We start from the raw sequence: 288358 nt of genomic DNA on the forward strand, positions 1-288358 counted from the left end.
ACAGTGTGCGTCGGCGGCGACTGGAGTAGCGCTTCTTCTGGCCGGATGTGACGTGCATTAGCACGAATAACCTTATATAGGGGAAGGGAAACCGGGCGTATCCATGGTGATCCCGAACCTCCCCTGTGTGCAGGTGCTTTAAAGGTATACAGACAGAGACACAAGCAAATAGTGCATATTATACAAATAATGTCATATAAAACAAGATAAGACAAACATGAGATACCCGAGTTATAATTGGGCGACAAATTTCGGAAATCAGGCCGAAGATATTAGAAGTGAAAAAGGAAATCAGGAATATTTATACATACACGTGGGCGCTGGGCCTATCGAGGGAATAGTATCATGGGTTGCGCTAGTTATACAGAAGTGAGGTGGTGGAAGCGGGAACGAAGGAGGAACCCGGCTCCTCAAGGGTTATGTTAGGGGGTGCCACTGGATATACCAGTGCACGTACATCCCTAAGGACCTGCTTATAAAAAAGGTCGATGGAGGAGCCCGTCGGCATGGGGGGCAAAAACGTGGACCCGATACCTCCCGAAAAGGATTTGTGAGGCTGTGGAGGGATGGTATCCTCATTCTCGGTCTCAATATCTGCCAGAAAATAGATGCATGACAATTCGTCTGCATCAAATCTGGGGTGCAGGTGGAACTCAGCAGGCGTCAAGTATGCCGGGACCTCGCCAGGTAAAGGCGGTGGACGTGGTAGGCACTTCTCAGCAAACAATTTCCTCAGAAAAAGCTTGCGTACGGCTTTATACAGGTCAACCTCAAACCCCACAGGGTCAAACTGCTCAACCAAGCTGTATCCCAGTCCCCGACAGAGGAGTGAGATACAGCCGGGGGACAGCCTGTGGGGCGTGAGGTTGATCACCGTATTACTGGAAGCAGGTGTAGCAGAAAAAGGGTCAGAGACAGTCATTGTCTCCAGGTGACTTGACGTCGCCTCCTCGTGGATCTGCGGGTTTGAATATTTTTGCCTCTTGCGGCGGCCTCGTCCCCTCCGGGTTGCTCTTTTTGCCACTTAAATGCCCAGGCCAAAGTTTTGTCCTTAGGGGGCGTAACACACAAAGTTCGACAGTTCATCAACTGTCGCACTCCTTTTGTGGTGTATGTCATCTTCTGTACTTGTAACATGTTTTATATCGGGAAGACCATCAGGCCGATGCTTGAACGGGTGCGTGAACATATTAATTCAATCCGCACTGGGCGAGGCTCCCCCCGCCTTATTGAACATGTACATGCGGCCCATAACGGTGATCCATCTGGCCTCTCCTTTGCAGGCATTGAGGCTGTGGGGCCTATCCTCCGCGGAGGCGACCACCACCGCCTCTTGCTGCAGCGGGAGGCCAGATGGATCATCAGGACCAATGCCATGGGTCCCCTCGGTCTCAATGACAAAAATGACATGGCGGTTTTCTTATGAGGGCATGGCCACACAGCCGGGTTCCTCCTTCGTTCCCGCTTCCACCACCTCACTTCTGTATAACTAGCGCAACCCATGATACTATTCCCTCGATAGGCCCAGCGCCCACGTGTATGTATAAATATTCCTGATTTCCTTTTTCACTTCTAATATCTTCGGCCTGATTTCCGAAATTTGTCGCCCAATTATAACTCGGGTATCTCATGTTTGTCTTATCTTGTTTTATATGACATTATTTGTATAATATGCACTATTTGCTTGTGTCTCTGTCTGTATACCTTTAAAGCACCTGCACACAGGGGAGGTTCGGGATCACCATGGATACGCCCGGTTTCCCTTCCCCTATATAAGGTTATTCGTGCTAATGCACGTCACATCCGGCCAGAAGAAGCGCTACTCCAGCGCGAAACGGCCGTCGCCGCCGACGCACACTGTGGCCATCCCGCCCCCCCTGCTTGCGCATGATGCTCGATCTTCAATAAAAAGCTACCAGCATTAAGAAGTCCGGTGAGTGCCGCGTCTCTTTCTCAACTCTAATTGACTTACCGCTTAACTACGCTGAGCACCACCTTCTGCTGTGTACCTCACCACGGCTGCCTCCCCTGGGTTCGGCACGGGCGCATTCAGACAAGGGTGTTTGCAAGTAGTGCCGCTGTACCTTCCTTTCCCTGCTCCTTTACTTGAAAGGAGCTCATAGTACCAAAGTAATAATATAATTTATTCAAGCATGATTAAAATTACATAAAATAAAAAAGACAAATAGATATGATGCCAGAAACAAGAAAAAATGCGAGCAGAGGACAGACAAGAAAAAGCGCCACCCTGGGAAAGAGCACACAGTTCAAAAAAATACACAATGTATCTATAAAACATGGGAAAAAAAATATATTGGGTACAGTGCCTGACCCATGCAGTGGAATAATGGAAACAATGAATGCCAGGTGAGACAGTGGTCAACACAGACACTCCCACATGGCGATAGACGGTATGCAGAAGCGAATGCAAGCTGGAAATATACTGCAAAACAACCAGTGGGAGACCCGGCGTAATAAACCGCAAGGTCATGTAGCCAGAGGGGAGTGAGAGGAGACCAGAGCTCACCTAGGACGAATCGTGTGCAAAGAAACCCAGGGTGGCGCTACCCCAACGCGCGTTTCGGCGTACCTTCGTCAGGGGGTAGCGCCATCACTGTGAATCGGGAATAAGAAGTTTCTCTCAACCAATAGGAGCAATACTTACTCATCCCCAGGTGTGTATAACCGACGGCGCACGAAAATCCAGGAAGCCACGTCCAGCCGCCCCACAGCCGGCGTCCCGCCGGCACACCCACACCATGTGACTAAGCACATGATCGGGCAGCCCCGACGTAAGGACGCTCAGGCGTGAGGCGTCGGAGGCGGCACCGGATGACGCGCGCTCGCATCACACAAGGGGAGGAGTGGGGGAACCAACGTGAACATAAGACACAATGCCTTCCATAGAAGAGAAGGGGGGAAGGAAAGGATAGGGAAAGGAGACTTCTGTATCATGGGCCATTATACACTCACCTAAAGAATTATTAGTGCCCCCATACTAATACGGTGTTGGACCCCCTTTTGCCTTCAGAACTGCCTTAATTCTACGTGGCATTGATTCCACAAGGTGCTGATAGCATTCTTTAGAAATGTTGGCCCATATTGATAGGATAGCATCTTGCAGTTGATGGAGATTTGAGGGATGCACATCCAGGGCACGAAGCTCCCGTTCCACCACATCCCAAAGATGCTCTATTGGGTTGAGATCTGGTGACTGTGGGGCCATTTTAGTACAGTGAACTCATTGTCATGTTCAAGAAACCAATGTGAAATGATTGGAGCTTTGTGACATGGTGCATTATCCTGCTGGAAGTAGCCATCAGAGGATGGAGACATGTTCTCATTCTGTTTACCCCAAATTCGGACTCTACCATTTGAATGTCTCAACAGAAATCGAGACTCATCAGACCAGGCAAACATTTTTCCAGTCTTCAACAGTCCAGTTTTGGTGAGCTCGTGCAAATTGTAGCCTCTTTTTCCTATTTGTAGTGGAGATGAGTGGTACCCGGTGGGGTCTTCTGCTGTTGTAGCCCATCCGCCTCAAGGTTGTGCGTGTTGTGGCTTCACAAATGCTTTGCTGCAGACCTCGGTTGTAACGAGTGGTTATTTCAGCCAACGTTGCTCTTCTATCAGCTTGAATCAGTCGGCCCATTCTCCTCTGACCTCTAGCATCCACAAGGCATTTTCGCCCACAGGACGGCCGCATACTGGATGTTTTTCCCTTTTCACACCATTCTTTGTAAACCCTAGAAATGGTTGTGCGTGAAAATCCCAGTAACTGAGCATGTTGTGAAATACTCAGACCGGCCCGTCTGGCACCAACAACCATGCCACGCTCAAAATTGCTTAAATCAACTTTCTTTCCCATTCTGACATTCAGTTTGGAGTTCAGGAGATTGTCTTGACCAGGAGCCCCCCCCTAAATGCATCGAAGCAACTGCCATGTGATTGGTTGACTAGATAATTAATGAGAAATAGAACAGGTGTTCCTAATAATTCTTTAGGTGAGTGTATATATCGATGCCACATACCATATGTAACGGACCGTTTCAGCAGACAAGGGGTTAAAATCCGTTCAGGCGATGTGCCCCTTTCTGACAGACAGGCACAGCTACTGCAGGATACACCAAACTCCCGAACTGGATACAAAGTAGCACTCCAAACTGGAACCTCACGAATAGCTGCTAGCAGACGAACAGGGATCAGCTTACACTCCTGGCAATCGGTCTTCTAACAGCATACAGTGAATCCCCCCAATAACGAGACAAGGCTCCATGTTGAGGGTCAAGCAGTGGTCTGACTGTACTTCACGTGCAGTCTCTTTTATTCATAAACCACAAACATAGTACTGCCCACAGGGGTTTGAAATACAACCAATCAGTAATTAACAACACATACAATGTAACTACAGCAACCAATCGTTCACGCCCCCAGAGGACCAGAATGAAGACTGTGACATAGGACAACATATCCCCACAATGCATCATGGTCTCCTCCTCTCTGTCCCGGAGACAACCTGAGGAGCAATCCAATTATCTCTGAGGACAAAGGGAGATCGCCAATACACATGTGAGGACAACAGGACAGACATCACCATTTAAACACACAATGGGACAATGGCACAATAGAAACACACCCAGCATTTTCCTCCCAAGCTGACAAGTTACACTTATTATAAATTGTTACAACTTTGTGAGTTTACATTGGCCATACATATAACTTACATCAATTTAAACAGTATAACTTGGGGACAAACCTATCCAAAATTCACTTGAATAGGTTCAGGGGTTTAAAAGTTAGTATATGGCCCAGAATCCTGGGGCAAGAGGCCAGCAGCCAGTCCTCTCCAAAACCCAGTGGCGAGGTTGGTCTCGCCACACCATACATAAAAATAATGTATACATATAGGACAGTAAATACATGGAGTGCATCAATATATAAATACATACATACAAAAAAGTGCACACATAAACATAGCTCGAGGGCAACAAACATAATCATGATTAGACATACAATATAATATGATACAAGCTGTGATTGTGAATATAGGTCAATATGTAAATAAAAAAGGGGAAGGGGGTGGATGGTGAAAAAAAAGAGGGGAGGGGGAAATAAAAATTGGATAGATAAAAAAGGAATGAGAAAACATAAAAGGGAAGGGTGAGGATGGGCATCGGAGAAAGGAAAAAAGAAAAATGCTACAAACAAGTGAATATAAAAGAATAATGCAATATAATAAAAAACCACTAGATAGTGAATAAATTCATAATGAGTATGTGACAAAATGAAAAGTACATAATAGTGAAGAATATTTATAATGTGTATGTAAGCCAGATAAAAATTATACCTGGTCAAAAATGTGATGTACAAAGTGCAATGTGCGATGAAAAAAGAAGGATGAAATACAAGTGTATATGTATGGCCCAATCGCTAAGGAAGGGATGGAGCGTGCAGGTGCACCACACCATAAAAACGTCAAGAGAGTGTACGATGGAAGAACCAAGTGGAAAAAGGGTGGGAGGAGGGGGAAAAAAAGGGGGAGGAAGAAGAGGGAGGGGGGGGGGGAAAGAAACAGGGAGAGGGAAGGAAAGAAGGAAAGGGACAGGGAGAGGGGGTGGAAGGTGGGAAAAGGAAAGGGAATAAACGAGGAAGGGAAGAAAGGGGATGAAAAGGAAGGGGAAAACAGAGGAGGGGGGAGGAAAAGGGGAAGAAAGGGGGAAAGAGAGTAAGGGGGAAGTGGAAGGGGAAGGGAGGAAAGAAGAGAAGGAAAGAAAGAGAAAAGAGGGGAAAAAGGGGGGGGGAGGTGGAACAGAGCCGAAGGCAAAAAGGTCAAATAACAAAGAAAGGTATATAATGACAGTATATTGGAACAATATACAGATGCTAATGCCACAAGACACTAGATTGGATGGACCAAAACAGGCTGGGGAAGGTCCGGTCGTGGTAAATCAAAGGAGGGCAAGGTGACTTGGTTTCCCGAAAAATAAGAAGCTAAAGGGAGAGAGAATAGGAACAAATAAATGAAAATAATAATAATAAATGTACCAACAAACTGTTAAAAGAAAATAGATGGATCCACAGTTGTGGGCCCAGCAGCTACAGGAAGGAAGAGAAGCCCAAATTCTCGTTAAGGCCCCTGGGACGTAAAGTCCCAAGGGTCCATATCCAGCGGCTCTCCTTTTGGGCTAGCCGCTTGGATGTATTGCCTGCACGTAGGTCAACCTGGATACAATCAATGCCTCTGACCCTAAGAAACCTCGGATTGCAAGAATGGAATTCCTTAAAATGCCTTGGAATTGGTTTAAGAGTCTCAACCTCCTTAACCTCCTGCGCATTGAGGATGTCCCTCACGTGCTCCCGCACGCGGACCCTCAGCTCACCAGTGGTCAAACCTACATATATCTTCAGGCAGGGGCATACAGCATAGTACACCACCCGCGTGCTGGAGCATGTAAGGGACTGATTAATTTTAAATGATTTGGCTCCAGACAAATCCACAAAGTCAAAAGAACGCTCCATATTAGGACATGCGGCACATCTGCCACACGGTCTAAATTCAGTCCTTGGACTACCTTGCCCGACACAAAGTTGAGGTGATGTTGGTTGTAAATAACCTCGGACTAAGCTGTCCCTTGGGTACTAGCCCTACGTGCCGTGACAAGGGGTGGCGTGGATGGAAGCTTTTCTAGGACAGGATCTGTTAGAAAGATGGACCAATGTGAGGCCAAAACCTCCCTCATTTTATCCCACTGAGAGTGGTATGTACTTACAAATCTGATCTTATTATCCAATATCTTATCTCTTTTGATTTGCAACAGATGAAGTTGATCCTGGGTTTTGGCGCGCCAGTAGGCCTTTTTAATGGACCGATGGCTGTAGCCTCTCCTAAGGAACCGATCCTTCAGCTCACTGGCCTGTCTTTCAAATGTTGCATCGTCGGAACAAATCCGACGAATATGTAGAAACTGGCCGACAGGAATGGCAGAGATGGTGCTCTTGGGATGCAAAGATGTTGCATGCAGATATGCCTTGACGGCCATCTCTTTTCGGAAAACATCCGTCCTGAGACGGCCGCCAACATCCCTGGACACCGAGACGTCCAAAAAATCAACTCTCTGCCTGCTATATGTGTAGGTCAATTTAATGTTTCTAGAGTTGGTATTCAATAATTTGAAAAAGGCATGGAGTTGTTCCTCCGTGCCCTGCCAGATCAAGAAGACGTCATCTATGTACCGCGCCCCAAAAATGGCGCGGTCCATGATGACGTGTCTGTCTGACAGGAAAAGGTCCCTCTCCCACAGCCCCAGGAACAGGTTGGCATAGGCGGGCGCGCATGCCGCCCCCATCGCTGTCCCCTGGAGCTGCAGGAAAAAGGACCCGTTAAAAGAAAATAAATTCCTCGTAAGCACGAATTTAAGAAGTTGTAACAAAAACAGAGAGAAATCCCTAGGTAGATTGCTGGCAGAGAGATAGAACTCTACTGCCCGCAAACCATCCACATGTTGGATGCTGGTGTAGAGAGACTCTACATCGCAGGTCACCATAATGTTGTCTACTTCCAGAGTAATGCCCTGTATCCTTTGCAGGAAATCGGACGTGTCTCTAACATATGATGGTAGAGTTTCCACAATGGGTTTAAGGTGGAAATCTAATAGTTTGCAAATATTCTCTACCATACTATTACATCCAGATATAATGGGCCTACCTGGAGGTATGGAGGCGTTCTTATGAACCTTAGGTAATAAATATAGAGTGGGAATGGATGGTTCCTGAATGATGAGAGCTTCATACATCTGTTTAGAAATAAGGTTTCTCTCCAATCCAGTGTCCAGAATTTTCATGAGTTCACCTCTAAAAGAGATAGAAGGATTAAAGGTTAGCTTCTGGTAACAGATGGGATCTTTTAGTTGTCGGTATGCTTCCGCCAGGTACATACCACGGGGCCACATCACCAAATTTCATACTCGGGAGCCTGTGCGGAGTTATTCGCTTGGTGTGTCCCTTGGGGTTGTACTGGGTGGGCACTGTCCTTTACCCTTCCCTGGGACACGCTGGGTCATTTTCTTTGTTCTTCTGACTTCATATAGGGGATCAGTGGTGTAAGCTTTTCTATATTGCTTTTCACTATTATCACTGCTATTAGACCCCTGCTGTTTCTTACCCCTGGTATTCCTCACCTATATTATGCCTGTGTTTGTTACCACCTGTATAGCTATACAGTCGCTCCTATATTTCGAGCTCCTCCACTACCACTGTCTAAAACGTAAGACTCAAACACTCTGCATCCCGACATGTTTCGCTGGATAACCAGCGTCTTGAGGGGATAGAGCAGGTGTGAGTGTTGGGAGCGGAGACCATCTCTTAAAGACTGGTATTTGGTCACATGTTCATAGGTACCAGTAATATGCCGGTTCGTCATCTCTCTTTCTTATTACTGCGCCTTCTTTCTGATAGGTCCACAATCGTCGAGGTTATATGGATCATCATCATGCGACGTGACGTTGAAACCTCCCGGTCCCGTTCTCGCGATATCTTTGGTATACTCGCGCATGCGCGCGGACTTTAGAAGTCTTTTTTCTGATTAATTTGTACCCTCGCGATGCCTCATGCGTATAGTCGCGCATGCGCGCGGACTTAGAGATCTTTTCTCTTACTCCGTGTCTACGCTATGCCTTAGATATACTCGCGCATGCGCGAGAACTTGGATACCCTTATAGAATCTCTATCTTTTCATCAACTGCGCAGGCGTGTACACTTAGTTATTTCTAGTTACTGATTATTGTGCTTCTATCCTGTCTATTACTGCTGGTATCAGTTTATACATGGTGCCAGCGTAGGGGTGACACTTTATTATTCCATTTATAATGTATCTAACTTGTCACTTTACATAATTGGAGGTTACGTCCCAATTTTTATCTTCTTCACACTCCGAGGTACTTTTTTTTACTCTAGAGTATATCTATATGGGGCTTGGATGTTTCCTTTTTTTGGGGAGATTCCTATATCTTAAATCAGTTTTTGTAGCTTCATTGGATGACTCTATTACTTTTCCTAGATGATAATCTATTTCCTCTATATACAGTTTATGATTTGTCTTCCATCGTTTCTAATTTTCCATATTTGTCAGGTTTTATTTATTTCTTACACTTCTCTACAGATCTCTGAATGGTTATATGGGACTTCCTTATTCTTCCCACCCCCTCACAGTCCAGGGAAGATGCACACATCACTCGCCATGGTGAGTATTGTATTTTTCCATGATATGTTTCTTACTTTAAGTTCTGAATTATTTGGTTGGTCTCTTCTCTATCTACACTATTCGTGTCTATTTTCTATTATTATTTATTCTGTGTTTTGATATTCAAATTTTTTTCTTTTCTTTTCTTTTTTCCTGTTACATTGTACTACAGAAATGGAGAGAAGGTGAACCCTTCATTTATTCCAATTGGTGACAGAGATTCCAACCGTTATATCCATTTAGCCTCCTCCTGTTGCAGTTTATTATCTACGTCTCCCTGTCTTGGGCCTGACTTTACCTAGGCCTGAGGGGCTACCTTTGTGATATTTGTTGATGTGTCTTACTAGGGGTGTACCACCATTAGTGTTGAGAGTACTGAGATGTTTGGAGATCCTCCTTCTCAATTCCTGTATCGTCTTGCCTACATAGATTTTAGGACACCTACATTGTATCGCATAGACTACACCAGTGTTAGCCCAGCGGCCTGTGTTGGCGCCGCTGCCCCTATCAGAAGGCACGGGCGCCGGTCTCCCTCTTTTCCCTCCTGCCGCCCAGCTGACAAACACGGGCAGCAACTAACTTAACTCTGCTATATGTTCCATGGCAGAGTTTCCTTCCTGCTGGAGACTTGCATTAGTGTTGAAGCTTGCATGGGTGTCTCTCTTCACCTAAGAGGCAACACACACGCGCCCTCTGACTCAGCAGCCTATGGATGGATTGCAGCAGGTATTTAAAGGCCTTCCTACTACAGGAAGTTGCCTGAGCAACCTCAGTGTCTAGCCTGTCTAGTCCCTGTGCAATGGTGTTTATCCTGTCTGCCTTCCTGTGTACCGAATCCTGCTATTGTACTTCTGGACTTTGCTTTCTGCCGCCTGCCTCTGACCTCGGACTTCGTTTATGGACTTTGCCTGTTTACTGCCTGCCCCTGACCTCGGATCTTGTTTGCTAACTGTGCTTGATTGCCGCCTGTCCTGACCCGTACCTCCAGGCCTCGCACGTCCCCTTGGTGCTTGCACCGAGAACTCTGACCCCCTGGTCAGCTGCCACTGACTTGGGGACTACTCTGGAGTGGCACCTGGAAGCTACCCTATGGCCCAAGCCTATCCCCACCATCAGGGGCTCTAGTGAAGGTAGCCGCTTAATTACGCCCCTCCGGAGTATACCCAGTAAGTGGCTAAACCAGAGTCATCAAGCTTCTCTGTCCAGGTTAATTCAGCTCCTGCTCCGTCCTCTTCCTACGTAACCGGATCTGGACCTCGTCTCTGCTCCTCCACGTTCCAACGGTGACCCTAAGCAGTGCCGGGGGTTCATAAATCAATGTACCCTTCATTTTGAACGTTTGCCTCACCAAAGTGGCTTTTCTTATGTCACACCTCACAGGGGAGGCACTGGCCTGGATCAATCCCCTTTGGGAAAGGAACGACCCAGTCATAATGGATCTTCGGGTCTTCCTAGAGACCTTCCGCAAGGTGTTCGATGAGCCCGGACGCACCACTTCTGTCACATCCTCCCTACTGCAGTTGCGTCAAGGGAACCAATTCGTGGGCCAGTATGCAGTCCAGTTCCGTACGCTAGCCTCTGAACTCAGCTGGAATAATTAGGCACTGGTGGCCATTTTTTGGGAAGGCCTCTGTGGGAGAATTAAAGATGATCTGGCCGGACGGGATGTTCCTTCCACTCTGGATGACCTCATATCCCTGGCTGCTCAAATTGACTTACGGTTCCAGGAACGTGCCAGAGAAGTGGCATGTGAGGGGAAGCCTTGTCATCTGGCATCTCCTCTTCAGCAAGCTCCTAACCCTCTGCCTTCCATGTTGTCTGCAGTTCCTGAGCCCATGCAGGTTGACCGAGTTAGGCTGTCTGAACAGGAACGTGATCACCGCCGTGCCAAAGGACTTTGTTTCTATTATGGTGGTTCTGATCATGTACTCCGTGCTTGTCCCCTGAAGCCGGGAAACTCCCGAGCCTAGGGTCCGTTGGAGAGGGGGTTCTAGGTAAAGATAATTCCTCTCCACCCCTGACTCTGCCGGCAAACTTGTTGTTTGGAGATAATCGGTTCACGAAGACGGCTCTTCTGGATTCTGGATCAGCAGGAAACTTCCTGCAGCAAGCCATAGTGGATCAATATCGTATTCCAGTCCGACGCCTGCAGAGACCATTGATGGTGTCATCCGTCGATTGAAGGGCTCTATCTGAGTCCGTACAATTATGTACTGAACCTGTAAGACTACAGGTGGGAACTCTTCATACAGAAGAGATTTCGCTCCTGGTTCTTCTAAGTCTTTCTCACCCTCTCCTTTTGGGGCTTCCATGGCTCCGTACCCATGAACCTGTTCTTGATTGGAAGTCTGGAGAGGTGCTTCGTTGGGGACAGTACTGCCTTGGAAAGTGTCTTTCTCCTGTTCGGCCTGCTCGGTTACCCTGGGTACCACTAAATCTTGAAAATCTGCCTGCAGCATACCATGCCTATGCTGACGTCTTTGATAAGAAGGAGGCTGAAACGTTACCTCCACACAGGCCTTATGATTGTCCAATTGATCTCCTTCCTGGTTCTTCACCTCCCCATGGTCGCATTTATCCTCTGTCACCAGCCGAGACACAAGCCATGTCTGAGTACATCAAAGAAAATCTTGACTAGAGGATTTATCCGGAAATCATCTTCTCCAGCTGGCGCTGGCTTCTTCTTTGTAAAGAAAAAAGATGGTTCTCTCCGCCGATGCATCGATTATAGGGGCCTAAATAAAATCACTATCAAGAACAAATACCCCCTTCCTCTTATTCCAGAGTTGTTTGACCACCTCAGAGGAGCTAAGATCTTCTCCAAATTAGATCTGCGTGGGGCTTACAACTGGATCCGAATTCGTCAAGGGGACGAGTGGAAGACCGCTTTTAACACCCGTGACGGTTACTATGAATATCTGGTGATGCCCTTTGGACTAAGCAATGCTCCTGCAGTGTTCCAAGAATTCGTTAATGATATTTTAAGAGACTTGTTATACTCTTGTGTTGTGGTTTATCTTGATGATATCCTTGTCTTTTCTCCAGATTTGGCTACTCACCAGAGTCAGGTTCGCCTGGTCCTTCAAAGGCTTAGAAAAAATCGTCTGTATGCCAAGTTTGAAAAATGTCTCTTCGAACAAACCTCGCTTCCATTTTGGGGGTACATAATATCTGATACTGGCCTACAGATGGATCCTGAAAAGCTGTCTGCGATTTTGAAGTTGCCCCGTCCATCTAGTTTAAAGGCTATTCAACGCATCCTGGGGTTCGCCAACTACTACCGCCAGTTCGTGCCACACTTCTCTTCTTTGACAGCCCCCATCTCAGCCTTGACGTGTAAAGGGGCGAATCCCAAAAGTTGGACTGCTGAGGCTGAATCAGCCTTCCAAGCCTTGAAACAGGCCTTCTCTGCGGCTCAAGTACTCCATCGTCCTGATGCCAGTAAGCAATTTTTCTTGGAGGTGGATGCATCGTCTATTGGAGAGCTGGGCGGTGCTTTCACAAAAATCTCCCTCAGGTAAGATAACATCATGTGGTTTCTTCTCCAGGGCCTTCTCTGCTCCTGAGCGCAACTACTCGATCAGGGACAGAGAGTTGTTGGCCATCAAAATGGCATTGGATGAATGGCGATACCTTCTGGATGGGAGTCAGTCATTCGGTAGCGATCTATACTGACCACAAGAATCTTACCTACCTACAGTCTGCACAGAGACTTAATCCATGCCAAGCTCGATGGTCCCTCTTCTTTGCTCGTTTTGATTTTGTTCTTTACTTTCGTGCTGCAGATAAGAACATCAAAGCAGATGCTCTTTCAAGATCCTTTGATTCCACTGACCAGGAGGAGGAGCCCCAATTCATCATTGATCCCACTAAAATCACGGCCTGTCCAGTAAAACTATCCGAAATTCCTCCTGGAAAAACCTTTGTTGCAGAATCTCTCAGAAAGCGAATCTTACTATGGGGTCATTCATCTAAAGTGGTGGGTCATGCTGGTCAGAGGAAGACCTTCAGGTTCATTGCACAGCGGTACTGGTGGCCAACCATGCGACAAAACATCCTGTAATTTGTAGCTGCTTGTCCATCCTGCGCGCAAAATAAAACTTCCAAACAGCGTCCAGCCGGCCTTCTGCTTCCCCTTCTAGTTCCTGAGGTTCCCTGGCAACAAATAGCCATGGACTTTATCACAGATCTACCCATGTTCTTCAGTTGTTCTGTAATATGGGTAGTGGTTGACTGCTTCTCCAAAATGGCACATTTCGTCCCTCTGCCTCGTCTTCCTTCTGCTCCCCAACTGGCCAAGAAATTTAGGCTTACAGTTCACGTCTAAATTCTGGAGAGCTCTCTGCAAGCTATTAAATGTATCTCTGGACTTCTCGTCAGCATATCATCCTCGGTTCAACGTGGAGCGTGTTAACCAAATTCTGACAAACTTCTTGCACCACTTCCCTAACAGTCATCACGACAACTGGGTCGAACTATTGCCTTGGGCTGAGTTCTCATACAACAATCATGTCAGCGAGTCTTCCAAGAAATCTCAATTTTTTTGTTGTTTATGGCCAATAACCAAATATCCCACTCCCGGTGTCTCCTTCTTCCGGTATCCCTGCTGCAGACGCTACCTCAAGAGAGTTCTCTAATATCTGGGAGGAGACTAGGGGAGCTCTGAAAGAGGCTTCTGTGCGCATGAAAGAGTCTGCGGATAAAAAACGTAGAAATTCTCCAAAATTCCGTCCTGGTGATAAAGTCTGGCTCACTTCCAAATACATCCAGCTCAAAATACCCTCCTACAAATTGGGTCCTCGCTTCATCGGTCCATTTGAAATTCTTGAACAAATCAATGATGTTTCCTACAAGCTTAAGCTACCAGCCTCCCTCCGGGTACCGAATTCCTTCCATGTCATCCTGAATCGTTTTTCAAGAAACCGGTCTCTGCTCCTGTTGCGGTCAGTGATGAGAACGTCTACGAAGTAAAGGCCATTCTGGGGATGAAGAAGAGTAAAGGGAAAACCCTGTTTCTGGTGGATTGGAAGGAGTTTGGCCCTTAGGAGAGATGTTGGGAACCCATGGAGAACATCAATGCCCCTCTTCTGCTGAAAAAATTCTTGTCTTGGACCAGGCCTGAGGAGAGGGGGCGTAAGGGGGGGGGGGTACTGTTAGCCCAGCGGCCTGTGCCGGCGCCGCTGCCCCTATCAGAAGGCACGGGCACCGGTCTCCCTCTTTTCCCTCCTGCCGCCCAGCTGACAAACACGGGCAGCAACTAACTTAACTCTGCTACATATGTTCCATGCCAGTGTTTCCTTCCTGCTGGAAACTTGCACTGCTGCTGAAGCTTGCATGGGTGTGTCTCTCCTTCCTATGTGGCAGCACACGCGCCCTCTGTCTCAGCAGCCTATGGCTGGATTGCAGCAGGTATTTAAAGGCCTTCCTACTACTGGAAGTTGCCTGAGCAACCTCAGTGTCCAGCCTGTCTAGTCCCTGTGCAAGGTGTTTATCCTGTCTGCCTTCCTGTGTACCGAATCCTGCTATTGTACTCCTGGACTTTGCTTTCTGCCGCCTGCCTCTGACCTCGGACTTCGTTTATGGACTTTGCCTGTTTACTGCCTGCCCCTGACCTCGGATCTTGTTTGCTGACTGTGCTTGATTGCCGCCTGTCCTAACCTGTACCTCCAGGCCTCGTACGTCCCCTTGGTGCTTGCACCGAGCACTCTGACCCCCTGGACAGCTGCCACTGACTTGGGGACTACTCTGGAGTGGCACATGGCAGCTACCCTACGGCCCAAGCCTATCCCCACCATCAGGGGCTCTAGTAAATACCAGGTGAAAGGATTCGGACCTTTCTGGACCTCGAGGACTACCTTGGTTTGACCCTACTGACGTCAGGAGAGTATTCCTCAGCAGCACACGGGTATCACTGGGAAACACTCTGATTTTATTGTCCTACAGTTCAGCCTTTTATTAGGCAGAGAATATCATTTACATAGTAACAGCATTAACCAATCATGTGTAGGCACATATAGGCCGGTAAACACTGAGCCGGGATGACTTCATGTAAAGCGTGACTGTCTTCACTAAAATTTAGGAATTTCAAGAAACTGTCCAAGGACAGGGAAAGAAACATAAATTCCAGTGGGGGAACTTGAAACAGCGCGTGAACAAGATGCTATCACAATACATTTTGTTAGAACGGACAAAATGGAGTCACATATGTCCCATCAATCCCCTCTTCGAACCAAATTTCTGATATAATATGGTTCTTATTCTTGCCCTTTTCTCTGTAAACAGCTAAATATTTTTTATAGCCTTCAGGGAATGATCTTTAGTGTCAGGTATCAGGGTCTCGTAGAATTGTAGTGTCCCACTAGATAGGCGTGGGCACTACACAAGAGTCAATTGGGTGACGTGTCACTCCTGCTCACAAGGGACAGAAATGTTATATTTTATTATGCATTTAATGTATTTTTCTATGTGTTTTTATATGCAATGTTCCCCTGTGTTATGTGTAAGCAGGCCTAGTTGGGTGTAGTTAGACATCCCAGACACTAGAGGGAGATAGGGAGCCCCTAGTATAAATGTCCAGGCCCAGACAGGGAGGAGGGAGTTCATAGTCAGGAGTCTGTGGAGACAGAAGTGAGAAGGCACCAGCCCGAGATATGCTGAGGGCCTCCTCCTGACATGCAGCTTGATAGCCCTGGCTGCTAGCTATGACCAGGAGGCTAGTGAAGAACCCTAGCCTGCCTGTAGATAAAGTGAGCCTCAGTTAGCTCAGAAGTCACCCCAGTAGAAGGACAGGACCTCCTGGGAGAAACCTGCAGTTACCTTCACCAGACAAGTGAGGATATTTCCAGCCAAGATAAGTACACTAATAGGCAGAGGAACTATAAAGAAAAGCAAGGATTTATACGGGAGGAAGATATATTTTACTAAGGATTTAGGCCACCATTTAGGCATCCGGGCCTTGGGATTGAAACCAGACAGGAGTTCTAGAAAGGACAGTGTACACTATTTCTGAGGAAAGGTACAACCTGATTCTGAGTGTGTTGTGGATTTACCCTCTGAGTATCTTGCATGATCAATACCTGCCATCTTGTGGAATAAGCCTGCTTGTGAAGTACTTGATCTAAAGGACTGTATTACCATCTGTATGTACAAAGTTGGACTGTTAAGTAAAGCAACGTTTGGTTCACTATACCACCTGTGTACCTCACTTATTACTACTATAAATCGGTGTGCCACCGTTACAGGCACTGGCGTCACAAATCCAAAAGGGACCTTGCCCCAGGCACTCAAAATACCTGTAACATCCAGGCACCTCATCCACCATCAGGCCTGGTCCCTACATACCGAGTGTGCCCCAGAGGAACTGTGTCTACCTCTCCTTCACTGCCGCATGCCTGCCCAGGGTTCTCCTCCAATACAGTGAGCAACCCTCGATTGCCCATAACCGTGACCTCACTTCGCTATACCCTGCAGGTCTGGCGTGCTGCAGAATAACATGTTGGAAACACCTTTTGTTATCAATTTCCTGACGCACGGTATAACGCATATTGTGACGGCGGCCATTATAACTATGATTACTAGGATAATGATACCTAACTGTACAAGTGCCTGTTTCCAATTGGAGAACCAGCCAAAATACTGATCCCAAGGGTTATCGATACCTGCGTTCTTCTTGAGCTCGATGGATAAGTCCTCGAGTTTCTGTGTCGCCAGTCTGACCTTACCATTAGGGCCGGTGTTGTTGGGTATGAAGGTGCAGCACCATGCAGGGTCTGTCAGTACCTTACAAACACCTCCTTTCTCTGCCAGTATCATGTCTAATACCGTCATGATGGAATCTGCCTGTAGCTGTTCTGCCACTCCTTGCATGGCGTCCCTAGTATAATTTATAAATCTCTGTTGATTATAGTAAATATAATTGATCCAATCTACATTTTTGTTAGCTTGTAATGATTGGAAAGATCGATTCAAAGCCAGCAGCAAGGTGATCTCTTGCTTGATTCATTCGCGACCCCTCTTGGGATACCTGCACCAGGGCGAGGAGTTTTTGTGAGGAGTGGGTATTTTTGCTTCCATCTTCACACTGGGAATAATTGTTGGTTACATTTGAAAACAGCTGTAGAAAACATTCCTCCACATTTAGTGGGAGGTTGCGAGGTGCTGTCCCAAGTGAGGTTTAGGCGGTCCCACATATATAACAGTTACTCCTATTCACTGAGGCCGCACTATACTTCAATCCATTCAAGCCATAAATTAGTATCCGAAAACGCAGGTTCTGCTCCAAGAGCCTCCTCATATGTTGGGTCAGATATTGCTCTCATATTGTTAAAAGTTAAGATACGGGGTTTGCTTGTTTTTTAGGGTATGTCCATTCTGGGGATTGGTACATGTCTCTTATCTTAACAGTCTGGCCCCCCACATACGGTGAAAGTACCACCCCAGCACATAATCCCCTTCATCACCTTTGTTGGGATTTTCTATGTTTATGACTACTTTCATTTCAGACACTACCTTAGGATATCTCCACACTGCAGGATTAACTCTATATGACAATCTCCTCCGTTGGCAATTGTCATTCTACTAATCAAGGATTTACCATTTTTATCCTTTCTATTAAGGGCATCCCGTGGTTGTGCCCCAGTCGTTACCATATTCCATCCTACTGACCCCCAGTATGTGCATCTATTACCCCAATAGGAATCAGTCACACAGATATAGGCCTGTCCATTCTTATCATTACCGCATCTCATGTCAGGGCTTCACTTCATCAGGCGCCATAAACAGAAGGAGTAAGTTGCAATGTGCGTATTAGAGGAATTGTGCCAAAAGATGGTAATGCCATCCTTCTGAGTTATGGCCACTTTTCCTTTGTTACCACCCAGAAAAGTCAATGAAATTGCTAACAGGAGTATCATGATGGTCTTGGACCATCTCCCAGAATTGGGGAAGGGCATCCTGGTGGAGGTCAGAGCTGTCTGCTCCTGTTAGTACCTCATTCTGTTCTCCTTCAAGGTCAGGGCTGTCTACCCCCGTTAGTACCTACTTTTGGGATGTCTTTGTGACCAACTTTACTCTGGTGGCGTGTATCCAGGTGGGTGTGTCTTCCGTAAGGACAGCTGTGCGGGTCACTGCTACCACTGTGGTCAGTGGTCCGTAGGTGAAGTCCCCTGGAGCTTTTCATTTCCTCAGAGTCTTCACCAGCATGGTGTCTCCTGGCTGAAATGGGTGGGTGGGTTCCTGTGGAAGAGAAGGAGACTTACAAGCAACTTCTTCTTCAGTTTCACTTAGGACCTTTATTAGTTTGGTAACATACTCTTCTCTGATGAGATCCATATCCCCTTCCTGCACTACCAGTGGGTGCTTGGCCCAAGGGGTGGGGAATGGCCTACCCATGAGTATCTCAAATGGTGACATCCCTAGTTTCTTATTAGGTGTCATCCTGATCTAAGCTAGCACTATTGGTAATACTTCTTTCCATTCCTGTCTTCTGTCCTGTTCATGCGTTCCACAATGCCTGAGATTTACATTCCATCTCCAGAATTTTAGCAAGTTCCTTATTTACCCTTGAGGTGAAGGCCGGCCTCTGGTCAGATTAACCTCTTAAGGACATAGGGCGTACAGGTACGCCCTTGTGCCCTGGTACTTAAGGACACAGGGCGTACATGTACGCCCTGTGTATTTTCGATCACTGCCGTGCGGCTGGCAGTGATCGGAACCCGGTGCCTGCTCAAATCATTGAGCAGGCACCTAGGCTAAATGCGCGGGGGGGTCCCGTGACCCCCCCATGTCGGCGATCGCGGCAAACCGCAGGTCAATTCAGACCTGCGGTTTGCTGCGATTTCTGAAGTTTCTGGTCCCCACAGTCCCTGACCGCAGGGATCAGAAACTTTATATGCCAAAAAAAAAAGTTTTATTTTGCCCCCCCTGCACCCCCGAATGATTTTTATGGTGGCGGGAGGTGCAGGGGGAGGGTTGCGGGCGGTGTGGGCGGTGCGGGAGGCGGGCGGTGCGGCAGGCGGAATCGCAATCCCCCGCCCGCCTCCCCTTGTATAATCGTTGGTGTCTAGTGGGGATACCAGGGTGCCAGCACATTGCTGGCACCCTGGTATAAACGGCTGACATCTGCGATGCGATGTCAGCCGTTTAACCCTTTCCATACAGCGGTCCGTACGGACCGCTGTATGGAAAAGGTTAACAGCGCAGGGAGCTCCCTCCCTCTCCCATCGGGGGGCTGCTGTGCCTTTGCAGCCCCCCGATGGGGAGGGAGAGAGCCCCCAGAGAGCCCCCCGAGAGATCCCCTCCTTACCCTTCCCCGTCTGCGAAGTTCTGAGCAGTACTGAGGCAGACGGGGAAGGTTCCCATGGCAACAGACGCCTCTCAGGCGTCCTGCTGTCCATGGTGCTGAACAGATCTGTGCTGAAAGCATAGATCTGTTCAGTGTAAGTAAAATACAGTACAGAACAATATATTGTACTGTACTGTATTATTCAGACATCAGACCCACTGGATCTTCAAGAACCAAGTGGGTCTGGGTCAAAAAAAAGTGAATAAAAGTGAAAAAAAAGTAAAAATCAAAAAACACATTTATCACTGATAAAAAATGAAAAAAATAAAATTCCCTACACATGTTTGGTATCGCCGCGTCCGTAACGACCTGATCTATAAAACGGTCATGTTACTTTACCCGAACGGTGAACACCATAAAAATAAAAAATAAAAAACTATGATGAAATTGAAATTTTGCCCACCTTACTTCCCAAAAAAGGTAATAAAGTGATCAAAAAAGTCGCATGTACGCCAAAATTGTAACAATCAAACCGTCATCTCATCCCGCAAAAATCATACCCTACCCAAGATAATCGCCCAAAAACTGAAAAAACTATGGCTCTTAGACTATGGAAACACTAAAACATGATTTTTTTTTGTTTCAAAAATGAAATCATTGTGTAAAACTTACATAAATAAAAAAAAGTATACATATTAGGTATCGCCGCGTCCGTATCGCCCGGCTCTATAAAAATATCACATGATCTAACCCCTCAGATGACCACCGTAAAAAAATAAAATAAAAACGCTGTAAAAAAAGCCATTTTTTGTCATCTTACGTCACAAAAAGTGTAATAGCAAGCAATCAAAAAGTCATATGCACCCCAAAATAGATGCCAATCAAACCGTCATCTCATCCCGCAAAAAATGAGACCCTACTTAAGATAATCGCCCAAAAACTGAAAAAACTATGGCTCTTAGACTATGGAGACACTAAAACATTTTTTTGGTTTTAAAAATGAAATCATTGTGTAAAACTTACATAAATAAAAAAAATTGTATACATATTAGGTATCTCCGCGTCCGTGACAACCTGCTCTATAAAATTACCACATGATCTAACCTGTCAGATGAATGTTGTAAATAACAAAAAAAAAACGGTGCCAAAAAAGCTATTTCTTGTTACCTTGCCGCACAAAAAGTGTAATATAGAGCAACCAAAAATCATATGTACCCTAAACTAGTACCAACAAAACTGCCACCCTATCCCGTAGTTTCTAAAATGGGGTCACTTTTTTGGAGTTTCTACTCTAGGGGTGCATCAGGGGGGCTTCAAATGGGACATGGTGTCAAAAAAAACCAGTCCAGCAAAATATGCCTTCCAAAAACCATATGGTGTTCCTTTCCTTCTGGCGCCCTGCCATGTGCCCGTACAGCTGTTTACGACCACATATGGGGTGTTTCTGTAAACTACAGAATTAGGGCCATAAATAATGAGTTTTGTTTGGCTGTTAACCCTTGCTTTGTAACTGGAAAAAAAATATTAAATGGAAAATCTGCCAAAAAAGTGAAATTTTGAAATTGTATCTCTATTTTCCATTAAATCTTGTGCAACACCTAAAGGGTTAACAAAGTTTGTAAAATCAGTTTTGAATACCTTGAGGGGTGTAGTTTCTTAGATGGGTCACTTTTATGGAGTTTATAATCTAGGGGTGCATCAGGGGGGCTTCAAATGGGACATGGTGCCAAAAAAAACAGTCCAGCAAAATCAGCCCTCCAAAAACCAAACGGCGCACCTTTCACTCTACGCCCCGCTGTGTGCCCGTACAGTAGTTTACGGCCACATATGGGGTGTTTCTGTAAACAGCAGAGTCAGGGCAATAAAGATACAGTCTTGTTTGGCTGTTAACCCTTGCTTTGTTAGTGGAAAAAATGGGTTTAAAATGGAAAATTAGGCAAAAAAATGAAATTCTCAAATTTCATCGCCATTTGCCAATAACTCTTGTGCAACACCTAAAGGGTTAACGACGTATGTAAAATCAGTTTTGAATACCTTGAGGGGTGTAGTTTCTTAGATGGGGTCACTTTTAGGGAGTTTCTCCTCTAGGGGTGCATCAGGGGGCTTCAAATGGGACATGGTGTAAATAAACCAGTCCATAAAAATCAGCCTTCCAAAAACCAAACGGCGCACCTTTCACTCTACGCCTCGCTGTGTGGCCGTACAGTAGTTTACGGCCACATATTTGGGTGTTTCTGTAAATGGCAGAGTCAGGGCAATAAAGATACAGTCTTGTTTGGCTGTTAACCCCTTGGTTTGTTAGTGGAAAAAATGGGTAAAATGAAAAATTAGACAAAAAAAATGAAATTCTCAAATTTCCTCCCTATTTGCCAATAACTCTTGTGCAACACCTAAAGGGTTAACAACGTATGCAAAATCAGTTTTGAATACCTTGAGGGGTGTAGTTTCTTAGATGGGGTCATTTTTGGGTGGTTTCTATAATGTAAGCCTCGCAAAGTGACTTGAGACCTGAACTGGTCCCTAGAAATTGAGTTTTTGTAAATTTCGGAAAAATTTCAAGATTTGCTTCTAAACTTCTAAGCCTTATAACATCCCCAAAAAATAAAATATCATTCCCAAAACAATTCAAACATGAAGTAGACATATGGGGAATGTAAAGTCATCACAATTTTTGGGGGTATTACTATGTATTACAGAAGTAGAGAAACTGAAAACTTTGAAATTTGCTAATTTTTTTCAAATTTTTGTTAAATTAGGTATTTTTTGGTGCAAAAAAAATTTTTTTTTTTACTCCATTTAACCAGTGTCATGAAGTACAATATGTGACGAAAAAACAATCTCAGAACGGCCTGGATAAGTCAAACCGTTTTAAAGTTATCAGCACTTAAAGGGACTCTGGTCAGATTTTCAAAAAATGGCCTGGTCCTAAGGTGTAAAAAGGCTGTGTCCTTAAGGGGTTAAATCACCAGTGGGCAGCCCCATCTTGGAATGATGTTCTGTGTGACGTCAGTAGGGTCAAACCAAGGTAGTCCTAGAGGTCCAGAAAGGTCCGAATCCTTTCACCAGGTAGCTGCTTAGTTACACCCCTCTGGAGTATACCCAGTATATGGCGCAGTGGGTCCACACCCGCTTGCATAACAACCAGAAGTTCTACAGTTAATGTAATCCTTAATAATGATTTTTTTCCATCATGGGGGGTTTACAAATTTTTTTTTTGCCACCATATACTTACAGAATGCACATCCTCCACATGGGTATGATCCCTGTGCGAATAGACAATTTTTTGTGCATTTCTTTTTTTGGAAGTGGCTGTGTACCATAATATCTTTTAGGTTTTTTCCCCTCCTATACGTTACTGATGGACTTCTAGTAATACTTCCTTCAGGTCCTTATCCGATCTAAGGATATGCCAATATCTTTTGAGAATCCCATATACTCGTTGATGTTGAGAATCAAAGGTACCTATACATCGTATTATTTTTTCATTTTTTGTTCCTTCCTCCTAAACGATCTGTCTCTCTGCATCTTTTTAACTCTATTATAGGCCCTATATAGTGTCTTTCTAGGATATCCCCTAGTCAAGAATCTTTGGTACAGTATTTTACATTCCTTCTCAAAGGCTGACTCATTTATGCTATTTCTCTTGGCTCTCAGATATTGAGCTAGTGGTATGCCTTTGTTGAGAGGTTTTGGGTGACAGCTCTCCCGTTGACTTCCTATATATTTCAGTAGTGACTTTTCCATTATTTTCTATATTTATCTTTAAGTCGAGAAATTGAGACTTTTTTCCTGGATCTCTGCTGTAAATGCTAGGCCTACGTCGTTCTCGTTGAGGTCCTTTGTGAATTGTTCAAATTGTGATCTAGTGCCATTCCAAAAATCTAAATATCGTCTATATACCTACCCCAGTACATTATGTGATCATGTATAGTGAATTTTGTGCGTGAAAACATATTTATCTTCCACCACCCCAATTTTTTTTTTGCAAAACTTGGTGTACAAACCGTCCCATCGCGGTGCCAGTGGTCTGTAAATAATATTGCCCATTAAAACAAAAAAATTATGTGTGAGGAAGAAATCGTAATAGTGTAATAACAAAATTGTTTGTGCTCGTGACATTGTGTACCCTTATTGTATAGATAGGATTCTAACCGCTTTTATGCCTAAATCGTGATATAAATTAGTGTATAAAGCCTCGACGTCTAGGCTCGCTATCAGAGTATTCTCGTTTACATGTATTTCCTGTAACTTAAGAACTGCATCACTAGTATCCTTAAGGTATGAGGGAAGAGTCTGTACAAATGGTTTAATAATGGCGTCTACATATGTACTGATACCTTCACATATGTTATTATTGCCTGAAACTATAGGTCTTCCAGGTATGGGTTCTCGTTTATTGTGGATTTTTGGCAGTGATAATAGTGAAAAGCAATATAGAAAAGCTTACACCACTGATCCCCTATGTGAAGGTAGTGAGGAAACCTCACAAATAGGAGTGCACAAATAGCTATACAGGCGACAATAGAAGAAATATCAGAAGTAAATACAGGCCATAAATAACTGTGGCAACAAACAGTAGTCAGTAAGAAAAGAGATAAGATGTGTATTAAAAATAAAATAATATGTGAAGTTTTAATTAATAAAAGCAGTACATGATCCAAAGACGTATATAGGTCCTAAGTGACCATCAGTTAGTTTACTTACATAGTATGGCTCCCCCTGGTGTTCAGTTACTTACATAGTATGGCTCCACCTGGTGATCAGTTACTTACATAGTATGGCTCCACCTGGTGATCAGTTACTTACATAGTATGGCTCCACCTGGTGATCAGTTACTTACATAGTATGGCTCCACCGTTGATCAGTTACTTACATAGTATGGCTCCACCTGGTGTTCAGTTACTTACATAGTATGGCTCCACCTGGTGTTCACTTACTTACATAGTATGGCTCCCCCTGGTGTTCAGTTACTTACATAGTATGGCTCCCCCTGGTGTACAGTTACTTACATAGTATGGCTCCACCTGGTGTTCAGTTACTTACATAGTATGGTGCAATCAGGTGTTTAGTTTCTTACTTAGTATGGCTCCCCTGGTGATCAGTTACTTAAATAGTATGGCTCAACTTGGTGTTCAGTTACTTACATAGTATGGCTCCACCTGGTGATCAGTTTCTTACATAGTATGGTACCACCTGGTGTTCAGTTACTTACATAGTATGGCTCCACCTGTTGATCAGTTACTTACATAGTATGGCTCCACCTGGTGTTCATTGACTACATAGTATGGCTCCACCTGGTGTTCACTTACTTACATAGTATGGCTCCCCCTGGTGTTCAGTTACTTACATAGTATGGCTCCCCCTGGTGTTCAGTTACTTACATAGTATGGCTCCACCTGGTGTTCACTTACTTACATAGTATGGCTCCACATGGTGTTTAGTTACTTACATAGTATGGCTCCACCTGGTGTTCAGTTCCTTACATAGTATGGCTCCACCTGGTGTTCAGTTACTTACATAGTATGCTCCACATGGTGTTTAGTACTTACATAGTATGGTGCCATCGGGTGTTTAGTTTCTTACATAGTATGGCTCCCCTGGTGATCAGTTACTTACGTAGTATGGCTCAACTTGGTGTTCAGTTACTTAAATAGTATGGCTCCACCTGGTGATCAGTTACTTGCATAGTATGGCTCCACCTAGTGTTCAGTCACTTACATAGTATGGCGCCATCGGGTGTTTAGTTTCTTACTTAGTATGGCTCCACCTAGTGTTCAGTTACTTACATAGTATAGCTCCACTTGGTATTCACTTACTTGGTGTTCTGTTTCTTACATAGTATGGCTCCACATGGTTTAGTTACTTACATTGTATGGCTCCACATGGTGTTCAGTTACTTACATAATATGGCTCAACTTGTGTTCAGTTAATTAAATAGTATGGCTCCACCTGGTGATCAGTTACTTACATAGTATGGCTCCACCTAGTGTTCAGTCACTTACATAGTATGGCGGCCATCGGGTGTTTAGTTTCTTACTTAGTATGGCTCCCCTGGTGATCGTTACTTACATTGTATAGCTCCACTTGTATTCACTTACTTTGTGTTCTGTTTCTTACATAGTATGGCTCCACATGGTGTTCAGTTACTTACATAGTATGGCTTCCACTTGGTGTTCAGTTACTTACATAGTATGGCTCCCGATGGTGTTTAGTTTACTTACATAGTATGGCTCCAGATATGTCCAGTTACTTACATAGTATGGCTCCACTTGGTGTTCAGTTACTTCCATAATATGGCTCCACCTGGTGTTCAGTTACTTACAAAATATGGCTCCACCTGGTGTTCATTTACTTACATAGTATGGCTCCACCTGGTGTTCATTTACTTATATAGTATGGCTCCACCTGGTGTTCAGTTACTTATATAGTATGGCTCCACCTGGTGTTCAGTTACTTACATATTATGGCTCCACCTGGTGTTCAGTTACTTACATAGTATGACGCCACCTGATGTTCAGTTACTTACATATTATGGCTCCACCTGGTGTTCAGTTACCTACATAGTATGGCTCCACCCGGTGTTCAGTAACTTACATAGTATGGCTCCACCTGATGTTCAGTTACTTACATAGTATGGCTCCACCTGGTGTTCATTTACTTACATAGTATGGCTCCACCTGGTGTTCAGTTACTTACATAGTATGGTGCCACCTGGTGTGCAGTGTACACCTCCTGAGCTGGTGGACATGCATGTTTACTCACTCTGCAGACTCCTGGGTTTTTCTATGGTGATCTTTCTACCAATAGAGCATATCCAATAGAAATAGCTTTCTGTCCTGGTCATCAGAAGGAGCAGAGCCTCTGCTGTACATAAAAGTATAGTTGAAATGACTCCTTCTTTAGAGACTGTAAGAAGGGGCTATATTATCATCTGCCAGATGGGGAAGGAGACTGATTCTGTTCATATACTGCACCCAGCAGCACTAGGAGAGTTCATGGAAGCAGAAGGTGAAGGACATATTTTTCGCCTCTGAGGACTTTTGTTGTGAACATGTGATGACGAGGAGATGACCCCTGATTTAATGACGAGAAGATGACCCCTGTGACGACGAGATCACCCCTGATATCATGACAAGAAGATGACCCCTGATATTATGACGAGAAGATAACCCCTGATGTGATGAGAAGATTACCTCTGATGTGATGACGAGAAGATTACCTCTGATATTATGATGAGAAAATGACCACTGTTATTAGGACAAGAAGATGGCCCCTGATTTTATACTGAGAGAATGACCCCTGATATTATGATGAGAAGATGACCCCTGATTTGACTTTGAGAGGCAGAAGCTTCATCCCTGTCGAAGCTGAAACTAGAGCGTCTTGTCTCCAGCCACATCCAGAGCTGTAGCCCTCAAGGGTGTGGGGGTCTGCTCTGTGTGGATGACAGTGACTCCATCTGACTGCTTCCCACCAGTCAAAGATGGAATTGGGGATGAGGCCGGGTGACCTGGTGCCTGATATACTTCACAGAACGGGAGTCATCCCAACATGCTACAATGTGGCCCCTCACCCTAATGGATGCCAGACACAGTGCCATGCACCAATTGTACCTGGCCATCGTTGTACCATGACTCACCCGAGGAGTCACAGTGTGTGACGCCACCTATTACTGCAGCAGACCCTGTGCCCCCCTAATTATTAAAATTAGCGACCCCCTTAATATTAGTGCCCCCTTATTATTATTACTGACCCCCTTATTATTTTTGTGCCCCCCTTTTTATTAGTGACCCCCTTATTATTTTTAGTGCCCCCTTATTATTATCAGTGACCCCCCAAATATTATTATTAGTGCCTCCCTTATTATTAGTGCCCCCCTCATTATTATTAGTGCCCCCTTATTATTAGTGACCCCCTTATTATTAGTGCTCCCCTTATTATTATTAGTGACCCCCTTATTATTATTAGTGCCCCCCTTTTTATTAGTGACCCCCTTATTTTTAGTGCCCCCTTATTATCAGTGACCCCCCTAATATTATTATTAGTGCCTCCCTTATTATTAGTGCCCCCTCATTATTATTAGTGCCCCCTTATTATTATTAGTGACCCCCTTACTATTATTAGTGCTCCCCTTTTTACTAGTGAGCCCCTTATTATTAGTGCCCCCTAATTATTATATATTAGTGCCCCCTTATTATTATTTGTTACCCATTATTATTATTATTATTATTATTATGACACCTTATTATTATTAGTGCCCTCGTATTATTATTAGTGCCCCCTCATTATTATTAGTGCCTCTCTTATTATTATCAGTGATCCTCTTATTATTATTAGTGACCCCCTCATTATTATTAGTGACCCCCTTATTATTATTAGTACCCCCCTTATTATTTTTAGTGCCCCCCTTATTATCAGTGACCCCCCTAATATTATTATTAGTGCCTCCCTTATTATTATTAGTGACCACCTTATTATTATTAGTGCTCCCCTTTTTACTAGTGAGCCCCTTATTATTAGTGCCCCCTAATTATTATTATTAGTGCTCCCTTATTATTATTAGTTACCCCTTATTATTATTATTATTATTAGTGACACACTTATTATTATTAGTGCCCTCGTATTATTATTATTAGTGCCCCCTTATTATTATTGGTGCCCCTCTTATTATTATCAGTGATTCCTCTCATTATTATTATACCCCCTTATTATTATTAGTACCCCCTTAATATTATTAGTGACCCCCTTATTATTAGTGACCCCCTTATATTATTAGTTCCCCTTATTATTAGTTACCCCTTATTTATTATTATTAGTGACACACTTATTAATATTAGCGCCCCCTCATTATTATTATTAGTGCCCCTCATTATTATTATTAGTGCCCCTCATTATTATTATTAGTGCCCCCTTGTTATTATTATTAGTGACCCATTATTATTATTATTAGTGCCCCCATTATTATTATTATTAGTGCCCCCCTTATTATTATTAGTGACCCCACTATTATTATTAGCTACCCCTTATTATTATTAGTGCCTCCATTATTATTAGTGACTCCCTGTTATTATTAGTGACCCCCTCATTATTATTATTGCCCCCTTATTATTATTATTATTATTATTATTATTACTATTGGTGCCCATCTTATTATTATTAGTGATCCTCTTATTATTAGTATTGACCCCCTCATTACTACTATTAGTGCTCCCCTTATTATTATTATTAGTGACCTCCTTATTATTATTAGTGCCCCCTCATTATTATTATTATTATTATTAGTGCCCCCTTATTTTTATTAGTTATCCCTTATTATTATTATTATTATAAGTGCCTCCCATTTATTAATATTATCAGTGATCCCTTATTATTATTAGGCTCCCTTTTTTATTAGTGAGCCCCTTATTATTAGTGCCCCCTAATTATTATTATTAGTGCCCCCTTATTATTATTTGTTACCCCTTATTATTATTATTATTATTAGTGACACACTTATTATTATTAGTGCCCTCGTATTATTATTAGTGCCCCCTCATTATTATTAGTGCCTCTCTTATTATTATCAGTGATCCTCTTATTATTATTAGTGACCCCCTCATTATTATTAGTACCCCCTTATTATTATTAGTACCCCCTTATTATTTTTAGTGCCCCCTTATTATTATCAGTGACCCCCCTAATATTATTATTAGTGCCTCCCTTATTATTAGTGACCCTCTCATTATTATTATTATTATTAGTGCCCCTATTATTATTATTATTAGTGACCACCTTATTATTAGTGCTCCCCTTATTATTATTAGTGACCCCCTTATTATTATTAGTGCTCCCCTTTTTACTAGTGAGCCCCTTATTATTATTAGTGCCCCCTAATTATTATTATTAGTTCTCCCTTATTATTATTAGTTACCCCTTTCTTCTCTTCTATTATTATTATTATTAGTGACACACTTATTATTATAGTGCCCCTCGTATTATTATTATTAGTGCCCTTATTATTATTGGTGCCCCTCTTATTATTATCATGATCCTTCCTTATTATTATTAGTGACCCTCTCATTATTATTAGTGCCCCCTTATTATTATTAGTACCCCCTTATTATTATTCGTGCTCCCTAATTATTATTATTAGTGACCCCCTTATTATTATTAGTGCCCCCTTATTATTAGTTACCCCTTATTATTATTATTAGTGACACACTTATTAATATTAGCGCCCCCTCATTATTATTATAGTGCCCCTCATTATTATTATTAGTGCCCCCTTGTTATTATTATTAAGTGACCATTATTATTATTATTAGTGCCCCCATATTATTAGGGCCCCCTTATTATTATTAGTGACCCCACTATTATTATTAGTTACCCCTTATTATTATTATTAGTGCCTCCCTTATTATTAGTGACCCCCTCACTATTATTATTATTAGTGCCCCCTTATTATTATTATTATTACTATTAGTGCCTCCCTTATTATTAGTGACCCCCTGTTATTATTAGTGCCCCCTTATTATTATTATTATTACTATTGGTGCCCCTCTTATTATTATTAGTGATCCTCTTATTATTAGTATTGACCCCCTCATTACTATTATTAGTGCCCCTCTTATTATTATTAGTTACCTCCTTATTATTATTAGTGCCCCCTCATTATTATTATTATTATTATTCGTGCCCCCTTATTTTTATTAGTTACCCCTTATTATTATTATTAGTGCCTCCCATATTATTATTATTATCAGTGAATCCCTTATATTATTAGTGCTCCCCTTTTTTTTATTAGTGAGCCCCGTATTATTATTAGTGCCCCCTAATTATTATTATTAGTGCCCCCTTATTATTTTGTTACCCCTTATTATTATTATTAGTGACACACTTATTATTATTAGTGCCCCCTTATTATTATTTGTTACCCCTTATTATTATTATTATTAGTGACACACTTATTATTATTAGTGCCCTCATATTATTATTAGTGCCCCCTCATTATTATTAGTGCCCCTCTTATTATTATCAGTGATCCTCTTATTATTATTAGTGACCCCCTCATTATTATTAGTACCCCCTTATTATTTTTAGTGCCCCTTTATTATTATCATCAGTGACCCCCCTAATATTATTATTAGTGCCTCCCTTATTATTAGTGACCCTCTCATTATTATTATTATTAGTGCCCCTATTATTATTATTATTAGTGCTCCCCTTATTATTATTATTGACCCCCTTATTATTATTAGTGCCCCCACTATTCTTATTAGTTACCCCTTATTATTATTATTAGTGCCTTCCTTATTATTAGTGCCCCCCTTATTATTATTAGTGCCCCCCTTATTATTATTATTATTAGTGCCCCTCTTATTAATATTAGTGATCCTCTTATTATTATTAGTGACCCCCTCATTATTAATATTATTAGTGACCCCATTATTATTATTATTATTAATGCCCCCCTTATTATTATTAGTTTCCCATTATTATTATTATTATTAGGGCCCCTTATTATTAGAGCCCTCCTTTTAATAATAATAATAATAATAATAAGGGGGCTCTAATAATAAGGGGCCCTAATATCAATAATAATAATTATTATAATAATAAGGGGAAACTAATAATAATAGGGGGGCATTAATAATAATAATGGGGTCACTAATAATATTAATAATGAGGGGGTCACTAATAATAATAAGAGGGGCACTAATAATAATAATAACGGGTAATTAATAATAATAGTGGGGTCACTAATAATAAGGGGCCATAATAATAAATAATAATAATAAGGGGTAACTAATAATATAAGGGGGGCACTAATAATTATAATGGGGTCACTAATAATATTAATAATGAGGGGGTCACTAATAATTATTATTATATATTAATTATCACTAATTATTATTATTATTATTATTATTAGTGACCCCCTCATTATTATTATTATTAGTGACCCATTATTATTATTAGTGCCCCCATATTATTAGGGCCCCCTTATTATTATTAGTGCCCCCCTTATTATTATTAGTTACCCCTTATTATTATTATTATTATTAGTGCCCCTTATTATTAGTGACCCCACTATTATTATTAGTTACCCCTTATTATTATTATTATTATTAGTGACCCCCTTATTATTATTATTTGTAACTCCCTTATTATTATTATTATTATTAGTGCCCCCTTATTATTATTAGTGACCCCCTTATATTTTAATTGTAACTCCCTTATTATTATTATTATTTGTGCCCCCCTTATTATTATTAATTGTAACGCCCTTATTATTATTTTTAGTGCTCCCCTTATTATTATTAGTGACCCCCTTATTATTGTTATTATTATTAGTGACCCCCTTATTATTGTTATTATTATTAGTGACCCCCTTATTATTGTTATTATTATTAGTGACCCCCTTATTATTATTGGTAACTCCCTTATTATTATTAGTGACCCCCTTATTATTGTTATTATTATTAGTGACCCCCTTATTATTATTGGTAACTCCCTTATTATTATTAGTGACCCCCTTATTATTGTTATTATTATTAGTGACCCCCCTTATTATTATTGGTAACTCCCTTATTATTATTAGTGACCCCTAGCGCTGAGGTGCTGTATGAAATTTGGGGTCACCCTACACGCACCCCAGGCCTCACTGCTGCCTGACTGATGTGGTAATGTATGTGAGCCAGATGTTAGAAGCTGAGGATGGAGGGGGGTGTAGTTAACCCTCCAGCTGCTGGAGCTCAGCCACTGCCTCCCCCTCGCACACTGTGTGTTGAGTCACCCTGCCCTCAGCCATGTGTGGAATCCTATTTCTGGGGGCAGGAGCCTGAATTCCTGAGTCCTGCTCTCTCCATTTATGGCCTCCGCTCCCAGGACTCCAGACAGGGAAGAAACCTCCAATAAGTCCTTATAGGGTGATCTCCCCGCAATGGGCGATGGCTGTGAGCCCAATGTCATGGGGGCTATACTATATGTGACTAATCTGCTGAGGCACAATGTACATATTATAGGGATCAAACCTCCCCCCGAGAACTACAAACGAGGAACACAAAGAAGCGATTGTCCAGACTCACAGCAAGGAGAACGTGTAAAAACGAAGAGAGAATTCACAGCTCCGACACCAGGGTTCATAAAACACATTTATTGATAGGTGTCAACTACGACAGACTGTATACACTCATACTTGTGTCCCCATAACTGTCCCCCCACACCCGGCACGAGCTACTGGTGACGATGTCCCTGGCAAGAGCTCTACTGGTGACAATACCCCCACCTAGGACGAGTTCTACTGGTGACAATCCCCCCACCCAGAGACGAGTTCTACTGGTGACAATCCCCCCACCAGGACAAGTTCTACTGGTGACAATCCCCCACCCAGGATGGGTTCTACTGGTGACAATCCCCCCACCCAGGATGGGTTCTACTGGTGACAATACCCCACACCCAGGACGGGTTCTACTGGTGACAATCCCCCCACACAGGACGGGTTCTACTGGTGACAATCCCCCCACCCAGGACAAGTTCTACTGGTGACAATCCCCCACACCCAGGACGGGTTCTACTGGTGACAATACCCCACCCCCCAGGACAAGTTCTACTGGTGACAATCCCCCCACACAGACGGGTTCTACTGGTGACAATCCCCCCACCCAGGACAAGTTCTACTGGTGACAATCCCCCACACCCAGGACGGGTTCTACTGGTGACAATCCCCCCACCCAGGACGGGTTCTACTGGTGACAATCCCCCCACCCAGGACAAGTTCTACTGGTGACAATCCCCCACACCCAGGACGAGATCTACTGGTGACAATCCCCCCACCCAGGACGTGTTCTACTGGTGACAATCCCCCCACCCAGGACGTGTTCTACTGGTGACAATCCCCACACCCAGGACGAGAACTACTGGTGACAATCCCCCCACCCAGGACGTGTTCTACTGGTGACAATCCCCCCACAAAGGACGGGTTCTACTGGTGACAAACCCCCCACCCAAAACAAGTTCTACTGGTGACAATCCCCCCACCCAGGATGAGTTCTACTGGTGACAATCATCCCACCCAGGACGAGTTCTACTGGTGACAATCCCCCCACCCAGGACGAGATCTACTGGTGACAATCCCCCACACGCAGGACGAGATCTACTGGTGACAATCCCCCACCCAGGACAAGTTCTACTGGTGACAATCATCCCACACCCAGGACAAGCTACTGGTGACAATCCCCTCGGAAAGAGCTCTACTGGTGACAATCCCCCGCACCCATGACGAGCTCTACTGGTAATAATCCCCCCCACATCTTGGAAGACCTCTACTAGTGATGCCCTTTCCAACCTTCGGGTGCACTTAGTGCTGGCCTCTATATAAACTATATACACTTACACCCCCCATCCCCCAGTCGAGCTCTGACGGTCACGCCATGTTCTCATCAGCGTTGCTGCTTTGTAGATGACATTTGATTTAGAATCCGATGACCTGAAATAAATAATAAACAAAGTAATTACCTATCATGTAAACTTGTAACACGAGGTGTGCAGGTCCTATAGAATATGAGAGAAGATACCAGATTGTTACCCCTGTCCCCCCACCAGTGTGACAGACTATGAGTGGCTTCTCAACCCCAGGATATACTGTATGTATGCCCTAAATGTCTTGTCCCCCTTCCCTGCAGCAGTGTCATACACAGTATGTCACAAAAGTAAGTGCACCCCTTACATTTTTGTAAATATTTTCTTCCATCTTTTGCTGGGACAACCCTGAAGAACGCATGCTGGAGCTTATCTGATGACTGTCTCATGTGTATGATGGCCGCCCCATTATTTCCCTGATCTGCTGCTGAATGAGACTGTGTTCAACCAGCAGATAAGCAGTGCCAGGTGCAGCCCCCTCTCCCTAGGATGATACCAAGTAGTAGTAGTAATTATAATGAATTGGTTTAGAAGATTCGATTCAGGTAGAAATAAATTTGAACAAAATCGAGGTGCTCAGATGGCCCTGAAGTGTGGTATACCATTCTGCAGTCTCCTAGGACTAGATCCAACCCCTTTAACACCAAGTGTGACACTAACATATATAGCTGAGGATAAACGGAAAGAGCCGGTGGTAAACAGTCTGGTTAATAACACACCACACTGGGGGATTGCTGGTGCTTTTTAACATTGAAAAATGATCCAAAAATTGTCCCTAAAAATGGGAGACAGATGTAACCCTAGCAGAGTGGCCCGCTCAGGGGGGAGGGCAGAACCTTGGAACCTGAGTCAGAAGGGCCAGCGGTAGGGGTGACCGCCACTTCGGTGGAAGAGGGGGAGACAACCCCGCTAAGTGTGATGGTGGGAGATGTGGAGGACTTGCCACTGGGTCCTGAGCTGGCAGACCTCAATGTCTCCGGAGATAATTTTGGTACAGCACAACACCAGGATCCGACTCTATCCCGAGCCTGGGAGAATGTGGTAGTAGTTGGAGGGTGAGCCGCAACAACCGGGGGCCGAGTCTATTTTCCCCCGTTTGTGGTCAACAGGAGATGCTGTACCGGGTAAATAAACTACGGGGTGAGCATATTGAACAGCTGGTGGTGCCCAAGGCGTATCGCAAGCTCGTGTTGGAGTTAGCGCACCAACATGTTCTTGGGGGACACCTGGGCCAGCAGAAAACGCAGGACCGGATTCTACAGCAGTTCTACTGGCCCAGTATGTTCAAAGAGGTGGAAGAGTATTGCAAGTCTTGCCCAACCTGGCAGATAACCAGCCCCCAGCCACATTTCCGTAGTCATCTGGTGCCTCTCCTGATTATTGAGGTTACATTTGAGCAGATCGCTATGGATCTCCGCTAGAGGGCACCAACACATCTTGGTCATCCTCGACTACGCCACTCGGTATCCGGAGGAGGTGCAACTGCGTCATACATCAGCCAAACTCATAGCTAAGGAGTTAATGGAGATGTTTTCTCGAGTGGGTCTGCCTAAGGAGGTTCTGACTGACCAAGGGACCCCGTTTATGTCTAAGGTCATGAGGGAACTCTGTAAATTGCTCCACATAAAACAGTTTACGGACGTCCCGTGTATCATCCGCAAACGGATGGCTTGGTAGAAAGGTTTAAAGGGGTTCTACAGTTTGTTTAAACTGATGATGTATCCTCTGATAGATCATCAGCTTTTTGACCGACGGGGGTCCCGGGTGTCGGATCAGCTGTTTGAGAAGGCAGCGGCGCTCCAGCAGCGCAGTGGCCTTCTCATTGTTTACCGCAGGCCCAGTGATGTCACGACTTGTATTAACTGGCCTGGGCGGGCTAAGCTCTGTTCACTTGACTGGAGCTTAGCACCGCCCAGGCCAGTGATACTAGTCGTGATGTCACTGGCCCTGCGGTAAACAGTGAGAAGCCGCGGCCTGCTGGAGCAGGTACCCTTAATGAAGACTGCCAAGTAAAAACGTCTTTCATCACACCAAGGTGTATCAGTACAGGGTATTACCCTTTGGCCTACATGGCACTCCCGCCACGTTTTAAAGGGTACTGGACGTTGTACTCCGTCCACATCGTCGGTACGCTTCGGTGTACTTGGACGATACGTTATCCACAGCACCGACTGGGGAAAGTCACCTACCTAAAGACAGGCGGTAGTGGACTCCCTTAGTCCACTTAGGAAGGCTGGCTTAACGGCTAACCCGAAAAAGGGTGCAATAGGTTAGAAAGAGACCAAGTACTGGGTATATAATTGGGCGCAGAATTATTAAACCTCAGCTAAACAAAATTGAGGCATTAGGAATTGGCCCTGACCTGTCATTACTCGGCAAATAAAAGTCGTTCCTGGTATGGTGGGGCACTATATGAGGTTTGTAAGTGTCAGCGGCAGCTAGTGCTGACTGCCACTATAGGTTATTTAGTGTGGCCGTAAAAGCCGATCCGGGCCGGCTCTTACTGGGAGCAGCCAAAGTGCAGGTGGGTGGCTGTTCCCCACGTTCCAGGCCGAGTTTTGGTTTGGGATAAAACCCAGCCAGCAGTCTCAGCTGTGTGGATTATCCTCCATCTGACAGTGGAGCTTTGTCAGTCTCGGTGTGGGGCCTGAGAGGTTGGGCCGGGACTAAGGCCTGCTATATTGTTTTGGGAAAAAGCATGTGGACTTCTGCTTCACCCAAGGACTTATGTGCTGCAGCCCGGTGTGAACAAACACCAGACTCAAGGTGTAAAGTTTTTCCCTGAAACAGTTTTTTTTGTCACTTTACTGATGTGTGAATAAAACACTGCACTGTTTAAGTTGTAGACGTTGTCATTGCCTTTATACTGCGTCCGCAGCCTGTCTACACAATAACACAGCAATAAAATATAAAGCAGTATAATATAAAACCATCTGAGGGTACCTTTTATATCCAAATAAGGGTGGCATGTGGAGAAAAAGTGCGGATAACCAGAAGTGTCGTCACTTCCGGGGCTTGCGTTCCACGTTGGAAAGCAATCATCCTAATATGTAATAGTATGGGGATGAATCTACAGGAAAGTGTAACCACGAGGTGGCCAGGGAAGCTATAGAAGATTGGGCGCCAGAAACGAATTGGAGAGCGATGTAGATACATCACTTCCAGTGCGGCGTGTCACTTCCGGTCCAATGCGTTCCACTGTGGAACGCACATCGGCTGGGGTTCTGTCAGAAAACCTTAAATCGTCAGATTCCCTTACCCCACGTGACTTCCGGGGGGTGGTGCGCCTCCGCGCAAGCGCAGTACCACGGCACGGCGCCTCCGCGCAAGCGCAGTACCAGGCATGGGTTAAGTTAAAATTACAGTGAGCGTTGACTCATGGACGTGCGACCGCGCACAACCGCAAGTGCGCTCTCAGGGGTTAAGGATATCTGACGGTCTTTTGTCTTGTTAAATCTCCTTACCCTCCTCTCCACACAGCGCGCTTCAGATCCCATTGCTGGCTGGCTTCAATCACTGCGCACGAGCACGCGATTGTAATATCTCCTTATGCGCGTGGGCTCTCAGGGGTAAGGAGATCTGACGGTCTTTTGTCTTGTTAAATCTCCTTACCCTCACACTGCGCACAAACGCGGATTGTAATATCTCCTTAATGCGCGTGGGCTCTCAGGGGTAAGGATATCTGACGGTCTTTTGTCTTGTTAAATCTCCTTACCCTCCTCACTACACAGCGCGCTTCAGATCCATTGCTGGCTGGCTTCAATCCGCGCGTGGACAATGTGAGGGTAAGGAGATTTAACAACACAAAAGACCGTCAGATCTCCTTACCCCTGAGAGTGCACGTGCGGTTGGGCGCGTCGCGCGACCATGAGTCAACACTCACTGTAGTTTTACCTTATGTCACGGAACCATGAACCAGACGTACAACAAGAGATAAGTGAAAATAAGAAGGCTTTATTGAAAATAAAGCTGTAAAGCAAAAGTCCAAACGGATGGTGAAACCGAGCAGAGTCTTTGCGAAGCCAGAGGGACAGGAACCAGAGGGTAGTCAGACGAAGCCAGGATCAGGAACCAGCAGGTAGTCAGACGAAGCCAGGATCAGGAACCAGCAGGGTAGTCAGACGAAGCCAGGATCAGGAACCAGCAGGGTAGTCAGACGAAGCCAGGATCAGGAACCAGCAGGGTAGTCAGACGAAGCCAAGATCAGGAACCAGCAGGGTAGTCAGACGAAGCCAGGATCAGGAACCAGAAGCAGCAGCAGCAGTCTAGAAGCATGTGAACACAGGAGGACCAAGCAAGGAACTGAAGCCACAGACCTCCTATATATATGAGCTAGGCATCCAGCTCCTCCCAGGGGAAGGAGGAGCCGCAGGGTGGAAGGCTACAAGAAACCCAGAACCCAAGATGGCCGCCAGCACATGTCAAACGAAGGAGAGCAGCAAGCAGGTAAGACCATGACACCTTACCCATGTACTGGTACTGCGCTTGCGCGGAGGCGCACACACCCCGGCATAACCCGGAGTGCAGAGGGGAACTGGGGAGGAGCTAGGAGTGTGTTCGGTGACGTCACTGACTCTGATGGCCGTGATTGAGCGCTGCCCTAGCCGTTAGGGATGGGAATTACTTTCCCATTCTGTGTAATGATGGAGCAACATTTGCATCTGTTTCACACTTACAAACCCCCATGTTGTCTCCTTGGTTGTAAGTCTTCTGTCGGCATTGGATTTCAATGAGAAGAAATGCTTAGCTATGAAAGTAACCATCCACCTGCCATAAAAAAATCCCTACCAAAGGGTTAACAGAATCGTGAGAGATCCATCCATCCGCAGGGACCGTTTAGACGAGATAACGGACAGATTAGACAGAGGATATCCTGAAGAGTTATTACAGCAGCAAAGAATGAAAAGCGAGACATCTTCTACAGGCAGAGTGAGATCCCGACAGAAAAGACTCCCATCATTGTGAGATACAACCCGAGGATCAGCCGTGTGAGGTCCATAATTAATAAGCACTGGAGCATAGTCACCAGATCCGACCCGCAGGTGACGAAATCCAAAACCTTCCAATGTTATGTCACAAGCGGGTAACATAAGAGACAGGGCGATAAGAGCCTTAAAGGGCCGCACATCTCACACCGGGGAGCAGATCCCAGTTATTAAAGGACCGCACATCTCACACCCACACATCGGGGAGCAGATCCCAGTTATTAAAGGGCCGCACATCTCACACCCACACACCGGGAGCAGATCCCAGTTATTATAGGACCGCACATCTCACACCCACACATCGGGGAACAGATCCCAGTTATTAAAGGGCCACACATCTCACATCCACACACCGGGGAGCAGATCCCAGTTATTAAAGGGCCGCACATCTCACACCGGGGAGCAGATCACAGTTATTAAAGGACCGCACATCTCACACCCACACACCGGGGAACAGATCCCAGTTATTACAGGACCGCACATCTCACACCCACACATCGGGGAACAGATCCCAGTTATTAAAGGGCCACACATCTCACATCCACACACCGGGGAGCAGATCCCAGTTATTAAAGGGCCGCACATCTCACACCGGGGAGCAGATCACAGTTATTAAAGGACCGCACATCTCACACCCACACACCGGGGAACAGATCCCAGTTATTACAGGACCGCACATCTCACATCCACACATCGGGGAGCAGATCCCAGTTATTACAGGACCGCACATCTCACACCCACACATCGGGGAGCAGATCCCAGTTATTACAGGACCGCACATCTCACATCCACACACCGGGGAGCAGATCCCAGTTATTATAGGACCGCACATCTCACACCCACACATCGGGGAGCAGATCCCAGTTATTACAGGACCGCACATCTCACACCCACACATCGGGGAGCAGATCCCAGTTATTATAGGGCCGCACATCTCACACCCACATACCGGGGAGCAGATCCCAGTTATTAAAGGACCGCACATCTCACATCCACACACCGGGGAGCAGATCCCAGTTATTAAAGGGCCGCACATCTCACATCCACACACCGGGGAGCAGATCCCAGTTATTAAAGGACCGCACATCTCACATCCACACATCGGGGAGCAGATCCCAGTTATTAAAGGACTGCACATCTCACACCCACACACCGGGGAGCAGATCCCAGTTATTAAAGGGCCGCACATCTCACACCCACACACCGGGGAGCAGATCCCAGTTATTAAAGGACCGCACATCTCACATCCACACACCGGGGAGCAGATCCCAGTTATTATAGGACCGCACATCTCACACCCACACACCGGGGAGCAGATCCCAGTTATTAAAGGGCCGCACATCTCACACCCACACACCGGGGAGCAGATCCCAGTTATTATAGGACCGCACATCTCACACCCACACACCGGGGAGCAGATCCCAGTTATTAAAGGGCCGCACATCTCACACCCACACACCGGGGAGCAGATCCCAGTTATTAAAGGGCCACAGTTTTTTATGGAGATGGAATGTATGGTTTTAAAGTTACAGTGTATGTTTAAAAACTGTATTTTTACTGTCTGTGATAGTTATGTTAATCCATAATTATATCACAGACAGAAGGGAGGATTTTGTGTATTTGGGTGGTGATTCCTGCCCTGTTGTTCCCACATGTGTATTGGTGATTTCCCTTTGTCCTGAGAGATAATTGAATTGCTCTTCGGGTGTCTCCAGGGCAGAGAGGAGGAAACCATGATGCATTGTGGGGATGTGTTGTATCCTGAGTGCTACGTATCTGTCCTGTGTCACAGTTAGGGATGAGCGAACCCGAACTGTATAGTTCGGGTTCGTACAAAATTTTGGGGTGTCCGTGACACGGACCCGAACCCGAACATTTTCGTAAAAGTCCGGGTTCGGGTTCGGTGTTCGGCACTTTCTTGGCGCTTTTTGAAAGGCTGCAAAGCAGCCAATCAACAAGCGTCATACTACTTGGCCCAAGAGGCCATCACAGCCATGCCTACTATTGGCATGGCTGTGATTGGCCAGTGCACCATGTGACCCAGCCTCTATTTAAGCTTGGGTCACGTTGCGCCGCACGTCACTCTGCTATGATCAGTATAGGGAGATGTTGCAGCTGCGACGTTAGGGCGAGATTAGGCAGATTAACTCCTCCAAAAGACTTCATTCTGTGATCGATCTGCAGCTGTGGATCATTGAAGTGCTATTATTGACTTGCTCACTTTTTTGAGGCTGCCCAGAGCGTTTTTAGATCACTTTTTTTCAGGGGTGATCGGCGGCCATTTTGCGACTTGTGGTGCGCCAGCACGAGCTATCACCAAGTGTATTTAACCATCGATAGTGTGGTTATTTTGTGCTATATCCTACATCAGCTGCAGGCTGAGCCTGTGTCACCGAAGTGCATTTAACCATCAACAGTCTGGTTATTTTTTGGCCATATACTACATCAGCTGCAGGCTGAGCCTGTGTCACCCAAGTGCATTTAACCATCAACAGTCTGATGATTTTTTGGCCATATACTACATCAGCTGCAGGCTGAGCCTGTGTCACCGAAGTGTATTTAACCATCGATAGTGTGGTTATTTTGTGCTATATCCTACATCAGCTGCAGGCTGAGCCTGTGTCACCCAAGTGCATTTAACCATCAACAGTCTGATTATTTTTTGGCCATATACTACATCAGCTGCAGGCTGAGCCTGTGTCACCCAAGTGTATTTAACCATCGATAGTGTGGTTATTTTGTGCTATATCCTACATCAGCTGCAGGCTGAGCCTGTGTCACCAAAGTGCATTTAACCATCAACAGTCTGATTATTTTTTGGCCATATACTACATCTGGTGCAGGCTGAGCCTGTGTCACCCAAGTGCATTTAACCATCAACAGTCTGATTATTTTTTGGCCATATACTACATCTGGTGCAGGCTGAGCCTGTGTCACCCAAGTGCATTTAACCATCAACAGTCTGGTTATTTTTTGGCCACATATTACATCAGGGGCAAGTTGAGCCTGTCACCCAGCGCCTAAAAAATAGACCTGACATTTCTATTCAACCAAATCTGCACAGTTTTAGCTGGTCAAGTTATTTGTAGTGACCGTAAAAGCAGACTTTTTGTTCTGGGTTGAAAAAGCATTCCCAAATTTGCCATTCTCAAAATAACTAGTTTCTGCTATATGAGGCCTACTTGAAATCTATCCCAAAAAGAAAATCTTACATTGAAGGTACTGATAGTGTCATTCAGAAAAACCTAAGACACACGCTAGCGTGCTGATAGAAGTGTCATTCTGTGATTAAACCTATAACTGTCACACAGCGCAAAAAAAAAACAGGTCTCACATCTCTATTCAACCAAATCTGCACAGTTTTAGCTGGTCAAGTTATTTGTAGTGACCGTAAAAGCAGACTTTTTGTTCTGGGTTGAAAAAGCATTCCCAAATTTGCCATTCTCAAAATTGTGGTGAACGGGAACAATGAGGAAAGCATCTAAGGGACGCGGACGTGGACATGGTCGTGGCGGCCAGCGTTTTGTCTGAACGTGTATTCAGCACGGCAGGGGGCGTCATTACAGACAAACGCAGCCGCCTGTCTACAGCCAATGTGGACAAGCTGACGTTCATAAAAATGAACCAGGCATGGATCCCACAGGACCTGTCCATCCCTTGTGCAGATTAGACATTAACTACCTCCCCTTAACCATATATTATTCTACTCCAGGGCACTTCCTCATTCAATACTATTTTTATTTTCATTTTACCATTATATTGCGGGGCAACCCAAAGTTGAATGAACCTCTCCTCTGCCTGGGTGCCTGGGCCTAAATGTGTGACAGTGGCCTGTTCCAGTGGTGGGTGACGTGAAGCCTGATTCTCTGCTATGACATGAAGACTGATTCTGCGCTGACATAAGGCCAGATTCTCTGTTACGGGACCTCTCTCCTCTGCCTGGGCCTAAATGTCTGACAGTGGCCTGTTCCAGTGGTGGGTGGCGTGAAGCCTGATTTTCTGCTATGACATGAAGACAGATTCTGCGCTGACATAAGGCCAGATTCTCTGTTACGGGACCTCTCTCCTCTGTCTGGGTGCCTGGGCCTAAATGTGTGACAGTGGCCTGTTCCAGTGGTGGGTGACGTGAAGCCTGATTCTCTGCTATGACATGAAGACTGATTCTGCGCTGACACAAGGCCAGATTCTCTGTTACAGGACCGCTCTCCTCTGTCTGGGTGCCGGGGCCTAAATGTGTGACAGTGGCCTGTTCCAGTGGTGGGTGACGTGAAGCCTGATTCTCTGCTATGACATGAAGACAGATTCTGTGCTGACATAAGGCCAGATTCTCTGTTACGGGACCTCTCTCCTCTGCCTGGGTGCCTGGGCCTAAATGTGTGACAGTGGCCTGTTCCAGTGGTGGGTGACGTGAAGCTTGATTCTCTGCTATGACCTTAAGACAGATTCTGCGCTGACATAAGGCCAGATTCTCTGTTACGGGACCTCTCTCCTCTGCCTGGGTGCCTGGGCCTAAATGTGTGACAGTGGCCTGTTCCAGTGGTGGGTGACGTGAAGCCTGATTCTCTGCTATGACATGAAGACTGATTCTGTGCTGACATAAGGCCAGATTCTCTGTTACGGGACCTCTCTCCTCTGTCTGGGTGCCGGGGCCTAAATGTGTGACAGTGGCCTGTTCCAGTGGTGGGTGACGTGAAGCCTGATTCTCTGCTATGACATGAAGACTGATTCTGTGCTGACATGAAGCCAGATTCTCTGTTATGGCATGAAGAGACTGATTCTCTGCTGACGTGAAGCCAGATTCTCTGCTATGGGACCTCTGTCCAATTGATATTGGTTCATTTTTATTTTTTTTATTTTAATTCATTTCCCTATCCACATTTGTTTACAGGGGATTTACCTACATGTTGCTGCCTTTTGCAGCCCTCTAGCTCTTTCCTGGGCTGTTTTACAGCCTTTTTAGTGCCCAAAAGTTTGGGTTCCCATTGACTTCAATGGGGTTCGGGTTCGGGACGAAGTTCGGTTCGGGTTCGGATCCCGAACCCGAACATTTACGGGAAGTTCGGCCGAACTTCTCGAACCCGAACATCCAGGTGTTCGCTCAACTCTAGTCACAGTCCTCCTTCTGGGCCCCTAGGGGCGTGTACACCAGATGGGGACCTGCATAAATACGGGCGGGTAGCCCTCAATAAAGAGTTCAGTTCAGTTCATGTTTTTCTAACCCTTCAGAACGCAGCCTTGTCTCGTTATTGGAGGGAATTGCTGTATCACGCTGGGGATTGCTATGCTCTGCATATTCCCTGGAGGAGAGATCTTTCCCACACGGTCCTGAATGCTGGAGGTTCATTCAGGGTGGAAGGAAGACGGTGCGGCTCCAGTTAAGCTACGGTGGTCGTGGTGTCCAGTGCGGTGCTTGTGGTCCTCGGCGCAAGCTAGGAAGCGTCCATTAACGGAAGGTGATCTGTTACAGGCCGCACATCTCACATCCACACATCGGGGAGCAGATCCCAGTTATTATAGGACCGCACATCTCACACCCACACACCGGGGAGCAGATCCCAGTTATTAAAGGGCCGCACATCTCACATCCACACATCGGGGAGCAGATCCCAGTTATTAAATGGCCGCACATCTCACACCGGGGAGCAGATCCCAGTTATTATAGGACCGCACATCTCACATCCACACATCGGGGAGCAGATCCCAGTTATTACAGGACCGCACATCTCACATCCACACACCGGGGAGCAGATCCCAGTTATTATAGGGCCGCACATCTCACATCCACACATCGGGGAGCAGATCCCAGTTATTAAAGGACCGCACATCTCACACCCACACATCGGGGAGCAGATCCCAGTTATTATAGGGCCGCACATCTCACATCCACACACCGGGGAGCAGATCCCAGTTATTATAGGGCCGCACATCTCACATCCACACACCGGGGAGCAGATCCCAGTTATTATAGGGCCGCACATCTCACATCCACACATCGGGGAGCAGATCCCAGTTATTAAAGGGCCGCACATCTCACACCGGGGAGCAGATCCCAGTTATTAAAGGGCCGTACATCTCACATCCACACACAGGGGAGCAGATCCCAGTTTTTAAAGGGCCGCACATCTCACACCGGGGAGCAGATCCCAGTTATTAAAGGGCCGCACATCTCACACCGGGGAACAGATCCCAGTTATTAAAGGGCCGCACATCTCACATCGGGGAGCAGATCCCAGTTATTAAAGGGCCGCACATCTCACACCCACACATCGGGGAGCAGATCCCAGTTATTAAAGGGCCGCACATCTCACACCCACACACCGGGGAGCAGATCCCAGTTATTAAAGGGCCGCACATCTCACACCCACACATCGGGGAGCAGATCCCAGTTATTATAGGACCGCACATCTCACACCCACACACCGGGGAGCAGATCCCAGTTATTATATGGCCGCACATCTCACATCCACACACCGGGGAGCAGATCCCAGTTATTAAAGGGCCGCACATCTCACACCCACACACCGGGGAGCAGATCCCAGTTATTAAAGGGCCGCACATCTCACATCCACACACCGGGGAGCAGATCCCAGTTATTAAAGGGCCGCACATCTCACACCCACACATCAGGGAGCAGATCCCAGTTATTAAAGGGCCGCACATCTCACATCCACACACCGGGGAGCAGATCCCAGTTATTAAAGGACCGCACATCTCACACCCACACATCGGGGAGCAGATCCCAGTTATTAAAGGACCTCACATCTCACACCCACACATCGGGGAACAGATCCCAGGTATTAAAGGGCCGCACATCTCACACCGGGGAGCAGATCCCAGTTATTAAAGGGCCGCACATCTCACATCCACACACCAGGGAGCAGATCCCAGTTATTATAGGGCCGCACATCTCACATCCACACACCGGGGAGCAGATCCCAGTTATTATAGGGCCGCACATCTCACATCCACACACCGGGGAGCAGATCCCAGTTATTATAGGGCCGCACATCTCACATCCACACACCGGGGAGCAGATCCCAGTTATTATAGGGCCGCACATCTCACATCCACACACCGGGGAGCAGATCCCAGTTATTAAAGGGCCGCACATCTCACATCCACACACCGGGGAGCAGATCCCAGTTATTAAAGGGCCGCACATCTCACACCGGGGAGCAGATCCCAGTTATTAAAGGGCCGCACATCTCACATCCACACATCGGGGAGCAGATCCCAGTTATTAAAGGACCGCACATCTCACATCCACACACCGGAGAGCAGATCCCAGTTATTAAAGGGCCGCACATCTCACATCCACACATCGGGGAGCAGATCCCAGTTATTAAAGGGCCGCACATCTCACACCCACACATCGGGGAGCAGATCCCAGTTATTAAAGGGCCGCACATCTCACATCCACACACCGGGGAGCAGATCCCAGTTATTAAAGGACCGCACATCTGACATCCACACACCGGGGAGAAGATCCCAGTTATTAAAGGGCCGCACATCTCACACCCACACACCGGGGAGCAGATCCCAGTTATTATAGGGCCGCACATCTCACACCGGGGAGCAGATTCCAGTTATTAAAGGGCCGCACATCTCACATCCACACACCGGGGAGCAGATCCCAGTTATTAAAGGACCGCACATCTCACACCCACACACCGGGGAGCAGATCCCAGTTATTAAAGGGCCGCACATCTCACATCCACACACCGGGGAGCAGATCCCAGTTATTAAAGGGCCGCACATCTCACATCCACACACCGGGGAGCAGATCCCAGTTATTAAAGGGCCGCACATCTCACACCCACACATCGGGGAGCAGATCCCAGTTATTAAAGGGCCGCACATCTCACATCCACACATCGGGGAGCAGATCCCAGTTATTAAAGGACCGCACATCTGACATCCACACACCGGGGAGAAGATCCCAGTTATTAAAGGACCGCACATCTCACATCCACACACCGGGGAGCAGATCCCAGTTATTGAAGGGCCGGACATCTCACATCCACACACCGGGGAGCAGATCCCAGTTATTAAAGGGCCGCACATCTCACATCCACACACCGGGGAGCAGATCCCAGTTATTAAAGGGCCGCACATCTCACACCCACACATCGGGGAGCAGATCCCAGTTATTAAAGGGCCGCACATCTCACATCCACACACCGGGGAGCAGATCCCAGTTATTGAAGGGCCGGACATCTCACATCCACACACCGGGGAGCAGATCCCAGTTATTAAAGGGCCGCACATCTCACATCCACACACCGGGGAGCAGATCCCAGTTATTAAAGGGCCGCACATCTCACACCCACACACCGGGGAGCAGATCCCAGTTATTAAAGGGCCGCACATCTCACATCCACACACCGGGGAGCAGATCCCAGTTATTAAAGGGCCGCACATCTCACACCCACACATCGGGGAGCAGATCCCAGTTATTAAAGGGCCGCACATCTCACATCCACACATCGGGGAGCAGATCCCAGTTATTATAGGACCGCACATCTCACACCCACACACCGGGGAGCAGATCCCAGTTATTAAAGGACAGCACATCTCACACCCACACACCGGAGAGCAGATCCCAGTTATTAAAGGACAGCACATCTCACACCCACACACCGGGGAGAAGATCCCAGTTATTAAAGGGCCGCACATCTCACACCCACACACCGGGGAGCAGATCCCAGTTATTAAAGGACCGCACATCTCACACCCACACACCGGGGAGAAGATCCCAGTTATTAAAGGGCCGCACATCTCACACCCACACACCGGAGAGCAGATCCCAGTTATTAAAGGGCCGCACATCTCACACCCACACACCGGGGAGCAGATCCCAGTTATTAAAGGACAGCACATCTCACACCCACACATCGGGGAGCAGATCCCAGTTATTAAAGGACCGCACATCTCACATCCACACACCGGGGAGCAGATCCCAGTTATTAAAGGGCCACACATCTCACACCCACACACCGGGGAGCAGATCCCAGGTATTAAAGGACCGCACATCTCACATCCACACATCGGGGAGCAGATCCCAGTTATTAAAGGGCCGCACATCTCACACCCACACACCGGGGAGCAGATCCCAGTTATTAAAGGACCGCACATCTCACATCCACACACCGGGGAGCAGATCCCAGTTATTAAAGGACCGCACATCTCACATCCACACATCGGGGAACAGATCCCAGTTATTATAGGACCGCACATCTCACACCCACACACCGGGGAGAAGATCCCAGTTATTAAAGGGCCGCACATCTCACACCCACACACCGGGGAGTAGATCCCAGTTATTATAGGACCGCACATCTCACATCCACACACCGGGGAGCAGATCCCAGTTATTAAAGGACAGCACTTCTCACACCCACACACCGGGGAGCAGATCCCAGTTATTATAGGACCGCACATCTCACACCCACACACCGGGGAGCAGATCCCAGTTATTATAGGACCGCACATCTCACACCCACACACCGGGGAGCAGATCCCAGTTATTAAAGGACCGCACATCTCACACCCACACACCGGGGAGCAGATCCCAGTTATTAAAGGGCCGCACATCTCACACCGGGGAGCAGATCCCAGTTATTAAAGGGCCGCACATCTCACACCCACACACCGGGGAGCAGATCCCAGTTATTAAAGGACCGCACATCTCACATCCACACACCGGGGAGCAGATCCCAGTTATTAAAGGACCGCACATCTCACACCGGGGAGCAGATCCCAGTTATTAAAGGGCCGCACATCTCACACCCACACACCGGGGAGCAGATCCCAGTTATTACAGGACCGCACATCTCACATCCACACATCGGGGAACAGATCCCAGTTATTATAGGACCGCACATCTCACACCCACACACCGGGGAGCAGATCCCAGTTATTAAAGGACCGCACATCTCACAGCGGGGAGCAGATCCCAGTTATTAAAGGGCCGCACATCTCACATCCACACACCGGGGAGCAGATCCCAGTTATTAAAGGGCCGCACATCTCACACCCACACACCGGGGAGCAGATCCCAGTTATTAAAGGGCCGCACATCTCACATCCACACATCGGGGAGCAGATCCCAGTTATTAAAGGACAGCACATCTCACACCCACACACCGGGGAGCAGATCCCAGTTATTAAAGGACCGCACATCTCACATCCACACACCGGGGAGCAGATCCCAGTTATTAAAGGACCGCACATCTCACACCGGGGAGCAGATCCCAGTTATTATAGGGCCACACATCTCACATCCACACATCGGGGAGAAGATCCCAGTTATTATAGGACCGCACATCTCACACCCACACACCGGGGAGCAGATCCCAGTTATTAAAGGGCCGCACATCTCACATCCACACATCGGGGAGCAGATCCCAGTTATTAAAGGACCGCACATCTCACAGCGGGGAGCAGATCCCAGTTATTAAAGGGCCGCACATCTCACATCCACACACCGGGGAGCAGATCCCAGTTATTAAAGGGCCGCACATCTCACATCCACACATCGGGGAGCAGATCCCAGTTATTAAAGGAGCGCACATCTCACACCGGGGAGCAGATCCCAGTTATTAAAGAGCCGCACATCTCACACCCACACATCGGGGAGCAGATCCCAGTTATTATAGGGTCACACATCTCACATCCAAACATCGGGGAGAAGATTCCAGTTATTAAAGGGCCGCACATCTCACATCGGGGAGCAGATCCCAGTTATTAAAGGGCCGCACATCTCACACCCACACATCGGGGAGCAGATCCCAGTTATTAAAGGGCCGCACATCTCACATCCACACATCGGGGAGCAGATCCCAGTTATTAAAGGGCCGCACATCTCACACCCACACACCGGGGAGCAGATCCCAGTTATTATAGGACCGCACATCTCACATCCACACACCGGGGAGCAGATCCCAGTTATTAAAGGGCCGCACATCTCACACCCACACACCGGGGAAAAGATCCCAGTTATTAAAGGGCCACACATCTCACATCCACACACCAGGGAGCAGATCCCAGGTATTAAAGGACCGCACATCTCACACCCACACACCGGGGAGCAGATCCCAGTTATTATAGGACCGCACATCTCACACCCACACACCGGGGAGAAGATCCCAGTTATTAAAGGGCCGCACATCTCACACCCACACACCGGGGAGAAGATCCCAGTTATTAAAGGGCCGCACATCTCACACCCACACACCGGGGAGCAGATCCCAGTTATTAAAGGACAGCACATCTCACACCCACACACCGGGGAGCAGATCCCAGTTATTAAAGGACCGCACATCTCACATCCACACACCGGGGAGCAGATCCCAGTTATTAAAGGGCCGCACATCTCACACCCACACACCGGGGAGCAGATCCCAGTTATTAAAGGACCGCACATCTCACACCGGGGAGCAGATCCCAGTTATTATAGGGCCACACATCTCACATCCACACACCGGGGAGCAGATCCCAGTTATTAAAGGACCACACATCTCACACCGGGGAGCAGATCCCAGTTATTATAGGGCCACACATCTCACATCCACACACCGGGGAGCAGATCCCAGTTATTAAAGGACCGCACATCTCACATCCACACATCGGGGAACAGATCCCAGTTATTAAAGGGCCGCACATCTCACACCCACACACCGGGGAGCAGATCCCAGTTATTAAAGGGCCGCACATCTCACACCCACACACCGGGGAGCAGATCCCAGTTATTATAGGACCGCACATCTCACACCCACACATCGGGGAGCAGATCCCAGTTATTAAAGGGCCGCACATCTCACACCCACACATCGGGGAGCAGATCCCAGTTATTAAAGGACAGCACATCTCACACCCACACACCGGGGAGCAGATCCCAGTTATTATAGGACCGCACATCTCACACCCACACACCGGGGAAAAGATCCCAGTTATTAAAGGGCCACACATCTCACATCCACACACCAGGGAGCAGATCCCAGGTATTAAAGGACCGCACATCTCACACCCACACACCGGGGAGCAGATCCCAGTTATTAAAGGACCGCACATCTCACATCCACACACCGGGGAGCAGATCCCAGTTATTAAAGGACAGCACATCTCACACCCACACACCGGGGAGCAGATCCCAGTTATTATAGGACCGCACATCTCACACCCACACACCGGGGAGCAGATCCCAGTTATTATAGGACCGCACATCTCACACCCACACACCGGGGAAAAGATCCCATTTATTAAAGGGCCACACATCTCACATCCACACACCGGGGAGCAGATCCCAGGTATTAAAGGACCTCACATCTCACACCCACACACCGGGGAGCAGATCCCAGTTATTAAAGGACCGCACATCTCACATCCACACACCGGGGAGCAGATCCCAGTTATTAAAGGACCGCACATCTCACACCGGGGAGCAGATCCCAGTTATTAAAGGGCCGCACATCTCACATCCACACATCGGGGAGAAGATCCCAGTTATTAAAGGGCCGCACATCTCACACCCACACACCGGGGAGCAGATCCCAGTTATTAAAGGGCCGCACATCTCACATCCACACACCGGGGAGCAGATCCCAGTTATTAAAGGACCTCACATCTCACATCCACACATCGGGGAGCAGATCCCAGTTATTAAAGGGCCGCACATCTCACACCCACACATCGGGGAGCAGATCCCAGTTATTAAAGGACCGCACATCTCACACCCACACACCGGGGAGCAGATCCCAGTTATTAAAGGACCGCACATCTCACATCCACACATCGGGGAGCAGATCCCAGTTATTAAAGGGCCGCACATCTCACACCCACACATCGGGGAGCAGATCCCAGTTATTATAGGACCGCACATCTCACACCCACACACCGGGGAGCAGATCCCAGTTATTAAAGGACCGCACATCTCACACCGGGGAGCAGATCCCAGTTATTATAGGGCCGCACATCTCACACCCACACATCAGGGAGCAGATCCCAGTTATTAAAGGACCGCACATCTCACATCCACACATCGGGGAACAGATCCCAGTTATTATAGGACCGCACATCTCACACCCACACACCGGGGAGCAGATCCCAGTTATTAAAGGACCGCACATCTCACAGCGGGGAGCAGATCCCAGTTATTAAAGGGCCGCACATCTCACATCCACACACCGGGGAGCAGATCCCAGTTATTAAAGGGCCGCACATCTCACACCCACACACCGGGGAGCAGATCCCAGTTATTAAAGGGCCGCACATCTCACATCCACACATCGGGGAGCAGATCCCAGTTATTAAAGGACAGCACATCTCACACCCACACATCGGGGAGCAGATCCCAGTTATTAAAGGGCCGCACATCTCACATCCACACACCGGGGAGCAGATCCCAGTTATTAAAGGGCCGCACATCTCACATCCACACACCGGGGAGCAGATCCCAGTTATTATAGGACCGCACATCTCACACCGGGGAGCAGATCCCAGTTATTATAGGACCGCACATCTCACATCCACACACCGGGGAGCAGATCCCAGTTATTAAAGGACCGCACATCTCACATCCACACACCGGGGAGCAGATCCCATTAATTAAAGGACCGCACATCTCACACCGGGGAGCAGATCCCAGTTATTATAGGGCCACACATCTCACATCCACACATCGGGGAGAAGATCCCAGTTATTATAGGACCGCACATCTCACACCCACACACCGGGGAGCAGATCCCAGTTATTAAAGGGCCGCACATCTCACATCCACACATCGGGGAGCAGATCCCAGTTATTAAAGGACCGCACATCTCACAGCGGGGAGCAGATCCCAGTTATTAAAGGGCCGCACATCTCACATCCACACACCGGGGAGCAGATCCCAGTTATTAAAGGGCCGCACATCTCACATCCACACATCGGGGAGCAGATCCCAGTTATTAAAGGACCGCACATCTCACACCGGGGAGCAGATCCCAGTTATTAAAGAGCCGCACATCTCACACCCACACATCGGGGAGCAGATCCCAGTTATTATAGGGCCACACATCTCACATCCATACATCGGGGAGAAGATTCCAGTTATTAAAGGGCCGCACATCTCACATCCACACATCGGGGAACAGATCCCAGTTATTAAAGGACCGCACATCTCACACCCACACATCGGGGAGCAGATCCCAGTTATTAAAGGGCCGCACATCTCACATCCACACACCGGGGAGCAGATCCCAGTTATTAAAGGGCCGCACATCTCACATCCACACATCGGGGAGCAGATCCCAGTTATTAAAGGACCGCACATCTCACAGCGGGGAGCAGATCCCAGTTATTAAAGGGCCGCACATCTCACATCCACACACCGGGGAGCAGATCCCAGTTATTAAAGGGCCGCACATCTCACATCCACACATCGGGGAGCAGATCCCAGTTATTAAAGGAGCGCACATCTCACACCGGGGAGCAGATCCCAGTTATTAAAGAGCCGCACATCTCACACCCACACATCGGGGAGCAGATCCCAGTTATTATAGGGTCACACATCTCACATCCAAACATCGGGGAGAAGATTCCAGTTATTAAAGGGCCGCACATCTCACACCCACACACCGGGGAGAAGATCCCAGTTATTAAAGGGCCGCACATCTCACACCCACACACCGGGGAGCAGATCCCAGTTATTAAAGGACAGCACATCTCACACCCACACACCGGGGAGCAGATCCCAGTTATTAAAGGACCGCACATCTCACATCCACACACCGGGGAGCAGATCCCAGTTATTAAAGGACCGCACATCTCACACCGGGGAGCAGATCCCAGTTATTATAGGGCCACACATCTCACATCCACACACCGGGGAGCAGATCCCAGTTATTAAAGGACCGCACATCTCACATCCACACATCGGGGAACAGATCCCAGTTATTATAGGACCGCACATCTCACACCCACACACCGGGGAGAAGATCCCAGTTATTAAAGGGCCGCACATCTCACACCCACACACCGGGGAGCAGATCCCAGTTATTATAGGGCCGCACATCTCACACCGGGGAGCAGATTCCAGTTATTAAAGGGCCGCACATCTCACATCCACACACCGGGGAGCAGATCCCAGTTATTAAAGGACCGCACATCTCACACCCACACACCGGGGAGCAGATCCCAGTTATTAAAGGGCCGCACATCTCACATCCACACACCGGGGAGCAGATCCCAGTTATTAAAGGGCCGCACATCTCACATCCACACACCGGGGAGCAGATCCCAGTTATTAAAGGGCCGCACATCTCACACCCACACATCGGGGAGCAGATCCCAGTTATTAAAGGGCCGCACATCTCACATCCACACATCGGGGAGCAGATCCCAGTTATTAAAGGACCGCACATCTCACATCCACACATCGGGGAGCAGATCCCAGTTATTGAAGGGCCGGACATCTCACATCCACACACCGGGGAGCAGATCCCAGTTATTAAAGGGCCGCACATCTCACATCCACACACCGGGGAGCAGATCCCAGTTATTAAAGGGCCGCACATCTCACACCCACACATCGGGGAGCAGATCCCAGTTATTAAAGGGCCGCACATCTCACATCCACACACCGGGGAGCAGATCCCAGTTATTGAAGGGCCGGACATCTCACATCCACACACCGGGGAGCAGATCCCAGTTATTAAAGGGCCGCACATCTCACATCCACACACCGGGGAGCAGATCCCAGTTATTAAAGGGCCGCACATCTCACACCCACACACCGGGGAGCAGATCCCAGTTATTAAAGGGCCGCACATCTCACATCCACACACCGGGGAGCAGATCCCAGTTATTAAAGGGCCGCACATCTCACACCCACACATCGGGGAGCAGATCCCAGTTATTAAAGGGCCGCACATCTCACATCCACACATCGGGGAGCAGATCCCAGTTATTATAGGACCGCACATCTCACACCCACACACCGGGGAGCAGATCCCAGTTATTAAAGGACAGCACATCTCACACCCACACACCGGAGAGCAGATCCCAGTTATTAAAGGACAGCACATCTCACATCCACACACCAGGGAGCAGATCCCAGGTATTAAAGGACCGCACATCTCACACCCACACACCGGGGAGCAGATCCCAGTTATTAAAGGACCGCACATCTCACATCCACACACCGGGGAGCAGATCCTAGTTATTAAAGGACAGCACATCTCACACCCACACACCGGGGAGCAGATCCCAGTTATTATAGGACCGCACATCTCACACCCACACACCGGGGAGAAGATCCCAGTTATTAAAGGGCCGCACATCTCACACCCACACACCGGGGAGTAGATCCCAGTTATTATAGGACCGCACATCTCACATCCACACACCGGGGAGCAGATCCCAGTTATTAAAGGACAGCACATCTCACACCCACACACCGGGGAGCAGATCCCAGTTATTATAGGACCGCACATCTCACACCCACACACCGGGGAGCAGATCCCAGTTATTATAGGACCGCACATCTCACATCCACACACCGGGGAGCAGATCCCAGTTATTAAAGGGCCGCACATCTCACACCCACACACCGGGGAAAAGATCCCAGTTATTAAAGGGCCACACATCTCACATCCACACACCAGGGAGCAGATCCCAGGTATTAAAGGACCGCACATCTCACACCCACACACCGGGGAGCAGATCCCAGTTATTAAAGGGCCGCACATCTCACACCCACACACCGGGGAGCAGATCCCAGTTATTAAAGGACCGCACATCTCACATCCACACACCGGGGAGCAGATCCCAGTTATTAAAGGACCGCACATCTCACACCGGGGAGCAGATCCCAGTTATTAAAGGGCCGCACATCTCACACCCACACACCGGGGAGCAGATCCCAGTTATTACAGGACCGCACATCTCACATCCACACATCGGGGAACAGATCCCAGTTATTATAGGACCGCACATCTCACACCCACACACCGGGGAGCAGATCCCAGTTATTAAAGGACCGCACATCTCACAGCGGGGAGCAGATCCCAGTTATTAAAGGGCCGCACATCTCACATCCACACACCGGGGAGCAGATCCCAGTTATTAAAGGGCCGCACATCTCACACCCACACACCGGGGAGCAGATCCCAGTTATTAAAGGGCCGCACATCTCACATCCACACATCGGGGAGCAGATCCCAGTTATTAAAGGACAGCACATCTCACACCCACACACCGGGGAGCAGATCCCAGTTATTAAAGGACCGCACATCTCACATCCACACACCGGGGAGCAGATCCCAGTTATTAAAGGACCGCACATCTCACACCGGGGAGCAGATCCCAGTAGTTATAGGGCCACACATCTCACATCCACACATCGGGGAGAAGATCCCAGTTATTATAGGACCGCACATCTCACACCCACACACCGGGGAGCAGATCCCAGTTATTAAAGGGCCGCACATCTCACATCCACACATCGGGGAGCAGATCCCAGTTATTAAAGGACCGCACATCTCACAGCGGGGAGCAGATCCCAGTTATTAAAGGGCCGCACATCTCACATCCACACACCGGGGAGCAGATCCCAGTTATTAAAGGGCCGCACATCTCACATCCACACATCGGGGAGCAGATCCCAGTTATTAAAGGAGCGCACATCTCACACCGGGGAGCAGATCCCAGTTATTAAAGAGCCGCACATCTCACACCCACACATCGGGGAGCAGATCCCAGTTATTAAAGGGCCGCACATCTCACATCCACACATCGGGGAGCAGATCCCAGTTATTAAAGGGCCGCACATCTCACACCCACACACCGGGGAGAAGATCCCAGTTATTAAAGGGCCACACATCTCACATCCACACACCGGGGAGCAGATCCCAGGTATTAAAGGACCGCACATCTCACACCCACACGGGCCACACATCTCACATCCACACACCAGGGAGCAGATCCCAGTTATTAAAGGACCGCACATCTCACACCCACACACCGGGGAGCAGATCCCAGTTATTAAAGGACCGCACATCTCACACCCACACACCGGGGAGCAGATCCCAGTTATTAAAGGGCCGCACATCTCACACCCACACACCGGGGAGCAGATCCCAGTTATTAAAGGACAGCACATCTCACACCCACACACCGGGGAGCAGATCCCAGTTATTAAAGGACCGCACATCTCACATCCACACACCGGGGAGCAGATCCCAGTTATTAAAGGGCCGCACATCTCACACCCACACACCGGGGAGCAGATCCCAGTTATTAAAGGACCGCACATCTCACACCGGGGAGCAGATCCCAGTTATTATAGGGCCACACATCTCACATCCACACACCGGGGAGCAGATCCCAGTTATTAAAGGACCGCACATCTCACACCGGGGAGCAGATCCCAGTTATTATAGGACCGCACATCTCACATCCACACACCGGGGAGCAGATCCCAGTTATTAAAGGACCGCACATCTCACATCCACACATCGGGGAACAGATCCCAGTTATTAAAGGGCCGCACATCTCACACCCACACACCGGGGAGCAGATCCCAGTTATTAAAGGGCCGCACATCTCACACCCACACACCGGGGAGCAGATCCCAGTTATTATAGGACCGCACATCTCACACCCACACATCGGGGAGCAGATCCCAGTTATTAAAGGGCCGCACATCTCACACCCACACATCGGGGAGCAGATCCCAGTTATTAAAGGACAGCACATCTCACACCCACACACCGGGGAGCAGATCCCAGTTATTATAGGACCGCACATCTCACACCCACACACCGGGGAAAAGATCCCAGTTATTAAAGGGCCACACATCTCACATCCACACACCAGGGAGCAGATCCCAGGTATTAAAGGACCGCACATCTCACACCCACACACCGGGGAGCAGATCCCAGTTATTAAAGGACCGCACATCTCACATCCACACACCGGGGAGCAGATCCCAGTTATTAAAGGACAGCACATCTCACACCCACACACCGGGGAGCAGATCCCAGTTATTATAGGACCGCACATCTCACACCCACACACCGGGGAGCAGATCCCAGTTATTATAGGACCGCACATCTCACACCCACACACCGGGGAAAAGATCCCATTTATTAAAGGGCCACACATCTCACATCCACACACCGGGGAGCAGATCCCAGGTATTAAAGGACCTCACATCTCACACCCACACACCGGGGAGCAGATCCCAGTTATTAAAGGACCGCACATCTCACATCCACACACCGGGGAGCAGATCCCAGTTATTAAAGGACCGCACATCTCACACCGGGAAGCAGATCCCAGTTATTAAAGGGCCGCACATCTCACATCCACACATCGGGGAGAAGATCCCAGTTATTAAAGGGCCGCACATCTCACACCCACACACCGGGGAGCAGATCCCAGTTATTAAAGGGCCGCACATCTCACATCCACACACCGGGGAGCAGATCCCAGTTATTAAAGGACCTCACATCTCACACCCACACATCGGGGAGCAGATCCCAGTTATTAAAGGGCCGCACATCTCACATCCACACATCGGGGAACAGATCCCAGTTATTAAAGGGCCGCACATCTCACATCCACACACCGGGGAGCAGATCCCAGTTATTAAAGGACCTCACATCTCACACCCACACATCGGGGAGCAGATCCCAGTTATTAAAGGGCCGCACATCTCACATCCACACACCGGGGAGCAGATCCCAGTTATTAAAGGACCGCACATCTCACACCCACACACCGGGGAGCAGATCCCAGTTATTAAAGGACCGCACATCTCACATCCACACATCGGGGAGCAGATCCCAGTTATTAAAGGGCCGCACATCTCACACCCACACATCGGGGAGCAGATCCCAGTTATTATAGGACCGCACATCTCACACCCACACACCGGGGAGAAGATCCCAGTTATTAAAGGACCGCACATCTCACACCGGGGAGCAGATCCCAGTTATTATAGGGCCGCACATCTCACACCCACACATCAGGGAGCAGATCCCAGTTATTAAAGGACCGCACATCTCACATCCACACATCGGGGAACAGATCCCAGTTATTATAGGACCGCACATCTCACACCCACACACCGGGGAGCAGATCCCAGTTATTAAAGGACCGCACATCTCACAGCGGGGAGCAGATCCCAGTTATTAAAGGGCCGCACATCTCACATCCACACACCGGGGAGCAGATCCCAGTTATTAAAGGGCCGCACATCTCACACCCACACACCGGGGAGCAGATCCCAGTTATTAAAGGGCCGCACATCTCACATCCACACATCGGGGAGCAGATCCCAGTTATTAAAGGACCGCACAACCCACACCCGGGGAGCAGATCCCAGTTATTATAGGACCTCACATCTCACACCCACACACCGGGGAGCAGATCCCAGTTATTAAAGGACCGCACATCTCACACCCACACACCGGGGAGCAGATCCCAGTTATTAAAGGGCCGCACATCTCACACCCACACATCGGGGAGCAGATCCCAGTTATTAAAGGACCGCACATCTCACACCCACACACCGGGGAGCAGATCCCAGTTATTAAAGGGCCGCACATCTCACACCGGGGAGCAGATCCCAGTTATTAAAGGGCCGCACATCTCACATCCACACACCGGGGAGCAGATCCCAGTTATTAAAGGGCCGCACATCTCACATCCACACACCGGGGAGAAGATCCCAGTTATTATAGGGCCGCACATCTCACATCCACACATCGGGGAGCAGATCCCAGTTATTAAAGGGCCGCACATCTCACACCCACACACCGGGGAGCAGATCCCAGTTATTAAAGGACCGCACATCTCACATCCACACATCGGGGAGCAGATCCCAGTTATTAAAGGGCCGCACATCTCACACCTACACACCGGGGAGCAGATCCCAGTTATCAAAGGGCCGCACATCTCACACCGGGGAACAGATCCCAGTTATTAAAGGACCGCACATCTCACATCCACACATCGGGGAGCAGATCCCAGTTATTAAAGGGCCGCACATCTCACACCCACACACCGGGGAGCAGATCCCAGTTATTAAAGGGCCGCACATCTCACACCCACACACCGGGGAGCAGATCCCAGTTATTAAAGGGCCGCACATCTCACACCCACACACCGGGGAGCAGATCCCAGTTATTACAGGACCGCACATCTCACACCCACACATCGGGGAGCAGATCCCAGTTATTAAAGGGCCGCACATCTCACACCCACACACCGGGGAGCAGATCCCAGTTATTGAAGGGCCGCACATCTCACATCCACACACCGGGGAGCAGATCCCAGTTATTAAAGGGCCGCACATCTCACATCCACACACCGGGGAGCAGATCCCAGTTATTAAAGGGCCGCACATCTCACACCCACACACCGGGGAGCAGATCCCAGTTATTAAAGGGCCGCACATCTCACACCCACACACCGGGGAGCAGATCCCAGTTATTACAGGACCGCACATCTCACACCCACACATCGGGGAGCAGATCCCAGTTATTAAAGGGCCGCACATCTCACACCCACACACCGGGGAGCAGATCCCAGTTATTGAAGGGCCGCACATCTCACATCCACACACCGGGGAGCAGATCCCAGTTATTAAAGGGCCGCACATCTCACATCCACACACCGGGGAGCAGATCCCAGTTATTAAAGGGCCGCACATCTCACATCCACACACCGGGGAGCAGATCCCAGTTATTAAAGGGCCGCACATCTCACACCCACACATCGGGGAGCAGATCCCAGTTATTACAGGACCGCACATCTCACATCCACACACCGGGGAGCAGATCCCAGTTATTGAAGGGCCGCACATCTCACATCCACACACCGGGGAGCAGATCCCAGTTATTAAAGGGCCGCACATCTCACATCCACACACCGGGGAGCAGATCCCAGTTATTAAAGGGCCGCACATCTCACATCCACACACCGGGGAGCAGATCCCAGTTATTAAAGGGCCGCACATCTCACACCCACACACCGGGGAGCAGATCCCAGTTATTAAAGGACCTCACATCTCACACCCACACACCGGGGAGCAGATCCCAGTTATTAAAGGACCGCACATCTCACATACACACACCGGGGAGCAGATCCCAGTTATTAAAGGGCCGCACATCTCACATCCACACACAGGGGAGCAGATCCCAGTTATTAAAGGACCGCACATCTCACACCCACACATCAGGGAGCAGATCCCAGTTATTAAAGGGCCGCACATCTCACACCCACACACCGGGGAGCAGATCCCAGTTATTATAGGACCGCACATCTCACATCCACACACCGGGGAGCAGATCCCAGTTATTAACGGACCTCACATCTCACACCCACACTCCGGGGAGCAGATCCCAGTTATTAAAGGACCGCACATCTCACACCCACACATCAGGGAGCAGATCCCAGTTATTAAAGGACCTCACATCTCACACCCACACACCGGGGAGCAGATCCCAGTTATTATAGGACCGCACATCTCACATCCACACACCGGGGAGCAGATCCCAGTTATTAACGGACCTCACATCTCACACCCACACACCGGGGAGCAGATCCCAGTTATTATAGGACCGCACATCTCACATCCACACACCGGGGAGCAGATCCCAGTTATTAACGGACCTCACATCTCACACCCACACTCCGGGGAGCAGATCCCAGTTATTATAGGACCTCACATCTCACACCCACACACCGGGGAGCAGATCCCAGTTATTAAAGGACCGCACATCTCACACCCACACACCGGGGAGCAGATCCCAGTTATTAAAGGGCCGCACATCTCACACCCACACATCGGGGAGCAGATCCCAGTTATTAAAGGACCGCACATCTCACACCCACACACCGGGGAGCAGATCCCAGTTATTAAAGGGCCGCACATCTCACACCGGGGAGCAGATCCCAGTTATTAAAGGGCCGCACATCTCACACCCACACATCGGGGAGCAGATCCCAGTTATTAAAGGGCCGCACATCTCACATCCACACACCGGGGAGAAGATCCCAGTTATTATAGGGCCGCACATCTCACATCCACACATCGGGGAGCAGATCCCAGTTATTAAAGGGCCGCACATCTCACACCCACACACCGGGGAGCAGATCCCAGTTATTAAAGGACCGCACATCTCACATCCACACATCGGGGAGCAGATCCCAGTTATTAAAGGGCCGCACATCTCACACCTACACACCGGGGAGCAGATCCCAGTTATTAAAGGGCCGCACATCTCACACCGGGGAACAGATCCCAGTTATTAAAGGGCCGCACATCTCACATCCACACATCGGGGAGCAGATCCCAGTTATTAAAGGGCCGCACATCTCACACCCACACACCGGGGAGCAGATCCCAGTTATTAAAGGGCCGCACATCTCACATCCACACACCGGGGAGCAGATCCCAGTTATTAAAGGGCCGCACATCTCACATCCACACATCGGGGAGCAGATCCCAGTTATCAAAGGGCCGCACATCTCACACCGGGGAGCAGATCCCAGTTATTAAAGGGCCGCACATCTCACACCCACACATCGGGGAGCAGATCCCAGTTATTAAAGGACCTCACATCTCACACCCACACATCGGGGAGCAGATCCCAGTTATTAAAGGACCGCACATCTCACACCCACACACCGGGGAGCAGATCCCAGTTATTAAAGGGCCGCACATCTCACATCCACACATCGGGGAGCAGATCCCAGTTATTAAAGGGCCGCACATCTCACATCCACACATCGGGGAGCAGATCCCAGTTATTAAAGGGCCGCACATCTCACATCCACACATCGGGGAGCAGATCCCAGTTATTAAAGGGCCGCACATCTCACACCCACACATCGGGGAGCAGATCCCAGTTATTAAAGGGCCGCACATCTCACACCCACACACCGGGGAGCAGATCCCAGTTATTAAAGGGCCGCACATCTCACATCCACACATCGGGGAGCAGATCCCAGTTATTAAAGGGCCGCACATCTCACATCCACACATCAGGGAGCAGATCCCAGTTATTAAAGGGCCGCACATCTCACATCCACACACCGGGGAACAGATCCCAGTTATTATAGGACCGCACATCTCACACCCACACATCAGGGAGCAGATCCCAGTTATTAAAGGGCCGCACATCTCACACCCACACATCGGGGAGCAGATCCCAGTTATTAAAGGGCCGCACATCTCACACCCACACATCGGGGAGCAGATCCCAGTTATTAAAGGGCCGCACATCTCACACCCACACATCGGGGAGCAGATCCCAGTTATTAAAGGGCCGCACATCTCACATCCACACACCGGGGAGAAGATCCCAGTTATTATAGGGCCGCACATCTCACATCCACACACCGGGGAGCAGATCCCAGTTATTATAGGACCGCACATCTCACACCGGGGAGCAGATCCCAGTTATTATAGGGCCGCACATCTCACATCCACACACCGGGGAGCAGATCCCAGTTATTAAAGGGCCGCACATCTCACACCCACACACCGGGGAGCAGATCCCAGTTATTAAAGGACCTCACATCTCACACCCACACACCGGGGAGCAGATCCCAGTTATTAAAGGACCGCACATCTCACATACACACACCGGGGAGCAGATCCCAGTTATTAAAGGGCCGCACATCTCACACCCACACACCGGGGAGCAGATCCCAGTTATTATAGGACCGCACATCTCACATCCACACACCGTGGAGCAGATCCCAGTTATTAACGGACCTCACATCTCACACCCACACTCCGGGGAGCAGATCCCAGTTATTATAGGACCGCACATCTCACACCCACACACCGGGGAGCAGATCCCAGTTATTATAGGACCGCACATCTCACATCCACACACCGGGGAGCAGATCCCAGTTATTAACGGACCTCACATCTCACACCCACACTCCGGGGAGCAGATCCCAGTTATTATAGGACCGCACATCTCACACCCACACACCGGGGAGCAGATCCCAGTTATTAAAGGGCCGCACATCTCACATCCACACATCGGGGAGCAGATCCCAGTTATTAAAGGACCGCACATCTCACACCCACACACCGGGGAGCAGATCCCAGTTATTAAAGGACCGCACATCTCACACCCACACATCGGGGAACAGATCCCAGTTATTAAAGGACCGCACATCTCACATCCACACACCGGGGAGCAGATCCCAGTTATTAAAGGGCCGCACATCTCACACCGGGGAGCAGATCCCAGTTATTAAAGGGCCGCACATCTCACATCCACACATCGGGGAGCAGATCCCAGTTATTAAAGGACTGCACATCTCACACCCACACACCGGGGAGCAGATCCCAGTTATTAAAGGACCGCACATCTCACACCCACACATCGGGGAGCAGATCCCAGTTATTAAAGGGCCGCACATCTCACACCCACACACCGGGGAGCAGATCCCAGTTATTAAAGGGCCGCACATCTCACACCCACACATCGGGGAGCAGATCCCAGTTATTAAAGGGCCGCACATCTCACATCCACACACCGGGGAGAAGATCCCAGTTATTATAGGGCCGCACATCTCACATCCACACACCGGGGAGCAGATCCCAGTTATTATAGGACCGCACATCTCACACCCACACACCGGGGAGCAGATCCCAGTTATTATAGGGCCGCACATCTCACACCCACACACCGGGGAGCAGATCCCAGGAATTAAAGGGCCGCACATCTCACACCCACACATCGGGGAGCAGATCCCAGTTATTAAAGGGCCGCACATCTCACACCCACACACCGGGGAGCAGATCCCAGGAATTAAAGGGCCGCACATCTCACACCCACACATCGGGGAGCAGATCCCAGTTATTAAAGGACCGCACATCTCACACCCACACACCGGGGAGCAGATCCCAGTTATTACAGGACCGCACATCTCACATCCACACACCGGGAAGCAGATCCCAGTTATTAAAGGACCGCACATCTCACACCCACACACCGGGGAGCAGATCCCAGTTATTATAGGGCCGCACATCTCACACCCACACATCGGGGAGCAGATCCCAGTTATTAAAGGACCGCACATCTCACATCCACACATCGGGGAGCAGATCCCAGTTATTAAAGGGCCGCACATCTCACACCCACACACCGGGGAGCAGATCCCAGTTATTAAAGGGCCGCACATCTCACACCCACACACCGGGGAGCAGATCCCAGTTATTAAAGGGCCGCACATCTCACACCCACACACCGGGGAGCAGATCCCAGTTATTACAGGACCGCACATCTCACACCCACACATCGGGGAGCAGATCCCAGTTATTAAAGGGCCGCACATCTCACACCCACACACCGGGGAGCAGATCCCAGTTATTAAAGAGCCGCACATCTCACATCCACACACCGGGGAGCAGATCCCAGTTATTGAAGGGCCGCACATCTCACATCCACACACCGGGGAGCAGATCCCAGTTATTAAAGGGCCGCACATCTCACATCCACACACCGGGGAGCAGATCCCAGTTATTAAAGGGCCGCACATCTCACACCCACACACCGGGGAGCAGATCCCAGTTATTACAGGACCGCACATCTCACATCCACACACCGGGGAGCAGATCCCAGTTATTAAAGGGCCGCACATCTCACATCCACACACCGGGGAGCAGATCCCAGTTATTAAAGGGCCGCACATCTCACATCCACACACCGGGGAGCAGATCCCAGTTATTAAAGGACCTCACATCTCACACCCACACACCGGGGAGCAGATCCCAGTTATTAAAGGACCGCACATCTCACATACACACACCGGGGAGCAGATCCCAGTTATTAAAGGGCCGCACATCTCACATCCACACACAGGGGAGCAGATCCCAGTTATTAAAGGACCGCACATCTCACACCCACACATCAGGGAGCAGATCCCAGTTATTAAAGGGCCGCACATCTCACACCCACACACCGGGGAGCAGATCCCAGTTATTATAGGACCGCACATCTCACATCCACACACCGGGGAGCAGATCCCAGTTATTAACGGACCTCACATCTCACACCCACACTCCGGGGAGCAGATCCCAGTTATTAAAGGACCGCACATCTCACACCCACACATCAGGGAGCAGATCCCAGTTATTAAAGGACCTCACATCTCACACCCACACACCGGGGAGCAGATCCCAGTTATTATAGGACCGCACATCTCACATCCACACACCGGGGAGCAGATCCCAGTTATTAACGGACCTCACATCTCACACCCACACTCCGGGGAGCAGATCCCAGTTATTATAGGACCTCACATCTCACACCCACACACCGGGGAGCAGATCCCAGTTATTAAAGGACCGCACATCTCACACCCACACACCGGGGAGCAGATCCCAGTTATTAAAGGGCCGCACATCTCACACCCACACATCGGGGAGCAGATCCCAGTTATTAAAGGACCGCACATCTCACACCCACACACCGGGGAGCAGATCCCAGTTATTAAAGGGCCGCACATCTCACACCGGGGAGCAGATCCCAGTTATTAAAGGGCCACACATCTCACATCCACACACCGGGGAGCAGATCCCAGTTATTAAAGGGCCGCACATCTCACACCCACACATCGGGGAGCAGATCCCAGTTATTAAAGGGCCGCACATCTCACATCCACACACCGGGGAGAAGATCCCAGTTATTATAGGGCCGCACATCTCACATCCACACATCGGGGAGCAGATCCCAGTTATTAAAGGGCCGCACATCTCACACCCACACACCGGGGAGCAGATCCCAGTTATTAAAGGACCGCACATCTCACATCCACACATCGGGGAGCAGATCCCAGTTATTAAAGGGCCGCACATCTCACACCTACACACCGGGGAGCAGATCCCAGTTATCAAAGGGCCGCACATCTCACACCGGGGAGCAGATCCCAGTTATTAAAGGGCCGCACATCTCACACCCACACATCGGGGAGCAGATCCCAGTTATTAAAGGACCTCACATCTCACACCCACACATCGGGGAGCAGATCCCAGTTATTAAAGGACCGCACATCTCACACCCACACACCGGGGAGCAGATCCCAGTTATTAAAGGGCCGCACATCTCACATCCACACATCGGGGAGCAGATCCCAGTTATTAAAGGGCCGCACATCTCACATCCACACATCGGGGAGCAGATCCCAGTTATTAAAGGGCCGCACATCTCACACCCACACACCGGGGAGCAGATCCCAGTTATTAAAGGACCGCACATCTCACACCCACACATCGGGGAGCAGATCCCAGTTATTAAAGGGCCGCACATCTCACACCCACACACCGGGGAGCAGATCCCAGTTATTTAAGGGACGCACATCTCACACCGGGGAGCAGATCCCAGTTATTAAAGGGCCGCACATCTCACATCCACACATCGGGGAGCAGATCCCAGTTATTAAAGGGCCGCACATCTCACACCCACACACCGGGGAGCAGATCCCAGTTATTAAAGGGCCGCACATCTCACACCCACACATCGGGGAGCAGATCCCAGTTATTAAAGGGCCGCACATCTCACACCCACACATCGGGGAGCAGATCCCAGTTATTAAAGGGCCGCACATCTCACACCCACACATCGGGGAGCAGATCCCGGTTATTAAAGGGCCGCACATCTCACATCCACACACCGGGGAGCAGATCCCAGTTATTAAAGGACCGCACATCTCACATCCACACACCGGGGAGCAGATCCCAGTTATTAAAGGGCCGCACATCTCACACCTACACACCGGGGAGCAGATCCCAGTTATTAAAGGGCCGCACATCTCACACCCACACACCGGGGAGCAGATCCCAGTTATTAAAGGGCCGCACATCTCACACCCACACACCGGGGAGCAGATCCCAGTTATTAAAGGGCCGCACATCTCACATCCACACACCGGGGAGCAGATCCCAGTTATTATAGGACCGCACATCTCACACCCACACATCGGGGAGCAGATCCCAGGAATTAAAGGGCCGCACATCTCACACCCACACACCGGGGAGCAGATCCCAGTTATTACAGGACCGCACATCTCACATCCACACACCGGGGAGCAGATCCCAGTTATTAAAGGGCCGCACATCTCACATCCACACATCGGGGAGCAGATCCCAGTTATTAAAGGGCCGCACATCTCACACCCACACACCGGGGAGCAGATCCCAGTTATTAAAGGGCCGCACATCTCACACCGGGGAACAGATCCCAGTTATTAAAGGGCCGCACATCTCACATCCACACATCGGGGAGCAGATCCCAGTTATTAAAGGGCCGCACATCTCACACCCACACACCGGGGAGCAGATCCCAGTTATTAAAGGGCCGCACATCTCACACCGGGGAACAGATCCCAGTTATTAAAGGGCCGCACATCTCACACCCACACATCGGGGAGCAGATCCCAGTTATTAAAGGGCCGCACATCTCACATCCACACATCGGGGAGCAGATCCCAGTTATTAAAGGGCCGCACATCTCACACCCACACATCGGGGAGCAGATCCCAGTTATTATAGGACCGCACATCTCACACCCACACATCGGGGAGCAGATCCCAGTTATTATAGGGCCGCACATCTCACACCCACACACCGGGGAGCAGATCCCAGTTATTAAAGGGCCGCACATCTCACACCCACACACCGAGGAGCAGATCCCAGTTATTATAGGACCGCAAATCTCACACCCACACATCGGGGAGCAGATCCCAGGAATTAAAGGGCCGCACATCTCACACCCACACATCGGGGAGCAGATCCCAGTTATTATAGGGCCGCACATCTCACATCCACACACCGGGGAGCAGATCCCAGTTATTAAAGGGCCGCACATCTCACACCCACACACCGGGGAGCAGATCCCAGTTATTAAAGGGCCGCACATCTCACATCCACACACCGGGGAGCAGATCCCAGTTATTATAGGACCGCACATCTCACATCCACACATCGGGGAGCAGATCCCAGTTATTAAAGGGCCGCACATCTCACACCCACACACCGGGGAGCAGATCCCAGTTATTAAAGGGCCGCACATCTCACACCCACACATCAGGGAGCAGATCCCAGTTATTAAAGGGCCGCACATCTCACACCGGGGAGCAGATCCCAGTTATTAAAGGGCCGCACATCTCACATCGGGGTGCAGATCCCAGTTATTAAAGGGCCGCACATCTCACACCGGGGAGCAGATCCCAGTTATTAAAGGGCCGCACATCTCACATCGGGGAGCAGATCCCAGTTATTAAAGGGCCTCACATCTCACACCGGGGAGCAGATCCCAGTTATTAAAGGACCGCACATCTCACATCCACACACCGGGGAGCAGATCCCAGTTATTAAAGGGCCGCACATCTCACACCCACACACCGGGGAGCAGATCCCAGTTATTAAAGGGCCGCACATCTCACACCCACACATCAGGGAGCAGATCCCAGTTATTAAAGGGCCGCACATCTCACACCGGGGAGCAGATCCCAGTTATTAAAGGGCCGCACATCTCACACCCACACACCGGGGAGCAGATCCCAGTTATTAAAGGGCCGCACATCTCACACCCACACACCGGGGAGCAGATCCCAGGTATTAAAGGGCCGCACATCTCACATCCACACACCGGGGAGCAGATCCCAGTTATTAAAGGACCGCACATCTCACACCCACACATCAGGGAGCAGATCCCAGTTATTAAAGGGCCGCACATCTCACACCCACACATCGGGGAGCAGATCCCAGTTATTAAAGGGCCGCACATCTCACACCCACACACCGGGGAGCAGATCCCAGTTATTAAAGGGCCGCACATCTCACACCCACACATCGGGGAGCAGATCCCAGTTATTAAAGGGCCGCACATCTCACACCCACACACCGGGGAGCAGATCCCAGTTATTAAAGGACCGCACATCTCACACCCACACATCGGGGAGCAGATCCCAGTTATTAAAGGACCGCACATCTCACATCCACACACCGGGGAGCAGATCCCAGTTATTAAAGGGCCGCACATCTCACACCCACACACCGGGGAGCAGATCCCAGTTATTAAAGGGCCGCACATCTCACACCCACACATCAGGGAGCAGATCCCAGTTATTAAAGGGCCGCACATCTCACACCGGGGAGCAGATCCCAGTTATTAAAGGGCCGCACATCTCACATCGGGGAGCAGATCCCAGTTATTAAAGGGCCGCACATCTCACACCGGGGAGCAGATCCCAGTTATTAAAGGGCCGCACATCTCACATCGGGGAGCAGATCCCAGTTATTAAAGGGCCGCACATCTCACACCCACACATCGGGGAGCAGATCCCAGTTATTAAAGGGCCGCACATCTCACATCCACACACCGGGGAGCAGATCCCAGTTATTAAAGGGCCGCACATCTCACATCCACACACCGGGGAGCAGATCCCAGTTATTATAGGACCGCACATCTCACACCCACACACCGGGGAGCAGATCCCAGTTATTATAGGGCCGCACATCTCACATCCACACATCGGGGAGCAGATCCCAGTTATTAAAGGGCCGCACATCTCACACCCACACACCGGGGAGCAGATCCCAGTTATTAAAGGGCCGCACATCTCACATCGGGGAGCAGATCCCAGTTATTAAAGGGCCGCACATCTCACACCGGGGAGCAGATCCCAGTTATTAAAGGGCCGCACATCTCACATCGGGGAGCAGATCCCAGTTATTAAAGGGCCACACATCTCACACCCACACACCGGGGAGCAGATCCCAGTTATTAAAGGGCCGCACATCTCACATCGGGGAGCAGATCCCAGTTATTAAAGGGCCGCACATCTCACACCGGGGAGCAGATCCCAGTTATTAAAGGGCCGCACATCTCACATCGGGGAGCAGATCCCAGTTATTAAAGGGCCACACATCTCACACCCACACACCGGGGAGCAGATCCCAGTTATTAAAGGGCCGCACATCTCACACCCACACATCGGGGTGCAGATCCCAGTTATTAAAGGGCCGCACATCTCACACCCACACACCGGGGAGCAGATCCCAGTTATTAAAGGGCCGCACATCTCACATCCACACACCGGGGAGCAGATCCCAGTTATTAAAGGACCGCACATCTCACACCCACACATCAGGGAGCAGATCCCAGTTATTAAAGGGCCACACATCTCACACCCACACATCGGGGAGCAGATCCCAGTTATTAAAGGACCGCACATCTCACATCCACACACCGGGGAGCAGATCCCAGTTATTAAAGGGCCGCACATCTCACACCCACACATCGGGGTGCAGATCCCAGTTATTAAAGGGCCGCACATCTCACACCCACACACCGGGGAGCAGATCCCAGTTATTAAAGGGCCGCACATCTCACATCCACACACCGGGGAGCAGATCCCAGGTATTAAAGGGCCGCACATCTCACACCCACACATCGGGGAGCAGATCCTACTGAAAGGGCCGCACATCTCACACCCACACACCGGGGAGCAGATCCCAGTTATTAAAGGACCGCACATCTCACATCCACACACTGGGGAGCAGATCCCAGTTATTAAAGGGCCGCACATCTCACACCCACACACCGGGGAGCAGATCCCAGTTATTAAAGGGCCGCACATCTCACACCGGGGAGCAGATCCCAGGAATTAAAGGGCCGCACATCTCACATCCACACACCGGGGAGCAGATCCCAGTTATTAAAGGGCCGCACATCTCACACCCACACACCGGGGAGCAGATCCCAGTTATTAAAGGGCCGCACATCTCACATCCACACACCGGGGAGCAGATCCCAGTTATTATAGGACCGCACATCTCACATCCACACATCGGGGAGCAGATCCCAGTTATTAAAGGGCCGCACATCTCACATCCACACACCGGGGAGCAGATCCCAGTTATTAAAGGACCGCACATCTCACATCCACACATCGGGGAGCAGATCCCAGTTATTAAAGGACCGCACATCTCACACCCACACATCAGGGAGCAGATCCCAGTTATTAAAGGGCCGCACATCTCACACCGGGGAGCAGATCCCAGTTATTATAGGGCCGCACATCTCACATCCACACACCGGGGAGCAGATCCCAGTTATTAAAGGGCCGCACATCTCACACCCACACACCGGGGAGCAGATCCCAGTTATTAAAGGGCCGCACATCTCACATCCACACACCGGGGAGCAGATCCCAGTTATTATAGGACCGCACATCTCACATCCACACATCGGGGAGCAGATCCCAGTTATTAAAGGGCCGCACATCTCACACCCACACACCGGGGAGCAGATCCCAGTTATTAAAGGGCCGCACATCTCACACCCACACATCAGGGAGCAGATCCCAGTTATTAAAGGGCCGCACATCTCACACCGGGGAGCAGATCCCAGTTATTAAAGGGCCGCACATCTCACATCGGGGTGCAGATCCCAGTTATTAAAGGGCCGCACATCTCACACCGGGGAGCAGATCCCAGTTATTAAAGGGCCTCACATCTCACACCCACACATCGGGGAGCAGATCCCAGTTATTAAAGGGCCGCACATCTCACATCCACACACCGGGGAGCAGATCCCAGTTATTAAAGGGCCGCACATCTCACACCCACACATCGGGGAGCAGATCCCAGTTATTAAAGGGCCGCACATCTCACACCCACACATCAGGGAGCAGATCCCAGTTATTAAAGGGCCGCACATCTCACACCGGGGAGCAGATCCCAGTTATTAAAGGGCCGCACATCTCACACCCACACACCGGGGAGCAGATCCCAGTTATTAAAGGGCCGCACATCTCACACCCACACACCGGGGAGCAGATCCCAGGTATTAAAGGGCCGCACATCTCACATCTACACACCGGGGAGCAGATCCCAGTTATTAAAGGACCGCACATCTCACACCGGGGAGCAGATCCCAGTTATTAAAGGGCCGCACATCTCACACCCACACACCGGGGAGCAGATCCCAGTTATTAAAGGACCGCACATCTCACACCCACACACCGGGGAGCAGATCCCAGTTATTAAAGGACCGCACATCTCACATCCACACACCGGGGAGCAGATCCCAGTTATTAAAGGGCCGCACATCTCACACCCACACACCGGGGAGCAGATCCCAGTTATTAAAGGGCCGCACATCTCACACCCACACATCAGGGAGCAGATCCCAGTTATTAAAGGGCCGCACATCTCACACCGGGGAGCAGATCCCAGTTATTAAAGGGCCGCACATCTCACATCGGGGAGCAGATCCCAGTTATTAAAGGGCCGCACATCTCACATCCACACACCGGGGAGCAGATCCCAGTTATTAAAGGGCCGCACATCTCACACCCACACACCGGGGAGCAGATCCCAGTTATTAAAGGGCCGCACATCTCACATCGGGGAGCAGATCCCAGTTATTAAAGGGCCGCACATCTCACACCGGGGAGCAGATCCCAGTTATTAAAGGGCCGCACATCTCACATCGGGGAGCAGATCCCAGTTATTAAAGGGCCGCACATCTCACATCGGGGAGCAGATCCCAGTTATTAAAGGGCCACACATCTCACACCCACACACCGGGGAGCAGATCCCAGTTATTAAAGGGCCGCACATCTCACACCCACACATCGGGGTGCAGATCCCAGTTATTAAAGGGCCGCACATCTCACACCCACACACCGGGGAGCAGATCCCAGTTATTAAAGGGCCGCACATCTCACACCCACACACCGGGGAGCAGATCCCAGTTATTAAAGGGTCACACATCTCACACCCACACACCGGGGAGCAGATCCCAGTTATTAAAGGGCCGCACATCTCACATCGGGGAGCAGATCCCAGTTATTAAAGGGCCGCACATCTCACACCGGGGAGCAGATCCCAGTTATTAAAGGGCCGCACATCTCACATCGGGGAGCAGATCCCAGTTATTAAAGGGCCACACATCTCACACCCACACACCGGGGAGCAGATCCCAGTTATTAAAGGGCCGCACATCTCACACCCACACATCGGGGTGCAGATCCCAGTTATTAAAGGGCCGCACATCTCACACCCACACACCGGGGAGCAGATCCCAGTTATTAAAGGGCCGCACATCTCACATCCACACACCGGGGAGCAGATCCCAGGTATTAAAGGGCCGCACATCTCACACCCACACATCGGGGAGCAGATCCCAGTTATTATAGGACCGCACATCTCACACCCACACACCGGGGAGCAGATCCCAGTTATTAAAGGGCCGCACATCTCACACCCACACATCAGGGAGCAGATCCCAGTTATTAAAGGGCCGCACATCTCACATCCACACACCGGGGAGCAGATCCTACTGAAAGGGCCGCACATCTCACACCCACACACCGGGGAGCAGATCCCAGTTATTAAAGGACCGCACATCTCACACCCACACACCGGGGAGCAGATCCCAGTTATTAAAGGGCCGCACATCTCACACCCACACATCAGGGAGCAGATCCCAGTTATTAAAGGGCCGCACATCTCACATCGGGGAGCAGATCCCAGTTATTAAAGGGCCGCACATCTCACACCCACACACCGGGGAGCAGATCCCAGTTATTAAAGGGCCGCACATCTCACACCCACACACCGGGGAGCAGATCCCAGTTATTATAGGACCGCACATCTCACACCCACACAACGGGGAGCAGATCCCAGTTATTAAAGGGCCGCACATCTCACACCGGGGAGCAGATCCCAGTTATTATAGGGCCGCACATCTCACATCCACACACCGGGGAGCAGATCCCAGTTATTAAAGGGCCGCACATCTCACATCCACACACCGGGGAGCAGATCCCAGTTATTAAAGGGCCACACATCTCACACCCACACACCGGGGAGCAGATCCCAGTTATTAAAGGGCCGCACATCTCACACCCACACATCGGGGAGCAGATCCCAGTTATTAAAGGGCCGCACATCTCACACCCACACATCGGGGAACAGATCCCAGGTATTAAAGGGCCGCACATCTCACACCCACACATCGGGGAGCAGATCCCAGTTATTATAGGACCGCACATCTGACATCCACACACCGGGGAGCAGATCCCAGTTATTATAGGACCGCACATCTCACACCCACACACCGGGGAGCAGATCCCAGTTATTAAAGGGCCGCACATCTCACACCCACACATCAGGGAGCAGATCCCAGTTATTAAAGGGCCGCACATCTCACATCCACACACCGGGGAGCAGATCCTACTGAAAGGGCCGCACATCTCACACCCACACACCGGGGAGCAGATCCCAGTTATTAAAGGACCGCACATCTCACACCCACACACCGGGGAGCAGATCCCAGTTATTAAAGGGCCGCACATCTCACACCCACACATCAGGGAGCAGATCCCAGTTATTAAAGGGCCGCACATCTCACATCGGGGAGCAGATCCCAGTTATTAAAGGGCCGCACATCTCACACCCACACACCGGGGAGCAGATCCCAGTTATTAAAGGGCCGCACATCTCACACCCACACACCGGGGAGCAGATCCCAGTTATTATAGGACCGCACATCTCACACCCACACAACGGGGAGCAGATCCCAGTTATTAAAGGGCCGCACATCTCACACCGGGGAGCAGATCCCAGTTATTATAGGGCCGCACATCTCACATCCACACACCGGGGAGCAGATCCCAGTTATTAAAGGGCCGCACATCTCACATCCACACACCGGGGAGCAGATCCCAGTTATTAAAGGGCCGCACATCTCACACCCACACACCGGGGAGCAGATCCCAGTTATTAAAGGACCGCACATCTCACACCCACACATCGGGGAACAGATCCCAGTTATTAAAGGGCCGCACATCTCACATCCACACATCGGGGAGCAGATCCCAGTTATTAAAGGGCCGCACATCTCACACCCACACACCGGGGAGCAGATCCCAGTTATTAAAGGGCCGCACATCTCAAATCCACACACCGGGGAGCAGATCCCAGTTATTAAAGGGCCGCACATCTCACACCGGGGAACAGATCCTACTGAAAGGACACTTCACCTGTAATGCACATTCATGAAGATCCGCTTTGTCAAGCATAAGTCTACTATACGTAACAGAAATGTATTGCTACCCATCCCGTATCATTTCAACCATTTGAGACATAATGTCTCGCAACTCAGTTTTCAGATAATTGAGGTCACATTGCCCAGACGTGGGGGAAATCGAGCTGAAATGCTACTCAAACGAGAGGCATATTGGATTCACCACCTGCAGACACCCAAGGGGTTAAATCGAGATTATGCTGTGACAAGCTTTTTATGATTAATTCTCTTTCATGTATATCATTTTTCAGGATATTTTGAGTCCTTGTCTTATCTTATACATGTTTAACCTTTCACAGTGCAACGGAAAAACCTCTACAGCGCGGCTTCTAAGAGCAGCCACAGAACAACTCCTATAGAAACTATGTGTATATTCCTTTCACTTGCTTTGTAACTAATCACTGTTTCCCTGGCAACGTGACGCTAAGGTCATGTGACTCAGGGCGGGCTATTTAAATCCCTGTACACTCATTGAGAAAGGCACATGTAGGTGCCGAATCGCGCGTCACTGTATCTATGAGGGACCAATAAAAGAATCATTCAGCCAGTCCCTCCCATTGGAGTGCCGGTTCCCGCTCATTGGTTTATCTGGGATGACACCCGCTGACCGAGCACCCATATTGTGACGCAGTGCCGCCTGACATCTTTGAACAAGCTATTGAATTTCAGACATGAGGAGGCTAATACTTTTTTTTGTGTTTTGACTCTACGGAAAATGACCCTAGGAGCATGAGGGATGGTTTTACCCAGAATTGGATCCTTTAGTAGAAGAGTCCACTGTTTAGCGAGGATGTTTCTACTCTTGGTGTGTTGTGGATTAAACCTGGTAATCGTGTTCAGTTGATGAGTTTCTTTCTGTGAATTATCCTCAACGTCTACTTTCTTAGTGTCTTCATGGGATACTAAACTCTTTTTGGGAGACTTGGGAGATTCTTTTCATGGATTGTTCAAAAAGTTTTTTTGGGTAACGCTTGTCTTTAAATCTGTTTTTTAAAATGTGGATTTGGCCTCTCATCTCTTTATCGTCAGAACAGTTTCTTCTTATGGTCTTCATTTGGCTATAGGGTATGTTTGGGTTCCATTTTTGATGGTGGCAGCTATTATAATCCTAATAACTGTTGGCATCGATACTTTTAAAATGTGTTTCAGTGAAAATCTTTTTGTTGTGAGCTGAGAGATGTAAATCTAGGAATAATGTTTCATTTGGGTTATGTTCAAGACTAAAAGATAGATTCCAGTGATTAAAGTTAAGTGATTTGATAAATTCATTGAGCTCACGTGTCCCTGCCTGCCATACAAGAATAATATCGTCGATGTAGCGACGGTAGAACTTTACTCTGGGATGTGACGATACAGAAAATGTTTCTTCAAAGACCCCCCATAAACAGATTGGCATACAATGGGGCAAACTTTGTTCCCATCGCCGCACCTTTGACTTGGATGTAGAAGGTTTCGTTAAATGTAAAATAATTGTGGTGGAGTATGAATTCAATGGCTCTAAGTGTAAACTCCTTCTGGGATTTTGGTAATAGTGGGTCGTTGCTTAATGTGTTTGCTATGGCCTTCAATCCTAGGTCGTGTGTGGCTGTCCACAAGATACATTAAAGGGAACCTGTCACCTCCCAAAACCATGCCAAGCCACCAGCCGACTGTTCGGCAAAGGCAGCCGAACTCTCTGCATAAGCGCTGTCAGTAACAGCGAAGGGGCATAGAAGGGGGCGTAGTTACCGTGACTTAAAGCGAGGAGGCCGCTGCCTTCTTGACTTTAAGCATGTGTGGAGAAGCGCGCCGGGCAGGGGATAAAACAAAGTTTTCAGTACTTTTGCTGCATCTGCCTTCAGGAAGAAAGGCATCATCAGAAACACGCTGCTGGCTACACACAGGTACTGCTGGCGGCTTGGGATGGTTTTCGGAGGTGACAGGTTCCCTTTAAGTTGAAAGTACCTTCTTAGAAGTTGGTCCCAAGGTTTATTGGTCCATATAAAATCACTGCCATTATTAAAATGGTAGCCTTTCGTCTTGAACTTCCTCAGGCTTTGAAGATTCATAATGTGTTCCATAAGTCGTTGTTGAAGAGATATGTCGAACCTGTTGAATCGTCCTCCTTGCCTCCTGCTCCTGTCATGGTGGACAGTAATCTGGAATTTCAGATCGCCAGGATAGTGGACTCCCGAGTTCTCCATAGATCCCTTCAGTACCTCGTTCACTGGAAGGGTTACGGACCAGAGGAGAGGATGTGGGTTCCAGCGGCCAACGTTAATGCTAGTCGGCTGGTGAACGCCTTTCGCAGAGCCCATCCGGATAAAGTCGGTCCTTGGTGTCTGGAGGCCACCTGTAGAAGGGGAGGTACTGTCACGGTCTGTAACGTGACAGGTGTCGGAAGATCTAAGAGACTGGCTGCACATGATGTGATCTGACAGCCTCTTTGGTTTCAGTGTTGTTGCTGGTAATGACCACACCTCTTGTCTCAGGTGTAGCTTAGTGGTCATTCCAACTCCCCTATTTAGTCTGGCTTCACCCATCATGCTATGCGGTTGATAGCTTCAGTTTGGTATTGGAAGTGCTGGTGTGTGGTCCTCTTCTGAGTTCCTGATCGTCCATTTATTGCAGAAGTTAAGTGTTACTTCCCTTTGATACACTGCCTGTCCAAAAAAAAAGTCGCCACCAAAAAAAAATAAACACTCAAATATTTCGTTGGACCGCTTTTAGCTTTGATTACGGCACGCATTCGCTGTAGCATTGTTTCGATAAGCTTCTGCAATGTCACAATATTTCTATCCAGTGTTGCATTCATTTTTCACCAAGATCTTGCATTGATGATGGTGGATTCTGACCGCTGCACAAAGCCTTCTCCAGCACATCCCAGAGATTCTCAATGGGGTTAAGGTCTGGACTCTGTGGTGGCCAATCCATGTGTGACAATGATGTCTCCTGCTCCCTGAACCTCTCTTTCACAATTTGAGCCCGATGAATCCTGGCATTGTCATCTTGGAATATGCCCGTGCCATCAGGGAAGAACAAATCCATTGATGGAATAACCTGGTCCTTCAGTATGTTCAGGTAGTCGGCTGACCTCATTCTTGCAGCACATACCGTGTGGATTTGGTGTTACTGCCTCGGATTGCATGCAGGCCTGCCTCTCCTCCTCCTACTCCATCTCCTCCTCGGCTGACTCCTCCTTTTCCACTGCTACCGTCTCTTCCGCTGCGCCCCCCAAGATCCCCAGAACCTATTCGACGTGCCAGGCGAGACGTTGCCATGCTGTGCTGCGTCTGTTGTGCCTGGAAGCCAAGAGCCACACCGGTCCTGCACTGCTTTCAGCTCTGCGGTCACAGGCCGATCAGTGGCTGTGGCTCAATTTGACAGTTGTAAAGTGGTGTGCGACAACGGTGCCAATCTGCTGAGCGCGATGAAACAGGGCAAAATGACACCCGTGCCGTGCATGTCACATGTCCTGAATTTAGTCGTGCAGCGATTCGTTGCCAAATACCCCGGGGTTCAGGGCGTCTTGCGGCAGGCCAGGAAAATCTCGGGCCATTTCAGAAGATCTTACACGGCCATGGCTCGCCTTGCTGACATTCAGCGGCGACACCACCTGTCCGTCAGACGTCTGATTTGTGACAGCCCGACGCGATGGAACTCCACCTTGTATATGCTCGATAGGCGGCTCCAGCAGCAACGTGCCGTTAGCGACTACCTGTACGAACTCTGCGGCAGGACAGGTTCTGGGGAGCTTAGTTTTTTATCACCGCGCCAGTGGCTGCTCATGCGCGACGCATGCAGACTTCTGCGGCCATTTGATGAGATCACCAAACTGGTCAGTCGCAGCCAGGGCGCCATCAGTGCCATCGTACCTTACGCCTTCTTTCTGGAGAATTCATTGCGTCTTGTCATTGATCAAGCCGTCGAGGAGCAGGAAGATGAGGAAGTCGCAATGCTGGATGAATTCCCAGGGGGGCTACTCCATCTGAGACAAGTCAGCAGGAGTCTGAAGAGGATTTAGAGGAGGATGGTGGCGGGGGGGGGGGGGCTGGGGGAGGAGGATCAAGAAGAGCAGGCTTTGAGGGGGACTTTAAACAACATTCTCCTGGATGATGAGCAGGAGCCAGGGCGCTCCACCACTTCCAATTTAGTGCAAATGGGGGACTTTATGCTCCAGTGTTTGAAGAGGGAAACCCATATAAAAAGCATAAAGGGCAAGGACCAGTACTGGGTGGCAACGTACTTAGACCTTAGACTTAGCATCACATAGGGCTGGGAGAATGTAGCATTTCCAGGCCTTGCTGCAAGAGATGACGTATTCTGCTGTTGCTGGCACTGGCAGAGGAATTTCCACCCACAGCGAAACATTTGCGGGTACCAATCCTACCGCGCCTGCAAGAAATGGGCGGTTTGAAAATGTGTTGGTCACTTTGGATATGAGATCATTCTTGCAGCCAACCCATCGACAGCCGCCCTCCGTATTCAGCCTCAGGGAACGCCTAGACCGACAGGTGTCCGACTACATCGGGTTAACGGCCGATGCGGACGCTCTGAGGAGCGAGGAACCCCTGGACTACCGGGTGTGCAGGCTTGACATGTGGCCAAAGCTGGCACAATTTTCCATGGAACTCTTGCCTTGCCCCTCGTCGAGTGTCCTGTCCGAAAGGACCTTCAGCGCAGCAGGGGGGATCGTGACCGATAAGCGCACTCGTCTAGCTCACGAGAGTGTGGACTACCTCACATTTTTTTAAATAAATGAGGCATGGATCTCGGAGGAATTCAACACCTGTGCCGACCACGTTTAATTGAATTTCCTCATGCCAGCCCACACATATCCGCCACTACCCAGAACAAAGAATGGTCCTTATCTTATGTATATACAGCGGCAAAAAAGGCCTTTTCTGTCAGGTGAATGCCTAATTCTTGGGGCCTGTGACCGCCTAATGTACCTCCAGCCACATAATCGCTTGTTCTTTTTTGTCCAGAAAATGCCAAATTTTTGGGGCCCGTACTACCGTGGCCTAAAATAACATTTTTTTAGGCTCCAGCAGAGCACAATTTTGAGAGTTTCCCTTTAAGACGCATAAAAATGGCCCCTGATGAAAATACATTTTTTTGTGGGAATTTTTGCCATTGATCCCCCTCTGGTATGTCACTGTCCATGTTGTGGGACTATTTGTGTACTTCTACTAAGTATTTGGTGGCTGCAAATATGACCTGAAGGTTTTTCAGGTTCGTCTGCTATTAAAGTGAATGGGGCTCGCCGCGAACGCGCGGTTTGCGAAACGTCCAGGGCAATGTTCATCCATCACTATTGGTGACATGTAGTATGTACGGGTGATGTGTATTTTTCCTTCCCATGTGCATAACCTTACATTTATCAGTGTTAAACCTCATCTGCCACTTCTCTGCCCAATCCATCTGTAGCCGTATACTGTCCTCTGTAGTATATATACAGTATACTGTCCTCTGTAGTGTATATACAGTATACTGTCCTCTGTAGTATATATACAGTATACTGTCCTCTGTAGTATATATACAGTATACTGTCCTCTGTAGTATATATACAGTATACTGTCCTCTGTAGTATATATACAGTATACTGTCCTCTGTAGTATATATACAGTATACTGTCCTCTGTAGTATATATATATACAGTATACTGTCCTCTGTAGTATATATATATACAGTATACTGTCCTCTGTAGTATATATACAGTATACTGTCCTCTGTAGTATATATACAGTATACTGTCCTCTGTAGTATATATACAGTATACTGTCCTCTGTAGTGTATATATACAGTATACTGTCCTCTGTAGTATATATACAGTATACTGTGCTCTGTAGTATATATACAGTATACTGTCCTCTGTAGTATATATACAGTATACTGTCCTCTGTAGTATATATACAGTATACTGTCCTCTGTAGTATATATATATATATACAGTATACTGTCCTCTGTAGTATATATATATATACAGTATACTGTCCTCTGTAGTGTATATATACAGTATACTGTCCTCTGTAGTATATATACAGTATACTGTCCTCTGTAGTATATATACAGTATACTGTCCTCTGTAGTATATATACAGTATACTGTCCTCTGTAGTATATGTACAGTATACTGTCCTCTGTAGTATATATATACAGTATACTATCCTCTGTAGTATATATACAGTATACTGTCCTCTGTAGTATATATACAGTATACTGTCCTCTGTAGTATATGTACAGTATACTGTCCTCTGTAGTATATGTACAGTATACTGTCCTCTGTAGTATATGTACAGTATACTGTCCTCTGTAGTATATGTACAGTATACTGTCCTCTGTAGTATATGTACAGTATACTGTCCTCTGTAGTATATATACAGTATACTGTCCTCTGTAGTATATATATACAGTATACTGTCCTCTGTAGTATATATATACAGTATACTGTCCTCTGTAGTGTATATATACAGTATACTGTCCTCTGTAGTATATATATACAGTATACTGTCCTCTGTAGTATATACACAGTATACTGTGCTCTGTAGTATATATACAGTATACTGTCCTCTGTAGTATATATACAGTATACTGTCCTCTGTAGTATATATACAGTATACTGTCCTCTGTAGTGTATATACAGTATACTGTCCTCTGTAGTATATATATACACAGTATACCGTCCTCTGTAGTATATATATATACAGTATACTGTCCTCTGTAGTATATATACAGTATAATGTCCTCTGTAGTATATATACAGTATACTGTCCTCTGTAGTATATATACAGTATACTGTCCTCTGTAGTATATACAGTATACTGTCCTCTGTAGTGTATATATACAGTATACTGTCCTCTGTAGTATATATACAGTATACTGTCCTCTGTAGTATATATACAGTATACTGTCCTCTGTAGTATATATACCGTATACTGTCCTCTGTAGTATATATACAGTATACTGTCCTCTGTAGTATATATACAGTATACTGTCCTCTGTAGTATATATACAGTATACTGTCCTCTGTAGTATATATATACAGTATACTGTCCTCTGTAGTATATATACAGTATACTGTCCTCTGTAGTATATATACAGTATACTGTACTCTGTAGTATATATACAGTATACTGTCCTCTGTAGTATATATACAGTATACTGTACTCTGTAGTATATATACAGTATACTGTACTCTGTAGTATATATACAGTATACTGTCCTCTGTAGTATATATACAGTATACTGTCCTCTGTAGTGTATATATACAGTATACTGTCCTCTGTAGTATATATGCAGTATACTGTCCTCTGTAGTATATACACAGTATACTGTCCTCTGTAGTATATATATTTTATAATATACATCTCAGGTCCATAAATATTGGGACATGGACACAATTCTAACATTTTTGGCTCTATACACCACCACAATGGATTTGAAATAAAAGGATTGTGGTGGTGTATAGAGCCAAAAATGTTAGAATTGTGTCCATGTCCCAATATTTATGGACCTGAGATTTATATTACAAAATATATATACTACAGAGGACAGTATACTGTGTATATACTACAGAGGACAGTATACTGCGTATATATACACCCCCCTCTACAGAGTGATGAGGGGGGAGTCGCAGAGAGCGACGAGGAGAAAGCAAAGCTGTTAAATATTTTTTCCTCCAATGTATTCACTGAAGAAAATAAACTGTCAGATGACATGCAGAATGTAAAAGTTAATTCCCCATTAAAAGTGCCCTGTCTGACCCAGGAAGAAGTACATCAGCAACTTAAAATAGACAAATCGCCAGGACCAGATGGCATACACAAGATTCCTACACCGTTTACCTGATTTGGATGTAAATACCCTCAAATTAAAGCTGACAGTCTGCAGTTAAGGCAGTTGTCCTCTCTGTGCTCTTACCTGTGGTTTCTTTTGTGGCTCTTCCTCACATATATGTAGAATGCCATGGCTGTGATACCAAAGAGGATGCCAAATATAATGGCCAGCATGTCGCCTGTAGGGAGAGGGAATGTCAGCAGCTCTCAATCAGAGTCATCACCATACCTCCCAACTGTCCGGATCCAGCAAGGCAGACCTGGAACAGCTGAGGTATGTGAGGGGGCAAATAACTGGGCATCACTACTATGCAGAGGGTACATCTGTGCATAACTAATGTGAAGGGGCACATATCTGGATAAACAACTGTGAGGGGCACATATATGGGTGTAACTACTGTGAGGGGGCACATATCTGAGAGTAATACTATGAAGGGGCACATATGTGGCCATAACTACTGTGAAGGTGACACATATCTGCGCATAACTACTGTGAAGGGGCACATATCTGGATAAACTACTGTGAGGGGGCACATATCTGGGCGTAATACTATGAAGGGGCACATATGTGGCCATAACTACTGTGAAGGGGACACATATCTGCGCATAACTACTGTAAAGGGGCACATATCTGGATTAACTACTGTGGGGGGCACATATGTGGGTGTAACTACTGTAAAGGGGGCACATATCTGGATAGACTACTGTGAGGGGGCACATATCTGGGCGTAATACTATGAAGGGTCACATATGTGGCCATAACTACTGTGAAGGAGGCACATAACTGTGCATAACTACTGTAAAAGGGGGCACATATCTGGATTAACTACTGTGGGGGTGCATATATGGGTGTAACTACTGTGAAAGGGGCATATATCTGGGTGTAATACTATGAGGGGGCACATATCTGGCTATGACTACTGTGGCGGGGACATATCTGGGCATAATCTGTGAGAGGGTATATATCTGGCCATGACTACTGTGAAGGAGCACATATCTGTGCATGAATACAGTGAGGGGCACATATGTCATAACTACTGTAAAGGGGGCACATATCTGGCCATAACTACTGTGAAAAGGACACATATCTGTGCATAATACTGTGAGGGGGCAAATATCTTGCCATGACTACTTTGAGGGGCACATATCTGGCCATGACTACTGTGAAGGAGAGACATATCTGTGCATAACTACTGTGAAGGGGAATATATCTGGGCATAGCTTCTGTGAGGGGCACATATCTGGGCATAACTACTGAGAAGGGGCACATATCTGGCCATAACTACTGTAAAGGGGACACATATCTGGGCATAACTACTGTGAGGGGCACACATCTGGCCATAACTACTTTGAAGGGGACACATATCTGGGCATAACTACTATGAGGGGCACATATCTGGCCATAACTACTGTGAAGGGGCACAATGTGGGCATAACTACTGTGAAGGGGCACATATCCGGGCATAACATCTGTTTGGGAGCACATATCTGGCCATAACTACTGTGAGTGGGACATATCTGGGCACAACTATTATGAGGGGGCACATATGTGGCCATAACTACTGTGAGGGGGCACATATCTGTCCATGACTACAGTGAAGGGGACACATATCTGGGTATAACTACTGTGAAGAGGCACATATCTGTGCATAACTACTGTGAAGGGGGACATATCTGGGCATAACTACCGTGAGGGGGCACATATCTGGCCATAACTACTGTGAATGTGGCACATATCTGGGCATAATTACTGTGAGGGGCACATATCTGGGCATGACTACTGTGAGGGGCACATAACTGGGCATGACTACTGTGAAGGGGCACATAACTGGGCATGACTACTGTGAGGGGGCACATAACTGGGCATAACTACTGTGAGGGGGCACATATCTTGACATAACTACTGGCAAGGGCACACTTATCGGGACATAACTACTCTGAAGAGGCACATATCTGTTCAAAACTACTGTAAGGGGGCACATATCAGGGCATAACTACTGTGAGAGGGCACATATCAGGGCATATCTACTGTGAGGGGGCACATATCTTGACATAACTACTGGCAAGGGCACACTTATCGGGACATAACTACTCTGAAGAGGCACATATCTGTTCAAAACTACTGTAAGGGGGCACATATCAGGGCATAACTACTGTGAGAGGGCACATATCTGGGCATATCTACTGTGAGGGTGCAGAAAACTGGGCATAACTACTGTGAAGGGGTACAATACTGGCACAACTACTGCGATGGAACACAATGGAAATAATTACAACTTGGGGGCATTAAGGGGACTGAGTGTAAATAGTTAGTTTTTGGTGGAGTTAGAGGGCTTGCCTCGTATGAAAAAATTTGCTGTGGCCGCACGTGTTGTCCCTCTTTATGCATTTCAAATGTTGGGAGGAATGTCCCACTTACCTATTCCCAGTGAAGGGTTCTCCTGGCCATGAGAACCTGTACAGGACACAAAGCAGAATGTCATCGGGTACATGGAGGGATCAAAGAGGTACAACAGACTGACAATATGGGGCACACACCGGATATAGGTCACTGGACTGTTCACATGGGGCACACACCGGATATAGGTCACTGGACTGTTCACATGGGGCACACACCGGATATAGGTCACTGGACTGTTCACATGGGGCACACACTGGATATAGGTCACTGGACTGTTCACATGGGGCACACACTGGATATAGGTCACTGGACTGTTCACATGGGGCACACACCGGATATAGGTCACTGGACTGTTCACATGGGGCACACACTGGATATAGGTCACTGGACTGTTCACATGGGACACACACCGGATATAGGTCACTGGACTGTTCACATGGGGCACACACTGGATATATGTCACTGGACTGTTCACATGGGGCACACACTGGATATATGTCACTGGACTGTTCACATGGGGCACACACTGGATATATGTCACTGGACTGTTCACATGGGGCACACACCGGATATAGGTCACTGGACTGTTCACATGGGACACACACCGGATATAGGTCACAGGACTGTTCACATGGGGCACACACCGGATATAGGTCACAGGACTGTTCACATGGGGCACACACCGGATATAGGTCACTGGACTGTTCACATGGGGCACACACTGGATATAAGTCACTGGACTGTTCACATGGGGCACACACTGGATATAGGTCACTGGACTCTTCACATGGGGCACACACCGGATATAGGTCACAGGACTGTTCACATGGGGCACACACTGGATATAGGTCACTGTTCACATGGGGCACACACCGGATATAGGTCACTGGACTGTTCACATGGGACACACACCGGATATAGGTCACTGGACTGTTCACATGGGGCACACACCGGACATAGGTCACTGGACTGTTCACATGGGGCACAAACTGGATATAGGTCACTGGACTGTTCACATGGGGCACAAACTGGATATAGGTCACTGGACTGTTCACATGGGGCACGCACAGGATATAGGTCACTGGACTGTTCACATGGGGCACACACCGGATATATGTCACTGGACTGTTCACATGGGGCACACACTGGATATAGGTCACTGGACTGTTCACATGGGGCACACACCGGATATAGGTCACTGGACTGTTCACATGGGGCACACACTGGATATAGGTCACTGGACTGTTCACATGGGGCACACACTGGATATAGGTCACTGGACTGTTCACATGGGGCACACACCGGATATAGGTCACTGGACTGTTCACATAGGACACAAACTGGATATAGGTCACTGGACTGTTCACATGGGGCACACACTGGATATAGGTCACTGGACTGTTCACATGGGGCACACACCGGATATATGTCACTGGACTGTTCACATAGGACACAAACTGGATATAGGTCACTGGACTGTTCACATAGGACACAAACTGGATATAGGTCACTGAACTGTTCACATGGGCCACGCACTGCCTCTACACGCTGCACTATTATATTTTCTGCTGTACAGTACACTGCCTCTACACACTGCACTATTATATTATCTGCTGTATAGTACACTGCCTCTACACACTGCACTATTATATTACCTGCTGTATAGTACACTGCCTCTACACGCTGCACTATTATATTATCTGCTGTACAGTACACTGCCTCTACACACTGCACTATTATATTATCTGCTGTACAGTACACTGCTTCTACACCCTGCACTATTATATTATCGGCTGTACAGCACACTGCCTCTACATGCTGCACTATTATATTATCTGCTGTACAGTACACTGCTTCTACACCCTGCACTATTATATTATCGGCTGTACAGCACACTGCCTCTACATGCTGCACTATTATATTATCTGCTGTACAGTACACTGCTTCTACACACTGCACTATTATATTATCTGCTGTACATTTCACTGCCTCTACACGCTTCACTATTATATTATCTGCTGTAGAGTACATTGCCACTACATGCTGCACTATTATATTATCTGCTGTACAGTACACTGCCTCTACACGCTGCACTATTATACTATCTGCTGTACAGTACACTGCCTCTACACGCTGCACTATTACACTATCTGCTGTACAGTACACTGCCTCTACACACTGCACTATTATACTATCTGCTGTACAGTACATTGCCACTACATGCTGCACTATTATATTATCTGCTGTACAGTACACTGCCTCTACACGCTGCACTATTATACTATCTGCTGTACAGTACACTGCCTCTACATGCTGCACTATTATATTATCTGCTGTAGAGTACACTGCCTCTACACGCTGCACTATTATACTATCTGCTGTACAGTACACTGCCTCTACACGCTGCACTATTATATTATCTGCTGTACAGTACACTGCTTCTACACACTGCACTATTATATTATCTGCTGTACAGTATACTGCCTCTACACGCTGCACTATGATATTATCTGCTGTACATTTCACTGCCACTACACGCTTCACTATTATATTATCTGCTGTACAGTACATTGCCACTACATGCTGCACTATTATATTATCTGCTGTATAGTACACAGTACACTGCCTCTACACGCTGCACTATTATATTATCTGCAGTACAGTACATTGCCTCTACACGCTGCACTATTATATTATCTGCTGTACAGTACACTGCCTCTACACGCTGCACTATTATATTATCGGCTGTACAGTACATTGCCACTACATGCTGCACTATTATATTATCTGCTGTACAGTACACTGCCTCTACACGCTGCACTATTATACTATTTGCTGTACAGTACACTGCCTCTACACGCTGCACTATTATACTATCTGCTGTACAGTACACTGCCTCTACACACTGCACTATTATACTATCTGCTGTACAGTACATTGCCACTACACGCTGCACTATTATACTATCTGCTGTACAGTACACTGCCTCTACACGCTGCACTATTATATTATCTGCTGTACAGTACACTGCTTCAAAACGAATATTGCCTGTGCCGCTCATCACTACTGTTCACATGGGGAACACACTGGATGTCTTAAATATTGTGACTACTGGTCTGGGGTTCCTGATGCAGTACATATCATACCTGTCTCGGTGTTGCGTGATGAGGGATCATCAGTGTCAGAGGGCGAAGCTGGAGGAGCTGTGATATCAAGGGAAGAAATCAGAAATTATCATTGTATGATATATATTGTATAAAAAAAATGCCTCTACACGCTGCACTATTATATTATCTGCTGTACAGTATACTGCCTCAACACGCTGCACTATTACACTATCTGCTGTACAGTACACTGCCTCTACATGCTGCACTATTATATTATCTGCTGTACAGTATACTGCTTCTACACGCTGCACTATTATATTATCTGCTGTACCGTACACTGCTTCTACACGCTGCACAATTATATTATCTGCTGTACAGTACACTGCCTCTACACACTGCACTATTATACTATCTGCTGTACAGTACACTGCCTCTACACGCTGCACTATTATATTACCTGCTGTACAGTACACTGCCTCTACACGCTGCACTATTATATTATCGGCTGTACAGTACATTGCCACTACATGCTGCACTATTATATTATCTGCTGTACAGTACACTGCCTCTACACGCTGCACTATTATACTATTTGCTGTACAGTACACTGCCTCTACACGCTGCACTATTATACTATCTGCTGTACAGTACACTGCCTCTACACACTGCACTATTATACTATCTGCTGTACAGTACATTGCCACTACACGCTGCACTATTATACTATCTGCTGTACAGTACACTGCCTCTACACGCTGCACTATTATATTATCTGCTGTACAGTACACTGCTTCAAAACGAATATTGCCTGTGCCGCTCATCACTACTGTTCACATGGGGAACACACTGGATGTCTTAAATATTGTGACTACTGGTCTGGGGTTCCTGATGCAGTACATATCATACCTGTCTCGGTGTTGCGTGATGAGGGATCATCAGTGTCAGAGGGCGAAGCTGGAGGAGCTGTGATATCAAGGGAAGAAATCAGAAATTATCATTGTATGATATATATTGTATAAAAAAAATGCCTCTACACGCTGCACTATTATATTATCTGCTGTACAGTATACTGCCTCAACACGCTGCACTATTACACTATCTGCTGTACAGTACACTGCCTCTACATGCTGCACTATTATATTATCTGCTGTACAGTATACTGCTTCTACACGCTGCACTATTATATTATCTGCTGTACCGTACACTGCTTCTACACGCTGCACAATTATATTATCTGCTGTACAGTACACTGCCTCTACACACTGCACTATTATACTATCTGCTGTACAGTACACTGCCTCTACACGCTGCACTATTATATTACCTGCTGTACAGTACACTGCCTCTACACGCTGCACTATTATATTACCTGCTGTACAGTACACTGCCTCAACACGCTGCACTATTATATTATCTGCTGTACCGTACACTGCCTCTACAACCTGCACTATTATACTATCTGCTGTACAGTACACTGCTTCTACACGCTGCACAATTATATTATCTGCTGTACAGTACACTGCTTCTACACGCTGCACAATTATATTATCTGCTGTACCGTACACTGCTTCCACACGCTGCACTATTATATTATCTGCTGTACCGTACACTGCTTCTACACGCTGCACTATTATATTATCTGCTGTACAGTACACTGCCTCTACACGCTGCACTATTATATTATCTGCTGTACCGTACACTGCTTCTACACGCTGCACTATTATATTATCTGCTGTACCGTACACTGCTTCTACACGCTGCACTATTATATTATCTGCTGTACAGTACACTGCCTCTACACGCTGCACTATTATATTATCTGCTGTACAGTACACTGCCTCTACAAGCTGCACTATTATATTATCTGCTGTACCGTACACTGCTTCTACACGCTGCACTATTATATTATCTGCTGTACAGTACACTGCCACTACACGCTGCACTATTACACTATCTGCTGTACAGTACACTGCCTCTACACGCTGCACTATTATACTATCTGCTGTACAGTACACTGCCTCTACAAGCTGCACTATTAGATTATCTGCTGTACAGTACACTGCCTCTACACGCTGCACTATTATATTACCTGCTGTACAGTACATTGCCTCCACATGCTGCACTATTATATTATCTGCTGTACAGTACACTGCCTCTACACGCTGCACTATTATACCATCTGCTGTACAGTACACTGCCTCTACACACTGCACTATTATATTACCTGCTGTACAGTACATTGCCTCCACATGCTGCACTATTATATTATCTGCTGTACAGTACACTGCCTCCACATGCTGCACTATTATATTACCTGCTGTACACTACACTGCCACTACTTGCTGCACTATTACACTATCTGCTGTACAGTACACTGCCTCTACAACCTGCACTATTACACTATCTGCTGTACAGTACACTGCCTCTACACGCTGCACTATTATATTATCTGCTGTACAGTACACTGCCTCTACACACTGCACTATTATATTACCTGCTGTACAGTACATTGCCTCCACATGCTGCACTATTATATTATCTGCTGTACAGTACACTGCCTCCACATGCTGCACTATTATATTATCTGCTGTACAGTACACTGCCTCTACATGCTGCACTATTATATTATCTGCTGTACAGTACACTGCCTCTACACGCTGCACTATTATATTATCTGCTGTACAGTACACTGCCACTACACGTTGTACAATTATATTATCTGCTGTACAGTACACTGCCTCTACACGCTGCACTATTATACTATCTGCTGTACAGTACACTGCCTCTACACACTGCACTATTATATTACCTGCTGTACAGTACATTGCCTCCACATGCTGCACTATTATATTATCTGCTGTACAGTACACTGCCTCTACACGCTGCACTATTATACTATCTGCTGTACAGTACACTGCCTCTACACACTGCACTATTATATTACCTGCTGTACAGTACATTGCCTGCACATGCTGCACTATTATATTATCTGCTGTACAGTACACTGCCTCTACACGCTGCACTATTATACTATCTGCTGTACAGTACACTGCCTCTACACACTGCACTATTATATTACCTGCTGTACAGTACATTGCCTCCACATGCTGCACTGTTATATTACCTGCTGTACACTACACTGCCACTACTCGCTGCACTATTACACTATCTGCTGTACAGTACACTGCCTCTACAACCTGCACTATTACACTATCTGCTGTACAGTACACTGCCTCTACACGCTGCACTATTATATTATCTGCTGTACAGTACACTGCCTCTACATGCTGCCCTTTTATACTCTCTGCTCTACATTACAGTGAGTATACACGCTGCACTATTATATTATCTGCTGTACAGTACACTGCCTCTACACGCTGCACTATTATATTATCTGCTGTACAGTACACTGCCTCCACATGCTGCACTATTATATTACCTGCTGTACAGTACACTGCCTCTACACGCTGCACTATTATATTATATTTGTGATTGGAAACCGAGGGGTGCAGGGCAGGAGAGTGGAGGATGCAGTGATGAGGGCTGATATTTTGCATGGACAGGGCCGGCATTTCATTACCTACTCCGGGCGCCTTCCGACCTCCCACCGGCGCCCTGAAGCTGGACAACACCACACGTCCATTGAGAGCCTGCGGTTCTCTGAAGTTCATCTGTAGGATGTGGTCATGATCATGGTGGATGGTGTCCTCCAGGATGGCCAGCTAGAAGAGACCAGAGGGAAGTCATTGGGTGGTCAATGTCGCAGCTCCTGAACTGCGGTTCTCTGATCTGTGATGTAGAAGACGTGCAGCTAGAAATTGCATGAATCTGCTCCTGGTGGAGCTGAATAGAACCTGCATGTGTGAAAGCAGTCTTATCTTAGGTACCACTGGGGTAGATGATTTCCTTTATCGAAGTCTCTGGCCAATACAGACGAGGCCGTCACTGGCGGGAGCTTCAGGGTCTCCCTGCAGGTGTATGGCACAGATGGGAATACCCAGCAGGAGGCGGTTGCTCTTCAGAATCAAGATGAGCATCTCTACATTTGCCCACATCCAGATTCTTCTAGGCACTGTATAGCACTATAGGGACAGTGTATGGAGGATTCTTCTAGGCACTGTATAGCACTATAGGGCAAGTGTATGGAGGATTCTTCTAGGCACTGTATAGCACTATAGGGACAGTGTATGGAGGATTCTTCTAGGCACTGTATAGCACTATAGGGACAGTGTATGGAGGATTCTTCTAGGCACTGAATGGCACTATAGGGATAGTGTATGGAGGATTCTTCTAGGCACTGTATGGCACTATAGGGACAATGTATGGAGGATTCTTCTAGGCACTGTATGGCACTATCGGGACAGTGTATGGAGGATTCTTCTAGGCACTGTATGGCACTATAGGGATAGTGTATGGAGGATTCTTCTAGGCACTGTATGGCACTATAGGGACAGTGTATGGATGATTATTCTGGGCACTGTATGGCACTATAGGGACAGTGTATGGAGGATTCTTCTAGGCACTGTATAGCACTATAGGGACAGTGTATGGAGGATTCTTCTAGGCACTGTATAGCACTATAGGGACAGTGTATGGAGGATTCTTCTAGGCACTATATGGCACTATAGGGACAGTGTATGGAGGATTCTTCTAGGCACTGTATGGCACTATAGGGACAGTGTATGGAGGATTCTTCTAGGCACTGTATGGCACTATAGGGACAGTGTATGGATGATTATTCTGGGCACTGTATAGCACTATAGGGACAGTGTATGGAGGATTCTTCTGGGCACTGAATAACACTATAGGGACAGTGTATGGAGGATTCTTCTAGGCACTGTATGGCACTATAGGGACAGTGTATGGAGGATTCTTCTCGGCACTGTATGGCACTATAGGGACAGTGTATGGAGGATTCTTCTAGGCACTGTATGGCACTATAGGGACAGTGTATGGAGGATTCTTCTGGGCACTGTATGGCACTATAGCGACAGTGTATGGAGGATTCTTCTGGGCACTGTATGGCACTATAGGGACAGTGTATGGAGGATTCTTCTGGGCACTGTATGGCACTATAGGGACAGTGTATGGAGGATTCTTCTAGGCACTGTATGGCACTATAGGGACAGTGTATGGAGGATTCTTCTAGGCACTGTATGGCACTATAGGGACAGTGTATGGAGGATTCTTCTAGGCACTGTATGGCACTATCGGGACAGTGTATGGAGGATTCTTCTAGGCACTGTATGGCACTATAGGGACAGTGTATGGAGGATTCTTCTGGGCACTGTATGGCACTATAGGGACAGTGTATGGAGGATTCTTCTAGGCACTGTATGGCATTATAGGGACAGTGTATGGAGGATTCTTCTGGGCACTGCATAGCACTATAGGGACAGTGTATGGAGGATTCTTCTGGGCACTGTATGGCACTATAGGGACAGTGTATGGAGGATTCTTCTAAGCACTGTATGGCACTATAGGGACAGTGTATGGAGGATTATTCTGGGCACTGTATGGCACTATAGCGACAGTGTATGGATGATTCTTCTAGGCACTGTATGGCACTATAGGGACAGTGTATGGAGGATTCTTCTGGGCACTGCATAGCACTATAGGGACAGTGTATGGAGGATTCTTCTGGGCGCTGTATGGCACTATAGGGACAGTGTATGGAGGATTCTTCTGGGCACTGTATAGCACTATAGGGACAGTGTATGGAGGATTCTTCTAGGCACTGTATGGCACTATAGCGACAGTGTATGGAGGATTCTTCTAGGCACTGTATGGCACTATAGCGACAGTGTATGGAGGATTATTCTGGGCACTGTATGGCACTATAGGGACAGTGTATGGAGGATTCTTCTGGGCACTTTATGGCACTATAGCGACAGTGTATGGAGGATTCTTCTAGGCACTGTATAGCACTATAGAGACAGTGTATGGAGGATTCTTCTAGGCACTGTATGGCACTATGGGGACAGTGTATGGATGATTATTCTGGGCACTGTATGGCACTATAGGGACAGTGTATGGAGGATTCTTCTAGGCACTGTATGGCACTATAGGGACAGTGTATGGATGATTATTCTGGGCACTGTATGGCACTATAGGGACAGTGTATGTAGGATTCTTCTAGGCACTGTATGGCACTATAGGGACAGTGTATGGAGGATTCTTCTAGGCACTGTATGGCACTATAGCGACAGTGTATGGAGGATTCTTCTAGGCACTGTATGGCACTATACGGACAGTGTATGGAGGATTCTTCTGGGCACTGCATAGCACTATAGGGACAGTGTATGGAGGATTCTTCTGGGCACTGTATGGCACTATAGGGACAGTGTATGGAGGATTCTTCTAAGCACTGTATGGCACTATAGGGACAGTGTATGGAGGATTATTCTGGGCACTGTATGGCACTATAGCGACAGTGTATGGATGATTCTTCTAGGCACTGTATGGCACTATAGGGACAGTGTATGGAGGATTCTTCTGGGCACTGCATAGCACTATAGGGACAGTGTATGGAGGATTCTTCTGGGCGCTGTATGGCACTATAGGGACAGTGTATGGAGGATTCTTCTGGGCACTGTATAGCACTATAGGGACAGTGTATGGAGGATTCTTCTAGGCACTGTATGGCACTATAGCGACAGTGTATGGAGGATTCTTCTAGGCACTGTATGGCACTATAGCGACAGTGTATGGAGGATTATTCTGGGCACTGTATGGCACTATAGGGACAGTGTATGGAGGATTCTTCTGGGCACTTTATGGCACTATAGCGACAGTGTATGGAGGATTCTTCTAGGCACTGTATAGCACTATAGAGACAGTGTATGGAGGATTCTTCTAGGCACTGTATGGCACTATGGGGACAGTGTATGGATGATTATTCTGGGCACTGTATGGCACTATAGGGACAGTGTATGTAGGATTCTTCTAGGCACTGTATGGCACTATAGGGACAGTGTATGGATGATTATTCTGGGCACTGTATGGCACTATAGGGACAGTGTATGTAGGATTCTTCTAGGCACTGTATGGCACTATGGAGACAGTGTATGGGGTTTTCTTCTGGGCACTGTATGGCACTATTGGGGCAGTATATGGAGTATTTATCTAGGCACTATATGGCACTATACACTGCGTGCAGAATAATTAGGCAAATGAGTATTTTGACCACATCATTCTCTTTATGCATGTTGTCTTACTCCAAGCTGTATAGGCTCGAAAGCCTACTACCAATTAAGCATATTAGGTGATGTGCATCTCTGTAATGAGAAGGGGTGTGGTCTAATGACATCAACACCCTATATTAGGTGTGCATAATTATTAGGCAACTTCCTTTCCTTTGGCAAAATGGGTCAAAAGAAGGACTTGACAGGCTCAGAAAAGTCAAAAATAGTGAGATATCTTGCAGAGGGATGCTGCACTCTTAAAATTGCAAAGCTTCTGAAGCGTGATCATCGAACAATCAAGCGTTTCATTCAAAATAGTCAACAGGGTCGCAAGAAGCGTGTGGAAAAACCAAGGCGCAAAATAACTGCCCATGAACTGAGAAAAGTCAAGCGTGCAGCTGCCAAGATGCCACTTGCCACCAGTTTGGCCATATTTCAGAGCTGCAACATCACTGGTGTGCCCAAAAGCACAAGGTGTGCAATACTCAGAGACATGGCCAAGGTAAGAAAGGCTGAAAGACGACCACCACTGAACAAGACACACAAGCTGAAACGTCAAGACTGGGCCAAGAAATATCTCAAGACTGATTTTTCTAAGGTTTTATGGACTGATGAAATGAGAGTGAGTCTTGATGGGTCAGATGGATGGGCCCGTGGCTGGATTGGTAAAGGGCAGAGAGCTCCAGTCCGACTCAGACACCAGCAAGGTGGAGGTGGAGTACTGGTTTGGGCTGGTATCATCAAAGATGAGCTTGTGGGGCCTTTTCGGGTTGAGGATGGAGTCAAGCTCAACTCCCAGTCCTACTGTCAGTTTCTGGAAGACACCTTCTTCAAGCAGTGGTACAGGAAGAAGTCTGCATCCTTCAAGAAAAACATGATTTTCATGCAGGACAATGCTCCATCACACGAGTCCAAGTACTCCACAGCGTGGCTGGCAAGAAAGGGTATAAAAGAAGAGAATCTAATGACATGGCCTCCTTGTTCACCTGATCTGAACCCCATTGAGAACCTGTGGTCCATCATCAAATGTGAGATTTACAAGGAGGGAAAACAGTACACCTCTCTGAACAGTGTCTGGGAGGCTGTGGTTGCTGCTGCACGCAATGTTGATGGTGAACAGATCAAAACACTGACAGAATCCATGGATGGCAGGCTTTTGAGTGTCCTTGCAAAGAAAGGTGGCTATATTGGTCACTGATTTGTTTTTGTTTTGTTTTTGAATGTCAGAAATGTATATTTGTGAATGTTGAGATGTTATATTGGTTTCACTGGTAAAAATAAATAATTGAAATGGGTATATATTTGTTTTTTGTTAAGTTGCCTAATAATTATGCACAGTAATAGTCACCTGCACACACAGATATCCCCCTAAAATAGCTAAAACTAAAAACAAACTAAAAACTACTTCCAAAAATATTCAGCTTTGATATTAATGAGTTTTTTGGGTTCATTGAGAATATGGTTGTTGTTCAATAATAAAATTAATCCTCAAAAATACAACTTGCCTAATAATTCTGCACTCCCTGTAGAGGCAGTGTATGGAGGTTTCTTCTAGGCACTGTATGGCACTATAGCGACAGTGTATGGAGGATTCTTCTGGGCACTGTATGGCACTATAGGGACAGTGTATGGAGGATTCTTCTGGGCAGTGTATGGAATTATTGGGGCAGTATATGGAGTATTTATCTGTGCACTGTATGTATCTATAGGGGCAGTGTATAGAGGATTTCCCCGTGCACTGTATGGCACTATAGGTACAGTGTATGGAGGACTGTTCTCAGCACTGTATGGCACTATAGGGACAGTGTATGGATATGTCTACTAGGCACTGTATGGCACTATGGGGCAGTGTACAGATTATTCTTCTGGGAACTGTATGTATCTATAGGGGCATTGAAAGGAGTATTCATCTGGGCACTCTATGGCACTAAAGGGACAGTGTATGGAGGATTTATCTGGGCACTGTATGGCACTATAGGGACAGTGTATCAAGACTTCTTCTAGCACTGTATGGCACTATAGGGACAGTGTATGGAGGATTATTCTGGGCTCTTTATGGAACTATAGGGACAGTATATGGAGGATTGTTCTGGGCACTGTATGGCACTATAGGGACCGTTTATGGAGGATTGCCATGGTAACTGTATGGCACTATAAGGGGAGTGTACAGAGGATTCATCTGGTCACTGTATGGCACTATAAGGCAATGTATGGAGGATTATTCTGGGCACTGTATGGCACTATAGGAGAAGTGTATAGAGGACTGCACTAGGCACTGAATAAATCTATAGGGGCAGTCTATGAAGGATTCTTCTGGGCATGGTTTGGCACTATAAAGACAGCGTATGGAGGACTGTGCTCGGCACTGTATGGCACTATAGGGACAGTGAATGGAGGACTGTGCTCGGCACTGTATGGCACTATAGGGACAATGTATGGAGGACTGTGCTCTGCACTGTATGGCACTATATGGACAGTGCATGGAGGACTGTGTTCGGCACTGTATGGCACTATAGGGACAGTGTATGGAGGACTGTGCTCGGCACTGTATGGCACTATATGGACAGTGTATGGAGGACTGTGCTCGGCACTGTATGGCACTATATGGACAGTGTATGGAGGACTATGCTCGGCACTGTATGACACTATAGGGACAGTGTATGGAGGACTGTGCTCTGCACTGTATGACACTATAGGGACAGTGAATGGAGGACTGTGCTCGCCACTGTATGGCACTATAGGGACAATGTATGGAGGACTGTGCTCGGCACTGTATGACACTATAGGGACAGTGTATGGATGACTGTGCTCTGCACTGTATGACACTATAGGGACAGTGTATGGAGGACTGTGCTCTGCACTGTATGACACTATAGGGACAGTGTATGGAGGACTGTGCTCGGCACTGTATGGCACTATAGGGACAGTGTATGGAGGACTGTGCTCGGCACTGTATGGCACTATAGGGACAGTGTATGGAGGACTGTGCTCTGCATTGTATAGCACTATAGGGACAATGTATGGAGGACTGTGCTCTGCACTGTATGACACTTTAGGGACAGTGTATGGAGGACTGTGCTCGGCACTGTATGGCACTATATGGACAGTGAATGAAGGACTGTTCTCGGCACTGTATGGCACTATATGGACAGAGTATGGAGGACTGTGCTTGGCACTGTATGGCACTATAGGGACAGTGTATGGAGGACTGTGCTCGGCACTGTATGGCACTATAGGGACAGTGTAGGGAGGACTTTGCTCGGCACTGTATGGCACTATAGGGACAGTGTAGGGAGGACTGTGCTCGGCACTGTATGGTACTATATGGACAGCGTATGGAGGACTGTGCTCGGCACTGTATGGCACTATATGGACAGTGAATGAAGGACTGTTCTCGGCACTGTATGGCACTATATGGACAGAGTATGGAGGACTGTGCTTGGCACTATAGGGACAGTGTATGGAGGACTGTGCTCGGCACTGTATGGCACTATAGGGACAGTGTAGGGAGGACTGTGCTCGGCACTGTATGGCACTATAGGGACAGTGTAGGGAGGACTGTGCTCGGCACTGTATGGTACTATATGGACAGCGTATGGAGGACTGTGCTCGGCACTGTATGGCACTATATGGACAGAGTATGGAGGACTGTGCTTGGCACTATAGGGACAGTGTATGGAGGACTGTGCTCGGCACTGTATGGCACTATAGGGACAGTGTAGGGAGGACTGTGCTCGGCACTGTATGGCACTATAGGGACAGTGTAGGGAGGACTGTGCTCGGCACTATAGGGACAGTGTATGGAGGACTGTGCTTGGAACTGTATGGCACTATAGGGACAGTGTATGGAGGACTGTGCTCGGCACTGTATGGCACTATAGGGACAGTGTTTGGAGGACTGTGCTCGGCACTGTATGGCACTATAGGGACAGTGTATGGAGGACTGTGCTCGGCACTGTATGGCATTATATGGACAGTGTATGGAGGACTGTGCTCGGCACTGTATGGCACTATAGGGACAGTGTAGGGAGGACTGTGCTCGGCACTATAGGGACAGTGTATGGAGGACTGTATTCTGCACTGTATGGCACTATAGGGACAGTGTATGGAGGACTGTGCTCGGCACTGTATGGCACTATAGGGACAGTGTATTGAGGACTCTGCTCGGCACTGTATGGCATTATATGGACAGTGTATTGAGGACTGTGCTCGGCACTGTATGGCACTATAGGGACAGTGTATGGAGGACTGTGCTCGGCACTGTATGGTACTATAGGGACAGTGTAGGGAGGACTGTGCTCGGCACTGTATGGCACTATAGGGACAGTGTAGGGAGGACTGTGCTCGGCACTGTATGGCACTATAGGGACAGTGTATGGAGGACTGTGCTCGGCACTGTATGGCACTATAGGGACAGTGTATGGAGGACTGTGCTCGGCACTGTATGGCACTATAGGGACAGTGTATGGAGGACTGTGCTCGGCACTGTATTGCACTATAGGGACAGTGTATGGAGGACTGTGCTCGGCACTGTATGGCACTATAGGGACAGTGTATGGAGGACTGTGCTCGGCACTGTATGGCACTATAGGGACAGTGTATGGAGGACTGTGCTCGGCACTGTATGGCACTATAGGGACAGTGTATGGAGGACTGTGCTCGGCACTGTATGGCACTATAGGGACAGTGTATACAGGATAGTTCTGGGCACTGTATGGCACTATAGGGACAGTGTATGGAGGATTCTTCTGGGCACTGTATGGCACTATGGAGAGAGTGTATGGAGGATTCTTCTAGGCACTGTATGGCACTATAGGGACAGTGTATGGAGGACTGTGCTCGGCACTGTATGGCACTATAGGGACAGTGTATGGAGGATTCTTCTAGGCACTGTATGGCACTATAGGGACAGTGTATGGAGGATTCTTCTAGGCACTGTATGGCACTATAGGGACAGTGTATGGAGGATTCTTCTGGGCACTGTATGGCACTATGGAGAGAGTGTATGGAGGATTCTTCTAGGCACTGTATAGCACTATAGGGACAGTGTATGGAGGATTCTTCTAGGCACTGTATAGCACTATAGGGACAGTGTATGGAGTTTTCTTCTGGGCACTGTATGGCACTATGGAGACAGTGTATGGAGTTTTCTTCTAGGCACTGTATGGCACTATTGGGGCAGTATATGGAGTATTTATCTGTGCACTGTATGTATATATAGGGGCAGTGTATAGAGGATTTCCCCGGGCACTGTATGGCACTATAGGAACAGTGTATAGAGGATTTCCCCGGGCACTGTATGGCACTATAGGGACAGTGTATGGAGGATTCTTCTAGGCACTGTATGGCACTATAGGGACAGTGTATGGAGGATTCTTCTGGGCACTGTATGGCACTATGGAGAGAGTGTATGGAGGATTCTTCTAGGCACTGTATGGCACTATAGGGACAGTGTATGGAGTTTTCTTCTGGGCACTGTAAGGCACTATTGGGGCAGTATATGGAGTATTTATCTGTGCACTGTATGTATATATAGGGGCAGTGTATAGAGGATTTCCCGGGGCACTGTATGGCACTATAGGGACAGTGTATAGAGGATTTCCCCGGGCACTGTATGGCACTATAGGGACAGTGTTTGGAGGATTCTTCTAGGCACTGTATGGCACTATATGGACAGTGCATGGAGGACTGTTCTCGGCACTATAGGGACAGTGCATGGAAGACTGTGCTCAGCACTATAGTGTTAGTGTATGGAGGACTGTGCTCGGCACTATAGGGACAGTGTATGGAGGACTGTGCTCGGCACTGTATGGCACTATATGGACAGTGTATGGAGGACTGTGCTCGGCACTATAGGGACAGTTTATGGAGGACTGTGCTCGGCACTATAGGGACAGTGCATGGAGGATTGTGCTCGGCACTATATGGCACTATATGGACAGTGTATGGAGGACTGTTCTCGGCACTATAGGGACAGTGCATGGAGGACTGTGCTCAGCACTATAGGGAGATAGTGTATGGAGGACTGTTCTCGGCACTGTATGGCACTATAGGGAGATAGTGTATGGAGGACTGTGCTCGGCACTGTATGGCACTATAGGGACAGTGTATGGAGGACTGTGCTTGGCACTATAGGCAAAGTGTATGGAGGACTGTTCTCGGCACTGTATGGCACTATAGGGACAGTGTATGGAGGACTGTGCTCGGCACTGTATGGCACTATAGGGACAGTGAATGTAGGACTGTGCTCGGCACTATAGGGACAGTGCATGGAGGACTGTGCTCTGCACTGTATGGCACTATAGGGACAGCATATGGAGGACTGTGCTCGGCACTGTATGACACTATAGGGACAGCGTATGGAGGACTGTGCTCGGCACTGTATGGCACTATAGGGACAGCGTATGGAGGACTGTGCTCGGCACTGTATGGCACTATAGGGACAGTGTATGGAGGACTGTGCTCGGCACTGTATGGCACTATAGGGACAGTGTATACAGGATAGTTCTGGGCACTGTATGGCACTATAGGGACAGTGAATGGAGGATTCTTCTGGGCACTGTATGGCACTATGGAGAGAGTGTATGGAGGATTCTTCTAGGCACTGTATGGCACTATAGGGACAGTGTATGGAGGACTGTGCTCGGCACTGTATGGCACTATAGGGACAGTGTATGGAGGATTCTTCTAGGCACTGTATGGCACTATAGGGACAGTGTATGGAGGATTCTTCTAGGCACTGTATGGCACTATAGGGACAGTGTATGGAGGATTCTTCTGGGCACTGTATGGCACTATGGAGAGAGTGTATGGAGGATTCTTCTAGGCACTGTATAGCACTATAGGGACAGTGTATGGAGGATTCTTCTAGGCACTGTATAGCACTATAGGGACAGTGTATGGAGTTTTCTTCTGGGCACTGTATGGCACTATGGAGACAGTGTATGGAGTTTTCTTCTAGGCACTGTATGGCACTATTGGGGCAGTATATGGAGTATTTATCTGTGCACTGTATGTATATATAGGGGCAGTGTATAGAGGATTTCCCCGGGCACTGTATGGCACTATAGGAACAGTGTATAGAGGATTTCCCCGGGCACTGTATGGCACTATAGGGACAGTGTATGGAGGATTCTTCTAGGCACTGTATGGCACTATAGGGACAGTGTATGGAGGATTCTTCTGGGCACTGTATGGCACTATGGAGAGAGTGTATGGAGGATTCTTCTAGGCACTGTATGGCACTATAGGGACAGTGTATGGAGTTTTCTTCTGGGCACTGTAAGGCACTATTGGGGCAGTATATGGAGTATTTATCTGTGCACTGTATGTATATATAGGGGCAGTGTATAGAGGATTTCCCCGGGCACTGTATGGCACTATAGGGACAGTGTATAGAGGATTTCCCCGGGCACTGTATGGCACTATAGGGACAGTGTTTGGAGGATTCTTCTAGGCACTGTATGGCACTATATGGACAGTGAATGGAGGACTGTTCTCGGCACTATAGGGACAGTGCATGGAAGACTGTGCTCAGCACTATAGTGTTAGTGTATGGAGGACTGTGCTCGGCACTATAGGGACAGTGTATGGAGGACTGTGCTCGGCACTGTATGGCACTATATGGACAGTGTATGGAGCACTGTGCTCGGCACTATAGGGACAGTTTATGGAGGACTGTGCTCGGCACTATAGGGAGATAGTGTATGGAGGATTGTGCTCGGCACTATATGGCACTATATGGACAGTGTATGGAGGACTGTTCTCGGCACTATAGGGACAGTGCATGGAGGACTGTGCTCAGCACTATAGGGAGATAGTGTATGGAGGACTGTTCTCGGCACTGTATGGCACTATAGGGAGATAGTGTATGGAGGACTGTGCTCAGCACTATAGGGAGATAGTGTATGGAGGACTGTTCTCGGCACTGTATGGCACTATAGGGAGATAGTGTATGGAGGACTGTGCTCGGCACTGTATGGCACTATAGGGACAGTGTATGGAGGACTGTGCTTGGCACTATAGGCAAAGTGTATGGAGGACTGTTCTCGGCACTGTATGGCACTATAGGGACAGTGTATGGAGGACTGTGCTCGGCACTGTATGGCACTATAGGGACAGTGAATGTAGGACTGTGCTCGGCACTATAGGGACAGTGCATGGAGGACTGTGCTCTGCACTGTATGGCACTATAGGGACAGCATATGGAGGACTGTGCTCGGCACTGTATGACACTATAGGGACAGCGTATGGAGGACTGTGCTCGGCACTGTATGGCACTATAGGGACAGCGTATGGAGGACTGTGCTCGGCACTGTATGGCACTATAGGGACAGCGTATGGAGGACTGTGCTCGGCACTGTATGGCACTATAGGGACAGCGTATGGAGGACTGTGCTCAGCACTATAGGGACAGTGTATGGAGTACTGTGCTCGGCACTATAGGGACAGTGTATGGAGGACTGTGCTCGGCACTATAGGGACAGTGTATGGAGGACTGTGCTCGGCACTGTATGGCACTATAGGGACAGCGTATGGAGGACTGTGCTCAGCACTGTATGGCACTATAGGGACAGTGTATGGAGGATTCTTCTAGGCACTGTATGGCACTATAGGGACAGTGTATGGAGGACTGTGCTCGGCACTGTATGGCACTATAGGGACAGTGTATGGAGGACTGTGCTCGGCACTGTATGGCACTATAGGGACAGTGTATGGAGGACTGTGCTCGGCACTGTATGACACTATAGGGGCAGTGTATGGAGGACTGTGCTCGGCACTGTATGGAACTATAGGGACAGTGTATGGAGGACTATGCTCGGCACTGTATGGCACTATAGGGACAGTGTATGGAGGACTGTGCTCGGCACTGTATGGCACTATAGGGACAGTGTATGGAGGACTGTGCTCGGCACTGTATGGCACTATAGGGACAGTGTATGGAGGACTGTGCTCTGCACTGTATGGCACTATAGGGACAGTGTATGGAGGACTGTGCTCGGCACTGTATGACACTACAGGGACAGTGTATGGAGGACTGTGCTCGGCACTGTATGGCACTATAGGGGCAGTGTATGGAGGACTGTGCTCGGCACTGTATGGCACTATAGGGGCAGTGTATGGAGGACTGTGCTCGGCACTGTATGGCACTATAGGGGCAGTGTATGGAGGACTGTGCTCGGCACTGTATGGCACTATAGGGGCAGTGTATGGAGGACTGTGCTCGGCACTGTATGGCACTATAGGGGCAGTGTATGGAGGACTGTGCTCGGCACTGTATGGAACTATAGGGACAGTGTATGGAGGACTGTGCTCGGCACTGTATGGCACTATAGGGACAGTGTATGGAGGACTGTGCTCGGCACTGTATGGCACTATAGGGACAGTGTATGGAGGACTGTGCTCGGCACTGTATGGCACTATAGGGACAGTGTATGGAGGACTGTGCTCGGCACTGTATGGCACTATAGGGACAGTGTATGGAGGACTGTGCTCGGCACTGTATGGCACTATAGGGACAGTGTATGGAGGACTGTGCTCGGCACTGTATGGCACTATAGGGACAGTGTATGGAGGACTGTGCTCGGCACTGTATGACACTACAGGGACAGTGTATGGAGGACTGTGCTCGGCACTGTATGGCACTATAGGGGCAGTGTATGGAGGACTGTGCTCGGCACTGTATGGCACTATAGGGGCAGTGTATGGAGGACTGTGCTCGGCACTGTATGGCACTATAGGGGCAGTGTATGGAGGACTGTGCTCGGCACTGTATGGCACTATAGGGACAGTGTATGGAGGACTGTGCTCGGCACTGTATGGCACTATAGGGGCAGTGTATGGAGGACTGTGCTCGGCACTGTATGGCACTATAGGGACAGTGTATGGAGGACTGTGCTCGGCACTGTATGGCACTATAGGGACAGTGTTCGATCCTGTTTTTTTTATCTCTAACTCTTTTACACCTGATTTCTATAGGACCTTCTTATTTCTCATGAATCCTCAGGATTATTTCTAATGCTGTCGTTGCCTTGAGACGTGCTCCGCACAGAGTACTCCCATCATCCCTGGTGACTGTATACATTGAGATTTCCTTATAAAGTCTTGAGACGCGTCCGTCTTCTCAGTGCTCAGCAATCTCCTTGTAGGGAGAAGACAAAGAGCATCTGCAGCTGAGCTGTGAGCCCCGGGCCCCGAGTCAGCACCAGATATGGAGGCAATCACAGGGTGAGGGCCCCTGCTTACATATATGACAATGTTTGATTCTGCTAGTGACATAATACATGCACTGCCCCTTTAAGGCATAAAGCAGAAGTCAGTGAATGCGCCTTCCAGCTGTTTCTTCTCTTTCTGACAGTTGGAAGGACACTTTTTAAAGTGATATTAGCGCAGTGAAGGAGAGGTGACATCACAAAGGCGCAGCAATGGGGGAACACATTTTCCCTTTAAAGGCTCTGTCAGCTGGGCGTCTGCGGATGCTTATTATGTGTATACATGGCGCCATCTGCTGGCCATGCCTGGAGTTACAGGGGCTCCACCACTGCTGATATTGGAGCAAGAGACTCAAAGTGTCAAAGGAGACCTGAGATACTATTCATAATACAATGTGTATCTCATCATCTACTCAGTCTGACACCCATCACATGATGTATCTGACACCCATCACATAATGTATCTCACACCCATCATACAATGTATCTGACACCCATCATACAATGTATCTGACACCCATCATACAATGTATCTGACCCCCATCATACAATGTATCTGACACCCATCACACAATGTATCTGACACCCATCACATAATGTATCTCACACCCATCATACAATGTATCTCACACCCATCATACAATGTATCTGACACCCATCACACAATGTATCTCACACCCATCATACAATGTATCTCACACCCATCACACAATGTATCTCACACCCATCATACAATGTATCTCACACCCATCATACAATGTATCTGACACCCATCATACAATGTATCTCACACCCATCACACAATGTATCTCACACCCATCACACAATGTATCTGACCCCCATCACACAATGTATCTCACACCCATCATACAATGTATCTCACACCCATCACACAATGTATCTGACCCCCATCACACAATGTATCTGACACCCATCATACAATGTATCTGACACCCATCATACAATGTATCTGACCCCCATCATACAATGTATCTCACACCCATCATACAATGTATCTGACACCCATCATACAATGTATCTCACACCCATCACACAATGTATCTGACCCCCATCACACAATGTATCTCACACCCATCACACAATGTATCTCACACCCATCACACAATGTATCTGACCCCCATCATACAATGTATCTGACCCCCATCATACAATGTATCTCACACCCATCACACAATGTATCTCACACCCATCATACAATGTATCTGACCCCCATCACACAATGTATCTGACCCCCATCACACAATGTATCTGACACCCATCATACAATGTATCTCACACCCATCATACAATGTATCTGACACCCATCACATAATGTATCTGACACCCATCATACAATGTATCTGACACCCATCACATAATGTATCTGACACCCATCATACAATGTATCTGACCCCCATCATACAATGTATCTCACACCCATCATACAATGTATCTCACACCCATCATACAATGTATCTCACACCCATCACACAATGTATCTGACACCCATCATACAATGTATCTGACACCCATCACACAATGTATCTGACACCCATCACACAATGTATCTGACACCCATCAAACAATGTATCTGACACCCATCATACAATGTATCTCACACCCATCATACAATGTATCTGACACCCATCACACAATGTATCTGACACCCATCACACAATGTATCTGACACCCATCAAACAATGTATCTGACACCCATCACACAATGTATCTGACACCCATCACACAATGTATCTGACCCCCATCACACAATGTATCTGACACCCATCATACAATGTATCTCACACCCATCACACAATGTATCTGACACCCATCATACAATGTATCTCACACCCATCACACAATGTATCTGACCCCCATCATACAATGTATCTGACCCCCATCACACAATGTATCTGACCCCCATCACACAATGTATCTGACCCCCATCACACAATGTATCTGACACCCATCACACAATGTATCTGACCCCCATCATACAATGTATCTGACCCCCATCACACAATGTATCTGACCCCCATCACACAATGTATCTGACACCCATCACACAATGTATCTGACACCCATCAAACAATGTATCTCACACCCATCACATGATGTATCTGACACCCATCACATGATGTATCTGACACCCATCACATGATGTATCTGACACCCATCACATGGTGTATCTGACACCCATCACACAATGTATCTGACACCCATCATACAATGTATCTGACACCACTCTAGACTCACCGTGTATTATAGTTTAGGGTATAGATTAGCATTATACAGAATTAGTACCAGATGATAGATTACAATCTGAGGGAAGGATTAGAGTTATAGTAAGGATTGGAGCAATGGCCTGCCTACGGTGTTTGGCACCCGGGGAAGATCCTTTCTCCTTTCCCCCACAATACTGTAAAAAAAATGGTACCCCCTCAAAGTAGTTATACCCAGATATGTGCCCCCTAACAGTAGTTATACCCAGACATGTGCCCCCATCAGGGTAATTATACCCAGATATGTGCCCCCTCACAGTAGTTATGGCCAGATATGTGCCCCCTAACAGTAGTTATGGCCAGATATGTGCCCCCTCACAGCAGTTATACCCAAATATGTGCCCCCTCACAGTCGTTATACCCAGATATGTGCCCCCTCACAGCAGATATACCCAGATATGTGCCCCCTCACAGTAGTTATACCCAGATATGTGCCTCATCACAGTACTTGTGGCCAGATATGTGCCCCCTCACAGCAGATATATTCAGATATGTGCCCCCCACAGCAGATATACCCAGATATGTGCCCCCTCACAGCAGTTATACCCAGATATGTGCCTCATCACAGTAGTTATGGCCAGATATGTGCCCCCTCACAGCAGATATACCCAGATATGTGCCCCCTCACAGTAGTTATACCCAGATATGTGCCCCCTCACGGAAGTTATACCCAGATATGTGCCCCTACACAGTAGTTATACCCAGATATGTGACCCCTCACAGCAGATATACCCAGATATGTGCCCCCTCACAGCAGATATACCCAGATATGTGCCCCCTCACAGCAGATATACCCAGATATGTGCACCCTCACAGTAGTTATACCCAGATATGTGCCCCCTCACAGAAGTTATACCAAATATGTGCCCCCTCACAGTAGTTATACCCAGATATGTGCACCCTCACAGTAGTTATACCCAGATATGTGCCTCATCACAGTACTTGTGGCCAGATATGTGCCCCCTCACAGCAGATATATAAAGATATGTGCCCCCTCACAGCAGATATATAAAGATATGTGCCCCCTCACAGCAGATATATTCAGATATGTGCCCCCTCACAGCAGATATATTCAGATATGTGCCCCCTCACAGCAGATATACCCAGATATGTGCCCCCTCACAGCAGATATATTCAGATATGTGCCCCCTCACAGCAGATATACCCAGATATGTGCCCCCTCACAGTAGTTATGGCCAGATATGTGCCCCCTAACAGTAGTTATGGCCAGATATGTGCCCCCTAACAGTAGTTATGGCCAGATATGTGCCCCCTAACAGTAGTTATGGCCAGATATGTGCCCCCTCAGAGCAGTTATACCCAAATATGTGCCCCCTCACAGTCGTTATGGCCAGATTTGTGCCCCTTCACAGTAGTTATGGCCAGATATGTGCCCCTCACGGAAGTTATGGCCAGATATGTGCCCCTCACAGCAGTTATACCCAGATATGTGCCCCCTCACAGTAGTTATACCCAGATATGTGCCCCCTCACAGCAGTTATACCCAGATATGTGCCCCCTCACAGCAGTTATACCCAGATATGTGCCCCCTCACAGCAGTTATACCCAGATATGTGCCCCCTCACAGTACTTATGGCCAGATATGTGCCCCCTCACAGTACTTATGCCCAGATATGTGCCACCTCACAGAAGTTATGCCAAATTATGTACCTGCTCACAGAAGATATGACCAGATATGTGCCCCTACACAGTAGTTATACCCAGATATGTGACCCCTCACAGCAGATATACCCAGATATGTGCCCCCTCACAGCAGATATACCCAGATATGTGCCCCCTCACAGTAGTTATACCCAGATATGTGCCCCCTCACAGTAGTTATACCCAGATATGTGCCCCCTCACAGTAGTTATACCCAGATATGTGCCTCATCACAGTAGTTGTGGCCAGATATGTGCCCCCTCACAGCAGATATATTCAGATATGTGCCCCCTCACAGCAGATATACCCAGATATGTGCCCCCTCACAGTAGTTATACCCAAATATGTGCCCCCTCACAGTAGTTATACCCAGATATGTGCCTCATCACAGTAGTTATGGCCAGATATGTGCCCCCTCACAGCAGATATACCCAGATATGTGCCCCCTCACAGTAGTTATACCCAGATATGTGCCTCATCACAGTAGTTGTGGCCAGATATGTGCCCCTCACAGTAGTTTTGTACTGATGTGTGCCCCCTCACAGTAGTTATACCAAGATATGTGCCCACTCACAGTAGTTATGTCCAGATATGTGCCCACTCACAGTAGTTATGCCCACATATGTGCCCCCTCACAGTATATATGGCCAGATATGTGCCCACCTCACAGCAAATATATCCACACGTGTCCCCTCACAGCAAATATACCCACGCATGTGTCCCCTCATAGTAGTTATATCCAGATATGTGACCCTTCACAGTAGTTATGGCCAGATATGTGTCCACTCACAGTAGTAATGGCCAGATATGTGCCCACTCACAGTAGTTATGCCCAGATATGTGCCCCCATCACAGTAGTAATATCCAGATATGTGCCCCCTCACAGTAGTTATGCCCACATTGTGCCCCCTCACAGTAGTTATGCCCACATTGTGCCCCCTCACAGTAGTTATGCCCTCTCTGTGCCCCTTTCACAGTAATAATGCCCATTGTGCCCTCTTAAGGCAAGTTTCACACTAGCGGCAAGGGACTCCGCCAGGCTGTTCCGGGGGTGACATGTCGGTCTTTTATTCCGGCCGCCTCTCGGCATGCACTGCCGTGCTGCCTCTGGAACTCCGCCTCTTCCCCATTATAGTCAATGAAGCCGGAGTGGTAGTCCAGGGGGCACGCGTGCACTAGCGGCAGCATGGATCCGACAGGTCGGCTGGAGTCAATTGCGGCTAGTGTGAAACTAGCCTAATAGTTGTAATGCCCTCCGTGCCCCCTCCATATTAATAACGTCCTCTGTGCCCCCTCCATAGTAATAAAGCCCTCTGTGCCCCCTCCAGAGTAATAAAGCCCTCTGTGCCCCCTCCAGAGTAATAAAGCCCTCTGTGCCCCCTCCAGAGTAATAAAGCCCTCTGTGCCCCCTCCAGAGTAATAAAGCCCTCTGTGCCCCCTCCATAGTAATAAAGCCCTCTGTGCCCCCTCCATAGTAATAAAGTCCTCTGTGCCCCCTCCATAGTAATAAAGCCCTCTGTGCCCCCTCCATAGTAATAAAGACCTCTGTGCCCCCTCCATAGTAATAAAGTCCTCAGTGCCCCTCCATAGTAATAAAGTCCTCTGTGCCCCCTCCAGAGTAATAAAGCCCTCTGTGCCCCCTCCTTAGTAATAAAGCCCTCTGTGCCCCCTCCATAGTAATAAAGCCCTCTGTGCCCCCTCCATAGTAATAAAGACCTCTGTGCCCCCTCCATAGTAATAAAGCCCTCTGTGCCCCTCCATAGTAATAAAGCCCTCTGTGCCCCCTCCATAGTAATAAAGTCCTCTGTGCCCCCTCCATAGTAATAAAGACCTCTGTGCCCCCTCCATAGTAATAAAGTCCTCTGTGCCCCCTCCATAATAATAAAGACCTCTGTGCCCCCTCCATAGTAATAAAGTCCTCTGTGCCCCCTAAATAGTAATAAAGCCCTCTCTGCCCCCTCCATAGTAATAAAGCCCTCTGTGCCCCCTCCATAGTAATAAAGCCCTCTGTGCCCCCTCCATAGTAATAAAGACCTCTGTGCCCCCTCCAGAGTAATAAAGCCCTCTGTGCCCCCTCCAGAGTAATAAAGCCCTCTGTGCCCCCTCCAGAGTAATAAAGCCCTCTGTGCCCCCTCCATAGTAATAAAGACCTCTGTGCCCCCTCCATAGTAATAAAGCCCTCTGTGCCCCCTCCATAGTAATAAAGACCTCTGTGCCCCTCCATAGTAATAAAGTCCTCTGTGCCCCCTCCAGAGTAATAAAGCCCTCTGTGCCCCCTCCAGAGTAATAAAGCCCTCTGTGCCCCCTTCATAGTAATAAAGCCCTCTGTGCCCCCTCCATAGTAATAAAGTCCTCTGTGCCCCCTCTATACTAATAAAGCCCTCTGTGCCCCCTCCATAGTAATAAAGCCCTCTGTGCCCCCTCCAGAGTAATAAAGCCCTCTGTGCCCCCTCCAGAGTAATAAAGCCCTCTGTGCCCCCTCCATAGTAATAAAGCCCTCTGTGCCCCCCTCCATAGTAATAAAGCCCTCTGTGCCCCCTCCATAGTAATAAAGTCCTCTGTGCCCCCTCCATAGTAATAAAGTCCTCTGTGCCCCCTCCATAGTAATAAAGCCCTCTGTGCCCCCTCCATAGTAATAAAGCCCTCTGTGCCCCCCTCCATAGTAATAAAGCCCTCTGTGCCCCCTCCATAGTAATAAAGCCCTCTGTGCCCCCCTCCATAGTAATAAAGCCCTCTTTATTAAAAAACAAAACAAAAAACACACAGTAACTACTCCCCTTGTCCCGTTCCTGAAGCTCACATTCCTCTCTTCCATGCAGGCACAGATTGCTCTGCAGCACTGTGTGGGCGGAGCTTATGCCCGTTACTGGGCTACAGGCTCTGCCCACACATGTCCGGCAGAGGGATCTGTGTCTTTAGGCTGAATGGTGAAGCGGGGGAAGTCTTCCTGCTTCGCCATTCTGTGCACCGCCGGCCTGTAGGAGGGGAGGAGCGCGGGGAGGAGCACAGGGAGGGACAGGACCCGGCTCCCTGCGCTCCAGCAATGAGCGCTTCCATTTGTATTCAGAATCTGTAATGATGGAAGCGCTCATTGCTTCTGGCACCCAGGGCAGACCGCCCCCACGCCCCCAAGATTAAAGTCTGAGCTTAGGGTACTTTCACACCTGCGTTGTTGTATTCCGGCAGGAAGTTCCATCGCCAAAACTGCCTACCGGATCCGGCAATCTGTATGCAAACGGATACCATTTGTAGACGGATTAAGATGCGGATCCGTATCACAAATGCATTGCAATACCGGATCTGTCTCTCCGGTATTTATCTTCTTCACATTTTTAAAAGGTGTGCGCATGCGCAGACCGCAAAACCGGATCACTTTTTCTGGAACACTTGGGGCCGGATCCGGCATTAATGCATTTCAATGTAAAATAATGCCGTTCCCGAATTTTGGACGGAGAAAATACCGCAGCATGCTGCAGTATTTTCTCAGTCAAAAAAACATACAGTGACTTAACTGGAGACATCATGATGCATCCTGAACGGATCGCTCTCCATACAGAATGCATTAGTATAAAACTGATCAGTTCTTTTCTGGTACTGAGCCCCTAGGACGGAACTCAAAACCGTAAAAGAAAACCGCTAGTGTGAAAGTACCCTTAGGGTTAGGATTAGGGGAGGATGTGAATTTGGGGTACAGTGTGGGCAGGGCCGGCTCAAGGTTCATGTGGGCCCCAGCACTTGTCCGGGTATGCCGGGTGCTGACGCCGGCCTTGAGTGTGGGGTAGGATTTAGAGCTATTGTAAGGTAGGTGTATGGTTGAGTAAGGATCAGAGTTATAGTGAAGATTAGAGCCGAGATGAGGGTGGAGTATGGAGACAGGATTGGAGTTGGGTGAGGATTACATTTTGAGGATAGATAGTCAGGTTTAGGGTGTGTAGTTCTCTGACCTGTCTGGCAGACAGAGGAACAGTCTGGTTGAAGATGGTCCAGTTGACAGTCTGGAGGCATGGTGGAGTCGTGAGAGATCCATTATACCGAAAGTATCTGTCCAGCTGCTGAGGTAACAATCCACGAATATCAAATCCAGGAATCTCTCTGCTTTCTCCTGCGATATAAATATACAGGATCAGTGCTGATACTTCATCTGTGGTAATTCTGTACAAACACGGGAAATATCAACAATATCAGGACCACCATCTGATATATCAGGACCACCATCAGATATATCAGGACCACCATCAGAATTATCAGGACCGCCATCAGATCTATCAGGACCGCCATCAGATCTATCAGGACCGCCATCAGATCTATCAGGACCGCCATCAGATCTATCAGGACCGCCATCAGATCTATCAGGACCGCCATCAGATCTATCAGGACCGCCATCTGATATATCAGGATCACCATCTGATATATCAGGACCACCATCAGATATATCAGGACCGCCATCAGATCTATCAGGACCGCCATCAGATCTATCAGGACCAATATCAGATATATCAGGACCACCATCAGAATTATCAGGACCACCATCAGAATTATCAGGACCGCCAACTGATATATCAGGACCACCATCAGACATATCAGGACCAATATCAGATATATCAGGACCACCATCAGAATTATCAGGACCACCATCAGAATTATCAGGACCACCATCAGACATATCAGGACCAATATCAGATATATCAGGACCGCCATCTGATATATAGAGATGTCCCGAACTATTCGCCGGCGAACAGTTCCCGGCGAACATCACTTGTTCACGTTCGCCGCGGCGGGCAAACATATGCGATGTTCGGTGCGCCCCTATACGTCATCATTGAGCAAACTTTGACCCTGTACCTCACAGTCAGCAGACACATTCCAGCCAATCAGCAGCATTTAATTTTTTCTCTGTAATATAATTGCAGTTGCCTGCCAGTGAGTGTCAGGCCCACAGACTGTACTGTGTCCACTGCCCACCACTCATATCGGGTGGCACAGTACCTTGCTGTTAAAAAAATTCATTTAAATTTCCCTCTGTAATATAATTGCAGTTACCTGCTAGTGAGTGTCAGGCCCACAGACTGTACTGTGCGCACTGCCCACCACTCATATAGGGTGGCACAGCACCTTGTACGCATAGTACCACTAATCTAAAAAAAAAAGACAGGCAGAGGCAGGCCACCCTGCAGGGGCCGTCGTGGTCGTGGTGCTGTGATTCCCTTCGGCCCTAGAATAATGCCCAGTGTTCAGAGGCCACGTACCCTGAACTCGAAAAGTTCTGAGGACATAGTTGACTGGCTAACACAGGACACCCAATCTTCTACAGCTTCCGCTAAGAACCTTGACGCACCATCCTCCTCCAGCTCAGCTTCGGGCACCTCTCAAGTTACCACTCGCCCGCCCGCCGCCACCACCACCAACACAGCTGCTTCACTTGATCCCTCAGAGGAGTTATTTACACATCAGTTGGATGAAATTAGTGATGAGCAACCATTATTGCCAGAGGATGTAGATAACAGGGATATGTCTCAGTCAGGCAGCATTACACACATGGACGTACGGTGTGATGATGATGTTGTCCCCGCTGCTGCTTCCTTTGCTGAGTTGTCAGATACAAGTGAAGCGGTTGATGATGACGATGTGTCCGTGGATGTCACGTGGGTGCCCGCTCGAAGAGAAGAAAAACAGGGGGAAAGTTCAGATGGGGAGACAGAGAGGAGGAGCAGACGAGTTGGAAGCAGGGGGAGGTCGTCGCAAGGAGCTAGTGGCACAGTCAGACAGCATGTATCGGCACCCGGAGTCAGCCAGACAGCACGCCAATCAACGCATGCTGCTGCCACCACCAGAATGCCGTCATTGCAGAGATCAGCAGTGTGGCATTTTTTTTGTGTTTCTGCCTCTGATAACAGCGATGCCATTTGCAACCTGTGCCAAAAGAAACTGAATCGTGGGAAGTCCAACACCCACCTCGGTACAACTGCTTTGCGAAGGCACATGATCTCACATCACAAACGCCTATGGGATCAACACATGATGACGAGTAGAAGCAGCACACAAGCTCAAAGCCACCATCCTCCTCCTGGTCCAGCATCTTCAGCCACGTCAACCACTGCTGTCCTCCTTGCCCCCTCTCAACCACTCCACCACTCCGCCTCTCACCTTCAGCAGTTCCATCTCATCTGCCCACAGTCAGGTGACTCTTAGCCCGCCAGCTTTTACCATACAAGCTGGTGGAGTCTGAGGCCTTTTAAAAATTTGTAGCTATTGGGACACCACAGTGGAAGGCACCCGGCCAAATTTTTTTTTCACAAAAGGCAATTCCCAACCTGTACTCTATTGTGGAAAAGGAAGTCATGGCATGTCTGGCACACAGTGTTGGGGCAAGGGTCCATCTGACCATTGATACCTGGTCTGCAAAGCACGGTCAGGGCAGGTATATCACGTACACTGCGCATTGGGTCAACCTGCTGACGGCTGCCAAGCATGAAATGCGTGGCTCTGCAGAGGATTTGGTGACACCGCCACGACTTGCAGGCAGGCCTGCTGCCACCTCCTCTACTCCTCCTACTCCATCCTCTTCGCTAACCTCCTCGGCTGAGTCCTCTTCTGCTGCTGCATCTTGCTCCACATCAACTGCACCTCCCCAGCTCCCCAGGGGCTATTCCACATCCCGGATACGACAGTGTCACGCCGTCTTGGGGTTGACTTGCCTGAAAGCAGAGAGTCACACCGGACCAGCACTCCTGTCCGCCCTGAACGCACAGGTGGATCAGTGGCTGACCCCGCGCCAACTGGAGTTTGGCAAAGTGGTGTGTGACAACGGAAGAAATCTGTTGGCGGCATTGAATTTGGGCAAGTTGACACATGTGCCGTGCATGGCACATGTGTTGAATCTCATCGTACACGCTTTGTGTCTAAGTACCCAGGCATGCAGGACGTCCTGAAGCAGGCCAGGAAGGTGTGTGGCCATTTCAGGCGTTCCTACACGGCCATGGCGCACTTTTCCGATATTCAGCGGCGAGACAACATGCCAGTGAGGCGCTTGATTTGCGACAGCCCGACATGTTGGAATTCAACACTCCTAATGTTCAACCGCCTGCTCCAACAAGAAAAAGCCGTCAACGAGTATTTGTATGACCGGGGTGCTAGGACAGCCTCTGCGGAGCTGGGAATTTTTTTGCCACGTTACTGGACGCTTATGCGCAATGCCTGTAGGCTCATGCGTCCTTTTGAGGAGGTGACAAACCGAAGGCACCATCAGCGACCTCATCCCATTTGTTTTCTTCCTGGAGCGTGCCCTGCGAAGAGTGCTGGATCAGGCCGTAAATGAGCGTGAAGAAGAAGAGTTGTGGTCACCATCTGGTACCCGTGGTGTTGTACGTGGCTGGGATGAAGAACAGACCTTCAGTGAGATCAGTGAGGACGAGGAACGGGACATGAGTAGCTCGGCATCCAACCTTCTGCGAATGGGGTCTTTCATGCTGTCATGCCTGTTGAGGGACCCTCGTATAAAAAGGATGAAGGAGAACGACCTGTACTGGGTGGCCACGCTACTAGACCCCCGGTATAAGCAGAAAGTGCCTGAAATGTTACCAAATTACCGGAAGTCGGAAAGGATGCAGCAGTTCCAAAATAAATTAAAAAGTATGCTTTACACAGCGTATAAGGGTGATGTTACAGCACAACAGGAATCTAACAGGGGAAGAGGTGAAAGTAATCCTCCTCCTACCACGACCACGGCGGCAAGGACAGGACGCTTTACAGACGTGTTGTTGATGGAGGACATGCAGAGCTTTTTAAGTCCTACACATCGCCACAGCCCTTCGGGGTCCACCCTCAGAGAACGTCTCGACCGACAGGTAGCAGACTACCTCGCCTTAACTGCAGATATCGACACTCTGAGGAGCGATGAACCCCTTGACTACTGGGTGTCCAGGCTTGACCTGTGGCCTGAGCTATCCCAGTTTGCGATAGAACTTCTGGCCTGCCCCGCTTCAAGTGTCCTGTCAGAAAGGACCTTCAGTGCAGCAGGAGGTATTGCCACTGAGAAGAGAAGTCGCCTAGGTTACCTCACCTTTATTAAGATAAATGAGGCATGGATCCCGAAGGGACTGACATTGGGGGATACATTAGACTAAAAAAGGCCTGATGAGATGAGCTGCCTTGGGCTAAAAATGGTCCACACGCTGCTGTATTTAATCTCTGAATGCCGGATGACTTGCGTGACTTATCTGCCACCAACTAGGGTTCAAGCCGCAATGTTTTAGGGCACTTTCTGCCTGGAAAACATAAATTTTTCTGTAGCAGCGGCTGCAACAATACCTAATTTTTCAGGCATGTGTACATGCCTAATTTCTCTGGCCTCTGGTGCTGCACTGTGGCTGCAAAAACCAAACAAAAAAAAAGGCACATACATGTGTCAATTCCCCTTCGTGATCGTTACCTTGTTGTGGTGAAGGGGCTTGCGTATCACAATGAAGCGACCACCTCTATGAGTGTGTTGGCAATGGCAATGTTGGCACACCCCAGATGATAAGGTCGTTGCTTCATTGTGAACAGACCAAAAGCGATCGGCTGGATAATTTTGCATAGAAAAAACATTAATTTTCTTTGTGATCATCTAAGGGGATCATTAAAGCCTACTAGGCCAACAATGGGCCCACACTGCAGAATCATTGTTTTCTGGGTCACTTAACTGTCACTGAACTACCTCAGCACGACCATAGGCTTTGAAAAACCGCCATCGCCTGCAATCTCCCAAACGTGCGCACGAGCACAGTCATCACTACACCAAGATTGACGCATAGAGGTATAAAAGTTATGTCATGAGTGTGTCAACTATTGACAACTCTTTGCGGTTGTTTGTGGTGCGTTAAACGGGGAGTTTGGTCTGTCAGAGTTTGGTCTGTCACTGTGAAGCGGGCGTAACCCTTACACTACCTGATCGATACAACATACCTGATGTTTTAAAGCACGTTATTCCAAACAATTTAGGAATGTTAGGTGATTTATGCCCTTTATGGATTAAAACCCGACTCTGCGTCAACTATGTAATTTTCCATGGGAGTTTTGCCATGGATCCCCCTCCGGCCACAGTCCAGGTGTTAGTCCCCTTGAAACAACTTTTCCATCACTATTGTGGCCAGAAAGAGTCCCTGTGGGTTTTAAAATTCGCCTGCCTATTGAAGTCTATGGCGGTTCGTCCGTTCGCGAACATTTGCGTAAATCGCGTTCGCCGCTCTCGACATCTCTACTGATATATCAGGACCACCATCAGATATATCAGGACTGTATCTGTGCTTAACTTACAGATCTTAACCCAATACTGACTGATTCTAGTGGTGGTAAAGACTCTTCAGAGTCCATGTCATATAAATGGTCCTTATCTGCGACACAAGTCTCATAGAAAGAGTCAGAAGTTTTCAGATCAAATCAATGTAAATGAAAGACAGACAAGGGGTGAGGGACATTCCCGGCATATTACTGAGAAATGCTACGTGTGAACATGGTCTGACCATCTGAGAACCACCAGGTTGTATGCGGAGGATGCTCCAGACTCACCACCATCCTTCACCTCCTCCAGATGTGACAGAAGATGCTCGTAAGCTTCGTTATCTTCAGGTCCTTCCTGTGACAACAACATGAATGCAACAACATGAGACATTATATTATCCCAACCCAGAGAAGGTCCTGATGAAGGATAAAGAGATACTGTGGGCCAGTCAATGGTCAAACATTGCAGATCCTCATATCAACCCCATTCTGGACGTGGCTGCAGTATGTAGAACTCTGGCCAGTATATTCTCCTGATGACGACAGCTGAAACTGCTGCAAACGATTACCTCTCCTGCAGTAAAATAGACGCTGCATCACCCCGGCTCCTCATATAGACGCTGCATCACCCCGGCTCCTCATATAGAAGCTGCATCACCCCGGCTCCTCATATAGACGCTCCATCACCCCGGCTCCTCATATAGACGCTGCATCACCCCGGCTCCTCATATAGAAGCGGCATCACCCCGGCTCCTCATATAGACGCTGCATCACCCCGGCTCCTCATATAGACGCTGCATCACCCCAGCTCCTCATATAGAAGCTGCATCACCCCGGCTCCTCATATAGAAGCTGCATCACCCCGGCTCCTCATATAGACGCTCCATCACCCCGGCTCCTCATATAGACGCTGCATCACCCCGGCTCCTCATATAGAAGCTCCATCACCCCGGCTCCTCATATAGAAGCTGCATCACCCCGGCTCCTCATATAGACGCTCCATCACCCCGGCTCCTCATATAGACGCTCCATCACCCCGGCTCCTCATATAGAAGCTGCATCACCCCGGCTCCTCATATAGAAGCTGCATCACCCCGGCTCCTCATATAGAAGCTGCATCACCTCGGCTCCTCATATAGAAGCTGCATCACCCCGGCTCCTCATATAGACGCTGCATCACCCCGGCTCCTCATATAGAAGCTGCATCACCCCGGCTCCTCATATAGACGCTCCATCACCCCGGCTCCTCATATAGACGCTGCATCACCCCGGCTCCTCATATAGAAGCTGCATCACCCCGGCTCCTCATATAGACGCTGCGTCACCCCGGCTCCTCATATAGACGCTGCATCACCCCGGCTCCTCATATAGAAGCTGCATCACCCCGGCTCCTCATATAGAAGCTGCATCACCCCGGCTCCTCATATAGAAGCTGCATCACCCCGGCTCCTCATATAGAAGCTGCATCACCCCGGCTCCTCATATAGACGCTCCATCACCCCGGCTCCTCATATAGAAGCTGCATCACCCCGGCTCCTCATATAGAAGCTGCATCACCCCGGCTCCTCATATAGAAGCTGCATCACCCCGGCTCCTCATATAGAAGCTGCATCACCCCGGCTCTTCATATAGACGCTCCATCACCCCGGCTCCTCATATAGAAGCTGCGTCACCCCGGCTCCTCATATAGAAGCTGCGTCACCCCGGCTCCTCATATAGAAGCTGCGTCACCCCGGCTCCTCATATAGAAGCTGCGTCACCCCGGCTCCTCATATAGAAGCTGCGTCACCCCGGCTCCTCATATAGAAGCTGCATCACCCCGGCTCCTCATATAGACGCTGCATCACCCCGGCTCCTCATATAGAAGCTGCATCACCCCGGCTCCTCATATAGAAGCTGCATCACCCCGGCTCCTCATATAGAAGCTGCGTCACCCCGGCTCCTCATATAGAAGCTGCATCACCCCGGCTCCTCATATAGACGCTGCATCACCCCGGCTCCTCATATAGAAGCTGCATCACCCCGGCTCCTCATATAGACGCTCCATCACCCCGGCTCCTCATATAGACGCTCCATCACCCCGGCTCCTCATATAGAAGCTGCATCACCCCGGCTCCTCATATAGAAGCTGCATCACCCCGGCTCCTCATATAGAAGCTGCATCACCCCGGCTCCTCATATAGACGCTCCATCACCCCGGCTCCTCATATAGAAGCTGCGTCACCCCGGCTCCTCATATAGAAGCTGCGTCACCCCGGCTCCTCATATAGACGCTCCATCACCCCGGCTCCTCATATAGAAGCTGCATCACCCCGGCTCCTCATATAGAAGCTGCATCACCCCGGCTCCTCATATAGACGCTGCGTCACCCCGGCTCCTCATATAGACGCTGCATCACCCCGGCTCCTCATATAGACGCTCCATCACCCCGGCTCCTCATATAGAAGCTGCATCACCCCGGCTCCTCATATAGAAGCTGCATCACCCCGGCTCCTCATATAGACGCTGCATCACCCCGGCTCCTCATATAGACGCTGCATCACCCCGGCTCCTCATATAGAAGCTGCATCACCCCGGCTCCTCATATAGACGCTGCATCACCCCGGCTCCTCATATAGACGCTGCATCACCCCGGCTCCTCATATAGAAGCTGCATCACCCCGGCTCCTCATATAGAAGCTGCATCACCCCGGCTCCTCATATAGAAGCTGCATCACCCCGGCTCCTCATATAGACCCTGCATCACCCCGGCTCCTCATATAGAAGCTGCATCACCCCGGCTCCTCATATAGACTCTGCATCACCCCGGCTCCTCATATAGAAGCTGCATCACCCCGGCTCCTCATATAGAAGCTGCATCACCCCGGCTCCTCATATAGACGCTGCATCACCCCGGCTCCTCATATAGAAGCTGCATCACCCCGGCTCCTCATATAGACCCTGCATCACCCCGGCTCCTCATATAGAAGCTGCATCACCCCGGCTCCTCATATAGAAGCTGCATCACCCCGGCTCCTCATATAGAAGCTGCGTCACCCCGGCTCCTCATATAGAAGCTGCGTCACCCCGGCTCCTCATATAGAAGCTGCATCACCCCGGCTCCTCATATAGACGCTGCATCACCCCGGCTCCTCATATAGAAGCTGCATCACCCCGGCTCCTCATATAGACCCTGCGTCACCCCGGCTCCTCATATAGAAGCTGCGTCACCCCGGCTCCTCATATAGAAGCTGCGTCACCCCGGCTCCTCATATAGACGCTGCATCACCCCGGCTCCTCATATAGAAGCTGCATCACCCCGGCTCCTCATATAGAAGCTGCATCACCCCGGCTCCTCATATAGACTCTGCATCACCCCGGCTCCTCATATAGAAGCTGCATCACCCCGGCTCCTCATATAGACGCTGCATCACCCCGGCTCCTCATATAGACCCTGCATCACCCCGGCTCCTCATATAGACGCTCCATCACCCCGGCTCCTCATATAGAAGCTGCATCACCCCGGCTCCTCATATAGACGCTCCATCACCCCGGCTCCTCATATAGACGCTCCATCACCCCGGCTCCTCATATAGACGCTCCATCACCCCGGCTCCTCATATAGACGCTCCATCACCCCGGCTCCTCATATACCCCTTGATATCTATGGTTGTGATATGGAGAGTGCTCCGGCTGATGCTCGGTTACCTGACTCATATTACTCAGTGATCTTCACCTGCTTTGTCTTAGATCTTCATATTACACATTACATTACAGAAGATTCCAGAATCTTGGACTTACTAGTGGCTACTTACCTCTATGAACGCAGCCAACACAGCGAGGCCTCCGGACTGGTTTAATGCTTGGTCTATACTCTGGTACTCAGAGTTAAAGTAAACCACATGGATCTAAGGAAAGAAATCAGAAAGTTATTAGTGGGATACAGAATGGTGAGAGCAGCTGTGGGCAAGTAAGGGGGTGCAAGAGGTGTCCGCCTTGCTGTCCATAAGTACGGCCTCTTTAAATTTGGGAAAGAAGTTTCATTGCCAGGTGGTGTTTTCCACCTGGAGGGCCTGGTAAGTGATGTCTATGTCCCTGAGTGGTTCTGAGTTCTGCTAGGTGTGACATAGAGTACCCCAAGTGAGACACAACAGGTGGGGGGCTCGGGGGGGTCGATGCACAAGATCAGAGGAGCAGAGACCAGAAAAGCTCCCAAAAGGACACAGAGGTGCTGGGGTAAGATATCAGGACGTCATGCGTCTTAGGTTGCAACTTGTGGACAAGTAGCTGAGCGTCTCTTCCAAAAAGAATAGGTAAAAGTTAATCTATATCCACTTTGGAAACCTGAATATTCTGGTCGACAGGAAGTGAGGGAAGATGGTGGAGAGCCTGGGGAAACAAGCCAGAGCTGACTGACAGTAGCGGCATTACAGTTGGCCTGGAAACCAGAGAATTGGAAAGAACCCAGTGGGCAATGTGGGTTGTAAATTCTGGCAGATGTGGAGACAACTTGTGAGTAAAAAAGGCCTTTGCAAACTGGTGACAATGGAGGCTGGAGTTGGGGTAGAAAGGAAAGACCCCAGAGCGTATGGAGGGAGCACCCCAGCCAGGAAGAAGTAAAGTGCGAGACATCCTCAGAGGAGCACAGACGAGAGCGGAAGGAGCAGAGCAGGAGACTCCCACAGTCCCTGAGGAGAGGAGGGACAGCTGGTTATGGAAGATCTCAGCATACAATTGTGACTGGTTTGAACTGGGAAGATTAGTTGGGATGGTATGGGACAGTGGAGAGTTATTATTGTTAGTCACACAAATATGCCAATAACGGCCATGAAATATTAGAGGGAAGGTTACAAAAAAGAGGTGAAAATGAACATTGTTTTGGATGTTTTGTGCTATATGGACTGTATATTGTGGTTTTTGTGCAGGAGGCGATGGTCTTGCTTCCTGAATGTGAAGCCTGTTAATTGAGGGGACAGGGCCTCACCGTCAGGTGGGCTGAGGGCACAGGGCCTCACCGTCAGGTGGGCTGAGGGCACAGGGCCTCACCGTCAGGTGGGCTGAGGGCACAGGGCCTCACCGTCAGGTGGGCTGAGGGCACAGGGCCTCACCGTCAGGTGGGCTGAGGGCACAGGGCCTCACCGTCAGGTGGGCTGAGGGCACAGGGCCTCACCGTCAGGTGGGCTGAGGGCACATTTGCTGGCCAGTGAGTGTCATTCACTTGGGAAGGGCTAGTAAGTAAGATATATGGCCCTGGATGGTTCTTCTGGGGTAGTGTGGTGCTGGGTGTGACATAGGAAGGTGCAGTCCAAGCGAGATACCCCATGGACAGTTGGCACAGTTACGCGAGTGTTGGTGCCCAAGATGAGAGGGTCATAGTCCAGATAAGCTCTCTATATTGTATACAGAGCCTGAAGTATGACAGTGGGCCATCACCCTCCTGGAGATGGAACTTGGTGACATGCAGTTCTGTAAGTGTGTATAAAGTGTACGTGTAGTGTAGTGTATGACACTATGGGGTCTCCTAGGACTCATTCTCTCTCTATCACCCAGGAAAATGAATCAATATCCACTGCACCATCTTCTACTGCTGAAATCTGTCCATGGTTCCCATCCCAAGGATGTGGAGTGACCTCCAGTAGAGGTATTGACTAGCACTCATGGACAGTACACACATCCGCAATTCTTTCACTGGCTTCAATAATCACTTGTATTTCAGACATTGAGGACCAGACCATTTACTGCTCAGACACTGAGGACCAGACAATTTACTGCTGAGAGACTGAGGACCAGACAATTTACTGCTGAGAGACTGAGGACCAGACAATTTACTGCTGAGACATTGAGGACCAGACCATTTACTGCTCAGACACTGAGGACCAGACAATTTACTGCTGAGAGACTGAGGACCAGACAATTTACTGCTGAGAGACTGAGGACCAGACAATTTACTGCTGAGACATTGAGGACCAGACCATTTACTGCTCAGACACTGAGGACCAGACAATTTACTGCTGAGACACTGAGGACCAGACAATTTACTGCTGAATGGCAGTCGATGAGCCTTCTGCTCAGTGAGCCGGGACTGGAGCATTAATGACAGTTCCCCGATGATGGATGGGATGCTATGGCCACCATAAAACACATGGTGTCACTGTGCAGCACAGCAGGTACCACTTACCTCTCCGGGAAATCGTATTCCATTTACAGTGTGCTCTGACCCTGGACTGCTATCTGAACCCCAGTGGAAATGGAGCTGTGCTGCTTCATAAATATGAGGGAGACCGCCAACTATCTTCAGACTATCAGGTAGTTTCAAAACCACTATAAGAGAAAATATATGGACGAGTATTAATAACACGACAAGGACCACCACAAGTAATGAACTGCTGATGATAGAGATGGTGGAAGTCACCTGAGGCATTAGGAAGTCCCAATAATCAATAAAAGGTATAATGGTTCACCAATCAGGACCAGTCAATAGAGACGAGCAAATCGAAGCTGATGAAGTGGAATTAGATCAGAATTTAAAGAATTATTCGATTCGCACTGAATCCGAATTTCCTCACACTTCGTGGTAACCAATCGCATTTTTTCCTAAAATGGCTGGTGCACGTGTGAGGACATGGAGCAAGGAACTCTGGGAAGGCGAGATCACCCATAATGCCATGCATGCAGCCAATCAGCAGTCAGCCAGCCCTGTGATGTCACAGCCCTATAAATAGCCTCAGCCATCTTGGATTCTGCCATTTTCCAGTGTACTTAGTGCAGGGAGAGACGTCAGCAGGCGCTAGGGACAGTGCGAGGAAAGACTTAAAAACTTTTATTTTGCTGTATGGAAGCAGGAGTGGGTACAAACACAGAAGATATGCAAATATTCCGTTCACGTCTCATCTTGTTTTGGATCCACTCCTGTTTTTTTTGGCGTTAGCAATACTGATGGATTACTGACCAAAAGCTGACCGAGTGAAGGCGGATGCTCCACAGACAGGATCCGTTTTTTGGGGGTTATTGTTCTGACAGCTCAGAGGAAGGGCAAAATAATCAGTGACGTCACCACACACTTACTGCTGACCCCCTCTCCACTCTGTCAGGGGCTCTACTTGTATAAGGGGTTAATAGAACAGGTTCTGTAGACATCTATGTGGAATCAGCTGACGGCGGTGTAAAAGGAGCGCGCTTCTTCTTAGCGCAAACATCGAACTGTAAGGCTGAGTTCACACTTCACTTATTTGGGCAGTCGCGGGGCCAAAACTGACCAAATAAGTGAAGTGTGCAGTGATTCTAAGAGTGACACCTGTCATCTGCAGGTCATACGGACTTACAGTATTATCTCACTACCACAGAAGACTCCCTATGTGTGTTACTGCAAGGCACAGTGTTCTACACCGCTATACAGGCACAGTGTTCTACACCGCTATACAGGCACAGTGTTCTACACCGCTATACAGGCACAGTGTTCTACACCGCTATACAGGCACAGTGTTCTACACCGCTATACAGGCACAGTGTTCTACACCGCTATACAGGCACAGTGTTCTACACCGCTATACAGGCACAGTGTTCTACACCGCTATACAGGCACAGTGTTCTACACCGCTATACAGGCACAGTGTTCTACACCGCTATACAGGCACAGTGTTCTACACCGCTATACAGGCACAGTGTTCTACACCGCTATACAGGCACAGTGTTCTACACCGCTATACAGGCACAGTGTTCTACACCGCTATACAGGCACAGTGTTCTACACCGCTATACAGGCACAGTGTTCTACACCGCTTGTAACGGACCGTTTCAGCAGACAAGGGGTTAAAATCTGTTTAGGAGATGTGCCCCTTTCTCAGAGACAGGCACAGCTACTGCAGAACACCAAACTCCCGAACTGGATACAAAATAGCACTCCGAACTGGAACCTCACGAATAGCTGCTAGCAGACGAACAGGAATCAGCTTACACTCCTGGCAATCAGTCTCTAACAGCATACAGCGGATCCCCCCAATAACGAGACAAGGCTCCGTGTTGAGGGTCAAGCAGTGGTCTGAGGTGCTGGCACACCCAGCCTGGTTTTTATTACAGTTGTTTGCAAATACAGGTCCGCCCACAGGGAGGTATAAAACAACCAAGCCCATCTGGTGTACACGCCCCTAGGGGACCAGAATGAAGACTTGTGACATAGGACAGATATGCAGCACTGTAGGATACACAGAGACAATACATCCCCACAATGCATCATGGTTTCCTCCTCTCTGCCCTGGAGACACCCGAGGCGTAATCCAATTATCTCTCAAGACAAAGAGAAATCACCAATACACATGTGTATACAACAGGACAGACATCACCATTTAAACACACAATGGGACAATGGCACAATAGAAACACACCCAGCATTTTCCTCCCAAGCTGACAAGTTACACTTATTATAAATTGTTACAACTTTGTGAGTTTACATTGGCCATACATATAACTTACATCAATTTAAACAGTATAACTTGGGGACAAACCTATCCAAAATTCACTTGAATAGGTTCAGGGGTTTAAAAGTTAGTATATGGGCCCATAATCCTGGGGCAAGAGGCCAGCAGCCAGGCCTCTCCAAAACCCAATGGCGAGGTTGGTTTCACCACACATCTCCCCCCCCCCAGGGAAGACTAACCAGATACCTGACCTCACGCCTCACGCCGGTCGGTACCTGAGTTAGTCTGGCAGCCCACTCACAACCCAATACTGGACCTGTTGCATTTGGTAGCCTGTCTCTGTCCAGTGAGTCCACCAAGGTTAGGTTGGTAGCTGGTACTCCTGGTCTCTGTGTTGCTCCCTGGCTTAGAGTCTGGTTGTTGGAGGGGGAGACCGACTGTCTCTACCCCCTGTGCTGTAGGTGCAGAGACCACGGTCCCATCTGCACTGTTGTGGGGGTTACTGTCTCCCCCTGGTGCGTTAAGCTGCCGCTGGGGAGAGGGGGTAACGAGCTCCTCTCCCATACATACTTCCAGCCGCTGGGGAGGGCGACCGACCGTCTCCGCTCCCAATACAGTGTCCTGCTGCTGGGGAAAGGAGACTGGGCTCTCTATTCCCTGCTGGACACTCTGCCGCTGGGGGACAGGACCGACTGTCTCTGCCCCCTGTAACTCCGCCTGCCGCTGGGGAATGGAGACTGGGCTCCCAATTCCCAATAAATCACACGGCCGCTGGGGAATGGAGACTGGGCTCCCAATTCCCAAAAAATCATGCTGCTGCTGGGGGGCAGGAACAACTACCTCTGCCCCCTGTAACTCAGCCTGCCGCTGGGGAGGGAGGACGCTGCTCTCCTCTCCCTGCACTTCACACTGCCGCTGGGGAATGGAGACTGGGCTCCCAATTTCCTGCTGGACACTCTGTCGCTGGGGAGGGGAGACTGAGCTCTCTCTGTCCCGCAACTGTAACTTCCGGTGGAGGTCCACCCAACGTGGCAGCTGACCGTCACCTTCTGCCCGGTATAGTAGGGTCTTGAACACTAGACTCCTCACGAGCTTCACGTATTTCTCAGCTGGATTGGGTCAGAAGAAGTTCAGCCGCAACCACATCATACGGTCAAATTCCTCCACAGAGTATCTGTACTCCACTGCTGGTTCCATCCTGGTGCTTTTAGGGTCGCTGTACTGAGACATGCGTTGCGCTCAAGTTGTAAAATCCAAAGAAATGGTGTCTCCTGTAGCTGTCCTTCTGGCTGTAGGAACAATCCCGCTGCTTGCCACCAATGTAACGGCTGTAGGAACGATCCCGCTGCTTGCCACCAATGTAACGGACCGCTTCAGCAGACAAGGGGTTAAAATCTGTTTAGGCGATATGCCCCTTTTTCTGAGAGACAGGCACAGCTACTGCAGAACACCCAACTCCCGAACTGGATACAAAGTAGCACTCCAAAATGGAACCTCACGAATAGCTGCTAGCAGACGAACAGGAATCAGCTTACACTCCTGGCAATCAGTCTCTAACAGCATACAGCGGATCCCCCCAATAACGAGACAAGGCTCCGTGTTGAGGGTCAAGCAGTGGTCTGAGGTGCTAGCACACCCAGCCTGGTTTTTATTACAGTTGTTTGCAAATACAGGTCTGCCCACAGGGAGGTATAAAACAACCAAGCCCATCTGGTGTACACGCCCCTAGGGGACCAGAATGAAGACTTGTGACATAGCACAGATATGCAGCACTGTAGGATACACAGAGACAATACATCCCCACAATGCATCATGGTTTCCTCCTCTCTGCCCTGGAGACACCCGAGGCGTAATCCAATTATCTCTCAAGACAAAGAGAAATCACCAATACACATGTGCAGACAACAGGACAGACATCACCATTTAAACACACAATGGGACAATGGCACAATAGAAACACACCCAGCATATTCCTCCCAAGCTGACAAGTTACACTTATTATAAATTGTTACAACTTTGTGAGTTTACATTGGCCATACATATAACTTACATCAATTTAAACAGTATAACTTGGGGACAAACCTATCCAAAATTCACTTGAATAGGTTCAGGGGTTTAAAAGTTAGTATATGGCCCATAATCCTGGGACAAGAGGCCAGCAGCCAGTCCTCTCCAAAACCCAATGGCGAGGTTGGTTTCGCCACACCGCTATACAGGCACAGTGCTCTACACCGCTATACAGGCACAGTGCTCTACACCGCTATACAGGCACAGTGCTCTACACCGCTATACAGGCACAGTGCTCTACACCGCTATACAGGCACAGTGCTCTACACCGCTATACAGGCACAGTGCTCTACACCACTATACAGGCACAGTGCTCTACACCACTATACAGGCACAGTGCTCTACACCACTATACAGGCACAGTGCTCTACACGACTATACAGGCACAGTGCTCTACACCACTATACAGGCACAGTGCTCTACACCGCTATACAGGCACAGTGTTCTACACCGCTATACAGGCACAGTGTTCTACACCACTATACAGGCACAGTGTTCTACACCGCTATACAGGCACAGTGCTCTACACCATTATACAGGCTCTCTGCAGCCGGGAATTAGCAGTTTTTTTATGTGATTCGGCATGAATAAATTTGTATCAAACCAAATTGTTTAGAAAAATTCGCTGAATCGGATTTTTGAAAATTCGCTCATCTCTAATCAACAGTTATATAAACAGCCATAAATTGGATATTGGATGTTGATGTGAAGAAAGATATATTGTTTATATGTGATACAATTTACTAATAAAATGAGTTGGTGTATTTTATTTATCTTATCCACCTCACATCTGCCCATAGGATATAAACGTCCTATGGGTGGATGTTTATCTCTGAATGGACGTTCTGGAACGTCCATTCAGAGATGGCAGCTGCACGTAATCGTGCAGCTGCCGAGCGGTGGGCGCGCTGTTATTGACAGCAGGCCACCCCAGAGAGAAGGCAGGGACAGTGCCCAGGTGTAGAAATGTCGCGAACATAAAATTTTCCGTTCGCGAGCGGCAAACGCTAATTTCTGCAAATGTTCGCGAACGGGCGAACCGCCATAGACTTCAATAGGCAGGCGAATTTTAAAACCCACAGGGACTCTTTCTAGCCACAGTAGTGATGTTGAAAAATTGTTTCAAGGGGATTAACACCTGGACTGTGGCATGCCGGGTACCTTCGACTGCCTTCACAGTGACAGACCAAACTCTGATACACCAAACTGAATTGATTTTAGGAACCGGGAGATGGAAAAAGCAGCTCGGTCGGTCCTCTTACTCCCAAGTTGGGGCACTGCGCGTGCACGGAGCTATGTGCTGTGACACCCTATATGAGTGGTGTCTTAATTAGTACTATTCCTATCAGTTTAATCCCTGTTACGTCCCCTATCCGGGGACGTGTGTCGAATTGATTAACCATTGTCGAATTAACGAACCATTACGACATCCTGGAATAATTTAGTTCTGAGCTTTGTACTTGCTTTGTATTGGAATTGTTGGGGATTTTTTAAATTGTCTGCATTATTTCTAATAAACTATTAAGAGACTTTATTATGATTTTTTATTTTATGTATTAAAAACCCACCCATACAACTTAAAAAAATTAATAAATTATGTTTTTTCTATGAAAAATTATCCAGCCGATCGCTTTTGGTCTGATCATAATGAAGCAATGGCCTTATCATCTGGGGTGTGGCAACATTGCCAACACACTCATAGAGGTGATGATCGCTTCATTGTGATACGCAAGCCCCTTCACCACGACAAGGTAACGATCACGAGGGGGAATTGACACTTGTATGTGCCTTTTTTTTTTGTTTGTTTTTGCAGCCACAGTGCAGCACCAGAGGCCAGAAAAATTAGGCATGTACACATGCCTGAAAAACAACGGTATTGTTGCAGCCGCTGTTGTAGCAGCGGCCGGAAAAATTGATGTTTTCAAGGCAGAAAGGTGACTAAAACATTGCGGCTTGAACCCTAGTTGGTGGCGGAGAATTCACGAAAGTCATCCGGTATGCAGACATTAAATACAGCAGCGTGGGGACGATTTTGAGGCCAAGGCATCTCATCAGGCCTTTTGTTAGTCAAACGTATCCCCCACCGTCAGTCCCTTCGGGATCCATGCCTCATTCATCTTAATGAAGGTGAGGTAATCTAGACTTTTTTGACCTAGGCGACTTCTCTTCTCAGTGACAATACCTCCTGCTGCACTGAAGGTCCTTTCTGACAGGACACTTGAAGCGGGGCAGGCCAGAAGTCCTATTGCAAATTGGGATAGCTGAGGCCACAGGTCAAGCCTGCACACCCAGTAGTCAAGGGGTTCATCGCTCCTCAGAGTGTCGATATCTGCAGTTAAGGCGAGGTAGTCTGCCACCTGTCGGTCGAGTCGTTCTCTGAGGGTGGACCCCGAAGGGCTGTGGCGATGTGTAGGACTGAAAAAGCTCTGCATGTCCTCCATCAACAACACGTCTGTAAAGCGTCCTGTCCTTGCCGCCGTGGTCGTGGTAGGAGGAGGATTACTTTCACCTCTTCCCCTGTTAGATTCCCGTTGTGCTGTGACATCACCTTATAAGCTGTGTAAAGCATATTTTTTAGTTTTGTTTTGAACTGCTGCATCCTTTCTGACTTCCGGTAATTCTGTAACATTTCAGGCACTTTCTGCTTATACCGGGGGTCTAGTAGCGTGGCCACCCAGTACAGGTCATTCTCCTTCAGCCTTTTTATACGAGGGTCCCTCAAAAGACATGACAGCATAAAAGACCCCGTTTGCTCAAGGTTGGATGCCGAGCTACTCATGTCCCGTTCCTCGTCCTCACAGATGTCATTGACGGTCTGTTCTTCACCCCAGCCACGTACAACACCACGGGTCCCAGATAGGTGACAACAACGAGCACCCTGGGATGCCTGCTGTGGTTGGTCTTCCTCCTCCTCAAAGCCACATTCCTCCTCTGACTCTTCCTCATACTCCTCTTGCAGTGCTGCCGCTGGTCCGGCAAGCGATGATGACAAGGCTGTTTCTGGTGGTGATGGTGACCACAACTCTTCCTCTTCCTCTTCACGCTCATCTACAGCCTGATCCAGCACTCTTCGCAGGGCACGCTCCAGGAAGAAAACAAATGGGATGAGGTCGCTGATGGTGCCTTCGGTGCGACTGACTAGGTTTTTCACCTCCTCAAAAGGACGCATGAGCCTACAGGCATGAGCGTCCAGTAACGTGTCAAAAAAATTCCCAGCTCCCAGAGGCTGTCCTAGCACCCCGGTCATTCAAATACTCGTTGACGGCTTTTTCTTGTTGGAGCAGGCGGTCGAACATTAGGAGTGTTGAATTCCAACGTGTCGGGCTGTCGCAAATCAAGCGCCTCACTGGCGTGTTGTTTCGGCGCTGAATATCGGAAAAGTGCGCCATGGCCGTGTAGGAACGCCTGAAATGGCCACACACCTTCCTGGCCTGCTTGAGGACGTCCTGTAAGCCTGGGTACTTAGACATAAAGCGTTGTACGATGAGATTCAACACATGTGCCACGCACGGAACATGTGACAACTTGCCCAAATTCAATGCCGCCAACAAATTGCTTCCATTGTCACACACCACTTTGCTGATCTCCAGTTGGTGCGGGGTCAGCCACTGATCCACCTGTGCGTTCAGGAGTTCTGGTCCGGTGTCAACCCCAAGACAGCGTGACACGGTCGTATCCGGGATGTGGAATAGCCCCTGGGGAGCTGGGGGGATTCAGTTGATGTGCAGCCAGACACCGCAGCAGAAGATGACTCAGCAGAGGAGGTTATGGAAGAGGATGGAGTAGGAGGAGTAGAGGAGGTGGCAGTAGGCCTGCCTGCAAGTCGTGGCGGTGTCACCAACTCCTCTGCAGAGCCACGCATTCCATGCTTGGCAGCCGTCAGCAGGTTGACCCAATGCGCAGTGTAGGTGATATACCTGCCCTGACTGTGCTTTGCAGACCAGGTATCAGTGGTCAGATGGACCCTTGCCCCAACACTGTATGCCAGAGATGCCATGACTTCCTTTTCAATCACTGAGTAGAGGTTTGGGATTGCCTTTTTGAAAAAAAAAATTGTCCGGGTACCTTCCACTGCGGTGTCCCAATAGCTACAATTTTTTTGAAGGCCTCAGATTCCACCAGCTGGTATGGTAAAAGCTGGCGGGCTAAGAGTTCCGTCAAGCCAGCTGTCAGACGCCAGGCAAGGGGGTGACTCTGTGTCATTGGCTTCCTACGCTCAAACATTTCCTTTACAGACACCTGACTGTGGGCAGATGAGATGGAACTGCTGAAGGTGAGAGGCAGAGTGGCGGGTGGTTGAGAGGGGGCAAGGAGGACAGCAGTGGTTGACGTGGCTGAAGATGCTGGACCAGGAGGAGGATGGTGGCTTTGAGCTTGTGTGCTGCTTCTACTCGTCATCATGTGTTGATCCCATAGGCGTTTGTGATGTGCGATCATGTGCCTTCACAAAGCAGTTGTACCTAGGTGGGTGTTGGATTACACACGACTCAGTTTCTTTTGGCACAGGTTGCAAATGGCATCGCTCTTGTCAGAGGCAGACACAAAAAAAATGCCACACTGCTGAGCTCTGCAATGACGGCATTCTGGTGGTGGCAGCAGCATGCGTTGATTGGTGTGCTGTCTGGCTGACCCCGGGTGCCGATACATGCTGTCTGACTGTGCCACTAGCTCCTTGCGACGACCTCCTCCTGCTTCCAACTCATCTCCTCCTTCTCTCTGTCTCCCCTTCTGAACTTTCCACCTGTTCTTCTTCTCTTCGAGCAGGCACCCACGTGACATCCACGGACACATCGTCATCATCAACCGCTTCACTTGTATCTGACACCTCAGCAAAGGAAGCAGCAGCGGGGACAACATCATCATCACACTGTACGTCCATGTGTGTAATGCTGCTGACTGAGACATATCCCTGTTATCTACATCCTCTGGCAATAATGGTTGCGCATCACTAATTTCATCCAACTGATGTGTAAATAACTCCTCTGAGGGATCAAGTGAAGCGGCTGTGGTGGCTGTGGTGGTAGTGGCGGTGGTGGCGGCGGGCGGGAGAGTGGTAACTTGAGAGGTGCCCGAAGCTGAGCTGGAGGAGGATGGTGCGTCAAGGTTCTTAGCGGAAGCTGTTGAAGATTGGGTGTCCTGTGTTAGCCAGTCAACTATTTTCTCAGAATTTTTTGGGTTCAGGGTACGTGGCCTCTGAACACTGGGCATTATTCCAGGGCCAGTGGAAATCACAGCACCACGACCACGACGGCCCCTGCGGCGTGGCCTGCCTCTGCCTGTCATTTTTTATTAGATAAGTGTTACTATGCGTGCAAGGTTCTGTGCCACCCGATATAAGTGTTGGGCAGTGGACACAGTACAGTCTGTGGGGGCCTGACACACACGGGCTTGCAAATGGGATTATATCACAGAAAAATATTAAATATTATTTTTTTTTATCTGCGAGGTATTTTCTGTCACCCCCTGTATGAATGGTGTGCACACAGTACTGTCTGTGACTGAGCCTGCAGCCTCTCACACACGGGCAGGCAACTGCAATATATATATATATATGGAAAAAAAAAAGCAGACTGATGTACCAGCCCTGAAAAGGGCTTTTTGGGGTGCTGTCAGGACGCTGTCCTTACAGCAGATGAGTCTGTGGACACAGAACACTGCCCTAGCTAACGCTTTCCCTATTGAATCAGTAGCAGCAGCACTGTCCCTCCTCTCACTGAGACTGCAGCTTCCGAATGAATCTAAAATGGATGCTGTCCGGGAGGTGGGAGGGTCTGGGAGGGAGGGTCTGCTGCTGATTGGCTGGAATGTGTCTGCTGACTGTGAGGTACAGGGTCAAAGTTTACTGTATAGGGGGCGGACCGAACATCGCATATGTTCGCTCGCCGCGGTGAACAAGCTATGTTCGCCGGGAACTATTCGGGCCATCACTACCCTTCTAGATCGCTGTATACAGATCAGGAGGTGCGCTGGCCCGGTGGTGATGTGACCGCTGGGGCCGGGAGAGTGCAGGCACTCAGGTCTTCTACAGACCACGATCAGCCCTGCACTGAGGCTGTACAGCCTCTCTGGGGGGTGGATTTTCTGAACACCATATTTTTCAATATGAATATAAAATCAAGAGTGAAAAAAAAAATTAAGTTAAATGTCCCCCAGAGAATGACCTTGTATGAACTTATGCAAAGTGTAAAATAAAATTAAAAAATAAAGTGTTTAAAATTAAAAAAAGGTTTCACACGTAAAAAAAAAACAAAAAAACAATTAAGTAATAAATAAAAATGTTAAAAATAGAAAAAATAAAAAATAAAATAGACATATTCGGTATTGCCGTGTCCATAATGACCGGCTCTGTAAATATATTACATGATCCAACCTGTCTGATAAACACCATAAAAAAAAGTGCAACTCCAAGTGATCAAAAAGGCGTATGTCCCACAAAATGGCACCAATAAGACCGTCACCTCATCCAGCAAAAAATTAACCCATACATAAGAAAATAGTTTAAAAAAAAAAAAAAATATATATATATATATATATATATATATATATATACACAGTATTGCTCTCAGAACATGAAAACATCTTTTTTTTGTTTCAAAACTTCTATTATTGTGTTAAAGTGAAATAAATAAAAGTATACATATTAAGTATCGCCGCGTCCATAACAAGCATCTCTATAAAATCAGCACATAACCTAACCTAAAATAAAATAAAAACAGTGCCAAAAAAGACATTTTTGGTCACCTCATATTACAAAAATTGCAACACCAAGCGATCAAAATAGTACCAATAAAACCGTCACCTCATCCCACAAAAAATGAGACCCTACCTAATATAAATCAGTCAAAAAATAAAAAATATTACTCTCAGACAATGGAGACACTAAAATATGTTGTTTTTTTGCTTCAAAACTGCTATTATTGTGTTAAAGTGAAATAAATAAAAAAAAGTATACATATTAGGTATCGCTGCATCCTATAAAATTTTAACATGACCTAACACCTCAGATGAACACCGTAAAAAAATAAAGTGCAACAACAATCGATCAAAAAGGCGTATGCCCCCCAAAATAGTACCAATCAAACCGTCACCTAATTCTGCAAAAAATTAGACCCTAACTAAGACAATCAGTCAAAAAATAAAAAAAGCTATGGCTCTCAGACTATGGAGACACTAAAACATCATTTTTTTGGTTTAAAAAAATTATATTATTGTGTAAAACTTAAATAAATAAAAAAAAAGTATACATTAGGTATTGCCACGTCCGTAACGATCTGCTCTATAAAAGTGTCACATGACCTAACCCCTCGGGTGTAAAAAGAAATAAATAAGAACTGTGCCCCTTAGGCTGAATGCACATGGCCATGTTCCGCGGCCGAGAGCGGTCCGTGGTATGGCGGGCTGGATTCCTGTTTAGAGCGCACGGCGTCATTGGTTGCTATGACGCCGTGCGCTTCATGCCGCTGCTGCACTACAGTAATACACTATACGAGTTGGAAAAATTTTGAAAAATTAGCAAATTAGCAAATTAGCAAATTTCTAAATTTCTATTTCTCTACTTTTATAATAGATAGTAATACCTCTAAAATAGTTATTACATTTCCCCATATGTCTTCTTCATGTTTGGATCATTTTGTGAATGCTATTTTATTTATTTTATTTTTTGGGGATGTTACAAGGCTTAGAAGTTTAGAATCAAATCTTGAAATTTTTCAGAAAATTTCCAAAACCCACTTTTTAAGGACCAGTTCAGATCTGAAGTCACTTTGTGGGGCTTACATAATTGAAACCACCCAAAAAATGACCCCATTTTTGAAACTACCCCCCTCAAGGTATTCAAAATTTTTACAAACTTTGTTAACCCTTTAGGTGTTCCACAAGAATTAAAGGAAAATGGAGATGACATTTCTAAATTTCACTTTTTTGGCAAATTTTCCATTTTAATCAATTTTTTTCTTTAACACATCGAGGGTTAACAGCCAAACAAAACTCAATATTTATTACCCTGATTCTGCGGTTTACAGAAACCCCCCTGTACGGCTGTACGGGCACATGGCAGGGCGCAGAAGGAAAGGAGCGTCATATGGTTTTTGGAAAGCAGATTTCACTGGGATAATTTTAAGCCGCCATGTCCCATTTGAAGCCCCCCTGATGCACCCCTAGAGTAGAAACTCCAAAAAAGTGACCACATTTTGGAAACTACACCCCTCAAGGTATACAAAACTGATTACTAACTTTGTTAACCCTTTAGGTGTTTCACAAGAATTAATGGAAAAATAGAGATAACATTTCAGAATTTCACTTTTTGGGCAGATTTTCCATTTTAATCATTTTTTTCCGCTAACAAAGGAAGGGTTAACAGCCAAAGAAAGCTCAATATTTATTGCCTTAATTCTGTAGTTTACAGAAACACCCCATATGTGGTCATAAACTGCTGTACGGGCACACGGCAGGGCGTAGAAGGAAAGGAATGCCATATGATTTTTGGAAGGCAGATTTTGCTGGACTGGTTTTTTGGCACCATGCATCAGGGGCGCTTCAAATGGGACATGTTGTAAAAAAAACAGTCCAGTAAAATCTGCCTTCCAAAAACCGTATGGCATTCCTTTCCTTCTGCGCCCTGCCGTGTGCCCGTACAGCAGTTTACGACCACGTATGGGGTGTTTCTGTAAACTACAGAATCTGGGTAATAAATATTGAGTTTTGTTTGGCTGTTAACCCTTGCTATGTTACTGGAAAAAAATTATTAATATGGAAAATCTGCCAAAATAGTTAAATTATGAAATTTCATCTCCATTTTCCATTAACTATTGTGGAACACCTAAAAGGTTAACAAAGTTTGTAAAATCTGTTTTGAATACCTTGAGGGGTTTAGTTTCTAAAATTGGGTCACTTTTTGGAGTGTCTACTCTAGGGGTGCATCAGGGGGTCTTCAAATGTGACACGGCAGCTTATTTATTGTGGAACACAAGGGTTAACAAAGTTTGTAAAATCAGTTTTGAATACCTTGAGGGGAGTAGTTTCTAAAATGGGAGGTTTTTGTGATGTTTATATTATATAAGCCTCACAAAGTGACTTCAGACCTGAACTGGTCCTTAAAAAGTGGGTTTTGGAAATTTGCTTCTCATCTTTAAACCCTATGGCAGCTGTGGAAAATTACCAGATTCTCAGTCTAAGCCCTAACAGTCTCTCAGTATTCATTAACCCTTTCCACAGAGCCATGTAAATACAGTGATAATGAGCAGGATACAGTATACATCACAACATATATATAAAATGCAGTTACACGATATTAAACATTGCAAGTTAACCCTTTTAGGTGAAATAAAGTAAGCAGTTTTAACTTTGCATAGTGGAAATAGGCAAATGTCAAAGTTTTCCCTGTTCCAGGGCACTACACTTGCCAAGGGTGTAACAGATGGGAAGGAGATGGGATAGAACAAAGTCTGGATCCTATTGTCCCAGGTTGTGTGTTAAGGTATATAAACCATGAAGGGAGGCGTTATCTGGAGTCTTGGTGCCAACTCTGTTCTCTCATTAACATGTTATCTTCTGTACACCTCAAGGATGAGTAACAACACCTCTGAAATACTTGGCCTCAGAAGACAACTGCACTGCTGGAGACACAGACACCCCTGGAGAGAATGACTCTGAGAAGTGGCCATGACTCCTCATGGCCAAGGTTCACAATGACCCCTCAAGGCCAACATTTATTTAGAAAATGTGACACTAATCACTGTCTCACCTGTATGCATATTGTTCTCCAACTTCAAGGTTCCTCCAGCTGTCAGGTTATAGCCAGAGAGCTGAATCGGCCTCAGCCAAGGGTCAAAGGCAACATTCTGTATGTCGACATTAATAGGGGACTGCGCCGTCCCACCACACTCAGGGAAATACTTATCCCATTCCGGCATATCTGGAACATGAAGAGAACATGAAAAATAGTCACTAACTGCAAGAATCTGCCCCATGATCATGCACTACACTTACACCCCTCCAGGACGACACTGACTCCACCACCACCTCACACTATCCTGCATATCTATAGGTCAGATACTGATAGGATGAAGCTGATAAGTGATGTCTATAGGTCAGATACTGATAGGATGAAGCTGATAAGTGATGTGTCTTTAGGTCAGATACTGATAGGATGAAGCTGATAAGTGATGTGTCTATAGGTCAGATACTGATAGGATGAAGCTGATAAGTGATGTGTCTATAGGTCAGATACTGATAGGATGAAGCTGATAAGTGATGTGTCTATAGGTCAGATACTGATAGGATGAAGCTGATAAGTGATGTGTCTATAGGTCAGATACTGATAGGATGAAGCTGATGAGTGATGTGTCTATAGGTCAGACACTGATAGGATGAAGCTGATAAGTGATGTGTCTATAGGTCAGATACTGATAGGATGAAGCTAAGTGATGTGTCTATAGGTCAGATACTGATAGGATGAAGCTGATAAGTGATGTGTCTATAGGTCAGATACTGATAGGATGAAGCTGATGAGTGATGTGTCTATAGGTCAGACACTGATAGGATGAAGCTGATAAGTGATGTGTCTATAGGTCAGATACTGATAGGATGAAGCTAAGTGATGTGTCTATAGGTCAGATACTGATAGGATGAAGCTGATAAGTGATGTGTCTTTAGGTCAGATACTGATAGGATGAAGCTGATAAGTGATGTGTCTATAGGTCAGATACTGATAGGATGAAGCTAAGTGATGTGTCTATAGGTCAGATACTGATAGGATGAAGCTGATAAGTGATGTATCTATAGGTCAGATACTGATAGGATGAAGCTGATAAGTGATGTGTCTATAGGTCAGATACTGATAGGATGAAGCTGATAAGTGATGTCTATAGGTCAGATACTGATAGGATGAAGCTGATAAGTGATATGTGTCTATAGGTCAGATACTGATAGGATGAAGCTGATAAGTGATGTGTCTATAGGTCAGATACTGATAGGATGAAGCTGATGAGTGATGTATCTATAGGTCAGATACTGATAGGATGAAGCTGATAAGTGATGTGTCTATAGGTCAGATACTGATAGGATGAAGCTGATGAGTGATGTGTCTATAGGTCAGACACTGATAGGATGAAGCTGATAAGTGATGTATCTATAGGTCAGATACTGATAGGATGAAGCTGATGAGTGATGTGTCTATAGGTCAGACACTGATAGGATGAAGCTAAGTGATGTGTCTATAGGTCAGATACTGATAGGATAAAGCTGATAAGTGATGTGTCTATAGGTCAGATACTGATAGGATGAAGCTAAGTGATGTGTCTATAGGTCAGATACTGATAGGATGAAGCTGATGAGTGATGTGTCTATAGGTCAGACACTGATAGGATGAAGCTGATGAGTGATGTGTCTATAGGTCAGATACTGATAGGATGAAGCTGATGAGTGATGTGTCTATAGGTCAGATATGGATAAAAGTCATGAAACGCTATAAAGTCTTCCCTTTAATAACCTGTGCTAGTTTTTTAACAAATTAGAGACAGATATAAGGTTCTTACCTGTGTAGCCCCAGTGATGATGACCTGGACCTGCAATGGAAAAGATAAGACCATTGGAAGATGTCATTAGAAATGAGGAAATTAAAATAATTTAGAATTCCGGAAGATATTATTTAGAGGATTAGTGCAAAGCTGTGTGTGGTGGAAATAACCTCGCCACTGGGTTTTGAAGGGGCCTGTTTGCAGCCTCTTGCCTCAGGATTATGGCCCATATAGTAAAAATTTGAATGAGAAGGTAGACCGGCCGCACAGCCTAAATCTGTGGAACTGTTTTGGACAGGAAAGCCATGCTTGCGGTCGGTCAAATGTGACTTCTATTGAATTCGGGAACCCCTGCTTGGATCTGGGTGATTTCTGGATATGTTGTTCGCCCAGATCAGAGCTATCCAGGGATGTATAATGTATGGGGATATGTGGGGCTTTGGGGTGTTTTCTGTGTTTTGGGTAAAAATGAGTGTTTTCTGCCTGTGAGTGATTAAGTTAGCCCCTTATGTTTAGTAATTGTATCACAGGCAGAGCCCATTGTGTTTGTTAATTGTATCATAGGCAGAGCCCATTGTGTTGGTTAATTGTATCACAGGCAGAGGGGAGGTTGTGTACAATTGCTGGGAGTGTTACCATACTGTAAATGTATGTGATTGGCTAATGTAAAAACTGTCGCAGTCTTCCACAAGGTCCACAGGGGGAGTGTCCCTTGCTGGAAGACCTGCATAAAATGCTGACATGTAGCCCCATTAAAGAGTTCCTGTTTTACCCTCAACATAGAGCCTCGTCTCATGTGTGGGGGGAAAGGCTGCATCTACACTGGGGAATGCTATACGCTGTATACTCCCCTGGCAATAATCCTTGAGCTCTTTTAAGAACTTGTTCCTGCATCGCTCTCTGAAGGAAGAGAGGTTCACCCACTGGAACCTGGAAGCTTTGTCCTAGGTCCAGGGTGGGTAGAAGACGGCGAGATCCCAACCAAGCTGCGGCAGTTCGTGGGGTTGGCAGTGCTTACGGTGTCAAGTGGAGTGCTTGGAGCCCTCGGGAAGCACTAGGAGCATCCATCAACGGAGTTTCCCAGTTGGGGTGCCAGGAGATCCGTTACACTGTGCTTGAAGGAAATTGACGTATTTTTTAAGCTGTATGTTAGCCCCAAGCATAGACGCCAATCTGAGCTCAGCCATTGATGTGATGGGACATATTACAGACACAGCAACAAGAAGAATCCAGTTTTCAGTGTAGGCATGTCCAAATTATCAGAAGGCAGGGCAACACAAAAGAGGATCATAGCAGGACCAAATAACACAGTGTAGCACAATTACTGCCCCAACAGCTGGCCACCAATAGCAACCATCTTCTGTCTTCCTCCTCTAGTTGTCTAGAGAGCAGGGGTGCAGGCCACAGCAGTTAAATACAGGAGGGCATGTGTGGTCGCTGGTAAGGTACATGGGTACCCAATTATTACAGTTAATTAATAACTTATTTAGGGCGGGTTCACATTCCGGTATAGGTTCCGTTATAACTGAATTTTAGGACAGAAAGCAAAGCAGAAGTCTTTAAGAAGCATTCTGTTTTGCTCTGTCCTAATACATGTCTATGGGGACACATAACGGTTCAGTTTAGTTCCGTTATACATGATGGGGAAAAAAAAAAAAAAAAAAGAGTCCTGTCAACAGAAATATTTGCTTTCTGGAACCTAAAGACAGGGAGGCGCAATACAATGTTCTTCCCTTTCCACAAACACACTGAAATAGTGCAGTATAAACTTTCTCTAGTGTAAAAGTGTCAACCTACTATGAGATTCCCCAGCACACAGACACTTTCACTGTGTGGAGATGCACCAACAAGGATTTGATGCAAACCGTCTGCTACCCTGAGTACTGTAGGACACGTACACTGCGTGCAGAATTATTAGGCAAATGAGTATTTTGACCACATCATCCTCTTTATGCATGTTGTCTTACTCCAAGCTGTATAGGCTCGAAAGCCTACTACCAATTAAGCATATTAGGTGATGTGCATCTCTGTAATGAGAAGGGGTGTGGTCTAAGGACATCAACACCCTATATTAGGTGTGCATAATTATTAGGCAACTTCCTTTCCTTTGGCAAAATGGGTCAAAAGAAGGACTTGACAGGCTCAGAAAAGTCAAAAATAGTGAGATATCTTGCAGAGGGATGCAGCACTCTTAAAATTGCAAAGCTTCTGAAGCGTGATCATCGAACAATCAAGCGTTTCATTCAAAATAGTCAACAGGGTCACAAGAAGCGTGTGGAAAAACCAAGGCGCAAAATAACTGCCCATGAACTGAGAAAAGTCAAGCGTGCAGCTGCCAAGATGCCACTTGCCACCAGTTTGGCCATATTTCAGAGCTGCAACATCACTGGAGTGCCCAAAAGCACAAGGTGTGCAATACTCAGAGACATGGCCAAGGTAAGAAAGGCTGAAAGACGACCACCACTGAACAAGACACACAAGCTGAAACGTCAAGACTGCGCCAAGAAATATCTCAAGACTGATTTTTCTAAGGTTTTATGGACTGATGAAATGAGAGTGAGTCTTAATGGGCCAGATGGATGGGCCCGTGGCTGGATTGGTAAAGGGCAGAGAGCTCCAGTCCGACTCAGACGCCAGCAAGGTGGAGGTGGAGTACTGGTTTGGGCTGGTATCATCAAAGATGAGCTTGTGGGGCCTTTTCGGGTTGAGGATGGAGTCAAGCTCAACTCCCAGTCCTACTGCCAGTTTCTGGAAGACACCTTCTTCAAGCAGTGGTACAGGAAGAAGTCTGCATCCTTCAAGAAAAACATGATTTTCATGCAGGACAATGCTCCATCACACGCGTCCAAGTACTCCACAGCGTGGCTGGCAAGAAAGGGTATAAAAGAAGAAAATCTAATGACATGGCCTCCTTGTTCACCTGATCTGAACCCCATTGAGAACCTGTGGTCCATCATCAAATGTGAGATTTACAAGAAGGGAAAACAGTACACCTCTCTGAACAGTGTCTGGGAGGCTGTGGTTGCTGCTGCACGCAATGTTGATGGTGAACAGATCAAAACACTGACAGAATCCATGGATGGCAGGCTTTTGAGTGTCCTTGCAAAGAAAGGTGGCTATATTGGTCACTGATTTGTTTTTGTTTTGTTTTTGAATGTCAGAAATGTATATTTGTGAATGTTGAGATGTTATATTGGTTTCACTGGTAAAAATAAATAATTGAAATGGGTATATATTTGTTTTTTGTTAAGTTGCCTAATAATTATGCACAGTAATAGTCACCTGCACACACAGATATCCCCCTAAAATAGCTAAAACTAAAAACAAACTAAAAACTACTTCCAAAAATATTCAGCTTTGATATTAATGAGTTTTTTGGGTTCATTGAGAACATGGTTGTTGTTCAATAATAAAATTAATCCTCAAAAATACAACTTGCCTAATAATTCTGCACTCCCTGTATATGCTGTGTTCCCAAAGGTCATCCCCCAAAACTTTTTATTTTGAACTGTGTGGAGATGCACCAACACAGATTTATGCCTAATATGTCACGTTATCACTCAGATATAATCATCTGCTACCCTGTGTATTCTAAGACACACAGATGCTATTTTCCTAAAGTTTGCACTAGTATTTCATGTGTGTTCACTGATATTTCAAATGCTATCCATCCTCGGGATGGTAGAACATGTGTTGTACAGTTTTGAGCTTATGCCAACATCTACCCCAGGAAGCTGCTTTTGTGATGTTCTGCAGCAGCTGCAGCTGTGCTGTAAGGCAGTAATTGCAGCAAGAACCCGGCCTCAGCTCCTCACTTGGGCTGACAGCTTTCCCTGCCTGTTACCATTCTATACACACAATTCTCCTTCTTTGTGATTTTTGCCTTTCCCTTCACTCTCCCTGGGAATAGAATACAAGCTTGAATGATTTCAGACTGTACACTGTCTCTAAGATGGCTTTTCTGTCAGACACTGTAAGACCCATCCACCCTCATTCATAGCCCAACAAAGAATGGCGTTCTGCTCGGGCACCTCCCTGCCTACTGCTGCACTGATTGGCTCATCCGGGCAGTCATTCGGCCTGGGAGCAAATCAGGGCAAGTTTATAACCAACTGGTTTGTTCCTCTCTATTCAGTAGTGTAATTATACTGCACCGATGCTCAGGGAGCAATAGCCTGAAGGAGTACACTGCGACATAACACTTCGTCAGGGCCACTCCTATCCTCTACACCCGCTCCTCAGGGGGTCGCTGCACCAACACAGCTATGCATTGGGTCTCGTACATCCTCCTGAACCTTTTCCTCAGGGCAGTCCAAATGCTGACTGCTCTCACACAAGTCATCAACTGGGAGATGCTCTTGACCAGAGATGCCCAACCTGCGGCCTTCCAGCTGTTGCAAAACTACAACTCCCAGCATGCCCGGACAGCCTACAGCTATCAGCCAGCAGGGCATGGTGGGAGTTGTAGGTTTACAACAGCTGGATGGCTGCAGGTTGAGCATCCCTGCTCTTGACTATATGCTGTAAGGCGTGGTAGGGTTTTGATGCTTCTTCTTGGGAAAATAAGAAAGCGTCCCTCTAGGAAGGAGCAGGGAAGACAGAAAGGATGCCACTGACAGGCATTTATGGGGCTGTAAGGAGAAGGAGCAGGAGAAATACATTGGCCCCTGGCTTCAAAGCATGGTGCCAGACACAAAAGTCACCTCCACATCATCCTGCTGTGACCAAGAGGAGAAGTGAGCCATCCAATCCATAACCTCATCCTTTTTCTTTGTGCTCTTCTGTATTATACACATTTTGGCATGAGGCCTGCAAGTGTGTTTTCTGTAATTTAAAGACAGAGGTGCATTAAATGTATTTTCCTTTCTACAAACACACTGAACACTGATAATGACAATTTACTTTATGAATATTGCAGTACTGTCATTGATAAGATTTCTACCAGTGTTATATGTGTTTAAAAACATAGGTTCATAAAAGACCTTTTCTTACTATTAAGACACACATTGAAAACCTGTGATTATTCCCAACCCCACCAATATAATGCAGGAAAGGCATTAATATTTCTGTATATAGTGCATTATACTTATTTCATTGGTATAAAAATGGCATTATTGCCTTAAAATGCTTTTGTTATAATGCAACGCTTTAAAAAAAAAAGTGTTTAAAAAAAGAAAGGGCAATTGCTTAGCAGTAGAATGCTATTGTGGTGCTGTGCCGGCAATATGTTCAATTGAAAAATAAATGAATATTTTTTTCTTGCAAGTGGCTGGTTTTAAAACATAGAACTGCTTGAACGAGGTTCTGCAGCAGCTACATTATTAAGCACTCTGCCCCAGCCCGTCAAACAGCTTTCCCTGATTAAAGTCCCTCAATTATTTCTACTCTGTCCCTGTTACACTGGAAGAGATGCTCGTGTCTCTGCATACTGTGTAAGACCATTTTCTGTCTGCACTGCATACACCCAACCACCCTTATTAACAGCTCAATGCAGAATGACATCTGTTTGTACAATTGCACCTTTTTTTCCCAAAACTTCTTACCAATTTTCTAAAGTTTGTGTGCAATAAGCGCAATATTATCTGACAAATGATCTGATCGCTTGGTGCTTATACAGGCTCCTCTTGCCTCAGTTCCTCTAGTCCCAGCTCCTTTTACCTCAGCTGCTGTAGCCTCAACTACTCTAACTCTATCTCTCCCTGCTTCAGCTTCTCTAGCTCATGTTTGTCTTATCCTCTGTTAGCCCAGCAGTCCGTGCCGGCGCTGCCACCCCTACCCGCGGGCACGTGCGCCGTGCTCCCTCTTTCCCTCCTGCTTCCTGCTGTCATGCGTCGTGCTGACAAGTGCAGGAAGCAGGTAGCTTAATTGTTGCATCTGTGCTCCATGCCAGAGTTTACTTCCTGCTGGAGACCTGTACTGTTAGGGCGTGCCCAGGTGTGTCTCCTCACTTGTGAGGCAGCACGTACATGCCCTCTGTCTCACCAGCCTATGGCTGGATTGCAGGAGGTATTTAAAGGCGCTTCCTACCACAGGAAGAAGTCTGAGCAACTCATGGTCACTAGCTTGTCTAGTTCCAAGTGTGAAGGTGTTTTTCAAGTTCTCCTTTGCTGTGTACCGGACCCTGCTTTTGTAATGATCACATTTCGCCTGTTTGCTGCCTGCCTCTGACCTCGGACTTCGTTTATGGACCTTGCTTGATCTCTGCCTGTCCTGACCTCAGACTTCGTGACCACGTACTTCCCCTCGGTGCTTGCATTGGTATCTTTGACCCCCTGTTCAGCTGCCACTGACTCGGGGACTGCTCTGGAGTGGCACCTGTCAACTATCCTAATGGCCCAAGCCTATCCTCACCATCAGAGCCTCTAGTAAAGACCAAGTAGTTGCTTAATCATGCCTCTCTAGAGTATAGCCAGTCAGTAGCGCAGTGGGTCCAAACCTGCTTGCATAACATCCTTCTAGCCTAAGTTAGCAACAGCCTCAGGTCCTCTAGCCCCAGCTCGGGGCTCCTCTAGCCTCAGCTATTCTAGGCCCAGCATTTCTTGTTTCAGTTCCTCCATCCTCAGCTCCTGTAGCCCCAGCTCTTCTGGGCCCAGTTTCTCCAGCCTCGGAAGCTCTAACATCATCTTTTCTAGCCTCAATCCCTCTAGCCCCAGCTTCTTTAGTCTCAGCTTCTCTAGTCTCAGTTCCTGTGGCCCCTGTTCCTTTGACTTCAGTTCCTCTAGCACCACCTCCTCTAGACCCAACTCCCCTAGGATCAGTTCCTCTAGCCCCAGCTCCTCTAGTTCCAGCTCCTCTTGCCTCAGTTCCTCTAGTCTCAGCTCCTTCTACCTCAGCTGCTGTAGCCTCAATTACTCTAACCCTATCTCTTCTAGCCTCAACTTCTCTAGCTCAGTTTGTCTAATCCTTCCAGCCTAAGTTCCTCTAGCAACAGCTTTTCTAGCTCCAGTTCCTCTAGCCCCAGCTCCTTTAGCCCCAGTTCTTCTAGCTTCAGGCCTTCATCCTCGGGTCCTCTAGCCCCAGCACCTCTAGCCTAAGCTCCTCCAGCGCCAGTCCTCTAGCCACAACTCTTCTAGCTTCAGTCCTTCATCCTCAGGTCCTATAGCCCCAGCACCTCTAGCCTAAGCTCCTCCAGTCCCAGCTCCTCTAGCTTCACTTCCTCAAGCCTCAGCTCTTCTAGCCTAAGCTCCTCTAACCTCAGCTCTTCTAGCTTCAGTTCCTCCAGCCTCAGGTTCTCTAGCACCAGCTTGGGGCTCCTCTAGCCTCAGCTCTTCTAGCTTTAGTTCCTCCATTCTCGGCTCCTCTAGCCATAGCACCTCTAGCCTAAGCTCCTCCAGCCCCAGCTTCTCTAACCTCCCATCCTTTAACCCCAGATCCTGGCTCCATTACATTTTAATGAAACAAACGAAGAAAAAGAAGAGGCAGCACAGTTGCTACACTCTAGAAAAACTTCTGTTGTTTTACAATGAAACAGTCCACCGCATGTCTTGCCTCTGATACAATATGACGGTGCACAAGCCCAACAACAATGGATAGAGTCCGGATAGGTAGAAAGCAAATGAGGGCGGCACTCACCAATGTAGTAAAATGAAAATCATCCTTTATTCATCCGGGATAACATTCAGCAGAACAAATAGGGGCAAGATGTCAGTTTCTCAAACATAGTAGCTGCGGCGGCCGTTTCGCGCGACATTGCACTTCCTCAGGCCGCTGATGTAAGCGCGTAGTTACGCGCTACCTTTTAAGCACTTGGGGTATGGCTGCCCGGAGAACCCATGGCAAACAACCCACCTGGTGTATATAAAAAACAACAAATTGGCGTGGTAATGAAAAGCAGGAAGTGCTCAACCCTATATGCAGTGGCGCATCTATACGGGGGGGGGGGGCAGATCCTGCACTGGTAGTCCGCTGCTAACGGCAATCCCCAGCAAAAATGCATACAAGGGAGGATGCCCGCAGCGGACCACAAGTACCACAATAGACATCCTAAACAGGATAGCAAATGTGTGGATGTGATAAACAATAAAACAAAATAACAATAACTTTTACAAAGACAGGTGCACTCTGCGGTCTTACTAAACCCTCATACTGATGTAAAATTGAGAGATTAGCCAACATATCCTACTGTGGAGGACATGTCTGAGGCCGAGCACCGCGCCAAGGTTTCTCAAGTAGCTCGGGACCTTACGCTAAACCTACCTGTGCCGTATGGGCAATACCAGGAGCCAATGGGCAAATTACAGGAGCGCAAGGTCCGACTCACAGCAAACTCCCAGTTACCTCTGGCATGTGACCATGCTTACAATGGGTGCTATTCAAATAGGTGACAAATTCATTACATTGAGTATCAGTGCCCGACCATACCATGAAGATATCGTCCACGTACCTTAAAGGTAAGGGTTGCTGGTGGAAAACACATACCTGTCCTCTAGCACAGCCAAATAAATATTGGCGAAGGCACATGAAACAGGGGTACTCATGGCCGTACCGAGATGCCACATTAATGGAACATGTAGGTAGGCCTCTGGTGACCTTTAGGAGAAGCCATACTGTTAGGGACAGGTTAGTGAGGAGCCGCTTTATGCAGGACACTGGCAACAATTGGTTATGTAAGAGCAGACCAAAAGTGTGGGAGCTGCTCCTTCTGTAGCTTTAACTCACAAAGAAAAATGCTCGGTTTTGGGGGCACATGCCACAGAGTCACTGATTTCATCACATGTAGAAGCACGGGATGATGGGAGTGATACATAGTGTGTGAGAGAGAAAATAGACTGTGAGCTCTTGGGGTCAGGGATGATAGGAGTGATGCATTGCTTTTGACAAAAAAAAAATGAGATTGTGAGCTCCTGAGGGCACGGATGATGGGATTGTGAGAGCGGTTATATTGTTAGCTCTTGGGGTCTGGAATGATGAGAGTAATACATTCTATGTGTGAGGGAGCTGATATTATGGGGGTAATAAGATTATTTTACCAGCCCCTCTAATGCGCTATAACAGTATAATCCCCCCTCCCCCGCGACCTCCCTGGTGCGCAGGAATGTGAGAGGATTACTCTCGCTGTTACCTCTTTAACAACCATTTTAATTGGATTTCGTTCAGCTCATTAACTGCATAATTGTGGCACAAAGTTAAAGGCTGGACTCTTCATGAGAGACCTGGAATCATAGAAGTCACCTCCCCGGGGTGTTGTCACCTGCCCTTTATCCTCCTCAGTGCCAGCTCTTTGTGATAATCGTGATCACTGAGCTCAGAGTGTCCCAGAGAGTCATCAGCAGGTTCATATCAGAGATACAGAGACTGGAAGAGTCACAGAGAGGCAGAGAAGTGATCACTGAGCTTAGAGTGTCACAGAGAGTCATCAGCAGGTTCTATCAGAGATACAGAGACTGGAAGAGTCACAGAGAGGCAGAGAAGTGATCACTGAGCTTAGAATGTCACAGAGAGTCATCAGCAGGTTCTATCAGAGATACAGAGACTGGAAGAGTCACAGAAAGGCAGAGAAGTGATCACTGAGCTCAGAGTGTCACAGAGAGTCATCAGCAGGTTCTATCAGAGATACAGAGACTGGAAGAGTCACAGAGAGGCAGAGAAGTGATCACTGAGCTTAGGGTGTCACAGAGAGTCATCAGCAGGCTGTATCAGAGATACAGAGACTGGAAGAGTCACAGAGAGGCAGAGAAGTGATCACTGAGCTTAGAGTGTCACAGAGAGTCATCAGCAGGTTGTATCAGAGATACAGAGACTGGAAGAGTCACAGAGAGGCAGAGAAGTGATCACTGAGCTTAGAGTGTCACAGAGAGTCATCAGCAGGTTGTATCAGAGATACAGAGACTGGAAGAGTCACAGAGAGGCAGAGAAGTGATCACTGAGCTTAGGGTGTCACAGAGTCATCAGCAGGCTGTATCAGAGATACAGAGACTGGAAGAGTCACAGAGAGGCAGAGAAGTGATCACTGAGCTCAGAGTCACAGAGAGTCATCAGCAGGTTCTATCAGAGATACAGAGACTGGAAGAGTCACAGAAAGGCAGAGAAGTGATCACTGAGCTTAGAGTGTCACAGAGAGTCATCAGCAGGTTGTACAGAGACTGGAAGAGTCACAGAGAGGCAGAGAAGTGATCACTGAGCTTAGAGTGTCACAGAGAGTCATCAGCAGGTTCTATCAGAGATACAGAGACTGGAAGAGTCACAGAGAGGCAGAGAAGTGATCACTGAGCTTAGAGTGTCACAGAGTCATCAGCAGGTTGTATCAGAGATACAGAGACTGGAAGAGTCACAGAAAGGCAGAGATGTGATCACTGAGCTTAGAGTGTCACAGAGAGTCATCAGCAGGCTGTATCAGAGATACAGAGACTGGAAGAGTCACAGAGAGGCAGAGAAGTGATCACTGAGCTTAGAGTGTCACAGAGAGTCATCAGCAGGTTGTATCAGAGATACAGAGACTGGAAGAGTCACAGAGAGGCAGAGAAGTGATCACTGAGCTTAGGGTGTCACAGAGAGTCATCAGCAGGCTGTATCAGAGATACAGAGACTGGAAGAGTCACAGAGAGGCAGAGAAGTGATCACTGAGCTTAGAGTGTCACAGAGAGTCATCAGCAGGTTGTATCAGAGATACAGAGACTGGAAGAGTCACAGAGAGGCAGAGAAGTGATCACTGAGCTTAGGGTGTCACAGAGAGTCATCAGCAGGCTGTATCAGAGATACAGAGACTGGAAGAGTCACAGAGAGGCAGAGAAGTGATCACTGAGCTCAGAGTCACAGAGAGTCATCAGCAGGTTCTATCAGAGATACAGAGACTGGAAGAGTCACAGAAAGGCAGAGAAGTGATCACTGAGCTTAGAGTGTCACAGAGAGTCATCAGCAGGTTGTACAGAGACTGGAAGAGTCACAGAGAGGCAGAGAAGTGATCACTGATCTTAGAGTGTCACAGAGAGTCATCAGCAGGTTGTACAGAGACTGGAAGAGTCACAGAAAGGCAGATAAGTGATCACTGAGCTCAGAGTGTCACAGAGTCATCAGCAGGTTGTTTCAGAGATACAGAGACTGGAAGAGTCACAGAAAGGCAGAGAAGTGATCACTGAGCTTAGAGTGTCACAGAGTCATCAGCAGGTTGTACAGAGACTGGAAGAGTCACAGAAAGACAGAGAAGTGATCACTGAGCTTAGAGTGTCACAGAGAAACATCAGCAGGTTGTATCAGAGATACAGAGACTGGAAGAGTCACAGAAAGGCAGAGAAGTGATCACTGACCTTAGGGTGTCACAGAGAGTCATCAGCAGGTTGTATCAGAGATACAGAGACTGACAGTCACAGAAAGGCAGAGAAGTGATCACTGAGCGTCATTAGCAGGTTGCATCAGAGATACAGAGACTGGAAGAGTCACAGAAAGGCAGAGAAGTGATCACTGAACTTAGAGTGTCACAGAGTCATCAGCAGGTTGTATCAGAGATACAGAGTGTTAAGTTTACCTGCACAATTGCTTGTAGAGGTTACTTGAAGAGGGGAAGGAGTCCAATGGCAACGACACAGGAACAGAGGAGCACTGAAACGGAATGGATGAATGATCCTGATATGCAGGAATGGCGGTGGCTCAATGGACCCGATAAGGTCCATGTGGTAGATGAGTGCCGAAAAACGAGGAAGGCAAGAGAGTAGTCAGGCAGTCCTGGGTCGGTACACGGGATGGCAGGTACAAGGATTCAGGATGAGGCTGGAGAGTAGACAATGGAGGCAGAGTTCGGTACACGAGATGGCAGGTACAAGGATTCAGGATGAGGCTGGAGAGTAGACAATGGAGGCAGAGTTCGGTACACGAGCAGGTTAGCAGACAAATACTGAGAGGCTGAAGCAAGACTACAGCTGAGATAGCTCAATAATCTGGCAAGGGAGGAAGTGACATGGTCTTCCTTAAATAGGGCGTACACAGATCTGATTGGTCAAACCAAAAGCAGGAACATTCAGGTCAAGGAGGTGGTTCAAAAAAGTAACAGAAACTGTCCAGGAAGCTCTGTGCTCTAGTGAACAAGGCTACAGCCTAGGATGCCGGAGTCTCCCGGTTCGATCCCTAACAGTACTCCCCCTCCTCCATGATGACCTCCGGGCATCTCCAAGATAGGCCTGTTGGGGTATTGCCGATGAAACTCACTGACCAGTCTGGGAGCGTACACATTCACCTTGGGTTCCCACGAGTCCTCATCAGGACCATAACCCTTCCAACAGATCAAATACTGCAGTTTTCGTCGACAAATTCTAGAGTCCAGGATCTTTTCTACAACAAACTCCTCTTCTCCATGCACCCAGACTGACGGGGGTGGCAGCAAAAAGCGATCAGGGAAAGTATTCTCGACAAATGGTTTGAAGAGTGAACAATGGATCACCGGATGTATCAGCGAATCCGGGAGTTTGAATTTAAATGTGACATCATTAATTTGAGCCGAAATCTGATATGGTCCAATGTATCTTTGACCCAGTTTTTGAGAATGGACTCTCAGCTTAATATTTTTTGTAGACAGCCAACCTTTGTCCCCAATATGAAAAACTGGTGCTGGTCTACGGTGTTTGTCCGCCTCGTGTAAATTCTCCATGATTTTTCCCCATACCTCTTGCAGGTTTGTTAACCGTTCGGTTACTGCTGGGAGGGCCATGGTGATTGGCCGATGGGGAATGAAGACTGGACAGAGGCCTGTGTTTGCGTAGAACGGGCTAAAAGAAGTCGAACTGTGTTCCGAGTTATTGTACCAAATTCTGCAGTGGAGAGATGTTCCATCCAGTCATCTTGTAAATGGGTAATAAAACAGCGTACATACTGTTCGAGGGTTTGATTAGTTCTTTCAGTCTGACCATTAGATTGTGGATGAAAAGCTGATAACAAATTTACTTTGATTCCAAGGGCAGAACAGAAGTTTTTCCAGAATTTGGACATGAACTGTACCCCGCGATCAGAGACCACGTTGTCTGGAATCCCGTGTAGCCGGAACACTTCACGGATCATGAGTTCTGCTGTCTGTTTTGCAGATGGTATTCCTTTGAAAGGGATGAAGTGTGCCATCTTGGTAAGACGGTCTATGACGACAAGGATAGTGTTCATTCCTTGAGAAGGAGGTAAATCGATCACGAAGTCCATAGAGACTGAGCCCCAAGGGCGAGATGGAACCGGAAGTGGTTGTAATAATCCCAGAGGGGAAGAACGTGGCGTCTTGTAGTGCACACAGGTCAAACATGAAGACACATACCTCTTCACATCCCCTTTACAATTGGGCCACCAGAAGGAACGAGATAATAGTTCTTGAGTTTTTTTTATGCCCAAGTGACCCGCCAACTTGGAATCATGAGCCAGTTTAAGGACTTCAAGTCGAGCAATTTTGGGAACATATAGTTGATGATCCGGTTTGATCCAATAACCATCCTTGAAGTGAAGGTTAATCTCACTAGTGGGGTGGCTAAGAAAAGAGTCACTCTGATATCCGTCTTTAATTAGTTTCCATAAATCCCCCGAATGGGTGGCCCCAAAGAAGTTTCTTTCAGGCAGGATCGTGGTTTGATTCTTATTTTCTTGGGAGGAGTCAGAGAACATTCTGGACAGCGCGTCTGCTTTGACGTTCTTAGAACCTGGACGGTAGGTAATAATAAAGTTAAAACGAGGAAAGAACAGGCTCCATCTGGCCTGTCTGGAGGATAATCTTTTGGCGTTATGCAGAAACTCAAGGTTCTTGTGATCAGTCAAGACGGTTACGGGAATGGTGGCCCCCTCCAAAAGGTTTCTCCACTCCGAGAAAGCTTCCTTGATTGCAAGTAGTTCCTTATTCCCGATGTCGTAATTTTTCTCGGCTGGGGACATTTGGTGAGAAAAATAGGCACAAGGATGAAGCAACTCTTTATCTCCTGCACGTTGTGACAAAACCGCCCCCATTGCTGAATCAGATGCATCCACTTATACCGTGAATGGTAGTTCTGGATCTGAATGGATTAGTATTGGTGCGCCTGTGAACAGAGTCTTTAGCTGACTAAATGCGTCTTGTGCCTCGGGAGTCCAGGTAAAGTGTACGGTTTTCTTCGTGAGTTGTGTGATTGGTTTGGTGACCCCGGAGAAATTCCTGATGAATGTCCTGTAGAAATTGGCAAAACAGCTCTAATCTTGCTGGGGTCCATCTCTAGACCCTTCGGAAAAATGATGTATCCCAAAAACTGAACAGTTGTTTTTTAAAATTCGCATTTCTCGAGTTTAATGTAGAGTTGGTGTTCTCGAAGTCTCTGTAGAACCTTGCAGACGTCCATACGATGTTGCTCCAGACTTTCAGAAAAAATTAGAATGTCGTCCAAGTATATTATTCAGAACGGATCCAACATGTCCCGGAACACATCATTAACAATGTGTTGAAATGTAGCTGGCGCATTACACAGTCCGAAAGGCATAACGAGGTATTCAAAATGTCCATACCGAGTTCGGAAAGCAGTCTTCCATTCGTCACCCGGACGAATACAGACCAGGTTATATGCTCCCCTGAGATCGAGTTTCGTAAATATTCTGGCAGTGCGCAGTCTTTCGAGATAAAGAGAAGTTCAGATATTAAAGGAAGGGGATACCGGTAGTCTATACAGGGGCGTAAAGAGGAATCTTTCTTTTCTACAAAGAAAAAAGGAACACCAGCTGGAGAGGTAGAGGGTCGGGTAAACCCCTTTTTTAGATCTTCATCTAGATATTTTTTCAAAGCCTTCAATTCAGGATCAGAAAGCGGATAAATGCAGCCAAACTGTATTTCCACTCCCGGTAATAGTTCAATCGGACAGTCGTAAGAACGGTGAGGAGGAAGCTTATCTGCATTTTTCTTGTCGCCAACATCCTGAAAATTCTTGTACAGCAGAGGTAATAACTAACTTGTAGACTGTTCCGTAACCAGAGGGATCGCTGGAGCCGAAGACTGAGGGTCTTGCAGGCAATTACACTGACAGAATTCCGACGGGAAGTGTAGTACATGATTTTCCCAGTCAATGGATGGATTATGAATCGCCAACCATGGGATCCCCAAGATTATGGGAAATTTGGGTGAAGAGATCAAAGAAAAATTAATGTCCTCAAGGTGATCCGTGTTGATGCGTATTTGGAGCTTTACCGTTTCTTGCGTAACTGGACCTGAGGAAAGAGGTGAGCCGTCCACAGTCTCCATATCCAATGGTGTTGTTCTCTTTAATAGTGGGATATGTTTTTTTTGTGCAAATGTTAAGTCCATAAAATTGCCCCCGGCCCCAGAGTCCAGCATAGCAGAGCAGGAGATTTCGAGTTCAGAGGTGAAGATCTGAATGGGTACCATGAAATGAGACTCGGGGATAGTAGTTTGGTCTTTCTTCCAAGCAATAGGGGAAATAGAGTTTATTTCAGAGTGTATGGAGTATGGAATTTCTGATTCCAATTGTTCTTCTTACTCTCTGACCGCGTTTATTCTACAGACCCTTCTAGGGCAGTCGATAGCATAATGTCCCGGTTTTCCGCAGTAGAGACAAAGATCTTCTGAGATGCGTCTTTCCTTTTCCGCTACAGTTATGGATCTCCGTAATGAATTGATTTGCATAGGTTCCAGTGCAGGTTCAGGATTACGGGGAACCGATGGTCTGAAAAAATAGGTGGGTCGGTTTTCCTGCGCCCATGCTTTCTCCCTTCTCCTTTCAGTAAGTCTCTGATCGATACAAAGTTGAATGAAGTCTTCAAAGTCTTCTGGAATATCTGTCCTAGCAAGTTCATCTTTCATTTGTTCAGACATCCCCCCCCCCCCGGAACTGACTCTTTTGGGCGGCATGATTCCAGGTGGTGTCGGTCACCCAGTGGCGGAATTCGGCTGTGTAAACGGCCACTGAACGGTTTCCTTGGCGTAGATTATGTAGTTTTAGTTCCGCAGTAGCACAACGATTAGGATCATCAAACACCTGACTTATGGCGGAGATGAAGGTCTCCAGATCCCGCAGAAGGCTGCTGTCAGTCTCCACATAAGGAGATGCCCATGCTAGAGCCTCATCAGACAAAAGATTGATGATGAACAATACCTTCATCTTTCCAGTAGTGAACCGGGCTGGATTAATTGCGAAATAGATTCAACATTGGTTCAAAAAACCTCGGAATTGGCGTCGATCTCCAATAAACCTTGCTGGGAGCGGCATGCGCGTATCTCCAGCTGGGGCCTGCCCCTCCAGGAGTTGTCTCTGTAGGGTGATTATTTCCCCTTGTTGATCTTGTACCACACTTTGTAACTGGGAAAACTTTTCCTGATAAGTGGTTCCGAATTCTTGTAGCTCTATAACTTGTTGTTTCAGGAGCGTCACCGCGGACTCCATTTTTGAGGCCAGATTATTCTGTTAAGGTTACCTGCACAATTGCTAGTAGAGGTTACTCGAAGAGGGGAAGGAGTCCAATGGCAGCGACACAGGAACAAAGGAGCACGAAAACGGAATGGATGAATGATCCCGATATGCAGGAATGGCGGTGGCTCAATGGACCCGATAAGGTCCATGTGGTAGATGAGTGCCGAAGAACGAGAAAGGCAAGAGAGTAGTCAGGCAGTCCTGGGTCGGTACACGGGATGGCAGGTACAAGGATTCAGGATGAGGCAGGAGAGTAGACAATGGAGGCAGAGTTCGGTACACGAGATGGCAGGTACAAGGATTCAGGATGAGGCTGGAGAGTAGTCGATGGAGGCAGAGTTCGGTACACGAGCAGGTTAGCAGACAAATACTGAGAGGCTGAAGCAAGACTACGGCTGAGGTAGCTCAATAATCTGTCAAGGGAGGAAGTGACATGGTCTTTCTTAAATAGGGCGTACACAGATCTGATTGGTCAAACCAAAAGCAGGAACATTCAGGTCAAGGAGGTGGTTCAAAAAAGTAACTGAAACTGTCCAGGAAGCTCTGTGGTCTAGTGAGCAAGGCTACAGCCTAGGATGCCGGAGTCTCCCGGTTCGATGCCTTACACAGAGACTGGAAGAGTCACAGAAAGGCAGAGAAGTGATCACTGAGCTTAGAGTGTCACAGAGAGTCATCAGCAGGTTGTATCAGAGATACAGAGACTGGAAGAGTCACAGAAAGGAAGAGAAGTGATCACTGAGCTTAGAGAGTCATCAGCAGGTTGTATCAGAGTCGCAGAGAAGTGGATATCCTTTGGCCACATCCCACACTGATGACCGCCTCATTGTGAACAGTGCCCTGTGGATCCGGATGATGAATGCCACACAACTCTAAGTACATTGGGAGGTGAGAAGCACCCAAGTGTCATGTCAGACCATTGGAAACTGTTTACATCAGCGTAGTCTGCGTCGTGCTAGATGAACTGCAAGGTACCTGACCACAGACACCAGACAAGCCTTTGGTGGTGGTGGTGTTACAGCGTGGGCAGGTGTGTCCATTCCATGCCCTAAAAGCCCCCACATAGTAATCATTCCTTCTTTATGCCACCACACAGTAATTATGCCAACATTGTGTCCATTTCAAAGGTTATGCCAGGTATGTGCCCCCTGACAGTAGTTATGCCCTGATATGTGCCACCTCACAGTAGTTATGCCCAGATATGTGTCCCCTCATAGTAGTTATATCCAGATAGTGTCCCCCCACAGTAGTTATGCCAAGATATGTGTCCCCTCACAGTAGTTATGCCAGATATGTGTCCCCTCACAGTAGTTATGCCCCCTTCACAGGAAGTTAAAAAAATAAACTGTACATACTCACCTGGTTCCTCCGATGATCTGCGCTCCCCAGCTGCAGCAGGCAGGATGCACATCAACTGCTCTGGTCTGTGTAGGAGGAGAAGGAGCACAGCTGACTCCTAGCCCTGCTCCTCCTGCGCAGACCCGCAGTGTGAAGCTCCGGTGGGGAATTGTGAAGCGGGGAGATTCATAGATTCGTTCTGAATCCGTTTTTTTTTTAGGCACTGAATCGAACCCAATTCTTTTCGGGTTCGATTCAGACGAATCTTGAAAAACAGCACCCGACGCATAAGAAATCAATAGTGTTCTGTCACATCACGCAGGAGGTAATTGCAATTAGTTGATGCCAAGCAATAACCGCAGTTTCTGGCGTCAACGATAAAAGTAGATACAGTTACACCTGATGTTGTATCAGACCGAGGGGACGGGCAAGGGAAATTTTAAAAACTACAATGGTAAAAAAATTGATGAAATGAGATAGGAGCTTTTCATTAAAAAATCTGTGTTTTAGAGGACTAGAGGTGGTTATATACCAATTTCCAGGGCAATTGGAGCAACTTTGGTTTGGAATGAATAGATTCAGACCGAACCAAAATTTTTAAAAAAATATTGAGAATCTGAAACAAACCAAATCTTGGAAGATTCGCTCATCTCTAGTGGGGAGGCAGGGGACCCCATGCATAGCTGTGTTGGTTGTAGTAGTAGTAGAGAGGGCACCAGGATGGTGGAGGTAGGGGCAGTGGGGGAACATTCAGAGCGGGGAATCAGGAGGGGAGCCAAGGAGCCCAACATGAGATATCACAGTCTGATGAGGGTGAAGAGGACGGATGATTGTATGTTAGGCTAGTATTACACTGGCTGATTAGTTAGACAATTGTTTGGAAGGAAGCGTTGTTTCCCAACAATTGCCTGTTCGTCAGCAGAGGAGACCTGCTATCACAGGCAGCGATGTCCTCAGTATGAGGAGGAGTGATAGTTGTGCAATTGCTTGTCCCCATACTGTCTAGTTGTTTGCCGTTGCAACATGCCGCCCCCCAGGGCTGATCGCGTCCCAGGTTTTTCGGAATGCCGAGTGGTGGTGTGCGATGCCAATAGTTTTCTGTCTGTGTCACCCTAACCCTAATACCGTCGATTCCCAGGGTTAGGCTCCGATGTAATAAAGGGGAGAGTTGTAGGAGGTGGAGATAGTCGAGTCCAGACTTTTATAAAGGGCAAAAGCTTTACTTCAATCATCTTGCATCCGTATAAGAAGTGGTGTTTCTCTTGGTTCTAGCAGGTTTTGGAATAAACAGGCAGGCAAACTGGGATATTCTGCTTTATCCTTCTCAGCTGTGCTAAACTCGGCTTTAGTCTGGACTTTAGGGCTGTTCTGGTACCTTTGGAGTGGAGTGCCTTTGACTGTTGACTTATTATACAAAAGGTCATCCAGACCAAAAAATCCCTTTAGGGGTCCCAACAAAAAAATTTAATGTACAGTATATAAAACTAATTCTTTAATTTGTACCTTTAAAATTAAACCTACAGATGACAGATAATTTTCATCCCGAGGGCTCCAACCTAGGGCTCATTTTGTTGTTTCCTTTGACTGTTGACCCCCTCGCAATACTCTGTTAATCTATAAGGAGTCAGAGTGATTCTCCTCTCCTTCCAACTGTAGACTAGACTGCACTCAGCCTGCAAACTTCCTGCAGCCTTTCCCTTTGGAGGGAGGCAGGACTAGCCAACTTTGCCCAACAGGGGGGAGAATGGTAAGTTCCATTCTATCTAAAGATCTCTGTCATATATGCTGCCACCTGCTGGCGAACCAGGCATATTACATGTAATACATCAAATAACAGTTACATAGCAGAACAATTAATGCACAGTGTAATAAGACCTGGAATAAATACACAGATAACATTATGGTTAGCCCATTAGAGACAGTAGCAGGGTGTAGGAATGGTATTTCAACTCTGGGGTATTACATACACCCTTACTTAAAACCAAGCCGCCCTCAGCTTGTGTTTAGGGTATGCTCCAGGGTTCCCTTTTTAAAGTAAGAGTGCTTCTTTATACTACTATCTATCATATATAAGCTGAACTAGCAACGGCTACCCAACGGTCTGCCCTTTTGAGTAGGATGTCTCGTTTCCCTCTCGGTATCACCAGAGAACCAAAAGACTGCACCAAATGATCATTTATTCAACAACCTGGCCAAAGTCGTATATGGAGCGTGATGGACTGTGGTATTTGGCTCTATTGGGATGGTATCTTTGGCCCTGCCTTCCATCAATTTTGACCCAGTCTACCTCTTCTTCTCCCAAAGCTGTGAAAAGAACAGGTTAAGGGCATATGCAAATTATACAATACAATGCCTATGCTTTCTACACTGACACAAGGCAAAGTGGGACAATTAGTATTTTTGTGCCCTCAGAGGCAGTCCATATGAGCAAAGAAGTAAGGATGCTAACTGTATAGAGTTCAAAGTCCATTAAAAGGTGCATCAGGATCACATTGTTGTACTTGTAAAAAGAGTCCAAAACATGGGCAAAAAATTATTGAACGTTACAGAAACCGCAAAACATCAGTGCAAAAAATAGTGCGACCGTATGGAAGGCTCCGAACCTGTGGATGGAAGATGATAGAAAAAACACAGGCAAGGCTGCCATTATGGGTCTTCAAAATTAGAAATCACAGCAATGTCATTTGAATTTTAGTGAGAACCTTTAAAGCAGGTGGAGTTCTCACTTAACCTGAGAAGGGGGGAAAAGGGAATTGGAGCTAACATGCGCAACCTGGAGACAGTTTTTCCTGGGAGGAGACAATCCATGCTCTTCTGGGCAAGAGGTAAAACGGTGCAACAAATATAGAAAAGGCCAACAATTCTCCCACCCTTCAGAAGCAGTCCATGTTGTGGTTCCAGTAGTCCAATGGATGGTTTTTTCACAGCACAGGGTCTCTTACAGGAGGGGCTGGAATTCTTCCTGTTGGGTCTCGGTTGAGGGAGCAAAGGTTTTTCTTAAAGCTGCCTGACATCCTCATCAATGTTACTGCTAGCTCTGGTGCTCTCTGCAGCTGCAACTCCTGTGAGGGGGCACATATATGGGCATAACTACTGTGAAGGGCACATATCTGGGCATAACTACTGTGAGGGGGCACATAACTGGCCATAACTACGGTGAGGGGGCACATATCTGACCATAACTACTGTGAGGTGGCACATATCTGGGCATAACTACTGTGAGGGGGCACATAACTGGCCATAACTACTGTGAGGGGGCACATATCTGGCCATAATTACTGTGAGGCGGCACATATCTGGGCATAACTAGTGTGAGGGGCACATATATGGCCATAACTACTGTGAGGGAGCACATATCTGGGTATAATTACTGTGAAGTGGGCATAACTACTGTGATTAGGCACCCATCTGGCATAACTACTGTGAGGGGGTGAAAGAAGTTCAAGGGCTAGGTCCACAGGTACAGAGCGCGCACTCAGTTGGCCACTGAGGAAGAGGTACAGCACCTCGAAACGCGTCTGGCGTAAGGAGTGAGCGTATGTATCACAATCAAGGAGAGACAATATCACTTCCTAAAGGAAAAATCGAAAGAATTGAAAAATTCGAGAAAGACGTAAAATTCGAAGACATTCGATCCAGAACAATCGTCACTCACCAGTGACGTCACTGCAGTTCTATTCGATCTCTGGAGCAACCAGGTCACGTGTGACACCACGTACGGGTCCGGCACACCACGTGGTGTGCGGCCGCCTGGAGTCAGCGCTGCTACAACGCAGTGAAGAAGGGTAAGACCCAGCTCCTATTCAGGAGTACTGCCGGTTCTGTGTGCATTTACCTTTTTTTGGGCCTTAGGGTGGGCCACTATAGGTGAGCACCTCATCCATTTAAGGTGTAAGGGTGAGCCGCTGCTGTTTGTCTTCACTTACATTTGTAAATCTTGCTTGCTGCATAGCTCTAAGGGGGAATACCTGCCGTGGAGCGTTCTGACCTGCGAAGGACTGAGTTCTCTGTAGTTGGTATAGTAACATGACCTGACCCCTCCCGGGGTGGTAGCGCATTTTCAGAAACAGTGTCTGATACTGCACAATTGGGTGCGGATGACTCATCAGTCTGTACAGACAGCGTAGGGATCAGCCACCACTCTACGTCCCTTGGACTCACAGGCTTCGATTGTCTCTTCTGAGCCCCTCCAGAATTATCTGTCGTGGGGCGACTCTCTGAGAGACAAGGTCTGAGCATGTTACGATGTAATCTTCGAGTCAGCCCATCAGAGTCTTCTCTTTGGACATCGTAGACTGGGCCTTCCGGAAACACTTGACATTTCTCAATACAGTATATGGCTGTGGTTCCCAGCGGTCATCCAGTTTGTCTTGGTGCTCCTGCACCCATGAGCCACCTGTCCTAGGGAACTCTTCTGAAAGAGGTCCAAGGTTCATTTCAGCCACTTTTTGTCCTAGGCGACCGAACAGCAGCATGTGTGGAGTATAGCCGGTGGTGTCATGAACACGATTATTATACGCCCAGAGTAGTTCAGGCAAGTATTCGTGGTTGTGGTTCCCAGCGGTCATCCAATTTATCTGTAGGTCGCTTAGCATGAATCAATACTTTGTCACCCGGTGACAAGGGTGTCGTCTGCACCGGTTGATGATCCCTAGGAGTTTGTTGTTGCAACTTCTCATTGACCAACCGATGAACAGTCCTCAGCTTGTCTTGGTGCTCCTGCACCCATGAGTCACCTGTCCTAGGGAACTCTTCTGAAAGAGGTCCAAGGTTCATTTCGGAGTACGGAGCATCTGTAGAAGCGTCCTATTGGATATTTCACAGGCCCCATTGCCCTGTGGGTGGTATGGCGTCGTCCTCGACTTCTCAATCCCATACAACCGACACAGCTCTCCCATCAACTTACCTTGGAATCAAGCTCCTTGATCGGAATGAATCCACTTCAGGCATCCGTACACCTGGATGAAGTGTTGGCACATTGCACGGGCAGCTGACTCCGCCATCTGGTCATGGGTATGTGCTGCCACAGAGAACTTTGTAAAGTGATCAGTCATCACAAGGCAATATTGGTAGCCACTCACCGACTGGCCGATGAAAATGTAATCGATCATTAGGATCTCCAGTGGCGCAGATGTTTTAATCACTTGAATTGGATCTCTCTGTTCAGGAGGCTTTGCCATCTCACATGATCGACACTTCTGGTAAGCTTCACAGACAATCTGCTCCAACTGCGGACAATATATGAATATCTGTATCCACTTGTATGTTTTCTCCGCTCCAAGGTGGGCACCCTTTTCATGTCCCTCGAGGGCCACTTTACGGGCCAGGCTACTGGGTATGACTATTTGCCACCTTTCTTCAAGATCAGTAGGTAGAAACACTCTCCGGTGCATGATTCCATTTTGGATTCGTAGCCGTTCCCACTGCTGTAGCAGCTTCCATCCATCTGAGGACAAGCAACTTCTCTCTTCTATCTTGGGCCATAGGCCAGTCTTCACCCAATGTTTGATCTTCTTCAAGTCAGGATCATCATCTTGCACTTGAGCCCTTTCTACTTCAGTCTTCCCTAGCAACACTGTGTTAACCACACTTGAACTGACCACAGGTGACTGCTGAGGCACTCTGCCACGGGCTTTGGCTCTGTTTTACCATTCCACTGTCTAACATCTGTGACAGCATCGTTTTCACTTCTTGGTAGAGAGTAAGCGGGATCTGCTGGTACCTTTCTCAAATTGGGGGAGTGTCGCCAGTCGGTATTTCATGTTCTATAGCCGTTGTGCACCTGAAGTCCTCTTCACATCGGGAAAAGGTAGATTGAAACTCCCATAGTACTGCTTCAATCTTCTCCATTTGTTCAGCGGTGAACTAGTTTGCATCAATCTCCATTTGCTCCAAGATCTGCTGGCCATTCCACTCCGGGGTGGGTTTCTCCACTGAGTTATGGTCCACTGCCAAGGTCCAGGCATCATTTTCAACAGCCCGTAGAGCGAATTGGCTAACTGCGAGTGGTTCTCCTTGCAACACATTCAACTCAGCCACTTTTTCACCAGCATGGAAGGTAACTTCATGGTCGTGTATGTTGACACACCGGACTAACACATGGGGGTCCATTACTGTCACAATGGTTGTGGCGACCACTGGACCCTGTCCGGCTCCCGACATGCCCAGGGGTTCTATCAGCACCCCTATCCCATTCAGTTTCTGCCAGCTTCCGACAGACATCCGTATCATCTTCTCCAGCTGCGGAGGTACGGTACAGGCTCCTCCATATGGGGCATACCCTGCTCCCACCGGCTTATCTTCAGGGGTGCTTTTGCAGATACCGCACGTCCGTATCAAGCTCTGCAATGCCATCTGGGTAGGCTTGTGGGAAGTCGTTTTCTTCCAATAGCTCGGGCCCTCCTTTGTAAACATCAGCTGGTCCAGTTCCCGCAGGACGTTCATCCCGAATACAACAGGAGCTCTACACCGAGCTGGTTTCTCTACAAGCACCACCCCCTTCTTGCCGACATCTTGTCCGCATAGCTTCATCCTCATCCATGCCACGGGTATAGCTGTCTGATTTACCTCCATCAGCTTGATCACAGTGCTCTTGTCAGGCCTCTTCAGGTGGCCGAAGTGTTTTTCAAAGAACTCCACTGTCATCATGGTTACTTTTGATCCTGTGTCTATAAGACATCCCACCATCTGTTCTTTCATCTGCACATTTAGGTAAGGGATTTCGGTCACCAGATCCCAGGGGTCGCTAGAGGTACCCGGGACACTGGCCTCCCCCGCGGTGTTCCCCACTACCGGTTCCCGTGTAATGGCGGCTGTTCTGGATGCAGGACCCTTTGTGGGCATTGACGGGAGATATGTCCTCTTTCTCAGCAAATCCAACACTGCAGCCCTTTCGTTTTCTGTGGAGGACTACACAACTATGCCCCTGTGGATGGTGCCAGGCCAGCCCAGTGCATGGTAGAGTCTCTCACTCCAGCCCCTTGAGTTGATCGATATAGAAGGGTACTCAGGGGGGTTGCATTCCTTTACCAGTAATCAGGCTGAACTGGGGCCATTTATGAGGCCCATAACTGTGCCAACTGTCTCTGAATTTCTCCCAGGGATGCACTTCACTGTCTCTCACAGATATCCCCCATCAGAGAGAGTACTTTGACTTCCTACATTTTGCACCCTCACGGTGTAAGCTCCATATGCTTCTTCTTTGTCTCGGGCTACAGCCTCAGCTTGTATCTTCTAAAAGTGCAACATAGCATCCACCAGTATACGCTTCCCCCCTGAGGCCAAATTGTACAACCTGAGGGTGCTTTTAAGATATGCGGCCCAGTCTTCTAACAGCATATTTTGGAAGTCAAACCGCACTAGCTGGTTCAACATTGCTCCTGAGGGAAAACACATGGTCTGAGCTACTCCCACAGCAGGAGGGGTGATGGGGGCCACGGCCGGAGCCGCCTCGGAACCGGTTGGGTTCTGCATGGCGATAAATGTACCCTGCTCGCAGCGCCAAGTAAAAGAAGACCAAGGGCTAGGTCAACAGGTACAGAGGGTACACAATGCCACACAGACAACTGTTCTTACCCAGCAGTAAAGTTTACTGAACAGTAGTAATGGATAAGTGGCTAGGCATATATAAACAGGAAAACAACAGAGCATAAATCAAACAGTAACAGTAATACTGCCTAACGCTAAACTAGCTATTGCGAAATATTCCCCCACAGTCCATAAAGCAGCCTGGCTGCGCCTGAATGTTCCTGAGCGAGCTTTGTCTTTGGGGTGCACCCTTAAGTATTGCACAATACTATTTGTAATCCAACAAAGTGAAGTCTGTATCTTGCCGCTTTCTTATATGTCCCCAAGGTGTCATTGGTGCAGTACAACGAGGTCTGACGCGGAAGAGCCGCACTTACAGTTCCTTGGGTAGTTTGATAAGTTCTTGGTACTTTTCCTTGATCCCCTGGTCCACTCCAGAACTGGACCGTACAGCTACGTGCTTCCCGGATTCGTCGCGGTGAATCTTCCCTCGGGGGCTGTAGTCAGAATCCACTGTAAGCCAAAATTCCTCTTCCAAGCTTCACAGTCAGTCCATCCTGACGTCCTCAGCATTACACAGGCAGAGACTCAGTCCCCTTCCTGCTCTGCACCGGAACGACTCCCTTTCCTGGGGAGTGTCACGATCAGTGTAGGGGAAAAACTCCACACTAAACACAGGAGGGATGGGGAACAGTAACTGGGCCTGGAAACTAGGGAAGGAACAGGTCACCTCCTAAACAACCCTAATCCGGGCCCTAACTACCTATCAATATGAATAGACCTTGAAGGTAGGAATAGTCATATGCTGTATACCTAGGCTCTTATATCCCTATTGTGAAGAAATCCCCCATTTTCTAAAGTGACCGGCAAAAACACCCAAACTTATGGAACTATTTTGGGCAGCTCACCCAGGGTGAACCGGTCACAGAAGACTTCCATGTCTCTTTGAGAACCCCTAAACTGATCTGGGTGAAATTTGAATATGTTGATCACCCAGACCGGGGCTATCAGGGGACATATGATGTGGGGGGATACCTCATGTATAAAGGGGTGTTCCAGATATTGGGGAAAACTGTGGCTTTTCTGCCTAGAGATAATCAAGTTGTTACTTTATCAGACTTGATTATCTCCAGGACTAGGGGAAGGCATTTTATGTTTTTACTGGAAGGGTTTAATGTTTCCATTGTACTTGATTGGCTATACTGTGTCCCTCCCTGTGGGATGTCCCCTTGCACACATAAAAGCCTGTGTGTGTTAATTAAAGGATGTTCTATTTGTACCCTTCTTCTGGACTTCGGCTGATGTTTGGGGATTCGCATGCTTTATTAAGGGAATCATCTTAAAAAGTTATTGGCATTTCGTATGGAATTCATCTTACTTCAACTGCCGAACGGAGCGCTATATTCACCAGGCGCGGACGGTTCGGGAGGAAACTACCGAATGTGGTTTAACGATACTTGGTTTCATTACACCTATAATGCCCTGGAATGAGGTTAGGACCAGAGACAACGCATTCCTCCCCAGATGGATGAACAGGGAATATAACAAACACAAAACAATAAGAAAAGACAAGACTTATCTGAAAGTAGAAAACTGGTAACTCCAGAAGCAGCACAGAGTTCAACCGGCCAGCTAGTTAGAAGGCAGAAAGAAAATCTATAAACTGCACCTCAAAGAGTGAGAAACAGCTACTTATGGGAAAAGTAAATTACCAATAAGCAACACCTGAAGCAAGGGGTTTGGCATTCACCAACACACAGACACAATAAGATCCACAGTGAACTTGTCAATTTAACCTACGATTTGCCAGTCTCTCCGATCTACTGGTACCTGCCACGGGAACGTCCGTGACAGGCACAGTGTGATGCAGCAAGTGATTTGCCAAGTGCAGTCTCAAAACTGCAATTACAGTTTGCCATAACCCTTCTGAGAGTCCTAGCCTGCCCCTAAATTATCGATATTTTGACTTTGCAAGCTAAATGTATATAAGAATTTTCTCTATAGTAAATGTGGCGAAATTAACCTCGCCACTGGGTTTTGGAGAGGACTGGCTGCTGGCCTCTTGCCCCTGGATTATGGGCCATATACTAACTTTTAAACCCCTGAACCTATTCAAGTGAATTTTGGATAGGTTTGTCCCAAAGTTATACTGTTTAAATTGATGTAAGTTATATGTATGGCCAATGTAAACTCACAAAGTTGTAACAATTTATAATAAGTGTAAATTGTCAGCTTGGGAGGAAATGCTGGGTGTGTTTCTATTGTGCCATTGTCCCATTGTGTGTTTAAAGGGTGATGTCTGTCCTATTGTCTGCACATGTGTATTGGGGACTTCTCTTTGTCTTGAGAGATAATTGGATTACGCCTCGGGTGTCTCGAGGGCAGAGAGGAGGAAACCATGATGCATTGTGGGGATGTGTTGTGTCTGTGTGTCCTAAGTGCTGTTTATCTGTCCTATGTCACAGTCTTCATTCTGGTCCCCTAGGGGCGTGTACACCAGATGGGCTGTACTTACATTGTATGTGTTGTAAATTACTGATTGGTTATATTTCAAACCCCTGTGGGCAGTACTATGTTTTTGGTTTGTGAATAAAAGAGGCTGTACGTGAAGTACAGTCAGTTCCTGTTTTAACCCTCAAGGTGAAGTGTCGTCTCATTCTTGGGGGGAGGATTTATGGTATGCTGTTCCAGTTTGACTGCTAGGATCGTAAACCTATTCGTATGGTTTCCTATTCCACTGTCTACAGCATTCATATATTTGAAGAGGATTTATCTGCTTCTTCGGTTCGGTGATGGTGGTGTCTGCCAGAGTGCTTGGAACCCTCAGGAAAACGCTAGGAGCATCGTCAACGGAGGTACCCAGTCGGGTGCCAGGTGATCCGTTACATTGGTGGCAAGCAGTGGGATGGCGTCCTAGTGTGAGGAGAAGCAGCTCGGAGACACCGTTCGTGGATTTACTAAATTGAGGGTAACGCTAGTATCCGTACAGCGCCCCTGGCTACAGCAGGATGGAATCGGCTAGTCTTCGAACAGCGTTCCACTACGAGGATGAGGATGACCCGGACTGGAGGGATGCAGTCCGGAAAGGCGTCTGGTATGATGCCCTGGAAAATGCCCTGCGGCGGCGGGGCGAGTGTCTCCCCAGTGAGGAACAGCAGTTGCGGATGCGAGTGGCCCGGCGAATGCCCCTTCTGGGAGAGAAGCCCCTGAATGAGTGGGTGACCGAACTGGAGAGCCTGGTATGGAAGGAGCTTTGGCTAGATGACGCCTACCAGGCACTCTGGTGGTATGTGATTCGGCACTCCCCCTGGATGGCTGAGCACGACAGACCCGAGGGTGAGAATTATAATGTCCCTGGCCTGTTGTTTGAGGCCTTCACAGAACTGGAGTTCGGAGATGCTGGAGGGTCCCGGTTCTGGGATATCTATGACTACAGGGAGGCTATGCATGATTGGGCTACAGCGAGAGAGGTGAGACAAGACCTGGCATCTCTAGTGACAAAGGAGTGGGAGCTGGAGCAGGACTACCAATACTTCTTCAGCTCAATTCGGTCCCAATATACACTGCCAGAGAGCTGGGTGGCAGTCCCAGACCTACAACCCTACAGCTGGGAAGACCCGACTGAAGTATCCCCTGCTTCAGTACCAGCTACAGAGGTAGGAGTCCTCATAGACTGGTCCTGTGAGGAACCACAACAGGCAGGTGGAGACGGGACCGAGGTCTCTCCACCGGGATGCTGGGCAGCTGGCCCAGACCCTAAACAGCAGCAGGAGTTGCCAGGTGTGGACGCAGGTGGTCCTTTCTCGCAAATGTTGAGGGACCTCACAGACTGGTCCTGGGAGGACCCACAGATGGCAGGTGGAGATGGGACCGAGGTCTCTCTACCAGTCCTACAGGGATGCTGGACGGTCGGTCCAGATCTCCAGCCATCTCCGCAGGGATACCAGGAGGAGGAGGTAAGCGAGCCCTCCCCTTCCCGGGTACTTCCCAACCGAGTTCTGGGGGCAGGGGATGAACCTGCGATACCCACTGATCTCTCTCCCCAACCACAGGGGGACAGCACCCCTAACTCCGATGGTGCAGATGGGACCGCGGTCTCTGCACCAGGCCTACTGGGATGCTGGACGGCCGGTTCAGATCCCCCACCAACCCTGCAGGAATGCCAGGAGGAGGAGGTAAGCAATTCCTCCTCTCCACAGCCGATCTGCAACAAGGTCCTGGGGATAGGATTCCCTGACCACATCCCAGCGGAAGAGCTGGCATCTGGGCAGAGCGCAGTCGGCCTCTGCCCTCCTCTATCCTCTGCTCCAGAGGCTGACTTTCCACAGGCTACCCCAGTGGAAGCGCTGGCATCTGGGCAGAGCGCAGTCGGCCTCTGCCCTCCCCTATCCTCTTCTCCAGAGCCGGACTTCCCACAGGCTACCCCAGCAGAAGAGCTGGCATCTGGGCAGAGCGCAGTCGGCCTCTACCCACCAAGTACCTACAGCTCCAAGCTGGAGAACCACAAGGAAGCGAGGAGTAGCAGATGCCCACTCAACAGCTGGGGACATGCAGAACAGAGCCAGGCCCCAAGATTCAACAGGTCCAGTATTGGGTTGTGGTTGGACTGCCAGACTAACTCCGGTACTGACCGTGAGGTCAGGTATCTGGTTAGTCTTCCCTGGGAGGGGGAGATGTGTGGCGAAACCAACCTCGCCACTGGGTTTTGGAGAGGACTGGCTGCTGGCCTCTTGCCCCTGGATTATGGGCCATATACTAACTTTTAAACCCCTGAACCTATTCAAGTGAATTTTGGATAGGTTTGTCCCAAAGTTATACTGTTTAAATTGATGTAAGTTATATGTATGGCCAATGTAAACTCACAAAGTTGTAACAATTTATAATAAGTGTAACTTGTCAGCTTGGGAGGAAATGCTGGGTGTGTTTCTATTGTGCCATTGTCCCATTGTGTGTTTAAAGGGTGATGTCTGTCCTATTGTCTGCACATGTGTATTGGGGACTTCTCTTTGTCTTGAGAGATAATTGGATTACGCCTCGGGTGTCTCGAGGGCAGAGAGGAGGAAACCATGATGCATTGTGGGGATGTGCTGTGTCTGTGTGTCCTAAGTGCTTTTTATCTGTCCTATGTCACAGTCTTCATTCTGGTCCCCTAGGGGCGTGTACACCAGATGGGCTGTACTTACATTGTATGTGTTGTAAATTACTGATTGGTTATATTTCAAACCCCTGTGGGCAGTACTATGTTTTTGGTTTGTGAATAAAAGAGGCTGTACGTGAAGTACAGTCAGTTCCTGTTTTAACCCTCAAGGTGAAGTGTCGTCTCATTCTTGGGGGGAGGATTTATGGTATGCTGTTCCAGTTTGACTGCTAGGATCGTAAACCTATTCGTATGGTTTCCTATTCCACTGTCTACAGCATTCATATATTTGAAGAGGATTTATCTGCTTCTTCAGTTCGGTGATGGTGGTGTCTGCCAGAGTGCTTGGAACCCTCAGGAAAACGCTAGGAGCATCGTCAACGGAGGTACCCAGTCGGGGTGCCAGGTGATCCGTTACAGTAAACTTCAATGTACAGTCGTGGCCAAAAGTTTTGAGAATGACAAAAATATTAGTTTTCGCAAAGTTTGCTGCTATACTGCTTTTAGATCTTTGTTTCAGTTGTTTCTGTGATGTAGTGAAATATAATTACACGCACTTCATACGTTTCAAAGGCTTTTATCGACAATTCCATGACATTGATGCAAAGAGTCAGTATTTGCAGTGTTGGTCCTTCTTTTTCAGGACCTCTGCAATCCGACTGGGCATGCTCTCAATCAACTTCTGGGCCAATTCCTGACTGATAGCAACCCATTCTTTCATAATCACTTCTTGGAGTTTGTCAGAATTAGTGGGTTTTTGTTTGTCCACCCGCCTCTTGAGGATTGACCACAAGTTCTCAATGGAATTAAGATCTGGGGAGTTTCCAGGCCATAGACTCAAAATGTCAACGTTTTGGTCCCCGAGCCACTTAGTTATCACTTTTGCCTTATGGCACGGTGCTCCATCGTGCTGGAAAATGCATTTTTCTTCACCAAACTGTTGTTGGAAGAAGTTGCTGTTGGAGGGTGTTTTGGTGCCATTCTTTATTCATGGCTGTGTTTTTGGGCAAAATTGTGAGTGAGCCCATTCCCTTGGATGAGAAGCAACCCCACACATGAATGGTCTCAGGATGCTTTACTGTTGGCATGACACAGGACTGATGGTAGCGCTCACCTTTTCTTCTCCGGACAAGCCTTTTTCCAAACAATCGGAAAGAGGCTTCAACGGAGAATATGACTTTGCCCCAGTCCTCAGCAGTCCATTCACCATACTTTCTGCAGAAGATCAATCTGTCCCTGATGTTTTTTTTGGAGAGAAGTGGCTTCTTTGCTGCCCTTCTTGACACCAGGCCATCTTCCAAAAGTCTTCGCCTCACTGTGCGTGCAGATGCGCTCACACCTGCCTGCTGCCATTCCTGAGCAAGCTCTGCACTGGTGGCACTCCGATCCCGCAGCTGAATCCTCTTTAGGAGACGATCCTGGCGCTTGCTGGACTTTCTTGGACGCCCCGAAGCCTTCTTAACAAGAATTGAACCTCTTTCCTTGAAGTTCTTGATGATCCTATAAATTGTTGATTGAGGTGCAATCTTAGTAGCCACAATATCCTTGCCTGTGAAGCCATTTTTATGCAACGCAATGATGGCTGCACACGTTTCTTTGCAGGTCACCATGGTTAACAATGGAAGAACAATGATTTTAAGCATCACCCTCCTTTTAACATGTCAAGTCTGCCATTTTAACCCAATCAGCCTGACATAATGATCTCCAGCCTTGTGCTCGTCAACATTCTCACCTGAGTTAACAAGACGATTACTGAAATGATCTCAGCAGGTCCTTTAATGACAGCAATGAAATGTAGTGGAAAGTTTTTTTTGGGATTAAATTAATTTTCATGGCAAAGAAGGACTATGCAATTCATCTGATCACTCTTCATAACATTCTGGAGTATATGCAAATTGCTATTATAAAAACTTAAGCAGCAACTTTTCCAATTTCCAATATTTTTGTCATTCTCAAAACTTTTGGCTACGACTGTAGAGTTGTCCTTTGCTGCAATCTACTGACCAAACGAATTATAGCAGACACTCTACATTCAATAACATTGGTAAATCTTGCTTACACCCTTAAAGGGGCACATACATATCTGGGCATAACTACTATGAGGGGACACATATCTGGGCATAATTACTGTGAGCAGGCACAAATCTGAGCATAACTACTGTGAGGGGCACATGTCTGAGCATAACTACTGTAAGTAGGCAACGATCTGGCATAAATACTGTGAGGGGGCACACACATAACTGGACATAACTACTGTGAGGGGGCACATATCTGGACATAACTACTGTGAAGGGCACATGTCTGGGCATAACTACTGTGAGGGGCCACATATCTGGACATAATTACTGTGAGAAGGCACATATCTGGGTATAACTACTGTGAAGGGGCACATATCTGGCATAACTACTGTAATGAGACACAAATCAGGGCATAACTACTGTGAAGCGGTACATATCTGGCCATACCCACTGTGAGGGGGAAAATATCTGGACATAACTACTGTGAGGGGCACATATCTGGGCATAACTTCTGTGAAGGGCCACATATCTGGGTATAACTACTGTGAAGGGGCACATATCTGACATAACTACTGTAATGGGGCACATATTAGGGCATAACTACTGTGAGGGGCACATATCTGTCCATACCCACTGTGAGGGGGCACATATCTGGACATAACTACTGTGAGGGGCACATATCTGGGCATAACTACAGTGAGGGGGGCACATATCTGGGCATAACTACTGTGAGGGGCCACATATCTGGGCATAACTACTGTGAGGGGCCACATATCTGGGCATAACTACTGTGAGGGGGCACATATCTGGGTATAACTACTGTGAAGGGGCACATATCTGGTATAACTACTGTAATGGGACACATATCAGGGCATAACTACTGTGAAGGGGCAAATATCTGGCCATACCCACTGTGAGGGGGCACATATTTGGCCATAATTACTGTATCTAAGAAAGAGATTCCAATTCCTTTTTTAATTGAAAACAAAGTACCGTATCAAAAAATATTTCAGCCTAAAATGATTCCACATTGGAGGTATTTTATACCCAATAATCTCTTCTGTCGCCCAAGTTCCACCCAACATTGTAGAAATCTGACATTTTTTGAACAAACCCTTCTCAAGGTGACCCGATTCCAATAAGTCCTATATACAGGGAGTGCAGAATTATTAGGCAAGTTGTATTTTTGAGGATTAATTTTATTATTGAACAACAACCATGTTCTCAATGAACCCAAAAAACTCATTAATATCAAAGCTGAATATTTTTGGAAGTAGTTTTTAATTTGTTTTTAGTTTTAGCTATTTTAGGGGGATATCTGTGTGTGCAGGTGACTATTACTGTGCATAATTATTAGGCAACTTAACAAAAAACAAATATATACCCATTTCAATTATTTATTTTTACCAGTGAAACCAATATAACATCTCAACATTCACAAATATACATTTCTGACATTCAAAAACAAAACAAAAACAAATCAGTGACCAATATAGCCACCTTTCTTTGCAAGGACACTCGAAAGCCTGCCATCCATGGATTCTGTCAGTGTTTTGATCTGTTCACCATCAACATTGCGTGCAGCAGCAACCACAGCCTCCCAGGCACTGTTCAGAGAGGTGTACTGTTTTCCCTCCTTGTAAATCTCACATTTGATGATGGACCACAGGTTCTCAATGGGGTTCAGATCAGGTGAACAAGGAGGCCATGTCATTAGATTTTCTTCTTTTATACCCTTTCTTGCCAGCCACGCTGTTTATACCCTTTCTTACCTTGGCCATGTCTCTGGGTATTGCACCTCCAGTGATGTTGCAGCTCTGAAATATGGCCAAACTGGTGGCAAGTGGCATCTTGGCAGCTGCACGCTTGACTTTTCTCCGTTCATGGGCAGTTATTTTGCGCCTTGGTTTTTCCACACGCTTCTTGCGACCCTGTTGACTATTTTGAATGAAACGCTTGATTGTTCGATGATCACGCTTCAGAAGCTTTGCAATTTTAAGAGTGCTGCATCCCTCTGCAAGATATCTCACTATTTTTGACTTTTCTGAGCCTGTCAAGTCCTTCTTTTGACCCATTTTGCCAAAGGAAAGGAAGTTGCCTAATAATTATGCACACCTAATATAGGGTGTTGATGTCATTAGACCGCACCCCTTCTCATTACAGAGATGCACATCACCTAATATGCTTAATTGGTAGTAGGCTTTCGAGCCTATACAGCTTGGAGTAAGACAACATGCATAAAGAGATGATGTGGTCAAAATACTCATTTGCCTAATAATTCTGCACGCAGTGTACAGGGCCCGACGCCCTCTCTCTTTATCATTCATTATCCATTGCAGTTGGGCTGCTGAATAATACCCTGGAAAACCCTCCTTCACCTCAGGTACTCCCAGATAATGCTGCGGAATACACCCCCCACATCAAGGCATTTATGGTGGTTTGGATTAAGTTAAATACTGATTTATCAATCCATACCAGACATGCCGGGCAGAACGTACAATAACTGAGGCAGAGCTGCCATCTTAATAAGGGAGGTCCTGTCTGCCCCAAACTGAGGTCTTAGCTGAGCTCATGATCTACAGGAATTCCCTTATATCTACAGAACCTGGAATCCCGGGGTACTCATAATGTTGTGGGTCATCTTGTAAGATCTTTAGTTGTTGTATCTAGTGTCATCTTCAGATGTCATGCCTTATACCATCTTCAATTCATGTATCTGGTGTCATCTTCATAAATTGTATTGGTTTGATGTGTTGTCTGCAGACCTTGTACCTTGTATGATCTTCAGTTCTCAAGACTTTGTACCTTGTTAACAATGTTACTGATTATTGGTCTCCGCTCTGCTCATCTCTTACCGCCTTAGAGTACAAAGTATTCTTACTATCTTATGGTCAATTCATTTGTGGACCCTAGGAGAAAAATATACCATTGATATCCCTTAGGGCTCTTGCACACGACCATTGGATGTTTTGCAGCCAACAAATTGCGGATCTGTGAAACATAGATACAGGCCGTATGCATTCTGCATTTTGCTGAACGTCCGGCCCCATAATAGAACAGTCCTATCCTTGTAATGCAGACAATGATGGGACATGTTCATTTTTTTGCGGCACGGCCATGCAGACATACAGACCTGGAATGCACACAGAGTAATTTACGTTTTTTCTGTGGCTGGTTCCACATATGGTCAGGAAAAAAAAAAAAAGAACAGACACGCCAAAAAAAAATAATATGTTCATGTGCATGAGCCTTAGTCTGCTCATCTATAAACCTCTTAAGTAGTGATCACTGTTAATGAAACATCACCCATTGGTTAGCTCATCCTTGGAGTGGAAGATATTCTTGATATTTCTAGTTAGATAATCCTTAGACCCCTGAAGTGCAGTTCTTGGTCAGCTCATCCATCTACCCATAAAGTGGTGATGAACAATTGAGATAGATAACTCTTGGATGGCTCATCCATGGACTTTGCGTGTTTTATTTTACACTGGTAACTCTTCACCAGCTCATCCCTGGACCCATGGAGTGGAGGTAAACACTGGTGATAATTCTTCACCAGTTCTTCCCTGGACCTGTAGAGTAGTGGTAAACTATGGTAGTAACTCTTAGCTAGCTCATCCATGGACTTGTGGAGTCTTTTCTTTTACACGGGTAGCTCTTCACTAGCTCATGCCTGGATTTGTAGAGTGGTGGTGAACACTATATAATAACTTCTCATCAGCTCATCCCTGAACCCATGAATTGAACACTGGTAGTAACTCTTCACCTGCTCATCCTTGGATCCGTGAAGTAGTGGTGAACACTGGTGATAATTCTTGACCAGCTCATCCTTGAACCTGTGGAATAGTGGTTAACACTGGATATAATTCTTGACCAGCATATCCCTGGATCTGCAGAGCGGTGGTGAACACTGGGAATAACTCTTTATCAGCTTCTCCCTGGACCCATAGAGTGGTGGTGAAAACTGGTGATAACTTTTGCCCAGCTCATCTCTGGATCCACAGTGTGCTGGTGAACGTTAGTAGTAACTCTTCACCATCTCATCCTTCGATCTGTAGAGTGGTGGTAAAGACCAGTGATAGCTCTTAGCCACTCATGCCTGGATTTGTGGAGTTGTTGTGAAAACTGATAATAACGTTTTGTTATCTCATCCCTGCACTTGTGTAGCGGTGGCCAACACAGGTAATAACTCTTTACCAGCTTATGTGTGGACCGGTAAAGTGGTGGTGAACACTGGTAACTCTTGGTCAGCTCATCCCAGGACTTATAAAGTAGTTTTGAACACTAGCAATAACTCTTCATGACCTTAGCCTTGGACCCATGGAGTGGTGGTGAACACTGGTAATAACTCCTCACCAGCCCATCCTTAGACCTGTACAGTGGTGGTGAACACTGATAGTAAGTCTTGGTCAGCTCATCTCTGGACCTGTAGAGTTGTGATGAACACTGGTAATAACTGTTGGTCTGCTTAGTCTTATATACATCTGGAGTGTCATATGCTAATGAAATCTCTTGGTTTATTTCCAAATTTCTATTTCACATGATTTGTTCATTCCCAACACAAAATTTGTCCAAATAGATGATCCAATAATCATGGACTGCGGTTCTGGTTTTGGTGTGGTGGGGTACACGGTTATTAGTTCCTTTTCACATCTTACTACTCATGTCTCTGGTTCTTCATGTACTTCGCAACAAGGTCCTGCACTAGTGTTGAGCAAATTAAAGCATCCATAGTGGAAATCGATCCAAAGTTTAGGAATAATTTGATTTGCAACTAATCTGAATTTCCTAGCGCTTCGTGGAAAAGAATCGATTATTTCCTAAAATGGCGGTGATATGTATTACAAAGTGAAAGTAAGAAGCCCGGAAACCAGAGATCACCCATAATACAGTGCATCTAGCCAATGAGCAGATGGCCATCCCCTATGATGTCACAGCCATATAAAAATCCTAATCCCGCCCAGAGATATATGCCAAGGGACAGTGTTTAACAAAGCTTAAATTGTAGAATCTTGGATAGGGAGACTGCAGGAACAGTGTAGGGGGATTGTAGGGAGAGTTTTCACTTATAGGGAGAGCATAGGGAGACTGCAGGGACAATGCAGGGAAGGTTTTTGCACACAGTAGGGAGAGCATAGGGAGATCATAGGGACAGTGTAGGCTTTGTGTAAACAGGAGACAGCGCAGTTTGTATCAATCCCTGCACAGAGTTATCTAATAGAAAAGTGTCCACATTGTTTAATAGATAAGAAATTCTATTACTCCTTACTTCTCAAATTGGGGTGAATAAGCTGTGTAATATAACTGTTATTGGGTGTCCACATTGACATTGGATAACTTATTTTACATATAGTACAGTTACTATTACAGTACAGTATGTCCGATAGACAGGTGCCAGGGCCTTCCAAGGGAACTGGAAGTGGCAAAAATGTTTCTGGAGTGGAAGCAGCAGCAGAAGAAAGAGGATTGGTAGCAGCAGTAGCAGCGACAGGCCTGAGCTGCCAGTTTCATCCAGCGGTTGTGTTTTGACCAGCAAGCCATCTGTCCTTGAGTCAGTAGGTTCCTCTGACACCACCTCTGTCATGGCCTTGAAACAAGCTTTGTGTCCCTACCTGTCCTGAAGCTGCCTCTTTCTTTTTCTGCCCCTTCTGCTCAGGAAGTATTGTATGCTGTCGGCTCTGCTCCGCTTTTCAGCGAAAATGAGCTTATTGAGGACAGTCAGTGCAGCGTCCCACTCAGGACATGTGGGAACTGCAAAATAACTGTAAACTGCATTACCGTGTTGCATGTCATTCTGCATTACATCACCTGTTGTATCCCTGTTCATAGGCTGGTTAGGTGTGTTTTATACATCCCACCACTAGAGGGGGATAGCACTCAGTCTATATAAATAACCTTAGTGAGGCCTAGTGTGAGTTGTTGTTGGTGGGAGTGATTCAATTCAGTTAGGACTACACATCATAGAGTAGTGAGTGGAGTCAGAAGCAGCTATGTGGTAGTGCCAAGGTATGAGGAGCAGGAGAGCGTTTTCCTCCTGTGGTCCTTTTAGTTCCTTTCATCCTACAACCAGAGGATAGAGTTTTGTCCCTGGGAGAAATCCAAGCAGAGAGACATCGGTGATAACAGCCACTACCTAAGGCTTAACGGGCACCTTTGCACATGGTGGAGGACAATCTAGCTACAGGCGGCCTCACCATAAAGTATAGAAGACAGATTAGCTACCTGTTCAAGGGCTTGGAAGATACAGAACTTACAGGACTAAGCATACCCGAAAAGAGCGCTACAGAACCACAGCCGGAGTCAGGACCTAGCCAAACCTATTAACAGTGGATCAACAGAATTCCTCTATATACCCAGAGACTGTCTTCTGTCTGGATGTTTATGCTGCAACTAAAACCAGCTACAGTAAAAGTTGTGAGTTGTATCCTACCACTGTCTACCTCATTCTTCAATACTACCACTACAACTGGTTGGACCACCCTAAACGGTACTGGCGTCACGACAAATACCACCAAGGGACCCAGCCGCCACAAGCACCCTAAACACCGCCGTCATCAAGGGCACCTCAACCTCCATCTTGGCTGGTGCTCCCCTACCACAGAGTGTGCCCCAGAGGATTTCGTGCTGTCTTCCTCATCACTGTGTGTCACGGATGGTGTTGCAGAAAGCTGGAACTTATAAATAAACATCCGACTGGCTTGATCCCAAACTAAGGAGCATATGGGTGAGCCCTATAAAACCCCTAGAGCTCTCCGTGACTGCTATGCCCATGCAAAGATCTTTATGGTAGACGATTGCATGCCTTCGTACCTTATACTATGTGACACCTGAAAACCCTATAATAGTGAGGGGACACGACCACCGGCTCCCTGCACTTAATACGGACGGAGTCAGGGTCACCTACAATCAAGCCAGCAAGAAACACAAATAAAGGAAACAGACTTATCTGAGGAATCAGGAGAAGCAGCATCCAGCAGTGAACACAATCCAGGAAGAAGTATAAACCGCAAAGTGAGGCAGTATGGGAGGGAATATAAAGGGAGACAATCAGTGCAAATAGGTGACAGCTGGGAGAAGGAAAGGAGATGAGAAAGTGAAACCAAAACAAAGAACGTCATGCAAGAGGTAGAGAAGAACGTCTGCCAGATCTTCTCACAGAGCTGGCGGTGACACTGTGCTGCCGGCCCAGGGAGGCTTTCTGCTAACCGTGAGTAAACCGATGAATTGTATTACTGCTCCCCCTCATGGGCCCACTGTGCACCTCACGTGTCGCCCCTGCGGTTCTGGCATGTCGCATTAGAATTTTGGCATCACGAACAGGATATTAACCATTATTTAAAAGACTGTCGCATGAGAATAAGCCCCTTCGTTTTATTGAGAGACTTTTACTTATTGCACGCTGTGTTGGGCCACAGAACTGTTTAAAGTGTTTGGAAGTTGCATGGACGTGTTATACCATTTTTCAGAATAAAAATCGCAGTGTCAAAAGTGAGAAAATCAGATATTTGTGTGTTACTAAAACGGCTTGCTGTAATTGAATGGACTGTTTCTATGCACTTAAAATGGCCGCCGGAGGCCTTCTTGTTTGAAAAATACTGCGCCATCACTGCGGATAAGTTAGTGACACCCCTGAAGAGCAAAATTGTCCGGCCAGCCCGTCCTACCTTTTGCTGTATCAATCCTGGGAGGCCGATCCTGTGTGCAGACGCAGCACCGCCTCCTCTGTTTTGCAGACACATCAGAGTGAGACGCCACGCACGGGAGGAGAGTGTGACGTGCGCATACCCAAAAGTCGCGAGACTTCGCATGCGAACTAAAGAAGAGAAAATAATTGCATCGCTAACTGTCCTTCCCTGAATATAAAATTCCGCCATTGAACAAAATGGGTGGAACCCTGTGTGGAGTATCGATGTGCCCACCTGTTGGATGTTTTGACAAAAATTCAGCCACTCATGAATGTTCTAATACGCAAGAGACTGTTGAACCATCACTCGCATTAACTCAATTATCGTGTGTCACCCAGCCACCAAACCCAATTGGAGTACTGACCATTGTTGCTCCAGACACCCGACTCTCAGAGACCGCCCCTTGTACAACGAATAATGGTTGCGCCGCCCCTATCATTCATACAGACCTAGGAGGCGGGCCCAGCATTCGGGAAGAACGTGAATTGCGTGCGCACGTTAAAGAGAGAAGCGCTGATTGCTTCCTAGAGAGGGAAGTGTGCAGCCAAAGCAGCATGGCTGAGAAGCAAGTGAGCTCTGCGATGGAGACAGGACCCGAGCGAAACATTGTCGCCGCACCGACGTGGACCCCTACGCCCATTACTCCCGAGTTGCAGGTCCGTGTCCGGGACATTTGTGATTGTCACTGGAGGGAGCGCAGTATGGGACGCCCTGCTGAATCGGCTGATTACAGCACGGGTCAGCACGTTGCAGCGATGCCGCGAAATCGGGCTCAGATATGTGCCAAAAGGTCCGGTCCAGCTACAGATTCCCCCACCATAGCGTGGCCTACTACTGCACAGGCCGAACTTTGGGCCAGGTTGTCAGCGGATATCAAGTCGGCTCGACTCCTGCGCACACACGCCTGCAAAAGATACAATGAGGACCTGACCCGCAAATTGCTGGAAGAACCCCTAAAGAACCTCCCGGTTCCGGTACGGAGATTGGGCCGAGTTCTTAGTTTTTGTAAGATAGAGACTATTATGTCAATTGCCGGGCTGTAAAGAGAAAGGAGCTCCCTAGTTGGCTTCATAGCCCGTACGTCAACGAAAGGGTAGAGTTCACACCTGCAGAAGGCACACGTGGACCATACGCCACTGCGGTACATGGACCAGGGCAGCCCATGGAGACCCAGGAGCTTGCTAAAGACTCTAAGTCCGAGGAGGACCTTGAACAGGAGCCTTCTACCGCCCCCGTGCGGCCTGCTGTAAAATATGTGCCGCCTAGCACCCAAAACTAGTATGCTACTGGATTCGCGGGCACCAACATTCTCTGGCAACCTGCTATTGTTACTAAAGACCCTGCAATGATCCCAATCCCCAGAGGGAACGTGTCAGGAGAAAGAGGACAGAGCCAAAAGGCCTAAGTGCATCTGCTGATGACTGTGCAGTTCTGTTCCAGCGGCTGGCTGTACAGAAGCACCAGGAGATCAACATTCCAACCTACAGAGGTGAACCAGCAAGTCCACCCCTAATGAGAAATCCTTCAGTGGAACCAAAACCTGTAGCCAGGATTAACCCCGCAGATGGGCTGGATTACAGCACTAAGAAGGAGGGATCTCCTATTTTTGAAGAGTTGAGGAAGCAATTGAACCTGCCATCCACTCCTAAGCAGCGGATACTGGAGGGAAAACCAGAAGGATCATGCCCTGATTCATGGGATTCTGGGAGTCCAATCCCTACAGATGTGTCATCCAGTCCAGGTCTCTACAATTAGGTAGGCCGTATGCCAAGCATTTATATGGAGCAGGAGCTGCCGTTGTTTTGAGAGGACTTCTCTACTTGCTTTTGTTTTTGAGCCCCTCTCTGTGTTTTCCTAGCAAGGACTCCATCATGGACTCCAATTGAATCCAGAAAAAAAAAAATCCCAGTTGCACTTTATTTGGTGTTTTGTGTCATTTAACCCATTTTTACCCAATTTTCAGGTTATCAAGGGACTGTGTTGATGAAACGTTTAAAGTACAGTACCCAGAAAGACTTTTCTGTGTTTATCCTTTTCACAAAAATTTTGCACTTTAAAAAGCTTTTATACATGTTTTATACCCCAATTTAGGTATGGACTTTGTTCTTTAAAACCGTATCATGGACTTTACTGCCCTTATGTGAGCTCACTACCTAATTACCCTTTTTCGCGTAAAGCATCAACCAAGAGAAAAAAAAATGTGTGATATATTATATATTTGCCTAGAATGTATTTTTGTGGATAACCCTTTATTTACAGGAGGTTATCGAAGAGTCATGATAATGCATTGCGATGTCTATATCCATATGTGCATATTTGGTGGTGTGTATTTGGTGTATTACAGGAGTCGGTTTAGAGATCCACAGCTTCAGATACCAACGTCGAGGGTGACTTATCTTTTACCATGGGGGTATGCAGCGTCCCACTCAGATCATGTGGGAACTGCAAAATAACTGTAAACTGCATTACCGTGTTGCATGTCATTCTGCATTACATCACCCGTTGTATCCCTGTTCATAGGCTGGTTAGGTGTGTTTTATACATCCCACCACTAGAGGGGGATAGCACTCAGTCTATATAAATAATCTTAGTGAGGCCTAGTGTGGGTTGTTGTTGGTGGGAGTGATTCAATTCAGTTAGGACTACACATCACAGAGTAGTGAGTGGAGTCAGAAGCGACGATGTGGTAGTGCCAAGGTATGAGGAGCAGGAGAGCGTTTTCCTCCTGTGGTCCTCTTAGTTCCTACATCCTACAACCAGAGGATAGAGTTTCGTCCCTGGAAGAAATCCAAGCAGAGAGACATCAGTGATAACAGCCACTACCTAAGGCTTAACGGGGACCTTTGCACATGGTGGAGGACAATCTAGCTACAGGCAGCCTCACCATAAAGTATAGAAGACAGATTAGCTACCTGTTCAAGGGCTTGGAAGATACAGAACTTACAGGACTAAGCATACCCGAAAAGAGCGCTACAGAACCACAGCCTGAGTCAGGACCTAGCCAAACCTATTAACAGTGGATCCACAGAACTCCTCTATATACCCAGAGACTGTCTTCTGTCTGATGTTTATGCTGCAACTAAAACCAGCTACAGTAAAAGATGTGAGTTGTATCCTACCACTGTCTACCTCATTATTACCACTACAACTGGTTGTACCACCATTAACGGTACTGGCATCACGACAAATAAACACTGATAAAATGTTCCTTTTGTCCGCAAAAAAAGCACACTCCCTTCCTATTACCAGTATGCTTAAAAGTGGATCCTGGAGTAGCTCCCCCTAATTGCATGGGTTCGTCCCCAGACATAAACCCAAAGTGTCAGAAGAGGATGAGACATCATGTGATAGTACGTCCTGAGAGTGGGGGCCCCTAGAGCTCTCTCTCAGGCATCTATCCATGCTTATAGCCAGAGACATTGTGGCCTCCAGAGAAACTGAGGTTTCATGAAAAGCCAAGGCAACCTCCGATAATCCCTGACTAAACTGACTACGGAGGGCAGGATCGTTCCACTCCGTATCCCTAGCCCACCTCCTAAACTCAGAGCAATAAATCTCAGCGGAGCGATCACCCTGACCAAGGCCATGCAGCTTGGTTTCGGCTAGGGAAGTCCAATCCGGATTATCATACTTAAGACCCAAAGCTTCGAAAAATTCATCTACCGACCAGAGAGACTGCGATCCGGTCGGCAGAGAAAAAGCCCATGACTGAGCATCCCCCTTAATCAAGGAAATAACCACACCGACCGCTGTTTCTTATCCCCAGACGAGTGTGGACGTAGCCTAAGGGTACTTTCACACTAGCGTTATCCTTTTCCGGTATTGAGTTCCGTCCTAGGGGCTCAATACCGGAAAAAAACTGATCAATTTTATCCTAATGCATTCTGATTGGAGAGCGATCCGTTCAGGATGCATTAGGATGTCTTCAGTTCAGTCCCTCTTACGTTTTTCTCTCCGGCCAAAAATCCTGAACACTTGCCGGAATGCCGGCATTATTTCCCATTGAAATGCATTAATGCTGGATCCGGCCCCAAGTGCTCCGGAAAAACGGACCCGGTATTGCAATGCATTTGTCAGATGGAGGGAAACACCTCACCGAGCATCGGAGGGAAGGGGGGAAGAACCAGGAACTCAGCTGAGATCCAACCACAAACAATCCACAGGCACAGAAGCTATAACCCGCACAGCATAGTGGGAGAAGCAACGATAAATAAGGAAGGTTAAATGACCACATTAGTAACACCTGAGATAAGAGGTGCGGCCATTACCAGAAACAATCCACAGGCACAGAAGCTATAACCCGCACAGCATTGTGGGAGAAGCAACGATAAATAAGGAAGGTTAAATGACCACATTAGTAACACCTGAGATAAGAGGTGCGGCCATTACCAGAAACAATCCACAGGCACAGAAGCTATAACCCGCACAGCATTGTGGGAGAAGCAACGATAAATAAGGAAGGTTAAATGACCACATTAGTAACACCTGAGGCAAGGGATGCGGCCATTACCAGAAACAATCCACAGGCACAGAAGCTATAACCCGCACAGCATTGTGGGAGAAGCAACGATAAATAAGGAAGGTTAAATGACCACATTAGTAACACCTGAGGCAAGGGGTGCGGCCATTACCAGAAACATCACAGACGCCTACTGATCCACAAGGAAAACCTGTCAGATCAAACCACGTGTTGCCAGTCTCACCGATCTCCTGCCGCTCACTGTCGCCGGGACGTCCGTACGTCTTGGTACATCCGTGACACCTGCCCGGCCAGCAGTATGACATCAGAGCAGGTGTTTGTGCTGCGGGGTCATAGTTACCCCAAAGAGAACTCGCCTTTCAACACAAAATGTTGAGAGACTGACTTTTGTAAAGATGAATCAGGCACGGATCAACCCGGATTTCCACACACTGGTGCCCGAGGCATCAGACTAGATCTTTCTGTCACTAATGATCATACTGTAGTGTGCTGCAACACCAGAATGTTCCGCAAAATGGGTCATGACCATGTGCTGCTGCCACCCGCCTACTGCCTCTACTGTCATCTGCCCCTACTATGATGTGCCACCATCTTGTGCTGGTACTGCCACTCTGTGACGGGGCCACTGTGTTGACTCTTCATGTTGTTGCCACCTCACCAGTCTGTTCTTGGAACACTAGTGTCCCTGTTTGGCCTTGTTGACATCAACATTTATTTTGTCCTTCCTCTGATCTGTCAGAAGAACCGAAAAATGAAAAATGCAACAGATTCTGTCTTTGGAGCAGCCGTAAGGCCTGTATCACACGCTCCATATTTTGCATCAGGATTTCCTAATGATTTGGAAGCCAAAAGCAGGAGTGGGTACAAAACACAGAAGATTTGGATCCACTCCTGTTTTTTTTTTTTTGGGGGGGGGGGGGGGGGGGCGTTAGCAATACTGATGGATTACTGAGCAAATGCTGACCGAGTGAAGGCGGATGCTCCACAGACAGGATCCGTTTTTTGGGGTTATTGTTCTGACGGATCAGAGGTAGGGCAAAATAATCAGTGACGTCACCACAGACTGCTGACCCCCTCTCCACTCTGTCGGGGGCTCTACTTGTATAAGGGGTTAATAGATCAGGTTCTGTAGACATTGTAGACATCTATGTGGAATCAGCTGACGAGGGTGCAAAAGGAGCGCGCTTCTTCTTGGCGCTAACATCCACCTGTAAGGCTGAGTTCACACTGGAGTTATTTGGTCAGTTTGAAGTGCGCAGTGATTCTGAGAGCGACGCCTGTCATCTGCATGTCATACGGACTCACAGTATTATCTCACTACCACAGCAGACTCCCTATGTGTGTTACTGCAAGGCACAGTGTTCTACACCGCTATACAGGCACAGTGTTCTACACCACTATACAGGCACAGTGTTCTACACCGCTGTACAGGCACAGTGTTCTACACCACTATACAGGCACAGTGTTCTACACCGCTATACAGGCACAGTGTTCTACACCGCTATACAGGCACAGTGTTCTACACCACTATACAGGCACAGTGCTCTACACCGCTATACAGGCACAGTGTTCTACACCACTATACAGGCACAGTGTTCTACACCGCTATACAGGCACAGTGTTCTACACCACTATACAGGCACAGTGTTCTACACCGCTGTACAGGCACAGTGTTCTACACCACTATACAGGCACAGTGTTCTACACCGCTGTACAGGCACAGTGTTCTACACCACTATACAGGCACAGTGTTCTACACCGCTATACAGGCACAGTGTTCTACACCGCTATACAGGCACAGTGTTCTACACCACTATACAGGCACAGTGTTCTACACCGCTATACAGGTACAGTCTTCTACGGCGCTATACAGGCACAGTGTTCTACACCGCTATACAGGCACAGTGTTCTACACCGCTATACAGGCACAGTGTTCTACACCGCTATACAGGCACAGTGTTCAACACCGCTATACAGGTACAGTCTTCTACGGCGCTATACAGGCACAGTGTTCTACACCGCTATACAGGCACAGTGTTCTACACCGCTATACAGGCACAGTGTTCTACACCGCTATACAGGTACAGTCTTCTACGGCGCTATACAGGCACAGTGTTCTACACCACTATACAGGCACAGTGTTCTACACCGCTATACAGGCACAGTGTTCTACACCGCTATACAGGCACAGTGTTCTACACCGCTATACAGGCACAGTGTTCTACACCGCTATACAGGCACAGTGCTCTACACCGCTATACAGGCACAGTGTTCTACACCGCTATACAGGCACAGTGTTCTACACCGCTATACAGGCACAGTGTTCTACACCACTATACAGGCACAGTGTTCTACACCGCTATACAGGCACAGTGTTGTACACCGCTATACAGGCACAGTGTTCTACACCGCTATACAGGCACAGTGTTCTACACCGCTATACAGGCACAGTGTTCTACACCACTATACAGGCACAGTGTTCTACACCGCTATACAGGCACAGTGTTCTACACCGCTATACAGGCACAGTGTTCTACACCGCTATACAGGCACAGTGTTCTACACCGCTATACAGGCACAGTGTTCTACATCGCTATACAGGCACAGTGTTCTACACCGCTATACAGGCGCAGTGTTCTACACCCCTATACATGCGCAGTGTTCTACACCACTATACAGGCGCAGTGTTCTACACCACTATACAGGCACAGTGTTCTACACAGCTATACAGGCACAGTGTTCTACACCACTATACAGGCACAGTGTTCTACACCGCTATACAGGCACAGTGTTCTACACCGCTATACAGGCACAGTGTTCTACACCACTATACAGGCACAGTGTTCTACACCACTATACAGGCACAGTGTTCTACACCGATATACAGGCACAGTGTTCTACACCACTATACAGGCACAGTGTTCTACACCGCTATACAGGCACAGTGTTCTACACCACTATACAGACACAGTGTTCTACACCACTATACAGGCACAGTGTTCTACACCGCTATACAGGCACAGTGCTCTACACCGCTATACAGGCACAGTGTTCTACACCGCTATACAGGCACAGTGTTCTACACCGCTATACAGGCACAGTGTTCTACACCGCTATACAGGCACAGTGTTCTACACCCCTATACAGGCACAGTGTTCTACACCACTGTACAGGCACAGTGTTCTACACCGCTATACAGGCACAGTGCTCTACACCACTATACAGGCACAGTGTTCTACACCACTATACAGGCACAGTGTTCTACACCGCTATACAGGCACAGTGTTCTACACCGCTATACAGGCACAGTGTTCTACACCGCTATACAGGCACAGTGTTCTACACCGTTATACAGGCACAGTGTTCTACACCACTATACAGGTACAGTGTTCTACACCGCTATACAGGCACAGTGTTCTACACCGCTATACAGGCACAGTGTTCTACACCCCTATACAGGCACAGTGTTCTACACCGCTATACAGGCACAGTGTTCTACACCGCTATACAGGCGCAGTGTTCTACACCCCTATACAGGCGCAGTGTTCTACACCACTATACAGGCACAGTGTTCTACACCGCTATACAGGCACAGTGTTCTACACCGCTATACAGGCACAGTGTTCTACACCGCTATACAGGCACAGTGTTCTACACCGCTATACAGGCACAGTGTTCTACACCACTATACAGGCACAGTGTTCTACACCGCTATACAGGCACAGTGTTCTACACCGCTATACAGGCACAGTGTTCTACACCACTATACAGGCACAGTGTTCTACACCGCTATACAGGCGCAGTGCTCTACACCGCTAGACAGGACCAGTGCTCTACACTGCTATACAGGCCCAGTGCTCTACACCGCTATACAGGCACAGTGCTCTACACCACTATACAGGCCCAGTGCTTTACACCACTATACAGGCACAGTGTTCTACATCACTATATAGGCACAGTGCTCTACACAGCTATACAGGCACAGTGTTCTACACCGCTATACAGGTACAGTCTTCTACGGCGCTATACAGGCACAGTGTTCTACACCGCTATACAGGCACAGTGTTCTACACCGCTATACAGGCACAGTGTTCTACACCGCTATACAGGCACAGTGTTCTACACCGCTATACAGGTACAGTCTTCTACGGCGCTATACAGGCACAGTGTTCTACACCGCTATACAGGCACAGTGTTCTACACCGCTATATAGGCACAGTGTTCTACACCGCTATAGAGGTACAGTCTTCTACGGCGCTATACAGGCACAGTGTTCTACACCACTATACAGGCACAGTGTTCTACACCGCTATACAGGCACAGTGTTCTACACCGCTATACAGGCACAGTGTTCTACACCGCTATACAGGCACAGTGTTCTACACCGCTATACAGGCACAGTGCTCTACACCGCTATACAGGCACAGTGTTCTACACCGCTATACAGGCACAGTGTTCTACACCGCTATACAGGCACAGTGTTCTACACCGCTATACAGGCACAGTGTTCTACACCGCTATACAGGCACAGTGTTCTACACCGCTATACAGGCACAGTGTTCTACACCGCTATACAGGCACAGTGTTCTACACCGCTATACAGGCACAGTGTTCTACACCACTATACAGGCACAGTGTTCTACACCGCTATACAGGCACAGTGTTCTACACCGCTATACAGGCACAGTGTTCTACACCGCTATACAGACACAGTGTTCTACACCGCTATACAGGCACAGTGTTCTACACCGCTATACAGGCACAGTGCTCTACACCGCTATACAGGCACAGTGTTCTACACCGCTATACAGGCACAGTGTTCTACACCGCTATACAGGCACAGTGTTCTACACCGCTATACAGGCACAGTGTTCTACACCCCTATACAGGCACAGTGTTCTACACCACTGTACAGGCACAGTGTTCTACACCGCTATACAGGCACAGTGCTCTACACCACTATACAGGCACAGTGTTCTACACCACTATACAGGCACAGTGTTCTACACCGCTATACAGGCACAGTGTTCTACACCGCTATACAGGCACAGTGTTCTACACCGCTATACAGGCACAGTGTTCTACACCGCTATACAGGCACAGTGTTCTACACCACTATACAGGCACAGTGTTCTACACCGCTATACAGGCACAGTGTTCTACACCGCTATACAGGCACAGTGTTCTACACCACTATACAGGCACAGTGTTCTACACCACTATACAGGCACAGTGTTCTACACCGATATACAGGCACAGTGTTCTACACCACTATACAGGCACAGTGTTCTACACCGCTATACAGGCACAGTGTTCTACACCACTATACAGACACAGTGTTCTACACCACTATACAGGCACAGTGTTCTACACCGCTATACAGGCACAGTGCTCTACACCGCTATACAGGCACAGTGTTCTACACCGCTATACAGGCACAGTGTTCTACACCGCTATACAGGCACAGTGTTCTACACCGATATACAGGCACAGTGTTCTACACCCCTATACAGGCACAGTGTTCTACACCACTGTACAGGCACAGTGTTCTACACCGCTATACAGGCACAGTGCTCTACACCGCTATACAGGCACAGTGTTCTACACCGCTATACAGGCACAGTGTTCTACACCACTATACAGGCACAGTGTTCTACACCGCTATACAGGCACAGTGTTCTACACCGCTATACAGGCACAGTGTTCTACACCGCTATACAGGCACAGTGTTCTACACCGCTATACAGGCGCAGTGTTCTACACCACTATACAGGCACAGTGTTCTACACCGCTATACAGGCACAGTGTTCTACACCGCTATACAGGCACAGTGTTCTACACCCCTATACAGGCACAGTGTTCTACACCGCTATACAGGCGCAGTGTTCTACACCGCTATACAGGCGCAGTGTTCTACACCCCTATACAGGCGCAGTGTTCTACACCACTATACAGGCACAGTGCTCTACACCACTATACAGGCCCAGTGCTTTACACCACTATACAGGCACAGTGTTCTACATCACTATATAGGCACAGTGCTCTACACCGCTATACAGGCACAGTGTTCTACACCGCTATACAGGCACAGTGTTCTACACCGCTATACAGGCACAGTGTTCTACACCTCTATACAGCCACAGTGTTCTACATCACTATATAGGCACAGTGCTCTACACCGCTATACAGGCACAGTGTTCTACACCGCTATACAGGCACAGTGTTCTACACCGCTATACAGGCACAGTGTTCTACACCGCTATACAGGCACAGTGTTCTACACCACTATACAGGCACAGTGTTCTACACCACTATACAGGCACAGTGTTCTACACCGCTATACAGGCACAGTGTTCTACACCGCTATACAGGCACAGTGTTCTACACCACTATACAGGCACAGTGTTCTACACCGCTATACAGGCACAGTGTTCTACACCGCTATACAGGCGCAGTGTTCTACACCCCTATACAGGCGCAGTGTTCTACACCACTATACAGGCACAGTGTTCTACACCGCTATACAGGCACAGTGTTCTACACCGCTATACAGGCACAGTGTTCTACACCGCTATACAGGCACAGTGTTCTACACCACTATACAGGCACAGTGTTCTACACCGCTATACAGGCACAGTGTTCTACACCGCTATACAGGCACAGTGTTCTACACCACTATACAGGCACAGTGTTCTACAGCGCTATAGAGGGCCAGTGCTCTACACCGCTAGACAGGACCAGTGCTCTACACTGCTATACAGGCACAGTGCTCTACACCGCTATACAGGCCCAGTGCTCTACACCACTATACAGGCCCAGTGCTTTACACCACTATACAGGCACAGTGTTCTACACCACTATACAGGCACAGTGTTCTACACCGCTATACAGGCCCAGTGCTCTACACCGCTAGACAGGACCAGTGCTCTACACTGCTATACAGGCCCAGTGCTCTACACCGCTATACAGGCACAGTGCTCTACACCACTATACAGCCCCAGTGCTTTACACCACTATACAGGCCCAGTGCTTTACACCACTATACAGGCACAGTGTTCTACATCACTATATAGGCACAGTGCTCTACACCGCTATACAGGCACAGTGTTCTACACCGCTATACAGGCACAGTGTTCTACACCGCTATACAGGCACAGTGTTCTACACCTCTATACAGGCACAGTGTTCTACATCACTATATAGGCACAGTGCTCTACACTGCTATACAGGCACAGTGTTCTACACCACTATACAGGCACAGTGTTCTACACCACTATACAGGCACAGTGTTCTACACCGCTATACAGGCACAGTGTTCTACACCGCTATACAGGCACAGTGTTCTACACCACTATACAGGCACAGTGTTCTACACCGCTATACAGGCACAGTGTTCTACACCGCTATACAGGCGCAGTGTTCTACACCCCTATACAGGCGCAGTGTTCTACACCACTATACAGGCACAGTGTTCTACACCGCTATACAGGCACAGTGTTCTACACCGCTATACAGGCACAGTGTTCTACACCGCTATACAGGCACAGTGTTCTACACCACTATACAGGCACAGTGTTCTACACCGCTATACAGGCACAGTGTTCTACACCGCTATACAGGCACAGTGTTCTACACCACTATACAGGCACAGTGTTCTACACCGCTATACAGGCACAGTGTTCTACACCGCTATACAGGCGCAGTGTTCTACACCGCTATACAGGCCCAGTGCTCTACACCACTATACAGGCCCAGTGCTTTACACCACTATACAGGCACAGTGTTCTACATCACTATATAGGCACAGTGCTCTACACCGCTATACAGGCACAGTGTTCTACACCGCTATACAGGCACAGTGTTCTACACCGCTATACAGGCACAGTGTTCTACACCACTATACAGGCACAGTGTTCTACACCTCTATACAGGCACAGTGTTCTACATCACTATATAGGCACAGTGCTCTACACCGCTATACAGGCACAGTGTTCTACACCGCTATACAGGCACAGTGTTCTACACCGCTATACAGGCACAGTGTTCTACACCACTATACAGGCACAGTGTTCTACACCACTATACAGGCACAGTGTTCTACACCGCTATACAGGCACAGTGTTCTACACCGCTATACAGGCACAGTGTTCTACACCACTATACAGGCACAGTGTTCTACACCGCTATACAGGCACAGTGTTCTACACCGCTATACAGGCGCAGTGTTCTACACCCCTATACAGGCGCAGTGTTCTACACCACTATACAGGCACAGTGTTCTACACCGCTATACAGGCACAGTGTTCTACACCGCTATACAGGCACAGTGTTCTACACCGCTATACAGGCACAGTGTTCTACACCACTATACAGGCACAGTGTTCTACACCGCTATACAGGCACAGTGTTCTACACCGCTATACAGGCACAGTGTTCTACACCACTATACAGGCACAGTGTTCTACAGCGCTATAGAGGGCCAGTGCTCTACACCGCTAGACAGGACCAGTGCTCTACACTGCTATACAGGCACAGTGCTCTACACCGCTATACAGGCCCAGTGCTCTACACCACTATACAGGCCCAGTGCTTTACACCACTATACAGGCACAGTGTTCTACACCACTATACAGGCACAGTGTTCTACACCGCTATACAGGCCCAGTGCTCTACACCGCTAGACAGGACCAGTGCTCTACACTGCTATACAGGCCCAGTGCTCTACACCGCTATACAGGCACAGTGCTCTACACCACTATACAGCCCCAGTGCTTTACACCACTATACAGGCCCAGTGCTTTACACCACTATACAGGCACAGTGTTCTACATCACTATATAGGCACAGTGCTCTACACCGCTATACAGGCACAGTGTTCTACACCGCTATACAGGCACAGTGTTCTACACCGCTATACAGGCACAGTGTTCTACACCTCTATACAGGCACAGTGTTCTACATCACTATATAGGCACAGTGCTCTACACTGCTATACAGGCACAGTGTTCTACACCACTATACAGGCACAGTGTTCTACACCACTATACAGGCACAGTGTTCTACACCGCTATACAGGCACAGTGTTCTACACCGCTATACAGGCACAGTGTTCTACACCACTATACAGGCACAGTGTTCTACACCGCTATACAGGCACAGTGTTCTACACCGCTATACAGGCGCAGTGTTCTACACCCCTATACAGGCGCAGTGTTCTACACCACTATACAGGCACAGTGTTCTACACCGCTATACAGGCACAGTGTTCTACACCGCTATACAGGCACAGTGTTCTACACCGCTATACAGGCACAGTGTTCTACACCACTATACAGGCACAGTGTTCTACACCGCTATACAGGCACAGTGTTCTACACCGCTATACAGGCACAGTGTTCTACACCACTATACAGGCACAGTGTTCTACACCGCTATACAGGCACAGTTTTCTACACCGCTATACAGGCGCAGTGTTCTACACTGCTATACAGGCCCAGTGCTCTACACCACTATACAGGCCCAGTGCTTTACACCACTATACAGGCACAGTGTTCTACATCACTATATAGGCACAGTGCTCTACACCGCTATACAGGCACAGTGTTCTACACCGCTATACAGGCACAGTGTTCTACACCGCTATACAGGCACAGTGTTCTACACCACTATACAGGCACAGTGTTCTACATTACTATATAGGCACAGTGCTCTACACCGCTATACAGGCACAGTGTTCTACACCGCTATACAGGCACAGTGTTCTACACCGCTATACAGGCACAGTGTTCTACACCACTATACAGGCACAGTGTTCTACACCACTATACAGGCACAGTGTTCTACACCCCTATACAGGCACAGTGTTCTACACCACTATACAGGGACAGTGTTCTACACCACAATACAGACACAGTGCTGTACACCACTATACAGGGACAGTGTTCTACACCACTATACAGGCACAATGTTCTACACCTGTCACGGCTGTATGTGAGCAACAATAGTATACACAGTAAAAGAGCTACTGACCGGACCCAAACTAGGGAGGATAAAGGGTGACCCCTGTCAGACCCTCAAAGCTCTCCCTATGCTGCTAAGCACATGCCCGGATCCAAATGGCGGAACGAGGCATGCCCACGTACCTAAGACTGATGACCACTGTAACCCCTACATTAGTGGAAGGGGCACGGCCACCGGTGCCCTACTCAGTATATGGAGGGAACCGTGGCCACCTCAGATCCAGTCAGAAAATAATCAGGTACACAACAATGTCTGTACACTTAGCTGAAGGTGTTGCAGCCGCAGAGAAGACGGATCCAAGGACAGCTGGCAATATCCGGAGTGCTGCTGCAGCAGAACACAGGTCCAGTGAACTGATAGCTACAAGTGAAGATACTAAAGCAAGAGCTACAACTGAAATGAGAACTATAATCCACGCCCTACAATAGGAGGAGGGGTGATATAAAGAGAGGGAAATCAAACGCATGAGGAACAGCTGGGAGGAAGGAAACCAAAAGTAAACAGAGCAGTGAGAACTCCTCCCAGCTCTAGTAGTGACATCATCACAGGGGTGGAGAAACAGAGCTGTGAGAACGTCCCAAAGCTCTGGTAGTGACAGTACCCCCCCTCTACGGGTGGACTCCGGACACCCAGGACCCACCTTCTCAGGATGAGCCCTATGAAATGCCCTGATGAGGCGAGTGGCTTTAATGTCCGACACCGGAATCCACATCCTCTCCTCAGGACCATAACCCTTCCAATGAACGAGGTACTGAAGAGAACCGCGGACAATGCGAGAGTCCACAATTCTGGAAACCTCAAACTCCAGATTGCCATCAACCAAAATCGGAGGAGGAGGCAAAGAGGAGGGTACCGTGGGCTGGACATATGGTTTTAAGAGAGATCTGTGAAATACATTATGTATCTTCCAAACCAGTGGAAGATCAAGACGGAAGGCAACAGGATTGATGACTGACAAGATTTTATAAGGCCCAATAAACTTGGGACCCAATTTCCAGGAGGGAACCTGCAGTTTAATATTTCTTGTAGACAACCACACCAGATCACCCACATTCAGGTCCGGACCAGGCACACGTCTCTTATCAGCCACACGCCTATACCTCTCACTCATCTTTTTAAGATTACTCTGAATCTTTTGCCAAATGGTAGACAAAGACGAGGAAAATCTCTCCTCCTCAGGTAAACCAGAAAGAGCCCCTCCCGAGAATGTCCCAAACTGCGGATGGAACCCATATGCACCAAAGAATGGTGACTTATCAGAAGATTCCTGACGACGGTTGTTCAGAGCAAACTCAGCAAGAGGGAGAAATGAACACCAATCCTCCTGGTTCTCTGCCACAAAACAGCGCAAATATGTCTCCAGATTCTGATTGAGGCGCTCAGTCTGACCATTCGACTGCGGGTGAAAAGCAGAAGAGAAGGATAGCCGAATTCCCAGGCGAGAACAGAAAGCCTTCCAGAACCTGGACACAAACTGCGTGCCTCTATCGGAAACAATATCAGAGGGAATACCGTGCAATTTAACAATATGGTCGACAAAAGCTTGCGCCAACGTTTTAGCATTGGGTAAACCAGGGAAAGGTACGAAATGAGCTACTTGCTAAAACGGTCCACAACCACCAGGATCACCGACTTCCCCGAGGAATGAGGAAGATCCGTGATAAAGTCCATGGACAGGTGTGTCCAAGGACGGGAAGGTATGGGTAACGGGAGAAGGGAACCTGAAGGCCGTGAACGAGGGACCTTAGCGCGAGCGCACGTCTCACAAGCAGCCACAAAACCCTCCACCGACTTACGAAGAGCCGGCCACCAAAATCTCCGAGCAATGAGATCTACCGTGGCTCTACTCCCGGGGTGACCAGAAAGAACCGTATCATGATGCTCCTTAAAGAGTTTGTGACGTAGCTCAGGAGGCACGAACAACTTCCCAGAAGGACAACGGGCAGGTGCCTCAGTCTGGGCAGCCTGGACCTCGGCCTCCAAATCGGAATATAGAGCAGAAACAACTACCCCCTCCGCCAAAATGGGACCCGGGTCCTCGGAGTTTCCTCCTCCTGGAAAACAGCGAGAGAGAGCATCAGCCTTCACATTTTTGATCCCAGGTCGGAATGTAACAACAAAATTGAATCTGGAGAAGAACAGAGACCATCTGGCCTGTCTCGGATTCATACGCCTGGCCGACTCCAAGTATGCCAGATTCTTATGGTCGGTAAAAACGGTGATAGGGTGCCTGGCCCCCTCCAACCAATGGCGCCATTCCTCGAAAGCCAACTTGATGGCCAACAACTCCCTATCTCCCAGATCATAGTTTCTCTCTGCCGGGGAGAGTTTTTTAGAGAAAAAGGCACAGGGTCGCCATTTGGCAGGAGAAGGGCCCTGGGACAAAACCGCACCCACACCCACCTCGGAAGCATCCACCTCAACAATAAAAGGTAAGGAAACATCGGGATGCACCAAGACGGGAGCAGACGCAAAACTCTCTTTAATCTTAGAAAAGGCTGCAAGCACCTCCTCCGACCAAGAGGAAAAATCCGCCCCCTTTTTTGTCATGTCAGTAAGGGGTTTGACAACAGAGGAATAATTCAAAATGAACTTTCTGTAATAGTTCGCAAAACCCAGAAAGCGCATCAATGCCTTCTGATTCTCAGGAAGCTCCCACTCAAGTACAGCACGGACCTTCTCCGGATCCATGCGAAAACCAGAAGCAGAGAGGAGAAAACCCAGAAATTGAATCTCCGATACCATAAAAAGACATTTCTCCAGCTTGGCGTACAATTTATTTTCCCGCAGAATCTGCAGAACCTGAAAAAGATGATCCTGATGGGTCTGAACATCAGGGGAAAAAATCAAAATATCATCAAGATACACCAATACAAATTTCCCCATTAAATGGTAGAAAATACTATTAACAAAATGCCGAAAGACGGCCGGAGCATTCATCAGGCCGAAAGGCATAACGAGATTCTCGAAATGCCCGTTAGGGGTATTAAAGGCCATTTTCCATTCATCCCCCTCTCTGACCCTGACCAGGTTGTACGCGCCTCTCAAATCCAATTTGGAAAACACCTTGGCCCCAACAATTTGGTTGAAGAGGTCCGGGATCAGAGGAAGGGGATAGGTATCGCGAATCGTGATACGGTTCAGCTCCCTAAAATCTAGGCAAGGTCTCAGAGAGCCATCTTTTTTTTTAACAAAAAAAAAACCCGCGGCCACAGGTGACTTTGAGGGACGAATATGCCCCTTCTCGAGACTCTCGGAGATATAAGTTCGCATTGCGATTCTTTCCGGTTGTGAGAGATTGTAGAGGCGTGCTTTTGGCAGCTTGGCGCCGGGAATGAGGTTAATGGGACAGTCAAACTCCCGGTGAGGAGGTAGCTCCTGAACACCGCTCTCGGAAAACACGTCCGAGAAATCAGAGAGAAATGATGGCACAGTTTTAGTAGACACCTCTGCAAAAGTCGCTGTGAGACAATTCTCTCTACAAAAGTCACTCCACTCATTTATTTGCCTTCCTTGCCAATCAATAGTGGGGTTATGTCTAGTGAGCCAGGGTAACCCCAAAACTAGAGGAGAAGGCAATCCGTTAAGGACAAAACAAGATATATCCTCCACATGAGTGTCACCTACAGCTAACTGGATATTGTGAACAATGCCCTTCAGAGATCTCTGTGAGAGTGGAGCAGAGTCAATAGCAAAAACAGGTATATCCTTTTCTAATGTGCAAACCTGAAAACCATGCATGGCTACAAATTGAGTGTCAATAAGATTGACGGCCGCTCCACTATCGACAAAAATCTCACAAGAAATGACTTTGCTCTCTAGCGCCACCCTGGCAGACAGGAGAAAACGGGAACTGCAGGTCAGAGGAAAAGCATCAATTCCTACATCAACTTTGCCCAAAGTAGCAGATGAAGCAGAATTTGATGATTTACCTTTTGAGGTTTTTCTCTTATCGCTCTTAGTACAGTTCAAGAATCTCCTAGACGGACAAACATTTGCCAAATGACCTATGCCCCCACAACAAAAACACACCATACTCTGAGGACTAAATCCTCTTTTATCAGGGGCAAGTCGACCTAGCTGCATGGGCTCCTCCTCAGAAGGGAGCGAGACAGGATGAGGCCCCTGCACACTGAATGAGTCCGCACCACTGCCCCTAGACTGACAATGGCTGGACAGAGAGGTCTCGTTTCTTTCTCTTAGACGCCTGTCAAGGCGTACCGCCAATGACATGGCAGACTCTAAGGACGTTGGTCTCTCATGGAAAGCAAACGCATCTTTCAATCTCTCTGAGAGACCATGACAGAACTGACTCCGGAGTGCAGCATCATTCCAACCCGAATCAGCTGCCCATCTCCGAAATTCAGAACAATAAAGCTCCGCAGACAGTTTGTTCTGGCATAAAACACGTAAGTTAGATTCGGCCAGAGCAACACGATCCGGGTCATCATAAATCTGCCCCAGGGACACAAAAAATCTTTCCACGGATCGAAGGGAGGGATCCCCTGATGGCAGCGAAAAAGCCCAAGTCTGAGCATTACCCCTGAGCAGGGAGATGACAATCCTCACCCTCTGCTCCTCCTTACCAGAGGAGTGGGGAAACAAGCAAAAATTGAGTTTGCATGCCTCTCTGAAGCGAACAAAATTCTCACTGCCCCCGCCGGAGAACGTTTCCGGAAGTGAGACCTTTGGCTCGCAACAGACTCCATGAGCCGGAGCAGAGCCCAATGCTTGAAGCTGAGTCATAGATTGACGGAGATCCGCTACTTCCAAAGAAAGACCCTGCATGCGGTCAACCAGGCCAGAAAGCGGATCCATGTAAAAAAAGGACGGTTTTGGTGGATTATAATGTCACGGCTGTATGTGAGCAACAATAGTATACACAGTAAAAGAGCTACTGACCGGACCCAAACTAGGGAGGATAAAGGGCGACCCCTGTCAGACCCTCAAAGCTCTCCCTATGCTGCTAAGCACATGCCCGGATCCAAATGGCGAAACGAGGCATGCCCACGTACCTAAGACTGATGACCACTGTAACCCCTACAATAGTGGAAGGGGCACGGCCACCGGTGCCCTACTCAGTATATGGAGGGAACAGTGGCCACCTCAGATCCAGTCAGAAAATAATCAGGTACACAACAATGTCTGTACACTTAGCTGAAGGTGTTACAGCCGCAGAGAAGACGGATCCAAGGACAGCTGGCAATATCCGGAGTGCTGCTGCAGCAGAGCACAGGTCCAGTGAACTGATAGCTACAAGTGAAGATACTAAAGCAAGAGCTACAACTGAAATGAGAACTATAATCCACGCCCTACAATAGGAGGAGGGATGATATAAAGAGAGGGAAATCAAACGCATGAGGAACAGCTGGGAGGAAGGAAACCAAAAGTAAACAGAGCAGTGAGAACTCCTCCCAGCTCTAGTAGTGACATCATTACAGGGGTGGAGAAACAGAGCTGTGAGAACGTCCCAAAGCTCTGGTAGTGACAACACCGCTATACAGGCACAGTGTTCTACACCGCTATACAGGCACAGTGTTCTACACCGATATACAGGCACAGTGTTCTACACCACTATACAGGCACAGTTTTCTACACCACTATACAGGCACAGTGTTCTACACCCCTATACAGGCACAGTGTTCTACACCACTATACAGGCACAGTGTTCTACACCGCTATACAGGCACAGTGTTCTACACCACTATACAGGCACAGTGTTCTACACCGCTATACAGGCACAGTGTTCTACACCGCTATACAGGCACAGTGTTCTACACCGCCATACAGGCACAGTGTTCTACACTGCTATACAGGCACAGTGTTCTACACCGCTATACAGGCACAGTGTTCTACACCACTATACAGGCACAGTGCTCTACACCACTATACAGGCACAGTGTTCTACACCGCTATACAGGCACAGTGTTCTACACCGCTATACAGGCACAGTGTTCTACACCGCTATACAGGCACAGTGTTCTGCACCACTATACAGGCACAGTGTTCTACACCGCTATACAGGCACAGTGTTGTACACCGCTATACAGGCACAGTGTTCTACACCGCTGTACAGGCCCAGTGCTCTACACCGCTATACAGGCCCAATGCTCTACACCGCTATACAGGCCCAGTGCTCTACACCGCTATACATGCCCAGTGCTCTACACCTCTATACAGGCCCAGTGCTTTACAATACTATACAGGCACAGTGTTCTACATCACTATACAGGCACAGTGCTCTACACCGCTATACAGGCACAGTGTTCTACACCGCTATACAGTCACAGTGTTCTACACCGCTATACAGGCACAGTGTTCTACACCGCTCTACAGGCACAGTGTTCTACACCGCTATACAGGCACAGTGTTCTACACCGCTATACAGGCACAGTGTTCTACACCGCTATACAGGCACAGTGTTCTACACCCCTATACAGGCACAGTGTTCTACACCACTATACAGGCACAGTGTTCTACACCGCTATACAGGCACAGTGTTCTACACCACTATACAGGCACAGTGTTCTACACCGCTATACAGGCACAGTGTTCTACACCGCTATACAGGCACAGTGTTCTACACCGCTATACAGGCACAGTGTTCTTCCGCTATACAGGCACAGTGTTCTACACCTCTATACAGGCACAGTGCTCTACACCACTATACAGGCACAGTGTTCTACACCGCTATACAGGCACAGTGTTCTACACCGCTATACAGGCACAGTGTTCTACACCGCTATACAGGCACAGTGTTCTACACCACTATACAGGCACAGTGTTCTACACCGCTATACAGGCACAGTGTTCTACACCGCTATACAGGCGCAGTGTTCTACACCCCTATACAGGCGCAATGTTCTACACCACTATACAGGCACAGTGTTCTACACCACTTTACAGGCACAGTGTTCTACACCGCTATACAGGCCCAGTGCTCTACACCGCTATACAGGCCCAGTGCTCTACACCGCTATACAGGCCCAGTGCTTTACACCACTATACAGGCACAGTGTTCTACACCACTATACAGGCCCAGTGTTCTACACCACTATACAGGCACAGTGTCCTACACCACTTTACAGGCATAGTGCTCTACACCACTATACAGGCACAGTGTTCTACACCACTTTACAGGCATAGTGCTCTACACCGCTATACAGGCACAGTGTTCTACACCACTATACAGGCACAGTGTTCTACACCACTATACAGGCACAGTGTTCTACACCAATAAAAAGGCTCGGATCGAATTTTGTTGAAAAATTTGGTGAAGGGTTCAAATTGAATTATTGAAAACTTGACTCATCTCTATCGTGCACTTATACCCTGCCATAATCACTCTCATGTCTCGCTCCATCCAGACTTCAGTTGACTTTACTATATTTAGATGTGTTTTTATAGGACGCAGTTTTTTTTAGCATTTCTGAATTCCCTGCAATTGATGCACAGTTATAGATCAGGAGGCCAGAAGACATGCCTCTAATGTACGTCTGGGTGGGAACAATTACACCCGGGAATCAAGTTCCCATTCCTGGTGTGAGAGGAATTGCGTATGTCCCGAAGTCTCACAAATACCACTATTGCTACCATGAATGATCACAGAAGGTTTCCTACTGATGCATGGTCTCATGACCCCCACAGGTCCTACTGCTGACAATCACAGGACAAGATTTTAGTAAATTCTCGCCTCCGTGTGACCAATGTCTAATAAAACCATGTCTAATAAAGAGAGGGGCAGAAGAAGAGATCCACAAGATCTCTTTTTCTGTCCCTCTCTTCACTGGTGCCCACTTTACTTTTATCTACAACTAGTTGCAAATCGTCTGGTGTCCTCCCTTCATTCTTCCATAATACTTCTCCTTAGGCCTCATGCACACAACCGTTTTTTTTGCGGTTCGCCAAAACGGGTTCTGTAGTTCCGTGATCCGTGTCCATTTTTTCTTTCGTGGGTCTTCCTTGATTTTTGGAGGATCCACGGACATGAAGGAAAAAGTCATTTTGGTGTCCCCATACATATATTACGGTCCCAGTTGGTGGCAGCGGAGAGTTCCGATCGGAGTCCCAGTCCTGGTTGCCATGGTTACTTAGCAATTTCAGAAGCATTATACTTACCTTGCTGTCTGTGACCGGCCGGGCGCTCCTCCTACTGGTAAGTGAAAGGTCTGTGCGGCGCATTGCTTATAGCACAGACCTGTCACTTACCAGTAGGAGGAGCGTCCGGCCGGTCACAGACAGTGCAGGTAAGTATAATGCTTCTAAAATTGCTAAGTAACCATGGCAGCCAGGACTGCAGTAGCGTCCTGGTTGCCATGGTTACCGATCGGAGCCCCAGCGATTAAACTGGGACTGCGATCGTAACTCTCCGCTGCCACCAACTGGGGCCATAATATATCTATGGGGGCACAACTGGGGCCATCGTATATGTATGGGGGCACAACTGGGACCGTAATATATGTATAGGGACACATCTGGGGTCATAGTATATGTATGAGGGCACAACTGGGCCATAATATAAAGATGGGGGCACAACTGGGGCCATAGTATATGGGGGGGATTTTAATTAGGAGGGGGGGGAGAGGGAAGGCCGCACTGGCCACCAATGAATTTAAAACTGGGGAGGGAGGGGGGTCTGCCCCCTCCTGCCTTGCAGCACCTGATCTCTTACAGGGGGCTATGATACGCACAATTAACCCCTCAGGTGCAGCACAGTTCTGCACAGTTCAGTCATGTACACAGTTCTTAGTATATTCTAACTTGAAGCGTCCCCATCACTATGGGAACGCCTCTGTGTTAGAATTGTAACGGACCGTTTCAGCAGACAAGGGGTTAAAATCCGTTCAGGCGATAAGCCCCTTTCTGAGAGACAGGCACAGCTACTGCAGGATACACCAAACTCCCGAACTGGATACAAAGTAGCACTCCAAACTGGAACCTCACGAATAGCTGCTAGCAGACGAACAGGAATCAGCTTACACCCCTGGCAATCGGTCTTCTAACAGCATACAGTGAATCCCCCCAATAACGAGACAAGGCTCCATTTTGAGGGTCAAGCAGTGGTCCAACAAAAATACTTGCAGCACCTCTTCCCCAGTTACCGCTTGACACCCTGCCATCCAGTGGGCTGCGGTGCGGTGTACCCTGCATGCCCACTCCACATAAGAATCGCCAGCCTGCTTGTTAGTGTCCCGGAATCGCCGCCGGTACGCCTCAGGGGTGACAGCGTACCTGGCCAAAAGGGCACCTTTTCTGCCCGGTAACTTGTAAGTTCCTCCTCTGGGATGGCCCGAAAAGCCTCACTGGCCCGGCCGGATAATTTCCCAGAGAGGATAGTGACCCATTCCTCTGCGGGTACCTGGTGTAAGGCACACTGTCTTTCAAAATCGGCCAGGAACCCGTCAATCTCTCCCTCCGTTTCCACAAAATGTCTAAATGCAGCAAAAGGTACCTTTCTCCTTCCATTATTATTATGGGGTACCTCTGCTGCTGCAGCTCCTCTTCCCTGGAGCGCCTGTTGTGCTGCTACTGCTGCTTGCACCTGGACCACAATATCTGCTGCAGGGTTGGGGCCAAGGTGTGCCAGCCTTATCTGGACTGCCCGGTTAAATTGTACCTCCTCGGGTGTTAAATCCAGTATGCCAGGCACATTAGCTCTCTCCGTTCCCTGTGCTGCATCCATCTCCAATAATATAGAAATAATCTCTCTCTTCTTGAGATTACTCGCTGATCGTCCTCTGCGTTCCAATATATCTTTAAGGGTAGCACGCCTTAATTCCTCATACTGCATTTCCACCCTGGGATTTGTTAACTGGCCTTCTGGGCGGTGGGATTCATCCCACTGCTGCCACCAATTGTTACGACACTCACTGCCAGGTAGATGAAGCCGCCGTTTAGTGAATAAGCCCCTTTCTCCAGAAATGCAGTTTTTAATCCAGCCGATCGTCAAACTCCCTAATGGAGCATACGAAGTGACAACTCCCGATCAGCAATTCAGTCGAACTCCTTCCACAGCTAGCAATATACGAAAGCGCTGTCCCAATAATAAATCCCTCCACAAACGAGACCAAGCTCCGTCTTGAAAGTCAAACAGGAATTGTGGCGAAACCAACCTCGCCACTGGGTTTTGGAGAGGCCTGTTTATCAGCCTCTTGCCCCTGGATTATGGGCCATATACTAACTTTTAAACCCCTGAACTTATTCAAGTGAATTTTGGATAGGTTTGTCCCCAAGTTATACTGTTTAAATTGATGTTAGTTATATGTATGGCCAATGTAAACTCACAAAGTTGTAACAATTTATGATAAGTGTAACTTGTCAGCTTGGGAGGAAATGCTGGGTGTGTTTCTATTGTGCCATTGTCCCATTATGTGTTTAAAGGGTGATGTCTGTTCTGTTGTCCTCACATGTGTATTGGCGATCTCCCTTTGTCCTCAGAGATAATTGGATTGCTCCTCAGGTTGTCTCTGGGACAGAGAGGAGGAGACCATGATGCATTGTGGGGATATGTTGTATCTGTCCTATGTCACAGTCTTCATTCTGGTCCTCTGGGGGCGTGAATGATTGGTTGCTGTAGTTACATTGTATGTGTTGTAAATTACTGATTGGTTGTATTTCAAACCCCTGTGGGCAGTACTATGTTTGTGGTTTATGAATAAAAGAGGCTGTACGTGAAGTACAGTCAGACCACTGCTTGACCCTCAACACGGAGCCTTGTCTCGTTATTGGGGGGATTCGCTGTATGCTGTTAGAGGACCGATTTGCCAGAAGTGTAAGCTGATTCCTGTTCGTCTGCTAGCAGCTATTTGTGAGGTTCCAGTTTGGAGTGCTACTTTGTATCCAGTTCGGGACATTGGTGTTCTGCAGTAGCTGGGCCTGTCTCTCAGAAAGGGGCACATCGCCTAAACGGATTTTAACCCCTTGTCTGCTGAAACGGTCCGTTACATTGGTGGCAAGCAGCGGGATCGTTCCCACAGCCCAGAAGGACAGCTACAAAGAAACATCATTCCCTGGAATTACAATTTGAGGGCAACGCATGTCCCAGTACAGCGACCCTGACAGCACCAGGATGGAACCAGCAGTGTTATACGAGGAGGAGGACCTGGATGGCCGGGATGCATTAAGGAAAGGCATCTGGTACCAGGCCCTGGATAATGTACAATACCAGCGGGGTGAGAGTCTCCCCAGTGAAGAGCAGCGGTTGCAGAAGCAAGTGGCCCTGCGGATGCCCTTCCTGGGAGAGCAGCCCCTGGAGGAATGGGTGAAGGATCTAGAGCACCGGGTATGGCAGGAGCTATGGCTGGAGGATGCCTACCAGGCGCTTTGGTGGTATATGGCACAGTATATACCCTGGACAGCCGAACATGACAAGCCAGAGGGAGAGGAGTTTTATGGTCCTGGCTTGTTATGGGAGTCCTTTGCAGAGCCTGACTTCGGGAGCCCTGTACAGTCCAGACTTCAGGACATTTTCTACGAGAGGGAGGCTAGGCATGAGTGGGATGACCCCCATGAGGTAGAGCAAGACCTGGCTCACCTAGCAACCCTGGAGTGGGAACTGGAGCAGGACTACCGAGATCTCTTCCACTCCATTGAGAAGGCTCAGCAGGACGGTAAGGTGACAGACCCAGATCCAGACCCATTCAGCTGGGCAGATATTGTAGAGTGTTACTGGGAAGGACCCCAGGTGGCCGGTAGAGATGGGACCGAGCTCTCTCCACCGGTCCTGCAGGGAATTGGGAGCTCAGTCTCCATTCCCCAGCGGCAGTGTGAAGTGCAGGGAGAGGAGAGCAGCGTCCTCCCTCCCCAGCGGCAGGCTGAGTTACAGGGGGCAGAGGTAGTTGTTCCTGCCCCCCAGCAGCGGAGTGATATGCCGGGAAGGCAGTGTGAAGTGCAGGGAGAGGAGAGCAGCGTCCTCCCTCCCCAGCGGCAGTGTGAAATGCAGGGAGAGGAGAGCAGCGTCCTCCCTCCCAGCGGCAGGCTGAGTTACAGGGGGCAGAGGTAGTTGTTCCTGCCCCCCAGCAGCAGAGTGATTTTTTGGGAATTGGGAGCCCAGTCTCCATTCCCCAGCGGCAGAGTGTCCAGCAGGGAATAGAGAGCCCAGTCTCCTTTCCCCAGCAGCAGGACACTGTATTGGGAGCGGAGACGGTCGGTCGCCCTCCCCAGCGGCTGGAAGTATGTATGGGAGAGGAGCTCGTTACCCCCTCTCCCCAGCGGCAGCTTAACGCACCAGGGGGAGACAGTAACCCCCACAACAGTGCAGATGGGACCGTGGTCTCTGCACTTACAGCACAGAGGTTAGAGACAGTCGGTCTCCCCCTCCAACAACCAGACTCTAAGCCAGGGAGCAACGCGGAGACCGGGAGTACCAGCTTCCAACATAACCTTGGTGGACTCACTGGACAGAGACAGGCTACCCAATGCAACAGGTCCAGTATTGGGTTGTGGGTGGGCTGCCAGACTAACTCAGGTACCGACTGGCGTGAGGTCAGGTATCTGGTTAGTCTTCCCTGGGGGGGGGGGAGATGTGTGGCGAAACCAACCTCGCCACTGGGTTTTGGAGAGGCCTGTTTATCAGCCTCTTGCCTCAGTATTATGGCCCATACTAACTTTTAAACCCCTGAACCTATTCAAGTGAATTTTGGATAGGTTTGTCCCCAAGTTATACTGTTTAAATTGATGTTAGTTATCTGTATGGCCAATGTAAACTCACAAAGTTGTAACAATTTATAATAAGTGTAACTTGTCAGCTTGGGAGGAAAATGCTGGGTGTGTTTCTATTGTGCCATTGTCCCATTGTGTGTTTAAATGGTGATGTCTGTTCTGTTGTCCTCACATGTGTATTGGCGATCTCCCTTTGTCCTCAGAGATAATAATCCAGCTCCTCAGGTTGTCTCCGGGACAGAGAGGAGGAGACCATGATGCATTGTGGGGATATGTTGTATCTGTCCTATGTCACAGTCTTCATTCTGGTCCTCTGGGGGTGTGAACGATTGGTTGCTGTAGTTACATTGTATGTGTTGTAAATTACTAATTGGTTGTATTTCAAACCCCTGTGGGCAGTACTATGTTTGTGGTTTATGAATAAAAGAGGCTGTACGTGAAGTACAGTCAGACCACTGCTTGACCCTCAACACGGAGCCTTGTCTCGTTATTGGGGGGATTCGCTGTATGCTGTTAGAGGACCGATTGCCAGAAGTGTAAGCTGATCCCTGTTCGTCTGCTAGCAGCTATTCGTGAGGTTCCAGTTTGGAGTGCTACTTTGTATCCAGTTCGGGACATTGGTGTTCTGCAGTAGCTGGGCCTGTCTCTCAGAAAGGGGCACATCGCCTAAACGGATTTTAACCCCTTGTCTGCTGAAACGGTCCGTTACAGGAATGTTTTATTGAGGGCTACCCACCCGTATTTATGCAGGTCTCCATCTGGTGGACACGCCCCTAGGGGACCAGAATGGAGACTGACACAGGACAGACATGCAGCACTACAGAGACAATACATCCCCACAATGCATCATGGTTTCCTCCTCTCTGCCCTGGAGACACCCGAGGAGTAATCCAATTATCTCCCAAGACAGAGGGAAACCACAATACACATGTGGGGACAACAGAACAGACATCACCATTTAAACATACAATGTCACAACCCTTTTCAATACACAGACATTTAACATCCCAAAATGGCACGCATTAGACCAGGAGTTCAAGTTAGTTTAAGTCCTTTGTGAACAATGAGGCCATTTGGGTTAACTAGCAGCACACTCCTCTCCTGGGTGGCCGTCCGTTCAGTAGTTCCAATCGATATTTGGGGAAACACACGAACAGGGGCATACGGGCAGGAAATCCAGCGAAATGAAGGCAAACAGACGAACCAGCAATATAGGTCTATACAGATGGATCTGTCACAAGAATATACTGTCGGATCTGAGTTTTCATCTGCGATTCATCTGTGTGAAAGTAGCCTACGGATCACGGATGCGGATGACAATCTTGTGTGCATCCGTGTTTTTTCACGGACCCATTGACTTGAATAGGTCCGCGAACCGTTGTCCGTCCAAAAAATAGGACAGGTCATATTTTTTTGACGGACAGGAAACACGGATCACGGACGCGGATGAACAACGGTGCATTTTCCGAGTTTTCAACGGACCCATTGAAAGTCAATGGGTCCACAGAAAATCACGGAAAACTGAACAACGGACACGGATGCACACAACGGTCGTGTGCAGGAGGCCTTAAGCTGAGCTACAGACGAAACCCCGAAGTGTTAGAGATATCACACATCTTGTGGACACTGCCGTTCATGGACTATTAAACCCACAAATGCCATGACTACTTGTGGCCACGGCCTCACACAGGTCTTTCCCCGGCTTCACCGCGCTGAGATCCGGGGAGCCGTTCTGCAGTCTCCGAGACCTGTTCCGATGGAGACCTGCCTGTGGTACGGCTCCATAAGACAGGGACTTTCCCATACTGTTCAATTGTAAATCATTGCAGTCTATGAGGGAAGCGATCAAACAATCTCACAATCAGACCCCGCTGAGGTATTTAAAAATATAAAAAGAAAAAAGTAAAACAATAAACTTTTAATAATATTTTATAAAAATTCAATCATCTCTTTTCTTTTATTAATAATGAGCGTAAATAAACAACAATAAATAGAATTAGCATTTAAATGTCACAAAACCACTAAGTATCTATTTATCTCGTACGAGTGCTCGGGTAGAACACTTCCCGATGCTCTACAGAGCATCCAAGCACAATGGAAGTCAATGGGAGAAGCCGAGCATTGCACCAGGCAGCCCCTGCTCAGAAGAGGGGAGGGTGTCGGGACTCTAGTCCCTGCTCTGACTCCATATATAGCTATGTCCACACATGGGGTCAGGGCTGGGGGCACCCAGTGTATTTACATCTAATTTGTCCTTTATTTCTGAAAAGATTCTGGTGGGATTCAAACTCACAACCTTCTACATTACAGCCCAGAATGTTAACCACTATACTATAGAGCTGCACGGCCAGTTACTACTGGAATACTTACTAGTAGTAAGTATTATTCCTATACAGCAGAAGTCTCTCTTTTTTTTTTTGCAACTGACCTTGCAGCTCTATAGTGTCGGCCGAACAGCGCAATGTGCCAAGCATAGCGATGCTCGAGCCGAACTAGTAATTAATAAAACACGAATGACGAAGAAAATTGCATAATTACTGCAATACCATATGGCTGCTCAAAACCAAAATAAAGGAAACTGTATGTTTGTATTATTCAGTCAGTGTATGGTGGTATTATTCAGTCAGTGCGTGGAAGAATTATTCAGTCAGTGTATGGTGGTATTATTCAGTCAGTGTATAGTGATATTACTCAGAGTATGGGGCTAGTATTCAGTCAGTGTGTGGTGGTATTATTCAGTCAGTGTGTGGTGGTATTATTCAGTCAGTGTACGGTGGTTTTATTCAGTCAGTGTATGGTGGTATTATTCAGTCAGTGTATGGTGGTAATATGCAGTCAGTGTATAGTGATATTACTCAGAGTATGGGGCTAGTATTCAGTCAGTGTATGGTGGTATTATTCAGTCAGTGTATGGTGGTATTATTCAGTCAGTGTGTGGTGGTATTATTCAGTCAGTGTGTGGTGGTATTACTCAGAGTATGGGGCTAGTATTCAGTCAGTGTATGGTGGTATTATTCAGTCAGTGTATGGTGGTATTACTCAGTGTATGGTGGTATTATTCAGTCAGTGTATGGTGGTATTACTCAGAGTATGGGGCTAGTATTCAGTCAGTGTATGGTAGTATTATGCAGTCAGTGTATGGTGGTATTATTCAGTCAGTGTATGGAGGTATTATTCAGTCAGTGTATGGTGGTATTATTCAGTCAGTGTATGGTGGTATTATTCAGTCAGTGTATGGTGGTATTATTCAGTCAGTGCGTGGAAGAATTATTCAGTCAGTGTATGGTGGTATTATTCAGTCAGTGTATGGAGGTATTATTCAGTCAGTGTATGGTGGTATTATTCAGTCAGTGTATGGTGGTATTATTCAGTCAGTGTACGGTGGTATTATTCAGTCAGTGTATGGTGGTATTATTCAGTCAGTGTATGGTGGTATTATTCAGTCAGTGTATGGAGGTATTATTCAGTCAGTGTATGGTGGTATTATTCAGTCAGTGTATGGTGGTATTATTCAGTCAGTGTACGGTGGTATTATTCAGTCAGTGTACGGTGGTATTATTCAGTCAGTGTACGGTGGTATTATTCAGTCAGTGTACGGTGGTATTATTCAGTCAGTGTATGGTGGTATTATTCAGTCAGTGTATGGTGGTATTATTCAGTCAGTGTATGGTAGTATTATGCAGTCAGTGTATGGTGGTATTATTCAGTCAGTGTACGGTGGTATTATTCAGTCAGTGTACGGTGGTATTATTCAGTCAGTGTACGGTGGTATTATTCAGTCAGTGTATGGTGGTATTATTCAGTCAGTGTATGGTGGTATTATTCAGTCAGTGTATGGTGGTATTATTCAGTCAGTGTACGGTGGTATTATTCAGTCAGTGTATGGTGGTATTATTCAGTCAGTGTATGGTGGTATTATTCAGTCAGTGTACGGTGGTATTATTCAGTCAGTGTATGGTGGTATTATTCAGTCATTGTATGGTGGTATTATTCAGTCAGTGTACGGTGGTATTATTCAGTCAGTGTACGGTGGTATTATTCAGTCAGTGTATGGTGGTATTATTCAGTCAGTGTATGGTGGTATTATTCAGTCAGTGTACGGTGGTATTATTCAGTCAGTGTATGGTGGTATTATTCAGTCAGTGTATGGTGGTATTATTCAGTCAGTGTATGGTGGTAATATGCAGTCAGTGTATGGTGGTATTATTCAGTCAGTGTATGGTGGTATTACTCAGAGTATGGGGCTAGTATTCAGTCAGTGTATGGTAGTATTATGCAGTCAGTGTATTGTGGTATTATTCAGTCAGTGTATGGAGGTATTATTCAGTCAGTGTACGGTGGTATTATTCAGTCAGTGTATGGTGGTATTATTCAGTCAGTGTATGGAGGTATTATTCAGTCAGTGTATGGTGGTATTATTCAGTCAGTGTATGGTGGTATTATTCAGTCAGTGTATGGTGGTATTATTCAGTCAGTGTACGGTGGTATTATTCAGTCAGTGTACGGTGGTATTATTCAGTTAGTGTACGGTGGTATTATTCAGTCAGTGTACGGTGGTATTATTCAGTCAGTGTATGGTGGTATTATTCAGTCAGTGTATGGTGGTATTATTCAGTCAGTGTATGGTGGTATTATTCAGTCAGTGTATGGAGGTATTATTCAGTCAGTGTATGGTGGTATTATTCAGTCAGTGTATTGTGGTATTATTCAGTCAGTGTATGGAGGTATTATTCAGTCAGTGTATGGTGGTATTATTCAGTCAGTGTATGGTGGTATTATTCAGTCAGTGTATGGTGGTATTATTCAGTCAGTGTACGGTGGTATTATTCAGTCAGTGTATGGTGGTATTATTCAGTCAGTGTATGGTGGTATTATTCAGTCAGTGTACGGTGGTATTATTCAGTCAGTGTATGGTGGTATTATTTGGCCACTATATGGGTCATTATGTGGGTCATTTACTGATCTGTAATATGACTACATTAGGAGTATATTTCTGGTGCAGATGGCGGCACAGCGGTTATTTGTGCCGCTATCTGCGACTTCTCCCCACTCACACCAGTCACAGGAACAACATTGTGGGTGTGGCCTGGGAGGAGAAGGGGAGGGGCCAGCAGATCCGTCTCATTTACGGCTCTCTGCACCTGTTACAGGTGAAAATGTAAGACCGCTCGGAATATCGGAAGCTGCTGACATCTCCCCCTGGCGAAGGATGCGCTGAAGTTATGGGGGGGGGGGTCGTCTCCTGTAGACAACTCCGCCGGATCCACCGCCAGCGCAGGGGCAGATGAAGAGCGGAGCCCGAGGTGCATCTGAAGCGCACTGCGCTCCGACTCTTCCCATCTTTTGGTTCCTTCCTTCTGGATGAGTCTGGGATGGAATGTATCTAAGCCTAACATGTGGGATACAGTCTCAGAGAACACAGCACCGCAGCCCTGACACCACTGTATCTATGCCTGACATGTGGGATACAGTCTCAGAGAACACAGCACCGCAGCCCTGACACCACTGTATCTGAGCCTAACATGTGGGATACAGTCTCAGAGAACACAGCACCGCAGCCCTGACACCACTGTATCTATGCCTGACATGTGGGATACAGTCTGAGAGAACACAGCACCGCAGCCCTGACACCACTGTATCTATGCCTGACATGTGGGATACAGTCTCAGAGAACACAGCACCGCAGCCCTGACACCACTGTATCTATGCCTGACATGTGGGATACAGTCTCAGAGAACACAGCACCGCAGCCCTGACACCACTGTATCTAAGCCTAACATGTGGGATACAGTCTCAGAGAACACAGCACCGCAGCCCTGACACCACTGTATCTATGCCTAACATGTGGGATACAGTCTCAGAGAACACAGCACCGCAGCCCTGACACCACTGTATCTAAGCCTAACATGTGGGATACAGTCTCAGAGAACACAGCACCGCAGCCCTGACACCACTGTATCTATGCCTGACATGTGGGATACAGTCTCAGAGAACACAGCACCGCAGCCCTGACACCACTGTATCTAACCCTAACATGTGGGATACAGTCTCAGAGAACACAGCACCGCAGCCCTGACACCACTGTATCTAAGCCTAACATGTGGGATACAGTCTCAGAGAACACAGCACCGCAGCCCTGACACCACTGTATCTAAGCCTAACATGTGGGATACAGTCTCAGAGAACACAGCACCGCAGCCCTGACACCACTGTATCTAAGCCTAACATGTGGGATACAGTCTCAGAGAACACAGCACCGCAGCCCTGACACCACTGTATGAAAGCCTAACATGTAGGATACAGTCTCAGAGAACACAGCACCGCAGCCCTGACACCACTGTATCTAAGCCTAACATGTGGGATACAGTCTCAGAGAACACAGCACCGCAGCCCTGACACCACTGTATGTAAGCCTAACATGTGGGATACAGTCTCAGAGAACACAGCACCGCAGCCCTGACACCACTGTATCTATGCCTGACATGTGGGATACAGTCTCAGAGAACACAGCACCGCAGCCCTGACACCACTGTATCTAAGCCTAACATGTGGGATACAGTCTCAGAGAACACAGCACCGCAGCCCTGACACCACTGTATCTATGCCTGACATGTGGGATACAGTCTCAGAGAACACAGCACCGCAGCCCTGACACCACTGTATCTAAGCCTAACATGTGGGATACAGTCTCAGAGAACACAGCAACGCAGCCCTGACGCCACTGTATCTAAGCCTAACATGTAGGATACAGTCTCAGAGAACACAGCACCGCAGCCCTGACACCACTGTATCTAAGCCTGACATGTGGGATACAGTCTCAGAGAACACAGCACCGCAGCCCTGACACCACTGTATCTAAGCCTAACATGTGGGATACAGTCTCAGAGAACACAGCACCGCAGCCCTGACACCACTGTATCTAAGCCTGACATGTGGGATACAGTCTCAGACAACACAGCACCGCAGCCCTGACACCACTGTATCTATGCCTGACATGTGGGATACAGTCTCAGAGAACACAGCACCGCAGCCCTGACACCACTGTATCTAAGCCTAACATGTGGGATACAGTCTCAGAGAACACAGCACCGCAGCCCTGACACCACTGTATCTAAGCCTAACATGTGGGATACAGTCTCCGAGAACACAGCACCGCAGCCCTGACACCACTGTATCTAAGCCTAACATGTGGGATACAGTCTCAGAGAACACAGCACCGCAGCCCTGACACCACTGTATCTAAGCCTAACATGTGGGATACAGTCTCAGAGAACACAGCACCGCAGCCCTGACACCACTGTATCTAAGCCTAACATGTGGGATACAGTCTCCGAGAACACAGCACCGCAGCCCTGACACCACTGTATCAAAGCCTAACATGTGGGATACAGTCTCAGAGAACACAGCACCGCAGCCCTGACACCACTGTATCTAAGCCTAACATGTGGGATACAGTCTCAGAGAACACAGCACCGCAGCCCTGACACCACTGTATCTATGCCTGACATGTGGGATACAGTCTCAGAGAACACAGCACCGCAGCCCTGACACCACTGTATCTAAGCCTGACATGTGGGATACAGTCTCAGAGAACACAGCACCGCAGCCCTGACACCACTGTATCTAAGCCTAACATGTGGGATACAGTCTCAGAGAACACAGCACCGCAACCCTGACACCACTGTATCTAAGCCTAACATGTGGGATACAGTCTGAGAGAACACAGCACCGCAACCCTGACACCACTGTATCTAAGCCTAACATGTGGGATACAGTCTCAGAGAACACAGCACCGCAGCCCTGACACCACTGTATCTAAGCCTAACATGTGGGATATAGTCTCAGAGAACACAGCACCGCAGCCCTGACACCACTGTATCTAAGCCTAACATGTGGGATACAGTCTCAGAGAACACAGCACCGCAGCCCTGACACCACTGTATCTAAGCCTAACATGTGGGATACAGTCTCAGAGAACACAGCACCGCAGCCCTGACACCACTGTATCTAAGCCTAACATGTGGGATACAGTCTCAGAGAACACAGCACCGCAGCCCTGACACCACTGTATCTAAGCCTAACATGTGGGATACAGTCTCAGAGAACACAGCACCGCAGCCCTGACACCACTGTATCTAAGCCTAACATGTGGGATACAGTCTCAGAGAACACAGCACCGCAACCCTGACACCACTGTATCTAAGCCTAACATGTGATATACAGTCTGAGAGAACACAGCACCGCAACCCTGACACCACTGTATCTAAGCCTAACATGTGGGATACAGTCTCAGAGAACACAGCACCGCAGCCCTGACACCACTGTATCTAAGCCTAACATGTGGGATACAGTCTCAGAGAACACAGCACCGCAGCCCTGACACCACTGTATCTAAGCCTAACATGTGGGATACAGTCTCAGAGAACACAGCACCGCAGCCCTGACACCACTGTATCTAAGCCTAACATGTGGGATACAGTCTCAGAGAACACAGCACCACAGCCCTGACACCACTGTATCTAAGCCTAAAATGTGGGATACAGTCTCAGAGAACACAGCACCGCAGCCCTGACACCACTGTATCTAAGCCTAACATGTGGGATACAGTCTCAGAGAACACAGCACCGCAGCCCTGACACCACTGTATCTAAGCCTAACATGTGGGATACAGTCTCAGAGAACACAGCACCGCAGCCCTGACACCACTGTATCTGAGCCTAACATGTGGGATACAGTCTCAGAGAACACAGCACCGCAGCCCTGACACCACTGTATCAAAGCCTAACATGTGGGATACAGTCTCAGAGAACACAGCACCGCAGCCCTGACACCACTGTATCTAAGCCTAACATGTGGGATACAGTCTCAGAGAACACAGCACCGCAGCCCTGACACCACTGTATCTAAGCCTAACATGTGGGATACAGTCTCAGAGAACACAGCACCGCAGCCCTGACACCACTGTATCTATGCCTGACATGTGGGATACAGTCTCAGAGAACACAGTACCGCAGCCCTGACACCACTGTATCTAAGCCTAACATGTGGGATACAGTCTCAGAGAACACAGCACCGCAGCCCTGACACCACTGTATCTAAGCCTAACATGTGGGATACAGTCTCAGAGAACACAGCACCGCAGCCCTGACACCACTGTATCTATGCCTGACATGTGGGATACAGTCTCAGGGAACACAGCACCGCAGCCCTGACACCACTGTATCTAAGCCTAACATGTGGGATACAGTCTCAGAGAACACAGCACCGCAGCCCTGACACCACTGTATCTAAGCCTAACATGTGGGATACAGTCTCAGAGAACACAGCACCGCAGCCCTGACACCACTGTATCTAAGCCTAACATGTGGGATACAGTCTCAGAAAACACAGCACCGCAGTCCTGACACCACTGTATCTAAGCCTAACATGTGTGATACAGTCTCAGAGAACACAGCACCGCAGCCCTGACACCACTGTATCTAAGCCTAACATGTGGGATACAGTCACCGAGAACACAGCACCGCAGCCCTGACACCACTGTATCTAAGCCTAACATGTGGGATACAGTCTCAGAGAACACAGCACCGCAGCCCTGACACCACTGTATCTAAGCCTAACATGTGGGATACAGTCTCAGAGAACACAGCACCGCAGCCCTGACACCACTGTATCTAAGCCTAACATGTGGGATACAGTCTCAGAGAACACAGCACCGCAGCCCTGACACCACTGTATCTAAGCCTAACATGTGGGATACAGTCTCAGAGAACACAGCACCGCAGCCCTGACACCACTGTATCTAAGCCTAACATGTGGGATACAGTCTCAGAGAACACAGCACCGCAGCCCTGACACCACTGTATCTAAGCCTAACATGTGGGATACAGTTTCAGAGAACACAGCACCGCAGCCCTGACACCACTATATCTATGCCTGACATGTAGGATACAGTCTCAGAGAACACAGCACCGCAGCCCTGACACCACTGTATCTAAGCCTAACATGTGGGATACAGTCTCAGAGAACACAGCACCGCAGCCCTGACACCACTGTATCTAAGCCTGACATGTGGGATACAGTCTCAGAGAACACAGCACCGCAGCCCTGACACCACTGTATCTAAGCCTAACATGTGGGATACAGTCTCAGAGAACACAGCACCGCAGCCCTGACACACCTGTATCTAAGCTTAACATGTGGGATACAGTCTCAGAGAACACAGCACCGCAGCCCTGACACCACTGTATCTAAGCCTAACATGTGGGATACAGTCTCAGAGAACACAGCACCACAGCCCTGACACCACTGTATCTATGCCTGACATGTGGGATACAGTCTCAGAGAACACAGCACCGCAGCCCTGACACCACTGTATCTAAGCCTAACATGTGGGATACAGTCTCCGAGAACACAGCACCGCAGCCCTGACACCACTGTATCTAAGCCTAACATGTGGGATACAGTCTCAGAGAACACAGCACCGCAGCCCTGACACCACTGTATCTAAGCCTAACATGTGGGATACAGTCTCAGAGAACACAGCACCGCAGCCCTGACACCACTGTATCTAAGCCTAACATGTGGGATACAGTCTCAGAGAACACAGCACCGCAGCCCTGACACCACTGTATCTAAGCCTGACATGTGGGATACAGTCTCAGAGAACACAGCACCGCAGCCCTGACACCACTGTATCTAAGCCTAACATGTGGGATACAGTCTCAGAGAACACAGCACCGCAGCCCTGACACCACTGTATCTAAGCCTGACATGTGGGATACAGTCTCAGAGAACACAGCACCGCAGCCCTGACACCACTGTATCTAAGCCTAACATGTGGGATACAGTCACAGAGAACACAGCACCGCAGCCCTGACACCACTGTATCTAAGCCTAACATGTGGGATACAGTCTCAGAGAACACAGCACCGCAGCCCTGACACCACTGTATCTATGCCTGACATGTGGGATACAGTCTCAGAGAACACAGCACCGCAGCCCTGACACCACTGTATCTAAGCCTAACATGTGGGATACAGTCTCAGAGAACACAGCACCGCAGCCCTGACACCACTGTATCTATGCCTGACATGTGGGATACAGTCTCAGAGAACACAGCACCGCAGCCCTGACACCACTGTATCTAAGCCTAACATGTGGGATACAGTCTCAGAGAACACAGCACCGCAGCCCTGACGCCACTGTATCTAAGCCTAACATGTAGGATACAGTCTCAGAGAACACAGCACCGCAGCCCTGACACCACTGTATCTAAGCCTGACATGTGGGATACAGTCTCAGAGAACACAGCACCGCAGCCCTGACACCACTGTATCTAAGCCTAACATGTGGGATACAGTCTCAGAGAACACAGCACCGCAGCCCTGACACCACTGTATCTAAGCCTGACATGTGGGATACAGTCTCAGAGAACACAGCACCGCAGCCCTGACACCACTGTATCTATGCCTGACATGTGGGATACAGTCTCAGAGAACACAGCACCGCAGCCCTGACACCACTGTATCTAAGCCTAACATGTGGGATACAGTCTCAGAGAACACAGCACCGCAGCCCTGACACCACTGTATCTAAGCCTAACATGTGGGATACAGTCTCCGAGAACACAGCACCGCAGCCCTGACACCACTGTATCTAAGCCTAACATGTGGGATACAGTCTCAGAGAACACAGCACCGCAGCCCTGACACCACTGTATCTAAGCCTAACATGTGGGATACAGTCTCCGAGAACACAGCACCGCAGCCCTGACACCACTGTATCTAAGCCTAACATGTGGGATACAGTCTCAGAGAACACAGCACCGCAGCCCTGACACCACTGTATCTAAGCCTAACATGTGGGATACAGTCTCAGAGAACACAGCACCGCAGCCCTGACACCACTGTATCTAAGCCTAACATGTGGGATACAGTCTCCGAGAACACAGCACCGCAGCCCTGACACCACTGTATCAAAGCCTAACATGTGGGATACAGTCTCAGAGAACACAGCACCGCAGCCCTGACACCACTGTATCTAAGCCTAACATGTGGGATACAGTCTCAGAGAACACAGCACCGCAGCCCTGACACCACTGTATCTATGCCTGACATGTGGGATACAGTCTCAGAGAACACAGCACCGCAGCCCTGACACCACTGTATCTAAGCCTGACATGTGGGATACAGTCTCAGAGAACACAGCACCGCAGCCCTGACACCACTGTATCTAAGCCTAACATGTGGGATACAGTCTCAGAGAACACAGCACCGCAACCCTGACACCACTGTATCTAAGCCTAACATGTGGGATACAGTCTGAGAGAACACAGCACCGCAACCCTGACACCACTGTATCTAAGCCTAACATGTGGGATACAGTCTCAGAGAACACAGCACCGCAGCCCTGACACCACTGTATCTAAGCCTAACATGTGGGATACAGTCTCAGAGAACACAGCACCGCAGCCCTGACACCACTGTATCTAAGCCTAACATGTGGGATACAGTCTCAGAGAACACAGCACCGCAGCCCTGACACCACTGTATCTAAGCCTAACATGTGGGATACAGTCTCAGAGAACACAGCACCGCAGCCCTGACACCACTGTATCTAAGCCTAACATGTGGGATACAGTCTCAGAGAACACAGCACCGCAGCCCTGACACCACTGTATCTAAGCCTAACATGTGGGATACAGTCTCAGAGAACACAGCACCGCAGCCCTGACACCACTGTATCTAAGCCTAACATGTGGGATACAGTCTCAGAGAACACAGCACCGCAGCCCTGACACCACTGTATCTAAGCCTAACATGTAGGATACAGTCTCAGAGAACACAGCACCGCAACCCTGACACCACTGTATCTAAGCCTAACATGTGGGATACAGTCTGAGAGAACACAGCACCGCAACCCTGACACCACTGTATCTAAGCCTAACATGTGGGATACAGTCTCAGAGAACACAGCACCGCAGCCCTGACACCACTGTATCTAAGCCTAACATGTGGGATACAGTCTCAGAGAACACAGCACCGCAGCCCTGACACCACTGTATCTAAGCCTAACATGTGGGATACAGTCTCAGAGAACACAGCACCGCAGCCCTGACACCACTGTATCTAAGCCTAACATGTGGGATACAGTCTCAGAGAACACAGCACCGCAGCCCTGACACCACTGTATCTAAGCCTAACATGTGGGATACAGTCTCAGAGAACACAGCACCGCAGCCCTGACATCACTGTATCTATGCCTGACATGTGGGATACAGTCTCAGAGAACACAGCACCGCAGCCCTGACACCACTGTATGTAAGCCTAACATGTAGGATACAGTCTCAGAGAAAACAGCACCACAGCCCTGACACCACTGTATCTAAGCCTAACATGTGGGATACAGTCTCAGAGAACACAGCACCGCAGCCCTGACACCACTGTATCTGAGCCTAAAATGTGGGATACAGTCTCAGAGAACACAGCACCGCAGCCCTGACACCACTGTATCTATGCCTGACATGTGGGATACAGTCTCAGAGAACACAGCACCGCAGCCCTGACACCACTGTATCTAAGCCTAACATGTGGGATACAGTCTCAGAGAACACAGCACCGCAGCCCTGACACCACTGTATCTAAGCCTAACATGTGGGATACAGTCTCAGAGAACACAGCACCGCAGCCCTGACACCACTGTATCTATGCCTGACATGTGGGATACAGTCTCAGAGAACACAGCACCGCAGCCCTGACACCACTGTATCTAAGCCTAACATGTGGGATACAGTCTCAGAGAACACAGCACCACAGCCCTGACACCACTATATCTATGCCTGACATGTGGGATACAGTCTCAGAGAACACAGCACCGCAGCCCTGACACCACTGTATCTAAGCCTAACATGTGGGATACAGTCTCAGAGAACACAGCACCGCAGCCCTGACACCACTGTATCTAAGCCTGACATGTGGGATACAGTCTCAGAGAACACAGCACCGCAGCCCTGACACCACTGTATCTAAGCCTAACATGTGGGATACAGTCTCAGAGAACACAGCACCGCAGCCCTGACACACCTGAATCTAAGCTTAACATGTGGGATACAGTCTCAGAGAACACAGCACCGCAGCCCTGACACCACTGTATCTAAGCCTAACATGTGGGATACAGTCTCAGAGAACACAGCACCGCAGCCCTGACACCACTGTATCTATGCCTGACATGTGGGATACAGTCTCAGAGAACACAGCACCGCAGCCCTGACACCACTGTATCTAAGCCTAACATGTGGGATACAGTCTCCGAGAACACAGCACCGCAGCCCTGACACCACTGTATCTAAGCCTAACATGTGGGATACAGTCTCAGAGAACACAGCACCGCAGCCCTGACACCACTGTATCTAAGCCTAACATGTGGGATACAGTCTCAGAGAACACAGCACCGCAGCCCTGACACCACTGTATCTAAGCCTAACATGTGGGATACAGTCTCAGAGAACACAGCACCGCAGCCCTGACACCACTGTATCTAAGCCTGACATGTGGGATACAGTCTCAGAGAACACAGCACCGCAGCCCTGACACCACTGTATCTAAGCCTAACATGTGGGATACAGTCTCAGAGAACACAGCACCGCAGCCCTGACACCACTGTATCTAAGCCTGACATGTGGGATACAGTCTCAGAGAACACAGCACCGCAGCCCTGACACCACTGTATCTAAGCCTAACATGTGGGATACAGTCTCAGAGAACACAGCACCGCAGCCCTGACACCACTGTATCTAAGCCTAACATGTGGGATACAGTCTCAGAGAACACAGCACCGCAGCCCTGACACCACTGTATCTAAGCCTAACATGTGGGATACAGTCTCAGAGAACACAGCACCGCAACCCTGACACCACTGTATCTAAGCCTAACATGTGGGATACAGTCTCAGAGAACACAGCACCGCAGCCCTGACACCACTGTATCTAAGCCTAACATGTGGGATACAGTCTCAGAGAACACAGCACCGCAGCCCTGACACCACTGTATCTAAGCCTAACATGTGGGATACAGTCTCAGAGAACACAGCACCGCAGCCCTGACACCACTGTATCTAAGCCTAACATGTGGGATACAGTCTCAAAGGTTCACACTACACTCCTCATTGTGATCTGCTGATATGATGTATCTAAGCCTATGAACAGTGTCGGAGGTTCATATGACACATACAGAAGACATGAGAGCCACATATAAGGGTGACTTACCTGATGGGTGGGCTTCATGGTCCTCATCTTCTTGGGATCCCTCAGCTCTTACATGGGGCCCCAGAACACAGGTGAGGAGCAGCAGAGACCTCAGCCCCCCAAGCCCCATGTCCGGCAGTGTCCGCATCTACTGGGAGTACTGGGATCTGGTGTCTCCTGGTCACTGGATGTGGTCACTGAGCCGTCCTCCTGAATGTAGCAGAGTCTGTCCTGTACGTGTACGTGTGTGTGCAGCAGCAGCACCTGTGTGTATATATATGTGTGTGTCTGTATATATATGTGTGTGTGTGTGTATATGTGTGCCTACAGCAGCACCCACCTGTATATATGTGCCTACAGCAGCACCCACCTGTATTTATGTACCTACAGCAGCACCCACCTGTATATATGTACCTACAGCAGCACCCTCCTGTATATGTCTGCCTACAGCAGCACCCACCTGTATATATGTACCTACAGCAGCACCTTCCTGTATATATGTGCCTACAGCAGCACCCTCCTGTGACTCCCTCCCCTCCTTGCACCGACACTGAGGCAAAGTCCTGAGCTTTCTTTTTAGACTGAGGCAAGGGACAAACTGGCCGGAGATGTGGAAAGTGCTGGAGCTGGACCAACAGTACATGTCAGAGTGGCCCCCAGAGCAGGCGTCCTCACAGGGGTCCCTGGTAGTCACAGCTTCAGATATTACCAGACTGTCACCTTCAGCTCAAGGTCAGGATGTCCTCCTAAAGTAGAGTGGAAAAGGTAAAAACAATTAGATCCATTCCCGGGGAACACCACAATAGTATATTATAAATAAAGATAATGATTAGAACCGGTTCCTGGGATCTCCCCAATAGTTCAGTGTAAATAGGAATAAGGATAAGATCAAGTCCCTGGGATCACCCAAATATTACAGCGCCAATGATGAAAATGATTAGATCCAGACCGTGGGATCACCCCGATAGTATATTATAAATGGAGATAATGATTATAACCACTTCCTGGGATCACATCAAAAGTAGAATGTAAAAGGTAGAAATGATCAGATCTAGTCCCTATGATCACCCCAATAATAGAGTGTAAATGGTGAAAATGATTAGATCCAGTCACTGGGATCACCTCAATAGTACAGTCTAAATTTTGGAAATGATTAGCCCTATAGTAAATTGTAAATGTTGGAAATTATTAGATCCAGTCCCTGGGATCACCCCGAAAGTAGAGTGGAAATAGTGGAAATGAGTAGATCCATTCCCAGGGATCACCCCGATAGTAGATTGTAAATGGAGGAAATGATTAGATCCAGTCCCTGGGATCACCCCGATAGTAGATTGTAAATGGTGGAAATGATTAGATCCAGGCCCTAGGATCACCCCGATAGTACAGTGTAAATGGTGGAAATGATTAGATCCAGGCCCTAGGATCACCCCGATAGTACAGTGTAAATAGGAATAAGGATAAGATCAAGTCCCTGGGATCAATCGAAAAGTAGAGCAAAAATGGTAGAAATTATTAGATCCAGTCCCTAGGATCACCCAAATATTACAGCGCCAATGATGAAAATAATTAGATCCAGGCCGTGGGATCACACCGATAGTATATTATAAATAGAGATAATGATTAGAACCACTTCCTGGGATCACATCAAAAGTAGAATGTAAAAGGTAGAAATGATCAGATCTAGTCCCTATGATCACCCCAATAATAGAGTGTAAATAGTGAAAATGATTAGATCCAGTCCCTGGGATCACCCCAATAATTGAGTGTAAATGGTGGAAATGATTAGATCCAGTCCTTGGGATCACCTCAATAGTACAGTCTAAATTTTCGAAATGATTACCCCTATAGTAAATTGTAAATGTTGGAAATTATTAGATCCAGTCCCTGTGATCACCCCGATAGTAGAGTGGAAATGGTGGAAATGATTAGATCCATTCCCAGGGATCACCCCGATAGTAGAGTGTAAATGATGGAAATTATTAGATCCAGTCCCGGGGATCACCCCGATAGTAGAGTGTAAATGGTGGAAATGATTAGATCCAGTCCCTGGGATCAACCCGATAGTAGATTGTAAATGGTAGAAATGATTAGATCAAGGCACTGGGATCACCCCGATAGTAGAGTGTAAATGGTGGAAATGATTAGATCCATTCCCTGGGATCACCCCGATAGTAGAGTGTAAATGGTGGAAATAATTAGATCCAGTTCCTCGGATCACCCCGATAGTAGAGTCGAAATGGTGGAAATGATTAGATCCATTCCCTAGGATCACCCCGATAGTACATTGTAAATGGTGGAAATGATTAGATCCAGTCCTTGTGATCACCTTGATAGATTGTAAATGGTGGAAATGATTAGATCCAGGCCCTGGGATCACAACGATAGTAGATTGTAAATGGTGGAAATGATTAGATCCAGGTCCTGGGATCACCCCGATAGTAGATTGTAAATGGTGGAAAATATTAGATCCAGGCTCTGGAATCCCCTCCAGGGGGAAATGAAAAGAGCCAGTCGCTGGGATCACCCCGATAGTGAATTGTAATTAGTGGAAATTATTAAATCCAGGTCCTGGAATCACCTGAATAGTACAGTTAAAATTTTGGAAATGATTAGATCCAGTCCCTGGGATCACCCCGCTAGTACAGTGTAGATGGTAGAAATTATTAAATCCAGGCCCTGGAATCAACCCGATAGTAAATTGTAATTGGTGTAAATTATTAGATCCAGTCCCTTGCTTTACCCCGATAGTAGATTGTAAATGGGGGAAATGATTAGATCCAGTCCCTGGGATCACCCCTATAATAAATTGTAAATGTTGGAAATGATTAGATCCAGGCCCTGGGATCACCCCGATAATAGAGTGGAAATGATTAGATCCATTCCCTAATCCCAGTCCCTGGGATCACCCCGATAGTAAATGGAAATTAGTGGAAATTATTAGATCCAGGTCTTGGAATCACCCCGATAGTAAATTGTAATTGGTGTAAATTATTAGATCCAGTCCCTTGCTTTACCCCGATAGTAGATTGTAAATGGGGGAAATGATTAGATCCAGTCCCTGGGATCACCCCAATAATAAATTGTAAATGTTGGAAATGATTAGATCCAGGCCGTGGGATCACCCCAATAGTAGAGTGTAAATGGTGGAAATGATCTGATCTAGTCCCTGAAATCACCCCAATAGTATATTATAAATGGAGATAATGAATAGAACCACTTGCTGGGATCACATCAAAAGTAAAATGTAAAAGATAGAAATGATCAGATCTAGTCCCTATGATCACCCCAATAATAAAGTGTAAATGGTAGAAATGATTAGATCCAGGCCCTAGGATCACCCCGATAGTAGAGTGTAAATGGTTGTAATGAATAGATCCATTCCCTGGGATCACCCTGATAGTAGATTGTAAATGGTGGAAATGATTAGATCCATTTACTGGGATCACCCCGATACTAGAGTGTAAATGGTGGAAATGATTAGATCCATTCCCTGGGATCACCCTGATAGTAGATTGTAAATGGTGGAAATGATTAGATCCAGTGCCTGTGATCACCCCGATAGTAGAGTGTAAATGGTGGAAATTATTAGATCCATTCCCTGGGATCACCCCGATAGTAGAGTGTAAATGGTGGAAATGATTAGATCCAGGCTCTGGAATCACCTTGATAGTAGATTGTAAATGGTGGAAATGATTAGATCCAGGCCCTGGGAACACAACGATAGTAGAGTGTAAATGTTGGAAATGATTAGATATATTCCCTGGAATCACACTGATAGTAGATTGTAAATGGTGGAAATGATTAGATCCAGGCCCTAGGATCACCCCGATAGATTGTAAATGGTGGAAATGATTAGATCCAGGCCGTGGGATCACCCCGATAGTACAGTGTAAATGGTGGAAATGATTAGATCCAGTCACTGGGATTACCCCAATAGTATATTATAAATGGACATAATGATTATAACCACTTCCTGGGATCACATCAAAAGTAAAATGTAAAAGGTAGAAATGATCAGATCTAGTCCCTATGATCACCCCAATAATAGACTGTAAATGGTAGAAATGATTAGATCCAGGCCCTGGGATCACCCCGATAGTAGAGTGAAAATGGTGGAAACTATTAGATCCAGTCCCTGGAATCACCCGATAGTAGATTGAAAATGGGGAAAATGATTAGATCCAGTCCCTGGGATCACCTTTATAGTAAATTGTAAATGTTGGAAATGATTAGATCCATTTACTGGGATCACCCCGATAGTAGAGTGTAAATGGTGTAAATGATTAGATCCAGGCTCTGGGATCACCCCGATAGTAGATTGTAAATGGTGTAAATGATTAGATCCATTTCCTGGGATCACTCCGATAGTAGAGTGTAAATGGTGGAAATGGTTAGATCCATTCCCTGGGATCACACTGATTGTAGATTGTAAATGGTGGAAATGATTAGATCCAGGCCCTGGGATCACAACGATAGTAGAGTGTAAATGTTGGAAATGATTAGATCTATTCCCTGGGATCACACTGATAGTAGATTGTAAATGGTGGAAATGATTAGATCCAGGCCCTTGGATCCACCCAATATTACTGTGTGAATGCTGGAAATGATTAGATCCAGGCCCTGGGATCCCCCCGATAGATTGTAAATGGTGTAAATAATTAGATCCAGGCCGTGGGATCACCCCAATATTAGAGTGTAAATGGTGGAAATGATCTGATCTAGTCCCTGAAATCACCCCAATAGTATATTATAAATTGAGATAATGAATAGAACCACTTGCTGGGATCACATCAAAAGTAAAATGTAAAAGGTAGAAATGATCAGATCTAGTCCCTATGATCACCCCAATAATAAAGTGTAAATGGTAGAAATGATTAGATCCAGGCCCTAGGATCACCCCGATAGTAGAGTGTAAATGGTTGTAATGAATAGATCCATTCCCTGGGATCACCCTGATAGTAGATTGTAAATGGTAGAAATGATTAGATCCATTTACTGGGATCACCCCGATACTAGAGTGTAAATGGTGGAAATGATTAGATCCATTCTCTGGGATCACCCTGATAGTAGATTGTAAATGGTGGAAATGATTAGATCCATTCCCTGGGATCACCCCGATAGTAGATTGTAAATGGTGGAAATGATTAGATCCATTTCCTGGGATCACTCCGATAGTAGAGTGGACATGGTGGAAATGGTTAGATCCAGTCCCTGGGATCACACTGATAGTAGATTGTAAATGGTGGAAATGATTAGATCCAGGCTCTGGAATCACCTTGATAGTAGATTGTAAATGGTGGAAATGATTAGATCCAGGCCCTGGGAACACAACGATAGTAGAGTGTAAATGGTGGAAATGATTAGATATATTCCCTGGGATCACACTGATAGTAGATTGTAAATGGTGGAAATGATTAGATCCAGGCTCTGGGATCCCCTCAATATTACTGTGTGAATGGTGGAAATTATTAGATCCAGGCCCTAGGATCACCCCGATAGATTGTAAATGGTGGAAATGATTAGATCCAAGCCGTGGGATCACCCCAATAGTAGAGTGTAAATGGTGGAAATGATCTGATCTAGTCCCTGAAATCACCCCAATAGTATATTATAAATGGAGATAATGAATAGAACCACTTCCTGGGATCACATCAATAGTAAAATGTAAAAGGTAGAAATGATCAGATCTAGTCCCTATGATCACCCGAATAATAAAGTGTAAATGGTGGAAATTATTAGATCCAGGCCCTAGGATCACCCCGATAGTAGAGTGTAAATGGTGGAAATGAATAGATCCATTCCCTGGGATCACCCTGATAGTAGATTGTAAATGGTGGAAATGATTAGATCCAGGCCCTGGAATCACCCCGATAGTAGATTGTAAATGGTGGAAATGATTAGATCCAGTCCCTGTGATCTCTCCGATAGTAGAGTGTAAATGGTGGAAATTATTAGATCCAGTCCCTGGGATCAACCCGATAGTAGAGTGTAAATGGTGGAAATAATTAGATCCAGTTCCTGGGATCACCTCGATAGTAGATTGTAAATGGTGGAAATGATTAGATCCAGTCCTTGTGATCACCTTGATAGATTGTAAATGGTGGAAATGATTAGATACCGGCCCTGGGATCACAACGATAGTAGATTGTAAATGGTGGAAATGAATAGATCTTGGCTCTGGAATCACCTTGATAGTAGATTGTAAATGGGGGAAATGAATAGATCCAGTCCCTGGGATCACCCCGATAGTAAATTGTAATTAGTGGAAATTATTAGATCCAGCCCCTGGAATCACCTGAATAGTACAGTTTAAATTTTGGAAATGATTAGATCCAGTACCTGGGATCACCCTAATAATAGAGTGTAAATGGTGAAATGATTAGATCCAGTCCCTGGGATTACCCCAATAGTATATTATAAATGGACATAATGATTATAACCACTTCCTGGGATCACATCAAAAGTAAAATGTAAAAGGTAGAAATGATCGGATCTAGTCCCTATGATCACCCTAATAATAGACTGTAAATGGTAGAAATGATTAGATCCAGGCCCTGGGATCACCCCGATAGTAGAGTGAAAATGGTGGAAACGATTAGATCCAGTCCCTGGAATCACCCGATAGTAGATTGAAAATGGGGAAAATGATTAGATCCAGTCCCTGGGATCACCCCTATAGTAAATTGTAAATGTTGGAAATGATTAGATCCAGGCCCTGGGATCACCCCGATAGTAGAGTGTAAATGGTGTAAATGATTAGATCCAGGCTCTGGGATCACCCCGATAGTAGATTGTAAATGGTGGAAATGATTAGATCCAGGCCCTGGGATCACCCCGATAGTAGAGTGTAAATGGTGGAAACGATTTGATCCATTCCCTGGGATCACCCCGATAGTAGAGTGTAAATGGTGGAAATGATTAGATCCATTTCCTGGGATCACTCCGATACTAGAGTGTAAATGGTGGAAATGGTTAGATCCATTCCCTGGGATCACACTGATTGTAGATTGTAAATGGTGGAAATGATTAGATCCAGGCCCTGGAATCACTTTGATAATAGATTGTAAATGGTGGAAATGGTTAGATCCAGGCCCTGGGATCACAACGATAGTAGAGTGTAAATGTTGGAAATGATTAGATATATTCCCTGGGATCACACTGATAGTAGATTGTAAATGGTGGAAATGATTAGATCCAGGCCCTTGGATCCACCCAATAGTACTGTGTGAATGCTGGAAATGATTAGATCCAGGCCCTGGGATCCCCCCGATAGATTGTAAATGGTGGAAATGATTAGATCCAGGCCGTGGGATCACCCCAATAGTAGAGTGTAAATGGTGGAAATGATCTGATCTAGTCCCTGAAATCACCCCAATAGTATATTATAAATGGAGATAATGAATAGAACCACTTGCTGGGATCACATCAAAAGTGAAATGTAAAAGGTAGAAATGATCAGATCTAGTCCCTATGATCACCCCAATAATAAAGTGTAAATGGTAGAAATGATTAGATCCAGGCCCTAGGATCACCCCGATAGTAGAGTGTAAATGGTTGTAATGAATAGATCCATTCCCTGGGATCACCCTGATAGTAGATTGTAAATGGTGGAAATGATTAGATCCATTTACTGGGATCACCCCGATACTAGAGTGTAAATGGTGGAAATGATTAGATCCATTCCCTGGGATCACCCTGATAGTAGATTGTAAATGGTGGAAATGATTAGATCCAGTGCCTGTGATCACCCCGATAGTAGAGTGTAAATGGTGGCAATTATTAGATCCATTCCCTGGGATCACCCCGATAGTAGAGTGTAAATGGTGGAAATGATTAGATCCATTTCCTGGGATCACTCCGATAGTAGATTGTAAATGGTGGAAATGGTTAGATCCATTCCCTGGGATCACACTGATAGTAGATTGTAAATGGTGGAAATGATTAGATCCAGTCTCTGGAATCACCTTGATAGTAGATTGTAAATGGTGGAAATGATTAGATCCAGGCCCTGGGAACACAACGATAGTAGAGTGTAAATGTTGGAAATGATTAGATATATTCCCTGGGATCACACTGATAGTAGATTGTAAATGGTGGAAATGATTAGATCCAGGCCCTGGGATCCCCTCAATATTACTGTGTGAATGGTGGAAATGATTAGATCCAGGCCCTAGGATCACCCCGATAGATTGTAAATGGTGGAAATGATTAGATCCAGGCCGTGGGATCACCCCAATAGTAGAGTGTAAATGGTGGAAATGATCTGATCTAGTCCCTGAAATCACCCCAATAGTATATTATAAATGGAGATAATGAATAGAACCACTTGCTGGGATCACATCAATAGTAAAATGTAAAAGGTAGAAATGATCAGATCTAGTCCCTATGATCACCCGAATAATAAAGTGTAAATGGTGGAAATTATTAGATCCAGGCCCTAGGATCACCCCGATAGTAGAGTGTAAATGGTGGAAATGAATAGATCCATTCCCTGGGATCACCCTGATAGTAGATTGTAAATGGTGGAAATGATTAGATCCATTTCCTGGGATCACCCCGATAGTAGAGTGTAAATGGTGGAAATGAATAGATCCATTCCCTGGGATCACCCTGATAGTAGATTGTAAATGGTGGAAATGAATAGATCCATTCCCTGGGATCACCCCGATAGTAGATTGTAAATGGTGGAAATGATTAGATCCAGTCCCTGTGATCTCTCCGATAGTAGAGTGTAAATGGTGGAAATTATTAGATCCAGTCCCTGGGATCACCCCGATAGTAGAGTGTAAATGGTGGAAATAATTAGATCCAGTTCCTGGGATCACCTCGATAGTAGATTGTAAATGGTGGAAATGATTAGATATCGGCCCTGGGATCACAACGATAGTAGATTGTAAATGGTGGAAATGAATAGATCTTGGCTCTGGAATCACCTTGATAGTAGATTGTAAATGGGGGAAATGAATAGATCCAGTCCCTGGGATCACCCCGATAGTAAATTGTAATTAATGGAAATTATTAGATCCAGCCCCTGGAATCACCTGAATAGTACAGTTTAAATTTTGGAAATGATTAGATCCAGTCCCTGGGATCACCCCGCTAGTACAGTGTAGATGGTAGAAATGATTAAATCCAGGCCCTGGAATCACCCCGATAGTAAATCGTAATTGGTGTAAATTATTAGATCCAGTCCCTTGCTTTACCCTGATAGTAGAATGTGAATGGGGGAAATGATTAGATCCAGTCCCTGGGATCACCCCTATAATAAATTGTAAATGTTGGAAATGATTAGATCCAGGCCCTGGGATCACCCCGATAGTAGACTGGAAATGATTAGATCCATTCCCTGGGATCACCCCGATAGTAGAGTGTAAATGCTAAAAATAATTAGATCCAGGCCCTGGGATCACCCCGATAGTAGATTGTAAATGGTGGAAATGATTAGATCCAGTTCCTGGGATCACCCCGATAGTATAGTGTAAATGGTGGAAATGATTAGATCCAGTACCTGGGATCACCCCAATAATAGAGTGTAAATGGTGAAATGATTAGATCCAGTCCCTGGGATTACCCCAATAGTATATTATAAATGGACATAATGATTATAACCACTTCCTGGGATCACATCAAAAGTAAAATGTAAAAGGTAGAAATGATCGGATCTAGTCCCTATGATCACCCCAATAATAGACTGTAAATGGTAGAAATGATTAGATCCAGGCCCTGGGATCACCCCGATAGTAGAGTGAAAATGGTGGAAACGATTAGATCCAGTCCCTGGAATCACCCGATAGTAGATTGAAAATGGGGAAAATGATTAGATCCAGTCCCTGGGATCACCCCTATAGTAAATTGTAAATGTTGGAAATGATTAGATCCAGGCCCTGGGATCACCCCGATAGTAGAGTGTAAATGGTGTAAATGATTAGATCCAGGCTCTGGGATCACCCCGATAGTAGATTGTAAATGGTGGAAATTATTAGATCCAGGCCCTGGGATCACCCCGATAGTAGAGTGTAAATGGTGGAAACGATTTGATCCATTCCCTGGGATCACCCCGATAGTAGAGTGTAAATGGTGGAAATGATTAGATCCATTTCCTGGGATCACTCCGATAGTAGAGTGTAAATGGTGGAAATAGTTAGATCCATTCCCTGGGATCACACTGATTGTAGATTGTAAATGGTGGAAATGATTAGATCCAGGCCCTGGAATCACCTTGATAATAGATTGTAAATGGTGGAAATGGTTAGATCCAGGCCCTGGGATCACAACGATAGTAGAGTGTAAATGTTGGAAATGATTAGATCTATTCCCTGGGATCACACTGATAGTAGATTGTAAATGGTGGAAATGATTAGATCCAGGCCCTTGGATCCACCCAATAGTACTGTGTGAATGCTGGAAATGATTAGATCCAGGCCCTGGGATCCCCCCGATAGATTGTAAATGGTGGAAATGATTAGATCCAGGCCGTGGGATCACCCCAATAGTAGAGTGTAAATGGTGGAAATGATCTGATCTAGGCCCTGAAATCACCCCAATAGTATATTATAAATGGAGATAATGAATAGAACCACTTGCTGGGATCACATCAAAAGTAAAATGTAAAAGGTAGAAATGATCAGATCTAGTCCCTATGATCACCCCAATAATAAAGTGTAAATGGTAGAAATGATTAGATCCAGGCCCTAGGATCACCCCGATAGTAGAGTGTAAATGGTTGTAATGAATAGATCCATTCCCTGGGATCACCCTGATAGTAGATTGTAAATGGTGGAAATCATTAGATCCAGTGCCTGTGATCACCCCGATAGTAGAGTGTAAATGGTGGAAATTATTAGATCCATTCCCTGGGATCACCCCGATAGTAGAGTGTAAATGGTGGAAATGGTTAGGTCCATTCCCTGGGATCACACTGATAGTAGATTGTAAATGGTGGAAATGATTAGATCCAGGCTCTGGAATCACCTTGATAGTAGATTGTAAATGGTGGAAATGATTAGATACAGGCCCTGGGAACACAACGATAGTAGAGTGTAAATGGTGGAAATGAATAGATCTTTTCCCTGGGATCACACTGATAGTGGATTGTAAATGGTGGAAATGATTAGATCGAGGCCCTGGGATCCCCCCAATAGTACAGTGTAAATTGTGGAAATGATTAGATCCAGTCCCTGGGATCACCCCGATAGTAGATTGTAAATGGTGGAAAATATTAGATCCAGGCTCTGGAATCACCTTGATAGTAGATTGTAAATGGGGGAAATGAATAGATCCAGTCCCTGGGATCACCCCGATAGTAAATTGTAATTAGTGGAAATTATTAGATCCAGGCCCTGGAATCACCTGAATAGTACAGTTTAAATTTTGGAAATGATTAGATCCAGTCCCTTGGATCACCCCGCTAGTACAGTGTAGATGGTAGAAAGGATTAAATCCAGGCCCTGGAATCACCCCGATAGTAAATTGTAATTGGTGTAAATTATTAGATCCAGTCCCTTGCTTTACCCCGATAGTAGATTGCAAATGGGGGAAATGATTAAATCCAGGCCCTGGGATCACCCCGATACTAGAGTGTAAATGGTGGAAATGATTAGATCCATTCCCTGGGATCACCCTGATAGTAGATTGTAAATGGTGGAAATGATTAGATCCAGTGCCTGTGATCACCCCGATAGTAGAGTGTAAATGGTGGAAATTATTAGATCCATTCCCTGGGATCACCCCGATAGTAGAGTGTAAATGGTGGAAATGATTAGATCCATTTCCTGGGATCACTCCGATAGTAGAGTGTAAATGGTGGAAATGGTTAGATCCATTCCCTGGGATCACACTGATAGTAGATTGTAAATGGTGGAAATGATTAGATCCAGGCTCTGGAATCACCTTGATAGTAGATTGTAAATGGTGGAAATGATTAGATACAGGCCCTGGGAACACAACGATAGTAGAGTGTAAATGGTGGAAATGAATAGATCTTTTCCCTGGGATCACACTGATAGTGGATTGTAAATGGTGGAAATGATTAGATCGAGGCCCTGGGATCCCCCCAATAGTACAGTGTAAATTGTGGAAATGATTAGATCCAGTCCCTGGGATCACCCCGATAGTAGATTGTAAATGGTGGAAAATATTAGATCCAGGCTCTGGAATCACCTTGATAGTAGATTGTAAATGGGGGAAATGAATAGATCCAGTCCCTGGGATCACCCCGATAGTAAATTGTAATTAGTGGAAATTATTAGATCCAGGCCCTGGAATCACCTGAATAGTACAGTTTAAATTTTGGAAATGATTAGATCCAGTCCCTTGGATCACCCCGCTAGTACAGTGTAGATGGTAGAAAGGATTAAATCCAGGCCCTGGAATCACCCCGATAGTAAATTGTAATTGGTGTAAATTATTAGATCCAGTCCCTTGCTTTACCCCGATAGTAGATTGCAAATGGGGGAAATTATTAGATCCAGTCCCTGGGATCACCCCTATAATAAATTGTAAATGTTGGAAATGATTAGATCCAGGCCCTAGGATCACCCCGATAGTAGAGTGGAAATGATTAGATCTATTCTCTGGGATCACCCCGATAGTAGAGTGTAAATGCTGGAAATGATTAGATCCATTCCCTGGGATCACCTTGATAGTAGAATGTAAATGTTGGAAATGATTAGATCCAGGCCCTGGGATCACCCCGATAGTAGAGTGGAAATAATTAGATCTATTCCCTGGGATCACCCCGATAGTAGAGTGTAAATGGTGGAAATGATTAGATCCAGTACCTGGGATCACCCCAATAATAGAGTGTAAATGGTGAAATGATTAGATCCAGTCCCTGGGATTACCCCAATAGTATATTATAAATGGAGATAATGATTCGAACCACTTCCTGGGATCACATCAAAAGTAAAATGTAAAAGGTAGAAATGATCAGATCTAGTCCCTATGATCACCCCAATAATGGAGTGAAAATGGTGGAAATGATTAGATCCAGGCCCTGTGATCTCCCCAATAGTATAGTAAAATTGGTAAAAATTATTAGATCTATTCCCTGGGATCACCTCGATAGTAGATTGTAAATGGTGGAAATGATTAGATCCAGGCCCTGGGATCCCCCCAATAGTACAGTGTAAATTGTGGAAATGTTTAGATCCAGTCCCTGGGATCACCCCGATAGTAGATTGTAAATGGGGGAAATGATTATATCCAGGCAGTGGAATCATCCAGATAGTACAGTGTAGATGGTGGAAATGATTAGATCCAGTCCCTGGGATCACCCCAATAGTAGATTGTATATGGTGGAAATTATCAGATCCAGTCCCTGGGATCACCTTGATAGTAGATTGTAAATGGTGGAAATGATTAGATCCAGGCCATTGGATCACCCCAATAGTAGAGTGTAAATGGTGGATATGATCTGATCAAGTCCGTGGAATCACCTTAATAGTATATTATAAATGGAGATAATGAATAGAACCATTTCCTGGGATCACATCAAAAGTAAAATGTAAAAGGTAGAAATGATCGGATCTAGTCCCTATGATCACCCCAATAATAGACTGTAAATGGTAGAAATGATTAGATCCAGTCCCTGGAATCACCCCGGTAGTAGATTGAAAATGGGGAAAATTATTAGATCCAGTCCCTGGGATCACCCCTATAGTAATTTGTAAATGTTGGAAATGATTAGATCCAGGCCCTGGGATCACCCCGATAGTAGAGTGTAAATGGTGTAAATGATTAGATCCAGGCCCTGGGATCACCCCGATAGTACAGTGTAGATGGTGGAAATGATTAGATCCAGGCCCTGGGATCACCCCGATAGTAGAGTGTAAATGGTAGAAATGATTAGATCCAGGCCCTGGGATCACCCCGATAGTAGAGTGTAAATGGTGGAAATGATTAGATCCATTCCCTTGGATCACCCCGATAGTAGAGTGTAAATGGTGGAAATGATTAGATCCATTTCCTGGGATCACTCCGATAGTAGAGTGTAAATGGTGGAAATGGTTAGATCCATTCCCTGGGATCACACTGATAGTAGATTGTAAATGGTGGAAATGATTAGATCCAGGCTCTGGAATCACCTTGATAGTAGATTGTAAATGGTGGAAATGATTAGATCCAGGCCCTGGGATCACAACGATAGTAGAGTGTAAATGTTGGAAATGATTAGATCTATTCCCTGGGATCACACTAATAGTAGATTGTAAATGGTGGAAATGATTAGATCCAGGCCCTGGGATCCCCCAATAGTAGATTGTAAATGGTGGAAATGATTAGATCCAGGCCGTGGGATCAACCCAATAGTAGAGTGTAAATGGTGGAAATGATCTGATCTAGTCCCTATGATCACCCCAATAATAAAGTGTAAATGGTGGAAATGATTAGATCCAGGCCCTAGGATCTCCCCGATAGTAGAGTGTAAATGGTGGAAATGAATAGATCCATTCCCTGGGATCACCCTGATAGTAGATTCTAAATGGTGGAAATGATTAGATCCATTTCCTGGGATCACCCCGATAGTAGAGTGTAAATGGTGGAAATGATTAGATCCATTCCCTGGGATCACCCCGATAGTAGATTGTAAATGGTGGAAATGATTAGATCCAGGACCTGGGATCACCCCGATAGTAGAGTGTAAATGGTGTAAATGATTAGATCCAGGCCCTGGGATCACCCCGATAGTAGATTGTAAATGGTGGAAATGATTAGATCCAGGCCCTGGGATCACCCCGATAGTAGAGTGTAAATGGTGGAAATGATTAGATCCATTCCCTTAGATCACCCCGATAGTAGAGTGTAAATGGTGGAAATGATAAGATCCATTTCCTGGGATCACTCCGATAGTAGAGTGGAAATGGTGGAAATGGTTAGATCCATTCCCTGGGATCACACGTATAGTAGATTGCAAATGGTGGAAATGATTTGATCCAGGCTCTGGAATCACCTTGTTAGTAGATTGTAAATGGTGGAAATGATTAGATCCAGGCCCTGGGAACACAACGATAGTAGAGTGTAAATGTTGGAAATGATTAGATCTATTTCCTGGGATCACACTGATAGTAGATTGTAAATGGTGGAAATTATTAGATCCAGGCCCTGGGATCCCCCCAATAGTACTGTGTGAATGGTTAAAATGATTAGATCCAGGCCCTGGGATCACCCCGATAGATTGTAAATGGTGGAAATTATTAGATCCAGGCCATTGGATCACCCCAATAGTAGAGTGTAAATGGTGGAAATGATCTGATCTAGTCCCTGAAATCACCCCAATAGTATATTATAAATGGAGATAATGAATAGAACCACTTCCTGGGATCACATCAAAAGTAAAATGTAAAAGGTAGAAATGATCAGATCTAGTCCCTATGATCACCCCAATAATAAAGTGTAAATGGTGGAAATGATTAGATCCAGGCCCTAGGATCACCCCGATAGTAGAGTGTAAATGGTTGAAATGAATAGATCCATTCCCTGGGATCACCCCGATAGTAGATTGTAAATGGTGGAAATGATTAGATCCAGTCCCTGTGATCACCCCGATAGTAGAGTGTAAATGGTGGAAATTATTAGATCCAGTTCCTGGGATCACCCCGATAGTAGAGTGGAAATGGTGGAAATGATTAGATCCATTCCCTGGGATCACCCCGATAGTAGATTGTAAATGGTGGAAATGATTAGATTTAGGCCCTGGGATCCCCCCAATAGTACAGTGTAAATTGTGGAAATGATTAGATCCAGTCCCTGGGATCACTCCGATAGTAGATTGTAAATGGGGGAAATGATTAGTTCCAGGCAGTGGGATCATCCAGATAGTACAGTGTAGATGGTGGAAATGATTAGATGCAGTCCCTGAGATCACCGCGATAGTACAGTGTAGATGGTGGAAATGATTAGATCCAGTCCCTGGGATCACCCCAATAGTAGATTGTATATGGTGGAAATTATCAGATCCAGTCCCTGGGATCACCTTGATAGTAGATTGTAAATGGTGGAAATGATTAGATCCAGGCCGTTGGATCACCCCAATAGTAGAGTGTAAATGGTGGAAATGATCTGATCCAGTCTCTGGAATCACCTTAATAGTATATTATAAATGGAGATAATGAATAGAACCACTTCCTGGGATCACATCAAAAGTAAAATGTAAAAGGTAGAAATGATCGGATCTAGTCCCTATGATCACCCCAATAATAGAGTGTAAATGGTAGAAATGATTAGATCCAGGCCCTGGGATCACCCCGATAGTAGAGTGAAAATGGTGGAAACGATTAGATCCAGTCCCTGGAATCACCCCGATAGTAGATTGAAAATGGGAAAAATTATTAGATCCAGTCCCTGGGATCACCCCTATAGTAAATTGTAAGTGTTGGAAATGATTAGATCCAGGCCCTGGGATCACCCCGATAGTAGAGTGTAAATGGTGTAAATGATTAGATCCAGGCCCTGGGATCACCCCGATAGTACAGTGTAGATGGTGGAAATGATTAGATCCAGTCCCTGTGATCACTTTGATAGTACTGTGTAGATGGTGGAAATGATTAGATCCAGTCCCTGGGATCACCCCGATAGTACAGTGTAGATGGTGGAAATGATTAGATCCAGTCCCTGTGATCACCCGATAGTACAGTGTATATGGTGGAAATGATTAGATACAGGCCCTGGGATCAACCCAATAGTACAGTGTAGATGGTGGAAATTATTAGATCCAGGCCATGAGATCACCGCTATAGTACAGTGTAGATGGTGGAAATGATTAGATCCAGTCCCTGGGATCACACCAATAGTAGATTGTAAATGGTGAAAATGATCAGATCCAGTCCCTGGGATCACCCTGATAGTAAATTGTAATTGGTGGAAATAATTAGATCCAGGCCCTGGAATCACTTCAATAGTACAATCTTAATTTTGAAAATGATTAGATCCAGTCCCTGGGATCATCCCTATAGTAGATTGTAAATGGAGGAAATGATTAGATCCAGGGTCTGGAATCACCTTGATAGTAGAATGTAAATGGTGGAAATGATTAGATCTAGGCCGTGGGATCACCCCAATAGTAGAGTGTAAATGGTGGATATGATCTTATCCAGTCCCTGGAATCACCCCGATAGTATATTATAAATGGAGATATTGATTAGAACCACTTCCTGGGATAACATCAAAAGTAAAATGTAAAAGGTAGAAATGATCAGATCTAGTCCCTATGATCACCCTGATAGTAGATTGTAAATGGTGGAAATGATTAGATCCAGGCCCTAGGATCACCCCAATAGTACAGTGTAAATGGTGGAAATGATTAGATCCAGGCTCTGGAATCACCTTGATAGAAGATTGTAAATTGTGGAAATTATTAGATCCAGGCCGTGGGATCACCCCAATAGTACAGTGTAAATGGTTGAAATGATTACATATAGGCCCTGGGATACACCCAATAGTACAATGTAAATGGTGGAAATGATTAGATACATGCCCTGAGATCACCCAATTAGTAGAGTGTAAATGGTGGGAATTATTAAATCCAGGCCCTGGAATCAACCCAATAGTAGAGTGTAAATTGTGGAAATGATTAGATCCAGTCCCTTGGATCACCCCTATAGTACAGTGTAGATGGTGGAAATTATTAGATCCAGGACCTGGGATCACCCCGATAGTATTGTGTAGATTGTGGAAATGATTTGATTCAGGCCCTGAGATCACCGCGATAGTACAGTGTAGATGGTGGAAATGATTAGATCCAGTCCCTGGGATCACCCCGATAGTAGATTGAATATGGTGGAAATGATTAGATCCAGGACCTGGGATCACCCCGATAGTACTTTGTAGATGGTAGAAATTATTTGATCCAGTTCCTGGGATCACCCCAATAGTAGATTGTAATTGGTGGAAATGATTAGATCCAGGACCTGGGATCACCCTGATAGTAAATTGTAATTGGTGGAAATGATTAGATCCAGGCCCTGGAATCACTACAATAGTACAGTCTAAATTTTGGAAATGATTAGATCCAGTCCCTGGGATCACCCCGATAGTAGATTGTAAATGTAACTGTCTCCTGGCACCCCGACCAGGTACCTCCGTCGATAGCTGCTCCTAGTGCTTCCCGAGGACTCCAAGCACTTCACTTGACACCGTACGCACTGCAGACCCCACAAACCGCTGAAGCTTGGTTGGGGTCTCACCGTCCCCTATCCACCCTGGACCTATGACAAGGCTCCAGGCTCCAGTGGGTGAACCTCTCCTTAATCCAGAGAGCAGCTCTTACAAGAGCTAGTAGTTATGCCAGGGGAGTATAGCAAATCTTCAGCGTATAGCAATTCCCCAGCTGTCGATCAGTTACCCAAACACCAGCCTCAACTTGCTAAAGGGTAAAAACAGGAACTCTTTATTGAGGGCTACCTGCCCGTATTTATGCAGGTCCCCATCTGGTGGACACTCCCCTAGGGGACCAGATGGAAGACTGTGACACGGTAGAAATATGCAGCAATTCAGGATACACAGACACAATACATCCCCACAATGCATCATGGTTTCCTCCTCTCTGCCCTGGAGACACCCGAGGAGTAATTCAATTATCTCTCAGGACAAAGGAAAATCGCCAAAACACATGTGGGGACAACAGGACAGAAATCACCATTTAAACATACAATGTCACAACCCTTACAGTAAACACAGACATTTAACATATCCCCAGATAGCTCAAGTCTGAGTGCACATTATTAGGTGAATGGCACTCAGACTACACGAATACAATAAAATTAGCTATCTGGGTACCCTCACATAACATACAATACAATTCCAAAGACAGATGGTTCTGTCACACACCTCAAAACCCCACATATCCCCATAATGTATACATCCATGGATAGATCTGGGTGAACAACATATCCAAAAAGTCACCCAGATTCGAGCAGGGGTTCCCGAATTCCATGTAAGTTACATTTGGCCGACCGCAAGCATGGCTTTCCTGCCCAAAACAGTTCCACAGATTTATGCTGTGCGGCCAGTCTGTCTTCTCCTTCAAAGTTAGTATGGGCCATAATCCTGGGGCAAGAGGATGGCAACCAGGCCCCTCCAAAACCCAGTGGCGAGGTTGGTTTCGCCACACATCTCCCCCTCCCAGGGAAGACTAACCAGATACCTGACCTCACGTTGGTTGGTATCTGAGTTAGTCTGGCAGTCCACCCACAACCCAATGCTGGACCTGTTGAATTTTGGGGCCTGGCTCTGTTCTGTATGTCCCCAGCTGTTGAGGGGGCATCTGCTACTCCTTGCTTCCTTGTTGTTCTCTAGCTTGGAGCTGTAGGTACTTGGTGGGCAGAGGCCGACTGCGCTCTGCCCAGATGCCAGCTCTTCCGCTGGGGTAGCCTGTGGGAAGTCCGGCTCTGGAGAAGAGGATAAAGGAGGGCAGAGGCCAACTGCGCTCTGCCCAGATGCCAGCTGTTCCGCTGGGGTAGCCAGTGGGGAGTCAGGCTCTGGAGAAGAGGATAAAGGAGGGCAGAGGCCAGCGGCGCTCTGCTCTGATGCCAGCGCTTCAGCTGGGGTGCATGGTGCCAACTCCTGCTGGGTAGTAAATGAACGGTTAGGGCAGAGGCCAGCGGCGTTCTGCTCTGATGCCAGCTCTTCTGCTGGAGAGGGGTCAGTGGGGTTTAAAGCCTTACCCACTACCCCCAGTATTGGGCTGGGAGAGAGCTGTGGAGGGGGGCTATCACTTACCCCCTCCTCTGGATACCCCATCTGCCGCTGGGGAGAGAGACCAACTGTCTCCTCTCCCTGTAGAGTATACTGCCGCTGGGTAGTGAGACCGACTGTCTCCACTAAAAGTGATGCTGGTTGTTGCAGGGGTGAGGGACCGACCATCTCCTCCCCCTGGGATCCTACCTGCCGCTGGGAAGAGAGACCGACTGTCTCCTCTCCCTGTAGAGTATACTGCCGTTGGGTAGTGAGACCGACTGTCTCCACTACCAGTGATTCTGGTTGTTGCAGAGATGAGGGACCGACAATCTCCTCTCCCTGTACTCCCAGTGGCAGTTGGGGATCTGGGCCGCATGCCCAGCCACCCTGTTGGGCCGGTGGAGTGACTACTGTCCCATCTCCATCTGCCGCCTGGGGTTCCTCCCAGTACCAGTCTATGAAGTCCCTTACCTCCACAGTTGGTGAGGAAGTAGGGGATACCTCAGCTGCGACTTGCCAGGGGTAGGGCTGCAGGTCTGGGCCTGGTATCCAACTGTCTTGTATCTTGCGCTGGGCTTGAATGGAGCGAAACAAGTAGCTCAAGGCTGACATGTCAGCCTGCATTTGTGGGAGGGGCGTAGGCGCTCTTAAAAGGAGGCACGCCCTCTCCTCATGTGAGGGCGTTTTTGGTGCCCCACCCTCCCTCCCCTTTTCTTTCCATACTCCTCAGGGTATGCCCCCTTTTAGGCTTACCCGCAGCATGGCTAAGGGCACCTCTCCAGCCATATCAGTTTAGGCAGGTTGGTTTCCTCTCTCAGGTCTCGGCACGTTCGGGGCACCAGCTCTCTGCCGTAGCCATGACCACAACTGTTGATAATCTTGCTCCAGCTCCCACTCCCTTTGGACCAGAAAGGTCAGATCTGCCCTCACCCCACTAGTTGTAGGCCAATTGTGCAAGTCCCCCCTGTAGTCAGTAATGTCCCAAAATCTAGACTCTTCTTTGCTCCCAAAGTCAATGTCTTCAAAAGACTCCCACAATAAACCAGGGCCATTATATTCCTCACCCTCGGGCTTGGCGTACTCCTCCATCCATGGAGACTGTCGTACTGTGTCCCACCATAGTGCTTGGTGTGACAAACTCTCCTCTTTTGAGGTTGCCACGAGTGCTTGGAGAGGACTACTTGCCAGCCTCTTACCATGTGATTACGGTCCCATGTTGAATGCACCGGTTTTGTGCAATAGCTGCATAGTTATGTGGGTTCATGTATTTTGCTGTCTTTTGCTACCATGTGGCTAATGGAGTCTTGCCTCTGTCCTTGGGAGATAAGTGGATCACTTCTCAATTGTCTCCAGGACAAAAGACTGTGTAGAACCGGTTTTGGACAGAAAAGCCATGAGTACAGCCAGGCCAAAGAGACTTTTACTAACTTTTGAATTCCTGGTCTAATTCTTGCCATTTTGGGATGTGTTAAATGTCTATGTGTATTGTAAAGGGTGGGACATTGTATATTTCAGTAAGTGATGTCTGTCCTATTGTCTCCCCGTGTGTATTGGCGATTTCCCTTTGTCCTGAGAGATAATGGAATTACACCTCGGTTGTCTCCAGGACAGAGGACATTGTGTATTGTCCTGCCTGGGATAATTATGTTAACCATTGTACCATAATTACACCACAGGCAGAGGGGAGGATGTTATGTGGGTTGTAACCTTTGTGTTATTGGTTAATGCATATTTGTGTGGGTGTCTCCCTTGCATGGCAGCAGGGGATAAAAGAAATTGTATTTTTAGATAGATTTATTTGGCGATACCAGCGATACCAGCGATACTAGCGATAATAGCGATTTATTGCTCTGTGGATTACAGGGCTGTGCTATTTCATGGGAAGAAGGGAATACTAGACGGTGACACGGATGATACCGTCACAGTAAATGAAGGAAATGATTAGATCCAGGCTCTGGAATCACCTTGATAATAGATTGTAAATGGTGGAAATGATTAGATGCAGTCCCTGGGATCACCCCGATAGTACAGTGTAGATGGTGGAAATGATTCGATCAAGTTCCTGGGATCACCTCGAAAGTATAGTGTAGATGGTGGAAATTATTAGATCCAATCCCTGGGATCACCACGATAGTACAGTGTAGATGGTGGAAATGATTAGATCCAGTCTCTGGGATAACCGCGATAGTACAGTGTAGATGGTGGAAATGTTTAGATCCAGTCCCTGGGATCACCCCGATAGTAGATTGTAAATGGTAAAAATGATTAGATCCAGTCCCTGTGATCACCCCGATAGTACCCTGGGATCACACTGATAGTAAATTGAAATTGGTGGAAATGATTAGATCCAGTCCCTGTAATCACCCCGATAGTACCCTGGGATCACCCTGATAATAAATTGTAAATGGTGGAAATGATTAGATCCAGTCCCTGTGATCACCCCGATAGTAGATTGTAAATGGAGGAAATGATTAGATCCAGGCTCTGGAATCAACTTGATAGTGGATTGTAAATGGTGGAAATGATTAGATCCAGTCCCTGGGATCACCCTGATAGTAAATTGTAATTGGTGGAAATAATAAGATCCAGTCCCTGGGATCACCCCGATAGTAGATTGTAAATGGTGGAAATGATTCGATCCAGTCACTGGGATCACCCCGATAGTAAATTGTTATTGGTGAAAATAATTAGATCCATGTCCTTGAATCACCTCAATAGTACAGTGTAAATTTTGGAAATGATTAGAGCCAGTCCCTGGAATCACCCCGATAGTAAATTGTAAATGTTGCAAATGATTATATCCAGGCCCTGAGATCACCCCGATAGTAGAGTGTAAATGGTGGAAATGATTAGATCCAGTCCCTGGTATCACCCCGATAGTACATTTTTAAATGTTGGAAATGATTAGATCCAGGCCCTGAAATCACCCCGAAAGTAGAGTGGAAATGGTGGAAATGATTTGATTCATTCCCTGGGATCACCACGATAGTAGATTGTAAATGATGGAAATGATTAGATCCATTCCCTGTGATCACCCCGATAGTACTGTGTAGATGGTGGAAATGATTAGATTAAGTCCCTGGGATCACCCCAATAGTAAATTGTAAATGGAGGAAATAATTAGATCCAGGCCCTGGAATCACTTCAATAATACAGTCTAAATTTTGGAAATGATTAGATCCAGTCCCTTGGATCACCCCTATAGTAGATTGTAAATGGAGGAAATGATTAGATCCAGTCCCTGGGATCACCCCGATAGTAGATTGTAAATGGAAATGATTAGATCCAGGCTCTGGAATCACCTTGATAGTAGATTGTAAATGGTGGATATGACCTGATCCAGTCCCTGGAATAACCCCAATAGTATATTATAAATGGAGATAATGATTAGAACCACTTCCTGGGATCACATCAAAAGTAAAATGTAAAAGGTTGAAATGATCAGATCTAGTCCCTTAGATCACCCCAATAATGGAGTGGAAATAGTGAAAATGATTAGATCCAGGCCCTGGGATCACCCCAATAGTACAGTGGAAATGGTGGAAATGATTAGATCCAGGCCCTGGAATAACCTCAATAGTACAGTGTAAATTTTGGAAATGATTAAATCCAGTCCCTGGAATCACCCCAATGGTAAATTGTAAATGTTGGAAATGATTAGATCCAGGCCCTGGGATCACCCCGATAGTAGAATGTGAATGGTGGAAATGATTAGATCCAGTCCCTGAATTCACCCAAATAGTAGATTGTAAATGGGGGAAATGATTACATCCAGTCCCTGGGATCATTTCGATAGTAAATTTTAAAATGTTGGAAATGATTAGATCCAGGCCCTGAAATAACCCCGATAGTAGAGGTAAATGGTTGAAATGATTTGATTCATTCCCTGGGATCACTCCGATAGTAGATTGTAAATGGTGGAAATGATTAGATCCAGTCCATGGGATCACTCCGATAGTAGATTGTAAATGGTGGAAATGATTAGATCCAGGCCCTGTGATCACTCCGATAGTACAGTGTAGATGGTGGAAATGATTAGATCCAGTCCATGTGATCACCCCGATAGTACAGTGTAGATGGTGGAAATGATTAGATCCAGTCCCTGGGATAACCCCGATAGTACAGTGTAGATGGTGGAAATGATTAGATCCATTCCCTGGGATCCCCCCGATAGTAGATTGTAAATGGTGGAAATGATTAGATCCAGTCCCTGGTAACACCCTGATAGTAAATTGTAATTGGTGGAAATGATTAGATCCAGGCCCTGGAATCACTTCAATAATACAGTCTAAATTTTGGAAATGATTAGATCCAGTCCCTGGGATCATCCCTATAGTAGATTGTAATTGGTGGAAATCCAGGCCATGGAATCACCTTGATAGTAGATTGTAAATGGTGGAAATGATTAGATGCAGTCCCTGGGATCACCCCGATAGTAGATTATAAATGGTGGAAATGATTAGATCCAGGCCGTGGGATCACCCTAATACTGAGTGGAAATGAGGGATATGATCTGATCCAGTCCCTGGAATCACCGAAATAGTATATTATAAATGGAGATAATGATTATAACCACTTCCTGGGATCATATGAAAAGTAAAATGTAAAAGGTAGAAATGATCAGATCTAGTCCCTATGATCACCCCAATAATGGAGTGTAAATGGTGGAAATGATTAGATCCAGTACCTGGGATCACCCCAATAGTACAGTGTAAATGGTGGAAATGATTAGATCCAGTACCTGGGATCACCCCAATAGTACTGTGTAAATGGTGGAAATGATTAGATCCAGTCCCTGCGATCGCCCCAATAGTAGACTGTAAATAGTGGAAATGATTAGATCCAGTTCCTGGTAACATCCTGATAGTAAATTGTAATTGGTGGAAATGATTAGATCCAGTCCCTGGAATCACTTCAATAGTACAGTCTAAATTTTGGAAATGATTATATCCAGTCCCTGGGATCATCCCGATAGTAGATTGTAAATGGAGGAAATGATTAGATCCAGGCTCTGGAATCACCTTGATAGTAGATTGTAAATTTTAGAAATGATCAGATCTAGTCCCTATGATCACCCCAATAATGGAGTGTAAATGGTAGAAATGATCAGATCTAGTCCCTATGATCACCCCAATAATGGAGTGTAAATGGAGGAAATGATTAGATCCAGTCCCTGGGATCACCCCAATAATAGAGTGGAAATGGTGGAAATGATTAGATCCAGTCCCTGCGATCACCCCGATTAGTAAATTGTAAATGTTGGAAATGAATAGATAAAGTCCCTGGGATCACCTCAATAGTAGATTGTAAACAGTGGAAATTATTAGATCCAGTCCCTGGGATCACCCCGATAGTAAATTGTAATTGGTGTAAATGATTAGATCCAGTCCCTGGAATCACCCCGATAGTAAATTGTAAATGTTGGAAATGATTAGATCCAGGCCCCTGGAAAACCCTGATAGTAAAATGTAAATGGGGGGAAATGATTAGATCCAGTCCATGGGCTCACCCCAATTGTAAATTGTAAATGTTGGAAATGATTAGATCTAGGCCCTGGGATCACCCCGATAGTAAATTGGAAATGTTGGAAATGAATAGATCCAGGCTCTGGGATCACCCCGATAGTAGATTACAAATGGTGGAAATGATTAGATCCAGGCCGTGGGATCACCCTAATACTGAGTGGAAATGAGGGATATGATCTGATCCAGTCCCTGGAATCACCCCAATAGTATATTATAAATGGAGATAATGATTATAACCACTTCCTGGGATCATATGAAAAGTAAAATGTAAAAGGTAGAAATGATCAGATCTAGTCCCTATGATCACCCCAATAATGGAGTGTAAATGGTGGAAATGATTAGATCCAGTACCTGGGATCACCCCAATAGTACAGTGTAAATGGTGGAAATGATTAGATCCAGTACCTGGGATCACCCCAATAGTACAGTGTATATGGTGGAAATGATTAGATCCAGTCCCTGCGATCGCCCCAATAGTAGACTGTAAATAGTGGAAATGATTAGATCCAGTTCCTGGTAACACCCTGATAGTAAATTGTAATTGGTGGAAATGATTAGATCCAGTCCCTGGAATCACTTCAATAGTACAGTCTAAATTTTGGAAATGATTATATCCAGTCCCTGGGATCATCCCGATAGTAGATTGTAAATGGAGGAAATGATTAGATCCAGGCTCTGGAATCACCTTGATAGTAGATTGTAAATTTTAGAAATGATCAGATCTAGTCCCTATGATCACCCCAATAATGGAGTGTAAATGGTAGAAATGATCAGATCTAGTCCCTATGATCACCCCAATAATGGAGTGTAAATGGAGGAAATGATTAGATCCAGTCCCTGGGATCACCCCAATAATAGAGTGGAAATGGTGGAAATGATTAGATCCAGTCCCTGCGATCACCCCGATTAGTAAATTGTAAATGTTGGAAATGAATAGATAAAGTCCCTGGGATCACCCCAATAGTAGATTGTAAACAGTGGAAATTATTAGATCCAGTCCCTGGGATCACCCCGATAGTAAATTGTAATTGGTGTAAATGATTAGATCCAGTCCCTGGAATCACCCCGATAGTAAATTGTAAATGTTGGAAATGATTAGATCCAGGCCCTGGGAAAACCCTGATAGTAAAATGTAAATGGGGGGAAATGATTAGATCCAGTCCATGGGCTCACCCCAATTGTAAATTGTAAATGTTGGAAATGATTAGATCTAGGCCCTGGGATCACCCCGATAGTAAATTGGAAATGTTGGAAATGAATAGATCCAGGCTCTGGGATCACCCCGATAGTAGATTGTAAACGGTGTAAATGATTAGATCCAGTCCCTGGGATTACCCCATATAGTAAATTGTAATTGGTTGAAATGATTAGATTCAGTCCCAGGAATCATACCGATAGTAAATTGGAAATGTTGGAAATGAATAGATCCAGTCCCTGGGATCACCCCAATAGTAGATTGTAAACGGTGTAAATGATTAGATCCAGTCCCTGGGATTACCCCATATAGTAAATTGTAATTGGTTGAAATGATTAGATTCAGTCCCAGGAATCATACCGATAGTAAATTGTAAATGTTGGAAATTAGTAGATCTAGGCTTTGGCATCACCTTGATAGTAGATTGTAAATGGTGGAAATGATTAGATCCAGGCTCTGGGATCACCCCGATAGTAGAGTGGAAATGGTGGAAATTAGATCCAGTCCCTGAAATCACGCCGATAGTACAGTGTAAATGGTGGAAATAATTAGATCCAGTCCATGTGATCACCCCGATAGTACAGTGTAGATGGTGGAAATGATTAGATCCAGGCCCTGGAATCACCCCAATAGTAGAGTGTAAATGGTGGAAATGATTAGATCCAGTCCCTGTGATCACCCCAATAGTACAGTTTAGATGGTGGAAGTGATTAGATCCAGTCCCTGGGATCACCCTGATAGTTCAGTGTAGATGATGGAAATTATTTGATCCAGTCCCTGGGATCACCCCGATAGTAAATTGTAGATGGTGGAAATGATTAGATCCAGTTCATGGGATCACCCCGATAGTAAAGTGTAGATGGTGGAAATGATTAGATCCAGTCTCTGGGATAACCGCGATAGTACAGTGTAGATGGTGGAAATGATTAGATCCAGGCCCTGGGATCAGCCCAATTGAAGAGTGTAGATGGTGGAAATTATTCGATCCAGTCCCTGGGATCACCCCGATAGTACAGTGTAGATGGTGGAAATGATTAGATCAAGTTCCTGGGATCACCTCGAAAGTATAGTGTAGATGGTGGAAATTATTAGATCCAGTCCCTGGGATCACCCCGATAGTAGATTGTAAATGGTGGAAATGATTAGATCCAGTCCCTGTGATCACCCCGATAGTACCCTGGGATCACCCCGATAGTAAATTGTAATTTGGGGAAATGATTAGATCCACTCCCTGGGATCATCCCGATAGTAGATTGTAAATGGAGGAAATGATTAGATCCAGGCTCTGGAATCACCTTGATAGTAGATTGTAAATGGTGGAAATGATTAGATCCAGTCCCTGGGATCACCCCAAAAGTAAATTGTAATTGGTGGAAATAATAAGATCCAGTCCCTGGGATCACCCCGATAGTAGATTGTAAATGGTGGAAATGATTCGATCCAGTCCCAGGATCACCCCGATAGTAAATTGTAATTGGTGGAAATGATTACATCCATGCCCTGGAATCACCTCAATAGTACAGTGTAAATTTTGGAAATGATTAGAGCCAGTCCCTGGAATCACCCCGATAGTAAATTGTAAATGTTGAAAATGATTAGATCCAGGCCCTGAGATCACCCCGATAGTAGAGTGTAAATGGTGGAAATGATTAGATCCAGTTCCTGGGATCACCCCGAAAGTACATTTTTAAATGTTGGAAATGATTAGATCCAGGCCCTGAAATCACCCCGATAGTAGAGTGGAAATGGTGGAAATGATTTGATTCATTCCCTGGGATCACCCCGATAGTAGATTGGAAATGATGGAAATGATTAGATCCATTCCCTGTGATCACCCCAATAGTACTGTGTAGATGGTGGAAATGATTAGATCCAGTCCCTGGGATCACCCCGATAGTAAATTGTAAATGGAGGAAATGATTAGATCCAGGCCCTGGAATCACTTCAATAATACAGTCTAAATTTTGGAAATGATTAGCTCCAGTCCCTGGGATCACCCCTATAGTAGATTGTAAATGGAGGAAATGATTAGATCCAGTCCCTGGGATCACCCAGATAGTAGATTTTAAATGGTGGAAATGATTCGATCCAGTCCCTGGGATCACCCTGATAGTAGATTGTAAATGATGGAAATGATTAGATTCATTCCCTGTGATCACCCCAATAGTACTGTGTAGATGGTGGAAATGATTAGATCCAGTCCCTGGGATCACCCCAATAGTAGATTGTAAATGGTCGAAATGATTAGATCCAGACCCTGGAATCACCCCAATAGTATATTATAAATAGAGCTAATGATTAAAACCACTTCCTGGGATCACATCAAATGTAAAATGTAAAAGGTTGAAATGATCAGATCTAGTCCCTATGATCACCCCAATAATAGACTGTAAATGGTGGAAATGATTAGATCCAGGCCCTGGGATCACCCCAATAGTACAGTGGAAATGGTGGAAATGATTAGATCCTGTCCCTGGGATTACCCCGATAGTAGATTGTAATTGGTGGAAATATTAGATCCAGGCCCTGGGATCACCTCAATAGTACAGTGTAAATTTTGGAAATGATTAGATCCAGTCCCTGGAATCACCCCGATAGTAAATTGTAAATGTTGGAAATGATTAGATCCAGGCCCTGGGATCGCCCCGATAATAGATTGTAAATGATGTAAATGTTTAGATCCAGTCCCTGGGATCACCCCGATAGTAGATTGTAAATGGTAGTAGTGTTGAGCGCGAATATTAGAATTTCGAATTTTTTTCTCGAATATCGCAATTTCGAGATTTCGCGAATATTTAGAATATAGTTCCAAATATTCGCGAAATCGAATATTCGTATTTTTTTTCTATGACTATGGCTAGGCTAATATGTGTATTTTACGAAATTTCTTAATATTGCTCTAACTTCGTCTTTTAGAATATTCGGAATATTCTAAAAGACGGAGTTAGAGCAATATTCCGAATATTCTAAAAGACGAAGTTAGAGCAATATTAAGAAATTTTGTAAAATACACATATTAGCCTAGCTATAGTCATAGGAAAAAAAAAAAAAATCATAAGATTAAAATAATCGTACGATTATTTTAATCTTATGATTTTTTTTTTTTTCCTATGACTATGGCTAGGCTAAAAAAAAATAAAAAATCGCACGATTATTTTAATCGCATATTATTCGCGAAAAATTGAATAATTACGAATATTCGATTTCGCCGAAAATAATAAGAATATTCATTCGAATATTCGCGAAATATCGCGAAATCGAATATGGCACCTCCCACTCATCACTAAATGGTAGTGATTAGATCCAGTCCCTGGGATCACCCCGATAGTAGAGTGTAAATTTTTGAATTGATTAGATCCAGTCTCTGGGATCAACCCTATAGTACAGTGTAAATGATGGAAATGATTAGATCCAGGCCCCTGGAACACCCCGATAGTACAGTGTAGATGGTGGAATGATTAGATCCAGTCCCTGGAATCACCCCGATAGTAGATTGTATATGGTGGAAATGATTAGATCCAGGCCCCGGGATAACGACGATAGTACAGTGTAGATGGTGGAAATGATTAGGTCCAGTACCTGGGATCACCCCTATAGTACAGTGTAGATGGTGGAAATGATTAGATCCAGTCCCTGGGATTGCCAGTAGATTGTAAATGGTGGAAATGATTAGATCCAGTCCCTGGAATCACCCCGATAGTAAATTGTAAATGTTGGAAATTATTAGATCCAGGCCCTGGGATCACCCTGATAGTAAAGTGTAAATGGAGGAAATGATTAGATCCAGTCGGAATCACCCGGATAGTAGATTGTAAATGGGGGAAATTATTACATCCAGTCCCTGGGATCACCCCGATAGTAAATTGGAAATGATTAGATCCAGGCCCTGGGATCACCCCAATAGTAGAGTGTAAATGCTGGAAATGATTATATCCAGTCCCTGTGATCACCCCGATAGTACAGTGTAGATGGTGGAAATGATTAGATCCAGTCCCTGGGATCCCCCCGATAGTAGATTGTAAATGGTGTAAATGATTAGATCCAGTCCCTGGGATCACCTCGATAGTAGATTTTAAATGGTAGAAATTATTAGATCGAGTCCCTGGGATCATCTGGATAGTAGATTGTAAATGGTGGAAAGATATGATCCAGTCCCTGGGATTCCCCCGATAGTAGATTGTAAATGGTTTAAATGATTAGATCCAGTCCCTGGGATCACCCCGATAGTAGATTGTAAATGGTGTAAATGATTAGATTCAGTCTCTGGGATCACCCGGATACTAGATTGTAAATGTTGGAAATGATTAGATCCAGTACCTGGGTTCACCCCGAAAGTAGTTTGTAAATGTTGGAAATGATTAGATCCAGTCCCTGGGATACCCCCGATAGTAGATTGTAAATGGTGTAAATGATTAGATCCAGTCCCTGGGATACCCCCGATAGTAGTTTGTAAATGGTGGAAATGATTAGATCCAGTCCCTGGGATACCCCCGATAGTAGTTTGTAAATGGTGGAAATGATTAGATCCAGTCCCTGGGATCACCCTGATAGTACAGTGTAAATTGTGGAAATGATTAGATCCAGGCCTATTGATCTCCCCAGTTGAGTTGTTCTTTCTTCTGTTGCGGTCCCAGGGGAGAAAGTTGTTGGTGCCACCCACAGAAACCAGTCAGATTTTAGATTTCATCATACATTTGGATGTAATATGAGACCAGTTCCCACACAATGAGCGGACATTGGGGTCATTACTCCTCTGAGGGAACCCTGGCGCAGCAGTTGGAGCAGAATATGTGGGCCCCTGGTTCTGGGTGTTTATAATAGTGTTTCATAATATATAAACCACCCGCGGAACGGCCATTACTGGAGTGACTGACGAGCACTTGGATGATTTATCTGCAGGGAACTCTGTGTTCAGAACTGGCAGTTGATAAGTTTATTGTTGATAAGTAAAAGGTGAATAAGAAGGATAATGTTGATAGGGTTAATGATTAACCTCCTCCCCTCCACCGGAGTAGGACAAGGTCAGTGTTACAGCTGGCCATTCATGTTGTCACAGAATGATATAGATTTGCTTTTAAAGTGTTTTTCAAATAAGTAGTTGTTATGAGCGTCACCCACCCACCCCCACCCCCGACACTTCCCTCGTAAATATTATCAATAGCCTAATAAAAGGGCCTCACCCCATTCTGTACTCATTCAACCACAGCTTGAAGAATCGGGTGAAGCAGAATCTTTAGAAAAAAGTCCAAAGAAAAGACAGTATCCACGATAGGGAATAGCACAGCAGCACTGGTGACCATAGCAGTGGGGGAGATAATGGTGGAGATCATAGCAGTGGGGGACATGATGGTTGAGATCATAGCAGTGGGGGAGATAATGGTGGTGACCATAGCAGTGGGGGAGATAATGGTGGAGATCATAGCAGTGAGGGTGATATTGGTGGGGATCATACCAGTGAGGGTGATAATGGTGGAGATCATACCAGTGAGGGTGATAATGGTGGAGATCATAGCAGTGGGGGACATGATGGTGGATATCATAGCAGTGGGGGACATAATGGTGGAGATTATAGCAGTGGGGGTGAGAATGGTGGAGTTTATAGCAGTGGGAGAGATAATGGTGGAGATCATACCAGTGGGGGACATAATGGTGGAGATCATACCAGTGGGGGACATAATGGTGGAGATCATAGCAGTGGGGGACATAATGGTGGAGATCATAGCAGTGGGGGACATAATGGTGGAGATCATAGCAGTGGGGGTGATAATGGTGATCATACCAGTGGGAGTGATAATGGTGGAGATCATAGCAGTGGGAGAGATAATGGTGGAGATCATAGCAGTGGGGGACATAATGGTGGAGATTATACCAGTGGGGGACATAATGGTGGAGATCATAGCAGTGGGGGACATAATGGTGGAGATTATAGCAGTGGGGGTGAGAATGGTGGAGTTCATAGCAGTGGGAGAGATAATGGTGGAGATCATACCAGTGGGGGACATAATGGTGGAGATCATACCAGTGGGGGACATAATGGTGGAGATCATAGCAGTGGGGGCCATAATGGTGGAGATCATAGCAGTGGGGGACATAATGGTGGAGATCATAGCAGTGGGGGTGATAATGGTGATCATACCAGTGGGGGTGATAATGGTGGAGATCATAGCAGTGGGAGAGATAATGGTGGAGATCATACCAGTGGGGGACATAATGGTGGAGATCATACCAGTGGGGGACATAATGGTGGAGATCATAGCAGTGGGGGACATAATGGTGGAGATCATACCAGTAGGGGTGAGAATGGTGGAGTTCATAGCAGTGGGGGACATAATAGTAGAGATCATAGCAGTGGGGGACATAATGGTGGAGATCATAGCAGTGGGGGAGATAATGGTGGAGATCATAGCAGTGGGGGTGAGAATGGTGGAGATCATAGCAGTGAGGGTGATAATGGTGGAGATCATACCAGTGAGGGTGATAATGGTGGAGATCATACCAATGAGGGTGATATTGGTGGGGATCATAGCAGTTGGAAAGATAATGGGGGAGATCATAGCAATGGGGTGATAATGGTGGAGATCATAGTAGTGAGGAGATAATGGTAGGGATCATGGAAGTGAGGTAAAAATGGTGGGGATCATAGTCGTGGGGGTGATAATGGTGGTTATTATAGCAGTGGGATGATAATGTTGGGGAACATAACAGTGGGGGAGATAATGGTAGGGATCATAACAGTGGGGGAGATAATGGTGGTACTTGTAGTAGTGGGATGATCATTGTGGGGATCATTGCAACGGGCAGTAAAATGATGGTTATTATAGCAGTTTTGGAGATAATGGTGGTAATCATAGCAGTGAGGGTGATAATGGTGGGGGTCATAGCAGTGAAGGTGATAATGGTGGGGATCATAGCAGTGGAAATGATAATGGTGGGAGTCACAGCAGTGAGGGTGATAATGGTGGGGGTCATAGCAGTGAAGGTGATAATGGTGGGGATCATAGCAGTGGAAATGATAATGGTGGGAGTCACACCAGTGAGGGTGATAATGGTGGGAGTCACAGCAGTGAGGGTGATAATGATGAAGACCATAGCAGTGAGGGTGATAATGGTGGAGATCATAGCAGTGAGGGTGATAATGGTGGAGATCATAGCAGTGAGGGTGATAATGGTGGAGATCATAGCAGTGAGGGTGATAATGGTGTGGATCACAGCAGTGAGGGTGATAATGGTGAAGACCATAGCAGTGGAGGTGATAATGGTGGGGATCATAGCAGTGAGGGTGATAATGGTAAAGACCATAGCAGTGAGGGTGATAATGGTGAAGACCATAGCATTGAGGGTGATAATGGTGAAGACCATAGCAGTGGAGGTGATAATGGTGGGGATCACAGCAGTGAGGGTGATAATGGTAAAGACCATAGCAGTGAGGGTGATAATGGTGGAGATCATACCAGTGAGGGTGATAATGGTGGAGATCATAGCAGTGAGGGTGATAATGGTGAAGACCATAGCAGTGGAGGTGATAATGGTGGGGATCATAGAAGTTGGGGTGATAATGGTAGGGATCATAGCAGTGAGGGGATAATGGTAGGGATTATATCAGTTAGGTGATAATAGTGGGGATAATAGCAGTGGGGTGATAATGATGGGGATCACAGCAGTGGGATGATAATGGTGGGTATTATTGTAGTCGGGTGATAATGGTGGAGATCATAGCTGTGGGGTGATAATGGTGGAGATCATAGCTGTGGGGTGATAATGTTGGTTATTATAGCAGTGGGATAATTGTGGAGATCATAGCAGGGCACGTGATAATTGTGGGTGTGACGGACCCCCAGTACTCAGGAGGAGTATGTCCGCCTCTGTATTCTTCCTTACTCAGAAGATATTGCAAACTGCTGATCTTTAGCTTCCAGTTTTCCCAGTCACTGGTCGAGACTCAGTGTAGGTGAAATAAAGTCTGCTTTATTGAGCAACTGCACCAATTTATGCAGTATACAGAAAGTGATTATATGAAACTGTAATCCCATCACATCCCCCATCCCCTCCCCAGACATTCTGTCTGCACCACACCACAGGGGTCCACCTGATAAAATAGCTCCAGACAGCCCTAGCAGGAGCCTGGCCAAAATGTCATTGTCCTGAGCTCTTTCAGAGTACAATGGGAGATAATGAAGGGGGGGGGGGGTGCTGACAGTCTTTTGATAACAAGTTACACAGTATAACATAATGACACATATCCAACACCAATGCACATTTAACTCAAGCTGATGACCATGTCGACTCATCACATAGCCCCCCAAGTTAAAGGATGGCAGACCCGGTGAGACCCTCTATGGGTCTACTTGGGGATGTCCATGTTAGTCACCCTTCCAGTTCTTTTTGGTGAGATATTCCATCAGCATTTGCATTGTGTTTCCCAGGCCGGTATTAGATTGTGAAAGTGAACGGCTGAAGGGACAGGCTCCACCGCAACAGCCGTCCATGTGCCCCGGACACCCGGTTCAACCAAACAAGGGGGATCTCCAAAATCCTAGTTCGAAGTCGCTAGGAAGGAGGCTGCCCCTCAGGCTTCTCCAGCAGCCCCACTGACGGTTCAGTCCGTCACATTTCTCCCCTCCCAACAGTAGACTAACCAGGTACCTGACCCCCAACTGGTCTGGACCTGTGTTAGTCAGACAAGATAAATCCAAAACCTCTTCCAACTGGTCCGCTTGACTCTGCTGCAGGTGAGTGATGCCACCCACATCATCTCCTGGGTCTCCATCTGCCGCTGGGGAGAGAAGTCGGCTACCTCTTCTCTCTGGGTCTTCATCTGCCGCTGGGGAGGGAGGTCGGCTACCTTTTCTCCCTGGGTCTTCATCTGCCGCTAGGGAGAGAAGTCGGATACCTCTTCTCCCTGGGTCTCCATCTGCCGCTGAGGAGGGAGGTCGGCTACCTTTTCTCCCTGGGTCTTCATCTGCCGCTGGGGAGGGAGGTCGACTACCTCTTCTCCCTGGGTCTTCATCTGCAGCTGGGGAGGGAGGTCGGCTACCTCTTCTCCCTGGGTCTTCATCTGCCTCTGGGGAGGGAGGTCGGCTACCTCTTCTCCCTGGGTCTTCATCTGCCGCTGGGGAGGGAGGTCGGCTACCTCTTCTCCCTGGGTCTTCATCTGCCGCTGGGGAGGGAGGTCGGCTACCTCTTCTCCCTGGGTCTTCATCTGCAGCTGGGGAGGGAGGTCGGCTACCTCTTCTCCCTGGGTCTTCATCTGCCTCTGGGGAGGGAGGTCGGCTACCTCTTCTCCCTGGGGAGGGAGGGAGGCTACCTCTTCTCCCTGGGTCTTCATCTGCCGCTGGGGAGAGAGGTCGGCTACCTCTTCTCCTTGGGTCTTCATCTGCCGCTGGGGAGGGAGGTCGGCTACCTCTTCTCCCTGGGTCTTCATCTGCTGCTGGGGAGGGAGGTCGGCTACCTTTTCTCCCTGGGTCTTCATCTGCCGCTGGGGAGGGAGGTCGGCTACCTCTTCTCCCTGGGTCTTCATCTGCCGCTGGGGAGGGAGGTCGGCTACCTCTTCTCCCTGGGTCTTCATCTGCAGTTGGGGAGGGAGGTCGGCTACCTCTTCTCCCTGGGTCTTCATCTGCCTCTGGGGAGGGAGGTCGGCTACCTCTTCTCCCTGGGTCTTCATCTGCCGCTGGGGAGGGAGGTCGGCTACCTCTTCTCCCTGGGTCTTCATCTGCCGCTGGGGAGTGAGGTCGGCTACCTCTTCTCCCTGGGTCTTCATCTGCCGCTGGGGAGGGAGGTCGGCTACCTCTTCTCCCTGGGTCTTCATCTGCCGCTGGGGAGGGAGGTCGGCTACCTTTTCTCCCTGGGTCTTCATCTGCCTCTGGGGAGAGAGGTCGGCTACCTCTTCTCCTTGGGTCTTCATCTGCCGCTGGGGAGGGAGGTCGGCTACCTCTTCTCCCTGGGTCTTCATCTGCTGCTGGGGAGGGAGGTCGGCTACCTTTTCTCCCTGGGTCTTCATCTGCCGCTGGGGAGGGAGGTCGGCTACCTCTTCTCCCTGGGTCTCCGTGTTGCTCTCTGGCTGGGAGTGGAGGTTGCTTTGTGGGCAGAGATCAGCGGTACTCTGCCCTGGTGCCAGTGCTTCAGCTGGGTAAACTGGTGCGCAGTCCTGCCCTGTAACATAGGGGATAGGTAGGGCAGATGCCAGCGGCGCTCTGCCCAGATGCCTGCTCTTCCGCTGGGATGTGGTCAGGAAATCCTACCCCCAGGACCTTGTTGCGGGTCTGCTGTGGAGAGGAGGGATCGCTTACCTCCTCCCCCTGGCATTCCAGAGGGGTTGGTTGGGGATCTGTACTGGCCGTCCAGCATCCCTGTAGGTCTGGTGCAGAGACTGCGGTCCCATCCGCACCATAGGAGTTAGGGGTGCTGTCCCCCTGTGGTTGGGGAGAGAGACCGGTTGTCTCCTCTCCCTGCAAGGTACACTGCCGCTGGGGAAGGGAGATGGTGCTCTCCTCACCCTGCATGGTACACTGCCACTGGGGAAGGGAGACGATGGTGCTCTCCTCTCCCTGCAAGGTACACTGCCGCTGGGAAAGGGAGACGATGCTCTCCTCTCCCTGCAAGGTACACTGCCGCTGGGGAGAGAGACCGGTTGTCTCCTCACCCTGCAAGGTACACTGCCGCTGGGGAAGGGAGATGGTGCTCTCCTCACCCTGCATGGTACACTGCCACTGGGGAAGGGAGACGATGGTGCTCTCCTCTCCCTGCAAGGTACACTGCTGCTGGGGAAGGGAGACGATGCTCTCCTCTCCCTGCAAGGTACACTGCCGCTGGGGAGAGAGACCGGTTGTCTCCTCACCCTGCAAGGTACACTGCCGCTGGGGAAGGGAGACGATGCTCTCCTCTCCCTGCAAGGTACACTGCCGCTGGGGAGAGAGACCGGTTGTCTCCTCACCCTGCAAGGTACACTGCCGCTGGGGAAGGGAGACGATGCTCTCCTCTCCCTGCAAGGTACACTGCCGCTGGGGAAGGGAGACGATGCTCTCCTCTCCCTGCAAGGTACACTGCCACTGGGGAAGGGAGATGGTGCTCTCCTCTCCCTGCAAGGTACACTGCCGCTGGGGAGAGAGACCGGTTGTCTCCTCACCCTGCATGGTACACTGCTGCTGGGGAAGGGAAACGATGCTCTCCTCTCCCTGCAAGGTACACTGCTGCTGGGCACGGGAGATGATGCTCTCCTCTCCCTGCAAGGTACACTGCCGCTGGGGAAGGGAGATGGTGCTCTCCTCACCCTGCATGGTACACTGCCACTGGGGAAGGGAGACGATGGTGCTCTCCTCTCTCTGCAAGGTACACTGCCGCTGGGAAAGGGAGACGATGCTCTCCTCTCCCTGCAAGGTACAATGCCGCTGGGGAAGGGAGACGATGCTCTCCTCTCCCTGCAAGGTACACTGCCGCTGGGGAGAGAGACCGGTTGTCTCCTCACTCTGCAAGGTACACTGCCGCTGGGGAAGGGAGATGGTGCTCTCCTCACCCTGCATGGTACACTGCCACTGGGGAAGGGAGACGATGGTGCTCTCCTCTCCCTGCAAGGTACACTGCCGCTGGGGAAGGGAGACGATGCTCTCCTCTCCCTGCAAGGTACACTGCCGCTGGGGAGAGAGACCGGTTGTCTCCTCACCCTGCAAGGTACACTGCCGCTGGGGAAGGGAGACGATGCTCTCCTCTCCCTGCAAGGTACACTGCCACTGGGGAAGGGAGACGATGCTCTCCTCTCCCTGCAAGGTACACTGCCGCTGGGGAGAGAGACCGGTTGTCTCCTCACCCTGCATGGTACACTGCTGCTGGGGAAGGGAGACGATGCTCTCCTCTCCCTGCAAGGTACACTGCCGCTGGGGAAGGGAGACGATGGTGCTCTCCTCTCCCTGCAAGGTACACTGCCGCTGGGGAAGGGAGATGGTGCTCTCCTCACCCTGCATGGTACACTGCCACTGGGGAAGGGAGACGATGGTGCTCTCCTCTCCCTGCAAGGTACACTGCCGCTGGGAAAGGGAGACGATGCTCTCCTCTCCCTGCAAGGTACACTGCCGCTGGGGAGAGAGACCGGTTGTCTCCTCACCCTGCAAGGTACACTGCCGCTGGGGAAGGGAGATGGTGCTCTCCTCACCCTGCATGGTACACTGCCACTGGGGAAGGGAGACGATGGTGCTCTCCTCTCCCTGCAAGGTACACTGCTGCTGGGGAAGGGAGACGATGCTCTCCTCTCCCTGCAAGGTACACTGCCGCTGGGGAGAGAGACCGGTTGTCTCCTCACCCTGCATGGTACACTGCCGCTGGGGAAGGGAGACGATGCTCTCCTCTCCCTGCAAGGTACACTGCCGCTGGGGAGAGAGACCGGTTGTCTCCTCACCCTGCAAGGTACACTGCCGCTGGGGAAGGGAGACGATGCTCTCCTCTCCCTGCAAGGTACACTGCCGCTGGGGAAGGGAGACGATGCTCTCCTCTCCCTGCAAGGTACACTGCCACTGGGGAAGGGAGATGGTGCTCTCCTCTCCCTGCAAGGTACACTGCCGCTGGGGAGAGAGACCGGTTGTCTCCTCACCCTGCATGGTACACTGCTGCTGGGGAAGGGAAACGATGCTCTCCTCTCCCTGCAAGGTACACTGCTGCTGGGGACGGGAGATGATGCTCTCCTCTCCCTGCAAGGTACACTGCCGCTGGGGAAGGGAGATGGTGCTCTCCTCACCCTGCATGGTACACTGCCACTGGGGAAGGGAGACGATGGTGCTCTCCTCTCTCTGCAAGGTACACTGCCGCTGGGAAAGGGAGACGATGCTCTCCTCTCCCTGCAAGGTACAATGCCGCTGGGGAAGGGAGACGATGCTCTCCTCTCCCTGCAAGGTACACTGCCGCTGGGGAGAGAGACCGGTTGTCTCCTCACTCTGCAAGGTACACTGCCGCTGGGGAAGGGAGATGGTGCTCTCCTCACCCTGCATGGTACACTGCCACTGGGGAAGGGAGACGATGGTGCTCTCCTCTCCCTGCAAGGTACACTGCTGCTGGGGAAGGGAGACGATGCTCTCCTCTCCCTGCAAGGTACACTGCCGCTGGGGAGAGAGACCGGTTGTCTCCTCACCCTGCAAGGTACACTGCCGCTGGGGAAGGGAGACGATGCTCTCCTCTCCCTGCAAGGTACACTGCCACTGGGGAAGGGAGACGATGCTCTCCTCTCCCTGCAAGGTACACTGCCGCTGGGGAGAGAGACCGGTTGTCTCCTCACCCTGCATGGTACACTGCTGCTGGGGAAGGGAGACGATGCTCTCCTCTCCCTGCAAGGTACACTGCCGCTGGGGAAGGGAGACGATGGTGCTCTCCTCTCCCTGCAAGGTACACTGCTGCTGGGGAAGGGAGACGATGCTCTCCTCTCCCTGCAAAGTACACTGCCGCTGGGGAAGGGAGACGATGCTCTCCTCTCCCTGCAAGGTACACTGCTGCTGGGGAAGGGAGACGATGCTCTCCTCTCCCTGCAAGGTACACTGCTGCTGGGCAAGGGAGATGATGCTCTCCTCTCCCTGCAAGGTACACTGCCGCTGGGGAAGGGAGACGATGCTCTCCTCTCCCTGCATGGTACACTGCTGCTGGGGAAGGGAGATGGTGCTCTCCTCTCCCTGCAAAGTACACTGCCGCTGGGGAAGGGAGACGATGCTCTCCTCTCCCTGCAAGGTACACTGCTGCTGGGGAAGGGAGACGATGCTCTCCTCTCCCTGCAAGGTACACTGCTGCTGGGCAAGGGAGATGATGCTCTCCTCTCCCTGCAAGGTACACTGCTGCTGGGGAAGGGAGACGATGCTCTCCTCACCCTGCATGGTACACTGCCACTGGGGAAGGGAGACGATGCTCTCCTCTCCCTGCAAGGTGCACTGCCGCTGGGGAGAGAGACCGGTTGTCTCCTCACCCTGCAAGGTGCACTGCTGCTGGGGAAGGGAGACGATGCTCTCCTCTCCCTGCAAGGTACACTGCCGCTGGGGAAGGGAGATGGTGCTCTCCTCACCCTGCATGGTACACTGCTGCTGGGGAAGGGAGATGGTGCTCTCCTCACCCTGCATGGTACACTGCCACTGGGGAAGGGAGACGATGGTGCTCTCCTCTCTCTGCAAGGTACACTGCCGCTGGGAAAGGGAGACGATGCTCTCCTCTCCCTGCAAGGTACAATGCCGCTGGGGAAGGGAGACGATGCTCTCCTCTCCCTGCAAGGTACACTGCCGCTGGGGAAGGGAGACGATGCTCTCCTCTCCCTGCAAGGTACACTGCCACTGGGGAAGGGAGACGATGCTCTCCTCTCCCTGCAAGGTGCACTGCCGCTGGGGAGAGAGACCGGTTGTCTCCTCACCCTGCAAGGTGCACTGCTGCTGGGGAAGGGAGACGATGCTCTCCTCTCCCTGCAAGGTACACTGCTGCTGGGGAAGGGAGATGGTGCTCTCCTCACCCTGCATGGTACACTGCCACTGGGGAAGGGAGACGATGCTCTCCTCTCCCTGCAAGGTACACTGCCGCTGGGGAGAGAGACCGGTTGTCTCCTCACCCTGCAAGGTACACTGCCGCTGGGGAAGGGAGACGATGCTCTCCTCTCCCTGCAAGGTACACTGCCGCTGGGGAAGGGAGACGATGCTCTCCTCTCCCTGCAAGGTACACTGCCGCTGGGGAAGGGAGACGATGCTCTCCTCTCCCTGCAAGGTACACTGCTGCTGGGGAAGGGAGATGGTGCTCTCCTCACCCTGCATGGTACACTGCCACTGGGGAAGGGAGACGATGCTCTCCTCTCCCTGCAAGGTACACTGCCGCTGGGGAAGGGAGACGATGCTCTCCTCTCCCTGCAAGGTACACTGCCGCTGGGGAAGGGAGACGATGCTCTCCTCTCCCTGCAAAGTACACTGCCGCTGGGGAGAGAGACCGGTTGTCTCCTCTCCCTGCAAACATACTGCCACTGGGGAGCAGGACCAACTGTCCCTACTCCCTGAACCTCCGGCTGCCGTTGGGGATCTGGGCCGACCGCCCGGCATCCCTGTAGGGCCGGTGGAGAGACCTCAGTCCCATTTCCACCTGCCATATGAAGTTCCCCCAGCACCTGTCTATCAGGTCCCTTACCTCTGTAGCTGGTAGAGAGGAAATGGGGTTGGCCGCCATCTTTCCCAGAAGCTTCAGGGGGGCTATGGGTGCAGGGCAGAGGCTGACAGCACTCTACCCTGTTGCCAGCTCTTCTGCTGGGAAGTAAACTGCCAGTTTGGTGCCTTGCAGAATCTCCAGGGTCACTGATTGCTGTAGGCAGAGGCCTGTGGAGCTTTGCCCTGATTACAACTCTTCAGCTGGGGCTAGTAGTTCCTCTGCATCGGCCTGCGGTCGGGGAGAGGGGCTGCCGGCCTTGGTCCCTGGAGTTTCAGAGGTGCATTTGGGGCTGGGAAGAGGTCAGCAGTGCCCTGCCCTGATGCCAGCTCTTCAGCTGGGACTAGTAGTTCCATGACATCTGTGGTTGCTGGGGCATGCTGTTGAGCAATGTCGAACAGTCTTTGGTATGCCTGTTCCAGCTCCCATTCCTGTGTAAGGGTACTTTCACACTAGCGTTTTTCTTTTCTGGCACTGAGTTCTGTCCTAGGGGCTCAATACCGGAAAATAACTGATCAGTTTTATCCTAATGCATTCTGAATGGAGAGCAATCCGTGCAGTATCCATCAGGATGCATCAGTTCAGTCACTGTACGGTTTTTGGACGGAAAAAAATACCACAGCATGCTGCAGTATTTTCACTGTCCAAAATTCCGGAATACTTGCCACTTTACATTGAAATGCATTAATGCCAGATCCGGCCCTAAGTGTTCCGGCAAAACGGATCCGGCATTGCGGTCTGCTCCTGCTCAGACCGCAAAAAATGTGACACCGGACAGATGGATCCGGCATTTCAATGAATTTGTCATACAGATCAGGATCCTGATCCGTCTGACATATGCCATCAGTTTGCATACGTTGTGACGGATCCGGCATGCTGTTCCGGTGACGGAACTGCGTGCTGGAATCCTCTGCAGCAAGTGTGAAAGTACCCTAACTGAAAAGTCCAAATCAGTCCGCAATCCGAGCTCACTGGGGAGTTCCAACTTCCTCCCTTCTCCACTCCTGTGCACTCCCAAATTGTGGATCCTCCTGGAGTGCCTCAAATATAAGTCCCAGGCAGCCAAAGTCATAGCCCTCTGTGGGATCATTGTTCTCCAGCCATGGACACAATTGGGTGACATATCACTGTAGCGCCCGATACACATCATCCAGCATCAGTTCCGTTTGGAGCAGCTCATCTATCTCCAAGGGCTGCTGTCCTAGGAAAGGAACACGCAAGTCCCATTGTTGCCAGTATTGTTCCTCAGATGTAGGGAGGACCTTGCCACAATAATGCTGCTGCAATTGAAGGGTCTCCATCCAGATCTCCCGGCGTCTCTCCTTCACAGCCTATCCTGGGCAGAACCAGGATTCTGGAGCTGGGCCAGCACTTCCATGGCCGTAGGCAACTGTGGCTCTTCTCCTATGTCAGCAGAAAACTTGGTCCCGGTGGTGGTTTGAATGTCTCCTTAGGCAAGAAAGAGCATCCCACTGCTGCCACCAATGTGACGGACCCCCAGCACTCAGGAAGAGTATGTCCTCCTCTGTATTCTTCCTTACTCAGGAGATATTACAAACGGCTGGTCTTTAGCTCCCAGTTTTCCCAGTCACTGGCCGAGACTCAGTGTAGGTAAAATAAAGTCTGCTTTATTCAGCAACTGCACAAACTTATATACAGAAAGTGATCAGCTAAAACTGTAATCCCATCGCATCCCCCTTCCCCTCCCCAGACATTCTGTCTGCACCACACCACAGGGGTCCACCTGCTAAAATAGCTCCAGACAGTCCTAGCAGGAGCCTGGCCAGAATGTCATTGTCCTGAGCTCTTTCAGAGTACAATGGGAGATAATGAAGGGGGTGGGGGTGCTGACAGTCTTTTGATAACTAGTGTTGAGTGGCAGGAGCCATATTCGATTTCATGATATTTCACGAATATATGGACGAATATTCGCCTTACATTCAGTAATTCGCGAATTCGCTTTATTCGTGCCCTTTTTTTTCTTTTCTTTTTTATCGCAATGTAAATTTTGCGTAATGCGCATGTGTAATAGGGAGTGGCGTTACTCCAACTACTGGAAGTTTGAGAAGATTGGAAAAGATGGTGGGAAGCAATTTTCGTGACAGCGAGGAAGAACTACTGATCCATGTAAGTAATTTGACAGCAGTGTATTTGATTACATGTCCCGTGCATGTCAGAACAATCACTTTATATGCAGATTCTCCGCTCCGAAATTCTATTCGCAATACATAAAAGTTCACATTTAATCATGTCTAAGTATATTACTGTAGTGACATCTCAGCACTATGTCAGCAGCATGTATGCATGGACATCATAGAAATATCTCATATGCACATCCATTTTCCTGCCGCACAATTTAAATGGCTAACAAAAATAGAAGTGAGGTCACATAGCGAGCTTTCGAGACATCACCAGTCCCTTCATTAGGCAGAACATATGAAGAACATATGAAGAAACAGCAAGATTTATACAATACTAACAAAGACATGGCGGAATGAAAGATAACCGAACAACATATCCAAGATCTTGAGAATGAGTCCTTTATTATCTCACAGATGAGGGGTGTGAAAGTTTTATGGTCTCTAAATTTATGTTATCTCAGAGGTGTTATCCTGGTGCCCCGACTATGTTTTATACTTGTATTACATATATCCCCCAATTAACTCCTTAACGCCCAACGAAGTACATGTACATCAGATCTGCACTTGACTTAAAGCCCAGTGATGTAAATGTAGTGCATGGTGATGGGGCGGGTTCAAATCAGCAGCTGCGCCTGCCCGCCTGATCGGGGGCAGGGGTCTGGGTGTCACTGATAGCCGGACCCCGGCTGCATGCGCCGGCATCTGTAAAATTACCAATGTTGGTGCATAAACCCATCAGGTCCCAGCGCTGCTGTGACGGTGACCTGATGGCAGGGAAGGTAGCCCGATGCATTCCTTAGGCATCGTGGTTTCCTTCCGGGAGGGCCTGCGAGATATAGCCCCCTGTATTACACTGTTAATACACTTACAGCCAATGTATTACAATACCGAAGTATTGCAATGCATTGTAAAGGGAATCATACCCCAAAAAGTTGAAGTTCCAGCGGTGTATCTAAAAAAAGAAGGGAAAAAATTTTTGGGGAAAATTTACGTTTTCCCAAAAAAAAATATATTTACTCTTCAAGTTAAAAAAAATGTGCTTTTAAATAAAAAATTTAAAAGAATTGCAAAAAAAAAAAAAGACCATTTCCAGAACAACATATCAAAGATCTTGAGAATGAGTCCTTTATTATCTCACAGATGAGGGGTGTGAAAGTTTTATGGTCTTTAAATGTATGTTATCTCAGAGACCTGGTGCCCCCACTATGTCTATAGAAAACTATTTTGATCTTGTAGAGTGTTTCATAAATCCCAGGTAAAAATTCAGTCCAGTATATAAAGTGTCAAGTAGTGTTATAAATTTGTATTCCCAAAATCTTTTAGCTCTTTATGATATAAAGTTATCTTTTACTATGAGAACTTTCATGTGTTCTTCATTGTGTCCTGTGCTACAGAAATGCTTAGCCACAGGAAAGTGTAGATTCCTCTTTTATCACAAACTAACCAACTACAGTTGTTTTCAAAATGATTCAACCCCCACTGAAATTGAGTGTTTTGTCCAGTTTGACATTGATTTTGATCATTTCAGTCGTCTTGTTTACAATTAAATCAAAGAGGCACTTGTAAGTCAGACAAATATAACATAACATTTATAATGAAATAACCACAAATGTCTTTTCTGTGCTTACATCATTATCAGTTTTATTCAACCCCCAAGTGACATTCAATCTTAGTACTTAGTACAACATCCTTTTCCAGTTATAACAGCTTTTAACCGTGAAGCATAGCTTGACACAAGTGTCTTGCAGCGATCTACGGGTATCTTCGCCCATTCTTCATGGGCAAAAGCCTCCAGTTCAGTCACATTCTTAGGCTTGCGCGCTGCAACAGCTTTCTTTAAGTCCCACCAGAGGTTCTCAATCGGATTTAGGTCTGGGGACTGCGATGGCCACTTCAAAATGTTCCAGCCTTTAATCTGCAGCCATGCTCTAGTGGACTTGGAGGTATGCTTGGGATCATTGTCCTGTTGAAAGGTCCAACGTCTCCCAAGCCTCAGGTTTGTGACGGACTGCATCACATTTTCATCCAATATCTCCTGGTACTGAAGAGAATTCATGGTACCTTGCACACGCTGAAGCTTCCCTGTACCTGTAGAAGCAAAACAGCCCCAAAGCATGATTGACCCCCGCCATGCTTCACAGTAGGCAAGGTGTTCTTTTCTTCATAGGCCTTGTTCTTCCTCCTCCAAACATAGCGTTGATCCATGGGCCCAAACAGTTCTAATTTTGTTTCATCAGTCCACAGAAAACTATCCCAAAACTTTTTTGGTTTGTCCACATGACTTTTGGCATACTATAGTCGACTCAAGGGGGTGCGCCTGGGAGTTCCGGCATGGAGGCCTTCATTACGCAGTGTGCGCCTTATTGTCTGAGCTGAGACTTCAGTACCCACATCTGACAAATCTTTTTTCAGTTCCTCAGCAGTCACACGGGGACTTTTCTCCACTTTGCGCTTCAGGTAGCGCACAGCAGTCGGAGTCAGCATCTTCTTTCTGCCACGACCAGGTAGCGTTGCAACAGTGCCCTTTGCCTTGAATTTGCGAATGATGCTTCCTATGGTGTCTCTTGGTATGTTTAACATCTTTGCAATCTTCTTATAGCCATTGCCCTTCCTGTGAAGAGAAATCACCTCTTCTCTTGTCTTCCTGGACCATTCTCTTGACTTCACCATGTTTGTAAACACACCAGTAAATGTCTAGAAGGAGCTGAGTATCACAGTCCTTTTACATCGGCCTAATTGGTGCTTATTATGCTTGATTGCTGCTCCTTGACATCCACAGGTGTTTTCAATACCTGATCGAAAACACTTGAATGAACCTCTGTTCTTAAGAGTGGTAGTCTTTAAGGGGTTGAATAATTGTGTCAATGAAGAAATCACAAAAAAAACATTAAATACTGTATTACAAAAACAATTGATGTCATTTTAGTTGCATTTGGTTCTTTAAAAAGTCCTTGTAAGATTTCATTCTGAACACAAATGTACACTAAAACCCTTTACAGCATTGGGGGTTGAATAATTTGGAACACAACTGTAAATACTATTATACTCTACTGAACTTGCATTAGCTAACTAACTAAATAACATTAAACTATACTGATCTATCACTAACTAACCAACTATACAATCATCTTAAATGTAATAAACCAACTAATTGCTCTGTAAATCGTCAGTACTGTAACAAAAACTCACAACAAAGGACTAACTGCCTATTAATCTTAATTGAAAGTCATTGTACATTTTTTTAAAATCCTAACAGTTATTCAAAAACTAAAAAGAAAAATCCCACATCAGCAGCATGCCGACGCTAGTAAGGGAGCAGCTACAGAGGGTACACCAGCAGCAGCGTCAGCTTGAAAAAAAAGTACTTAATCTGGAGGAGCAGCATAAGAAGTGGAACAAGGAGTTGATGGACAGAAAGAACTCCGCGCTTTGCTTTAGAGGCCTTTTGTTTTGCACTACATTGTTAATAAACATTTTCTTACGTTTAAATGTTTGCTTTCGTATTTTTTATATTGTTATGTTTTGGAGTAATTTTAAGTTATAAGGTTGCAGGAAGGCCCCTTGAGTCAAAGTCATTTGGATCAGGACAAACAGCAGCAGCAGGTAAAGGTAACAGTGGAGTAAACAGCCTACACAAAACTAAATAGGATCAGGACAGACAGTAGCAGCAGCAGCATGTAAAGTTAACGGTGGAGTAAACGGCCAACACAAAAGCTTGCAGGATCAGGACAGACAGCACCAGCAGCAGGTACATGGTTAACGATGTAGTATAAGGGCTACACATATCTTGGCCAAAGTCAGTAATACAATACAGGAGCCATTTATTTGTTAGGATGAGAAATATGTTCCAGGAATGGTCAGCCGCAAGACTGGTGCAACCCCAAAAATGAACTTATACACCTCAGCATGTTCTTTGTTGGCAGCAGCAATGTGGTCCCATGCATATAAATTGCACACTATTACTTTTCCATTTTTTATTTTAAATGATTTTTAAGATTGTAAAGGCCAACATAAATTAATATTTATATATATATATATATATATGCGCCTCGGCCCAGCACAAAGACAATGTTCATTTATTCAACCCAAAGCGACGTTTCAGTTCACACAATGGGACCATTCTGAAGAAGAAAATTGAATGGTGTCAAGTACAAATACAAATTCAGTTGATTATTTTATGAAAAAGAATAATATTTGATTTTTAGTAATTGTGTTTGATTTCTATTGTGTAAAAAAATAACTGAATAATATAAAAAATAAGTATACATACTGTGAAGACATTAACAACTTACATAAAAGTAAGTGAAATCATCTAAGCTTAATTCTTAAAATGTTATTCATATAAAAATCTTAAACAAAGATAATTTATCTTTAAAATATCAGGTGTACCAAAAAAAAATAAATAAATTGGGGGCGAAAAAACTAACCAGCATGGATCAAATATACCTTCCCATTCGGTTAACTGTGCATGTTGGCGCATTGCTTCCGCATTACATAAAGAAAAAAGTCATGCAATAATGTGATCGCATCGAATGAGTGTCCATTGACAGGGTATTCTGACTCAGATTGTTTTAATAGAGATTTATCCCTAGTGAGACCTCTATGCCTGGCCTGTATAAGCAGATATAATCACTACAGACAATCCTTATCAGATAGCTTGAACTCACCAACACCGAGTTTATCCGTGTAAGTTGCTTTAAGATTTTAACTGCGTAGCAGCACACTTTCCCGTCTGGCATTGAAAATTTCACTATTTAAACCATAACGGTAGTTTTATAATTGCAAATAAACAACAGTGCAATTTGCTTGATGTCCGAGGACCTGAAAAACATAAAGAAAACAGGCTTATAATGCAACAACTAAAATGTAAGGCTTCAAGTGTATCAATTAAAGTTCAAACACTTCTTCCTTAAAGTTTCAGGTAGGATTCAGCAGCCTAGGCAATAAGTTCATTCTCCAAAGGGCAAGAGCAGAATAAGTTCCATGATAGGCCTGATGAAAGTCTTTACAGTCCCTTGTCTTCCAACTTTCACCTCCACCTTACGTACCTTACCGTCATCAGTAGGAACGCTCTTCACAATAAGTCCCATAGGCCACTCGATTCTTTCAGCTTGCACAGATTTCCATCTTTAAAGTTTCCAGGTGGAACAGGAATGGACCCAAGCTTCTGGGTAAGCAGGGTAGCTGGGGAAAGGATAGTTGGGTTCTCTGGATCCTTGTCAGATGGCAGTGGAGCATCCCAATCTTTAATAGACTCTGAGAGCTCTCTAAGTAAGGCTTTACCTTGTATGGTGATGGGAGCCACAAATCCCATTGGATCGTATAGGCTGTTTACTACTGACAGAACACCACGCTTGGTAAATGGCTTGTCTATAGAGCTGCCTTACAACTGAAAGTGTCCTTTAATAGGTCCCACCGTAGGCCCAGACTTCTCTGTATAGGTGGCATGTCCATTCCCAGATTTAAGTCCTTAAACCCTGTGGCATGATCGCCCGGTTGAAAGGCTTTCATAAAAGCAACACTATTTGAGGCAATTTTGTGTAGTCTGAGGCTAGCCCCAGAAAGCATACCTTGTGTCCTTTGGAGCAGGTCTATGGCTTCTTCGTCTGTAGGTAAAGATTTAAGTCCATCGTCAACATAAAAGTCTCTCTCAACGAAGTGTCGAGCATCCGCACCATACTCCTTTCCTCCATCAATGGCAGTCCTTCGTAAACCGTATGTTGCAACAGCGGGTGAGGGACTATTTCCGAAAACATGTACTTTCATGCGGTATTTAATAATCTCATTGTCCATGTTGTTGTCGCGGTGCCACAGAAACCTTAGGAAGTTCCTATGGTCTTATCACGTACAATGAAGCAATGAAACATCTGTTCAAGATCAGCAGTTATGGCAACTGGTTCTCTTCTAAATCTCATAAGTACGTTAGGAAGCTTGGACAGTACGCCTACAAGGTTGTTGGTTAGATTCGGGCCAGTGAGAAGAACATCGTTTAGAGATACACCTTGATGCTTGGCACTGGAGTCAAATACTATCCTGATTTGTTTTGGCTTACATGGATGGTACACTCCGAAGAAAGGCAGATACCAGCACTCATTGTGTCTTTGAAGTGGTGGCGCTGGTTCGGCATGATCATTGGCAAAGATCCTTTTCATAAAGGCGATGATATGGTCCTTCATTTCAGGCCTGTTACTTAGTGTTCGTTGAAGTGAGTTGAATCTGGATAAAGCTTGTTCACGATTGGTTGGGAGTTTGGCCCTTGTAGCACGAAGAGGTAATGGTGCAACCCAACTGTTGGACTCATCCAGAAAGAATTCCTTATCCATTATTTTGATGAATTCTCTGTCTTCAACTGACAAGGCTATTTTGTTGTCCTCACTTGTAGTACGAAACACTGTGGTACCTAGGTTGTCATCACAAAGGACAGGAGTAACATCAGGTACTTGAATGATGTCAAGAAGCTTCTCCTTTACTTCATAATGGTGAGGGCACTGTTTGAAGTGGGATGCACATCCGTTTCCCAACACGTAAGTCTTAAAGGAGTGGATCTCAGATGGCGTACACATCCTGCCCAAGCATACATCGCCCACTATTACCCAGCCTAGGTCAAGTCTTTGTGCATAAGGGGTGTTGTCAGGCCCATCGCACTGATTGCGTACTTTATGTACTCTGAGAATGTCCCTTCCTAACAGGACTAAGATTTCAGCACTCTTGTCCATTGCAGGAATCTCATCAACAAGGTGCCTTAAATGAGGATGGTGATATGCAGCTTCTGGAGTGGGAATCTCCTCCCTTTCGTTTGGTATCTGGTCGCACTCGACTAACGTTGGTAGGGGTATGCCCTCTCCCTCGTTGATATGAGAGACCATAAACCCATCAACCCTTCTGCCGAAGGTCTCTACACGACCAGAACAGGTTCTGAGAGTATATGGTGTTGCGTGACCTTCTATGCCAAAGATCTCAAAGAATTTAGGCTTAGGATCTGTTGCTCTGTTCATCTATTATGGCAGACATCCTAGCAGCTTTCTCAGGATAACTCTTTGGGTATATCTAGACTAGGCATATCATGGCACAGCATTTGTGGTCCTTGCCTTCTCCACAGACTTCTGTACATGAAGAAGAGACATTATCTTTGGTTGGAGCATGACCTTGTTGCTCCCCGCCATGATTTGAGACGGGAGAGAGGAGGTAGGTAGCTGCTGTGGGTTGTCTGGAAGTGGAGTAGGATGCATGACTGTAACATGTCTGTCGCTACCGCATTCTGTGCACTTGATGATAACTTTACAGTCTTTAGCTAAATGGCTATAACAAGCACAGCACTTGTAGCATATGCCAAGTTTCCGGAGAATCTCCCTGTGCTCTTGTAAAGTCTTTACCCTAGGCCCACAACATCTCTTAAGAGAGTGAGGCTTCTTGTGAATAGGACACTGACGATTAGGGTCTTTATCTCTGTCATCCACGACGCCCCCGTTCAGTAGGTGAGGTTGTGGAGGGTGAGATGTCTGTCCTTTTAACAGATATAGCTCTATTTAGGTCTCTACATTTAGCTGCTGTGTTATCATACCTTGATGATGGTGAGGATAAGGCAGGCAGGTTGGATTCACTGAAGCTGAAGCTGGGATCGTTTCTCATCCAGGCTTGATCACTAATGAACCTGTAGAAATATGAAAATGGAGGTAAGGATACATTATAGTCTCTTTTGTATCTTGAGCCCTGTTGTGCCCAATTCTCTTGTAGGCCATATGGCAGTTTAGACACCACTGGGTTGACACCATGAGCGGTGTCCAGGAAGCTTAGTCCAGGTAGACATAGGTCAGTCTTTGCCAACTCTAGCTCCATGAGGAGGTCACTTAGATCTTGGAGCTTGCCATTGTCTTTGTTCCCTACTTTTTTGCAGTCTCTTGAATAGAGCGCTTTCTATGGCTTCAGAGCTACCATAGGCTTGCTCAAGTCTTGTCCATGCAGCAACAAGACCTGCATCTGGGTGGTCAACATGTACTGTTCTGAGTCTTTTAACACGACCTGCAGATTCTGAGCAAATCAAGTTCTTCCTTAGCAGTAAGATTGAGATCGGCAATAGTAGCCTTAAAGGTTGATCTCCAGGCCCTGTAGCTCCCTGGACAGTCGACAAACCTTGAGAGGCTTGTGCTAATGAACTCACGGCGTACCATGTATCTGGCAAAGTCATTCATGTCTGGTCTCCCACTCCTTGGTGTCAAAGTAACTTGTGGAGCCCCTTGGGTGTGAAAGTTCTCTAGTGATGTAGGGTGAGGTTTACCAGGGTAAAATGATGTTGCATGAGCGTTTAACTGTTGTGTAGTCTCTGAGGCTTGTGCTGGCTTTGGTTTGAGCTGCGGATTATCACTGGAAGTTACCTTGTTGTTGACATGAGTTGATCCGGTTTGCTGCATAGATGTACTTGCGTTGTAGACTTGAAGAGACTCAGGCATATAGAGCTGAGAGGTCTCTGTGTTGGGATTCAGAACAGTGTTGTTAGTAGGAGGTACAGGAGATGACTCTGTATCTTTGCAGATGTTATGCTTTAGAACGTATTCACTGGTGCGTTCAGTTGGATCTTCCAGTTCTGCTGGACTAAGGCAGCCTGAATTAGTACTTTGTCCCATTGCTTGTTCAAGGACTTTCAGCCTTGCTAGGGAAGCTGCTTCCTCCCCTTCCATTTGCAGAATCTTTATTTGTGAATCTGCCTCTGCTTGGAGAGCCTTGCTTTGAGCTTCCATCTTGGCTTGATGAGCTGCCATTTGAGCTTCCATCTTGGCTTGTTGAGCTGCCCTTTGAGCTTCCATCTCTGCTTGCTTTCTGGTAAAGGAGCGTTGCGCCTTTTTTGATTCTGCATCAGCACGGGCCTCTATTAACTTGTCGCTTAATGTTGATCTTCTGGAACGAGAGGATCTGGAAGGAAGTACAGTGCGCTTGGTTGTGGTGGATCTATGAGATCTGGTCTCCTGCAGTTGAGTAATGTGGAGTTCTGCCTTAAGCTTAGTATTTTGCACTGCGAGATCCCTTTGTTGGTATAGTGCATCAGTCCTAGTCAGTTCTGCTGAAGAATCCTCTCTATTAGAGTCCTGCAAGAAGGCTGAGTATTTTGCAGACAGCCGCTGGTAGCGTACATACACAGCAAATAGGTGATTTATAGAGTCTCTTATTTCAGCTGGTTGATCATTAAAGTGTGACAAAACTGACATGCGGTGTGAGGTTCTGTCCCAGAGGCCTGACAAATTACTGGAGAACTCATCTCTAGTGGCTTCATAGTTTTCTCTGAGTTTCTGTGTTGGTTTTATTGTACGTTTGGGTCTTACACTCTGTTCGGTAATATCTACAGAGTCTGCTCCCTGTACGTCCGCAGGTTCAGAGGCATGATGCATCTGCGTTGGTTCAGCCATAAAAGAGTGTTCAGAGTCTTGTCTAGATATTTTTTTACGGTTTTGCGAAAAATTGCACTGTCTCTTTAAGAAGACGAGCAGCAGCTTAGACAGGTGAGGTAACAGTGCAATGTAGAGAAACAGTTTTCAACATTCACTTGAAGTGCAGTAAGCTTGTGCGACCATGTGCATTCACAAGATGGCGGATGGCATTGAGCTTGATTGCAGATTAGGCACACACATATACACTGCAGGCTGTAGGAATTCTATGCATCTTTTGACTATTTTGACTCCGATTGTTGTAATAGCGATTTATCCCTAGTGAGACCTCTCTGCCTGACCTGTATGAGCAGATATATTCACTGCGGACAATCCTTATCAGATAGCTTGAACTCACCAACACCGAGTTTATCCGTGTAAGTTGCTTTATTCTGTAAGCCAGATAACAGAGTACAGCAGAACAGATGGATTCCGGTATTGTGCGGTCAAAAGATGATGCTTTTGTAAGCTTACATGACAATACATGTGTACCTGTTCAATGCCTGGAGCAGTATAGAGAAACAGGAAGTGAGGTACACAGAAGAAGGGTGGAGCAATGAAATGAATGACAGATATGACGAACCAGAAAAACAAGTGCATTACCAAAAACGGCCACTAGATGGGAGCATACAACCAAATATGGAATATCATTTATGAATTAAACTATATAGATTACAACTGCGTAGCAGCACACAGGGCGATAACATCATAACAGATCATGTCTTCACACCATCAAAAGAACGCAAGCTGAGCCACAAACGTATAAATACGTCACATTTTTGCTTGCTGACACTACCACTGAAAAAGGGGTGTTACCCCGAAGCGCGTCTGGTCGGAGTGGCCCAGCAAGCACTGTATTATGGACAATACAATATGCTGCCAAATATGCAAGTTAAACTAAACATCTCCATCTAAATTCAGACGTTTACAGAGGTCCGGTTGCAGGTCTCAAGTGGAATACTCAGCCGATTACCCATTTCCCCACAGCGCAGCTTGCGCTGGTCACGTGGATACACTCAAGTCACGTGAGACGCCGCCAGGTCACGTGGGACGCCGCGTTGCGACCGCAAGACCACACGGGACGCCGTAGTAGGTCCGGGCGGTGGGGAATGAAGATACTTGACAATTACTCACAAGCCTGGTGGTAATGTATAATACCGATTACATTGCTATTTATACTTAATACCCATTACTGTCTGATTGGAGATTTGTATTACGCTGTTTACTAAAGGAGATGGACATATTCATATGATTAGTGGTCCATACCAATACCGGACAATCTTAAGCAGCATTTTTACATTTTTTACTAGGTTTTTTTATGGGGACATTTTACAGTAATTTATATATTATTGACTCTAAATGTGGCAATAAGGTGTGCAATATATGACACTCACCTAAGATACTGCTCCAATACCTGAGTACTTTGAAGCCAATTCTAACAGTGGATTTATATCATTCTGTGCTTTATGCTTACCAGAAATTCACAATTGACTGGTCGATGCGCCAAAAGTCTATTATGTTTTTTTTTTCACAATTCTTTATTGGTTTTTATATTTAGTCATCCATGTATATCACATCATTGACATACCAACAATCATGTCAATTTTACATCAATATTTGACAATCTCAACAAGTCGTTCAATAAATATTGTTTTTACGGTTTATATTGTTGTCCAGAGCTCTCAGATATTTGAGTGCCCCTCAAACACTAGATTAAGGTTTAACTTTTGGATCCGGGTGATTCCATAGGAGTCCCTCAGGTGAGCCGCTAATCTTTATATTCGAGCTAATCCTGAACTGGTTGCTCTGGGATGGTGGTGTGCTAACACTGAACTGGTGGCCTGTGGGATGGTCGTGTGCTAATGCTGAACTAGTGACCTGTGGGATGGTTGTGTGCTAACACTGAACTGGTGGCCTATGGGATGGTCGTGTGCTGGTACTGAACTGGTGGCCTGTGGGATGGTCATGTGCTAATACAGAACTGTTGGCTTGTGGAATGGTCATGAGCTAATGCTTAACTGGTGGCCTGTGGGATGGTCGTGGGCTGGTACTGAACTGGTGGCCTTTGGGATGGTCATGTGCTAATACGGAACTGTTGGCTTGTGGAATGGTCATGAGCTAATGCTGAACTGGTGGCCTGTGGGATGGTTGTGTGCTAAGGCTGAACTGGTTGCTCTGGGATGGTGGTGTGCTAATACTGAACTGGTGGCCTGTGGGATAGTCGTATGCTGGTACTGAACTGGTGGCCTGTGGAATAGTTGGATGTTTGAGCCTCTTACTTTAGAAGGTCACCTTCAGTAAACTGTTCAAACTTTTGGCATAGTTGGTGTGATCTAGAAAACATCCTGTAGTGTGGGGCAGATGTATGAAAAATGGCTACAAAAATCCCACCTCAAGCTGAGAACCTGTGGCGTCATCCATAATTCAGTTCCTTAAAAAAAATATTCTTACCCCTTTAACGTTTCCACATTTTTACACATCGCACCCTCAAACCTAAATGATTTTATGTGATCCACCAACACAAAGCAGCAAGTATGTGTGAAGTGAACAGAAAATGAGACATGGTTTTCCAAAAAATTTATAAATAAAAATATGAAAAGTGTGGTGTGCATTTGTATTCAGCCCCCTGTACTCTGATCCCCTTAATAAAATCCAGTCTGTCCTTCAGAAGTCACCTAATTAGTAAATAGAGTCCACCTGTGTAATGTATTCTCAGTATACAGATGTAGCCAAGCTAAAATAACACATGTCACATCTCATGCCATCTTGTGACAAAAGTCATTGAAATACATCAAAAGAGTTTGTTAACCTTTTTGTGCAATTTTAACGTGTTAACCATCAAGTTTTAGCTCAGCTGCATCTGTAACTCCAGAGGTTTGTTAGAGAACCATTAGTGATCAAACAGCATTATGAAAACCAAGGAACCCACCAGACAGGTCAGGGATAAAATTGTGGAGAATTTTAAAGCAAGGTTAAGTTATAAAAAATATTTCACGGAGCACTGTTCAATCAATCATCCAAAAATGAAAGGAGTATGGCACAACTGCAAACCTACCAAGCCATGGCTGTCCACCTAAACTGACAGCTCAGGCAAGGAGAGCACTAATTAGAGAAGCAGCCACGAGGCCCATGATCACATTAGAGAAGCTGCAGAGATCCATAGCTCAGGTGGGAGAATCTGTCCACAACTATTAGCCATGTACTTCACAAATCCAGCTTTTATGGAAGAGTGGCAAGAAAAAAGCCATTTCTGAAAACATAAGAAGTCCTATTTGCAGTTTGCCACAAGCCATGTTGAGGACACAGAAAACATGTGGAAGAAGGTGCTCTGGTCAGATGAGATGTCAGACTTTTTGGCTTAAATGCAAAACTATATGTGCGGCGGAAAACACTGCCCATCACCCTGACCACACCATCACCACCGTGACACATGGCGGTTGGAGCATCGTGCTGGGGAGGCTTTTCTTCAGCAGGGACAGGGAAGCTGGTCAGAGATGATGGGAAGATTGATGGAGCTAAATACAGGGCAATTCTGGAGTAAAACCTGGGGAAGGCTGCAAAAGACTTGAAACTGGGGCGGGGGTTCACCTTCCAGCAGGACAACAACCCTCAACATCCAGCCAGAGATACAATGGAAGAGTTTTGATCAAAGCATATTCCTGTGTTAGAATGGCCCGGTCACCGTCCAGACCTAAATCCCATTGAGAATCTGTGACAAGACCTGAAAATTGCTGATCACAGATGCTCTCCATCCAATATTCTGCAAAGAAGAATGGGCAAAATTTCAGCCTCTAGATTTGCAAAGCTGGTAGAGACATCCCCCAAAAGACTTGCAGCTGCAATTTCAGTGAAAGGTGGTCCTACAACGTATTGACCTAGGGGGCTGAATACTAACGCACACCGCACTGTCCAGATTATTGTTCATTGTGAAAACCTTGTCTCGTCTTCTTCTCACCTCACAAGTTGGTTGATCACATAAAATCCCAATAAAATACATCTAAGTTTGTAGGTGTAAAGTGAAAAATATGGAAAAGTTCAAGGGGTCTGAATACTTTTTCAAGTAACTGTATATAGTAAACCATCTGCTTGATGGGAGCTGACGTCCTGCGCTCATTGCCCCTCATCTGGGGGCCTTCATTTTTACTTCAATAAACCCATTCATGCCACGTGCACCCTTATCAGGTGATGGTAACTCATCCTACCCCTAAAGTCCCCAACCTAATCATCAGATGATGCCCATGCTCACACTAAATGATGAGGGTTATCCTGCAGTGGTAGTATCATCGTGGGTGGTGGGATCCACTATGGCAGACATTCTCACTGACTTGGAATGAGCCAGATGCGTCAGTGTAGATGAATGTGATTGACATCACTGTATAGCTTCGTAAGGTTTTGATGGCTGCCCTATCGGTGGCACGTACGGATGTGAGGAGGATGATGGCTTCTCTTCCAAGCACATACAGGTCCACCATGAGGACCGTCCAGCTCCCGCCTTCTGTTTCATACAGCACTATTTACGGACTTCATGAAATTGTTTATGGCTTTTGGGCGTGCTCAGGTACCGGACCCCCTGTATCGAGGCAGTGCCTGCGGTGAGTGATCGCTGCTCCTCTCTTGGTCAGTCGTTACCTCTATGTGACCCCCGTGGTTAACATTGATATCAGTAGGACAGTGGTATGTGAAGGGTGTGAGCTGGGAGCCTTCGTACGTGCCAGATACTTATGTGTCATCATACGCAGTGCCGTGCGTACGCTGGCACCTGATTGGTTGCGATGACACTGGCGCGCTGCACTTCTGTACGTTCACAATGGGCGCTCTGTATACTCCACTCCTAGGGCTGACTCATGGTTAATAAAACTGTTTGCTGATGGCAGATAAGGTGTAATAATCAGCACTTGCCTATTCACTGTCTGTTTACTAGGGAGGAGGCAACTCGAATTCCACCTTATCTACCGAGCCTTCATTCCTGCAATCTGGAGTGTCAGGTACAGGGCATCCAAAAGCTTCCAGAAAATCTGTACAAGAAAAACTACTTTCACATTAGCGTTTTTTGCGGATCCGTCATGAATCTGAAAAAACGCTTCCGTTACAATAATACAGCCGCATGCATCCTTCATAAATGGATCCGGTTGTATTATGTCTTCTATAGCCATGACCGATCCGTCATGAACACCACTGAAAGTCAATGGAGGACGGATCTGTTTTCTATTGTGTCAGATTGTGTCAGAGAAAACGTATCCGTCCCCACTGACTTACATTGTGTGTCAGGACGGATCCGTCTTGCTCCGCACCACATGGCAGATAGAAAAACGGTGCAGGCAGCGTTTTAGTGTCCGCATTCAGAGCGGAATGGTGACGGATCGGAGGCAAACTGATGCATTCTGAGTGGATCCTTTTCTATTCAGATTGCATTAGGGCAAAACTGATCCGTTTTGGACCGCTGAGCTCTGAACGGATCTCAGAAAAGGAAAGCCAAAACGCTAGTATTAAAGTAGCAAAAAATGAAGCATCAAGAGATTGGACATGATATGGAGGACGTGGTCAGAGTCCAGAGACTGGACATGATATGGAGAATGTGGTCAGCGCCCAGAGATTGGACATGCTATGGAGGACGTGGTCAGCCCCTGGAGATTGGACATAATATGGAGGACGTGGTTAGCGTCCGGAGATTGGACATGATATGGAGGACGTGGTCAGCGCCCGGAGATTGGACATGATATGGAGAATGTGGTCAGAGTCCAGAGACTGGACATGATATGGAGAATGTGGTCAGCGCCTGGAGATTGGACATGATATGGAGAATGTGGTCAGCGCCCAGAGATTGGACATGCTATGGAGGACGTGGTCAGCCCCTGGAGATTGGACATAATATGGAGGACGTGGTTAGCGTCCGGAGATTGGACATGATATGGAGGACGTGGTCAGCGCCCGGAGATTGGACATGCTATGGAGGACGTGGTCAGCGCCTGAAGATTGGACATAATATGGAGGACGTGGTTAGCGTCCGGAGATTGGACATGATATGGAGGACGTGGTTAGCATCCGGAGATTGGACATAATATGGAGAACATGGTCAGAGTCAGTGGCGTAACTACAAATAACTGGGCCCCACAGCAAATTTTGGAACTGGGCCACCCCCACCAGCAACTTCTTCACAACCTTCTCCTCCCGTGCAACCCCCACCCCTGTGGCTAGTCAAGATCGCTCTCTCAGACGAGGCCTGGCATTCGCTCCGTCCTTTTCCTACAATGTCTCTGTATATAATGTCATTGTGTAATACTGTTGAGGGGGCCCTGACAATAAAATCATTTAGTCCTCCTGCTGGGCGGGCCCCTTCTGAGTTCAGGCCCCAAAGCAGCCGCTTCCCCTGCTTCCCCTATAGCTACGCCCCTGGTCAGAGTCCAGAGACTGGACATGATATGGAGAATGTGGTCAGCGCCTGGAGATTGGACATGATATGGAGGAGGGGTCAGCATTTATAGATTGAATATGCTATGGAGAACGTGGTCAGCATCCGGAGATTGGACATGATATGGAGGACGTGACCAGCATCAGGAGATTGGAAATGATATGGAGAAAGTTGTCAGCGTCCAGAGAATAGACATAGTATGGAGAACGTGGTCAGCATCTGGAGATTGGACATGATATGGAGAACGTGGTCATCGCCTAGAGCAGGGATGGCCAACCTGTGGCTCTCCAGCTGTTGTAAAACTACAACTCCCACCATGCCCTGCTGTAGGCCAATAGCTGTAGGCACTCTGAGCTTGCTGGGAGTTGTAGTTTTGCAACAGCTGGAGAGCCTCAGGTTGGCCATCCCTGGCCTAGAGATTGGACATGATATGGAGGACGTGGTTAGCGTACGGGGATTGGACATAATATGGAGACGTGGTCAGCATCCAGAGATTGGACATGATATGAAGAACATGGTCAGCGTCCAGAGATTGGACATAATATGGAAACGTGGTCAGCATCCAGAGATTGGACATCATATGAAGAACGTGGTCAGCATCCAGAGATTGGACATGATATGAAGAACGTGGTCAGCGTCCGGAGATTGGACATGATATGGAGAACATGGTCAGCGTTTGGAGATTGGACATGATATGGAGGAAGTGGTCAGCACCAAGAGATTGGACATGATAAAGAGAAAGTTGTCAACTTTCAAGGATTGGACATGATATGGAGGAGGGGTCAGCGTTTATAGATTGAATAGGCTATGGAGAACGTGGTCAGCATCCGGAGATTGGACATGATATGGAGGACGTGACCAGCATCAGGAGATTGGAAATGATATGGAGAAAGTTGTCAGTGTCCAGAGAATAGACATAGTATGGAGAACGTGGTCAGCATCTGGAGATTGGACATGATATAGAGAACGTGGTCAGCATCCAGAGATTGGACATGATATGGAGAACGTGACCAGCATCAGGAGATTGGAAATGATATGGAGAAAGTTGTCAGCGTCCAGAGAATAGACATAGTATGGAGAACGTGGTCAGCATCTGGAGATTGGACATGATATGGAGAACGTGGTCAGCATCCAGAGATTGGACATGATATGGAGAACGTGGTCAGCGTCCGGGGATTGGACATAATATGGAGACATGGTCAGCGTCCAGAGATTGGACATGATTATAAAGAACATGGTCAGCATCCAGAGATTGGACATGATATGGAGGACGTGATCAGCGTCTGGAGATTGGACATGATATGGAGAACATGGTCAGAGTCCAGAGATTGGACATGATATGGAGAATGTGGTCAGCGCCTGGAGATTGGACATGATATGGAGGACGTGGTTAGCATCCGGAGATTGGACATAATATGGAGAACATGGTCAGAGTCAGTGGCGTAACTACAAATAACTGGGCCCCACAGCAAATTTTGGAACTGGGCCACCCCCACCAGCAACTTCTTCACAACCTTCTCCTCCCGTGCAACCCCCACCCCTGTGGCTAGTCAAGATCGCTCTCTCAGACGAGGCCTGGCATTCGCTCCGTCCTTTTCCTACAATGTCTCTGTATATAATGTCATTGTGTAATACTGTTGAGGGGGCCCTGACAATAAAATCATTTAGTCCTCCTGCTGGGCGGGCCCCTTCTGAGTTCAGGCCCCAAAGCAGCCGCTTCCCCTGCTTCCCCTATAGCTACGCCCCTGGTCAGAGTCCAGAGACTGGACATGATATGGAGAATGTGGTCAGCGCCTGGAGATTGGACATGATATGGAGGAGGGGTCAGCATTTATAGATTGAATATGCTATGGAGAACGTGGTCAGCATCCGGAGATTGGACATGATATGGAGGACGTGACCAGCATCAGGAGATTGGAAATGATATGGAGAAAGTTGTCAGCGTCCAGAGAATAGACATAGTATGGAGAACGTGGTCAGCATCTGGAGATTGGACATGATATGGAGAACGTGGTCATCGCCTAGAGCAGGGATGGCCAACCTGTGGCTCTCCAGCTGTTGTAAAACTACAACTCCCACCATGCCCTGCTGTAGGCCAATAGCTGTAGGCACTCTGAGCTTGCTGGGAGTTGTAGTTTTGCAACAGCTGGAGAGCCTCAGGTTGGCCATCCCTGGCCTAGAGATTGGACATGATATGGAGGACGTGGTTAGCGTACGGGGATTGGACATAATATGGAGACGTGGTCAGCATCCAGAGATTGGACATGATATGAAGAACATGGTCAGCGTCCAGAGATTGGACATAATATGGAAACGTGGTCAGCATCCAGAGATTGGACATCATATGAAGAACGTGGTCAGCATCCAGAGATTGGACATAATATGGAGACGTGGTCAGCATCCAGAGATTGGACATGATATGAAGAACGTGGTCAGCGTCCGGAGATTGGACATGATATGGAGAACATGGTCAGCGTTTGGAGATTGGACATGATATGGAGGAAGTGGTCAGCACCAAGAGATTGGACATGATAAAGAGAAAGTTGTCAACTTTCAAGGATTGGACATGATATGGAGGAGGGGTCAGCGTTTATAGATTGAATAGGCTATGGAGAACGTGGTCAGCATCCGGAGATTGGACATGATATGGAGGACGTGACCAGCATCAGGAGATTGGAAATGATATGGAGAAAGTTGTCAGTGTCCAGAGAATAGACATAGTATGGAGAACGTGGTCAGCATCTGGAGATTGGACATGATATAGAGAACGTGGTCAGCATCCAGAGATTGGACATGATATGGAGAACGTGACCAGCATCAGGAGATTGGAAATGATATGGAGAAAGTTGTCAGCGTCCAGAGAATAGACATAGTATGGAGAACGTGGTCAGCATCTGGAGATTGGACATGATATGGAGAACGTGGTCAGCATCCAGAGATTGGACATGATATGGAGAACGTGGTCAGCGTCCGGGGATTGGACATAATATGGAGACATGGTCAGCGTCCAGAGATTGGACATGATTATAAAGAACATGGTCAGCATCCAGAGATTGGACATGATATGGAGGACGTGATCAGCGTCTGGAGATTGGACATGATATGGAGAACATGGTCAGAGTCCAGAGATTGGACATGATATGGAGAATGTGGTCAGCGCCTGGAGATTGGACATGATATGGAGGACGTGGTTAGCATCCGGAGATTGGACATAATATGGAGACAAGGTCAGCCTCCAGAGATTGGACATGATATGAAGAACATGGTCAGCATCCAGAGATTAAACATGATATGGAGGATGTGATCAGCGTCTGGAGATTGGACATGATATAGAGAACATGGTCAGAGTCCGGAGATTGGACATGATATGGAGAATGTGGTCAGTGTCCAGGGATTGGTGTCACCGCCAGTTCTGTGAGAAGGTCTGGCAGACGTTCTTCTCTACCTTTTGCATGACGTTATTTGTTTTGGTTTCACTTTGTCATCTCCTTTCCTTCTCCCAGGTGCCACCTATTTAGACTAATTGTCTCCCTTTATATTCCATCCCATACTGCCTCACTTTGCGGTTTATACTACTTCCTGGATCAGGTGTTCACTGCTGGAGGTTGCTGCTGCTGTTACCTCAGATAAGTCTTTTTCCTTTATTTGTGTTTCCTTGCTTGCTTGAATCTAGGTGACCCTGACTCCATCCGTATTAAGTGCATGGAGCCGGTGGTGGTGTCCCATCACTATTATAGGGTTTTCAGGTGTCACACAGTATTAGGTACGTTGGCATGCAATCGTCTACGATAGAGACCATTGCATGGGCATAGCAGTCAGGGAGAGCTCTAGGGGTTTTATAGGGCTCACCCATATGCTCCTTAGTTTGGGATCAAGCCAGTCGGATGTTTATTTATAAGTTCAAGCTTTCTGCAACATCATCCGTGACATTTGGACATGATATGGAGGACATGGTCAGCATCCGGAGATTGGACATAATATGGAGGACGTGGTCAGCACTCAGAGATTGGACATGACATGGAGGACGTGGTCAGCATCTGGACATGGTATGGAGAAGGTCATCAGCGTCCAGAGATTGGACATGATATGGAGAACGTGGTCAGCGTCCGGAGATTGGACATGATATGGAGAATGTGGTCAGCGTCCAAAGATTGGACATGATATGGAGGACGTGGTCAGCATCTGGAGATTGGACATAATATGGAGGACGTGGTCAGCACTCGGAGATTGGACAGGACATGGAGGACGTGGTCAGCGTCTGGACATGGTTTGGAGAAGGTGATCAGCGTCCAGAGATTGGACATGATATGGAGGACGTGGTCAGCTCCCGGAGATTGGACATGATATGGAGAACGTGGTCAGCGTCCATGGATTGGACATGATATGGAGGTCGTAGTTGGCATCTGGAGATTGGACATACTATGGAGGACATGACCAGCACCCGGTGATTGGACATGATATGGAGGACATGATTGTTAGCTTAGCGGTCTGTGCTGGCGCTGCTGC

General features: G+C 47.3%; 1 protein-coding gene across 2 annotated transcripts; it reads right to left on the reverse strand.

Annotated features, from left to right (window-relative positions):
- Nucleotides 1–33287: 33287 nt before the first annotated feature.
- CA9 (carbonic anhydrase 9) lies at nt 33288–224553 on the reverse strand. Of its 2 annotated transcripts, none has more exons than XM_040420683.1 (12): nt 224382–224553; nt 141933–141962; nt 140141–140311; nt 126096–126238; nt 123733–123825; nt 120227–120293; nt 114625–114782; nt 92922–93063; nt 89381–89437; nt 86253–86288; nt 83919–84012; nt 33288–33987 (listed from the first exon to the last, which is right to left on the reverse strand). In XM_040420683.1, exons 1-12 carry the CDS (start codon nt 224506–224508, stop codon nt 33891–33893), a joined length of 1215 nt encoding a protein of 404 aa, XP_040276617.1. In that variant the 5' UTR covers nt 224509–224553; the 3' UTR covers nt 33288–33890. The 2 variants fall into 2 exon arrangements, with proteins under 2 accessions (XP_040276617.1, XP_040276616.1); XM_040420682.1 differs by lacking the exon at nt 89381–89437 and adding an exon at nt 90248–90304 and having other exon boundaries at nt 224382–224552.
- Between the last annotated feature and the right edge of the window lie 63805 nt (nt 224554–288358).

This window comes from Bufo bufo, chromosome 2, assembly GCF_905171765.1.
Source record: "Bufo bufo chromosome 2, aBufBuf1.1, whole genome shotgun sequence".
NCBI lineage: Eukaryota > Metazoa > Chordata > Amphibia > Anura > Bufonidae > Bufo > Bufo bufo.

Bases quoted from the DNA above. Each gene is read 5' to 3' on its own strand.
- CA9 (XM_040420683.1), bottom strand. From the start codon at position 224,508: ATGCGGACACTGCCGGACATGGGGCTTGGGGGGCTGAGGTCTCTGCTG. The intron at 126,239-140,140 runs GTGAGACAGTGA...TTTCTCTTATAG, and splicing joins GGAGAACAATATGCATACAG to TGGTTTTGAAACTACCTGAT. The intron at 86,289-89,380 runs GTATGATATGTA...TGTCCTGTACAG, and splicing joins ATCACGCAACACCGAGACAG to GTTCTCATGGCCAGGAGAAC.